Source organism: Bufo gargarizans, chromosome 1, assembly GCF_014858855.1.
Source record: "Bufo gargarizans isolate SCDJY-AF-19 chromosome 1, ASM1485885v1, whole genome shotgun sequence".
Classification (NCBI taxonomy): domain Eukaryota; kingdom Metazoa; phylum Chordata; class Amphibia; order Anura; family Bufonidae; genus Bufo; species Bufo gargarizans.
Window position 1 is genome coordinate 363003259 of NC_058080.1, and position 288358 is coordinate 363291616.

General features: G+C 42.2%; 1 protein-coding gene across 1 annotated transcript; it reads right to left on the minus strand.

Annotated features, from left to right (window-relative positions):
- Positions 1-4378: 4378 nt before the first annotated feature.
- On the minus strand, positions 4379-208328 carry EFNA2 (ephrin A2). Its single transcript, XM_044283616.1, has 4 exons — positions 207707-208328; positions 39785-40077; positions 10382-10447; positions 4379-4534 (listed from the first exon to the last, which is right to left on the minus strand). The coding sequence occupies exons 1-4, from the start codon at positions 207823-207825 to the stop codon at positions 4416-4418; spliced, it is 597 nt and encodes a 198-aa protein (XP_044139551.1). The 5' UTR covers positions 207826-208328; the 3' UTR covers positions 4379-4415.
- Positions 208329-288358: the final 80030 nt, after the last annotated feature.

A 288358-nucleotide genomic window follows, 5' to 3' on the forward strand; every position in this document is an offset into this window, starting at 1 on the left:
GGACAACCACTTTTATATAGAGATCCCTGTCTGACTTATTTTTCATATGATGGCCTCCATTCTTGCCTATTTAATTATAGTTTCATTAGTGTAGTCAGGCACTGATGCTGGATAATAATTAGTTTGACTCTGTCATGTTTATTTTGAGTTAAGTTCCACTTTGGGGATCCTCAAAAAGGATGGTTAGGATTATTCACTTTTTGCACTGTGCTAAATTAGTTTACCATGCCAAGTTCTAATGTGTGAAATCAGCATAAAAATGATAATGAGTCTTCCTCCCCTAGGCTGGGTTCAAATATTGTGGATGTATCACAGTACTGCAGCAAAGAGTTGGCGTTAGAGATGAGCGAATTTCCGCTAATGAAATTCTTTTGCGATTAATTTACCGGTAAAAGCAGAATTGCGTTATGGATTCCGTTACCACGGACCATAACGCAATTCTATGACGGAATGCATAACAGAATGCTTTTAGAGGCATTCCGTTATTCATTCCGTCATAATAGAAGTCTATGGGCTGCATAACTGATCCGTACCTTCCGTTGTTTTTGCAGACCCATTAAAGTAAATGGTTCCACATACGGTCCACAAAAAAAACAGAACAGAGAAAATACGTTTGTGTGCATGAGCCCTTAGGCTTTATGCGCACAACCATATTTTTGTTCCTTGTGCTATCCACATTTTTTGTGCCTAGAAAACTGACGTATTAATTTCCATGGGCCACACACACATTTGTGCTTTTTGTGTATCTATGTGGCCGTTCCATAAATTATAGAACATGTTCTATTCTAGTCCGTTTGCAGATGAGAATAGTCCTCTCAATTTAAGAGTTTGAGGAAAAAGTGGAATGCACCAAGAAGGTATCTGTATTTTCATGTCTATAGACGAAAATATCATATGGTCATGTGCAAGAAGCCTTAAAAGGAATTTATTATCCCACCTCATGCTACTTTTCTGGCATAAAAAAGTCACAAACCCTGTGTTTGCAACTTTTTTAACTCGAGTCTCCTCCCCGCACATTTCACGGCTGCTAAGCAGCCAATAAACGTGTAGGTAAGTACTGCTCTCACTGTAATGCCAGTAGCCATGTTGCCAAATGGATCATCAACGTCAGAGGGACGTGTGATCAGGCAGAAGTTATCTAGAGTCAACAAAGGGGCAGCAGGCCCTCGCCCATAATGTTTGCGATGGTCAGCTCACCTGCAGGCCCTCAACCATAATTTTTTCAATGGTCAGCTAAGCAGCAAGCACTCTCCCATAAGAGTCTGGTCAACACAATCCTAACCGCCGGGGGTCACATAACTAATTAGCCCGGAGGAGTCTGGTCGGAATTAACCAGACAAATCGCTCAACCAACTCAGAACGGCCATGCACCACCACCCACAGAATTGTGAAAGAGCTATCAATCTGTCAATCGTTTCCGTGTCCGTGCCGGGTGAGGTTTGACGCGTTGAGTCAAATTAGGCAGCAGGCTCCACTCCTGGTGGTGCCCTTCCATCAGTTATTTTACGTTTCAGATTTGCAACCATATTCACCCCGGAACCCAAAGACTTTGGTTTCCCTGAAGCTGCTCGGCGGGTCATGGGAATAAAGCCGCCAGATAGCCTGTCGGATCGTCTTCAAGCCTCCAACTTTCATTGTTGATTAATGAAAACATTCTTGGCAAATGCTTTCACTGTGGTTTGTCTTGTGCCAGTCCACGAATTTTACCTCTAGCGGCGCAATACCGAGGCCACCAGCCGTCCCCCTTAATCATGGCCCCAGTTCCGAAAAACTAAAAAAATGTTGGCTGAACTTGCACTTTATATACAAGTAATTATACAGGAAAGAATGTTTCCTAACAATTTTTCCTCTATTATTATTGTCAGTCTGTAAAAGTGGCGTACTAATTAGACAACATCGTTCCCAGCAGTGAACTGGGAGTCCAAGATGCATTCAGACATCCTCCTTATGCTGTTCCCGAACCATTTCAGTGGTGTTTCCATCAATTTCTGACATTTTCCTATGAACCAGGCACCCTCCCCTCTTCAGAGCAGGGGGTGCCTGGTTTAATGCTTGGGTTCTCCCATTGACTTCCATTATACTCGGGTGTTTGGCCCGAGCCCCCAAGAACTACGGTGCTTGATCAGCACTACTTGCGACAAATTTTGTCGCAAGTGCCATTTCTTCTTTGCCTTCGCCACTTTCCCAAAAAGGGACATTGAGAGGGCCAGTTTTCTGGCATAAATGAAGACTGAAATCTATGGCCGCTCGGAGGCACATGGACTTCCAAAGATGCGTCTAACTTATGATGAAACCTGTGCCTCGCCATAAATTAGGTGCTTCTTCCGACAGCACAGAGGAGATCATAGACCAGGATTAACCGCTAGTCTATGATAAATCTCCATCTTAGAGTTCGTACAAAGCATAAACAGTGGATGCTGTTTAAATGATTTCACCCTTGCCAAATACTGTTTTTGAAAGATAATAAAAGTCGGTATGATTGCCCACTAGGTGGGAAAGAGAAATCCTTGAAAGTAATGGAAGTAAAGAAAAAAAATTAAATATTCCATTTCATTTTTATAGATCTTTTAAAAAATATGACCCAAGGCAACATCAGAAAAAAGCGAGAGTGGATAAAATGTATTTTATTGCAAGTTTTTGCTTCCTAGTCTATAAATCATACAACTTCCATAAAATTCATTGTCAGCAATACATAGAAAATCACAGTATACCTGCTGGCTCTATTTACACACATGGATGAAGTGTCTGAGACTTGCACCTATAGCAGGCAGACAGATACCGAGTGATGAGATGGGAGAATCACAGATGGAGAATAAAACAGACAAAGTATAGGTTTTTATTTGTCACTGGAGCATAGGAGCTTGAGAAACAACACCAATTTTTATTTTTTGCTGTATTAAAAAGGTGATGGAGTAGAGAAGACTGGAAAAGACAGACCAGCACATAAAGCTTAAGTGCAAGTTAGAAATTGTTGTTAACATGCCACCACCTAAAAGCGGAGGCGTTGTGGATACATGTACATTACAGCCATAAAGGTACTCACCACGTAACTGTGAATCCAGACCCTTCGATTTCCTCAGTGTCCTTTTTAACTATGCCGGCAGCCCTATCGAATTTTATTTTATTTTTCACAGCACCATTAAAGTTTTTTATTTTTTTTTATTTTGGGAAATCTGTATGATATTGGCACAAAATGCTCTGTTTCTTCAAAACAAATTATTCAGAGTTATTCAGCATTTCTGAAGTTTCATATAAACTTTTATGTTATTTTTCATCTAATTTTTTAACTTAAAAAATATTTATATATGTATGTATATATATATATATATATATATTTATATATGTAGGTCCAAGTTTAAAGGGCTGTATACATTGCAATTGTCTCTATTGTTCCTCCATTCCGACTCACATCTGATGGGAATGAAGTAAACATAATATACAGGACACCCTCCCGCTAGAATGGGCAATTACTGTGTTCCCGAAACGTACTGCAGTCAGTGTGTAAAAAGTACTTATGTCCCAGAATTACAGAATGTTGTGTGAATCCTCCATTAAAATACTGATGTCAATATCCCTGTAACTATATACAGGTTTTTATACTCTACAGTGAGGAGGCGATGTCTGGATCAATAAGCTTCACATGGCACATCTCATCGATTAAGAGCTTAATAAACTGATTTACAAAGGAAGGTTAATTATTTAGTGCTAGATGTTCAGTGGTGTTACCATAAGAACAGAATGATAGAAGACTGAATTGTTACAAGGGAAATTGACATTATAAGGGTCTTAGGTGTGAATTTCTGTCCGAGTGAAAAGAAGCTCTAGAAAGCTATTACAGAAGACAAACAATTGTGTGTTTTTTTTGGCTGCCTTATGTGGTCTTGGAGACAGGGGCACGATAACTAATCTTGGTCCCTCCATATTTGCACCTTACACATCCACAAATTATTTCACAATATGAATCCATACTGTTTGTAGAGAAATTGGGATGGAATATGACAGGTGAATGGAAGGAAATGTCAGATGACAGAATAGCTAGAGTGAGCCGAAACCCATTACATACATATTGGAAAAGAATCTCCACAATTATGTTGTTCTACTGGTGCAAAAGCAGGAAACATACTAAGAATACAAAATAAAAAGACTATACATTTGGTCTGAAAATGTAAAAAGCAAGTTACTGGAAAGCTCCAAATTCCAGCAAACCTGCGCTTGTGGGCCCCAATTTAATCAGCAAAGCTTTGCCCTCATTTAGATGTCACCAGAAATCAAGATCGCTCACACTGTTCTCATGAGGGAAATTCACTTCTTTTCTGTTTGTGTCTCATACAAATGTTCCAGATTTCCAGATGTCAGTCTCTTCTTTGCTCCTTTTTTCTCCCTCTTCTGTATGCTGATGTTTCACCATCAAATAGCTACAAGACTATGATAGTCCAAAACAGAAGAAAACCAAGGCTGGAGTGAGGGACCCTGAGACTTAGGCCCGAATTATTGCTGGTGAAGATAGGCTCCGGAGACTCGTAAAGAGAATCATCTGAGGTTAAAAAGAAAAAAAACACAAAGGTTAGAGATCATCATGGTTTGTGTTGAATTCATAATTACAGGAGTGCATCTACGGTTGATACCTTCCATGAGTACTATACAAGGAAATACTGTATTTACCTTTCACTAGCCCAATTTACAAAACACCATGGGATTCAAGTAATGTTCTATGGCAGTTTTTTTTAGTGCAGAAAATTTGCATATTGTATATTGTATTGTTTTCAAAATTCTCAACTTTTAAGTTTTTTCTACTCCCTCGTCACTTTTCCAAAAAGTGTAAAACGCCATTCTTTAGTAAATGACTCCTCAGGCACATCTATTAAAGCACTTACACCACTTATAGGCCTTATGCACAATATATATAAGCCTACTGAATTGGATATACTGGAACAGTCCCACTGGTACGTCTTGGAATTTCAGTGTTCTCTCCCTTACCTCACTCCAAGGACTAAAGCTGGGATCACATTCTATAGACTGTGGGGGGGATTTATCATTATGGGTGTATTTGAGATAAGTATTTAGACTGGAGTTGCTATACACACCTATACCAAATTTATGGAAATCTAGCTCAGTAACAATAAATTTGGCTCAACTGCAATGTGGTTGTGTCTAGACAGTGAAAGTATGCTAGGGGGATGGCTCATGTAAAGATGCTACATTTCTTTGACTTTTAAAATAGTCACAAAAGATAAATGAGACATAAAAGTGATCTATACAACACCACACTCCACTCTTGAAAGTGGTGCAGGGTGGCGCAGGAGGCCTAAAGATTCCAAAATTTGCACTACTGCAAATGTGTGCCAACAATGCAACAATTTAATGTCAAACACATTTGATAAATGTCCCCATTTGACTTTTCCAAATGGAGGCTAAATAAATCACACAATGGGGTTCTTTTCCCTAAGGCCTCATGCACACGACCGTTGTTTTATTCCGTTGTTCCATTATTTGTCCATTGTTCAATTTTTTGTGATTTTCTGTGGACCCATTGACTTTCAATGGGTCCGTTGAAAATTCGGCTAATGCACCGTTTGTCATCCATGTCCGTGATCTGTGGTTCCAGTCCGTCCAAAAAATATAACCTGTCCTATTATTTTTGCGGAACACGGTTTGCGGCCCCATTCAAGTCAATGGGACCACAAAAAAACGTGGAGGCACACAAGATTGTCATCCGCTTCCGTGCGTCCGCGTCCGTTTTTTCCCTATCATTTGCATGGCAAACCTGACTTAGAGTTTTTTTTACTTTCCTTTATGTCTGGTGGTCCTCCAAAAATAAAGGAAGACACACGGAAACAAAAACGGAAACGGATCACGGAACAACGGAACCCCGTTTTGCGGAACGGAACACAACAACGGTCGTGGGCATGAGATCTGAAGACTCACATTTCATATGCCAGTCCTAATAAAAAGGCCATCTGAGCAAGATGCAGCCAAGATCTCTTAATAAATTTGTCCCTTCTGTGATGTCTGTCAGCCAGAAATTGAAATTTACACCAGCTAGGAGCTTAGCTACATTAAAAGTTACAATTACACCAGTTTTGTGTTTTACATTATAGTATATGTGTTGGGATTGGGAACCCTTATGCTTAGCATAGGAACTCAAAAGTCACAAACTTTTGCACAAAAATCCCATTTGCATAAAAATGTGCACATTTTGTACACCAGAAAACTTGCATACAAGTTATGTAAATGACCTCCAATAAGTCCACTTCTGTTCTTTATATTGGACAATTGTGTGACAGCTGGCTCCTGTTTTGGTCACATAAGTGGAAGTGGAGAAGACACACAAAATCAAGTGTGCCAATCTGTAAATAAAAGACATGGATCGCACATCTACACATCATACACACAGTACTTAGTATATGTCTTCATCAAAATGCAAAGGCCCACTCACTAAAGTCAAGATGGCCTCTCTTGAGTGGGCCCCTACTTTAATTTGGCATAACTCCACATGTCGACCAACATAGCACATGCAGGCAGCAAGACCCACAACAGCAGCACAATACCACCACTCTCTTATGGTTTTTTAATTTTGTTTATTTTTATAGTAGCAGAACTCTTCCACCAACCCATGTCTCCATTCATTTTAATGGAGATGTAATCCGCACAGAAATCTGTAACGTAATTCACAAATATCCATCCTATTCTGTTATGAAAAAAAAAAAACACAAGAAAATCCACAGCATAATCCACAACTAAAATGCAACTTTGTAAAATCCACACCTGTGAAATTTGCTGTGTAAAATTCTGCCACGTGTGAGGGTACCCTGAGAGCACATGGGTGCAAGTTTCAAAACAGAAAATCTCCATGTTTTTTTCTTATGGATTTCTGTGTATTTCTGCACCAAATATACACCACGGTTTTTGGTGTAGACTTCATACAGATATTCTGCAGATCTCACCCTTGCATTGAAAAGGTTGAAATCCACACAAAGAATTCACATTAAGTGAATTTAAAAATCGTCACGGCAGGTCAATTTTCGCATGAAAAGAAAGAAAAGTGTGCATGAGATTTGTCTAATCTCATTCACTTTGCTGGTACTGCATTATGCTGCAGTTTTTCTACATGAGAATCCATGTGGAAAAAATGCACATAAGAGCTGTTTCACACGAGCGGATGCCGTGCGTGACATCCGCTCCGTGAAAGCGTGCCAAGACCCGATGCAGACTGCAGAGGCACGGAGCATTAACATGACTGATAATGCTCCGTGCCTCTCTGTGATCTCTTTACTACGAAATCACACTGACAACTTTATCTCACTGTGATTTCATAGTAAAGAGGTCACAGAGAGGCACGGAGCATTATCAGTCATGTTACTGCTCCGTGCTTCTGCTGTCCGCATCGGGTCTTGGCTGTCATTCACGCAGCGGATGTCACGGCATCCGCTCGAGTGAAACAGCCCTAAGGCCTCTTTCACACGGGCATCATATTTTTGGCCCGGATAAGAGGCGTGTGCGTTGCGGGAAAATGCGCTATTTTTCTGCGCGAGTGCAAAACATTGTCATGCGTTTTGCACTCGCGTGAAAAAAAATCGCGCATGTTTGGTACCCAACCCCGAACTTCTTCACAGAAGTTCGGGCTTGGGATTGATGTTCTGAAGATTGTATTATTTTCCCTTATAACATGGTTATAAGGGAAAATAATAGCATTCTGAATACAGAATGCAGAGTATAATAGTGCTGGAAGGGTTAAAAATAAAATAAAAAAAGTTAACTCACCTTCTCCTCTTGATCGCGTAGTTCCCGGTCTCTTTACTTGAATAATGAGCTGTGGGCTAAATGACCTGTGGTGACGTCAGATCACATGCTCCAATTACATGGTCCATCACCGTGGTGATGGAGCATGTGATCTGACGTCACCACAGGTCCTTTAGCCCACAGCTCATTCAAGAAGTAAAGAGACCGGGAACTACGCGATGAAGAGGAGAAGGTGAGTTAACTTATTTTTAACCCCTCCAGCCCTATTATACTATGCATTCTGTATTCAGAATGCTATTATTTTCCCTTATAACCATGTTATAAGGGAAAATAATACAGTGAATAGACTGTCACCTAGCAACCATGCGTGAAAATCGCATAGCATCCGCACTTGCTGGCGGATGCTATGCGATTTTCACGCACCCCATTCATTTCTATGGGGCCTGCGTCGCGTGAAAATCGCGCAATATAGAGCATGCTGCGATTTTCACTCAACGCACAAGTGATGCGTGAAAATCAACACTCATGTGCACAGCCCCATAGAAATGAATGGGTCAGGATTCAGTGCGGGTGCAATACGTTCACCACACGCATCGCACCCGCACGGAAAATTCGCCCGTGTGAAAGGGGCCTAAGGGTTCTTACCTGCATGGGCTCAGTCTGTTTTTTGAGACCACATGGAAAGGTGAGATTTTGAGATCTGTTCACATGGGGAAGTGCTGCATGGTGGCTGTTATGGCTGTGGGTTGATGAGAGCTGCTGTTGGGCTGCTTGGTCTTGTTGTGTTGTGTTGCAGAGGTAGTGTTCCTGGTGGCACTTCCCAAATTAGAGTAAGGACCCACTCATAAGAGGTCACCTTGTCATGGTGAGTGAGCCTATGCATTTTTATCAAAAAGCATACAAAGTACCCCATTGACGTGTTTATAAATTATGCTGAGAAGCAATAGAGAAATTCAAGACATACAGAAGTGGAACCCATGTATTTTCTGTTCTATAGATTGAAAAAATCAAGTCTGCCTACTGGCCTGTATGGGGTCTATTACATCTTGTCCTGTATTTTCAAGCTCAAGGTTTGGCAAATTAATTTCACATTTTACTCTTTGTCATATTTGGCAAGACATAAAGAACTGGCACCAGACATACGGCCATGAGATCCAAGGATCACATCAAGGATTCTCCAGAAATATGCGTACAATGGAAAGAAAACACAAGGGGGTAATTTATTACACCATGAATTAGGGCTTTGCCCCTTTTTTTGCGACTTTTTGCATTTTTAGGCTACTTTTACATTAGCGTTTTTCTTTTCCGGCATAGAGTCCCGTCACAGGGGCTCTATACCGGAAAAGAACTGATCAGGTATATCCCCATGCATTCTGAATGGAGAGCAATCCGTTCAGGATGCATCAGGGTGTCTTCAGTTCAGTCATTTTGACTGATCAGGCAAAAGAAAAAACCGTAGCATGCTACGGTTTTATCTCTGGTGAATAAAACTGAAGACTTGCCTGAATGCCGGATCCAACATTTTTTTCCATAGGAATGTATTAGTGCCAATACCGGAATGCGCAGACCTTTAAAAATGAGAAAATAAATAAATACTGGATCCGTTTTGCCTGTTGACACCGAAAAAATGGATCCGGTATTGCAATGCATTTTTCTGACTGATCAGGCATTTTTCAGACTGATCCGAATCCTGATAAGTCTAAAAAATGCCTGATCAGTCAGAAAAAATAACATGCGTTTGCATACAGTTTGCCTGATCAGGCAGTCAGTTCAGGCAACGGAACTGCCTGCCGGAATCAAACAATGCAAGTGTGAAAGTACCCTTACACCTCTCACTCCAGCTTTGAAAAGTGGGTAGAGGGAAGTCAGCGTGGTTTATGTTAAAAGGCATCTGTCTGTAGATTTGTACCTATGACACTGGCTGACCTGTTGCATGTGTGCTCGGCAGCTGAAGGCACCTGTGTTGGTCCCATGTTTATATGTGCCCTCATTGTTGAGAAAAATGAAGCTTTGATGAGCCTCTAGGAGCAACAGGGGTGTTGCCATTACACCAAGAGGCTCTGCCCTTTCTGCAACTGCTGCGCCCTCTGCACTTTTATTGACATTAGGAGAAGTCAGGGCCAGACATGATTAAGTTTACGCTTCCTGACCCTGATGATTTTAGTGCAGAGGGCACACCAACTGCAGAGAGATGGGCCTCTAGTAGTAATGGCAATGCCCCTGTCGCCCCTAGAGGCTCATTTGCATGTATTAAAGCATAATATTTCTCAGCAATGTGGGCACATATGAACATGGGAACAACTCAGATGCCTTTAGCTGCCAAACACACATGCAACAGGTCAGCCAGTTTCATAGCTACAAATCTGTTCACAGATGCCATTTAACATAGATATTCACTTTCCTACCACTTTTAGAAGCTGCCCATTAATTAGGTTCACTCCAGATTTATCACTGCAACTTAAAAAGTCACAATCTCACTCTAATCATGTGGGCGCATACAAAAACTGCAATACCATTTTAGACAACAGTGTTTATAGATTAACCAAATTTAACAAACAACATGCAACAATTGATACATTTGGCACAAAGTACACCAACACACACTCAAGCAAAAATTCCCCCTTCCCCCCAAGATACTTACTTGTTGGACGTACGTAAACTTTCAGCCTGAGACAAGGTTTATCCACCAAGTTGGGAGGGGTGGAGGCTAGGAGATAAAATATATAAATTTTTATACAAAATGTTATATTTTATAACAATACATGCAACTGTTATTCAAAGTTTCTGTTATTTGCTTTAAAGTTCTACAATAAGCCTGGTTGCACATCATTAAAACATCAACCAACAGGGCAAACTGGACCAGATCAGTCCCTTGGCCAGAACATTACACTCTCCATGACAGTTGATTTAACCTCTTTAGGACACAGGGCGTACAGGTACGGCATGTTGTCCTGGTACTTAAGGACACAGGGCGTACCTGTACGCCCTGTGTACTTCCAATCACCGCCGCGCGGCGGGCAGTGATTGGGACAAGGTGCCTGCTCAAATCACTGAGCAGGCACCTTGGCTAAATGAGCGGGGGGGTCCCATGACCCCCCCGTGTCGGCAATCGCCGCAAACCACAGGTCAATTCAGACCTGCGGTTTGCGGCTTTTCATGTTGCGGGTGGCGGTGGCGGCCGTGCCATCGGGTCCCCATGGGGCTGTAGGGGGGACCCGATGGCATGGAATGCAGCGCGATGCTTTCCTGAGGCATCGCCGCTGCCTTCCTGTAACGTGCCTGTGAGATCCAGCCCCCTGGATCTCACAGGCCAGAAGCTGTATGAGTAATACACACAGCCAGTGCATTCCAATACAGAAGTATTGGAATGCATTGTAAAGGATTAGATCCCCAAAAGTTGAAGTCCCAAAGTGGAACAAAAAATAAAGTGAAAAAAAAGTTTACAAATTAAAGTTCCCCCCCCCCAAAAATGTAAAGTTTCAAGTAAAAATAAACGAAAACGTCATTTTCCCCAAATATAGACATATTAGGTATCGCCACGTCTGTATCTATAAAGATATCACATGACCTAACCCCTCAGATGAACACCGTAAAAAAAATAAAAAATAAAAACTGTGCTAAATAAACAATTCTTTTGTCACCTTACATCACAAAAAGTGTAATGTGTATAAAATTGTATACATATTAGGTATCGCCGCGTCCGTAACAACTTTCTCTATAAAAATACCACATGATCTAACCTGTCAGATGAATGTTGTAAATAACAACAACAAAAAAACGGTGCCAAAACAGCTATTTCTAGATACCTTGCCTCACAAAAAGTGTAATATAGAGCAACCAAAAATCATATGTACCCTAAACTAGTACCAACAAAACTTCCACCCTATCCCGTAGCTTCTAAAATAGGGTCACTTTTTTTAGGTTTCTACTCTAGGGGTGCATTAAGAGGGCTTCAAATGGGACATGGTGTTAAAAAAAAAAGTCCAGCAAAATCTGCCTTCCAAAAACCATATGGCATTCCTTTCCTTCTGCGCCCTGCCGTGTGCTCGTACAGCAGTTTACCACCACATATGGGGTGTTTCTGTAAACTACAGAATCAGGGCCATAAATATTGAGTTTTGTTTGGCTGTGTAACTGCAAAAAAAAAAATTAAAATAGAAAATCTGCCAAAAATGTGAAATTTTGAAATTGTATCTCTATTTTCCATTACTTCTTGTGGAACACCTAAAGGGTAAACAACGTTTGTAAAATCAGTTTTGAATACCTTGAGAGGTGTAGTTTCTAGAATGGGGTCATTTATGGGTGGTTTCTATTAAGTAAGCCTCACAAAGTGACTTCAGACCTGAACTGGTCCTTAAAAAGTTGGTTTTTTAAAATTTCAGAGAAATTTCATGATTTACTTCTAAACTTCTAAGCTTTGTAATGTCCCCAAAAAATAAAATGTAATTTCCCAAATGATCCTAACATGAAGTATAGATATGGGAAATGTAAAGTAATAACTATTTTTGTAGGTATTAATATGTATTATGGAAGTAGAGAAATTGAAACTTGGAAATTTGCAAATTTTTCCAAATGTTTGGCAAATTTGGTATTTTTTTATAAATAAAAATAAACATTTTTGACTCCATTTTACCAGTGTCATGAAGTACAATATGTGACGAAAAAACAATCTCAGAATGGCCTGGATAAGTCAAAGCGTTTTAAAGTTATCACCACATAAAGTGACACTGGTCAGATTTACAAAAAATGGCCTGGTCCTGAAGGTGAAAATGAGTCCGGTCCTTAAGGAGTTAAACAGAACTTTCCGTTATTGAGATCCATCATAGGGTCTCAATACCGGGGAAAAAATGCTTCCGTTTTGTCCCCATTCATTGTCAATGGGGACAAAATGTAACTGAACCGAATGCTCCAAAATGCATTCCGTTCCATTTGGTTGCGTTCATATACCGGAGAGTAAACCACAGCATGCTGCAGTTTTGTTTCCATCATGGGATGCAGAGCAAGACAGATCCGTCATGACTCACAATGCAAGTCAATGGGGACGGATCCATTTTCTCTGACACTATCTGACACAATAGAAAACTGATCCATCCCCCATTGATTTTCAATGGAGTTCATTACGGATTCGTCTTGGCTATGTTAAAGATAATACAACCGGACCCGTTCATAACAGATGCAGGCGGTTGTATTATCAGTAATGGAAGCATTTTTGCTGAACCCTGCCGGAGCCAGCAAAAACGCTAGTGTGAAAGTATGCTAAATTAGTAGTAGTGTCAGTACTATAATATTGCAACGTTTTTATTTCACTTTTAACAGAACTTTCTGTAAATCTGCTTGATTTTTGTGGACACTGACTTTGCACAACATTCTTATATAGTAAAGGCTCCTTTACAAAGGCCAATGATCGAGGCAATTATCTTGAAGGAGCGTTCCTAGGAACTAATTGCCCTGTCTAAAGGTCAACCAATGATCGATCAAACACTCATTCACTGGGTGAAAGCATTGCTCGTGCGGTCACCTAAATTATCATCTGGGCAGTAGATCATGCTGTCTACACAGCGCTGTGCTGTCCAGAAACAATGAATGTGTATGGGGATAAGCAATCACTCTGGAGATCTCTCGTCTCCATGTAACATTTCCTGTAACTAATATTTGTATGCACTTTTCTCACATAGGGGATTCAAAGCGCAGGGATGGTTTTTCTAGCTCTGATGACTCCCTGGGGAGTCAGTGGCTGCTGCATAGGCCTTCATCCTCAACCTGTAGCAAGAAGGCAATTATCGGGGATGGTGGTCTACCTTCAATGTAGGCAGACCAAGTGACTGCTACTGGGGCCAGGGGGCTCAAACGCTGAGCTCCTTCCTCTTCTCTAGACAAGAAAACAATGTTTTTTCATGTAGTGGACACTAGGAGAAACTCTGTGTAAAGAGATCAATGGTAAGTATATATGTTCCTCTTCACTGAGCTCCCCCTAGTGGTGGCTGGATGCAAACATCTTTATAGTAGAGGAGAAGGAGATTTATCTACTTATATAGTGAGAAATATAGTGCTCAAAATGAGCGCCATAGTTGCAAAACATCTGTTCCCACTTTTTCCACCATAGAAGGTGGAATAAGTGGGTTTGGTGGAGACCAATGTTTTTTATTACAATATCTAAGTAAAACTTCTTCCATAAAAATGTTAATTCATCAGAGAACTGGGGTGTTGTGGGTTGTGTTATGCATGTCTGGGAGTGACTGACTCATGCATATTGGGAAATTGGGTGGGGCAGTGGGGTCCATAGTAAATGCCTGCTATGTGGGTCTATGCAAAGGGGCTTTAAGGCTATCTTACTGTTTAAGACAAGATTAAACGTTTTAAATAAAATTTGAATTGCTTATCATTATGTAATTATACACAGCTAAAAAGAATCAGCATGCGGAATAAATGAACAGCCTCAGAGATATGACAGCATTAATTTCTGTAAACACTAGACTAAAATATGAGAATAATTAGTAAGTAACCTAAGTAACAACTTTGCGTGAACAGGTGGTCAAGTGAATGGCGTTGATCTGCACGATCAGACACCACGTATGGACAAGGGTGCCCTGTGTCTGATCACATATTGATGACATATCCTACAGATCATTATTGATAGAGAACTCTTTTACTGTCTTTAGGACAAAAATATTTTACGGCTTCCAAATTATTTATCTCTGGATTTGGTATTAAATTTTGCATCAGTGCAACTACATGAGGCTTTTGTAGGACAAATTTTAGGTTGGGGCAACACTGCAATCTGAACTGCGTCATCTGACACTAAAGATCGCTGTGTAGCAGTGCAGCCATTGAACTGAATTAAGTTGCAGGGTGACTCACAAGTTGCTATGACTGCAATCCCCAAAATGGCAAAAAATCCAACACTGCTGGATTTTTTCCAAATCTGGAGTCATCATCACGGCAACTTACAAGTCACACTGAGACCCCATTCTATTTAGTGGCTTCACTGCTGCACAAGGGTCTTTGATTGCACATATTATTTTTAACTTATATGCCTGTGTATATAAATATTTACTGGTATGCCCTAACAGACTTTTACAAGAGACATCTCTGGGGACCTTTGTCTGTCAATCACAGCTCCAAGGGGGAGTGTTCCATCTTGACACAGTGCTGTGATCAGGCTTGATCATGGCACTGAGAGGGTTAACAGCTGGGATCAGAGTTTTCTCAAACCCAGTGCCTGAGATGTAATAGGATGCTAAGGTGACCAATAACAACATCCCACTGATATACATTTACATCTCAGATTATATATTGATATAAATTTAGGAAAAACACATTGCATATGATTCTCTAAGTAATAAGAATTGTAGACAATATTCAAATACATTACCAAATATCCAATATGTGTCCAGTACGCCCTACTCACCGGGCTGTACTGATTTAAAGCACAATGAATGAAGTCCCTTGAGTAATACTATAGATGGTGTAAACTTAAGGGTTTATGTAACATGCAATATTTTGCTTTCATTTTTTGGAGAGTCTTTCATGGGTTGCATGTGTCTTTATTTGGGGGGGACAAATTTATAATGTTGCATACCATTTATTACATTTGTCGCACAGAATACCTATGGATTTCTCCATCTAAAATCTAACCTAATATATAATAAAGGTTTCCAATAGTCTGTATGTCACCAGGGGACTGGAGTACACTGGGGACCTTTTGACATGACTTTTTGGGCAATAATTTGCAAACTATAAATCTGACCGAAAATGAAGCCCCACCCAAGACATATCTGCCTGACCCTTAGGAAATGCACTATGCTGTGCATTGCACCAACAGACATAAAAATGGTGCAGAAATATGCATAATACATTTGCTACAAATGCCTACTCCACAAACAAAACAGCTACAATCCCCCACATTTTCTGCCACAGCACACTTGATACATTACCCCCTTAGCCAGGCTTCCTAGACATGCACCAGATTTATTACAGTGGCTCAACCTGGATGATAAATCTGAGGCGTGCTTGGTAGTTGTCTAACTTCATATGAAGTACTGGTTGGCTTTACTATGTAGACGTATTCTACGCACAGATACAAATCTGGTCCACAGTGTATATCCACTGGGGTTCATATACCATAGGTGGACAAGCTAGGTACTAGAGTGTTTGTAATGCAATTAGTGCCCTTATGATAAAAGTAACACAAACCTCCTAGAGGAAATGGCTTTATGAAGGAGTCTGGAGAACAGATGGACCTGTATGGGAACCAGACATTTACAGTCTGCTCCTGAACATAGTGAAGATGTAAAGAAATTCAGAATTCAGATGCAGCTTTCTTCCTACACAAAGAAGCCTTAACCCCATGGGTAAACAGGTTCCTTCAAACTTGAAATAGTTCTGTTTTCCTTTAGCAAGAGACCTAACTTATCACCGCTTCGTACATTTCTCCCTGTGTGTGTTCCATACAGGCCAGTGTAATTAGCAAGCTCACTTGTCCCTTGTGATTCTGCAGCAATCAAAGTACTTAAGTAGCTGCTGCGCTAATAACAAATTAGTATTCAAGTGTCTAATTTACACAAATTTCACCTTGTCATTGCTTTGTAATTAGTGACAATTATGGTAAAGCGTAAGCAAGTGGGGCTAGCTCTCTATAAAAGCTTCCCCTATAGACATGTTTCAGCAAAAGTTCTGAGCTTAGAGAGGGATAATAAATCTTTTTAGGTGGTTTAAAGAAAGGGTCAAACTTCACTTGTAATTAATCTGGTGTACATATATTACCACAATCACAACCTATAGTGTGAATGGATTATCATGGAGTTATATGACTACTGAATGCAAGAATCCAGCCAACTAAAGGGCAACATCTGTAGTAATGTGGCATGTTGTTTTTCAGAACTATATCGAAGTAACGTTATACATAATTATCCTTGTTCTTCTGCCACAGATACAGCTAATCTAAGCAATGAAGATCCTAATTTAAAAAGTAACTCCACTTACTCGCACTTTCCTCTTTCCCCTCCAAGATGTACAAACTGGGGACATACAATAAGGATAATGGAGATTCTAAGACAGAAAATAATTAAGCATGCTTCCACTGACTCACTGATTTTGTTTGTAAAAGGTGAATGGAGAGATGAGTTAATAATGACAACTCTTCGTGTCACAAAGACTTGTCGGGTCATTTATCAAACTGGTGTAGCAACCAATCAGATTCCACCTTTCATTTTCTAAAGAAACTGTCAAAAATAAAAGGTGGAATCTGATTTGTTGCTACGGGCAACAAAGCCAGTCCTACTTTACACCAGTTTGATAAATGACCCCATTACCCTTAATGACTCACGCTCTTCCAGTGACTAAACAATAGCATTCTACCTGTACTTAAAGAGGACCTTTCACTCGTATACAAACTAAAAACTAACTCTATCTGTGGGCAGAGTGGCGCCCAGGGGTCCCCCTGCACTTACTAGTATGCCTGGGCGCCGCTCCGTTCGCCCAGTATAGGCTCCGGTGTCTCAGCTCCATCTGTTGTATTGGACCAATTTTTTGTAGGAGGCGTGTCCCTTGCTGCAGTGCTGGCCAATCGCAGCACACAGCTCATAGACATGATATGAGAAGAGATAATCGAATCAATTCTTAATTAATAATATTTATCTAGAATTCCCAAATTTTTGGGATCCCAGTGAATCTGAAACTTTTAGGATTTAATTTGGACCAATTGCCCAAAATGGAGTCCTCCATGTTACAGATCAGAAGACAGCATAGCAGGGCAGGGAAGATGACAAGGAAGGATCACATGAACCTTGAGTCAGGGATGGATTGGCCATAGACCTTACAGGAAAATTTCCCACTAGACCGATGCCCAGAGGGCCACCCAATCTGCTGGCTGGGTACATAATAAGCTCTCAGTGGTAACATTGTGAGAATCAGGTACTCATCTACCTGGTCAGAGACCGCACATGCTCTCTTGAATCCATCTGTTGTTGCCCACACCTCACCACCTCACCTTTCTTTACTTTCCAGGAACTTAGACATATTGTCACCAGCACATGTATTTGCGGGGACAAAATATAGATATTTATATTGATATTTGTATTTTATTTAACAAAACAACAAACCTGTTGCCAAACCCCAAAAAGGAATAATTTTTGGACTGCTTTTTAAAAACAAGCCATTGCTGCTTCTGATACTGTATGTGTACAAACTCCAGCAGGCATCTTCCTTTTGGACCGATTTTGTTATTTTAAAAGCATAGCAAATCTGAATAATGCAGTGTATTATTAAACAGGCCGTTTGTTACCACTGGTTACCATGAGTTTACCCATACCTATATAAGTCACTTTAATATTACTAATGCTGTCTTGGCGATAAAAAGCTTGAAAGGGGTCAGATACAGTCCTAGGAGGCCTTAGAGTGCTGCATACAACTTTTCAGGGCAATGTGATCATTTTTGGTTCAGGTTCAATTAATTTATACCCAAATTGAATCTACTAAACAATTCATTTGAATTTGTCTCAAAACTAATTTCAAGTAGTTGACTCATCTCTATTTAGAGTTATACAAGTGCATCTCAATAAATTAGAATATCATCAAAAACTTAATTTATTTCAGTAATTAAATTTAAAAAGTGAAAATCAAATACTCTATAGATTCATTACATACAGAATGATCTATTTCAAGCGTTTATTTATTTTAATGTTGATGATTATGGCTTATAGCTAATGAAAAGTCAGTGCCTCCAAAAATTAGAATATTGTGAAAAAGTTAGAGATGAGCAAATCAAAGTTGATGAAGTGGCATTTTCAGGAAAGGTTAGATTTGCATGGAATCCAAATTTCCTCACGCTTCGTGGCAACAAATCACATTTTTTCCTACAATGGCTGCTGCACGTGTTAGGACAGGGAGCAAGGAACTCTGGAAACGAGGAATCACGCAAAATGCCATGCAGCCAGACAGCCCTGTGATGTCACAGCCCTATAAACAGCCTCAGTCATCTTGGATTCAGCTATTTTCCAGTGCAGGGAGAGACGTCAGCAGGCGCTAGGGACAGTGGTAGAAAATACTTTAAAACTTTTATTTTGCTATATAGAAGTTCAGGGAAAGGATAAGGAGGAATCATTCCACAGTACTGAAGTAGAACAGGGTTCAGTAGGGGAGTTTACAGCCTGGGTAATAGGAACAATCCTATTACACCTTGCTGCACTGATTGCGGATCCAAATTGTCATTATACAGCTCTGTAATTCCAGCAAACCGTTCTTGTTATTGAGGTGCAAGTGTTGTTTGATACAGCCATTAACAGGGATTATTACAAGGAAATATTTCTACGTCTTATTTGCCCGTGTGCGGTGCAGTTATATGTTCTAAAGGATTTTTTGGCTTGTATTAGTGGGAAAAAAGAGATTATTAGATGTTGTGTGGTGAAGTGAGAAAATTACAGCCCTTTTTGGAGTGTATATGTGGCAAAAGAATATATATTATTTGCCATTCAGTGGTGTAGTTATATGTTCTAAAGCCTTTTGTGGCATGTATAAGTGGGACAAAATAAGGGCATATTTGCCGTTCGGCGGTGCAGTTATATGTTCGAAAGCACTTTTTGGCGTGTATTAGTAGCAAAAAATATATATTATTTGCTGTTCAGCAGTGCAGTTATATGTTCTAAAGCCCTTTTTGGCGTGTATTAGTAGCAAAAAATATATATTATTTGCTGTTCAGCGGTACAGTTATATGTTTGAAAGCACTTTTGGCTTGTATTTGCAGCAAAAAAATATATATTATTTGCCGCTCAGCAGTGTAGTCATATGTTCTAAAGCCTTTTGTGGCATGAATAAGTGGAAAAAAATAAGTGCCTATTTGCCGTTCAGCGGTGCAGTTATATGTTCTAAAGCCCTTTTTGGCGTGTATTAGTTCACAAAAAAATGTATTTGCCGTTGTGTGGTGAAGTGAGAAAACAACATGCCTTTTTGGCGTGTATTAGTGGCCCAAAAAATATATTTGCCGTTCAGCGGTGCAGTTATATGTTCTAAAGCCCTTTTTTGCGTGTATTAGTGGCACAAAAAAAGTATTTGCCGTTGTGTGGTGAAGTGAGAAATTGTAGCCCTTTTGGCGTATATTAGTGGCAAAAAATATATATTTGTCGTTCAGCGGTGCAGTTATATGTTCTAAAGCCCTTTTTAGCGTGTATTAGTGGCAAAAAATATACATTATTTGCTGTTCAGCGGTACAGTTATATGTTCTAAAACCCTTTTTGGCGTGTATTATTGGGGAAACAAAAAGGGCTTATTAGCCGTCGCGTTGCAAAGTGAGAAAATGATAGACTTTTTTTGGGTGTTTTAATTTCCTTTTTATTTATTTATTTATTTGATCTAACAGTATGTCAGACAGAAAAGTGCCAGGCACTGCACAGGGGAGTGGCAGAGGCCTAAATATTTCTGGCGCAGGCACAGGTCGCAGCACAGTAAGGGGGCATGGCAGCAGGAGTCGCAGCGAGAGGTCTGAGCACCCGGTGTCATCTAGCGATCGTGTCTTGACTAGCAACCCAGCGGTTCTTGAATGGTTGACTCGGTCATCCACTTTGTCCCAGTCGGATATCGACTCTGGCATACCCCGTGATGACATCCTGGCGCAGTTTAAGTCCATTCTACTGTGTGACTCCGACCCACAGCAGTTAAAGTTAGCCTCTAAGGCTATGGCCCTTTCTTCAGCGGGTAGGAGGTCATTATGGCTAAAACCTTGGGTGGCAGATAATGCCTCCAAGTATAAATTATGCAACCTCCCTTACGAGCCAGGAAGGCTTTTTGGGGCTGAACTGGACCGCATTATGAAAGGTCTTGCCGATAAAAAAGGCAAATGCCTCCCTCAAACCCCTAGGGGTAGGGGTAGGCAGGGTAGAGGGTCCAGATCCTTTCAGGGACAATCCAGGCCTCAGCTAGGCCTTGGGATCCCAGAAGAGACAATCATATCGTTCCGGTGGGAAGAAAAACAATAAGGCTGACAAGTCACGGCCCTCCCTTTCCGCCAGATCCAGTAATAAATTTGACTCTGATTCTTTCAGACCTCCCAGTCGGAGGCCGTTTAACTTTTTTCTAAATACCTGGACATAGTTTGTCTCCTGAATATAATAAGGACAGGGTACAGGACAGAATTTCTTTCTGTTCCCCCCAAAAAAATTTGTTTTGACAAAATTACTTCTCCACAAGAAGCAAGCGGTATTGGAGGCGTTTATACTGAAATACAGGCAGAAAGGGGCCTTGGAGGAAGTTCCTCCAAAAGGCATTGGGTCCGGCGTTTATTCGCCAGTGTTTCTTCTTTCCAAGGCCACAGGAGGTTGGATCTAAAGGATGCCTATCTTCACATCCCTGTGTGCCAGGCCCACAGGAAGTATCTACGAGTGGCAGTGAGTCTCAGTGGGACGGTGAAACATTTTCAGTTTCCCTTCTGCATCAGAACCGCCCTATATCTTTACTAAGGTGGTAATAGCTGTAGTAGCTCCCCTCAGATTGAGAGACCTGGAGATCATTCCATATCTGGACGATTGGCTCCTAAAAGCCCACTCGATAGAGACTCTTCATCTTCATATTCTGCAAGCTCAGTCCTTCCTCCAGCGTTTGGGCTGGATTATCAATTGGCAGAAATCAGAGATTTCTATCTCCACTACCAGGAGGTTTCTAGAGTTCATAATAGATTCTGCCAACATGATGCTCTCCCTTTCTCCGAAAAGGAAGTCACGCATTTCCAAGACTGGAGATCAACTCATGGTTCCCCGCCGGGTAACTATAAGAGTATTGATGAGGATGTTAGGCCTAATGTCAGCAGCCGTGGATGTGGTTCCTTGGGCCTTGTGGCATATTCGCCCTCTTCAAGCGGAAGTTCTGAGTCTATGGGATCGAACCCCCAGAGAGCTAAAGACAAAGTGCTTCCTGTCATCGCAAGCCTGCCGCTCACTGAAGTGGTGGAAGCAGGTCAAAGATGGGAGGTCCTTGATCCAACCTTGTTGGATCCTGTTGACAACAGATGCATCCCTTCTAGGCTGTGGTGCCCATCTAGAGGAACTTCAAGTTCAAGGATCCTGGAGCCCTCAGGAGTGTTTGAGGTCATCCAATCTGAGAGAACTCAGAGCAATCCGGATGGCTATCTTTCATTTTTCCCCCTTATCAGAAACAAGGCTGTAAGGGTTTGCTCTGACAATTCTACTGCGGTATCCTACATCAACAAACAGGGAGGCACCAGGTCTCGTAGTTTACTCTCAGAAGTAGGTCTAATTCTGTCTTGGGCAGAGCAGAATCTTTCCCATCTCTCAGCAGTCCACATTTGGGGGTCCCTGGATGTGGTTGCGGACCAGCTCAGCAGAGGAGTCCCAGCTCTAGGAGAAATGTCTCTGAATCGGGAGATCTTTCATCACATCACTCTCCGGTGGGGTCGCCCAGACATAGATGTCATGGCGAAAAGATTCAATGCCAAAGTGGAAACGTTCTGTTCTCTGTATCGGGAGGACAATCCCTTGGCAGTAGACGCTCTGTCAATTCCATGGGAGTTCTGGCCTACATCTTTCCTCCCATCGCCATGATACCAAGGGTATTGATGAAGATTTGGCAGGACCAAGCCTCATTAATAGCCATGATTCCATTCTGGCCCAGGAGGTCTTGGTTTACCCTGCTCATGCAGATGAGCCGAGGGCAATATTGGAAGCTTCCCCCAATGCACAACCTGGTGGCACTCAGCTCTGCCTCGATCCATCCAGACTCAATCTGACAGGCTGGAGATTGATGAGTCCCTTCTAGAGCCTGAAGGGCTATCAGCAGCGGTCTTAAGAACTATGTCTCATTCCAGAGCTCCTGCGACAGTCAAGGCCTACGCCAGGGTAAAGCGTATTTTTCTTCTATGTTGTGCAACTCATCAAATACCATCTCAAGATCCTCAAGTATCTGCTATTCTCCAGTTCATGCAGGATGGACTAGATAAGAGCCTCAGCCCTTCTACACTCAAGGTACAGACCTCAGCTCTGTCCATTGCCTTTGGCAGATATTTACATCAAGACCCTCTGATTAAGAGGTTCATTAAAGGAGCCGTACGTCTTAAACCTAGCACTTTAAGACCTATACCGCAGTGGGATCTTTCAGTGGTGCTTAAAGGATTGAGTGTTCCTCCCTTTGAACCCCTGGAAGAAGTGGACTTTAAGTTTTTATCCATGAAGGTAACCTTTTTGTTGGCCGTAACTTCTGCCAAACGCATTTCAGAGCTTCAGGCTTTCTCGGCGTATGAGCCATACACTTTATTTTTACCGGACAGAGTCCTTTTACATTTCTTACCCACCTTTTTGCCTAAGGTGCCCTCTGTGCACAACATTAATCAAGTTGTGTCTTTGCCTGTGTTATGTTCCTCTTCTTCCTCTCCAGAAGAAAGTTCCCTCCATATTCTGGATATGGTCAGATGTTTGAGAATCTACATTGAGAGATCCGAGGTTCAGAAGGTTAGAAAATCTTCTTATCCTGTTCTTTGGCAGGAATAGAGGGAAGAAGGCCTCTAAGCCTACTCTAAGTAGATGGGTCAGAGAGGTGATCAGAGAATCTATTGCTTCCCAAAATAGACCTCCTCCTGCCTTTGTCACTGCTCACTCTACCCGAACAGTCTCTACTAGTCGGGCCAAAAGATCTCTTATTCCTCTGGAACAGATCTGTTCCGCGGCCTCCTGGAGCTCACATTCTACCTTTGTGAATCATTATAGACTCAACCTCAGGGGTTCAGAAGACACTGCCTTAGGGCGGTCTGTTTTGAATTCCATTCAGCATTAAGTTTCTACCCTTTAGGTTAACTTCTTGCTAAGTCCCCACATGTGCTGCTGGTTAGGACATAAGGGAAGCATTAATTTCTTAACGATAATTTGTTTTCCCTTAGTCCTAACAGAAGCACACAAACATCCCTCCCTTTTGTTTTTTGAGAGTTTCTTGTTATAACACACTGTTGTATGGGGGGTTTGGCCTTGTATAGTGAGGTAATGGGGTGTTAATTTACTTGATTACTTGACTTCATTAAATATTCCGTCTGTCCTACCAGTTTTACTGGGGTGGATAAATCCCACATGGGGCGGATAAACCCCACATAAGCAAATTATCGTTAAAGGGAACCTGTCACCTGGATTTTGGGTATAGAGCTGAGGACATGGGTTGCTAGATGGCCGCTAGCACATCCACAATATCCAGTCCCCATAGCTCTGTATGCTTTTATTGTGTAAAAAAAACGATTTGATACATATGCAAATTGACATAAAAGAGTCATATCTTACTTGTGTGACCAGAGAAGAGTCATATTTTCAAGCTCTGACTCATTTCAGGGTAATTTGCATATGTATCAAATCGGTTTTTATACACAATAAAAGCACACAGAGCTATGGGGACTGGATATTGCGGATGTGCTAGTGGCCATCTAGCAACCCATGTCCTCAGCACTATACCCAAAATCCTGGTGACAGGTTCCCTTTAAGAAATTAACGCATATACATACATACAAATCCATATTTGTGTCTGGGGGGGATTCGGACCTTTGCTATGGGGACCCAAGATTTCTGTGTACACCCCTGACAATAGCATTGAGTAACTTACTACTGGAGCATTTCTAGCAGTCAATTGATACTGTATTGGTGCAGGCAACCATTGTGAAATAGAGGCATTCTTGCCTGGTTCCTTTTGAATCTACCATACCACTAGCTGCCTGTACTATCTGTTACCAGCTCTATATTTTGATATTGTAATACTTTGTGCATTGGTGTATTATTGTGTGCCTAGTTCAGCTATTTTGCATCAATATTTAACTGAAAGCTACTAAAATGACAATTTTCCCACAAATCATATTAAAATCAAATCTATTTTTAAATGATTATACTGTTTTTTATTTTATTGTAAAATCTTGCCCGTTATATTTTTGTATTTAAAATGAAATTTGTGTATACCTTCACGTCCAAATGAATCTCCTTTTCAAAAAAATCTTTAGAAAAGAATTACTGCTACTCAGCAGATCCATGTTTACTGCCATGACTTTGCTGTTGTTTATCAGAATAATCTCAGGGATTTTCTACTTTGCCAAATGCTGGAAGAAAACCTTTACAAACATATCATTCTGCAAAATATAGACTTTTCTGTCATATACTGCCAAAAGACAGAGCTTTCCTGCAAGACAGCTGGATTCTAAGCAGTGATCTAAAAAAGAATTAAGAATATTATCGTAATTTTCAGCATTAGCTACATGAACAAGTGACCTTGTGTGTAAGACTGCTCTGTGACGCTACCGGTTTACGTGTCCTTTAGAGACCAATCCTGCCGAGAATAAAAGAATAATCTTTTCCAGCTGCAAAATTTGAATATGTAGGCTGTTTTATTTAACAGATCATTTTAATCGATCAGTGGTTGACATGAAATAAATAGGAATCCTGCTATTGTGGTTCTTTAAAGATTGTTTGCGGTTTTCCAATGTTCCCTTCACCATGCATTCTTTAATAGGCTCTAGAAGAAAAGATTCAAACTGAAAACATTTAGTAGGATGCCACACGAGAACTGCATCCAAAAATGACTTCCTTGGCCTATAATTTTACCCATGCACTTTATGTCTATGAGGTTTATTCAGTGACTAAACGAGGTGTTGCTCGAACCCTTTCATGTCTTCTAAATACATTTCTACCAAGCAGGCCTAATTTCTGATGTTCCGCCTGACTTGAATCCTAACTGGTCTAAGCAGCAGCAATATGGATCTCCGCTGCGCTCACCATATCATTTTAACATCATTAAAAGAAGTACATTAATCTAGGGTAAGGTGCATTTGTAAATGACATCTACCAAAATATATTAGAAGCATAAGCTGTGAAATAAACTGAATTAGAGGAAAATAAACACTTTACAAAAAAAAAGAAAAAGAAAGAATATGGAAGCTATGTAGCACATTGCTTACTTACTGAATTATCCATGCCAATGAGAATCCATTGCCACATGTTGAGATATGTACACATTTTCACCCCTGTGCCGGACAAGTGGAAGAGGTTTTACAAAAAACAGGTGTGGTTTAGCAGAAAGGGGCATGGCTTAGAATGTGATGTCGTGCGCCAAATTGCACTAGAACGTTGGTGCAACATTTTGCTGTAAAGTATATTTAATAATAGGTGGTATAAACTCAAAGAGGTATTCCCATCTGGGACATTTATAGCATATCAACAGGACATTCTATAAATGTCCGATAAGTGTTAGTCCCACCTTTGGGATCCATTATTTCAAGAACAGGGCTCCAAAGTGAATGGAGAGCAAGCTGTGCATCCCCCCCCCCCCCCCCCCCCCCTATGTACTGCTATGGGATTTCCCAAGTAACCGAGAGTGCTCATTGGTTTATTTTCAGAAATCCCATACTAGGGAATAGTAAAGATATCCCCCATGCATGGTGTGCTCTTAATTCACAACCTGGCCCTGTTCTTAAGATAAGGGCAGGTTCCATAGGTGGAACCCGCACCTATCAGACATTATGGGATATCTTATCGATATGCCATAAATGTCCCAGATAGAACAATCTTTTTTTAGAGCAGATAGTCTAATGATGTGCAGAGAATTATCCACCATCAGCCACTGTGATAAATCTATAGCCTTTCTAGTCTAGGTCTACAGTGTCTACACTTTTTTAGTAAATCTGTCCCATTGAGTCTATACTGCTCATTCAGTGAAAGAAGAGCGCGTATTTACATGCAGCGATAAACGACTGTATAAGGACGAGTGATCACTATAGCAATCCCTCGTCCTCATACAGAATCATAAGCCATGATCAGTGGTGCATGCATGAGTGACAGGACAGGTGATCGTGAATGACCATTCGCAGGGATTGTCGTTCCCGATAATCTGGACGATTATTAGTACGCCTAAAAGCACCTTTAGCATGTGTAAAAAAGAAAAAACCTAGGCCAACTCATATCTTACATAGAGGTAAATTTCTTTTTTGAGGTCTTAATCCACAATTAAATTAAAAGGATTGTCTCACTTATGATCTGGTAAGCTTAACAGAAGCCATACATTGATTTATAGATTTTCGTAGTACAGTTGATGTGACATTTTTTAATAGATTTGGGAGAAATCTGCTGCCATTTCACATTTTTTCCTATTCAATCTATATATGGGAATATAGTATAACTGATAGATATTAATGGTGCTAAAAAAAACTACACTATATTTGCCTCCCTCTAAAAGCTTTTTATACAGCAATTTGGACAAAACACCCTAGAAAAGCTCCAGGAAAATGTCAAATGTGAATATGGCATTACAATGCACCTTTTCTGTCTTGTTTTTAGAACAAAGTAAAAAAAAAAAAAAAAAAAAAGCTATCTAAAACCAAGAACTGTAATGAGGCAGCAAACATTTTGGCCCTGATTTATCATGCCTCCTCCAGCAATCCATGCGTCAGTCTGAAATCTACGACAGCTTGGTGCTGCCATAGATTTCAACCATTATTTGCGACAGTTTCTGGTGTAAATAATGATGACTGTGATATGGCTAATGGCGCTGCCCAGACCCCTCCCTTGCCATGCTCTCTTTTCAGAAACTGACAAGGGCAGTGGAAAAATGCCAGTTGCGACTTCAAAACTTAAACTTTTTAACACCACAAAAAGGCCAAGTTGGAATGATAGAAAGGGCCACTGAAAAATGTAAAATGTATAGTATACAGTAGGTCTTTTACAAATAGGATCCTGAGGGTACATCCACACGGAAAGAATTTCCCTGCAAAAGGTGGATTCTGAGGTAGAAATTGGCAGCAAAAATGGACATGCTATGGTTTTCTTGCACAGTGTGTGGATGAAAATGAGTAAAATCTCATGCACATGACCGTGCAGTTTTTTGTGGTCCACTAGAATAGGACATGTCTCATAATTTTTGCGGGTTCACCGAACGGAGCAACGGGTGAAATGAAGGGTTCTGTATACGGACCATATACGGAATGCAAAAACGGCCCATATAAGGAACGCAAAAAACGTTTGTGTGAACGAGCCCTTAGGCCTCATGCACACGGCCGTTGCCTGGCCATGGCCGTATCGCATACGGCAGGTCCGCAATACACGGGCACCGGCCATTTTCACCCCACATCATGGATGCGTACCCATTCACTTGAATGGGTCCACAGTCCGGGAGATGCAGTGCGGTGCGGAATGGAAGCACTGATCGGAACCACTACGAAGTGCTTCCGTGGTTTTTATGTCCGTGCCTCCGCACCGGAAAAAATTTGAACATGTTCTATTTTTTTTTACGGTGCAGACGGATCATGGACCCATTCAAGTTGAATGGGTCTCGATCCATCCCTGCCGCCGCACACATGTTGCCCATGCATTGGAGACTGCAAATTGTGGTCCCCAATGCACGGAACGGCCGTGTGCATGAGGACTTATATTCAGGATTTCCCAACTGCAATTACGGAATAGAAAATCCACAGTGTATCTGCTACATGTGACCTCAGTCTGATACTACTCACAGATCATAGAGTTACAAAATGATATAGTAAGGTTTAAAAAGATCGGTTTATCTGCTTCACGTTTTCTGCAGTGTTGATTCAAAGAAACAAGAAGAAACAATCTCTGGGAGAGAAGCCAAATATACTTATGTTAAGGTGTAAATGCTTCCATAATACAGACATGGCAATCATAGTAAATCTCTAGTTTAACTCTCCATCTGAAAGCGATCTAGTATAGATACTTTGTAATATAGAAAGCATGACCAATACTCCCTTTAAAATCAATCCCTTAGGCCCCTTTCACACGGGGGCGAGAATTCCACGTGGGTGCAATGCGTGAGGTGAACGCATTGCACCTGCACTGAATCCGGACCCATTCATTTCAATGGAGTTGTGGAGATGAGCGCTGATTTTCAAGCATCACTTGTGCGTTGCGTGAAAATCGCTGCATATTCTATATTCTGCGTTTTTCACGGAACTCAGGCCCCATAGAAATGAATGGGGCTGCGTGAAAATCGCAAACATCTGCAAGCATCCACATGGTTGCTAGGAGATGATAGGGATGAGCAACTCTGGACCCCATTAAAGTCTATTCACTCTATTATTTTCCTTTATAACATTATATTCTTAATATAGAATGATTAGTAATATGTGCCTTGAGGGGTTAAAAAAAAAAATTTACTCACCTCATCCACTTGATCACGCATTGTCTTCTTTCTTCTTCTTTCAGGAACCTGCAACAGGACCTTCTGAATGAAGAGGGAATGAATAACATGACACCATGTGGTGAGCGCAATTACGTCACCCCCCCTTTCCCCCCCAACTGGTTACCTCCCCTCTGTACCCTTGCTGAAGGCTAATAGCAATTAATTCATAACTTCTAGTAGAAATAATAAAGGATTGGCACAATATACAGTTTCAGAATTGTTATTACATGGGGATTGGATAAAGCTATTAAAAAAGGCATGTCAGGAGTGGTGAAAGGTCCTCTTTATATACGGTAGGTGAGCATTTTTTGTCTTTATGGTTTCTTTTTAAAAATGCAGCATTTTGCAGTGTGTTTGTCCACCAAAGTTTTCTTTCTGGTCTTTTCCCCTTATAGAGAAGGAGATGGCAAAATGCCTAAACCCCCGCCCCCCAGATCAACAGCATGCTCCACTTTTGAAAGTAAGCCAGAAAGACCAAAGTGCCACCTCAAATCTGCTCTGTGAGCTCCAGAGCTGAAAACAAACATTATGGGAAGTAAGGGTAAGGTCTCTTTCACACAACCGTTTTTTTTTTTTTCCATTTATGGTCCGTTTTTTACGTTCCGTATATGGTTCGTATACGGAACCATTCATTTCAATGGTTCCGCAAAACACTGAAAAAATTGACTGCAAAACACTGAAAAAGCCATACGGTTGTGTGAAAGAGGCCTAAGGATGTCACAGTAGTACAATGCTGGCAAAAGGGAGACACTTCCTGCTTCTGAGTGAAATGCATCGAGCGGTGCAGCTGAAACAGAGAATAACATTAGGGAACTCCAAACATAACTGTTCCTTCACAATTATCATTGTTCAAAGAAGCACAGCCATTATCCAAACCTTTTTTTTTAAAGTTATGAACTTAGTTTATGCAATTTGCCCCATCGTGAAAAATTTGCACTTGTGTTTTTGTGCCATTTTGCATTTTTAGTGGCTTTCATTTGTACTTGCATTTTTTGGTATTTTTTTTTTTTGCAGAAAAGGTCAGCTCCAAATGTTAGCTGAAAGTCTATAGGAAATACTGTATGAAACTCAGAACACATAAGTGTCTTTTTACTTGTATTTTTTATAATTAGGTGCATTTTTGGGGATTTATGGTGTTTATTTTTCAAACCCATTATGGGGCTATAGATTCTTCTGGCAGTTTTCAAAGCAGTTTTTTGAACCAAACCCAGAAGTTTGTTGGAAGGGAATGAGAACTATGAAGGAAAAAATTAAAGTGCCTGGGCATAATGCAGATTTATGTGTAGAAAAGCTGCATGAAATCCACACTAAAAATGCACATAAATCTGCATTATTTATCACAATTTTGGTGCATTTTTTGTGCGGTTTTACAGCGTTTATTTGGTGTGGATATCTCAAAACTCACCCTTCCATTGAAAAGGGTGAAACCTGCACAGGAAAATCACAAAAACTGACATACTGCAGATTTCAAAATCCGCACAGAAAAATTTCTGCACCTAAGAAAAAAGCTAAGTATGCACAAGATTGGTACTGTATTACACTGCAAGTTTTTCCACAAGAAAATCTGCATGTAATCTGCATTTTGTGCAGACACCCTTATACTTCTCCACATTTGGATTTGGCAAAAAAAAAATAAAAAATTAAATACTGTTAGAAAAATTGTGTGTATGACCTAAATGTGCTGCTGCTCTACCTTTGTTTTGGGCTCTTTTTGGTTTGTAATGCCACCTGCACATGTTGTGGAATACGTGTGTTTTTTTCCATGTTGATTCCCATGCAGAAAAAACTACGGCATATTACAGTATCAGCAAAGTGTATGAGATTGCACAAGTCTCATGTACACTGTAGATTTTTTTTTTTTCTGTGTGGAAATTGACCCGCATTGCAGATTTCAAAATCTGCAGCATGTCAATTATGTTTGGTTTTAGATGCGGATTTCACCCTTTTCGATGGAAGGGTAAGATCTGTGCATCAAATTTGCACCAAAAAACAGTAGTAGACATTCCGGATTTTGGTGTGGACATGCTTTAGAAACGCACATAAATCTGCATGGAAATTCATGCAGATCTTATGTGCGTTCACCAGCCACAGTGTGCAGGTGTCCTAAAGCCTCATTCACACGTCCGTGTCCGTGCTCAAATCCGTGAGCAGGTGGTCAGTGATCTGTCCGTGAAGGATCCGTGTTGGGTCCGTGTGTCAGTTTTTTGCTGTCCATGCTGCAATCGTGGTTTTGATGGACCCATAGACTATGGGCGTGACGGACAAAATAGAGCATGCATCTGTGCTAAAAACACAAATCCACGGACCGTGCTAAAACACTGATGTGTGAATACACACATTAAGGGCTTGTTCACATGACCCTGCCGTGTTTTACGGTCTGCAAATTGCAGATCCGCAAAACATGGATGCCGCCTGTGTGCCTTCTGCAATTTACAGAACAGAACAGGAGGCCCATTATAGAGATGCCTAATCTTGTCCTCAAAATGGACAAGAATAGGACATGTCTCATAATTTTTGTGGGGTCACGGAACGGAGCAACGGATGCGGACAGCACATGGAGTGCTGTCCGCATCTTTTGGGAACCCATTGAAATTAATGGTTCCGTATACGGCATGCAAAAACGGCCTGTATGCGGAACGAAAAAAAACGTTTGTGTGAACGAGCCCTAAAATTAATGGGGATGTGTGCTGTCTGTGGAGAACATGTACATCACACGCGCGTGAAACACTGGGCGAGAAATCCACGTGGGTGCAATGCGTGAGGTGAACGCATTGCACCTGCATTGAATCCGAACCCATTCACTTCAATGGGGCTGTTCAGATGAGCGGTGATTTTCAAGCATCACTTGTGCGTTGCGTGAAAATCGCAGCATGTTCTTTATTCAGCGTTTTTCACGCAACGCAGGTCCCATAGAAATAAATGGGTATGCGTGAAAATTGCAAGCATCCGCAAGCAAGTGCAGATGCGGTGTGATTTTCACGCATGGTTGCCTGGAGATGATAGGGATGAAAGCAACCTGGACCCCATTAAAGTGTATTCCCTGTATTACTTTCCCTTATAACATGGTTATAAGGGAAAATAATAGCATTCTTAATACAGAATGCTCAGTAAAATGTAGATTGAGGTGTTAAAAAATAAAAAAAATTAACTCACCTCGTCCACTTGATCGCTCAGCCAGCATCCTCTTCTTGCTTCTTCTTCAGGACCTGCAAAAGGACCTTTGGTGATGCGCAGTGACGTCAGCGCAGGTCCTGCTGAATGAAGATATCTCATTCAGCAAGACCTGCGCTGACGTTGCCACTCTCACCACGTAGTGAGCGCGATTACATCACTAAAGGTCCTTTTGCAAGTCCTGAAAGAAGAAACAAGAAGAGGATGCTGGCTGAGCTATCAATTGGAACAGGTAAGTTCATTTATTTTTATTTTTTTAACACCTCAATCTACATTTTACTAAGCATTCTGTATTAAGAATGCTATAATTTTCCCTTGTTAATAATTAACCATGTTATAAGGGAAAATATTAAAATCTACAGAACACCTAACACAAACCCGAACTTCACTGAAGAAGTTCGGGTTTGGGTCTGAGTATCAAATTCCGTTTTTTCTCACGCGCGTGCAAAATGCATTGCACTCGCGCGGAAAAAAAAGAAAAACGCAAGACAATCGCATAGAAAACTCACCCCACTCGCAGGCAAAATCGGACGATTTTCCCGCGACGCACCCGCATCCTATCCGGCTCTTACATACAACGTCCGCTTAAGGATGCCTTCATTCTCTGTGGATTTTGTTGCAAAATATTTGGCAACTTAAGTCAGTTCCATTCATTTGAATAGGGTGGCAAGCACATGAATTTCCCATTCAGGTGAATAGATCAGATTTTCAGTCGCAGAATTCTGCAACAAAGTCCACAGGGTGTGAAGACTCCATGAAATGGTGTATTTTTAGTCACACAATATTTTTATAGCATTTTTACATACTTTTTTTTCTATAGAGAAGTCCATAGGGAAAATGCCCGGAAAAAAACACAAACCGGCAAACCCTAAGCATGCTGCGCTTTGAAAAGAAATTGCTATTGGATAAAAATCCACTAGTAAAATGTCTAAAATTGCCAGTTCAATGAATGCAGAGTTTGTAGGGTGTTTTATAATTGCTTATTGCCCAACATGTGGCAGTTTTTCTTAAACAAAAAATTTAACTCTGCAAAAAGGGCAGCATTTTAGAAAAAGAAAAGTAGTGAAACCAGCCTAGGTGCACAATGTATTCTGGCTGAAGCCACAACTACTCTGTCCGTTAACATAATGGGGAAGACATATTAAAACTGGTGTAAAGGAAGACTGTTATGTTCAGTTAGCATCAGTTTGGGCTAAACACAAGGGTACTTTCACACTAGCATTTTTCTTTTCCGGTATTGAGTTCTGTCACAGGGGCTCAATACTGGGAAAAAAACTGATAAGTTTTATCCTAATGCATTTTGAATGGAGAGCAATCCGTTCAGGATGCATCAGTTCAGTCCTTCTTACGTTTTTTGGCCGGAAAAAATACCGCAGCATGCTGTATTTTTCTCTCTGGCCAAAAATCCTGAACACTTGCCTGAATGCCGGATCTGGCATTCATTTCCATTAAAATGCATTAAAATTGCCACATTGACTGATCCATTCTTCCGGTCATGCGTAGACTTTTAAATCTGTGAAAAAAATAAATACCGGATTCGTTTTTTCAGATGACACCGGAGAGACGGATCCAGTATTTCAATGCATTTGTCAGACGGATCCGGATTTTGCTGTATTTTGCGGTCCATTTTTTATGGATCCGTTGTTCAGTTTTTTGTTTCCATTGTGTTTCCGTTTTCATTCCGTATTTCCGCAAAAACATCTCTATATGGCTTCTGTATGTGATCTGTTTTTTGCGGATCGCAAACGGAAACAGAAAATTTGTAATCATTACTGTAATGTACTGTAATGTTTGTAAACAGTAAACACATGGACAAAGTGGGCATGGATCTGCAAAATATGGATGACATACAGATGTATTCCATATACATTCTGTATTTTTTGCGGACCCATTGACTTGAATGGAGCAACGGAACGTTATTTGCAGACAATAATAGGACAAGTTCTATCGTTTAGCGGAACGGATATACGTAAACGGAAAGCAAAGGGAGTACATTTCGGGTTTTTTGCGGAACCATTGAAATGAATGGTTCTGCATACGGACCACAAATGGAAACTGCAAAAACGAAACGGAAACGGAAAAAAAATACGTTTGTGTGAGGCCTAAGGCAGTTTTCTTTTACACCAGTTTTGATAAATCTCCCCTAATAATTCCATACACTATTAATATTAATATATCGAGTATAAAATGACACTATTTTGGCATAAACCAAAGTCCAAAAGGTCACCAAAAGTTGAAAAAGTGTGTGGTTTACAAGAAGGATTGTGGCTTAAATATTTTAGACAAATTTCTGAATACAAAAGTCAGAGAATGGTGCAACTTTTTGTACAAATCTTTACCTGTCATATAAGGCATAGATTTAATTTTCTGATAACCTTTTCATTTTTGCTATAACATAGCAATATACAACTTGTATTTTCTTTGGGCACCATTTATTTATTGTTTTTCCAGTGATCACTAATGTTCATGAATAATGTAAGAAATGTACTATACAGATTGCAGTGGTAATGAACATATGTCTATATTATTTTGTGTCTTCGAAACATTAATTGAATAAAATGCTTTTGAAATATGGTTACTGGGGATTTTCTTCTTTTTTAATTAAATAACTTTTTTTTTTTTACAATTTCACATATATCTAAGTATACCCTAAGGCCTATTTCACACCGGCGTCGCGTGTGAGAGCCGGATAAAATGCGGGTGCGTTGCAGGAAAATGCACAATTTTTCTGCACGAGTGCAAAGCGTTTTATTGTGGGTTTGAGTTAGGTGTTGTGTAGATTTTATTATTTTCCCTTATAACGTGGTTATAAGGTAAAATAATAGCATTTTTAATACAAAATGCTTAGTAAAATAGGTATGGAGGGGTTAATATTATTTTTTTTAATATATAATTTAATTCACCTCATCCACTTGTTTCCGCAGCCCGGCTTCTCTTTTGTCTTCTTCTTTGATGACCAGGAGGAAAAGGACCTGTGGTGACGTCACTGCGCTCATCACATGGCCCATCACATGATCCATCACCATGGTGATGGCTCGTGTGATGGACCATGTGATGTGCGCAGTGACGTCGCCACAGGTCCTTTTCCTCCTGGTCATCAAAGAAGAAGACAGAAGAGAAGCTGGGCTGCACAAACAAATGGATGAGGAAAGTTAAATTATTATTTTTTTAACCCCTCCATCCCTATTTTACTAAGCAGTCTGTATTAAGAATGCTAGTGTTTTCCCTTATAACCATGTTTTAATGGAAAATAATAATGATCGGGTCCCCATTACGATCATCTACTAGTAACCATGAGTGAAAATCGCACCGCATCCGCACTTGCTTGAGCATGCTCGTAATTTTCACGCAGCCCTATTCACTTCTATGGGTGATGGCTCGTGTGATGGACCATGTGATGTGCGCAGTGACGTCGCCACAGGTCCTTTTCCTCCTGGTCATCAAAGAAGAAGACAGAAGAGAAGCTGGGCTGCACAAACAAATGGATGAGGAAAGTTAAATTATTATTTTTTTAACCCCTCCATCCCTATTTTACTAAGCAGTCTGTATTAAGAATGCTAGTGTTTTCCCTTATAACCATGTTTTAATGGAAAATAATAATGATCGGGTCCCCATTACGATCATCTACTAGTAACCATGAGTGAAAATCGCACCGCATCCGCACTTGCTTGAGCATGCTCGTAATTTTCACGCAGCCCTATTCACTTCTATAGAGCATGCTGCAATTTTTACGCAACGCACAAGTGATGTGTGAAAATCACCGCTCATGTGCACAGCCCCAAAGAAATAAATGGGTCCGGATTCAGTGCGGGTGCAATGCGTTCACCTCACGCATCGCATCCGCGCGGAAATCTCGCCCGGGTGAAAGAGGCCTACCAGTTTGAAAAACTGAACTACGTTTATTGAGTCTTTCAATGGACTCAAATAGTGGAGATCTGAGATCTATGACTGTCAGCCACACTCCTGTTCCTGAATCTTGAACACCGTAATAGTTCCATTATGCCATGAGGGAACAAGTAACTATTTTTTTTTTTTAAAACACTCCAGTACCCAATTATTTGCATATCCCAGAATATATATATATATATATATATATATATATATATACTGGTGAAGACAGTATTTGAGATGTTATTCCATGAGGAAAAAATATACCGGTATATATATTTCCATAAAAAATGCTGCACGTTTGCATCTACTGAATATTTTGTGACAGTTTTTAGTGGTCCAATTTAAAATCGAACCTGTCAAGAGGGTGAATACTATGTTATATGCTCTGCAAAGTAAAAGTATTATGTCAGATATTCTAGATTATTGGATGGTTACAGAAAAGTATATAACATTTTCTTTTAATTGTAGATAGGCAATACATTGTAAAAGAGCAACAGAACATTATATTCACAGTGTTTTCTAATCTATGTGTCTAGATTAATGGAATTAGACTGCTAATACCATGTTAAAGCGGTTTTCCAAGATTTGTAAAAACTAGCCCAGAGCGGGGGGACGATCCAGTGCCCACTGAGGCCAGTGATTGGCTGCAGTGTTCACGTGAGCAATAAATGGTACGAGACTTCTGCCGGCCCAGCGGAAATCAAAGCAGTGGGGACCAGAACCATGGTGCGTGATCAGTAAAACATTTTTAATTAGATTTACACAGCCATCTACTCTGTGCCATATTTGACAATTGTCAGAAACCCCCTTTAAGTACTATTTACAAAAAGGTTAAGGTCCACATTTTGCCTAAAACATACTGATGCCTTTTGGGTGGACAGCCACCTCTGCTACAAATGTTAGAAACAAAAATGTCTGGGGTAGATGTACAGTCATGTGTATAATATCTTGGAGATGGACATGTATATCTTTTCTTGGGATGAGTTCTTGCTGGTGCATACATTGTTTGCAGACCTTTCTCTGCAGGTCTCTAACAGTTGTGGTTGTCCTCACAGGAGGAGGGCATGTGCACATGGAGTTTCCTATTTTTGTTTTGCGTTGCATAAAATATAGTAATCGCCCTCGTGACAGGTCACCTGCAGTATATTTGGAAAAATATAGAATCCTATGGGTTGCATCATTTGCCAGGAACATTTAATTTCAGCCATATGCATTCATATATATATTTTCTATGTCTTTTATATGCTATACAAGTGATCACATGCTATATCTTTATATTTTATAAAATTTGTGAAATTCAGTCTTTTCTAACACTTCCTAGTTATTTTTCTGCACATATTATAGTACAAGGAATGCATACAGTAAATTATACTGAAATAATTTCCTCATCGGTATAGCAGTTTAGTTTGGTACCAATTTTGGTCATTCTAGTAGAAAAAATATATATATTTTACCATGCACCACCATTACTACCATATTTGTAGCCCCATAAGAAGCACTTTTTTCCCCCCCAAAGTGGGGGGAAAATGCCCCCTGCGTCTTATTGGGCGAATACTAATGAGCGCTTCCATTAAGGAAGCCGTGAAGGCTCTGTACTCACCGCTTCCTGGTCCTCAACTGACGGCTGTGAAGGCTGCACACAGCGTGAGGGCGCTCTGTGACCTCACGCTGTACGTGCCAGTTCACAGCACAGCCGACAACAGGAGGAAGATCGCGGGCGGTGAGGAGCGGCGGCGTCCAGGAGCAGGAGAGGTAAGTGGTTTTTTTGGATGTTGTGATCTGAGGCTGAATTATGGCTGGGGGCTGCAGTGGTGAGCGGGAGATGCCACATTAGATTTTGCGATATTTCGCAAATATTCGATTGAATATTCGTCTTATATTCTTCTAAATCGAATATTCGTCATTATTCTATTTATCGCGAATAATATGCAATTTAATTATTCGCATATTGCGATTTTCTTTTAACTGTATAAGGCAACTTTCCTATTGGTTGGCTATGGCTATGGCTATGGCTAATATGTGTATTTTACGAATATTCGCTATATTGCTATATATTCTTGTTTTAGAATATTTGTCATATTCTAAAAAACTAAGTTATAGCAATAGAGCAAATATTCGTAAAATACACATATAGACTGCAATTTAGCTAATATAGTGCTATAATCATTTTTTTATAGTCTAATTTTTTTGTCTCTTCTGAAGTTCAGATTTGGAAAAAATGTACACTATAAAAAAAATACTATAGCACTATATTAGCTAAATTGCAGTGTATATGTGTATTTTACGAAAATTCGCTATATTGCTATATATTCTTGTTTTAGAATATTAAAAATATTATAAAAAAAGAAGTTATAGCAATATAGCGAATATTCGTAAAAAAAAACACATATAGACTGCAATTTAGCTAATATAGTGCTATAGTATTTTTTTATAGTCTATTTTTTTTGTCTCTTCTGAATTTCAGATTTGGAAAAAATGTACACTATAAAAAAAAAAATACTATAGCACTATATTAGCAAAATTCCAGTCTGTATGTGTATTTTACGAATATTCGCTATAATGCTATGTATTCTTGTTTTAGAATATTGCGAATAGTATAAAAAACTAAGTTATGGCAATATACCGATATTAGTAAAATGCACATATAGACTGCAATTTAGCTAATATAGTGCTATAGTATTTTTTTTTATAGTCACATTTTTTTAGTCTCTTCTGAAATTCTTTTTTTTTTTTTAAATGTACACTATTAAAAAAAATACTATAGCACTATATTAGCTAACTTGCAGTCTATATGTGTATTTTACGAATATTCTAAAAAACGAAGTTATAGCAATATAGCGAATATATTCGTTATTTAGAATATTCATCTTTTTTTTCAAGCTGTACTGTTATTCCACTTTGGCATACGATCTCAGGGAAAACTCAGATCTGATAGTATTTTCTAACCGACAGGCGTTCCCATGGTGACGGGGATGCTTGTCGGGGAGGAGTATGCGAACGACCGTACAGATTGGAAAAAAATGCGAATATTCTAAAAAAAACTTATATATTCCCTATATTGCTATATATTTGTTTTTTTAGAATATTCGTAATTTTATTTTCCATATGAAAACATGATTCCTCCCTGCTTAAGTTGCTTGTGGGCCAATGACTCATTGACCCACAAGAAAGAAGCAGGGAGGAATCATGTTTTCATATGTTAAAAAATGATGAATATTCGATATAGTGAATATATAGCACTATATTTTTAATATTCGCAAATTAGCGAAGTTGCGATATTCGAGATTAATATTCGCTATTCGAATATTCACGCTCAACACTACTGCTCACATATGGCTGGGGGCTGCTCACATATGACTGGGGGCTGAGTGCATATGGCTGGGGGCTGAGTACATATGGCTGGGGGTTGAGTACATATAGCTAGGGGATGAGTACATATGGCTGGGGAATGAGTACATATGACTGGGGCCTGAGTAATAGTGGGGGCTGATTATATGACTGGGGGCTGATTACATATGGCTGGGGGTGGTTATGAGGCATGGGGGTCTCATCTGAGGCTGATTGAGGTCTTCTTTGTATTGGGCTCTGATCTGAGGTCTGATTGGGGGTCATTCACATTGGGGTCTGATCTGAGATATTATTAACATTGGGGATCTGATTGGGGCTGTGAGCTGAGGTCTGATTAATATTGGGGGTCTGATTGCTGATCTGAGGTCTAATGAAAAATATATTTTTCTTATTGTCCTCATCTAAAATCTAGGTGCGTCTTATGGGCCAGTGCGTCTTATAGGGCGAAAAATACGGTATGTCCCCATGCTCCACTGATACTTACAAATATAATAATACTCATGTCCAGGACGAAACTCGAACCCCAGAGAGAAAGGCGTAAACAGCTGGAATTTCTCTGAAAACTTCAATGGTCCATTAGGAGAATCTGGTCGGTTGCACTCCCATCTTTTGAACCCCTTCTGACGATGGTCACAGGAGGCATGGCCATCATAATTGACCATATACAGTATATAGCGCTCCATTTTATCTCCTGGGAGTGGAATTTCGTAATGGGGGCAGTAAATATCCAGGTAGTCATTGATACTCACATCCACAGTGTAGTCACCATGATGGAACCTATAGAAAATAATAGCAGTGTTAGATAATATCATTAGGTTGATTCATTCAAAGATGAACCAAAGATAAGAAGGAACCAAATACAGCAGTAACAAAAACATAAGAAACAATCTATATAATAAAAAGCTCTTTTGTAAGGTTTTTCAGGTTCATCGAATCATAGCTAGTCTTCCTTTAACATGTATTGAAATACCCTGGCAATATCAGAATGGCTTTTTGCCTTCACCCAGCACCCAGCACCGGGACATATGTTTCACCAGTCTCTCATGCCTCAGGTGGAAGACAGTCCTGCATAGTTGCATACAAAATTCCTACAAGTATAAGCAGCCATTGCTCATTTGCAGTTCAGTTTGGGAAATGTCAATAAATTATTATTCCATGTAATATAGCACTTTTTCTTCACTGTTTCTATGCTGCTTTCACAAGTGCATTTTGGGTAGATTTGCCATGTGTATCTGTATTATGTCACACACTACTGTGTCTGTACATTTACAGGTGCAAAACAGGTGTAAAACCACCGGGTAAAAATAGCACCATATTAATCAAACTAATAATGCCTGTCTTTTCCATTCAATATTTTCTTCTTAAAGCAAAATATTAATATGAAAATAGTAATATAGTCCTAACAGTTTTTTTTTTTATCTCTAGTGGTGTTTGAAGTGAAAGATTAAAGGGGTTGTCCAAGACCTAAAAAAATATTGTGGGGGGGGGGGGGGAGCTGGGCATAGTTAACAATAAAAAAATAAAAACACTCGTCTGGTAGGGTCTTCCCATTTAAGATAAATGTTTATGACAGCTATGCAGGAGATAATCACTATTGCAGTGACCCACTGGTTAATGCCATGATTCACTATTTAAAGGGAACCTGTCACTGGGATTTTGTGTATAGAGCTGAGGACATGGGTTGCTAGATGGCCGCTAGCACAACCACAATTCCCGGTCCCCATAGCTCTGTGTGCTTTTATTGTGTAAAAAAACGATTTGATACATATGCAAATTAACCTGAGATGACTCCAGAGTGAAGGGGCCCACCAGTGCCCCGCATCCTCAGAATCTCCTCCCCGATGTCAGAAAGCTAGAGCGCCGCAATCTCGCGATGCGCAAGCTAGAGCATGTTCAGTTCCTTCTTTGAGGCTGATGCCAGCATAGGGAAGGAACACTATGACGTCACTGCGCATGAGCTGGCTCGCACATCACGAGAGTACAGCAACCCATGTCCTCAGCTCTATACACAAAATCCCGGTGACAGGTTCCCTTTAAGAGTTATTGTTATAATATATTTTGGTTACCTTCTAAAGTTCTCAGGATGTTTACTGATATGTTAACTATGCACTTTCACTGGTACAAATGGCTGTGACTTTACTATATAAGAGTACGAGAGGTGTATGCTGCTGTTGGTGTATGAGCCAGAAAAGCTGAAGCAGGAGAAAATACATTTGTCTCCAGGGTGACACCATCCCTGTAAGTGAAAAGCTGCCAGAAAAGCAACTTTGCTAAGAACCAGCCTCTGAGGGAAAGAAACATTGAACTCTTGCAGAAGGTTAAGGACCATACAGTTAAGTAAGGGACAGATGCCACACAACTGAGATGGACTGGCCATATGATCTAGGACTGCAAACCCTTAGTTGGGAATTGCAGAGAGACATTAAGAGAAATTGTATGCTCTTGGTCAGTTGGAAAGATTACTCATATATCTGGAAAGAGACTGAGGGGGCACCACCATAATTGCCATTCCCTACACACAGCCTTTGGGAAAATCTACTCTGTGAAACACTTTAGAACTGTGCCTACTGCTTGTATTTGTGCTATGACACCAATTATCTATTCAGTAAAAGAAAGACTATGATTGTGAGTGATGCACCTTATTTATGATGAGGTGTATGCTTCATCGTAAATTTGCAGTTTGGATGCCTGAACTGAAATCTTTTTAGTGTTCTTCTATGCCAGAACACTGGTGTAGAAGGTGATGGGTAGTGTTGGGTAGTGTTGATCGAGCACCAAAGTGCTCAGGTGCTCTACCGAGCACAATGGAAGTCAATGGAAATACCCAAGCATTAAACCAGGCACCCCCTGCTTTGAAGAAGAGAGGGTGTCTGGTTTACAGAAAAGGGTAGAAATTAATGAAAACACCACCAAAATCGTTTGGAAAAAGCATGGGGAGGACACCTGGATTCACCTTGGACACTTAATACCTATAGCATACAATAGGCCAACCATACAAAAGCTATATGCCAAAATCCAGGTATGTGCAAGCCAACAATCTATCCATGAGACAGATACAGTCAGCACACCTTACAATGGCAGTCTTGTGCACTATGAGACATTCAAAACCAGCTCTCATCTGACTGAGAGCCAGTAAGCCTCAAAGTTGCTTCATATCTGTTGGATGGCTTGGGTGGACTTGCGCACCTAGATCCTTATCATTAGGGTGATTGTCCTAACATAATACTCAATAACCTTTCTATATAGTTATGTCATGTAAACTCATTTGCATAAACATGGGCATATGGGAAAGACATGCAAAATTTGCAATAAAAATTTGCGATTACAATATTCACGATCTACACTACTCATGAACAGTGCCATCTATTGGATTCATAGGCTTGTCATAAGACTATGAAACCAATAGATGGTGCTCTTCATGAGTCATGAACAGTGCCATCTATTGGATTCATAGTCTTGTCATAAGACTATGAAACCAATAACATATAAAGCATCATCAATCCTTAGATAAAGACGCACTACCATGAGACCACACGACAATAAATCCACATGAACTCCAAAGTGAGACACTGTACACCTCCAGGAATACCTATAATAAAACTAAAACTTTAACCACATCACCTGTTTAGAAGGGGGGAGGGTTAGTGGGGGAAGGGAAATGTTTAGGGAAAGGATTATTGCACTGTTCATATGTGTTTTATCTTTGTTTTCACTGCACATATCTGTAAAAAAGAAATATGACCTGTAATTTGATCCAATGTGTACCTTTGAATGTAAATGTGCAAATTATATCAAAACCTAATAAAAAGTATTTAAAAATAGACTATGAAACCAATAGATAACGCTGTTCATGAGTCATGTCATGAACAGCACCATCTATTGGATTCATAGTCTTGTCATAAGACTATGAAACCAATAGACGGCTCTGTTCATGAGTCATGAACAGTGCCATCTATTGGATTCATAGTCTTGTCATAAGACTATGAAAACAATAGATGGCGCTGTTCATGAGTCATGAACAGCGCCATCTATTGGATTCTGAATCTTTTCATAAGACTATGAATCCAATAAATGGTGCTATTCATGAGTAGTGTTGATCGTAAATATTCTAATCGTAACTGTTCCATGCGAATGGTGTTTCAGCTGAAAAACAAGCAGATTCTTCTAATTTACATATGCCCATGATTATGCAAATTAGTTCACATGGCAAAACTGTATAGAAAGGTTAATTAAATATTATGTTAGGACAATCAGAAAACTTTTTGTCACCCTAATGATAATGATCTAGGTGCAAAGGTCCACCCAAGCCATTCAAGAGATCTGAAGTCATTTTGAGGCTTACTGGCTCGCAGTCAGATGAGAGCTGGTTTTGAATGTCTCACAGTGCACAAGGCTGCCATTGTATGGTATGCTGACTGTATCTGTCTCATGGATAGATTGTTGGCTTGCACATACCCGGCTTTTAGCATATAGCCTTTGTGTAGTTGTCTATTGTATGTCATAGGTAATGGGAGTCCAAGATGCATCCAGACATCCTTCCCATGCTGTTTTCAAACCATTTTGGTGGTGTTTCCATCAATTTCTAACCTTTTCCTATGAACCAGACACCTTCTCTTCTTCAGAGCAGGGGGTGCCTGGTTTAATGCTCAGATCTCGCATTGTGTTTAATTGTGCTCGAGCATACACAGTATTTGGCCGAACACTGCGATGTTCTGAGCATAGAGATGCTTGCTAAACACTAGTGGTGGGGCCACCAGCCCCAACCACTCACCACCCTGGCTATACCCCCTTTTCAGAAAAGTCACAAGGCTGGCAGAGAAACAGCACTTATGCAATTTGTTTTGCGCAAATGCTGTTGAAAAAGATAAATTTGCCCCTATAATTTTACTATACCCAAGCAGGCCTGAACATTAGTCTCCATATCTAATCCCGTCACCTGTTCTCCTGCCTTGCACCCGCTGCTCACCTGACATCAAGGGCACCCAGATACCACCAGGCAGAAGAACTTAAAGTCCGGGGTGCGCCCTGATGGGAAGAAGGTTTGCACCCTCTCCATTTTCACAGCACAGGCAACCCAGGGGGCGCTGGAGCAGGGATTAGCAATCATGAGGGCTACAAACATTATCATTGCCACTCCTCCACCCTCTCCAGCAGTCCCCACCCTACCCTATGGGCTAGCACTCTTCACTATCACAAACCAGACTGAAAATCAATGTTAACAAAATATCTCTGCAAGCACATTTATGCAACTATCTAAAAGAAAAACTCTTTGTTGTCCATAGCAATCAATTAAAGAACAGCTTTTAATTCTAAAGTGGTCTTCAAAACTGAAAGCTGCACTCCGATTGGCTGCTATGGGCAACAAAGACCGGTCTTTATGTTTAGAATGTATAGGTTATATATATACAATAATTGTCAATAGTAATGATGATTGAGCATGCTCGGCCAAACACCAGTTTGTGTTCAGCCCAAACTCGAGCACCATGCTCGAGTCCCCCCCCCCCCCCCCCCCCGGACATTTGTTGGCTGCTACATGGCTGCTACACAGCCAATAAACGTGCAGATAAGTACTGCCACTCACTGTAATGCTGTAGCCATGTTGGTTACTGGCTTTACAGTGATTAGCTGGCCGGACCGCATCATCAGGTGCTATAAAGCACCAGATGACACGTGGTTCGGCCAGTCTTAGTCAGGGAGAGCTGTGCTGTAGAAGGACAGATAGTGTAGGGAATTGAATTTATTTTTTTGGTTAGGCAGGGTTGGTGTCAGAGACCCAAAAGTCCTTTTAAGGACTATTGTTGTATCTGGCAGCAATATCTATTATTAGCACAACCTGCGCTAAATTGCGTGCGATTAGAGACCCAAAAGTTCTTTTAAGGACTATTGTTGTATCTGGCAGCAATATATATTATTAGTGCAACCTGCACTAAATTGCATGGAATTGTTAGACACCCAAAAGTCCTTTTAAGGACTATTGTTGTATCTGGCAGCAATATATATTTTTAGCGCAACCTGCGCTAAATAGCTTGCAATTGTTTGGCTGCTGCAGACAGTGACATTATCTGCGCTACATCTCCTGTGTAATGTGTGCGCACCCTAAAAATATCTGTGACATTTAGTGTACTTTTTCCATACACGGTGTCCGCTGCGGACAGTTACATTACCTACGCTACACCTCCTGTATAACGTTTGCGCATCCTAAAAGTATCTGTGACATCTAGTGTACTTTTTCATAGACGCTGCTGACAGCGACATTATCTGCGCTACATCTCATGTTATAAGTGTGCGCATACTAAAAATATCTGTGACATCCAGTGTACTTTTTCCATAGACGCTGTGGACAGCGTCATTATCTGCGCTACATCTCCTGTTTAACATGTGCGCATACTAAAAATATGTGACATGCAGTGTACTTTTTACGTAATCTGTGTCCTCTACGGACAGTTACATTACCTGCGCTACATCTCCTGTATAACGTTTGAGCATCCCAAATAGCTGTGACATTCCCTGTAATTTTTTATCAGCCGCTGGTGGCAGCAGCGACATTACCTGCACTACATCTCCTGTATAACGTTTGCGCATCCTAAATAGCAATGACATTCAGTTTAATGTATTTGTGCATACACTTACAAAACCTGTGCTACTGTACGTGTGACATACACTGTGCCTGCTGCCAGAGCACAAGAAACACACTCATCCACGATACCTAGCTTCATGTCCCAGTTTGCAGGGCGGCGCAGGACGGCGCAGGACACCACTCTCGAAGTCAGACCAGTTCGACCAGTTGGTCGGTTGGATTGCAGCAGATAATGCTTTCAGTCAGTTAAGCACCACCCTGTTTTCCACAAAGTCCAGTCTCAGTAGCCAAGAGTCTGGTCAACAGAATCCTCACCCTGATCCTCCTTCCTCCCACCATGGAGAATCTTGTCAAACAAGTGATCCCACACTCGGATATTCCAAGGGCTTGTTTCATTGCCATTCCTTGATTTGGGCCTCTCGCCAAGCCCGCTTGAAGAGGGACGAGGAGATCATGTGCACCAATGCCCAAACTCTTGAGCATCCACAGTCACAAGAAGATGACGGTGGGCAACGGCAATTAGTGTTTCACGAGGTGCATGATGATGATGAAACACGGTTACCAATAAGTAAATGGCAATTAGTGTCTCAAGAGGTTGATGATGAGGATGAAGCACAGTTGTCAATAAGTGAGGTTGTTGTTAGGTCAACAAGTCAGGAGGATGACCAGAGTGAGAAAGTGAAAGAGGAGGTGGTGGACAATGAATTCACTGACCCAACCTGGGAAGGTGGGAAACGGAGCGAGGACGGCAGTACAGAGGGGAGGGATCCGCAACACCGCAACAGGCTGGAAGAGGCAGTGGGGTGGCAAAAGGAAGAAGGTGGGCCACACCAAACAGGCCCGCAACTGTTCCCCGAAGCATCCCCTTGCGGCAATCTCCCTTGCCAAGAGGTAGGTGTTCCGCAGTCTGGCGCTTTTTTGAGGAAAGTGCGGACAAAAAAAGAATTGTCATTTGCAACCTGAGCCGTAACAAAATGAGCAGGGGCGTGAACACTAGCAACCTCACCGCCATCTGGCATCAAAGCACCCAAATAGGTGGGCCGAAAGCCTGGGTCCACAGTCTGTGTCTGCGGGTCACACCACTGCCTCCTCTTCCCCTGTGTTACGTGCTGGCCAATCCCCTGTCCAAGACGCAAGCCCAAATGCCTCCCGACCTGTACCTGGACAATCGCAAGCACCATCAGATAGCACATCCACTTCTGTGTCCCACCACAGCGTACAGAGGTCCATACCCCAGGCCTTAGAACAAAACTGCAAATACCCAGCCACCCACACACAGGCCATAGCACTAAGTGCACACCTTTCCAAATTGCTGGCCCTGGAAATGTTGCCATTTAGGCTTGTGGACACTGAGGCTTTCCGCAGCCTGATGGTGGCGGCGGTCCCTCGTTACTCAGTCCCCAGCTGCCACTATTTTTTCTGGTGTGCAGTCCCAGCCTTACACCAGCATGTGTCCTGTCACATCACCCGTGCCCTGACCAACGCAGTTATTGGGAAGGTCCACTTAATGACTGACACATGAACAAGTGCTTATGGCCAGGGACGCTACATTTCCCTGACGGCACACTGGGTGAATGTTGTTGAGGCCGGGAGCGAGTCGTACCCTGGGATGGCAAAGGTGCTACCGACGCCAAGGATTGCGGGCCCTACTTCCATCAGGATTTCCACCACGACCTACAATAGTGGCTGCAACCCCCCTTTCTCCTCCTCCACTTCCACCTCTGAATTATCATCTTGCAGCACCATTCAGCCATCAGTCAGTAGCTGGAAGCAGTGTGGCACTGCAGTGGGGAAGCGGCAACAGGCCGCGCTGAAACTAATATGTTTAGCTGACAAACAGCACACCGCTGCAGAGCTGTGGCAGGTTATAAGGGACGAGACTGAGCTGTGGCTCTCGCCACTCAACCTAGAACCAGGCATGGTTGTGTCTGATAATGGCCTTAACTTGGTGGCGGCTTCGGCAAGCTCACATATATACCATGCCTAGCCCATGTGTTCAACTTAGTGGTTCAGCGGTTTCTCAAAACCTACCCCAATTTGCTTAAGCTACTGGTAAAGGTGCGCCGCGTGTGTGCCCATTTCTGAAAGTTATCTACAGCTGCCGCCGGTCTGGCAACACTGCAGCAATGCTTGCAATTGCCAGCTCACCGACTGTTGTACGACGTGAGCAGGTGCTGGAACGCCACGTTCCACATGTTGGCCAGGCTTTGTGAGCAGCAGAGGGCAGTAGGATAATACCAGCTGCAACATGGTCATTGCCTTTCCAGTCACCTTCCGCTCTTCACAAGCGACTAGTGGGCATGAATGTTTGACCTCTGTGAGGTTTTAAGAAAATTTGAGGAATCAACAGACTTTGACAAATCAACACAGATGGTGAGCGGTGATGCCGCTATTATCAGCGTAACCATCCCACTTCTGTGTCTACTGAAATGCTCGCTGCTCACAATGAAGGAGGACGCTTTTCATGTGGAAGAGGTGGAAATGGGGGAAGACAGTACACAGGGTGATAGTCAGACCACCCTCAGTTCGTCTTCTGAACGTGAATTGGAAGATGAGAAGGAGGAGCAGGAGACGGTTGCCTCTGCTACAGAGGGTAGTACCCACAGCAGGTTTATTCCATCTGTTCAGCGTGAATGGAATGAATAGGAGGAAGAGGATGAGGAAATTGAGAGGCATCCTCCTGATGAGGACAGCAAAGTCTTGTCTGTTGGGACTCTGTCACATATGGCTGACTTTATATTATGCTGCCTTTCCCGTGACCCGCTTTAGATGCATTTTGGCCAACACTGATTACTCTTTGTTCACCCTTCTCGACAAAGAGCACTTCTCATCTCTCATTCCTGTGGTGTGGAGGACTAGCAACATGGTGCAATACCAGAAGGTCCTTGTGGAAAAATTGCTCCAAAAATTTCCAGCTGACAATGCTGGCAGCAGAGTATGTAGCTCCTTGGGCAACCGAGAAGGGGAGACAAGGGGAACACACAGCAGTTCCAACAGAGGCAAGGCAACACTCTCCAAGGCCTGGGACAGTTTCATAAAGAAAGCGGGTATGTCCCACGGTGCAAAAAAAATGTCAGCCAGTCACCAGGATCAGGAATAAGATCTTTTATTGCAGCGCTACTGCTGCAATAAAAGATCTTATTCCTTATCCTGGTGACTGGCTGACGTTTTTTTTTGCGCCGTGGCACGTACCCGCTTTCTTTATGCCAATTGTCTTCTTGGGGACTCCAGGCATCTCCAATTAGACAATACTTTGTGATCCCGTGGCTGCAGACCGCCATATCTAGGCGTCCAGGTCCTCCTGATAAGCTTTCATTAGTGTTGTGCCTACATTTGCACAACTACGCAAGGTGAGCCTTGTAATTTATCACTGTTTACAATTTTGTTCTCACAGAATTACCCTATGGTGCGCACATCAGTTTTTTTACAGTTTTAATCAAGCCTGGGACAGTTTCATGACACCCCACCAGCACCCTCACCCTGAAGCACGGCCTAGTGTCACAAGGAGAGAAAAGTTTTGGAAGATGGTGAAGGAGTACATAGCAGACCGTGTCAGCGTCTTCAATAATCCCTCTGTGCCTTATAACTATTGGGTGTCCAAGCTGGACATGTGGCATGAACTGGCACTCTACGCCTTGGAGATGCTGGCCTGCCCTGCCGCCAGCGTTTTGTCAGAGTGGGTATTTAGTGCTGCTGGGGCATAATAACTGATAAGTGAAGTCAACTGAAAATGCTTACAGATGGACTCTTATCAAAATGAACAAGGCCTGGATTGCCCCTGACTTTTGTACTTCACCAGAGGAAAGCGGCTGAACATAAAGGCACTTTAAATGTGGCTTTTATGGTGTATTGAATACACTGTATTACACCAATTCCACCACAAACAAGGGTATATGGTTCAATCTTCCTTTTCTCATCCTCCTCCTCCTTCTCCGTCACATCAACATGCTTATTAGGCTGCCCTTTCTCCTAATGTTTTAGAGGGTCAGCTCAGCAGCAGGCCCTCAACCATAATTTTTTCGATGGTCAGCTCAGCAGCAGGCCCTCAACCATAATTTTTTCGTTGGTCAGCTCAGCAGCAGGCCCTCAACCATAATTTTTTCGATGGTCAGCTCAGCAGCAGGCCTTCAACCATAATTTTTTCCATGGTTAGACCAGCAGCAGGCACTCACCCCTAATGTTTTAGAGAGTCAGCTCAGCAGCAGACCCTCAACCATAATTTTTTCGATGGTCAGCTCAGCAGCAGGCTCTTAACGGTTTTGTGCGCATTATTCTCAGTCTGTAAACGTGGTGTACTACTCGGACAACATCGTTCCCAGCAGCGACTTGGGAGTCCAAGATGCATCCAGACATCCTCCCCATGCTGTTTCCGAACCATTTCAGTTGGGTTTCCATCAATTTCTGACCTTTTCATGTGAACCAGATACCCTTCCCTCTTCAGGGGGTGCCTGGTTTAATGCTCGGGTTCTCCCATTGACTTACGTTGTGTTCGAGTGTTCGGTAGAGCACCCGAGCATCCCAAGGTGTTCTACTCGAGCACCCAAGCACTTTGGTGCTCAAACAACACTAGTTAATAACTGATCTCTGTATCCAGAGGGTCCACAATACACGGGCACCAGTGGGCACTCCGCATCGCGGATGCGGACCCATTCACTTGAATGGGTCGGCAATCACCGAGATGTGGAACAGAAGCACGGATCGGAACCCCAAGGAAGCACTACGCAGTGCTTCGTGGTGTTTCTGTCTGTGCCTCCACACCACAAAAATAGAACTTGTTCTATTTTTTTGCGGTACGGACGGATCACGGACCCATTCAAGTTGAATAGGTCTCGATCCGTCTCAGACGCCGCACGGACATTGCCCGTGCATTGGGGACCGCAAATTGGGGTCCCCAGTGCACGGAACGGATGCACAACATTTGTGTGCAAGAGACCTAAGGCTGCTTTCACACAGTCAGTGTTTGGTCAGTGATTTACATAATTGATTGTGAGCCAAAACCAGGAGTGGAGACTACACAAAGATAAGGTGTAAGCAAAAGATTTGCTCTAAGTTTTTGACCCATGCCTGGTTTTGGTTCACAGTCACTGATTGAAATCACTGATTAAACACTAACCAAAGTCTGTGCGAAACCTGTCTTAGTTCTTTTGAAACTAAGGCGTCCCCAACTCATTGGTGAGACACAGCTTGGGCAACAATTAGTCATATGTTCATTATTCCTACAGAATTATTCTTTCACTGGCACTACAAATCTAATTCAACATAATTGATTCATGTTTGTGCATGTACTGTTTTTAATGTAATTATTAATTTTGGTATGGACTAATGCTACTGGTGAGGCACAGGTGTCCCGAAGTTCTAAATGGTGAGGCGCTAATAGAAAAATAATGAGAATCCCACTGCTAAATTCATAGAAATATCACTTTCTTAGATTTAATTACTATTAGCTTGTGCCAAATAATACAATGAAATGAAACATGCAAAAAAGGCAACCTTCATTTTTTTAATCATGGTAAAGGACATTGGGGGAGATTTATTAATCTGGTGTAAAGTAGAATGGCAACCAATCAGATTCCACTTTTCATTTTTCACAGCTTCTTTCGAAAATGAAAGGTGGAATCTGATTGGTTGCTATGGGAAACTAAGCCAGTTCTACTTTACACCAGTTTGATAGATCTCCTCCATTATTCTTCTTGACAGCATCAAGGAAAAGTAAAGGCTCTGTTCACACTTTGGGGCGGACTTACTAAGACTGGCGTTTAATATGTCATTTGCATAAAAATTTGGTGACTTTTGTTTGACAGAAAACTGGCGTCCAGGTTTGATAAATTCCCTCTTTTAGTTCTTGTAAACTTTAGAAAACTACACTATAAAAAAAGGGGGAAAAAAGCTATGCCAATGAATAATGCCTTAACGTATGTGGCATAGATCAGAAGTGTCTGTTGGATGTGCAGTACCCCAGAACAAAGTAACCGCAAAAGGGTTTATTGTCATGTTTAGTTTAATCTAATGCTCTTATTTACTGCATTGTACACTCGATAGTTCTATATGGATAGGTCAGGGTTAACTCTCCTGACTAAGGCTAGGTCTACACGACGACATTTGTCGCGCGACATTTTGTTGCACTAATGTCGCGCAACAATTTTTATAATGGCAGTCTATGGTGTTGCACTGGTATTTTCTGCGACTGTCGCGTCGCAGCATGTCGCATGTTGCAGTGCGACACCATAGACTGCCATTATAAAAATTGTCGCGCGACATTGGTGCAACAAAATGTCGTGCGACAAATGTCGTCGTGTAGACCTAGCCTTAGTCCCTTTTAGGATGCAAGTCTAGGAAATAGACTTAGGTCCGCCCCTAGTTCAGTGTGTAAGTGTTGTCTGCCAGCTGAGAAAGATAAAGGAGATACATGTGCACACTCCTCAGACAACTAGACCTAAGTCTCAGAGAGCACTCATCTCTTTACAGCAAGAAAGCCATTGCTACATTAAAATCCTCCAGAGACAGAGAAGGAAAACTAGAAAGTCCAAAATCTGAAAGGGCGTACAGTAGAGTCAATCAGCAAGATATTGCGCTCGTTTAAGGATGACAGAGACTTTGCTGCTGTGAAAGGGAACATTGCCAATACACTCTTCCACATTTTGACCAGGTTCTTGCTGGCCATATCTTAAAGGAAATGTGTCGCCAAAAATGTTTTCTGCCAGTTAAAACCAGAAAAGTAACACGTATAATTTTTTTCTAGTCTGTTTTTATTTTCTGATTGCAGATTTATTTATTCTGTTTCCTGGACATGATTATGGGGGCTGTCGTCTCCTCTGAGCTGGTCTTAACAGCATTTACAAAGCATTTAAAAAAATTACATTACGGCAGCCCCACGGTCCATAGACATAATTGACAGGAGAGGACCTTTACTGACTTCTATGGGAGAGTTTTCTAGGCATGTTCTGTGACCTGTTGTCAGATATATGACACTGTGCAGAGGTCATTGTACAAGGAAAGAAAATATAAACTTTGACAATCGCCTATTGTGAATGGTGGATCCTGTCTTATCTGTCGTTCTAATTATGCCAGTCATGCTATCACCTCTGTGTATAGATAAGTAGATAACTGCAGTAAAGTCATATGTACAGACCAAGAAGTGGTGCATATTATTTAGCTCAGTGGCTAGTGGGAAAACTGCAGGATTTTTAGTTTTTTGTTTAACTATAGATAGTGATGTGGAAAATTAAAAATAACATCACCAAAAATTCAATAAAAATATGTTAAACATAAAAACATGATTTGAACAATAGGTCATTTTCTGATGACACATTGCCTTTAATTCTGTACCCCTCAGCCTAGGAATTACAGACAATTTTGTAAGAACTTTACTGCCAGCCTTAGATTCTGCAGAGAGAGATTTTGGAGAGAAAGGATAGACTTTGGAGAGGACTCAGCAAAGATCCATCTTGCAGCCCATAGACTTCTATTATGATGGAACGAATAACAGAATGCCTCTAATCCATAAGGCTAGGTCTACACGACGACATTTGTCGCGCAACATTTTGTTGCACTAATGTCGCGCGACAATTTTTATAATGGCAGTCTATGGTGTCGCACTGCAACATGCGACATGCTACGACTGCGACGCGACAGTCGCAGAAAATCCATTCGAGATGGAATTTTCTGCGACTGTCGCGTCGCAGTCGCAGCATGTCGCATGTTGCAGTGCGACACCATAGACTGCCATTATAAAAATTGTCACGCGACATTAGTGCAACAAAATGTCGCGCGTCAAATGTTGCGCCCTATCTGTCGCGCGACTTTTTGTCGCGCAACAAATGTCGTTGTGTAGACCTAGCCTAACACGACAAACCTTTTACCAACAAACGAAGTGTGAACTAATTTCATAAGCGGAAATTCTCTCATCTCTACTGATAATACACTGAGCTATTAGGGAATGTGAAAACAGGTTGTAATTTGTAGTATACAAGAAGCAAAAAATTGTTCCACCACCAGGAGCAAAACAGTAACAACGCAGTTACATGACAAGAATCTGCATAACTAATCATATGCTAAATAGTTGCAAGTCCAATTTATGTATGAGATAGCCAAGATGATTGTCCATAAAATGATGGTAGTTTCACGTTCGAAGCTGTAGTGGATGGTGAGATATGGAGCCTGAAAGTCAAAAGTTCAAAACATTGTTACCCTTTTGCTCGTTAGTGTATATCCATACATTGCTATCTGAGAAGAATACCATTCGATGTAGTACAACTCTCTTCTGCACTTTCGTAAAGAGAGTTCATCTTCTACAACTGGCCTAGTTAATGACGCCAGCACTATTTGCCAGCCACTGCACCCTACACCCTCTGCCTTGCACCCATACAAAACCCAAAAGACCAAGGGCACATAAACTACTATAATCAGAGTGTGCCCCGAAGGAAAAAAGGCATGCGCCTTCCTATAACTGCCCAATCATCAGTGTGAGGATTGCAACTGTAATTTGTGTAAACAACTGTGGTTGTCAATGTCACCACCACTCCTATTGACTTCTTTGCCTGGGCTTGCAACAGATGTATATGTCAGAAAATTCTCCTGATGTGAGAACTTTGTTGATTCCACAACTAAAGAGGTTCTCCAAGTTAAATGGATCTATGATGTCATGTTTTTAGCAGAACTGGTGATGTGTCCATATACTGCATGTAACCACTGCAGCAAATCACTGACCTCAGCAGTTGTCCTCATGAAGCAAGGGGTTTTTGACGCAGAGTGTATGCATTGCTTTATTATTTTTACACCTTCCCTGCCTTTTTTGGCCGGAGATCAGTTACACCTTAAACAAATACAGATGAACCTTTTAATTGGAAGCGTTTTTTCAATTCTGCCACAGGTGCACATTGCATACACAGTAGTGTCATATTTGTCCTATATGGCCTTCTTCATTTCAGTAAATAGCAAAGCAGATTAAAGCCAGTATAATATTTCCATATATTAATAAATGCAAGGCACACAAGTAATAGAAACAATAGCAGATGATTTTGCTCACTAATACTCATGGGCTCGAGTGCCAACTCAGCAGTGTACTGTCATAAACCACCGTTCCTGAAAATGCTCATTTCTGAATCCAGGCGGCCCCCAGGAATTAATTTCACATGAATATTAGAAGCACCCATGCCTGTCTATGAATATTTCATATATTTTACCCTTACAAACAGAGGGGTTAATTGTTTGGTTTTCCTCATTGCTCAATGAAGGTGAGAAGAGAACAATCTCAATCTCTTCACAAGTACATCTGTCTCTCGTGTGAACACCTATCTCTTCTTACAGAAATTAATTGAAATATCTTGTAAGATTTTCCGTGCATGAATTTGACAAAATTTCTGTGTCCCCCCTGTTAAATCCCAGAGCGGGATGTTGACGTTTTTTCACAGCAGGGCTTCCTCACCAATTAATTTGAGGTTTCTACCCATTGCACTTCCAGTTGGATAAATCTGCCTCACTAGCAGAGATGTGTCAGGCCTGTCGCAACAATTCTGTTTTGAGCCTCTGACAGGTAGAGAAGAAATCCGCCCTAATTACCTGCAAAAACAATTGTTGACTACACACTGCAGCGGCTGGTACTCCTAGGATAAAATGTTTTGCTCAGGGCTCTTCTGAATGGATGCCAGCCTGAGACAATGAAGGAACAGAGAAGTTAATACAGATGTCCCTGGTGAGAGATGGAAGTATGTACATACTTTGAGAGCTCGGGACACGTGTGCTGCCTTTGGGACAGGTAGTGTGTGTGTTTGTGTGCTGCTGGAATAACTGCTTAAATTTACTTGTCAAACCCCAGAGGAACCCTTGAGGGATTTTAGTTCTCTCATAACTAGTGTGTAGGATACATCATTCTTCGTGATTTTCAGTTACTTTATAAAGAAATACGTTTATGACTCTATCCGGCCCCTTGCTACACTATATATTCCGTGAAACTTTTTTGAGACCAGTTTACAAAATTGCAGTGAGAAGTCAGTCGAAGCTTGTATTAATTTTTAGGTCAAAATAAAAAAGCTAACAATCTGATCAGTGAAACCTTTCCAAAAGACTATCTTTGTTAAAAAAAAAAAAACACCCCTATCTATATCTTCTCAAAGATGTGGTCTTTTGGAGAGGCTTCACACTATATGGTTTGGATCTAGACTAATTAGTACTGTCATGAAAGAAACATCTGAAACCAGACTTACTTGAAAGCATGGGTTACCTCAAACTCCCACTGAGGAGAAATATTATTTAATGCATAATAAAATGTATATCTGAATTTGAAATTCTTCCTTTCTTCATAAGAGTAAACACAAAGGAGGGCATTTATTAAGACCCGGGAACCTTGCTAATCAGCTGTTTTAGAAGGCTCTGGCACTCATAGTGACACAGCCTTCTTGCAGCTTTGCCTATATGTGACGTCACATTCATTGGTCACATGGACTAGATTCAGCCCCACTGAAGTGAAGTGAACTAGGAGAAGGGCACGGCGCTACGGAAAGTGCTGGTGCCTTCTCAAACTGCTGATTGGGGAGGGTCTGATCCCCATCAATCAATTACTGATGACCCATCCACAGGATAAGTGATCAGTATAAAAGTCTCAGAAAACACCTATAACATACTGAACCACATCGACCTGCTTTTCAAAATTGGAGTGAGTAGTTTAAAAATACAATATGTTGCCAAATAGTTTTGCAAGTCAGCCCAAAATGTCACCCTATTTTGCAACATTTTGAGACAGAATTCCATAGTGCAGGGTGTAACAGATATCCCCTATAAGGGACATTTAATAAGATCAACGTTTTACACACCACTCTTAGTCTATCCCCCTCTGGCATCAGCTATGCTATGTCTTAGGAAAAATTCAATTTGACCCAAAGCCGAATTTCCTTGTGCTTCATGGTAATGAATTGAAATTTTTCTTAAATGGCTGCTGCACGTGTTGCAAAGTGAAATAAAGAATCCTGGCAAAGTGATATGACCCATAAAGCCATGCAGCTAGTCAATCAACAGATAGCCACCCTCTGTAATGTCACTAACCTATAAAAAGCCTTATCCCGCACAGTCGCCACCATTTCACTGTGAGCTGAGCTTAGGGAAAGACGTTACAAGCGCTTATGCACTAGAGACAGTGTTGCAGAAAGTTTTTCACTGTAGAATATTGGATAGAAAGAGTGCAGGGACAGTGTAGGGAGAATTTTTAGACACTGTAGGGAGAGCATAGGGACACAGCAGGGACAGTGCAGGCTCAGTGCAATTGCTGTATGCATCTTGTTGAACTGCTGCCACAATCTCATTTAATCTGTTAGTTTATATACAGAATTACTGTGCCTCAGTATTAAAGGGCGGTCTAATATATCACCGTCTGCATTTTGTTGAACTGCTGGCACACTTGCTGCAGCAGCCACTCCTCAGGTCCATGGTGCTGTGTATCTGCTTGAGAAAGGCAATAAACTAAGTCCCTTTTAGAGACCCTCGGGATATCAATATATTACAACTTCAATGGTCAATATAGACCTAGAATCCCTTTAGGGGTCTCTAACTAATGTTAAAATTAATATTTTTATTGATATGTATTAAAAGAAGATTATACTTCACACACACAAGAAAAGGGGAGTATATAAAATTATCAGTGTCTGGTGGCATGTGAGCTGAATCCTCTTATGGTGACTGCCACAGTCACTAATTGCAAATGTCGGTTCACGGACAACAAAGTGGTGGGTGTGTTGATGGGAGTCGTGTTTATGTTTAACATGTATTTCACACGTATATTCAGGTAGGCAGTATGGGTCTCATCCACCCGTCTGTCACAACCATCAAGAGATACTCAATTATTATTTTGCAGCGATCTCCAGACAAGGTACATCACTTGCTACAAGCGTGCACTCCTGTCAGGGCCCACAGTCTCTATTCCCTGCCAGGGGTAGACGTGCTGCAACAATGTTGCCACGTCTCACCACTATCTGCACTTGAATTGGTCCTCAGCTGACCTTCGCTGAGGGCCTGCCTCTATTACTATTGATAGAGGTCTAGCAGTGGCCTATTCCCTCAGTCTAAACACACCTTACACACTAGCTGTCCCTCGTTCTCACTAAATCCGATCCTCACTGCCTGACAACTATATAAAACCTAAAGACGCGCTATACCACCCCTCCTGACATGTTTCGCCACAACAAGTGGCTTCGTCAGGGGATATGGGGTATATATATATACCCCATATCCCCTGACGAAGCCACTTGTTGTGGCGAAACATGTCGGGAGGGGTGGTATAGTGCATCTTTAGGTTTTATATAGTTGTCAGGCAGTGAGAATCGGATTTAGTGAGAATGAGGGATATATTTGCACCTAAATAAACATATGCACTTTAAAAGCAAAGGAATGTTTGCATCTCTTTACGGTTCACTGATTGCAAAAATGTAAGACTAAGTTTGGTGCACAGTTAATCTCTTAGTTTATATATACAATTACTGTGCCTCAGTATTAAAGGGCAGTATTTCCTCACTCCAGGAATGCCCCATGACTGTTTTTCCCTCCTCTTTTCAACTGCCGGTCACCTTCTGCACCATATGGTACTCTTGATATGTGGTTTTAGTATGCAGGGGTTAAAAGTAACTATAACTTTAATTATTAGGCAAAATGTATATAGTGGTCAACTATTGGCCCCATGTGGCCCTTTTATATAATTCTCATACAAAAGGGGAATTTTCAGAAGATTGCAGTCTACAACAGTAAGGCCTCTTTCACACGGGCGAGTTTTCCGCACGGGTGCAATGCGTGAGGTGAACGCATTGCACTCGCACTGAATCCGGACCCATTCATTTGTATGGGACTTTGCACATGAGCGGTGATTTTCACGTATCACTTGTGCATTGCGTGAAAATCGCAGCATGCTCCATATTGTGCGTTTATCATGCAAAGCAGGCCCCATAGAAGTGAATTGGGCTGTGTGAAAATCGCAAGCATCCTCAAGCAAGTGCGGATGCGGTGCGATTTTCACCCATGGTTGCTAGGTGACGATCGGGATTGGGACCCGATCTTTATTATTTTCCCTTATAACATGGTTATAAGGGAAAATAATAGCATTCTTAATACAGAATGCATAGTAAAATAGGGATGGAGGGGTTAAAAAATAATAAACAAATTTAACTCACCCCATCCACTTGGTCGCATAGCTAATCTCCTCTTCTTTCTTCAGGACCTGGGTAAAGAACCTTTGATGACGTCACTGCGTTCATCACATGGTCCATCACCATAGTGATGGACCATGTGATGAGTGCAGTGACGTCATCAAAGGTCCTTTACCCAGGTCCTGAAGAAAGAAAAAAGAAAAGGAGATCCGCTACACGACGAAGTGGATGGGGTGAGTTAAATTTGTTTATTATTTTTAACCCCTCAATGGACATTTTACTAAGCATTCTGTATTAAGAATGCTATTATTTTCCCTTATAACCATGTTATCTGTGAAGAAGTCCGGGTTCGGGTCTGGGTACCAAACATGCCGATTTTTTTCACGTGCGTGCAAAACACATTAAAACGCTTTGCACTCGCGCTGAAAAATCGCATATTTTCCCGCGACGCACCTGCATCCTATCCGGCCCTCACGCGACGCCCGTGTGAAAGAGGCATAATAATTGCATATTGTGCCACACACCTAACCGGCCAAACCCCACACCAGGAACAGCCCCTGTTTGGCCAACATATTATATGGCAGCTACTAGTTTTCAGGCTTCTGTCCCTTATGGCAATAATTGTTCGGCCTTGTTTGATCCTTGCACCATGTTTGGCCCATCTGGTATTAACCATAACACATGTTTAAAGTGAAATACCATTCAGTTCATAGTATATATTTGTATAGTTTTCGATTTTACACTCGAAATATGTAAATTATTCATATTTTTTTTTTTTTTACAGGGATTAATGTCTACAGTGTTAAAAAATAATTTCTGCTCTTTCAGTAGTTTTCCATTTGAGCCACTTACAATTTTAATGTGTTCATTTTTATATTTATTCTCAGTATGTTTTTGAAAGTTCTTGATTGTATTATTTTCAAAGCATATAGTACAGGGCATATTTTTGGTGAGAATTTTGTTTTCCATTCATATAGCCATTTGAGGGCTTATTTTTGAGGGTATAAGTTGTACTATTTAAGAGCATCATTAAATTTACCATGTCTGTTATTGAAAAATGGGAAAAAAAAATTTTGTGGGGTTAAATAAAAAAAAATTAAAACTACAATTCTGCCAATGTTTTTGAGGTTTTGACATCATGATGTTCACTGTGCTCTAAAAATTATATAACATCCTTATTCTGCAGCTCAATACGAATACGGCGATACCAAACAAGTATTTTTCTTTTATCTACTACTTTAAAAAAAGATATAAAATGCTTGAAAAAAATGAAAATTTTCTTTGCATCACCATTTTCTAACAGTCATAACTTTTTTATATTTCGGTCTATGGAGCTGTATAAGGGCTTGTTTTTTGCAGAATTAAATTTAGATTTTATTGGTACCGTTTTGTGGTACATACAACTTTTTGATCACTGTTTTGGGGAGGAAATTGACAAAAAAACTGCGAAACGTGTGTTCACATATTTTTTTTTCCATTACAGGGATCGACGCACAAGAAATTTTTATTAACATTTTAATAGTTCTGACATTTTCGAGCGAGGCGATATCTAATATGTTTTTTTGTTTATATATTTATATATGTAAAATTGGCAAAGGGGGTAATTTAAACCTTATTTTTATTTTTTTACAGCAACAACTTTTAACCCCCTTAGGGCGCTAGAACTTAGTATCTTTTGATCCCTTGTCCTATTCACCCTAATCGCCATTCCCTGTCATTGCGATCGGATGTCTGCTGTATGATAAAGCCGGCACCCGCCACATATGGAGCGGGCTCAATGCAGCACTCTGCTCCATACATTTCCACCGTGAAGTATGGGTATACCTGATTTATAGTGATTCCTGCCGAATTAATTCATAGGGAATTAAATTTCTTGTCGAAGTTCGGCGAATCGACTAAAATTGAATTTGATTCATCACTAATTACAATAAATGTGCCAGGCTGGCTATCCCTTACCCTGCACCAAACACTCCCTGAAACACTCACATGTTTTGGAAAAGTGAGCACAGCTAAAAATCCCCTAAAAGTCACAAAATATTGCTCAAGTGGGGCATACCCCAAACTTTACTCCTTTTTGAAGCCAGTCTTCTGGCACAAGGAAGTTAATAAGGTCTGGCTGCTGCATCTGTCATACCAAAGAAAAAAAGCACCTGCATCTGAAACTGGTCTTCAAACATCAGAGCTGAGTTTTTAAAGGGGTTGACCCAATTCAGACTATGATGGCATATTGATAGGATATGCAATCAAAGTCAGATAGGTACGGGTCCCATCTCTGGGATCCGGTCGAATCTCCAGTATGAGCTCCCCAAATTGAAAGAGGGCACATTGTGCAAGTGCAGGTGCAGTACCCCAGAATAAGTTACAAGCAAATTGTTTTTGATGCGTAATGTTATGTAATGTTCTAATGCCTTGGAATCTATCAGCATACCTATGTATGGATTAGTGAAGTTAATAATTTTGACTCTTCCACTTTAAGAAATGTGGTATTGGACTTAGATTGTCCCCTAGCTCGCTGCTAGTGCTAATGAAGGTAGTAAGAGGAACCTACATGTGCTCGGTCCTCAAAATACTGGGCCTGAACTCGAGAACTACTAACTCTGAGAAATTTACAGAGAGAAGACAATCTCCACTTCACAGTACTCCAGGAGCCAGCCAGCGCTCAGCTATTTTTAGAACTAACATAGTGGTGAATGGAGGGTGGCTTGCGTGGTGTGCTCTCCTTCACTTCGAATTGCCCATTCTCGAGATCCCAGAGGTAGAAACTGCACCTATTTTATGTATATAATTATTGCTTGGGTGAAATGGTACCTACAAAAACAACTTTTACTGTACATGCCAATGATACTACTGATTGGGAACGTTTATGTTTGTACTTAAACGCCAATATTTTTCAATGATATTAGACTATTTAGCTAACAATACTAGACCATTGCTACTAAAGTGCAAGCTGTGCAATGCTGGCTACTTCCATTCCCACTCTGTCATAAATGTCCCTCTGCTGGGCAGTCATGGATTACTGAACCTATGGATTGGGATACGCAGAATATCTCATACTAAAATCAGTGGGTAATATCTTCCTGACTGCTGGGCTGATCTAATTGATAAGCAAATATAAACAGGAAAGGAATTAACTGCATTCAGTCTTCCAAATCTGTGCACTCAGTCCCCTTCATATATTCTAACTAGATTGACAGGCGTAAATGGTACGCCTGTTGTAATATGTTTGCAAGAGGAGACAAGTGCGGGAAGCGCTACAGGAACGCTTGTCAGCTGTCAGTCTCTTTTTAAACAACTCAAGACAAAACACTGACAGAATCCCCTCTGTGAAGTCAGTGGCCGGGTCACTGACACTTCAGCTGTGAAGCACGAGGAATAATTCATGAACCTCTACAACACCAAAAAGTCCTTCACAATGCATAGAACTTGATGACCTCAGAACACCAACCCCAGTAACAGAAAGGCAGATTCCCACCACATTGCACCCAACAATCCATAGAGTTCACTAGGAGCTCATAGTAAGTGATTGAGAAGAGGTGAGCAACTAATACCATCAGCCAATCTTCAAAATTAAAAAACAGCAGTAGGCACTTAATGTGGATAATTTGAGAGGATGACTCATAAAATCTGATATTAAATCTAGTCATGTGATTTCCTTGAAAAATTAACATCCACCTGAAGACTCATACAGTATCTGTGATATGTAGTGGTCATTAAATTAGTTGTTCTCAAGTCGAACTAACCCGGTGCATTTTTTAAATTGGTTTCTATTTTCACTTAAGAAAGGGAAAAGGAAGGTCTACTTGTGTAACCATCACTGCGCACAAATATCCTCTATTTTAGTGAGGCTTGTACCTAAGGACAGTATGAAACTGCAGATTATCACCTCTCAGAAGAAACATTTATGCCAAAAAGTTACTTGTCTCTTTCTTCCGTGTGAAGAATTCATCCGTCTGATCTCTATTTAAATGGAGATTGCTCCAGCTAACAAAGAGAGTCCCACTGGGCCTGTAAGTGGCAATTCTGCACGATGGGTAGGATCATATTGATGGCCCCTGGAAATGCAGCCTGATAGTGTGAGCAGATACTGCAGCATTTAATAGAGATGGGAAGACACTAGGAGAATGAAAGCAGATGCAATATTTAAAGGCACAATGTTCCAGACATATGACTGTAATAAGAAAATGCTAAACGCTAACCTGCCTCAGAGCTGGAAAACATGCATATCTATGAAGTTTCCATTCACTGCCATAGTTCTGTTCCCTTAGGAAAAGAATTCCATAGGAATTCTATAGAAATTTCAAAGTAAGAAATTAATTCTGTATAATTTTGGGATTATCTGTGACCTGCTTGTAAATTGTCAGTTCGGTATGGTATTCTCTGTTATTTTCAGTGATTTTCTAATTAGTAAATATAGTAGTATATAGTATATAGTATATACTATATAGTGCAGGGATGGCCAACCTGCGGCTCTCCAGCTATTGTAAAACTACAACTTCCATCATGCCCTGCTGTAGGTTTACAGCTGTAGGCAGTCTGGGCATGCTGGGAGTTGTAGTTTTGCAACATCTGGAGAGCCTCAGGTTGGCCAGCCCTGGTATAGTGCTCTATAGTATAAGTTTATCCAACCTTAAAACCAATAACAAAAATATTGGAAGTTTTATAGCTATAAGTTTATTATTGTGGATTTAGTATAGAAAAAAACAAGAAATATCTGCTAGATTATTATAATGTCTGCTAAATAAAAAATTATAAAAACAAAGCTGCCATTATCCAAATGTCTTTGGTATGCACCATAGGTTATGTCACAGCAGTATGTCCATGGAACAGTTCAGGAAATTCTCAGCAAGTGCCCTGCTCTCCAGTCCTGATGCTGCCAGCATCCACATGCTCTCAGCAATATCTGAAACATTGGAAGTCAATGCCTGCCTCATACGTATGTTGTCATTGCTGGACGTCTGGATCATGCAGAGGAAAGAGTGCACAGACGGAGAGGCAAAGCCACATAGCAGATAGCAGTAAGGGAGTTGAAAACAGTCTGGCAATATCTGAAATAAACCTCCCATCTCATTATTACCCTCATCAGCTCTCTGATCACATGGGGAAAAACACTAATTAAGGGCAGTTCTTTTTTATCCTCACGATCCAGTAGTGCCAACCCTGCCCCTGGCAAGGTAACTTTTAAAATGTAAAATTAAAACAAGAGAACAATTTACCGGGGCACTTTTCAAAACTCTTCTTCATATTAAAGTCTAGGCAAGGAGCAAGGATTAGAAATCATTTGCATTTAAATCAAAAACTCAGAGCTCCTTGCAGACTGACAAATTTGTTAAATTACCCTTTATTAGATATTATAAATTGTACACATTGGGAAACAGATGAAAGCAGATAAAACGGGTGGTTGAGCGTTATAGTTACCCAGCCATATTTACTCTGTAATTTCCCATATTTAGTCTTGTGTTGATATATCAAACATTGAAAGCATAAAAAATAGAACAAAAATATTGGAATACAAAGTAGTAATCTGAGTCTTCAGCCTACAAGCCTTGTAGAAATACAGGGTGGTGGCTACAAAAAAAAACTTGGTCTCCTGACAGAGATTTTGTACAACTGCATGTTCTTGCTCAAAGACAAATCACACAGATGACCGTAATAAAGCCACAGTCACGCTGTGCTGTTCACTCACAGTAGGCACTGAAATGCACAGACCAGGCAGGCCCTTTACTGGTTCCTGGTGATCACAAGTTTCTATTCATCTGGACAGAAGTGTTATTTTTAATATTGTGCATCCAGAGTATCTCCCCTTTGCCCTGAGACTGTATTTTACCTTGATATAAAGCAGATGAACATAAGAACAAGCAGAAAGTTGACATTTCCATGGCCTTTTGTTGAGGACCATTTAGCTGCCTGCCTAGATTTTTTGCTGGTTAATGGCTAATGCACATGTAGAATGCTTTCAGCTCAGATAGGGCTCTCTATCTGTGAGATCTCTTGTTCTTTCTACCAGTCCATTCATCTCCAGGGGAATGTGATATGGATGTCCCTTGGATGAATTACTGATACGATTCTCCTTGTGCGTGTATTGTTTTCATCGCAGGGATGCAATGCACAGAAAGGCTGTTGTTAAACAGGAGGAATAGGGCAACTCAACAAAGAACGTTTCCTTTGCAAAAACAGAAGGTGGTGTACATCAGCATGATATCGCCCAAGAAATCTTAAGCCTCACATAATGCTATAGAAAGGGAGGATTCTCTTGTCTTTCTTTCAACTGATACTCTTCTAGCTTGGGTTCTTTTCTTCTCTTGAAGCTCGGCAGGCTTTTCCTGCATGAAAGGGGTTAACAGGGGAGTTTTCCAAGCTGTGTGCATTTCTTGTACCTCTGCACAGGAAAAGCCTCAGCTCCAAAAAAAATCAGTGCGAGGTAGCAGCACTACATAAGTTTAATTGAGCAGTATTGGTTTTGGATGGCTCACAAAATAAATAGAGCCCCCAGGACTGTGCAATAAAGTACAGTATGAACTATTGATTAAACGTCATCACAAATTACAGCACCGGAGCCCCTCAGCTCCTCTACAGATGACCTTACTGATAGAACCAGCATCTGCCTCTTTTACACATGCTAAAGAAATATTTTGTGTGGGATTTGATGTGTGTCCCTCGCTTCATTAAAGCTGTCAGCTCTTGGTGTGAAGATATATAACTGCGATAGCAGACACCTTGTAATTTGTTTAGGACCAAGTGCAACACAAACTCTGCCTCTGGTTGACAAGATGGGTCCCGTCAGGGGGTATTTCCCAACCCCATGGGATCTGCCCTTAGGAATGAGTGATCAATACTGTAAGTGGTCCCATGAGATGAGAGGAAATGGAATGTGACTAGTACAAGATATGCTGCGTTAGGGATCCTAGTCTTGAAGCATTGCAAGGAAATAGAGGATTTAGAGTGACAGCTGCCTCCCGAGTTACTGAGTCCATATCTCTGTAACAGAATAAATTGTGTGAATTTTCCTAAAAGATTAGTCCCTTTTCTCTACAGTCCCTCTAACAATATTGACACGGCATCATTCTTCTGCTATCTTGTGCTGAGACATCATTGTTAGACTGCAGTGTCTGCTTAATAAGACTCTTTCCAAGTGAGAAGTGGGAAACGGGCCTTTTGTGATTGTGGAGACCCAGATCATTGCCGAGGAGATGATTACAGGTGCTTGCAGACTACGAGTTAGCAGATAGAACAGTCAGGAGCACACTACGGATGCCAAGACTACCTTTCAAAGCAGGAAGATGGCCCTATGCCCAGATTAAGCTTAGACGAACCAAAATATATTTTTATGACTCAAGTCCAAAATGCATGAGATTGTGTAGAGAATAGTGGGTGCACAGAGTCTACAGGAATTCATTTCTGATACTCCTTGAGAAAAGGCTTGTTGTACCTTTTATTTTGTTTCCAATTTTCATTTCAAGCCGTTTCGCACATTGCACATGTTCTAAAACCTATTTATTTCCTTTCATCTCTTGCAAAGAATGTGCATAATTGTACATTTAAGAATCTAGCTTGTATTTTTGGGGACTCAAAGTGGCGTCCTTCACACTCAAACACAAATATTCATCAAGAACATGCTTAGTTGCTTCTGGTAACATACTATTTATCTCAGTGAGGCCCTGCTGAAGGTAGCACTCCCGGAGCTGGATCTAATCAGCCAGTACCATTGTCCACAAGACAAGGTGTAATTACAGAGCACTTTGGAGAACATCTCTGTCACAGGTCCAGAAATACCACGCCATTTAGCAATTTTACACCCACCGCCCCTCCAAAGACAACATGGCCATAATTTTACTTGTGTAGCAATCTAAATATTATTTGCTTTCTCTCCACCTCTTTGTCTTCAATTTATTCCATTTACAGCCCACTTATGACTCTGAATTCCGTTCTGCTCTAACAGATTGTTTTACTCTATAATCGACTTACTGTTTATTGAGTCAAATAGTACAAAAACTCTTTTGTGCCAGGACAAACATTGGCTAACTCTGCTTGCTGCCCATGATTTATACTTATAAATCTACATTTTACATTGTGTTCAAAATGCATGCTGTGAATATATAATATTTATATATACAGACCATGAGTTATATACAGACCATGAGTTGTAAGTAACTATTCAGTAATTGTAGTAGTTTTATATTTGGAAACTATTTTTCTGGTAGGCCATGATAGGACTGTGAACATCGGTAAAACTTCTGCTTCCAAAGAGATAAAGTATAAAACTCACTGTAATTAATACATTTATTTTATGACACTAATAATTTGATTCTTAAAAGCAAAAATAACTAAGACAGAAACAAAAAGATGACTGAGCATGGGGTTCTAGAGTCAATCAATTATTTTAACCTGAAACTGTAAAACAAAGGAAAAAAATCTTGACTAGTGTCACACCATGACAATTTTTTTTCAATTATCAGTCAAAAAATTGTTACCATATCAATATCATCTCATATGGAGTTCAATTAGATTTGCAAACTTCATTACAATTAATATTTTTTAGAAGTGGTAAAAGACTTTAAAGTCTTTCAAATTGAATTTTGTAAGTAATAATTACAACTTTTCATTGACGCTGTAAAAAAATAGGGGTAGAAATATAATTGTTAGTGCAGCTATACATATACAGTATATACCCTTCCTGAATCTAAAGGGTTGATAGATCAATATTGTTTTCTTTAATAATTTTAACATTTTCCAATGTTTATCTTTTTTTTACAAAGACTGACTAGTATTGTTTCTATACAGTTTTATTGTGTTATGTATCATTTTGATATAATTTCTAATAAAAAAAATATATATATATATAATTCTAGGTGTAAATCACAAAATCAAGGTCCATAACACAGGTCAGTAGTATGTTTATATAATTGGACGATCAGACCTCGGCTTCCAGCGCGGATGCCCTAAACGTGGTAGCATCGGTAATAAATTACAACAGCAATTTATAGCCGCTTTAAGTCAAATGTCCAAAATACTGGTCACCGCATGAATAGAAGGCAGCATGTTCTGGAGCACCAGATTAAACAGGTGGATTTTGAAAGAGAACACAGTTTGGCAGCTGTGCACGCAGCAGGTACTGAAAAAAAGATTATAACCACAATAAGCTAAGCCATGGAAATACTGGTCACTGTGCTATGAGATAGAAGGAGATGAATAACAATAGCCACTGGAGGGACGCACCCCAAAATACTCAGCTCTCACAGTTTTCAGAGCATTGGCAACTTGGCCGAGTGCCAAAATACTGCCACTCACATAGCAAACAATACCTGAACCACGAGAGGCGACAGAAAGGCCAGACTTTACTGAACAATAGCTTGCATTAAAATGCTGTCATCAATCCCATAATGGCATTAGTTTCCTATATGGGAAATACAGATATTAACAACACACAACCTCGGAGCCATGTAGTATAAGAAAACTGATCTGTAAAATACTCGAAAAGCTCTACAGTAGCAATTGTCCCTGACTAGGGTATCATAACAGTCACAATTGTATGACATGACTGTGAGCATAAAATATTGCAAGTATTATAGTAATACAACATGGCAATAACATGTAATTTATATATACAGTTTCATGTTCAGCTCAGGGATCTACAGGGGGGCCAGGTATGAACAATTTATCCATGTATTGTAAACTTGCCTAGAAAATGTAAAAGAAATTGAGAACCATTCAGAAAAATATTATTTTGAAGATCGGCTGGAAAAATGTATTGAACACTTTATAAAATGTAACATTTAATAAATAAATATAATATATAAAGAAGTTTCCACATTTAGATACATATTTATAAAATAGGCCAAAGTATGAAAAAGAAGTAATAAAATGGTCATTTCCAACAATATCGTTGTAAGCAACATATGTAAAATAATGCCAAGTTATACATAGTTTTATCCACTAAGACTGTCCGCCATTTTTCTCCAAGTAACTAGATTGGAAGTCTTGTAAATCAATGTACCATCACATAGGAATAATTACTTATGTACAAGCCATTGACTGTGACTGACTATATGCTATTTCCATAAATGTATCTATGTATCTATCTATCTATCTATCGTCTATTTATCATCTATCTAGCTATCTACCCATCTAATGTATATTTATTATCTATCTATCTAATGTATATGTATTATCTATCTATTTATCCATCCATCCTTTTTTCTTGAATATGCTATCTCCTAGTTAAGTTAGAGTTGTTGAGCTACCTTTGTCTATAAGTTATGAGGGTCTATATTAAAGTACGCCTACTTAAGTATATACAATTTCCATCACTGTTGCATTAATCTGAAATTAGTTATATTGCTATAATATTAGACATCAATACATTCATCAATACAAAAAATAGCTATAGAGGATCTACATTGACCTAGGCTTTGTCTTAGTGTATTGTAATATTCTACCTACTATATTTTAATTTACCTCCTACAAATTTCTAGTGATTCAAGTTTAATAATTTACAAAGAAAATAAGGACAAAATTGAATGCTGCATTAACAACATATTGCAATCACTATATAACTGTAGCCAATGTCACACATAATTATCATATCAGGTTAACAAAAATGAAAATATGTATAAAAATATATGAGTGTAAGGTTCATATTATGCTATATATACAATATGTAATTGAACAGCAGGGGGTATTTGGTTAGATTATGATGAAATGATTAGCTATACCTGGAATAACTTTCATAACTACAAGTTTTATACATATTCGTGCAATTGGGACATGTGGAAAATAGTAATAGCTAGGCTTTCCTTAATCTGGGGCAAAGATGTAGTTAGTTTCCCTAGACCAGCATCTAAAAACCTTGACCAAGGCAGGGGGGATTGTTGACCTATCCCATTCCTCAGCACCTAGGGCACATGCCACGTCAGTCCTCTCCCCATCTATTTTCCCCATTCACCATACATACAGTATCTATCTGTAAGGTGTTCAATCATCTTCCACAGCACTTCCAAAAAGGGGACAATTACTGCAGCAACTATAATTGATAAAATGTCTAGTGTTTTACACACCTTGGCTCACAATGTACAGGTCAGAATATTACTTCCCATTGGTGTTTGCATCTGTTTGCTGCACAAGTGCCACGGCTAATACATTACCCAGATTTTGTTCTTACCTAGTGGAGTAACTTGTAGATGAAAGTATTAGATATAGCCATATGAAGGCACTGCAAGGGTTAATATTTTGGCCTTTACTTTTCCTGACAGAGATGAATGGAGCTTCACCACATTTCACTCCAAAGGGATGTTGAACTTGACAATTGACTACTCAGAGCTTTCAGCTCCGTCAGCTACTATTAAGGCTCCGATCCTAGTTAATTGGGTGCTTCATTAGGGGCATTCGTTACTGCAAGCTCCATCTGACAACCTGAGCATCTCTTTCTCAGCTCTCATGTAAAGAGAACACAGACAGGCACCTGATTCTTCCAATTTCTTCTTCACCCTCTCCCCTATGCTCTCCTCCAAGTCTAGCTCCTCATAGAACTGCTGATTCTGTTTCCTACACTTGAGCCTGACAAATGAAGATTCCCTGTGGGGTAAGAAGAAGGCTCCTGGTATCGCTCATTTACCAGATATTAACCCCTCCTGTGCGCACATCCGTATACTGTCATTCTGCCACAGTACACTGTGTCACCTGCTGGACTAAGTCCTGCAAAGCCTCCCGCTGGGCACTTTTGCCTGGCGAGTTTACTTGTTTTTGGATCTGATCCAGGAATGAAGCCATTTAACCATCAGGGGGTTTCTCCTTCCTTTGTTTCTTACTTTTGCAGTTTATGTATTTCTAATAGTAGGGAAATTGCAAAGGAGAAAAAAATAATCTTCCAACCTCCATTTATTTATCCTCTTGTACTGCTTTGTTTTCTTGGAGGCAAACAACCCTTCAACCCTCAGCTGAAATGATTGTTTTTATTAAAATGCCTAATAAATGATTTGTCTTTGCTTCTACACATTTGTTCCTACTATATGTGTGGGGAAGAACTATTTGTGTGCAAACATTACTTTCCTACTACAGTATATGAATGCTCTGGAGACACACAGATACTAGGTATGGCAGCAAATGTCTAGAGAACACCTTGAGCCAGGTATTAATTGGTACAGATTATTTAGTTAAGATGATTAACCTTTGAATGAATATTCTAGTCCAGAAAATGCAAAACTAGTGAGCGTAGAGAAGTAATACTGCAGGGAGATGCTTACCCAGAGGAACTGGAATCAGAGTGTAAGCAGCAGGGTGCTGAGTTTCATAAGTAGCAGAGAAATATTCAGAGAGGAATGGGTTGCACAAAGATGTGTAACATGATAGTGGGAGGGGGTTGGTAAGAATCCTAAAGAAAGCCTGGAATAAACCCCTTTGGGGACCCTCCATACACAGCCATGTAAATTATTTAATTTTGCCAAACTGCTGCACCTTTCTGCATCATTAATGCCTCCTTTTGATCTGTGGTAATGATGTTCCCCGAGTGCTGAATTTGAATTTAGCTCAGCGTTCGTGAATCAGCTAATTAAAAAAAATGGGAGTATTAAAAAGAAGACGACCAGAAAATCCTAGTGTTAGGAAAAAAACACACTAAAACAAAACAAAAATATATAAAGCAATAAAAAAAACTCAGGCTACTATTAGGACGCCCGTCTTAAAATGAGATATTTCACACTCGGAAAGGGAATATCTGTTGTTGATAGGATGGGTGAGCTGTGCTGAGGTTGACAGCAAGGTCAGGTTTGAGGGACCCATTAAATGTATTTGTGTCAGATCAAAACAACAACTTTAATATCTATTTATTTCACCTGTGAACTCAATTTCTATCTCTCGTACAACAGCGTCCAGCCATGTGGAAAGATTGTGAGCGATCCTAGCGCTGTGAAGTAACTTTGGAGCAGCAAGGTCTGTATTGCAGCAAAAAATCATTGTGCATTGATGCTATCCCAACCTTGAGAAATCCACTAACTTTACTGGCCTAGTCTGCACCTGATCTATACAAAAACACTATTGAACATCCTAGTTCCAACTTCCATTAATCACTCCAAGCTTCTAAAGTCACATGCTCTTCGCAACACTTTGCTTCTTGTCCACCTTTTGTCCAAACAGTATATTGATTGGTATCATATAAAACAAAGGCAATTTATTTTAGGATAAGCTTTGCTGTAGCTTCTAGAATTAACACAACCTGTGCCATGTTTTCAGTACGCCATGGACTTTCTACACTACTCAGTTTAGGCTTTAGCCATTTAACTGGACATAAACGTTCCATATATATTAGCTGTATATACTGTATTTTACTATACTGGCTGTGACTAAAGTATTCTAAAACATCAGCATGTTACCCAAATGTCCTTAGACCCCAGAATGACCATGCAACTCAATAGGGTGCACTGATTAATTCTTGGAGTCATGAGTCCTCACTATGAGGTTGCACTAGTCAAGTTTAAGCAAAACAGATATAATTTTAATTCAGTAAAAATATTTAAAATAAAATAATATAATTATAACTATATCAAAAAGGAACGAGTATTCTTCAGCATTTCCCTAGAGGTCAGCCAATCATTATCCTCAAAATATAACATGTCTGGAGTTCCACAAAAAGGGGACCTTGAGGCTTCATGACTCCGTCAGGTCCTGCACCAAGTGGAGTTACACAAGAGATATAAAACAATATGCAAAATATAAAATTATGGTACACAAAATGCTAACCATGTATTGAATAGTCTCTTCATCAAACACTTTTTACTAAATATAAACATTTGTCTATGCTATAAAAAAAAAAACACTAGAAACCTCTAAGATGTTACATGTATGGCTAAAATTTCCATTATGAATTAAATGGCAAATGCTACAATATGGTAAAATCTACTTTCTTGCTTTACTAGAGATATCTCACAAAATGTTGCCCATTGTCTAAAATCTAGAAAAGCTGGAAGACAGGGTCAGTCTTATCATTCATTCCAGACAACAAGCCAACCATGTAAAGTCCATACTACCCAATATGTAATGAATGACGAAAGATTTATGTAACTAGATCTCTACAGATACTCTACAATAACCTGAACACGTATTACTTTGTCCTAAATTCTGCTAAGTTAATTCTTTAAATTTACAAATGATTGTCCCAATACCTGTAAAATGAAATGGCATTACAGGGTTTCACCTGAATGACTGCATGTCTGCCAAACGTTACTAGATGATTATACAAGAAGATTACTTAGTAACAACAAGCATAGATCATCGGCATATAAGAGATGCATCTGCTTTTTTGTGTATTAGATGACTTTTTGTTTTCCTACCATGCTCGCAAACCCAGTCAGCGTTGGGTCAGACTCAGCACTAGTTGTTTAAAGGTTTAATGATGAGTAAGCCCTTCAATCATAAAACACATGCCTGGAGAATTATATAAATCCTAGTATTTGGGAAAGGCAAAATGCATCATCCATAATAATACTGGAAAAGCTTTATCAAATCTCATTTGCTCTGTAATGACTTCTGAAGTCTAACTCAGACTTTGCATCCAATATTCTTTATATTTGCTAACAGATACAGCATAATAGTTTTATTGGTTGACTATATAAATAAGTCAATTTACATATATAAGGGTATATTCACATGTAGCGAGTCTAAAAACTGCCTGGGCTGTTTTTCTTGCGGCAGCACCACTGCTGGGATCACAGCAGGTCTTCTGCTACTTTCAACCTTTGGCTTGCAAAGGTTAAAAGCCACTGGTACAACCCACAGCAACAACTGATATGCTGCAGATTAAAAACTCCCAGCACAAGTCAATTTATGCTAAGGGTTTCCACCATATCGTGTGGATGGGATTTCTAAAATCTCACCACTTCACTTTTACTGCAAATGCTTTCACACAAAATTTCAATTTCAGCATACCCTAAGGGCAATCCTTCCTTCTGTGTACTGTAAAAGATGGGATTTCTTAGACCAGATACTTGTAACATATCTGGCATTATGCAGCCCTAACCTCTGTAATCACCCATTTACTTTAATGACATACAAAATGAAATCAGGTACAATGAGATAATTACAATTAGAAAAAGTCAGTAGAGAACAATCCAGATTCTCACTTCCAAAGTAGAGAAATCTAAACTCTGCCGTGAATCACTGGATAAACATAGTCATACAATGTAACTTTTAGTACAATAAACAGTAAAAGGTACCAATCTATATATCCACTAAAACTAATTTTATTGAAGTTTTTGGAAACAAAATACAACAAAGTATACAACCAAAAACTCGAAAAGTGAAAATGAAAACAGTTTGGGTTTGTTACCGTTCTACCAGGATTCAGGTGTAATTTTGCCTCATAAGTCAGAAAGTTACCACCATGCTTGATTTGTTTCCCTTTTCTGTTCTGTCCCTGTTCTTTCCCTGAAAAGGACCTTGTTGAAGAATAGAATGAGCACCTTGAAAAGGGCATTTCTATGTGGGGACCTGTCCTTAATCTACTGTTAGTGTGTCCTGTCCTCCCTAGGTACAATTATGGTAAAAGAAAAAGGAAGGACCAATCGGTCTCATTCACACAGTGATGGGAACTGCACCACTAGCACAAAATAATCAGGTTTAATTAACACTAATGGTTTTTACAAACAGTTGAGAGTATGCATTTAGAAAAAAAGGTATCCAGACTTTTACTGTACAGTATCCATAGACTTCTATGGGTTTAGAGGTATGTCATACCTCTGGTATGAATGGTATAAATCTTGCAAATCTACTTCTGGATAACTTTTTACACAATATTGTAAAACATGGAGCAGAACAATTTAGACACACAGGAGACCGAAAAGAGTATATACTAAGATAAGTCATGGAGACTTTTGAAAGAACAAAAAAACGAAATAGATCATGCAATACTAAATATAAGTAACCTTATACTTAAGAAAATGACATATGATTCCTGTGTAATAACACACAAAATTTGGTTTGTTCAGTAGAATAATACAGCTGCAGCTCTTATGCTGGCCAACCAAACACTGCTATGGTTGGCATCTGTCCCATATTGTGGCATGCATTCTATATTATCCATTCTATAATCATGAGGGAATGACCACTAAATATCCATTATTTACCTATGTGAACCACGTCCTCTCAACCATCATTATGACCAAATAGACAATATTATTATGGTATGAAGAGTAACAGCAAATATAGTCAATGACTAACCACTGCCCACCTTTAACTCAGGTTCTAAATTGACTTGTAATTCTATGGCTCTGTTCACACTGGAATTAGGGTCCATTTTGCCAGGTTCCCTTGATCTCTGATAACCAGAATAAGGCCTGTTTCACACTTGTATTGTTGTTTTCCGGTATTGAGATCCAGCAGATGATCTCAAAACCGGAAAAAAAAAAACAATTCTGTTTAGTCCTCATGCATTTTGAATGGAAAGAGATCCAGGGTGTCTTCTGTACCAGCAACATTCCGTTTTGTGACTGGACACAAAACCGCGGCAAACTGCAGTTTTGTGTCCGGTCATCAAGACAGAACATTCCGGAATCATCACTAAAAACAATGTAAGTCAATGGTGATCAGTTTTTTTTAGGAGCCTAAAAAACCAGATCCATCACCCATTGACTTTCAATGTATTTAGTGACGGATTCGGTTTGTTCTATTTTGATTTCACACAACTGCATCCTAACGGAATGGATGCATCCTGATGTGCCATCAAAACAGATGTGTTTAAGGGCTCTTTCACACTTGCGGCAGGATGGATCCGGCAGGCTGGTCTCCCTGTCAGATTCGTCCTTCCGCTGTTTCGCCGAGCCGAAGGACCGCCGCTCCGTCCCCATTGACTATAATGGGGACGGGGGCTGAGCTCTGGCGCAGCACAGCGGTGCACGGCGAAAGCCGCCAGACTAAAAAGTCGGACATGCAGGACTTTTTAGTCTGACGGCTTTCGCCATGCACCGCTGTGCTGCGCCGGAGCTCAGCCCCGTCCCCATTATAGTCAATGGGGACGGAGCGGCGGTCCGGCGGCTCGCGAAACAGCAGAAGGACGGATCCGACAGGGAGACCAGCCTGCCGGATCCAGTCCTGCCGCAAGTGTGAAAGAGCCCTAATTCCGGTATGCAAGCGCAAAACAGGCCTAACAGAGTAGCAGAATAGTCTGCTGCACTAATCTATACAATAACCTTTATAATCCATTGTAGGTGAATGAAATCCAACAAGATCCATTAGGTTAGGTTCGGATCTGTGTACGGTAAATCTGGTAACAGAGGAGCAGACAATCAGAATTACTGTAGCTGGCCATGGTGGAGTCCAGCTATTCTGGACATGGTAACTCCAGAAGTCTGCTGCTCTGCCGGAACAGACTACAGGATTTACCGAACGCAGATGTGAACCTACCCTTATACAATGGATCCATCATCGCTGTGATAATGGAAGAGACAATGTCAATGAGAATAGGGCCTAGCTTCACCTCCTTGTGTAAGATTAGTTTTTAACTCTTGACATAACGACCACAGGTCATGTATTTCACACATTTGTCATTCTTCACCAAATCCATCTAAAATAGAGGCCTAAAGTCTATATTTTATAGATGAAACTACACTGGACAGTCTAATGCAACTGCGCAACTCATCATCTACTAAAAATATAACATCTGTCTCCCAAAAATTCTTTATTCTATCTCAATCTAATGTTGTACATGTGTTCATGTTCCTCTTATGTTACTCCTAGCAGACTGTCTATATTACATTTACCATGTGTGTTTGAAGCTTTCTATTAAATTGGCTGAAAAGAGAGCTGCATCATTCATGCATAAGTGAACCGGGCAGAGCACAAGAGCAGATGTCAAGCACCTTCTTTCTATTGAATAATTCTCTCTTGTGGGTTAAAGGACTGTCTATCCTAGAAAGCATACATAATGCTCTCCAAGCCTTGATCATTTAGAAATTGTGATCTTTTGGAAAAACCCTTAGGTTTCTTTTAGACCAGTGAAGTTCATGCCCGGGTGCTGTCTCTGTGAAGTACAAACAGCCCCTGGGTGAACACTGACGCATTAAAGTCAATTGGACAATTCACCTGTGGGACCATCGGTCTATGTAGAGAAAATTACAGCATACAACAACCAGGCCCAATTTTCACTCTCCCATTCAAATGAACTGTGTGTCATCAGTCCATGGCTACCATCTGGAACACAGACGACCGTAACACTGCTCATCTGAAAGAGCTCTTAGTGCGCACGTTGTTCCTTCGAGATGTAAGTGTTCAGTGCTTTCACCAGTTTCAACTCTTCTCTTTTACTGGTTCTCTTGTGTTACAACTACATTTGATATAGCTCTGATTGTTCAATTATTTAAAATATCTGATAATATGGTACACTTCAGGTCCTATTAATGGTGTATTGACAAAATCCAACAGAAAAACACCTCTGCATGAAATCAGAAGCACATACAGGTGCAAATTGACTTCCACAGAGCTATAAGTCCTTTATATGCTCTTTTTCTGGCAATTGTGCGCTGGGGGCAGGGGTTCCTTATTGATTTCAAGGAGAAAATGTTAAACTCAGCCAAATGTTCCTTTTTATATCAAGTATAGATTCTTATTTTCAACAAAATAATGATCTGGGACCATTTTGATTTTTTGCATGCCTATTTTATTTCTAAAAGAAACAGTTCACAGTGCAGTTTTGGTTAGTCTTCCTCAAATCTAAGTAAAGAGTTGTATTCATAAGACATGAATGGGATATGATAAATGGCACAGTTTTTGCATTAAATTAGTAGGCTGCTCTTTACCTGCCATTTTAATATACTCTTTCATTTCTAAGATCTATGATAAACAAAAGGACAGAATAAAATTAGCGTATTTTTCATCTGTGACAGCATCTATAACATCGAAGAAGCCAGTGTAGATATATGTGGTTTTTCACTTGGGCATATAAAGTATGCGTGCCACTATTAACCTGTTTAGCAGGTGCATAACACTAACTCAAGTCTATATACATACAGATGTATTTATGATCAGTATTGTATCTGTATTTTAATGGGGCTGTGTTATCTGTTTTTTGTTTCCCCCAGAAGATGGTCCATCAGTATTAGGCCGTTTTCACACAACATTTTTTTCTTGTATTTTACCTAAATTATTACTTGTATTTTTTAAATGATTACAAAAAAATCATTTTTAGGCCATATTTAAAATTCTAGAAAAATAACATAGAAATACTATACCATAAGAAAGAAAATGACAGTCTAAAATAGCCCAAAAAAAAACCCACCAACTAAATTATTTTGTGTTGAGATTTTCATCTGTTCCTAAACTAACAAACATCTGACTACAGTGTTCGCTTTGGTGCGAAAAACATACCTAAACACTTCATGTGAATCCAACCTAACAGATCCATAACTGAGATGTAATACAAAGGAATAATGTAATAATATGGATCCACATTCTACATACAAAGACTTTGCTTATGTCAAAACTGTCTGAAAACTGTTTTTATAGAGAAACAAGGCCAGCGACTGCATTTCCCTATTATTTTTAATTAAAATAAAGAATGCACTAAAGATCAAGCTGGGACTGGCACACCAATGTATAATTCCCCAGTGGGCCCTGAACCAAGAAGTGGGATTCCTTTTTTAATGAAAGTGGCTAGCCAGCAAATAAATATTTCATTAACATAAAATATGCAAAGTTGTAATTCAGAATGTAAATGTTTGCTATTACCACAATTAAAATGACCAAAACAATAAAGCTTTACTGCATAGGGCATGCCATAAAAATACCATATACCCCAAGTGGTACCATAGAAAAAAAGCACTACATTTTTATTTAAAAATATGTAACAAATTGTTGAGTCCTGAAGGCATAAAAACTGCTCAAGATGCTCCAAAAATAAGTTCTGTGTACTAACAGCTGCAGATTTCATAAAAATAAATAAAAGCTATAGACCAGGCCTAAACAGACAAAATCTAGTGTTCCAAAAATGCCTGTAAGTAGTACAATTCCTCTGATAGCAATTAAATTGCTATTTGGTAAATGTCGGATATATAATTCAAGAATGTTAACTATTTTATTGCCTGTCATCAAATTAATTGAAACCAAGACATTTCATTCAAAATGCTTCCAAACCAGCTAAATTTAAAAACAGATAATTGCTATTTTACTGTTTTTGTTCTTTTTTTTTTATAAAGTTCAGTAGCCATTTTCTGAGCAAGTAAAGCACATCATAAGTTTAAACACAACATGACCCATAAAATGATTTTACAATGCGTTAAACCCCTTTCAAAACTAGTATAATGCTAGAAACAGTACGCCTTTCAATGTCAAAAGAGCATTCTGGATTCTCACTGTATTATACATAGTAGAAATATGTTGGACTGAAAAATGATGTAACTACATGTGAGACTCCACTCCCTATCTGGTACCTAGCACCCTTGTTGATAATGAAGAAAAAATGCCCTCGAAATTGAGCTCACACGTTGCAAGCTGACAGCGCAGCCTCATTTATTTGCCCTTAGTTGATGTACTGGAGAGATTTGTTGTGTTCCCTGTCAGTGGGCCCATATGCATCTGAAGAGAGCAGGAAAATAAATACCAATGTTCAGAAATCGGCAGTATTGCAAGTCCCACACTCATACTTCATGCTGTGGAACATCACACAGGCTGCCAGGTCTAGCACCAGCTGCTGGCGTTCCCTTGGATCTCACCTATTAGCATGGATACTTGTTAGCTAAGACCTGAAACTAATCAGAAATGCCATTAATGAACTATGTTCAATTCATGCATTTTAACCTGCCAGGCACTGCAGCCTTCCACATGTTAGAGTATCACCTGGGGGAATACAGAATTGATTTATTTATAATGGATAAGGATTAGACTGATGAGCGCAAAATATGCCCTTTGTGTAATTTTCCACAAACCTCATCACTTCTTGTTTGTAGGGTAGTGTTGTTGGTAAGCAACGCTTTCTATGGATTCATCAACCATCTAATGAACTTTGCTATGGCGTATTCTTAGGATTATGTCCATAGGTGGAGGATTGCACCCTCTACTGAGAACTGTAAGGAAACCAGGAGTCATTGAGCTCTAGGTTGTATGCTGATAGAGGAGTCAGAGAAGATGGCATGATCATTTATGTTGCTGTGTTTTCTTATCACTATAACTTGATTTTGGCACCAGGTAGATTTCATTTATAGATAAGTTATTTAGTATCACTGGTGAATTTACGAAAGGGTAAGTGGAAAAGGTTGCAGCTCTGTAAGTTCAAGATCTCTTGCAGCAGTTTGTCAAAGAAAAGACCCACCATAAATTAAATGTTCTTCCCTGGGTTAACAAACATAAATGTCAGTTTAGAGAGGGCACATTAGGCCCTCTGGCACCATAAGCCAAGGAGCAATGATTCCTTAGCCTGTCCCTCTGCCTTTCAGGGATTCCAGCTACCAACACTCATGCTCTTCCTTACCTCCCTCTCCTGATTTTCCATTCCCCTGCTGCCTCTCACTGCCTCTCAATGCCTCTGGCTAAACAAAGATCAGAAATGTTAGATCTTTCTTAGCATCTCCTGCCAGCACTGTCAGCGCCTGCCTCCAGAGGACCGGCACTCTCTCTTATGTAAACACAGCACACACTCTGTCAAAGATTAAAAAAGAAACTCATTTCCACATAAAAGCTTTGACTGTGCCAGTCGCAGGCTTAGTGGCATGTTAGAAAGTCTAGAGGTTAAACTTGGTAAGAGAAGCAGGGCAAGAGAAGGTGGGCTCTGTTTTATCAGCTCAATGTTCATATTTTCAGCAATTAACGTCTTGAACACTGACGTCTCCTTATTACTGCTCATTAGAACCCCTTGCTATAACAACTTACAGTCATTAAGCAAGAGCAGAGGCCAATGCCAGGATGGGCATGTCAAATCATATTTACCATTTCACGCACTATTGCCAGAGCTATCTACTTCCCGCAGTATGTAGCATATGTTAGAGTATTTCTAGATGTGAGATGTCCCCAACCTCTGAGGAACATCAACTGTCTGTCAACAAATGGGGTAAGTTAAGTTACTGTTAAAATTGCAAAGAATAAAGACACAAGGGTACTAAGGATCTGGACTAGGCATTAGAAACTGTGTTCACAGATGAGACCATGTGTTTTGTTTGCTTAGATCTTTCTCTTTGGTGTCCTCAGAAGCAGTGCTAGTAGTGTTATACACCTCTAGTGAACTATGGATCATGAAAGCATGGAGAAGAAACACACTAAAAAGTCAAATTGATAATGATATTTATGGCCTTTTTAGGAAAAAAAAGTCGAACAAATACTTTTTTACCAATCAGTTGGGTGCTTGCATTGGCAACTGTAATGTATCGTCATCATTGAAGGATGCGTCAATATGAGTTAAATGCATGTTATAAAGAAGACCTCACTTTACATTAAAATTGGAAAAAAAACTTTTTTTTTAATTGTAGACTTTGTGTATCAAATAAATATAGTAGGCACCTTTTAACTCCTTTGTGCTGCAACTAATTTTAACCTTAAGAAATCCCCCCTCCTTGTATTCCAACAGTCATAACTTGTAGTTTTTAAAGGACCCATTTTGGAGTGTATATAAATTATTAAATAAATATATTATAATTTTTTTGTTGAGGTGAGAAGAAAATAAAACAGCAATTTCAACATTGCTTTTTGGGGATTTATTTTTAAGGCCTTCACTGTGTGGTATAAATACATGATTACTTTATTCTGTGGTTCAGCACGATTACGAAGATGCCAAAATTATATAGTTTTTGTTATGTTCTACAACTTGCACAATAAAAACATATTTCTTGCAAAACAATTTATTTTTGTCTTGCCAAGACCAAGAACATTTTTATTTTTTTGACAGCATAACTGCGTGTGGATTTATTTTTTGAGGGACAATTTGCAGTTTTCATTGGTATCATTTTGGTTTGTTTTTTATTCTGCTTTTGGTAGGTGAGATGAATAGAAAACAGCAATTTTGGTATTGTTTTTTATTTTTTTTACTGTGTCCCATAAATCATGTATTAATTTTATAGTACAGGACATTATGGATGCCAACTTTCTCATCAAAAATAATTGGTCAAGGTAAAAAGTGGGTGTGGTTTCAGGGGTGTGGCTTAACACAGGATGCTATTAGATAGGGTGCTAAATGGTTAGTTCATTCTTTGAGGTTTGTAGCATTCTTTTTTTAAACTGTTTATCCTGTCATCTTTCAAATAAAATGCAACCAAAATGATGCATCATGTGTGAACAGGTGTTATTGAATAAGCTCTTATGGAGACGCAGATAAATAAAAAGGCAAAAAGGCTGAACCCGGACATACCCCTTTCTTCACTCAGGCAGCCTCTCTGAGATGAGCATCGAAGCACTTCATGCTTCAATGCTCTACCTTTCCCTGCGCTGTATTCCGCAGGGCAAAGGCTTTTTTGTTTAAAAACAGTGCTAGGTGGAGGCTTCTGCCTAGCAGCGTTCCTGTCGACATCACCGACATTAATCGGCAGGCTTTATCACTGCCGTAGTCGTTTTACGGGCTAGGGCAGTGCTAAAGCCCACCCATTAGTGCCATTGATGTCATTGGGAACACCAGTAGGCAGACGCAGGCGGGATTCAAAGCAGAGCAAGGTAGAGCATAGGAGCATTTCATGCTTCCATGCTCATTTCAGAGGGGCTGCCTGGATGAATCTGAGTTCAGCTCTGAACCCAGACAACCCCTTTAAGTATTATAAATATATTAAAGCTAGACATACTGCTACAAACAGAACATCGAAACATGTTTCCATAAGGGTTTATGAAATATGGCGACTATTAGAAGACATTTCTGGAACACTGGAAATAATGCTAATATGACAGAGCTCTACATATTCTCTAGTTTTATAAAATGCACTATATTAAAATTTGGTCTATTAGTTCTGATGACCATAAAAGCCGTTATGAATGGATTATAATCATTGTTTCTCATCTATAGCTCTACCTATACAGATAGGAGAAACATTTATAATCAAACAGTAGCCTCAGTATACTAATACTGACAGCTCAAAAGATGACAATGAAAAGTTCTTGTGGCCATAATATGGACATTATAATGCTGCTATATTATGGCCTTAATAAGTGTTTATATAAAGAAATATTCCAAGAACCTTGCACCTGTGGTATAAAGTGGTTTGGGTTATCAGACTGATTATCAGACTGTCATCTAATCAGCTTATTAAAAAAAAGCTGAATATCTCCTGGGGTTACAACGTAATAGTATGTAAGCATGTAAGGTGCTTCCTTATTTATACTTGAGACATTAAGTGGTATAAGCACCGCTAGGGTGCACTCTGTTTGGGGGATATCTTGTTTTCCTGCAGTGTTTTCACCATTTTTGGACAGTTTTTTATTTTATAAAGCATAAAAGTTTTTAAACAGGCTGTCAGTTACCACCGGCTACCATCTGTTTACCCATAGGCATATCAGTTGCTGTCACTTTGACATTACTAACACTGTCTTAGCATTAAAAAGCTTGAAAGGGGTTAGATATAGTACTTGGAGACCTCAAAGTGTCATATATGACTTTTTAGGGGGACTTTCGACTTGGGTTGAATTTATTCAGACCGAAATCAGATCTGACAACCGATTTGTGACAAACAAACTTATCTGTAGTTGTTCCCCTATGCTCCCCTCCGGGGTCCCGCTCAGCACATCTGTGCCAGCAGTCTATTTTTCTGGCTCAACAATGACTCGCTCAAACCCCTATTGCCTCTTAACTAGCCCATGTTTTTCTGGCTAACTGCAGGTTGTCTTCAAGTCGCTCAGCATTTTTCTCAGCAGTTTTCCTACAAAGAACACTTTAAATTCAGCTCTACTTGAGCTCTACTGCTTTATTCACATGAGGAATCTGGGACCCTTCTCGTAATGAGGTGAGATAGGACCCCCAGCAATAATACAATCAGACCATCATTATATTCCTTACTACTGACCTGTTAAGTTAGCATCCATGATCTATATAGAATTACAGTGATAATCATCAAAGCTACAGCTTTTTTGGGACACTATGCTAGATTCAGACATTCTGCAGTGCTCATCATATATACGAATACTACTTCAATCTTTCCACGTGTGTTCCTAATGTTCTTATATTTCATTTTGTATGTAATTTGACTATTCTACCTCATGTATTATGTGTGTATTATTTGTGTTCAACTATACTTACTATTTAGATTTCAAAATCCAATCAAATATACAAAAAAAAACTCTTAAGTTATGTTGACCTTTAGGCACCAGATAGTAGAGCATTGAAGGGTGCCTTAAAAGCTGACATGTATTCTACTTGAATATGGCTTCTTAGCCTCTGTTCTATATCAACATACGAAAATATGAAGAGAAAAATATGTGTATGTATGGTATTCGACTTGTGAAACGTTGAAAATCATTATAGCATAACTTGCAGCATAAAAACTGCCACATGCCGCGCAAACATTTGGCCTTATTTCATGATTTCTGAGCCTCAAATAATGACTGCACTGGGGAATTTAAGAAGCAATTGGTGGTTGAGATCATAATTAAACAATCACTCATCTAATTATGGGAATCACAGCATCATAGGTAGTAATGTTCATGTTACATTTTGTAGTCCCCTCACTACAAGCAATGGTTACTGGGTTGTAAAGTGATGTTTCTCAAGACTTGGTGGCACATAATTACACATATCACCCAGCAGAAAGAAGCAGTGACAGTTCCTGCAGAGAGTAGCACCATACAATAGGACTAACTATATGTAATATTACCTCAATACATCACGTTAATAATACTTATGCAGCTCATTTTCTATCTTAGTAAAAAAACACAACATAATAATAGTAAATTACATAATGAATACTAATTTGGGTTATTGAAGTCTATGTATTAAAAGAAAAAGCCCACAAATACTCTTTATTACGATAATATTGAGGTGAATTCATCCTGATTACAAAATGAGCATATGTATAATCAGAGTTTAATCCACGTTCAGTAAATGGGTTATGGCTACCATCAAGGTGCTCGGGTGCTCTGGCCAAACACATCAGGATGCCTGGGTGCTCTACCGAGCACCCGAGTATAACGGAGGTCAATGGGGGAACCCGAACATTAGACTGAAGAGGGGAGAGTGCCTGGTTCATAGGAAAAGGTCAGAAATTGATGGAAACACCACCAAAATGGTTCGGTAACAGCATGGGGAGGATGTCTGGATGCATCTTGGACTCCCAGGTCGCTGCTGTGAATGATGTTGTCTGAGTAGTACGCCACTTTTACAAACTGATAATAATATGCACAAAACCGAAGATAAAATCGATTTTTGGGAAAAATTGTTAGGAAACATTCTTTCCTGTATATTTACTTGTATATAAAGTGCAAGTGCTGCCAAAAATTACAAGGAAGAGGCACTCCGATACAACCTGTATATCACATAAAGGATGACCTCATTCACATTGTGGTACAATTGTTCATGTAATGGGACTCCTACACTCAGGTGAGCAGACCCTGTAAAAGATTGTAGATGAGGGCCTGCAGGTGAGCTGACCCTCTGAAACATTATATATGAGGTGAGCAGACCCTGTAAAAGATTGTAGGTGAAGGCCTGCTGGTGAGCTGACCCTGTAAAAAATTATGAGAGGGCCTGCTGGTGAGCTGACCCTGTAAAACATTGTAGGTGAGGATCTGCTGGTGAGCTGACCCTCAAAAAAAATATATGCGAGGGCCTGCTGGTGAGCTGACCCTGTAAAACATTGTAGGTGAGGGCCTGCTTGTGAGCTGACCCTCTAAAAAATTATATACGAGGGCCTGCAGCTGAGCTGACCCTGTAAAACATTATATGCAAAGGGCATATATGCGAGGGCATTATATGCGCCGAATAAGCATGCTGATATGATTGAAGAGGAGAAGGAGGATGAGAAAAGGAAGATTCAACCATATACCCTTGTTTGTGGTGGAAGGGGTGCATGGGAATGCAGTGTTTTCAGTACATTATAAACAACACATTTAAAGTGCTGCCACACACAATAGTCCTTAGAAGGACTTTTGGGTTTGTAAAGTTTTAGCAATTTAGCGCAGGTTGCGCAAAAAATATAGATTGCTGCTGCCACACACAATAGTCCTTAAAAAGACTTTTGGGTCTCTGAAAAGCTTTGGTGGTAACAATATTCTTAAATCACTCCCTAAACTGTCTGTCCCTTCCTCAGCACAGCTCACCCTGACTAAGAATGAGCCGAACATGCGTCATCGGGTGCTACATAGCACCCGATGACGCTTTCAGGCTAGCCGATCACTGTAATGCTAGCAGCCAACATGGCTACGGCATTACAGTGAGGGCAGTGCTTACCCGCACGTTTATTGACTGCGTAGCAGGCAAGAAACATGCAGGGTGGAGACTCGAGCATTGCGCTCGAGCACATGCGGTATTCGGCCGAATACCCTCATGTGCCGAGCATCGAGATGCTCGAGCTGAACTGGTGTTCGGCCGAGCATGCTCAATCATTACTAGTTATGGCCATACAGAGAATAACACTCATAGTGGTGAAAAGTCCTATGTCTTAGACAACATAGGATAATGTAGTTTAAGTGGTCACTTATCTACGTATATATGTTGCACTGTAGAATTTTACATTACCTTTAAAGTAATTATGTCATATACAAGGGAAAATATGGTTTCATAACATTTAAAGGCTTGTTAAAGTCAGCAAGGACAGCCCCATTAAACAGGCATACTACCATGGTAGAGTTGACCCTGCTGACTAAAATGATACCGGTTTTGTAAAAATCGGTTTGCAATGTCCTCTGGAAAGACAACTTTTTTTTAACTTTCACCAGTCCCCTACTACTGCCGTTTTGATACTGCTTTGGTACCTGCTGCATTCCACCTCTTGTCTCAACACATTGGAAATGTCAGGAATTCTCAGCCAATCATTGACTTTAGCTGTGACCTGCTTCAGTTAGTGACTGGCTGATCTGGGATTTCCTGGAACTTCACGTGTGCTGAGCCAGGACCAGGAGGAGGAGAATAGTGGAAATTAGAGCAGCAATGGAATGCCAGCAATGGGTGATTTTTGAAGGTAATACTTAACGTTTATTTTAGCCCTTTTCTTCGAAAAAAACCATTTAATTATACAATTTGTTGCTCTGGTCGAAATTTATACCATAGATCACATGTGAATGTAGGAGAAAAGCATTATCAATCAAGCCTGGAAAGTTCCAACAACTGCCAATGAGCTCTCTAAGCTAATGACACTGTTTACTGTTAGGATCTGCGTCAACTACTGTCATAGGCCTGATTACTACCGGAGGAAAATATGGGGCTGATGATACAACACCTCTAAGACAATTAGTCAATGATGAATAAATATAATGTGCATTCTAAATTGTTGGTTACAGGTGGTGTAGAATTGGGACTATGATCTGATTTCCTTGACTACAAGGCATTGTGTTATCTGGAGACTTATGCTACTCTATTACAGTATCTATAAGTGATTTTCCACCAAGTCACTGTCATTCAAAAAATAAAAACTAATTCCAAAACGAATGTATTCATTTTAAAGAAGTTCTCTAACTATATATAATACTAGCTGAAGGACCTGGCTTCGTTTGGGTATATTTAATCTATTTCATTTAATGTTTGTGTGTGTTGTTAAAAGATAGTGTATCAACACTATCCACTATAACAGTGACATCTACAGCACCCCGCCCCCCACAGTTACCCGTCCCTTAAAATTGAACCTCCACAGCAGCCCACACCCTTAACTTTGACCTTTACAGCAGCCTTCTCTTTTAACAATGAGTTTCACACCACCCCCTTGACAGTGACCTCCACAGGGGCCCACCCCCTTAACAGTGGCCTTTATAGCAATCTGCCCCTTAACACTGACCTCCATAGTGTACCATCCCCTAACTGAGACCTCCACATCAGCCTACCCCTAGGAAGGCCAGAGGTCCAGTTTTAGGCCAGACAGTCCAGCTTTCAGACGCCTTGTCCTCCGTCTGGTGCAGGGCCTGGACGGACACAAGGATGTCCTTTTGAACAGCTCACTCTCAGACAGCAGCACTGTGCTGTCTGGGTATGAGCTGCAGGAAGAAAGTGACCGTCCTTCCCACTCCTGCAAGCAACAGAAGTTGATTTTTACCTTAATTTTTTCAATCCCTGTCGGCTGAGGCGTTGGAGGGGGCGTGGCCTAAGAGGATCAGGGGCGTGGCTTAGAGGGACCTGGGGGTGAGGGTTTTAAGTTCATCTTTTGAGGGTGGACACATTGTGGCAGGGGGCATGTATAGGCTCCTTCCTGCCCTCTTGGCACCTTACTGGCTCATTTGCATACTAAATAAACTGGATTTTCAGAGGATAAAAACATCTATTGCTGGAACAAAGGCACATCTTGAAATAAGGTACTAAGTGCTATTAGGCCATGGCTTTACTTCAATAGCGATTATCCTGGTGACAGATTTCCTTTAAAGCTCTCCTAGAGCAGTGAAGATAAATGGCTGGGTTGTTATGGAAACCTACTGTAAAACTCTGTGTATGTGGAGACTGGCCTGCGAGCTTCAATTGGCTGATAAGGGTCATGTGACCAGGTTTCTATTGGCTAATGCATTTTTGGGGAATATCCCCTGAATGGTACATCCTAGAGAGCGGAGACCTGGTCTAAAACCTTCCCGGACACCTGATGTACCCGTGTGCTAAATTTCGTGATTGTAAATGCAACGGTGCGGATTCCTTTAGCGGACATACATACATACATACATACACACACACATATATACTTTATATACACACACTTTATATATTAGATGTTTGGTTTGACGTTTGAGAACCATGATGAAAAATTTCTAAGCAGATGTAAGCAGATGATACAGCACATGATTCCTATATTTTTTGCTTATGAACCACTCTCAAATATGACAGAAGGTGTGGAACTACACTGGGTATTAAAAGGAAGAAGTCTATGTACTAGAAGCATTTTTCCGACTTTCCTTTTGAAGTTTAAACTTTGCTTTTCACAGCACAGCATAAAAAACATGTTACCTGTATTCGTATGATTACAGTGATACCAAATATGTTTTTTATGTTTTAACACTGTTGCACAATAAACACACAACAAATATTGTTTTTGTGTTGTCATATTATGTGAGCCATGTTTTTTTTTTTTTTTTTTTTTTTTTTTTTTATGGAGCTGTTAATGAGGTACCGCCATTACCATCTGGACAGGGTAGGCACAAACTTAGTATTTCTGTCACAAGCACTTTATTTAACTGGTATCCTCTATGCAGTGTTAGTTTACCTTAGGTGGTTTACATATATACTTCAGCTGCAGCTACTTCATATAGTGGTTTGGATAATAGATAGAGGGCTGAGGGACAACCGCTTTTCTCTACTCAATGTTGTTATAAATGGTGGTTCTTTATTCATGTTTTCAGTAGCTAATATTTTGTGCAATAGCTGTACTTATACCTTTACTGCCCCATCAGTGGTCTTGGTTGGCATTCATTGGATTCCACATAATTGGTTTAATTTTAAATGAATTTCATAAAATCATGTTTTTTTATTGGGAACTGTAAAGACTTAAACTGTAAAAACAAACATCTTTTTAAGCCCTATATTTGGAAGGCCTTAATAGGTATACTAAGATGGCAAATCTGGCCGACATTGTTAGACTCCCAGCTGCATAGCAACCCACTGACATCCCATAGGGTGAGACCAATGAGGAGAGAGGGAACCCCTTCCTCTGTCTAGTGATGACCGGCAGGGGCAATATTCGAATTCGCGATATTTCGCGAATATTTGGGCGAATATTCGCCATATATTCAAGAATTCACGAATTTGTGATCTCCAGGCATTATTTTCTTGATTGTGAAAATTTGCATAAAATTGTCATACAAAATTTTTGCAAAAAAATTTGCATGAACTGGAATTTTTCTAAATTCTAAATATTCGCGAATTCTCGAAGTGCCGATATTCGCGATTAAAATTCGCAATTGGAATATTCGTGATCAACACTACCTCTGTCAAGTCATTTAGGTATTGCAGTCATGTTGATCATGGATACATCTAGGATTGGAGTTATGGCCTATCCGGGTTCTTGTATCTGGAACCTGCCAGGCCATATACAACCAAGCCTTTACTGTGTTCATATGGACAGTGGTCCTGTGACCATGCGACCAGAATGATATATATGAATAGCATTCCGCCATAACAAGCCAGTACAGATGACATACATGTATTTCATCCCGTATTAAGAAGTTTATAGGGCTGGAAAATGCATTTAGAACAGAGATCAGTCACTGTCAGAAAACACATCTTACCCTCTATAGTCATAATACATGAAAACTTTCAGAGAAGACTTCATTATGGCCATGTATTTAAGTTTTTCATGTAATAATTCTTCCCATACATGCAAAGCTGAGAAAACACTGATATTGTATGACGTAATGCCTGTTACTATGGTGCAGATCATTGTATTTGGAACTGCAGACTCATCTCTACTGTTAAATGTAATTTTTCATTAGTCAAAGATCAGATTGTAAAATCTACTCTATGTCTCATTTGTCCCCGTTGGAAGCACCCCATTTATTGTTAGAGACAAGCATTGGGCTGTCATGGAAATCCTTCAAAGGGTTGTGAAACCTATCTTCAGGATAGATCATCAATATTTGATCTTTGGAGGTCCAACTCCCAGCACCCCCTGAGGAGGAGCTGTTTGAAGGAGGCAGTAATGGTGTGGACGGTGCTTCCACTTCAAAATTACACTGCGTGTAGTCTCGTTTGCAGAGGTGATGCAGTGTAATTACAACTGCTCATCCCATTAAAGTGAATTTCAAGTGTAATTAAACTGCACCGTCTCTGCAAGTATGACATATGAAAGAAGATACACAAAATGTTGAACGAAATCAAACTTGGAATATTACATTTTACCATATGTGTAAACATGTAAACAGATCATGTTGGTCTATTGATTACTTAATTGATAATATTGGGAGTAGAATCTTTGTCTAATTACTAATTCTTATACCAGCAGTCCATGCCTGTCATGGTGCCAACCCACCTGTGACTTCCTGCCTGTTACCAGCAGGCATCTCCATAGTACTGCTACACCATGCCACGCAGACTGTGGCCTTTTCCTTCCTAATGGCACTGCCTCCCTCTGCATGAGGAGTATGTGCACACCTTAGCTCTCCAGCCAATTGCTTGCCACCTTATGATTTTTAAGGCACCTTCCCTTGCGTGAAGGTGCCTAAGCATTATAGTCCTCTAGTGTCCTGCTAAGGTGTATTATTCATGTTTGTTTGCCCATAGACCAACTTTTGCCGATCTCTGGATCTGATCCTTCACTGCCAGACCTGACCTGTACCTAATTTCTATATTGACCCTGTGCTGCCCACACTGACCCTCAGATTGAGTTTGGATTGAACTCTGCCTGCTTGACCTCGGCTTGTCCCTGACTACAGTTTTGCTTGACCCCTTGGTGTTTCGTACTGGTGTCTCTTACCCCCAATGAGTAAGCTGTTTATTAAACAGAGACTTCTCCAAGAGGGAGCAGCCTGGTTGCTCCCCTGCACAATAGTCCAGAGCTCTGTAACGAGGCTAAAGGGTTAATACCAGGGAGTCACTTAGATAACACCCTTAGGAGTAGCCCCAAGTGAAATTGGTTTAGCAAACACAGCAGATCCACATCTGCTTCATAACATAAATCTTTCATAAAGATAACAGTGAAAGCAGCCCCCATATTCAGTGAAAGCTTCTCCTGTTACTGGCTGTAGGTTGTGTCTTGACCACTGATTCTAACTGTCAGTGTGAATGATATGCCCCATCTATGATAACAGGTACTGGGAAGATCAAGAGTAGCAAGAGTCTGTAGATATATATGAAAATAAACACAATAATTGTAGTGCCTTTGGAGGAGCAAGGTTTTAAAATTCTATTCTCCATCTATTCTTAAATGTGAATCATTCACTTCTAATATGAGACCTGGTGTATCATCTCTCCAAAGTACAAATCACATCTGTGTTCATTCATTTATGATCCATTATTGCAGATCATGTACCTTTGGTAACCTCACTGAATGACAGACCCCATCATAAGTCAGTAGGGTCCATCCAGTGCTGCTGGTGTCCATTGTGTAATGGATGTCACAGCTTGACTTCTGTTTTTATGCTCCTGTGATAGAACAGAAAAGCGTCATTCACATTGCAGATGTAAACTCTGCCTAATTGTCCATTCACACGTCCGTACTGTATTGAGTATCCTCAATACACCCGGCCGGCACCCCCATTGGTCTATTGTGGACATCCGCAATTGCGGACAAGAATAGAACATGTTCTATTTTTTTTGGTAGCCGCAGACCGGAATATCGGGGGCGCGCTCCGGAAATGCAGATGCACTGTGTGCTGTCCACATCTCTCCTGGCTCCATAGAGAATGAATGGGTCCAGATTCGTTCTGCAACGTTGCGGAACGGATATGCACCCATTCTATGGACGTGTGAATGGACCTTTACTCTGGAGAAAAAAATCAGATGAGAAAAATAAAGGAATATTGTGATCCTTATTAATATTGAAAACTATAGTGCATTCATATTCTGTAATACTGCACTTTAAAATTACAATTACCACCATCAATATCAGATCGGCACAGGTCCGACACGCATTGTTTAACTGCTCACCTATTTACTTCTATGGGAGGCACTTGTATAGGAACGAGACATACCATTAAAGTGATTGGGATGGCTTAGGTGTAATTACACCTGCTCACTACTGTTGTTGCGATGGTGAACAGGTAAACAAGGAAGAGAAGGCAGTGATGGCACTGCCAACTACCTTCTCTTTAACCAGCTGATCATCAGGGGTGCAGGGTGTTGGACCCCCGCCAATCTGATAATGATGATCTTTACTGAGGATAGGTCATCAATAAAAATAACTTGGACAACCACTTTAACTACAGTACAGTAGGAGAGAGTCCTGTGCACGTGAGCTTACAACGTAAGGTATAAGGAATCAATGCACAATAATATAAACTGTATAAACTGTGTTTAGAATAGGAGATTCATTATTGCAAATTGAGTCTGAATTCTGTTACACAAGCCTTACACCACATGTATTAAGGCTTGTAGACACGTTTTCTGGGGAGTCCGACTGGAGGATAGATGATCTACAGTGATCTGTAGCATGGATTGGAGTGGTGCCAACCTATTTGATGCAGTGTTCCAGTTGGGATGAGGATATGTACTACTAGTATACTACAATTTAGTTATATCAGGGTTAGGAAGGGGCACAAGTAGGAATGTTATATACCATTCTTATTCCTAATACTTGGCTGTAAAGGTGCTTGCTTTAATTTTATTCATTATCTACTTAAATGTCTTTCTGTGTTCCAGGTAGATGGAGGTTACCTCATGTCATGCAACAGCAGCTCTTCCTACTGTTGTATACAGTTTTTATTTTTGCCTGATGAAGAAAACTGCCCATTTTGGAAGAAGTAACTTAAAACTAACAAAACATAAAGCAAGCTGAAAATATGCTCAGTAGAAAGAGTATGAATATCAGTCAAATGTACAGATTGTTCACACATCATTATTTCATTCTGTATTAGAACAAGATCATACAACATAGTTACAGATACTGCAAAATCCTGTATAGTCAAGTCATATACTGTACAGCAAATGCCAAAAATACAAAAATGTGTGCATTGACATATATTAACATGCAGGAGGTACAAATTATATAAAAACAAACATTAAGAAACCTACAATATTCAGTAATTTCAACACAAAGTGAAAGTGAAGTGAGTGTCTTCATACCTTTCCTCTATACTAAAGAGAAAAACTAGGATAAAAAAATTCTCCTAAACAAGGCAGTAGACCCACAAAAATGGGGGAAAGAAAAAAAAAATACAGTGTGAACATCAAAAGATAAGAAAGTACAGTATTCTATAGAAGAGTTTCTTATCAAACTTGTCTGGGCAACCATTTGACAAATGTTAGTAAGTCATGCTGACTTGGTAGGCCTTTTGGGGTGCACCACATTATTTTAGTACCAGAATGTTAAATGTTTTTTGTTTCACCCCAAAATATGTGAAACAAAGAGCCAAAGAAATTGAGCTGTTGATTTGGCTGCTTTGCCGAATTTCACAAAAAAATGTTATTCATTATAAATTACTTTGTCACGAATTTCATTCTATTGTATGTAGATTGAGCCGGCCAGGGGAGCGGTTTCTTCAATCAAGATGGCAGCGACAGACTCTCAACGAGCCAATAGATGAATTATTTTTTTTACCGCCAGGAATAATAGATTTGTTACCATGAGGAAATTTGGCTTCAAGGCAAATCGAATTTTTCCGTTGGTCAGCGGGGGTGGCAGGTGTCAAACCCCTGCCGATCTGATATTGGTGACCTATCCTGATTAGGATTGTCACAATACCAAAATTTTTATTCGATTTCAATAAAAAATATTTTCCATAAAAAGTATTATGATACTCAAAACCATTTGATACCACGCGAAGAAGCATAAAACACCAAAAAAGTAATGTGCATTCCGTGTTTTATGGATCATCCGGCCCATAATAGAACAGTCTTATCCTAAAAAATGACGAATCACGCATTTTATTTTATTTTTTCTGTTACGGCATTCACCGCATTGAAGATATTTTTTTATATTTCAATAGTTCGTACTTTTTCGGGCGTGGCGATATGTAATATTTTTTTCTATTGTTTATATTTTATATGTAAAATTGGGAAAGAGAGCGGTTTAAACTTTTAGTATTTTGGTATTTTAGTAAACTTTTTTAATTATAATTTATAATACTGTGGTTGGGGTGGTGCACTGTTCCACCAATGAATATAATTAACCCATTAATTTAAGTGTAGGCTGCGGGTGCCGGCAGTGATATCACATACCCGGCAATGAGTACGCAATCCGAAGCTACGGTGCAGAACGGAGGCATGGAACCCCACGGAAGCACTACGGAGTGCTTCCATGGTGTTTCTGTCCGTACCTCCACACCGAAAAAAATAGAACATGTTCGGACTGATGCAGACTGATCACGGACCCATTCAAGTTGAATAGGTCTCGATCCATCCAGGCCGCCGCACGGACGTTGCCCATGCATTGGGGACCACAGATTGTGGTCCCCAATGCACGGAACAGCTGCACAATGGCCGTGTGTATGAGGCCATAGGATGGCAAAGAATAGGAAGTGTTTTATGTTTTGAAGAATGGACTGATGCAGAAAGTATGCAGAATGTGCAGAAGCCCACGGACCCATTGAAGTCAATGGGTCCACAAAAATGCAGATCTACAATTTGTGGACAGCAAAATACATACAGTGTTTGCATGAAACCAGCTGTTGAGGTGTGTATTAATTGTATTCACAGAGTACCACCTATTCTAAAACGCAGCCTTTATTTTATCGTGTAAAAAAACAACACCACAAAAAAAGAACAAGTACGCTAAACAAATAGCAATAGATATGGTATGGACACAGTGGTCTTGAGTCCTCCAAGATCCTGGAGGGGGCTGTTCTTTAGGTAGGGTTATGGCATTCGATTTGGGACCTGTCCCTAGTACTTACCCTTTTCTTAATAATCCCTGCCTAAAGAACGGAATGGCCGCCCCGATAGGAGCTATCCCGTATTCAGGAACCTCCTGTATGCCTTAGGATGGTCCTGAAGATAGGTGACACAGGAAGAACCATAATGGTATGCCCAATGTTTATATGCTGTGGCCTATTCTAGATACAAAAAATAATAAATGCTCAGTACACACGGTTGTTATAGTAGATATTAAATAAATGCTGAGTAGACAATGTCGTTCTTCTAGATACAAAAAATATATAATGCTCAGTACACACGGTTATTATTGTAGATATTAAATAAATGCTGAGTACATAATGTTGTTCTACTAATTAATACAATGTTGAAATGTGCGATAGAAAATATAACTATCATCATGTGGATGCCAAGTACACTTTTCGCTAGTTTAGGTTCAATAACATGGGCACCTAAGCCATTACAGCACGCTTTAGGCCCCTAAATCCCAACTCGTTTCGCCCACAACAATAATTTGGGCTCCTCAGGGGACACATAATACAGTGTCCCAATAGGCATCATGTATAGATAAAGATTAATTATCTCACTGATGACAATGATAGATTTGTCATTTACATCAAACAATTATAACAATAAACCATATATCTAGTCCGACATATGGACCCTGAGACGCCCCTCCACATCCATGTTGGTGCATAAGGTTCACATAGGCTTCAGGGAAATATGGTGCATAAATGATATTACACCCTATTAACATGTCAGTGGTACTTGCGTGCCCCGAGATAGCCGCTCAAAATGATCCCATGGGGTAACTGATGAATATGGTTACCACATTAATCTGGCCGCATTCCCAATAGTCTATGGAAAGAGAAGTCACAGTCACCATACTATTATTAAATACCGACCTTAAGGCCCGATGGTCAGAATACCCCTCAATGCTTAGAACCCTCCTGCATTGGTGCCTCATAAGGTAGAAAATGAGGTCGCAAGAGCCAGTTTCATTGTGCGGCTTAAATATCCAGCCAAACCACAGAGAGGGAGGGCCCTATTACTTCACTGTACAGCGCCCCGTATCGCGCTTCAGAGCTGTGCCGGGAGTGGCGTCACCTAGTGACGCAATACACGTCCCACTGGTACATCATCTATCACGTGACGACGCCACGCCCCACCAGTCACGTGATGCCACCACGTAATTACCTGGAATCCCATTGCCGGCCCCGATCACATGATCGGCTCAACATTGAGCCACAGCGAACCGACACATATCAAATGACATACAGAGAGGGTGGATATTAGGGGCACCGGTGCGGTCAGGTATGATACTAATTTAATACATACATCAACCCCCCTCTATTGGGAACATATATCAGTGGTGACATAGGGGTCTATATTCATGATGAAGTCAAAAGAGGGGGGGGGGAGCACTGGGCCCCTGTCAAACTAGGTATATCACAGTTGTGCACCTTATTAATATACAAAGTAAAAGTAAGAAAGGGAAGAGAGAGAAAGTGGAGAAACCCAGCACTCGGGTGGCCACAGTACCCTCCCTACCATAATGTAGGACCATGGTCAGATATCCACTGTCTCTTAGATAGAATAATATAATAGCCGGCTATAAAAAGCATGAGAAATCGATATTCTCGTTTAATCCATTTGGATTCCTTTTGTTTTCAGATATTATCCATGTCGCCTCCCCTGATAAAATGTTTTATTGTTTCTATAATCGAGAAGCGCAGTATATTAGGGTTGCCCCCATGAATGAGCACCACATGTCTAGATTGCGGTTTGTCACGTTTGTGCTGAATGTCGCCAACGTATTACAATATCCTTTTCTTGAAAGCTCTGCAGGTTTTACCGACATATTAAATGCAGCACCCGCTTTGTACCAAATACACCAGGCCTACAGTGTTGCAATTTGCAAATGTGCAGGCTGTATATACATGTTCCTGATTGTTATTTGAGAAGGTGTCACCCACTTACACAAAGGGACAGGCTTTGCATCTACCACATTTGTGGGTACCACATCTCCTATCTGTCAACCAAGTTGTAGGTACGGCGGGTGCTTCGAAATGGCTGTGTACTAGTGTGTCTCCGATGCTACGTCCCCGCCTGAACGTTATGGGTGGACGCTCAGGGAGGGGATTAGTCAAGTCTGGATCGGATTTTAATAAAGACCAATAGCGTCACAGGATTTCCTGGACTTGGTGAAATTAAGTGTCATATGTGCCAATAATTCGAATGACCTCCTGTGACGTTTTTATTCTCCCTTCAGACTGGAGTAATGCAGATCTATCCATAAATTCTGCATGGCTCCAGGCCTCAAATAAACATGAGTCGGAATATCCGCTCTGCTTAAAACGATAGAATAACGCTGAGGCTTGTCTGCTAAAGTCAGTATGGTCCGAGCAATTTCTGTCAGAAAGTGCCCCTTTGGGATGCCACGTTTAAGTGGCTTAGGATGAAAGCTCTCCCACCTAAGTAAGCTATTTGTCGACGTTTGCTTCCGAAAAAGTGTATTTACCAGGGTATTATTAGCTCTTCTTTTAATTTGTACGTCCAGGAATGTTATTGTATCATATCGGAGCTCGTGTGTAAAATATAGCCCTATATGATTGATATTGAGGTCCTGCATAAACAGCTTAAAATCATCTGAGGTATCTGACCAAAATAGCAAAATATTGTCTATGAACCTAGACCAAAAGATGATATATCTGGTCCACTTCATCATGGTTTCAGAAAAGACGACAGTGTCTTCCCACCAGCCCAGGAGCAATTTGGCGTATGTGGGGGCACATGGGCTCCCCATTGCCGTGCCCCTGAGCTGGTGGTAGAAATGACCATTAAGCACAAAATATTTATGATTTAGCACAAAATCCAAAAGTTGGATCACAAAAATGATTGTGATCTTTTAGATCATTTGATCTGGAATCCAAGAAATGTTTGACAGCCGCAAAGCCTTTTTTGCAAGGGATCAACTTATAAAGTGCCTCAACATCGATGGAAGCTAGCCACACCCCCGAGTTCAGCGTAATACCATCAATACATTTCAATAGATCAGTCGTATCTCGGAGGTAAGATGGTAAGGCTGTTACAAATGGACGCAGTATCCTATCAATGTAGGTACCCACGTGTTCCGAGAGGCTGCCAATCCCAGATACAATGGGACGGCCCTTGAGGGGGACGGTCTCTTTATGGATTTTTGGGAGACAGTAATAGGTGGCCACCCTAGGATTAGTGGGTCCAAGATATTCATGCTCCTTGCGATCAATAAGTCTCCCCTCAAGGGCCTCCCGCAGGATCTGGGACAGCTTTTGTGAGTAACTCATGGTGGGGTCATGCTTTTATAGTTCATTACTCAACCTGTCTGACAAAAGTGACAAGCACATATTGCGATACTGTCGATTAGACAAGACCACCATGTTTCCCCCCTTGTCTGATGGTTTTATTATAAGATCCTTGTTCGTGCTTAAATTACGCAATATTTCCATTTCCTTGGACGTATAATTTTTGTTACTCATTGTCGGTATAATATTTCCCAAATCCCTGGTAATTGATTTCAAGAACGAATCAATATGAGCTTCCTCTAGTGTTTTTGGGGGCATTTTGGTACTTTTGTTTCTGAGGGTAGTGAAGGGACCATGGCCCTTAGGGCGTTCATTGTCATCAGGTAGATCGACCAAGAGGTCAAAGCCTAATAAGTCACTAGGTTCTAATCCTAGTTCAAGGCTTCTCTTTTTATCGGACGCACAGAAGATCTTATGTCATCTAAGTTTTCTTACGAATAGGTGAAGATCTTTTGCCCATTCAAATGGTCTGAACCATGTGGTGGGTACAAAGGATAACCCTTTCGTAAGCAGCCTTTGTTCTGCATCTGATAAATTAGTTTCTGATAAGTTGAGAATAACAGGTTGAACAGCAGATGGTATCAATATCTCTTGTTCCGCTGAGTTTGTGATTGAACCCGGTCTCTCAAAGTATAAGTGGCTGTAGGCAGCTGACCTAAAAAAAGGGACAGTGCTTACAGTTGAGGGAGTTAAGGATGAAGAGGCATCTGTAGAGGTTGCTCCCGAGGGAATTAGTGTTGTCGTTGGTCTTTCCACCTGCTCCCCTTTGGCGGATGCCTCTCCCCTTGGGGTTAGGGGGGCCTGTAAGCCCCATTGTGCCCCAGATTTTGGACTAAATTGTTGATTTCCCCTTGGTTGGGACCTAGGGGTACTATATTAATTTCTCCCCCTGGTGCGGCCTCTACCTCTCCAATTTGATCTCCGATTCTGATATTGGTGTTGCTGTGGCTGATAATTATCTAAGTCGGAGCTTTCAGCTTCAGAGGCTGAGCCCTCACTTACTGATCCCTTTTCGTTGGATTGTGTTACTATGTATGCAGTTTTATTTCTGAACTCAGACAAATCCTTGATGAATTGACGATGCTTTCGTTCAACAAGGTTAGATTTGAACCCTTCTATGTTCTATGCTTCCAATAACCACTTTTTGGTATCACGTTGTGTGCTTAAAAAGCCAGTCATATCCTAACGTGAGAAGGTCTCACAGGAATAAGTCAATAGTCAATCAAGAATTCACAGCTAAGACAATTACACGTCAGAGGGAAGATATTATTGGGCGGTATATATCTACATCAATTGTATTCACAGAGTACCACCTATTCTAAAACGTAGCCTTTATTTTATATAAAAAGAACCCCACAAAAAACACAAAAAAAAGAACAAAGGAACATAGGATGGCAAAGAATAGGAAGTGTTTTATGTTTTGAAGAATGGACTGATGCAGAAAGTATGCAGAATGTGCAGAAGCCCACGGACCCATTGAAGTCAATGGGTCCACAAAAATGCAGATCTACAATTTGTGGACTGTGTCTGCATGAAACCAGCTGCTGAGGTGTGTATTAATTGTATTCACAGAGTACCACCTATTCTAAAACGTAGCTTTTATTTTATCTTGTATAAAAACAACCCCACAAAAAAAACACAAAAAAAAGAACAAGTACGCTAAACAAAAAGCAATAGATATGGTATGGACACAGTGGTCTTGAGTCCTCCACGATCCTGGAGGGGAATGTTCTTCTGGTAGGGTTATGGCATTTGATTTGGGACCTGTCCCTAGTGCTTACCCTTTTCTTAATAATCCCTGCCTAAAGAAAGAAATGGCAATCCCGTATTCAGGAACCTCCTGTATACCCTAGGATGGCCCTGAAGAAAGGTGACACAGGCAGGACCATAATGGTATGCTCAATGTTTATATGCTGTGGCCTATTCTAGATACAAAAAATAATAAATGCTCAGTACACACGGTTGTTATAGTAGATATTAAATAAATACTGAGTACACAATGCCGTTCTTCTAGATACAAAAAAATATATAATGCTCAGTACACACGGTTATTATTGTAGATATTAAATAAATGCTCTGCACATAATGTCGTTCTACTAATTATGTTTTTTGTGGGGTTGTTTTTATATAAAATAAAATAAAGGCTATGTTTTAGAATAGGTGGTACTCTGTGAATACAATTGATGTAGATATGTATCGCCCAATAATATATTCCCTCTGACGGGTAATTGTCTTAGCTGTGAATTCTTGAGGTGTGTATTAGAAAGAAAGTTCTGTTCTGTAACCTGTATGCTACTACTGCTACTACTGGCAATAGATGACAATGAGTTGGCTTACAGCTTAGCATATCTACTCTTTATTTTTAGCTACTATGAAAGAGAATATTTTACATCACATCCTTAAAGGGGTTATGTCACTTCAGCAAGTGGCATTTATCATTAATACAAAGCACTTACTAATGTATTGTTACTATCCATATTGCTTCTTTCCCTGGCTGGATTCATTTTTTCCATCACATCATACACTGCTTGTTTCCATGGTTACTACCATCCTGCAATCCAAAAGTAGAGGCCATGCTTGCTAAATATAGGAAAAAGCACCGGCCTATGTGCGCTTCCACGGTCTGGGCCACCAGAAAGGCCGGCACTTTTTCCTATAGTGTGCAAGCATGGCCTCTACTATTGGATTGCAGGGTGGTTGTAACTATGAAAACGAGCCATGTATAATGTGATGGAAAAATGAATCCATCCAGCAAAGGAAGTAATATGGATAATTACAGTACATTAGTAAGTGCCTTGTATTAACTTTCTCTACATGATAAATGTAATTTGCTGAAGTGACATAACCTTTAATCCCAGATGTCACATATTGTTTCACACAATTATATACTGCTAGGAAATTGAACCTAAGAAATGAAGGATACAAATGGTTTAACTAACGTTAGGCACCAGATATTTGAATATGTCACCTATAGATCCTATATGTAGTTGGTAGAATAAATTGCTTTCATCTAAACATAAGTAGCCTGGGAGGCTGCAGCACAAAACACTGGGAAACTCATAAAAGCCTCTTCTTCAGCTTCTTAAATCACATGGCTGTTATTTTAATCGCAGCGACATTGTGCAAAGCCATTAAATGTTTCATTTCAAGAAGTGTCTATAAGATCAAAGGAAAAAGGCAAAAAGAAAAGCAGCTACAAGATTTGGGTGAATTGCAGCGCACGTTTCACTCTATGAAAGGAAAACGTCTACATTACTTATGCATATTAAAAGTTGTGTTTCTGTTGCAGTATATTGTAGAAGGATCCACCTATGTAGACCCTTTCACTGGATGACCAGGCAATCAGTGCAATTCGTACTATGAAATAGTACATAAGTGTAATAAGTCAGGAATCAGTTCTATCATGGTAAAGGGGGATTACAATTTCCTGGATGAAAGTGTACATTCAGCGCTTGCTCCTTAGCAACATCCTACAATCAGCCACTGTTTCCAAAGTGCCATAAATATCTAACAAAGCAGCAGTCTGTAGCCTCCACTTCCCCTTATCAGATGAAGCAATTCTTCAATATACACCTATTACCCAAATCACTCCCTTTACGATTTGGAGCAATTTGATTGATAGAAGAGAGACTTCAGGGATAATAAAACTCCCTGCAGCTGTTCTCCCTGATACCATCAACTGGGTATAGATGCCATTTATGTTACTTATATTCTGGTAATGGAGAGAGGAGGAAATGACTATTGTAAAGTGCTGAATGCCATGAAATCACCCTTCTCTCTAGCAGGAGGATACAGGTGCCATAACACGTGCCTATATTTTGCCAATAGTGCCAGGGAGAGCACCCACTGGGTATTCTGTTTCCCCAACTTGCTCCCAGTTGGAATAGTGATGAATTACATGGTATGTATATATATTGTAGAATTATTTTAAAAATTAAGCAATAGTGTAACAAAGGGAAAATGGGAATCATAAAAAACATTTTCTGATCTGATGACAGTGGTGGGGCTCTGTGTGATTGAACACCCATTGAGATCTTAGAAACAGGGATACAGCCCCCAAACCACTTAAAGGGTTTTTTGTATTGATGACCTATCCTCAGGATAGGTCATCAATATCAGATAGGCGGAGGTCCGACACCTGGTACCCCCACCGATCAGATGTATGAAGAGAAGGGGTGCGCCGTGCGCAAGTGCCGTCTCCCTTCTCTCTTCCTGCTCGCTGCTGCTATGTTTATGGCGAGCAGGAATAGAGAAGGGAGACTACACTACATTGCCTTCCCTTCATACAGCTGATTGGCAGGGGTCCGACACCTTGGAACTTGGCAACACATATAACATCATCAGAGATTCTGAACTTCTGGGTAAATAACGCCAATATTCAGGGGGTGTAACAAGCAACCATGGGGAACATAGCAAAACTTGGAATGAGGCCCCATTTCACCAGGACCACAACATGTTCTGAAAAGCTTATGATTGGTCTCCTTGATGTACAAGGCTAAGGCACACATTGATGTCACAATATAGGGACAACGCTCAGAGTGATGTCACAGTACAGGGATAATCTACTCATATATGTTACAACACTGGAATTATACAAACTATGATGTCACATGCAAGTATAATGAAAAGATGATGTCACAGTACAGGAATAATGTAATGATGTCACAGCACAAGGAAAAAATGCAAAAGTAAGACTGTACAGAATGGATAATGCAAACCGAAGAAGTAACCCGGAGGCATAGTAAAACTTAGAATTGTGTTGTATTAAATATTCCATTGCACCATATATGCACCTTATGTCTGAGTGGGCTCCATAGCTGCTGCTATGCTGGCTACAATCTAATTCATTAGGGTCTAGATATTGTCTCATGTTAAAAAATCTTTGACTGCAGTAAGAAGATCAAGCAACAGGACAAATAATTGGACCATTTGTATCTAATAAATTCCAACCTTATATTCCTTGAGCTAATCATTCAAATTCCTGAATGGTCTGCTTGTGGCACCACATTGACTCTCCTTAAGCGGTATGTACTGGTATCTCATATTGTAAAATGTGCAATAATTATGAGAAACTGGGAGAAAAAGAAAAAAACACCCCGCTTGTGTCCCTTATTCGTGTCACATTAAGGTAACATATTTGTAGATCTGCAGCACTTTGCATTTTCTGATATACGTGGACACCTAATTGTTAACCCCTCCTCAGGATCCCATGTTTCCCCTGTGCTCATATCCAATTTTTGCCACCATCCTATGCTCAGTGCAGAGTTGTAATAATAACTGAGCTATTACTTTGCGTATTGATATATTCCCCAGCTGATTGCTGGCTCATCCTCTGCCTGTTCCAAGCAGCCTGTTAAGCTCCTTTAGTCAATAGCTGTTCTAGTTTTCATTACTCCCTGGAAATGTGGCTGCTGCAAGCTCATCCGTCATTCAATTACGCCCCATTTCAGTCCTATCATACACGTGTCATAAACTTGCTTAGATCAAAACTTCTGTTAATTTTATGTGCCTCCCTGGAGCCCATGTACGTGCCATGAACAGTACACCAAGCCATGTGTGAAGCTGCAATGCATTTAAAAATGCCTTTTATACCATTTCATATACAAATCACTAACCCTAGGAGATAAGAAATGTGTATAAAAGGATCCAAGGTTTGTCACTTATAAGTCTTGTATTGACTTATTGCTGCACTGTGGAACTGTGCAATTCTGCTGGTTCCTTCTGGGCTTACCTATTTAAATTCTAGGCTATTCCAGTCACTGTATCTGGCATATATGCCGGCTTTCACCCAGACAAAAAATACTACAGCATTTTTGTACATCCGAAAGACGCCATATAGTCTTGAACGAGGCCATTAATCTGTTGTAGAAATGCCCCATTCACTAAACCTCTCAAAATACAGGCCAGCAGGGGGCATTGTTTTACAGGAGCTCAGTTAGGTCAGGTTCACATCTGCGTTGTGAACTCCAGCACTCTATTCCAGTCACTGTATCTGGCATATATGCCGGCTTTCACCCAGACAAAAAATACTACAGCATTTTTGTACATCCGAAAGACGGCATATATTCTGGAAAGAGGCCAGATCCCCACCGGATCCCATTATAGTTAACGTGGATCCAGCTATGCCAGAAACAGTAAACTCCGGCAGACTGCTGGAGTTCACAACACAGATGTGAACATGGCCTTAAGCTGTTAGGGATAGGACTGTAAGCAAACTGCTGCATCAATCCAGTGCACATCTGCAGATTAGTGAATACAGCGCAGGTCTATAGTAAATTATGTAACTCACTATCAAAACAAGATGTGTAGTGCAATAACGCATTTTTTAAGTTACTAAACTTTTTTCTGTTGTTTTTTCTAGATGTTTGAAGTCCAATTATGAACTTACATTTTGTAGTTAGAAGCCAAAACTGAATGCTCATGACAGTGACAGTGTTATACTGTACATACTATATGAGAAGAAATATTAGGACACAGTTCTTAATCATTGAATTGAGATTTCATTCAGTCGGTTTGCTAACAGTGTATAAAATCCACCCCGTAGCCATGTATTCTCCCTTTACAAACATTTTTGACAGAATGGGTCATTCTAAAAAGCACACTGAATTCCAGAGTGGTACTGTAATTGAATGCCGCCATTGTAACAAGTCAGGTTGTGAACTCAGCCATGAAGTAGAAGATCGCGTAACAAAAACAGTGTGCCGAGAGTTTCATGGCATGGGTTTCCATGGCCGAGGAGCTACATGCAAGCCTTACATCACAAAGCACAATGCCAAGAGGTTGGAGTAGTGCAAAGTACTGGACTCTGGAGCAGTGGAAACGTGTTCTGTGGCGTTATGATTTATGCTTCTCTTAGCTGGCAGATTGATGGATGAGTCTGGGTTTGGTGGATGTCTGGAGAAGGTTACCTGCCTGACTGCATTGTGCCAACTGTCGAGTTTGGTGGAGGAGGGATGATGTTATGAGGTTGTTTTTCAGGGTTCGCCTAGGTCCCTTATAGTACCAGTGAAGGGAATTCTTAAGGCATTTTTGGCAATAGTATACTTCAAACCTTGTGGGGAAAAATTAGGGAAGGTCCTTTTCCTCACAAATGTTCATCTGGATGAATGGCAAAAATTCCCACAGAAACACTCCAAAATCTTGTAGAAAGCCTTCAAAGAATGGGGAAACGAGACGCCCACTCCATATTAATGCCTATGTATTTAGAATGGCATGTCAATAAAGTTATTTTAGGTATAATGCATGTGTCTTAATGCTTTTGTGTATATCTTTTATATATAAAAAATGAATTTTTGTCTGTCTGTCTGTTCCTTATGCACGGCTAAATAACTGGACCGATCTGCACCAAATTCATAGGTACATAAATACACCATATATACAGTCCCTGACAAAAGTCTTGTCGCTTGTGTATAAATTGACAATACTGGTTGTCGTTTTTTAACCCCTTTCAACATGCAGTGGCGCGAAATACGCTAAATACTAACAAAACACTGGCCAATACTGCTATCGGATAGTGACCTGCGGGCAACTCTTCAGGATTATCCCCAGGTGACATGGCGACGCTCAAAAAATCTAGGTGATTTGCTTACCAGCAGCCACTATGTATCCCCTTCGCCATCTTACATTTTTGGCAGCAAAGGGCCAAAGTGGGGCTCCTATCCGTGTAATAATTGTCAGGCGTGTAGGTATATGATCCGTTCTTCTACATTTGGGGACTCCGAGGGCAGACGTGAATACCAAATTGTGCAACATATCACATGCAGGACTGCCTCTGTGATTTATCTTATCACCTCCCCCTTGAAAGCTCCGGTATGTTGGGATGACCACCAGGTAGACAATCCGGCAGGCAGCCACTACTACACAGGAGGAGGGGAGCCAGTTCCAACCCATAGCCCTACATTTTAGGGATCACCACAGAGGGGACCCTCGTGGGCTACAATGTATGGGTATTGATAGGGTGTCTTTGGGCTGCTGTGGAGGGGATATCAAGAAACGCCTTTTGCAGCTGGCGACCAAGTGGATTGTGTTGCTCAAGAGTGAGATCCCTAAAGGTCTCAATGAGACGGCTAGCTTCAGGTCCTTTCTATAAATCGTGCTTTTTATTTTACTATGTGTTCGTTGTTTTTATCATGTATTCTGTACGTCAAGGTGCAGCTTTTGGTCACACGCTCTGGGTCCAGCATATCATGGGTAATATATGTTTTGTTGTTTTGCTCAGCTAGTTGTTACATTTCTTTTTATATCTCTATTACCACCTGCACTTGGCACACTTGCCTCTGTCTGTATTGTACAGTTCAATGGCTATGTGCATACCTTATGCCGCCATCCCAGGTTTTTGGGTGGGCTAGTTTGCCTTGTATTATTTGTACATTTTTTCATTTATCTTTCTGTGCATGCAACATACATACCAGTACATGTTACTTTGAGTGAACCTACAGTTCTCATAATTTTCATGCTGATGTATACCTTGGGCTGTGACATATTTTTCCTTGCCATTTGGGTGTTTGGGAGAGAGGTTGTATCTGACCTCCTTACATGAGGTCTCCCCCCCCCCCCCCCCTCCTGTACATTTGTGCCTTATGTTTCATATATTGTTGTTTGTTATGTGATCATGTCTTAATAAATTACATATATTTTATATGTGTGTCTCCCACTTTTCTTTGGGGTTATTGGTTTTGTTTTTGGGTTGGCTTGTGTACAAATTGACTTGAAGTGCCGCTAAAATATATTTCTAATCAAGATTTTGTTATAAGAAATGGGTCATTTGAATCCCAACAGCTTTTGTAATAATGTTTCAGTGCAAAACAAAACTGACAAAAAGTATTCTAATATTCACAGCTTGGTAAAGCCCATTGAGTAAATTTTTGCCAAGACATAAGTGTTGTCGCCTTGTCATATGAGCTTCACCTGTGACTAATAATGGATCAATTAGGTCTCAGGTGTGTATAAAAAGAACCCCAGTACACTAGACCTTCACATCAACTGCAACTAGACAAACATGCCTAAGATTCACCCGGAGACTAAAGCGTTGATTATCAAGAGGCTGAAGAACAGATCAACTGCTGATGTGGCAGACATGTTCAATGTGCCTCAGCGTCAAGTTCAGAGGATAAAAAAAAGATTTGAAGAGACTGGAGACGTTTTGGACAAGGTTAGGTCAGGCCGACCCCGCAAGACAACTGCTCGAGAGGACCGTTTGTTGGCTTGAAAATCCAAGGCCAGCCCAGTTTCCACTGCAGCAGAGCTCTACGAGACCTGGTCACCTGAAGTCCCTGTGTCAACCAGAACAGTTTGTCGGATTCTGTCTCGAAATGGCCTCCATGGTCGAATCAGTGCCCATAAGCCAGCACTAAACAAAAGACAATTGAAAAACCGTGTGGCATTTGCCAAGGGCCACAGCCTGCTAAAAGGATGGACACTGGAAAAGTGGCAGAAGGTGGATTTTTCAGATGGATCTTCTGTTGAATTACACCACAGTCGCCGCAAATATTGCAGGAGACCTACTGGAACCCGCATGGAGCCGAGATTTACCCAGAAAACAGTGAAGCCGGTGGAGACAAAATCATGGTCTGGGGTTACATCCAGTATGGGGGGGTGCGAGGGATCTGCAGGGTGAAAGGCAACATCAATAGTCTAAAATACCAAGAAATCTTAGCTACCTCTTATATTCCCAACCATAAAAAAGGCCAAATTCTGCAGCAGGATGGTGCTCCATCGCATACTTCAGCTGCCGCCGCTAAAGCACTGGATCGGTTCTCCGTTCCGACTGTGATTTTAACTACCGGATCTGGAGAACATGAGGGAACTGCCTGAATCCCACGCCTGGGTACATTTGGGTGTCTGGGAAGGTTTTTGTAAAGGTCTCAGCTCTCTAGGACATACCATTCTTGAGATATTCCCAAAAAATTCAAATATGGAGGTCCTTCAGTCTTCGCCTCACTGACATACATACAGTTTTACACCAGGTTTCCATAACTTCTCTTCACTGTTATAGGTCACTTTTAAAAAGGCGGGCTGCTGTGGAGTTCACTGTTAAGAGGTTTTGTTACTGTGAAGGTCACTGTTAAGGGGGAAGAGTGCTGTGGACTTCACAGTTAAGAGGGCAGGGTGCATATAGGTCACTGTTAAGGGGGTGGGTGCTGTGGATGTCACATTTAAGGGAGCGGGGCACTGTGGAGGTCACTATTAAGGGGGTGGGTCACTGTGGAGGACACTGCTAAGGGGGCGGGTCTCTGGGGAAGTCATTGTTAAGGGTGCAGGGAACTGTGGAGGTCAATGTTAAGGGGGTGGGGCACTGTGGAGGTAACTTATAGAGGACACTGTGGATAAATGAAATAGTTGAAATATACTCATGCAGAGCTGGGTCATTCTGCTGGTAGTGTATAAAGAATCTGCATATTGCAAGAGTTGTAGTTTCCATAGTACAACTACAAACGTAGTTCTGAATGTGAAGGATAAGTTATATAGTACATTAGAGAGAAACTACAGCTGAAAACACAAGTGAGACATCTATAGAGTGAAGAGAACAGAGAACATAATGAGTACCATATTTAGTCTGTTTAGAAAAGGGCATGTTAAGAGAAAACATAAAAAGAAGCAAGTTATTGAAAATTTGCCACATTTGTAACACATAATACTGGTGTACACATCTAGCAAGTTGCAGAAAATTTAGGGCAATTTGTATTTTTTTTTTAATTGATCTTCCTTCTTGGTCATCCCACAACAGTATTGATAATGATTTCTCACTGACTTACTTCAATGGATGTAATTCACTAAACACACTGAACTATGATCTACTGCATCACTGTTATTGCCAGGTGGTTTTTATTCACCATTCTTGTAGACTTTTCACCAATGGCCAGTGCAAGATCTCTGAGATGCCACATTAATATCTTTCAGTATGGATTATATAAATAAATATATATATATATATATATAAATACATATAGTCAAGTGGCATGAAATGCATGAGCCATATTTCTCTTCTCAAAAGAACTTAAAATGTTTTGAAGATTAAAAATATATCCAGGTCAAGATATTTATTTCAAATATGGCTAAATGGTTAGCACTAGTGCCTTTCGGCGCTGAGGTTCTAGGTTTAAATCTGACCAAAGACAACATCTGCATTGAGTTTGTATGTTCTCCCTATGTTTTTGTGGGTTTCCTCCGAGTACTCCAGTTTCCTCCTACACTCCAAAGACATACTGATAGAGAGCTTAGATTGTAAACTCCACTCAGGACAGGGGGGAAATGTCTATAAAGTGCTGCAGAATATGTCAGTCCTATATAAATAAATAAAGGTGGTTGCCAGCAGGCCCCTTGCTACATTTGCATTGTACACATCATGTCATCTATACAAAGCAAAAAGATCAAGGATTCCACATTTCTCTTCTCCTGGATATTTGACCTGGAGCATATTCTACAGAAACATGCTGCTAACCAGTGGGTTTCATAGCAGACCTTTGGTCCACAGTGGTAGATTAAGTAGACCATAGACCCTGGGCTATTCTATAAAGTTAACTGTATCCTCCAAATGGAGAAAGGCTGCTTTCACACAGTGTTTGATCAGTGATTTCCATCAGTGATTGTGAGCCAAAACTAGGAGTGGATCCTACAAAGAGATAAGGTATTTCATCGCTGATGAAAATCATACACTGACTGTGTGAAAGCAGCCTAAGGCCTTGTTCACATTTCCGTGTTCGTTTGACATCCATGAAAAAAACGGTTTCATCCCTTTTTTGCCCACCGTTTGTTATCCATGTTCCACGAACACTTCTCAGCTGAAAATTAGGTTCCAGAGCATCTCCTACCAGCTCTCAGTGAAAAACAGACACCAAACACAGATGCCATCATTGTTTCAGTGATTTTTCACAGACCTGCAGACTTCAATGGGTGTGTTGGGTCCGCATCATGGACAAAAGTAGTGCATGCCTTTGTGATTTTTTTTCCACTGACCCATGGTCAGTAAAAAAAATACTGATGTGTGAACATTTACATTCAAATCAATGTACATGTGCTGTCCGCAGAAAATGTGGACAGTACACATCAGTGAAAAAAGCAAACATGAGCAAGGCCAAATGTAAACGACCCCTGTAACCCCTACCCTCAGCTGGTTGAAGAAAAGACTGTGCTCCGTCCAAGCGCAGCCTTCGCTTCATTGTTTACCTGCTCGCTGTCGACATCTCAGCGGTGAGCAGGTGTAATTACAAGCCATTCCATTCACTTCAAACGGCTCGTTCCTATACACTTGAATACTACAGAGCCATCTCACAGAAGTGAATGGGACGGCTTGCAATTACACATGCTCACCATGGTGCTACAATCTACCAGAGAATGGGAAGGACGCAGTAGGTGAGGGTAAAAGCTGCTCATCTGGCTGTGTGGTAGCAACATAGTTATAGTAGGTGCTAGGCTTTCCTGAAAAGGTGGGTTTTCAGGTTACTTTTGAAGGTTTGGATGTTGGGGGAGAGTCTGATGTGCTGGGGTAGTGAGTTCCAGAGTATTGGATGTGTGGTTTTAAAGAATTGTTATCCCAAGGCGTGGACCTGTGAGACTGAACAAAGCATGGTTCTTCTAACTGTAATGGATAGGTCTGGTAGGGGGCTGAGTTTGAGGTTTAAGAATGGGAGGAGAAGAATGCCAGGATTTTAGATAGAAGGGAGGTAACTTATGGGCCAGAGAGGTAGATGTTAGTGTCATCTGCACAAAGGTGGTATTGGAAGTCATGTAACTCTATGAGCTGTTCCAGACTAAATGTATAAATAGAGAAAAGTAGGGGACCCTGAACAGAGCCTCGAAGGACACCAAAAGAGAATGGGTGGAATGATGAGGTGGTGTATGCAAGGCACAAGAGGGTTTGCAACAGGAGAGAGTGGTCATTTGTGTCAAAAGCAGAGGAAAGGTCAAGAAGGAGGAGTACAGAGTAATGATGTTTAGCTTTGGCAACTAGCACATTATTGGCAACTTTGGTTAGGGCAGTTTCTGTGGAGTGATTGGGTCGGAATCCAGATTGTAGCGGATCAAAAAGTGAGTGGGATGAAAGTTGGAAAGACAGTATTGACATATTGTTCAATGAGTTTTATTGCGAATAGGAGTAGTAAGATGGAGCGATAGCTGGATAGGGAGGATGGGCCTAGGGAGGGCTTCTTGACAGTGGCGTACCTCCAATAGAGGCAGACCACGCAGCTGCTATGGGACCCGTGGGAGGAAGAGGGCCTGGCTTGAAAGATAGGTCTTGCCCACTAATTACAATAGAATGGCTGTCCGGAGTCCTCAGGCCCTGCCCTTCAGTTGCACACTCACAGCTTCCCTAGCCCCTTGTGCTCCAGTGGGCCCTTCTCTCCCCTCCCTCTTACCCAGAGCATCAGTGTCTGTGGCTCCAGTCATGTCTGAGCGCTGTTTCTCTACAGGGAGCTGGGCTGATCAATCAGCATAAGCAGTTCTATCAGAGCCTGCTGCCGATTGACTGGCCCAGCACCCAGAAGAAAAACTTTACTAAGTCATGACGCAGGACTTCATTCATGCCGGGCTGAAGCCCCCAGAAAGTGCTGTCTGTGACTGTGGGATCGCAGCATCAAGAGTGGGAGTGACTGCAGTTTCCAGCGCTGCTTGAAGATCTGCCACAGTGACAATGAGCGCCCAGAAATTAAGTCAAGCAGAAGACAGTTTAAGCAAAAAGTTTATGGGTGAGGGAGGCCTTGGGCTCAGGAAGAAGATATGGGACTGGGAAGGTGGCACAATATGTAGAAAGAGAAAGTAGAAGGGACAGTTCATGGGGGATTTGGAAGGGGGGGGGGGGATAGAGGTATGGAAGTGGTTCACTATAAAAGAAGTAATAGCAGGCAGCAGTACCAGACACAGTTTGGGGGGGGGGGGTATGGCAGTGATGCATTATATTATCAGCAGTAGCTGGCACTATACTGGGCATTGGTGCAGTATATAATAAGCAGTAGCAGGCACAATTCATGGGCGGTATGGCAGTGGCACAGCATATGATAAGCAGTAGCAGACAACAGTAGCAGCCACAGATCCTGTGTGGGGGGGGGGGGGGGGTTATGGCAGTGGTGCATTATATAAAAGGTTGAGCAGGCACATTTCACAGGGGTGTGGTACTATATAATATAATAAGTGGCAGCAGTAGCAGACACAATTCATGGGGGTATGGCAGTGGCACACTTTATAATTAGCGGCAACAGGCAGCAGTAGCAGACACAGTTCATGGAGGGGTATGGTAGTGGTGCACTATATAATAAGCAGCAGGGAGCAGTAGAGGGCACAGTTCATCAGTAAGACTAGGTGCACACTTGCGATAAGATTCTGGTATTCTGTTCCAGCATAAGAGCAGAATTACTTGAATAGTCGTCAGATCCGGCACATGCTGAACACCACTGGCAGGTAGTCAGAGAGGACATGGGTGGTAGTGGGAATGGCTAAAAATAGGGCATGGGGTCACAATTAGGATTCTTGCTATGGGACCAGGGCCGGCGCTACCTGTAAGGCGACCTAGGCAGCCGCCTAGGGCGCAATTTAGCAGGGGGCGCTGGCCCGTGCGGTTTAAAAAAAAAGTGTTGCCGCAAGTTTTTTTAGGTTTTTTTTAAGTACGGCGGCGGGCCCTCCCCCACACCGGGCGGCTTCCGCACTGCCCAGAGAGAGGGACTGACAGGAGGGAAGCACCTCTAATGTAGCGTGGCCAAGCTCTGTTCGGTCCACGGGCAGGAGCTTTTGTTTCCTGTACCCGGCCGGACTGACAGGAAGTGCTCACTTAGTGTGCACTTCCTTTCAGTCTTGCCGGGTACAGGAAACAAACGCTCCTGTCCCGCGGACCGAACAGAGCTCGGCCACGCTACATTAGAGGTGGGGGTGAAATTGAATGAGAGTGACAAGGGAGGGGGGGGAATGATGAGAGTGACAAGGGAGTGGGGGGGGGATGAGAGTGACAAGGGAGTGGGGGGAATGAGAATGACAAGGGAGTGGGGGAGGAAATGATGAGAGTGACAAGGGAGGGGGGGAATTATGAGAGTGACAAGGGAGGGGGGGAAATGAGAGTGACAAGGGAGGGGGGAATGAGTGACAAGGGGGGAATGAGAGTGAAAAGGGGGGGATGAGAGTGACAAGGGAGGGGGGAATGAGAGTGACAAGGGAGGGGGGAATAAGAGTGACAAGGGAGGGGGGAATAAGAGTGACAAGGGAGGGGGGAAATGAGAGTGACAAGGGAGTGGGGGGGGAATGAGAGCGGCAACAGAGGGGGAAATGAGAGTGACAAGGGAGTGGGGGGGAATGAGAGTGACAGGGAGGGGGGAAATGAGAGTGACAAGGGAGTGGGGGAGGGGAATGAGAGTGACAAGGGAGTGTGGGGGGAATTGAGAGTGACAAGGGAGTGGGGGGGGGAATGAGAGTGACAAGGGAGTGGGGGGGGGAATGAGAGTGACAAGGGAGTGGGGGGGGGGGAATGAGATTGACAAGGGAGTGGGGGGAGTGATTGAGAGTGACAAGGGAGTGGGGGAGAAATGAGAGTGACAAGGGAGTGGGGGGGAAATGAGAGTGACAAGGGAGTGGGGGGGAATGAGAGTGACAAGGGGGGAATGAGTGACAAGAGGGGGAATGAGAGTGACAAGGGAGGGGGGAATGAGAGTGACAAGGGAGGGGGGAATGAGAGTGACAAGGGAGGGGGGAATGAGAGTGACAAGGGAGGGGGGAATGAGAGTGACAAGGGAGGGGGGAATGAGAGTGACAAGGGAGGGGGGAATGAGAGTGACAAATGAGGGGGGAATGAGAGTGACAAGGGAGGGGGGAATGAGAGTGACACAGGAGTGGGGGGAATGAGAGTGACACAGGAGTGGGGGGAATGAGAGTGACACAGGAGTGGGGGGAATGAGAGTGACACAGGAGTGGGGGGAATGAGAGTGACACAGGAGTGGGGGGAATGAGAGTGACACAGGAGTGGGGGGAATGAGAGTGACAAGGGAGGGGGGGAATGAGAGTGACAAGGGAGTGGGGGAGAATGAGAGTGACAAGGGAGGGGGGATGAGAGTGACAAGGGAGGGGGAGAAGAGAGTGACAAGGGAGGGGGGAGAAGAGAGTGACAAAGGAGGGGGGAGAAGAATTTGACAAGGGAGGAGGGAGAAGAGAGTGACAAGGAAGGGGGAGAGAGTGACAAGGGGGGGGGGAGTGGGAGAGAGTAACAAGGAGTCCCCAGAGCCAGACTGCAGCCAGAGACCAGATCATCTTATTGTCCTGGTGGTAAGTAGACAATGCAATATGATTATTATTTAATTGTTTAGTTATTAATACCACATTGGAAACTAATTTACCTCACATTAAAAGGACACCCCAGAACCAGTACTGTTTAATGTAGTGGTACTGGTGTCTATAGCCTGTTCATGCAGAGAAAAGACACTGTGCAGTACTTGTGGTAAAGGAGCACTATGGTGCCAGGAAAACAAACTCATTTTCCTGGCACTATATAGTTGTTAGGAGTGGGGCACCCTCGTGTCCCCCTCCCACTGGGCTGTAGGGGTTAAAACTCCTTCAGCCACTTACTTTTCTCCAGCGCCGGCACTGGGAACTCTTCTCCCCGATCCTCCTTTCTGCTGCGAAAACTATGTCCCGCGTCTTCCCACTGTAATTTTCACAGTGAGAATCGTGGAAGCACCTCTGATTAACCCTAAGGGAAACATAGCAGTTCTTTTAATTTAAATGCTGAGAAAGGGGTGGAACATATGTGATGTCATGATATGGGCAGATCATCTGATAAAGGGGGGGGGGGGGGCGACAATTTTTATCTTGCCTAGGGCGGCAAAAATCCTTGCACCGGCCCTGTATGGGACCCAGTGATTTCTAGGTACGCCCCTGCTTCTTGAGTATGAGTGTGATCTTGGCATGTTTAAAAGAGGAAGGGATTAAAGATGTTATGCCACACAAAGTATTACTATGCAGTTAATAGGGCACTTCACATGCTTCATATTACTTCATATTACTGTAATATGCACTACAGAAAATATAAATATTTTTTGTGTACAGGTGCAGGGTTGATAATGACAGTGGTGAGGTGGTGCAAGGCATTGATCTGGCCAGTTAGGGACAACAAATCTAGTGTTCTTTGCTGCGGTAGTATAGGCAGTTCATAAACAGAGACACTGGTAGCATTCAGGTCCGACTCTCTGGAGTACATACACAATACTCCCAAAGCTGAACATGGGATAAGCATCAGTTAGATGGCTGACTCTGAGTCCTAATCAGATCCAAACTACCTTCTGGGTTTACCATTCATCTTCTACAGTTCCCACAGAGGGACGCAGATCCACCAATCCATGGTAAAATGTGGTGGGTGCCTCAGACGATGTACCCTTTCCACTAGCAGTAGGCTTGTTGCTGTATAAAAGCGATTGCACTTACCCTCTGTCCTTTACACTAGTCCTTTAAACTGCCCCTCAACAGTCTGTATATTCTGTCATTTCTCTTTCAGATGATGGTGGTAGTTGTTGGGTGCAAGAATGATAGTTTCTTGCAGCAGGTCTCTGTCACATGCAGATTCTATCACCTAAGACTGCTAGAACTCCACGACTAAGCTCCGGACCCAAAGGAGTAGAGCCCGCATCCTCCCACTGAGCAGGGCCTATTTCAGCTCTTGGATTAAAAACATTACACAGAAAAAGTGTATTAACATTAACAATGGACATTAACTCATTAAGTGGCAAATTAACCCTTTGTAGTAGGGGTACTGCAAATGAAGAAGCTAAAAAGGGTGAAAATTACACTGGAAAGCACCTTTCTTTAATTTGAGGGATGACCTCCTTTAGCAATTGTTCAACCATACATCAGAAAAATGTCTTGGTTTGAAGTTGACCTATTAAGTTGACCTTGGTTTGAAGTTCACATATTATAGTTATGCTCAATCGCAGACAGTCACTTATTTCACTGTAGCGTCTGCCCAGGAGGTAACAGCCTCCAGGCAAACTTCTCTCTACTGGATGAATAGGGTTCTGTAATCTGTTTATAGAATTAGATCTCAGCTACATCAAAACATTTCGTGCATCATTTACAGAAGTTATCTCCCACTAGATGTTAGCTGGTACTGCACATAACAAGTAAACTGCAAAATATTTACTATATTCATCTGTTTTATTGCCTGCATCAGAACATCAAATGTTGGTATTTGAAAAGAACAATGATGATTGTTACACTGTATAATTTGTGTAATGGGGCGATGCTTTAAAAAATGGCTCTGGAAAAAAGAAAATATATAGGTTGCCCTGGGCTACATACGTCAACTGGCTGCAGACACGAGACATTTACAACGGCCTTTGTCAGAATGCAGGCTGCTATCAATTTTTACGCAGCTGCCCTGCTCTACTGTTCAAATCCACTACAAATGGAGAAATTTTGCTACGTGATACAAATTAGGTAGCAGCTGTTTATGCAATTCCTAAATGTGGATGCACCAAAGCTACATCTGCATATAAGGCTGATATACCTGGAGGTGCCGCACACAGGAAGCTGCCTGTCACCAAATTTTCACCCATTAAACTATCAGCAATGGTGATTGTGCCAAGCATGTTAGACATATCTTTATTTGTTGTTTACGATTAAGGCTAGATTCACACGACCATATGCGTTTTGCGGTCCACAGATGATGTCCGTATGGCATCCGTTTTTTTTTTGTGGATCCATTGTAACAACGCCTATGCTTGTCCACAAAACGGACAAGAATAGGACATGTTCTATATTTTTATTTATTTTTTTGAGAAGCTACGGAACGGACCTACTGATACAGACAGCACACTGCATTTTTTGTGGACCCATTGAAATGAATAGGTTCTCATCCAACCTGCAAAAAAAACGGGACACAGAAACAAAATATGTTCGTGTGAATGTAGCCTAAAACTGCTTTTCCAGGACATTCACTACAGACAGAAACAACATAAAGGTATAACATCCTTGGGCAACGTTCTGATCGCCACTGCTGATAGATTAATGGGTGAAAATCTGCGCCATTGCACCCAACAGTTGAAACTAATTTGTGCGATAACAAAGGCATAAGGAGAAAATTGTTTAAAAACTACGGTACTCCATCAGGTGCTCATTTTCAAGTCCTGTGATTATGTGTCATTATGTCGTACTTATTATAAGAAAAATAAGGCAAATATATGAATTTTTATAGATCTGGTGCTAATCGAAATTTTTCTTGAAGTATTTTCTTTTGAAACATGCATTGCATATATGGATGTGTGTTGCATTTTGACTTACTGTACTGATAAAGATAAAACCATTTCAGACAGCAAGATAATTTAGGCATACATTGAATACATTATTGCACATCAGCATCTGAAGCTCAGTGAGTCACCAGTTGTGTGCTGAGCAAGCATATCTCCCACCGTGCAGAACTATGATTTGAACACAAACTTGAATACGCCCACATTTTAAATGTCTCCGCAGCTATACATGATGCCAGGTCTTTAGTCTGATGCTGCTGTTGGTTAGGCTCATTAATGTAAGGGTACAGTTGTCTGTGCCAAGATCCATACTTGAATCTTTTTAAGACTTTTCTGAGGTGCACCATTCTAGGCTTTCTACTGTACTAATCAAGAACGCAAATCCGGAGGAGGACAAAAAATAATTGAACGCCAAACAAAATAAATCCTTCCCACACAGTGTGCCAAATTAAAATGCCTCCAACGATTAGAATACAGTCTACTAATTAACTGGAAACTACTGTATACAGCCTTAAAATGTAAGTTATACGTGCATATGTATGGTCAAACCTCATGACTCAGACTATTGATTTGACCAACAAAAATGTCTGCTTAGGGTCCATGATCAGTTAAACTTTGACCACTGATTTCCACAAAGATACACAAACCTACCTCTTGGTGGTCATTACCCTGCCTTGTGTTTACACTGCCTTGTCGAAGCCTGCTGAGAGTAGTAGGTCAGTAGGGCCAACAAAAACACACTGATTTCCTTAGATGGGTTTTAATGTTGTGCAGATTAATGTGACCTAATTTGGTGTGAGATATCAGGGTCTCCACTTCACAAGGCACAATAGCAGCCTGGGCTCCCCTTCCAGGCCCTTTCATCGCTATTTAATTCCTTTCGCTTTCTCCATTCACTTAAGAGACTAATCAGATTAAATCTTTTTCCAAAAGGTGCTCTCTGTCTCTCTCTCACATCGTCTCATTGCGCTCTTCCTCTGCCCCCTCCTCTATTGCCATCTCAAGAAAACTGATTTTGGCAGCCAGATCGTTAGACTTGTTTTATGTCTTTGAGTCCTATTACCTCATCCTGCCTGTTGTTATTCACCTCCTCAAAGCCATTCTAGCTAGCCACAGATGCCCTCTCCTCTTGGCCTGTGTCTTCCACTTCCGTACTGGACATCACCTGAATCCGAGCTCTAATACCATCAGTAAATCTTCCCCATGGCAAGAACTTAGCATGGTAAATATTCTCAGATATTGTAAAGAAAGTTTCAGCTGAATTCCTTGCTTCTGTTATTTTAACCTGATTTGAAGAACCTGTTTTAAGCCTCTTGTACATTTTATTACAATTGAGAAAGTTTAGTACAAGTAATGTCATAAGATGATGTTACCAACAGCATCAATCGCTTTCAGGACCAATGCTGAAAATATCCCACAGGGTCGCACTAAAATAACATTCCATGTTCCTCTTGAGATATATACCAGCAGAGGGACTTGCTGGAGTGTAATAATATTACAGGCTATAGCTACTAGAGAGGGGTCGTTGTATCTAGGGAGTTATTCTGATTGCCTTATTGGAGTCCGTAAGGAATTTTTCCCACCTTAAGTGGGGAAAATTGGCTTGTACCTCACAGTTTTTTTTTTTGTGCCTTCCTTTGGATCAACTTGCAGGATAACAGGCCGAACTGGATGGGCAGATGTCTTTTTTCGGCCTTATATACTATGTTACCATGTTAGATTATAGAATACTTCTCTGAGGCAGCAGCCCTTTCACAGACTGTGGAAAATACCACTTCTTGACAACTACAAGGTAGCGTCCCTGGACCTAAAGGTGGTAAATTTGCAAATTTACTGAGACTGAGACACATTGCCATCTCAATTTTGATTTTTTTTATAGAACCCATGCCTTGATTGATTGCAGAGCAATAAATGAATCCACAATAGATAGGTTTCCCATGTATAAGTATGCTAGCACCCTACAAATAGGGGTCGGTAAAATGATATTATGTCCACCTGCTAATGCATGAAAAGCTGACCAGCATGACGCTACCAGAGAACTATGTCTTTCTTTGAGCAGCACTGAATGGTGTCACTGTATCATAGTAATGTCAATTCTGGCCTTTAGACAGAGGAAGGCAAATAAAAAACATATTCACAAAGACAGTAAGAGTAAATCTGCTGCATAATCAGCCCTTTCACCATCTATGCACACCAGCCCTCCCTCCCCACTCCCAAACCCAGCCTTCTTAAACCTAACTTTAAAAAATGATTGAAATTCAATTGGGTCGAGATCTACTCACAAATGCATTGGACACGGCCCTCACTATAAACCAGGATTGTATGCAGAAGCAGTGAGGGGGTAATGAATTATTCATAAGGCCCTGTCTTTCAGAATTATACTGTGAAGAAAATAAATGGGAGATTATACATGTATATACATACATGTACATTATATTGGCATGTATATTTATGAAAAGATGGGAGAATGTGAGGTCTAGCAGTATGGATGTGTAAAGAATGGAGCATAATAAGTGCAAGTTGTAAGAGCTCATCTCTACTTTCTCATTGAAAAATTGTAAGCTTCTCTTCAAATATCTTGCTGGTTTCCCCGAAATGCATTAGATATCCCTATGATCCAACAACATCACCTCATAATGGAGGACATTTCTTAGTATATATATATATATATATATATACACACACATACATACACTATATAGAAGTATATATAGAAGGGCATATAGAAGGGTATAGAAGGCTGAAAATGCACATAACCCACAAACTGTTAGGTTAACCTGTTTCATTAAATTATACCATAAGAGCAACTCACAACCTTCCCTAGCTATTTAATATTAGAGATCCTGCCTGTCTCTCTAAATATGCATCAGGAGTTGTCAATTACTAAGTCCTATTTTATTTAATTTTTTTCAGGAAACAGCACCACTATTGCCCATGGGCTATGTTGGGTATTGCAGCAGAATTTTATTAAAGGTGGTTATCCCATGATTAATGTAAGGACCACCTCTTTGTAACAAAGCTAGAACCAGCCCTGTACCTTACATGGATCCAGAGATCTCCCCATTCACTTAGAAAGGTACATGATGTCATTTGTAGTGAATGTAATCTTCTTACAAGTGTCTGTATTTGTGAGTTACAGTATAACCTCCCTGCTGATCCTCAGCTTTGTCATGTGATCAGCAATCAGATATTCCAAATATCCCAGCATCTTATGTGCGGACAGGTAGTCAGTTTCTATATGTATTCCTATGGGAGCCTCAATGTCAGTCTCCTAGGAATAAATAGACCTGTCCTGTGTAAGGCCTTATGCACACACACAACCATTTTTGCGGACCCATTCACTTCAAAGGGGCCGCAAAATATGCGGACAGCACTCCGTGTGCAGTCCACATCTGTTGCACTGTTCCGTGGCCCCGCAAAAAATATATAGCATGTCCTATTCTTGTCCGTTTTGTGTATAGCTCACAAATACAGTCACTGATGAGAAGATTACATTCACTACAGATCAGAGAATAACATTTCTGTGAAAGTGCTACTTTAGGTGAATGGAGCTTATCTGCAACCAAATGTGGCCTATTCACAAGAATGGGACTGAACAACTCCTTTAACTTAGGCTATTTTCACACTGGCGTTTCGGCTTTCCGTTTGTGAGATCCGTTCAGGGCTCTCAAGCGGACCAAAACGCATTTTGCATTCTGAATGGAAAAGGATCCGCACAGAATGCCTCAGCTTGCCTCCGATCAGTCACCATTCCGCTCTGGAGGCGGACACCAAAACGCGGCCTGCAGCGTTCTGCTGTCTGCTTGACGAAACTGAGCCAAACGGATCCGTCCTGACATGCAATGTATGTCAATAGGGACGGATCCGTCTCCCATTGACTTTCAATGGAGTTCATGACGGATCCGTCTTGGCTATGTTAGAGATAATACAAACAGATCAGTTCATGACGGATGCATGCAATTGTATTATTCTAACGGATTCGTTTTTGCAGATCCATGACGGATCCCCCCAAAATGTGAGTGTGAAAGTAGCCTAAGTCTCAAAGTCTAAAATCCTATACATATAATCATTGAATGCATTTTCTGGATGTCGTGGATAACTAAACAGACATAGGGGGGCATTTACTAACCCCACTTTTTGACATATATCTGTCGCAGATATACACTTTCCCCAGCTCACGCCAGGTCTAAAAAAGGGGGTGTGGCGTGGGCGGCCTAGCAGGCCTGTCTCATTTATTATTTTCTATGCCTGCTTTAGGCGTGTGCGCCCCGTTGCCGCATTGTGGACCGCATTTGCGGATCCGCAATACACGGGTAGCGTTCTGTGGGCAATCCGCATCACGGATGCGGAACCATTTACTTGAATGGGTCCGCAAATCCGGAGATGTGGAATGGTGCGGAACGGAACTACAGAACAGAACCCTACGGAAGCACTACGGAGTGCTTCCGTGGGGTTTCGTCCCTTACTTCCGTTCCACAAAAAGATAGAACATGTCCTATCTTTTTGAAGAACAGCCGGATCACGGATCCATTCAAGGGAATGGGTGCGCGATCCGCTGTGGCCTGCAATATGGCAACGGGGCACACACACCAGTGTGAAAGAGGCCTTAGGGGTAGAAAATTGCCTAAATAAACACCAGCAAGGAAGCTGATGTAGATTTAAACAGGCGGTAAATATGCTTAAGTGCATCCACCGCCAGCGCAAGGGCACTGTATGAGGATGAGGGATGGCTATTGCAATCCCTTGTCCTCACACCGATTCATGGTTTCTGAGCAGCAGATAGCTGTTTAGACCACACGATCTGCTGCCAAGAAACTAAGATCCCTGGTCCCCCGTATGAATAACAGCATCACCCTATGAATGAGCATTTCACTTGTTCATTAGGTGATTGGCAGCACATCTACATGGGCAGATTGTCGGGAACGACCGTTCCCGATAATCTGGCTAGTGTAAATGCAGCTTAACTCTTGCTTGTTGGGTGATCTGGTGTGTATGCAGTACATGAAAGCATTATTTGCCTCTGTAAAGAGATGTGCAGCCGACAAGCAATGAAATTGTATGGGGACGCACATGCAGTTGAACAAGTTAGATTCCGCTGATTCGCCGAACAAAAAAATAAAAAAAAGTAGCGGGTGCAATGACAGGGAGCTGTGATAGCGCCGCCTCTGTCATTGTACCCCTCGGATGCCGCGTTCATACATGATCACGGCATCTGAGTGTAAAAATAGAGTAAAATTAACATAATTTTTTTTTAAATTAAACTTACCGCCTCCATTTGCTCGCGATGGGCATGGTAACATCATACGTTACTGCGCACGCGATTTCGGACGAGATCTTCAATCAAGATGGCGACTGGCGGCCCGTCTCCAGCAAATGGAAGAGGTAAGTATGAATTTTTTAGTTTTTCACACTTTTTTAGGTTAAATCGATTCGCTAACACAAAGCACGAGAAAATTCGGCTTTATGGCAAATCAAATTTATCAAGAAATTCGGATCAAATTCCACTTCATGGGATTCGATTCGCCTCATCTCTATTCATGAATGAACGGATCATTCCCAAACATTGCCCTGTGTATTGGCCAATCCAAAATGTGCCCTTACATTATTGATCTGTTACTGAATTTGGCTAAAGTTCTGGCTAGAAAAACTCTAAAGCTGGCAACAAACTTTAGACTATCTAGCCTGTATGGGTCTATCCTTATTTCCCCTCAACAAGTGATGTCAGGGAAAAGAAGGATTTTGCATGTTCAATTTCAATATGTCTTAATTCTTCGGTTCTCAGGAGAGATAAGCCATCACCAGAAGAGTCTGGCAGCTGTTATCTGCCCTTTCCCCATTCCAGAAACATTCATGCCTGGCTAGGGGCAGACAGGCCTACAGGGAAATTTCCGGGTGGACGGATGCTCAGGGAAACTGCTTGAGCTCGACTTATGGACAGTGGCCAGGTACATAATGATCTGATGTTCTCATCATGAATCAATGCTAGAAGAATCAGGTACTTATACACCTGGCTAGCGGTCACAGTGGCCCTCCTGATTTCAACTATATGGCCGTCCTTAAGACAGTGACACAGTTGAATACTGCAGCAGGAGTTATTTGTTTCTGTTGGGGCATTATTTTGTGCAACACTGTAGTATTTGGTTTTCCTGAGGCAGTATTTAGTGCTACACTGTAGTACTTGGTTCTGACAGGGCAGTATTTTGTGGTGCACTGTGGTATTTGGTTCTGCTTGGGTGGTATTTTGTGCTGCACTAAGATATTGCTGGCCCTGCCTACTTGTGTTGGCCCTACTTACTTGTGTTGCCCCTGACTATTTGTGTTGTCCCTGCCTATTTGTGTTGGCCCTACTTACTTGTGTTGTCCCTGCCTATTTGTGTTGGCCCTACCTACTTGCGTTGTCCCTGCTTATTTGTGTTGGCCGTACGTACTTGTGTTGTCCCCGCCTATTTGTGTTGTCCCTGCCTATTTGTGTTGGCCCTACCTACTTGTGCTGTCCCCGCCTATTTGTGTTGTCCCTGCCTATTTGTGTTGGCCCTAACTACTTGTGTTGTCCCTGCCTATTTGTGTTGGCTGTACCTACTTGTGTTGTCCCTGCCTATTTGTGTTGTCCCTGCCTACTTGTGTTGTCCCCGCCTATTTGTGTTGCCCCGCCTATTTGTGTTGTCCCTGCCTATTTGTGTTGGCCCCACCTACTTGTGTTGTCCCTGCCTATTTGTGTTGGCCGTACCTACTTGTGTTGTCCCTGCCTATTTGTGTTGGCCCTACCTACTTGTGTTGTCCCTGCCTATTTGTGTTGGCCATACCTACTTGTGTTGTCCCTGCCTATTTGTGTTGGCCCTGCCTACTTGTGTTGTTCCGCCTTCTGTCAATTTGGACATGTTCACAAAACGGCCCCACTTTTAGGTTTGTTCCAGGGCCACTTTAAATTCCCAGTTTGCCCTTGTGCGCGGCAAAACCAAAAAGGCATGTGAATGGGGAGTTGGATAGAGATAGCCACTGGTCAGACATTGATATCTATCTACTAGATAACTGCTGCGGTCAATGGAGCTGATAACTACCCTGATTTATCATGGTTTAGATTGTGAAATATGACTTCTTAAGTAGAATTCCATGGATGCCAAAGAAATGGATACCAGATTCCAGACTCACATTATCTTATGTATGGCCAGTACAGAAGAAGAATGTACATTACCATCCATAGATGCAGCTTGGGGAGCGCGACCTAAGTTGGATTCCTCTGCTATACATAATGACTGTTTTACTATGCATCAGATTGGCAAGTAATGAAGGAGTGTTACATTTGTTATCTCCGCATATACTACTTCATATACACTTAATCATGTAATTAAATCAAACTGTGATGCTTTATGAAGAAAAAATTAAATTTGATCCATCCATTTTCTGCAATGTTAAATTCAAGCCCTTGGCAAGATATAAAGTACATAACTTTGGTGGTTTTATGCTGTAATGAACAAAACGCTGAATACATTCTATTGAAACTAAAAGACATAATATTATGAACACAAAGAGCGTCCACATGCATAAAGGATGCCACAATTGCCACAATATTTATATGCATGAGCCAAGATGCCATTTCCAAATATAATGCTTAGGGACAGGTCTCCGGAGATAACATTACCTGGACACAAATATTCCCCGCACTGTCACAGACACACTATCTGGCAAATGCTGCTTTGTTAGTTTTTTGTTTAGCATTCAGCAAAGGCTTCTTCCTCCCAAATGAACCATGACGCCATAATAATGCAATCAACACTGAAAGGGGAGACGGAGACCTTGCTAAGTAGTTTTTTTCCAGTGTCTTGTGGGGCAATATTTTGATGCATCGTATCAAAGAAAGGCAGGGGTTATGACATTTCTAAGGCAGGACTGATAATAAAATAGGATCTATTGTGCATTCTTTGGTCTGTGAATGTCCTGTATCTCTATATACATCTATCTATCTATATCATATCTATCCCATATCTATCTATAGATTGACGGCAGGATCAACCCTATTCAACCAGGCATAGTGCCTGGTGTGCTGATCCCGCTGAGTAATCCAGAAAGTGAATTATGTAGATCTGTTGTGCTGTTGAAACAGGGAGCCGGCAACGCGCTTCTCCTCTGCAGAGCCGCCGGCATCCCGCTAGTGAAGAGGAGCAAGGACGCGGCTGGCGTCCTAATCTCCATAGCAACCAGAGGACGGGGAGGGCCCGGCTGCACATGCTTCCTCGGCGTGGCCGGCCTCCTCCATCCCCTAGACAATGAGCACGAGGGGAACTGAGCGCCGATATTGATGAGTCAGCTCTCAGCTGTTCTGAGTTGCGGTGGACGGGTCATGTGACGCTGGCTACGTCAGATGACCCATCAGGAGGACCTATTTAAACAGGCAACCTGCTGGCCACGGGTTGCCTGTGATTGGTCTTGCTACCCTCACTAGCATTGTGTATATCGTGTACTCTGTGTGTTTTGACCTCAGCACTGTGTTTGACCTCAACCTTGTGACCTCCTTGGATTTCACGTGACCTCTTGGCTTCTGACTCCGGTTTGTGTTTTGACCTCGTTATTGTTTTGCTCCTTGTGTACCCACGTCACCTCCTGGCTTTGACTTTGGCTTGCCTGACTCTGTTACGGTATACCTCTTACCTTCTTAGGCCCCTGCACGTATCTAAGCGAGGGACTGTCGCCAAGTTGTATGCCGTCGGTTAGGACGGGCCGTGCAAGTAGGCAGGGACAGAGGTGGGGTAGAGTTTAGGGCAGCAGTTATTGCCCCTCTGTCGTGATAGCTGTTCCTGAGCAAATATGCTTTTAATAATATAATATTAATATGTAAAATAGGTGTGTATAGAAGGCAGGCATGAGACCCTCAGTGCACCATAACTTCTCCACTCTGCACACATTGCCACTCCCATTCCCCTCTCACCTGACCCTGTAATCTTTCTCCTGCACTGTAGATTACATTATTGGTACATGCGGAATACATCAGCCTCAGCATTGCAGCTGACTACTGTGCATGCTCCAATAACATCTTCCTCCACCCGACCAAAACTGCAGGTAGAGGAGGATGTCATCGGCACATGCACAGTAGTCAACCGCACTGCTGGCGAAGCAGAGGGTGATGTAGAGCGCATGCAGAAGTAGTGTAATATACGGCACAGAAGCAAGATTACAGATTTTTTTAACTGCATAAAATAGAGAGAAAACTATGCTATTCCATGCAAAAGCATCTAGCAAAGAAAATAAACGCATCCCATACGTTATACAGTTTTTTAACATAGGCAACGATGGGTGGCATCTGTTCTTCGGGTCTGTTTCATTTATGAGCTAGGAGCTTTCCCAGTAAATATAGCAAACAGACGCTGCAAATGCTGTGTGACAAGACCTTTGTTTTACACAATGCAGAACCTTTTTAGGAACTAGAATTAAAGGGGCTGTGCAGCAGGAATGACTCCGCAACTCTCCAAACAGCTGATCGGCGAGCGTACCGGAAGTCGCCACTCCTCCTTCACCAATTGCTAGAATGAAAAAGACACTGATCTTCCAGTCTTCACTAGCTCCTTCTGGATCCTCCCTTGCAAAGAATCACCATGCAGATATTGCAATCAACCCCCATTCACTTCATTAAGGCTGAGTTGCTCTTCTCCTTGGCCCCATCTGTGCTCATGATGAGGCTGGAGGTAAAGGAATCTATTTGTGGGCAGCCAATCCCCAAAGTGTTACTGAGGCAGCAATCATGGCACTTTGTCTATGATGATGTTGCTAGGGAATCCTTCCACTGGTTTATTCCATATTAGTCCATTTTGGTCCAATAATACTGGGCATTGAAAAATTTGTACAAGGCAGTATTTTGAGAGTATCAAAAGTAGCTACAAGCTAACAGAAGATGTAAGAGGCAATTAAACATGTGGATGTAGAAAAAGAATGGATCTGGATCCAATTTTTTCCAAGGTTGTACTATTATAGCAGCTTTTAGAGAAAGAGAAGATAAACAGGAATGTCACTCAGTAGATTTATTGTACCATATGGAAAATATCAACTTCTATAAACCTGACAAATTCGTATGGCGGTCCTGCCACAGCAAGGCTGACACAGTATTATTTTGCATTGTGGTATTACATAACCCCCTGTTGTCCATTTTTGGACTCAAATCCTACATTTTTCTTTCTGTTCAAATTATCTATTTTCTAGTTTTGACATAAAGATCTGTATGATAATCTCTTCCAAATACTCCCCTAACAGTCTGCTACATATTCTGTTACAAGCTTATAAAGCTCCACATTTCAGGATTTTAGGTCTGCACAGTGAGATGTGTTCATGGTAATTTACATCTGTCTAGGTGTCTATGAATATAGTCATCTGCATGGCAATACTTTACACGGATGCGTTCTTGTTTTTCACTGAGTTTGATTTCTGCCAAATCATTTATTTCATATTCTATTGGATAAGAAACTCTAATGCGCTCATAGGGGGACATATATCAGATATGCAATGCCCGTTTTGTGGCGTAAAAATGTCACAAGTGATGCAGTTTTTATCAAAAGTCACACATTTTGCGACTTTTTGTTAGCTGTGCCTTCCCACGCCACTTTCAGAAGTGGAGTGAAAGGTTGGTCAGGTTTTGTCATTAGATCACTTTTAAAATGTCACAAAAACGTCACAGCCAGTCACAACTCCCCACCAGGTAACCTCCAGACATACTTTCATTGAAAAAGATGCAAAACCATGCACAAGGTTAATACATTTTGTAGTTAGCATATCAACTCCAATCTTAAAACTAACTTCAAATACACCTACAATGATAAATTCCCCTCACAGTGTTTAAAAAGGTCTACTGAGAATTTTCTACTGATGGCCTATCATCTGGATAGGTCATCAGTATGAGATCGGTGGGGGTCCGACATCCAAGACCACCAACAATCCGCTGATCGAGAAGGCACCAGTGCTTGCAGTAGTGTCGCAGCCTTCTCACGGTTTAGTTAGTTGCAGCTCAGCCCCTTTGAAGTGAACGGGGCTGAGCTGTGATACCATGCACAGGTGCTATCAAATGTATGGTGCTGTGCTTGGCCAGCTAAGAGAAGGCCGCAGCACTTCTGCGAGCGCTGGTGCCTTCTCAAATCGCTAATAGGCAGAGCCCCCAGGTGTCGGACCCCCATCCAGAGTATAGGTCATCAGTATAGAAGTCTCAGAAAATCCCTTTGGTATGGTTTGGTTGTATAGTATTATTATATATTTGGAATTCTATGTAAGGACACATTGCTTACTTCTGGAATGTTGAAGATGACCCAGGAAAAAGTGCATAGCAATGGTTCTTTTCCTTGCCTCTCTTCTTAAAGTTTGTATTATGCATAAAACAAAAAAAAACACCTTGCCAGATATACTAAGTCAGTAGTAAAAAGTTCACTGGAGCAATATGTGCCAAATTTATTAGGTTTATTAAAGTAGTTGTCCAAGATAATCAAAACAAGATATTTAAGACATCCCCTACAATCATAGCTCACCCTTTAGGCTGAGTTCACACAGGCGAGATTTCCGCGCGGGTGCAATGCGTGAGGTGAACGCATTGCACCCGCACTAAATCTGGACCCATTCATTTCTATGGGGCTGTGCAGATGAGCTGTAATTCTCACGGATCACTTATGCGTTGCGTGAAAATCGCAGCATGTTCTATATTGTGCGTTTATCATGCAACGCAGGCCCCATAGAAGTGAATGGGGCTGAGTGAAAATCGCAAGCATCCGCAATCAAGTGCAGATGCGGTGCAATTTTCACACATGGTTGCTAAGATGACAGTCTATTCACTGTATTATTTTCCCTTATAACATGGTTATAAGGGAAAATAATAGCATTCTTTAATACAGAATGCTTAGTAGGTGGTCAATTGAGGGATTCAAAAATAAAAAAAATTTAACTCACCTTCTCCTCTTGATCGCGTAGCTGCCGGTCTCGTCTTACTTCTTTAATCATGAGTTGCTGGCTAAAGGACCTGTGGTGACATCAGATCACATGGTCCAATCACATGATCCATCACCGTGGAATTATGAAGCATAAAGAAGAAGTTTGAGATTACATAATGAGACAGAAGGATTTGAGAAAGACTACATCCTCAGAAGATCTGTGGTTAGTAATCCAAGATGTTTGGAACAACCTCCATGCTGTGTTCCTTCAAAATCTGGGTACAAATGTACCTAGAAGAATTGTTGCTGTTTTGAAGGCAAAGGACGGTCATACCAAATATTGATTTGATTTTGATTTCTCTTTTATTTAATTTACTTTGCATTCAACTTAGGCTACTTTCACACTCGCGTTTGGTGTGGATCCGTCATGGATCTGCACAGACGCAGTGGCGTAGGGATAGCCATAGCAACCATAGCAGTGGCTATGGGGCCCTACGCCACTGGGGGCCCGTCCCGGACTGCATTCATTTTTTTTTTTTTTTTTTTACACAGCCGGGCAGCCAGGTGGGCCGCCCCCTTCAGTGTCCTCCACAGATCCCCCCCCTTCAGTGTCCTCCACAGATCCCTCCTTCAGTGTCCTCCACAGATCCCTCCTTCAGTGTCCTCCACAGATCCCTCCTTCAGTGTCCTCCACAGATCCCCCCCCCTCTTTCAGTGTCCTCCACAGATCCCCCCCAGTGTCCTCCACAGATCCCCCCTTCACTGGCCTACCTCATCTTCTGCTCGTGCAGCAGTGCGCCTCGGGCCCGCCTACTCCAGTCCTGACCTGACTACTCCTCTGCTTCCTTGGCTTCCCACCAGGCAGGCCCGAGCCGCGGACCGCCCAAGCCCCGTCCACTACAGCCGCGGCCCGCCCAAGCCCCGCCCAAGCCCCGCCCACCTGGCTGCCCGGCTGTGTAAAAAAAAAATAAAATAAAATGAATGCAGTCCGGGACGGGCCCCCAGTGGCGTAGGGCCCCATAGCCACTGCTATGGTTGCTATGGCTATCCCTACGCCACTGGGGGGGGGATCTGTGGAGGACACTGAAGGGGGGGGATCTGTGGAGGACACTGAAGGGGGGGGGATCTGTGGAGGACACTGAAGGGGGATCTGTGGAGGACACTGAAGGGGGATCTGTGGAGGACACTAAAGGGGGGATCTGTGGAGGACACTAAAGGGGGGATCTGTGGAGGACACTAAAGGGGGGATCCATGGACGACACTAAAGGGGGGATCCGTGGACGACACTAAAGGGGGGATCCGTGGACGACACTAAAGGGGGATCCGTGGACGACACTAAAGGGGGGATCCGTGGACGACACTAAAGGGGGGATCCGTGGACGACACTAAAGGGGGGATCCGTGGACGACACTAAAGGGGGATCCGTGGACGACACTAAAGGGGGGATCCGTGGACGACACTAAAGGGGGGATCCGTGGACGACACTAAAGGGGGGATCCGTGGACGACACTAAAGGGGGGATCCGTGGACGACACTAAAGGGGGGATCCGTGGACGACACTAAAGGGGGATCTGTGGATGACACTAAAGGGGGGGATCTGTGGAGAACACTGAAGGGGGGGAATCTGTGGACGACACTGAAGGGGGGGATCTGTGGACGACACTTGGGGGGGATGTTGGGGTGGTAGGTCCTGGAGGGGTGTTTGGGTGGGAGCTCTGGAAGGGGTGGGAGGTCCAATAGGTATGTGGGGGTGGGAGATCCGGGAGGGGGGGCCCATAATTTTTTTTGCTATGGGGCCCAGTCATTTCTAGCTACGCCCCTGCACAGACGGATGCGTTCAGATAATACAACCGTCTGCATCCGTTCAGAACGGATCCGTTTGCATTATCTTTAACATAGCCAAGACGGATCCGTCTTAAACACCATTGAAAGTCAATGGAGGACGGATCCATTTTCTATTGTGCCAGATTGTGTCAGTGAGAACGGATCTGTCCCCATTGACTTACATTGTGTGTCAGGACGGATCCATTTGGCTCAGTTTCGTCAGACGGACACCAAAACGATGCAAGCAGCGGACAGAATGGAGGCAAACTGATGCACTCTGAGCGGATCATTTTCCATTCAGAATGCATTAGGGCAAAACTGATCTGTTTTGGACCGCTTGTGAGAGCCCTGAACTGATCTCACAAAGGGAAAGCCAAAACGCCAGTGTGAAAGAAGCCTAAGTGATAACTACAGTCATGTGAAAAAATTAGGACACCCTTTGAAAGCATGTGGTTTTTTGTAACATTTTTAATAAAAGGTTATTTCATCTCCGTTTCAACAATACAGAGAGATTAAAGTAATCCAACTAAACAAAGAAAACTGAAGAAAAGTCTTTTCAAGATCTTCTGTAAATGTCATTCTACAAAAATGCCTATTCTAACTGAGGAAAAAGATAGGACACCCTTGCCCCTAATAGCGAGTGTTACCTCCTTTGGCTGAAATAACTGCAGTGAGACGGTTCTTGTAGCCATCTACCAGTCTTCGACATCGGTCTGAGGAAATTTTACCCCACTCCTCAATGCAGAACTTTTTCAGCTGTGAGATGTTTGAGGGGTTTCTTGCACGTACAGCCCTTTTCAAGTCACCCCACAGCATCTCAATGGGATTCAAATCTGGACTTTGACTTGGCCATTCCAGGACTCTCCATTTCTTCTTTTTCAGCCAATCTTTGGTTGATTTACTAGTATGTTTTGGGTCATTGCCATGTTGCATGGTCCAGTTCCGCTTCAGCTTTAATTTTCTAACTGATGGTCTCACATGTTCTTCAAGCACCTTCTGATACACAGTAGAATTCATCGTGGATTCTATGATGGTGAGCTGACCAGGTCCTGCTGCAGCAAAGCAGCCCCAAACCATGACACTTCCACCTCCATGCTTCACAGTTGGTATGAGGTTCTTTTCTTGGAATGCTGTGTTTGGTTTACGCCAAACATGTCCTCTGCTGTTGTGTCCAAATAATTCAATTTTGGACTCATCTGTCCAAAGAACATTATTCCAGAAGTCCTGGTCTTTGTCAACTTTATCTCTGGCAAATGTCAGTCTGGCCTCGATGTTTCTCTTGGAAAGCAAAGGTTTCCTCCTTGCACACCTCCCATGCAAGTTAAACTTGTACAGTCTCTTTCTGATTGTAGAGGCATGTACTTCTACATCAACAGTAGCCAGAGCCTGCTGTAGTTCTCGAGATGACACTTTAGGGTTTTTGGAGACCTCTTTTAGCATCTTGCGGTCTGCTCTTGGGGTGAACTTGCTGGGGCGACCAGTCCTGGGCATGTTGGCAGTTGTTTTGAAAGCCCTCCACTTGTAGACTATCTTCCGGGCAGTGGAATGGCTGATTTCAAAATCTTTTGAGATCTTTTTAAATCCCTTCCCAGACTCATAGGCTGCTACAATCTTTTTTCTGAAGTCCTCTGACAGCTCTTTTGCTCTCACCATGGTGCTCACTCTCACTTCAACAGTCAGGAGCACACCAAACTAAATGTCTGAGGTTTAAATAGGGCAAGCCTCATTCAACATGCAGAGTAACGATCTACTAATTATGTGCACCTGGTGTGATATACCTGTGTGAGATCTGAGCCAATTTAAGAGGGAATACATGTGAGGGTGTCCTATCTTTTTCCTCAGTTAGAATAGGCATTTTTGTAGAATGACATTTACAGAAGATCTTGAAAAGACTTTTCTTCAGTTTTCTTTGTTTAGTTGGATTACTTCAATCTCTCTGTATTGTTGAAACGGAGATGAAATAACCTTTTATTAAAAATGTTACAAAAAACCACATGCTTTCAAAGGGTGTCCTAATTTTTTCACATGACTGTATAAACTATTAACACTTTTATTTTTGAAAGCATTCTTACTTTCCAGCATGTAGTCACTGGACACGCCGAGGTCGGGGCAGGCAGAATACATTACATCCAGTAAACAGGTCACAGGTCTTGGCAAGCAGCATAGGTTCAGTACAGCAAATAGACAGAGGTCAAGGATGGCAGAACAGGTACAAAGCAGTTAACAGGTCAGGCACAGAAAATTAGACAACACTTTTGCAGGAACTAGAAAGCTAGAAACGTATTGTTCATACTCCCTCCCATAGGGGTAGGTGCTTTAAATAATCCAGTAAAGGCTACCATTGGATGAGGGCAGAATGTGTTTGTTGGACCTTTAAGAGCTGGAGAGTGCATGCATGAGCACCCTACGGGAGCAGAGATTTGGGGGCTAGGTGATAGCCCTAGCATGAAGCAGGCAGAACCTCAGCTAGCTGTACCCGCTAAGAAGGAGCAGGTAGATACCGGCAGGCATGGACCACCAGTGCAGGTAACAAACTGTGAATAATCTGTCACCTGTGCCCATTGGAAGCGGGGAGATGCCAGCAGGCATAGACAGCCAGTGCAGGCAATACACAGTGAGCATTCCAATATCCATGCCCACCAGGCAGGTGAAGACGCTGGTAAACAAAGACTGCCAGTGCTACATTTTGCATTATCAAACCCAGTCTGCAATATCATTCTGTCTGGACATAAAGTTGCCTATTCCAATTACTGAATAATACTGTGAAAGACAAATCTTAGTGATGTGAATGGCTTCAACAGCCCAACAGAAGCAATTGTTTTCAGATATTCTTATTTATGCACTTTCCTTTTATCATTACTTTTAAGTCGAATATATATATATATATATATATTGAGTCACAGAAGTGATTTTTGAGCCCACCTTCTATCTTGCAATATAAGATGATTCTGGTCTGTTTTCAGAATCCTATATTTTATTGCTGTATATCAACAGTGCCTAATATATTTATATATTAGGGTTAATATGTGACTGCAGTGTGTGTGTGCTTTCATTGTGAGTGCATCCGTCTCAATTGCTGTTTAATAATAAAAGTAAAAGAGGCTTTGAAAAGCCAGTGGAAATCCCATCGGACGACTTTCTAACTTCAAAGGCAGCTCAGTCATTCCCCTCCCTGTTGGCACTGAGCGAGCTTTGCTTAGCATCGGGACCTTTCTAATTGGCGGATGGCAGAAGGTTGAAAGGCCTGTGTACTTAACAGAGCCCCTTAAAATGGAATTCCACTAAGGATGTGCTACTGGAACACAGTGAAGGAGACAATACCCATCAAAATTCAGTTCCCGCTAATCACAGAGAATATATACATAGAAATCTCCAGATAAGCATACGGCATGAGCTATATAATCATCTTACGATTTGTAATTTCTTCTAAGAACTTCACATTATCGCTCCTGTTTCTAGTACTTGATATATAAAATAATTATAGGTTACTAAAGCTGTATTCTTTAAAATGTAGTAAAATAATAGTGTTATTCAAAAAAGCTTTACTCTAAGGATGTAATCAAGAACGAGAAGAGAATCCACATTTCATCTATAACTAGAAATTACAGTAAATTCAGCTTTAACAATGACACTTTACTTTGTGGAAAATGGTAAATACACACATATGAATATGGCCTTCAACCTGTAAGCGTCCCTGTGCAGATTTACCTTAAAGGGTATGTATTATTCAGGGGTGGACTGGGAACTTTAAGTGGCCCTGAAAAAAACCTGAAAGTGGCCCAAGTTGACACAAGGCAGGGAGGAGGGGCTGGAGGCCGACACTGTACTCTATTACACAGGGCCCCCCACACAGCAGTATGCATATGTAAAGTGTAGGCCTGTGGTAGGGCAGTCCACCTAGTACTCACTATGAAACTCCCGTACTAGCAGGCAGGCTGGCCGGTCACTCATTCCGTCAGGCGCAGGCTACGCCTGCTTCATTAATAAAGTGGGAGGAGCATGTGAGTGACCGGCCAGCCTGCCTGCTAGTACGGGAGTTTCATAGTGAGTACTAGGTGGATTGCCCTACCGTAGAGGATTTCTACACTTTACATATGATGAATACTGCTGTGTGCGGGGCTCGGTGTAATAGAGTACAGTGACTGCACCGGGCCCCGCCGCGATTTTAACACCAGTTGCCAGCCTCCACCCCCTGGATTGGGGGTCACTACACAGGGACACTGTTATGGGGGGGAGATCTGTGGATGACACATATATAGCATAAGATGCTATATATGTGTCATCCACAGATCCCCCTCATAACAGTGTCATCCACAGATGGCCCCATAACAGTGCCATCCACAGATCCCCCATAACAGTGTCATCCACAGATCCCCCCCATAACAGTGCCATCCACAGATCCCCCATAACAGTGTCATCCACAGATCCCCCATAACAGTGTCATCCACAGATCCCCCCATAACAGTGCCATCCACAGATCCCCCATAATAGTGGCATCCACAGACCACCATTACTGTAGTTCAAAACCCACCATAAGCATACCTTTTGGTTAAAAAAAGAACCGAAACATTGCTATATGACATGTGTGAATAAATAGCACATTTTTTCATCTTTCAAGGAGTGCTGCAGAGTTTTATTATTTGTTCATCATCCTGAATCGAGGGATTACCGCTGGCACCCATCTTTCAACTTTCAAGGGAGTGCTGCCTGGCTTTTTATGGATATATATGTATATATATATTCATATATATATATATATATATATATATATATACACTGAACAAAAATATAAACGCAACACTTTTGGTTTTGCTCCCATTTTGCATGAGCTGAACTCAAAGATCTGAAACATTTTCTACATACACAAAAGACCCATTACTCTCAAGTATTGTTCACAAATCTGTCTACATCTGTGTTAGTGAGCACTTCTCCTTTGCTGAGATAATCCATCCCACCTCACAGGTGTGGCATAAGAAGGTGCTGATTAGACAGCATGAATATTGCACAGGTGTGCCTTAGACTGCCCACAATAAAAGCCCACTCTGAAATGTGCATTTTTGGTGCCAAAATGGCCTACATTAAATTCAGGGAATGCAGGTACTAACATGTATGCTGAGCCCACTCTATACCTCTCCTGGTGCCAGACCGCTTCCAATAAATGCAATGAGAGTCCACTCTATACCTCTCCTGGTGCCAAAAGGCTTCCAGTGAGTGCAGGGAGAGCAGGCTAAAGCTTTAGGGCTCATGCACACGACCGTGTGTTGGCCAGTGTCCGCAATGCACAGACACCGACTATGGGGCAGCCGTATGTGGATCACGGACCCATTAACTTGAATGGGGTCCGTGATACGCACCGCAAAAAAGTAGTGCATGCACTACTTTTTTGCAGTGTGGAGGCACGGCCAGAAACACCATGAAAGCACTGCGTAGTGCTTCTGTGGGGTCCCGATTCATGCTTTCGCACCGCATCTCTGGGTTTGCGGATCCATTTAAGTGAATGGGTCTGCATACGTGATGTGGGGTGCACACGGCTAGTGCCCCGTGTATTGCGGACCCGCCGTACGCGGGATGCAATACGGCTACAGCGGGGCAATGGCCATGTGCAAGAGGCCTTATACTTACTCTAATTAAAATCAGCCTATGGTGCAGACAGACTGGTCAGGGCTGCAAGACTAAATGGAATCAGCCACACCTCCAGTACAAACTGCAAAGAAAAAGGGGGTCAGTCAGCACATCCCATATATATATATATATTTATATTGCATAGAATATGTTTTCTTCTAATCCTCTTAGACAGAAGAATGGCAAGACCCAAGAGTACGTTCACATCAAAGACTGGGAACTACTATCTGCATATGGTTTTGTAACTGAGGGTCACAGACAGCTGAACCATTACACTGTACATAGGTTCTAGACAGGCTTATGTGAAATGCTTGATGCAGTATTTACGACACCTTTATGCAACGTATGATGATCCTACATAAAAGACAGTCTTTCAGGGGTAGCACTCATGTGTAGTGCTGACATAAACATAAATTTGTGTTAAGTCTTAACTGCTAGCTTCAAAGAAATCAAAGCAGCAAAAAACACAGCAACACTTGATCAACAAGGTGTGGTATTACTGTCCCTACACACATGGGTTCTGGCATTTTTTTTACCAGAAGAAAAAAAACATCAGAATAAGCACAAATGTTTTTTTTATGCCACCAGTAACTTTTGCGAACTTTTGCAGACAGTTGGGAATATTTCTCAAAACTAGTTTAAAGGGAAACTGGCTTAGTTGCCCATGCCACTTCTCCTTATAGCTTCTCTCTGAAAAAGTGCTCAGCATGCTGTGTTTAAAGAAAAAAAAAAAGACAGAAAGATAGAAAACACCACCAAATTTTTACTGCGAAAACTTGCACCAAGAAATGCAGGTGCGAAAACAGCACAAAAAACCTGTGTGTGAAAGCTCCCTTAACCACATATACAGTTGCAAGAAAAAGTATGTGAACCCTTTGGAATGATATGGATTTCTGCACAAATTGGTCATAAAATGTGATCTGATCTTCATCTAAGTCACAACAATAGACAATCACAGTCTGCTTAAACTAATAACACACAAAGAATTAAATGTTACAATGTTTTTATTGAACACACCATGTAAACATTCACGGTGCAGGTGGAAAAAGTATGTGAACCCTTGGATTTAATAACTGGTTGAACCTCCTTTGGCAGCAATAACTTCAACCAAACTTTTTCTGTATTTGCAGATCAGACGTGCACAACGGTCAGGAGTAATTCTTGACCATTCCTCTTTACAGAACTGTTTCAGTTCAGCAATATTCTTGGGATGTCTGGTGTGAATCACTTTCTTGAGGTCATGCCACAGCATCTCAATTGGGTTGAGGTCAGGACTCTGACTGGGCCACTTCAGAAGGTGTATTTTCTTCTGTTTAAGCCATTTTGTTGTTGATTTACCTCTATGCTTTGGCCTGTTGCAACATCCATCTTCTGTTGAGCTTCAGCTGGTGGGCAGATGGTCTTAAGTTCTCCTGCAAAATGTCTTGATAAACTTGGGAATTCATTTTTCCTTTGATGATAGCAATCCATCCAGGCCCTGACGCAGCAAAGCAGCCCCAAACCATGATGCCCCCACCACCATACTTCACAGTTGGGAGGTTTTGATGTTGGTGTGCTGTGCCTCTTTTTCTCCACACATAGTGTTGTGCGTTTCTTCCAAACAACTCAACTTTGGTTTCATCTGTCCACAGAATATTTTGCCAGTACTGCTGTGGAACATCCAGGTGCTCTTGTGCAAACTGTAAACGTGCAGCAATGTGTTTTTTGGACAGCAGTGGCTTCCTCTGTGGTATCCTCCCATGAAATCCATTCTTGTTTAGTGTTTTACGTATCGTAGTTCGTTACCAGGGATGTTAGCATATGCCAGAGACTTTTGTAAGTCTTTAGCTGACACTTTAGGATTCTTCTTCACCACATTGAGCAGTCTGTGCTGTGCTTTTGCAGTCATCTTTACAGGACAGCCACTCCTAGGGAGAGTAGCAGCAGTGCTGAACTTTCTCCATTTATAGACAATTTGTCTTACTGTGGACTGATGAACAGCAAGGCTTTTGGAGATACTTTTATAACCCTTTCCAGCTTTATGCAAGTCAACAATTCTTAATTGTAGGTCTTCTGAGAGCTCTTTTGTGTGAGGCATCATTCACATCAGGCAATGCTTCTGTGAAAAGCAAACCCAGAACTGGTGTGTGTTTTTTATAGGGCAGGGCAGGGCAGCTGTAACCAACACCTCCAATCTCATCGCATTGATTGGACTCCAGTTGGCACCTCACTCCAATTAGCTCTTGGAGATGTCATTAGTCTAGGGGTTCACATACTTTTTCCACCTGCACAGTGAATGTTTATATGGTGTGTTCAATAAAAACATGGTAACAATTAATTATCTGTGTGTTATTAGTTTAAGCAGACTGTGATTGTCTATTGTTGTGACTTAGATGAAGATCAGATCACATTTTATGACCAATTTGTGCAGAAATCCATATCATTCCAAAGGGTTCACATACTTTTTACATACTGTATACACGTGAGGAACATAGAAGGAGTAAGGGAGTGAACCAGCAAACATAGCAACCTTTTTTTTTATTATGCTTCACTTGCAGGAATAACATGATTTAATGGTTATTCAACCGCCCATCAGAAAGTCATGTCTTACAGAATAAGATGAATTTACCCACTACGAGCCTGTAAGGGTGTAGAAACATGATTTGGTTTCCCAATGCAGTTTTGAAAACAAAGACCAGGAGTGAATTATAGAGAAGTCCTGATTTTTTATTTCAAAACTGCATCAGGAAACCTGACCATGTAAGGTACACACATCACACCATGTATAGGTACACAGGGGGGAATTTTTTATTTGTGGCGATTTTGGTGTCAGTTGTAAGTCTGTCTTTACTTTGTAAGGTTGCTCTACATTTACAAAATGGTGCACAGTAATAATATATTTCGTACAAGTGCAATATGGTGTACAGCTATGTCTGTAAAAGTACACCAGGGGGTTGCCTAGTAAGGAGATGCAAATTTTTAAAAAGTCACAGATTATAAATGAGATTCACTAGTTTTCTATGCCACAAAATTGGCATAGCAGATTCGATAAATTACCTCCACAGCCTGCATTCCTGTATACAGCATTCAAAAAGACTTATTGACTAGACAGTGTTTAGGACAAATCATGTATTATTAAACTATATGTATGACATAAAATAGGTAAATCAAAAGTAATGCACCACAAACTAAAATTCTAAAACTTTATTACCTTCTCTTGTATAGCTACGACTGAACATTGAAATTGCAACACGAAGAAGCTGTAAGGTTATGCAAATCGTGAAAGTATGTGTAGGTGTTTGCTACGATCTGCAGATGATCACATTTTCAAGCACCTAGCTACAATCTGTGGCATATGGGAGGAGCATTAATGCATAATTGAAAGCAAAAGTTTTTTAGCCACATGAAACCTCAAAAATTGGGATGATTGTGTGACACCTTCTGTTCTTTGGAATGCCAGTTATCACCACTTTTCGCAAACTCAGAGGGACAGAATCCTTGAACTGAGAGACCTTGGATTATTACTCCAGGAGATCTCTACATGACCAGGTGTCAGCACAGTTTAATGTTGCATGTCCCAGTGGTTGAGAGAACAAAGATGAACTGGGATAACAGCAAGAGGTACCCAAAGGCAAATCTCTGCATGGATGGATCGTCTGATTAGAACAATGGTGCGTAGCAATCCATTCTGTACTGCAAGTGAAATTGGATGTTACATCCCAAGCCTAGAGTGGCAAACAGTGCATACAAAAACCATCAGAAGGCATTTGCACAACATTGGGCTACAAGTCAGGCATTCACCTACAAGTGGTACATTGACTTCATGGCACCACTCTAAAAAGCTATCATGGTACACAGCAAGACGATAGTGGAGGCTTGAATGGAGGTCTATGCTCTTCAGCGATGAGTCCTTTTGTCTCACGCACAATGATAGCCAGAGATTGGTTGGGAGATCATGTGGGCAAATCCATGAAAAGATCCTCACAAGGGAACATCACACCAGTCCTATTCCCTGTATTAAGGTGTGAGGAAGCATAATGTATCGTAGCTGGACCTCTCTGTGATGCCTTCTGTTTTTTGGCATGCCAGTTATCACCACTTATCTCAAACTCAGAGTGACAGAATCCTTGAACTGAGAGACCTTGGATTATCACTCCAGGAGATCTCTACATGCCTAGGTGTCAGCACTGTTTAATGTTGCATGTCCCAGTGGTTGGGAGAACAAAGATGAACTGGGTTAACAGCAAGAGGTGCCCAAAGGCAAATCTCTGCATGGTTGGATCGTCTGATTAGAAGAATGATGCGTAGTGATCCATTGTGAACTGCAAGTGAAATTGGACATTACATCCCAAGACTAGAGTGGCAAACAGTGTATCCATAAACCATCAGATGGCATTTGCACGACATTGGGCTACAAGTCAGGCATCCAGCTACAGGTGTTACGTTGACCACATGAAACCACTCTCAAAAGCTATCATGGTGCACAGCAAGACGATAGTGGAGGCTGGAATGGAGGTCTATGCTCTTCAGCGATGAGTCCTTTTGTCTCACGCACAATGATAGCCAGAGATTGGTTGGGAGATCATGTGGGCAAATCCATGAAAAGATCCTCACAAGGGAACATCACACCAGTCCTATTCCCTGTAATATGGTGTGAGGAAGCATAATGTATCGTAGCTGAACCTCTCTGTGATGCCTTCTGTTTTTTGACATGCCAGTTATCACCACTTATCGCAAACTCAGAGGGACAGAATCCTTGAACTGAGAGACCTTGGATTATCACTCAATGAGATTTCTACATGCCTAGGTGTCAGCACTCATAGGTTAGCTAACTACTAGTGGGAGGCTGAATTATAAGGGGGGCATTTAGCTTGTAGATTTTTGACCATTTATAAAACACATTAATATTGAAATCAAGTATACTGTAAGTGAGACCTTAAACGAGGGGAAACAAAATGGCAAAGAAGGAAGAAAGTAGAAGGAAGAAAAAGGGGAAAAAGGTAAGGTAGGAATGAAGCCAAACAGGGTGCAGGGAGGAGACAAGATGGCACTATAGTCATGATAAGTAAAAAAAAAAAATACCCAGGACAAATGTAACAAGAGTAAAAGGGATTAAGATATCACCAAATCTTGAAACTTCAAACAAGAGTGCAAACTCTCCAAAAATGTAAAGATTTTGTCCCGTGATTAATGAGATCTCTGTGAATTAATAAAATTAAATTACTGAAAATACCTAAATATTACAAACACATTCCCAAATATCAATTATAATGGCTTGTTTTCTCTAGAGGGCAATCATCAGGGCAAATAAAATGGCTGCTGCCCTATTGGGCTGTCAGGAATTTTGATCCTACACTGCTGATAACATAGCTGATATCTTCAGCCCTGTGTGTGTAGGAACAAACACCGGTTGTTCTTTTTGTGTGTGTTTGGAGTCTGGCTTTAGTTCTCCTTTAACATTTCAGACTTTTTGGGATGTGGCGATATTAATAATCTTTACTTTGCTATTGTTTATTTTTTAACCCCTTAAGGACACGGCAATATTTCACCGTAAGGACCAGGCAATTTCTTGCTAATCTGACCAGTGTCACTTTATGTGGTGATAACTTTAAAATGCTTTCACTTATGCAGGCTATTCTGAGACAGTTTTTTCATCACATATTGTACTTCATGACACTGGTAAAATGGATTTTAAAAAAATCATTTTTATTTATAAAAAAATACCAAATTTACCAAAATTGGCAAATTTTTAAGTTTCAATTTCTCTACTTCTATGATACATAGTAATACCTACAAAAATAGTTATTATTTTACATTCCCTATATGTCTACTTGTTTGGATCATTTTGGGAATTACATTTTATTTCTTGGGGATGTTACAAGGCTTAGAAGTTTAGAAGCAAATCTTGAAATAAAAAAATTAAAAAAACACTTTATAAGGACCAGTTCAGGTCTGAAGTCACTTTGTGAGGCTTACATAATAGAAACCACCCAAAAATGACCCCATTCTAGAAACTACACCCCTCAAGGTATTCAAAACTGATTTTCCAAACTTTGTTAACCCTTTAGGTGTTCCACAAGAATTAATGGAAAATTTTACTTTTTTGGCAGATTTCCGTTTTAATATTTTTTTTTCCAGTTACAAAGCAAGGGTTAAAAGCCAAACAAAACTCAATATTTATGGCTATGATTCTGTCGTTTACAGAAACACCCCATATGTGGTCGTAAACTGCTGTACGGGCACACGGCAGGTCGCAGAAGGAAAGGAATGCCATACAGTTTTAGGAAGGCAGATTTTGCTGGACTGGTTTTTTGACACCCTGTCCCATTTGAAGCCCCCCTGATGCACCCCTAGAGTAGAAACTCCAAAAAAAGTGACCCCATTTTAGAAACTACCAGATAGGGTGGCATTTTTGTTGGTACTAGTTTAGGGTACATATGATTTTTGGTTGCTCTATATTAGACTTTTTGTGAGGCAAGGTAACAAGAAATAGCTGTTTTGGCACAATTTTTAAAAAATGTTATTTAGAACATTCATCTGACAGGTTAGATCATGTGGTATTCTTATAGAGCAGGTTGTCACGGACGCAGCGATACCTAATATGTATACAATTTTTTTATTTATGTAAGTTTTACACAATAATTTAATTTTTGAAACAAAAAAAAATCATGTTTTAGTGACTCCATAGTCTGAGAGCCATAGTTTTTTCAGTTTTTGGGAGATTATCTTGGGTAGGGTATGATTTTTGTGGGATGAGATGACTGTTTGATTGGCACTATTTTGGGGTGCGTATGACTTTTTGATCACTTGCTATTACACTTTTTGTGATGTAAGGTGACAAAAAATGGCTTTTTTTTTACACCGTTTTTTCTTTTTTACGGTATTCACCTGAGGGGTTAGGTCATGTGATACTTTTATAGAGCAGGTTATTACAGACGTGGCTATACCTAATATGTATACTTTTTTTTATTTATGTAAGTTTTACACAATGATTTCATATTTGAAACCCAAAAAATAATGTTTTAGTTCTAGGCTTTTTTTTTACACAGTTTTTTTTATGGTGTTCACCTTAGGGGTTAGGTCATGTGATATTTTTATAGAGCAGGTTATTACGGACGCGGCGATACTTAATATGTATACTTTTTTAATTTACTTAAGTTTTACACAATAACAGCTTTTTTAAAACAAAAATTATGTTTTAATGTCTCCATATTCTGAGCCATAGTTTATTTTTATTTTTTGGGGCGATTCTCTTAGGTAGGGGCTCTGAGGTGACTGTTAGATTGGTACTATTTTGGTGGGCATAGGCCTTTTTGATCGCTTGATTAAATTTTTTGTGATGTAAGGTGACAAAAAAAATGGTTTATTTAGCAGTTTTTATTTTTAATTTTTTACGGTGTTCATCTGACCGCCCGCCGGAACAAACCGTAAATGCCGCAAACCGCAGGTCTGAATTGCCGATACGGGGGGGGTCACGGGACTCCCCCCCCCCCCAGGGTGCCTGCTAAATGATTTGAGCAGGCACCTGATTTGAGCAGCGCGGCGGTGATCGGAACTACACATGACGTACCGCTACGTCATGTGTCCTTAAGTACCAGGACATCATGCCGTACCGGTACGTCATATGTCCCCAGCAGGTTAAAGGGGGAAAATTGGGGTGATCTAAATTTTTGCTTTTTTATATATATTTTTTAGAAACTTTTTTTATTTTTTTTACAATTATCTTTAGTCTTTATTATGGCCAAAACTACACATCTATTGTGTAGTGGACAAAGCTGGTTACTGCACCTCTGTTCCCATTCACATATTGATAAGGACAGGTCATCAATATAAAAAGGCTGGACAATCCCTTTAAGACCTACTGGTCTCATTTTAAAGTCACATGAATACAGTTCTAATAGCAAACCAAGTGTGAGTACTGTAGTTACCATTACAAAGTCAGGTTTTAATGAAATATAAAGATGTAGAATGTATGTGACTTTAAAACTGCAGTCATTGAGCATGGACTCCCATATTGTTGAGTGGATTAGGCAGTGGCTGAGTGACAGACAACAGAGGGTTGTAGTCAATATTCAACATTCAAAACAAGGTCATGTTACCAGTGGGGTTCCACAGGGATCTGTACTGGGACCAATTTTGTTTAATATCTTCATAAGTGATATTGCAAAAGGCCTCGATGGTATGGTTTGTCTTTTTGCTGATGACACAAAGATATGTAACAGGGTTGATGTTCCTGGAGGGAAATGCCAAATGGAAAAGGATTTAGGAAAACTAGAAGAATGGTCAGAACTCTGGCAACTGAAATTTAATGTGGATAAGTGCAAGATAATGCACCTGGGGCGTAAAAACCCAAGAGCAGAATATAGAATATTTGACACAGTCCTGACCTCAGTATCTGAGGAAAGGGATTTAGGAGTAATTATTTCAGAAGACTTAAAGGTGGGAAGACAATGTAAAAGAGCAGCACGAAATGCCAGCAGAATGCTTGGATGTTTAGGGAGAGGTATAAACAGTAGAAAGAGTGAAGTGCTTATGCCGCTGTACAGAACACTGGTGAGACCTCACTTGGAGTATTGTGCGCAGTACTGGAGGCCATATCTCCAGAAGGATATAGATACTCTAGAGAGAGTTCAGAGAAGAGCTACTAAACTAGTACATGGATTGCAGGATAAAACTTACCAGGAAAGGTTAAAAGACCTTAACATGTATAGCTTGGAAGAAAGAAGAGACAAAGGGGATATGATAGAAACTTTTAAATACATAAAGGGAATCAACTCGGTAAAGGAGGAGAGCATATTTAAAAGAAGAAAAACTACCACAAGAGGACACAGTTTTAAATTAGAGGGGCAAAGGTTTAAAAGTAATATAAGGAAGTATTACTTTACTGAGAGAGTAGTGGATGCATGGAATAGCCTTCCTGCAGAAGTGGTAGCTGCAAATACAGTGAAGGAGTTTAAGCATGCATGGGATAGGGATAGGCATAAGGCCATCCTTCATATAAGATAGGGCCAGGGACTATTCAAAGGATTTAGATATATTGGGCAGACTAGATGGGCCAAATGGTTCTTATCTGCCGACACATTCTATGTTTCTATGTATAGATGGAAGATATAATGCCTTTTATAATGCAATAGTAGAAAAATATGTTTCATGAGATGAATTACAAGTATAATGCAGTCCTAATTATAGAGAATACAGAAGACAACACATAAATCAAGCATGGAAAGCATAGCGACCCAACAAATTAGGATGAAAACTCTCAAGTGGTTTTGGTAAATTGCTGAAAATTATGTTATAATGACTACAGTAAGGAACAGGGGAATTCAGTCTAGAAAAATATGCCAAATGGGGCAAGTTTTACTGGGCAAAACTGCATTTCACAGCAAGATATGAGAAGCCAAAGCAGAAATAATTACAATTGATAGAACTAACCTTCCATGGTTTGCATGGTTTCTAAGAAAGAGCAACACTCTAACAAAGAAAGAATAATCGACAATAAATCATAGTGGTATGGCATGGTGTTAGAGATGGTCCATAAAACATCTTTTTATACCATTTTCAGTATTTATGGGAGACAAGAACTACATGTATATAGCACTTCTACCACAAAACCAAGCAGGAGTGATATGGAAAGTGTACTGTATGCCAATGCACAAAACCATATTACAACTACCAAAGACTTCTATAGGGCCTTATTAAAAGTATGCTATTGAATTCCCAAATGTAAAAGAAAACTTTCCTGCAAAGATATTTTTTAAGTAAATTAATGGCATAATTTTTCTTTTCTCTGGACAATCTCAAAATCACGGACATCCAACATGAACACATTTATGGACAAATTAGAAAACCATAATGAATGATAAAGATTCTAAGTAATACCTGTCTACAGCTCAATATACTGATAAAAACTCATTAACAGCATGTACTGTGAGCTGTAAAATGATGATAATTACCACCAAAATAATCTAGTTAAGTACCACCAGCCTTGTACACATCTATGTTTTTTCACAGGAGAAAAGGTACCTAAATTTCTGGCCAGTTGGCAATCCTGGCTTTGAGCCAGTCTGTAATTTATAACAAGCAACATAGTAGGAACATATGGCAAAAAAAAAGGATGCCCTACCCAGGACAGCAACCATATTATATAAAACCTGTAATTTATATAGCATACACAAAGAGAAAAGGCCAAAAAAATGAAATATGTTTTTGTAGACTGAAAAAAGAAACTCAGATCTCAGGTGGAAATGGGTCAAACGGGTGCCAAATGTGCATAACTGATGCACAGGATCAGTTTTTTTTACAGGTTTTTTTTATTTTTTATCTTCTGATGTATCAGAAAAAGGGAAAAGTAACGGTGATGTTAACTCTCCCTGAGTTTGGTATTTATCGTATTTTTTGCCCCATAAGGCGCCCTTTTTTCCCTAATAGTCAGGGGGAAATGGCAGTGCATCTTATGGGGCGAATGCTGCCATTTGTACATTGCCGGCTGCGATGCCGCACAGGCATAAGGCATGTATCAGCGAGGAGGGAGGAGGGGCTGGAGGCCGGCAACGGATGTTGGAATCGCAGCGGGGCCCAGTGCAGTCACTGTACTCTTACACCGTGCCCGCCACTCACAGCAGTCTTCATATCTAAACTGTAGTCATCCTTAATCTCTTGGCAACGTTAAAGTAGCGCTATCCTGTGTACTAGTACTTACTATAAAGCTCTCGTAGCATGCAGGGCGGCCGGCAGTGTAACGTCACTTTATTTTATTTTTATGGCATTTGCCATAAGGTACAAGTGATAATATAAGTTTATTTGGCAGGTCAGTACCATTGTGCCAATACCACATTTGCATAGTTTTTATGTGTTTCTATTTTTGTATAATAAAAACCCTTTTTCTTAAATATGTATTTTTTGTGTTGCTAAATTCAGAGTTCAGAACTTTTTATTTTTACATTGAGGAAGCTGTGTGATGGCTTGTTTTTTGGAGGATAAGTTGAAGATTTCATTGGTACCTATTTGGGTTACATACTACTTTTTTATGCCCGTTTATTGCAATGTTTGGGGAATGTATTGAACATAAATTTTTACCCTTTTTTATTTGTTTTTATGCTGCTCACCAATCACCATACAGGTTAAAAAAAAATATTATTTTGTTGTACAGATCATAGTGTGGAAATACCAATTATATATAGTTTTACATTTTAATTTTCATTTTTACATAAATAAATGTGAGTCAATTGTTTGGTTTACTTCTTTTTTCCCCAGACACTATATTTTTTTATGTCCCACTATGGGACTTAAACGTGATTCTCTGATCGCTAATATAATACATTGCAATTTTTATGTACTGACATAATGCCTATTAAGCACTGACTGAAAGGCAGCCATATATAGTGTGTAGGCTTGAGTGAATCGACCTTCGGATCAAAGATCCGAAGTCCATTCATTCAAATACTTCAACTTTAATGCTGTTTCCATACAACATTAAAATGTATTGGCACCGTGGAGCCAAAGTTCTTCTCACCCAAAGTCCTGTGAGAATACGGTGAATTATTCATATCTGCATATTTAAAAACAATTTAAAATAGCAATCTGAAGTGGGCTTTTGTACCGAGGTACCAGCCAGTACCAAAGCCCACTTTGGATTTCTATTTTAAATTGTTTTTACATACGCAGATATGCATACAGTAGGAATTCACCAAAGTCGCATGCTGTTTCTGTAATGCTGTACAGAAACAGCATTGAAATCGAAGCATTTGAACGAATCGACTTTTGATCTATGATCCAAAGGTTGATTCGCTCAAGCCTAATAGTAGGCTTAGGGGCTACAGTTAAGTTCTTGGCTGCCATAGCAACTCCTCAGCACCCCACAATTACAGACTGATAGGGTGCGGGAAGGAGCCTCCTCCCTCTCTCTAATCAGTATTGACAGTGGCATCTAAGGTATTAAACCGCCAGGAGCAAAGTGCCAGATGTCATATAACTGACAACAGATGGGACGGGCACAGCGCTTGAGCCTGCACCATGGTACATGTCTAGGCCTTAACGACCTACATGCAGTAACATACTATTATGGCGCAATGGCTTAGGCTACTTTCACACTAGCGTTCGGCTGTCCGCTCGTGAGCTCCGTTTGAAGGGGCTCACGAGCGGACCCGAACGCTTCCGTCCAGCCCTGATGCAGTCTGAATGGATGCGGATCCGCTCAGACTGCATCAGTCTGGCGGCGTTCAGCCTCCGCTCCGCTCGCCTCTGCACGGACAGGCGGACAGCTGAACGCTGCTTGCAGCGTTTGGGTGTCCGCCTGGCCGTGCGGAGGCGTGCGGATCCGTCCAGACTTACAATGTAAGTCAATGGGGACAGATCCGTTTGAAGATGCCACAATATGGCTCAATCTTCAAGCGGATCCGTCCCCCATTGACTTTACATTGAAAGTCTGGACGGATCCGTCCGAGGCTATTTTCACACTTAGCTTTTATATGCCAATATAATGCAGACGGATCCGTTCTGAACGGAGCCTCCGTCTGCATTATTATGATCGGATCCGTTCAGAACGGATCCGATCGAACGCTAGTGTGAAAGTAGCCTTAAAGGGGTTGTCTCCCTTCGGCAAATAGCATTTATTATGTAGCTACTTAATACAAGGCACTTACTAATGTTTTGTTATTAATCATATTGCTCCCTTTGCTGGCTATATTCATTTCCCCATCACATTATACACTGCTCGTTTCCATGGTTACAACCATCCTGCAATCCAGCAGCGGTGGTCATGCTTGCATACTATCGGAAAAGCACTAGCCTATGTGCACTCCTGTGCCCCTGGCCACCAGAGAGGCTAGTGCTTTTTACTATAGTGTGCAAGCATGACCACTGCTGATGGTGGCCGTAACCATGGAAACAAGCAGTTTATAATATGACGGAAAAATGAATCAAACCAGCAAAGCAAGCAATATGGATAATAAAAATATATTAGTAAGTGCCTTGCATTAACTTTCTCTACCTGATAAATGCGACTTGCTGAATTAGACAACCCCTTTAAGGTGTTAAAATAAGAGCATGAGAACAGAGCAAAGAAAGTACCCCTTGGAGACATGGAGACATGAAATGAAGCCCCCTAGGGTGATAAAAAGACATTTAAAGGGATTCTATCACCTTGTTTTAGCCTATAGAGATGCAGACATGCACGGCTAGATCTCCGCTAGCATGTCCGCAATATATCTGTCCTATAGCGCTGTGTCCTTTTATTGTCCTTAAAAAATGATTTTATAGATATGCAAATAAGCCTGGTAAGGTGCCCAAGGGGCTGTACTAACCTTCTTGGAGCCCAGCCATGCCCCCTGTGAAGGAGCCCAGCGTCCTCCGAATCTCCTCCTCCAGCGTCCGCCGTAATCTCACGATGTGCAGACTCGCGCATGCGCAATTCCTTCCCTAAGCTGATGCCAGCACAGGGAAGGAACATGCCGGCACTGCGCATGCTTGAGCTCGCTCATCGCTAGATTACGGCGATCTAACTGTGATCAAGGAGGAGATTCGGAGGACGCTGGGCGGTGCTGGGCCCGAAGAAGGTTAGTACAGCCCCTTGGGCACCTTACCAGGCTTTTTTACATATCTATTAAATCATTTTTTAAACACAATAAAAGCACATAGCCATATAGGACAGGTACATTGCGGACATGCTAGCGGCGATCTAGCCGTGCATGTCCGCATCTCTATAGGCTAAAACAAGGTGACAGAATCCCTTTAAACATACAGTGTACCTTATATTTGCTGTGCAGTTTAACGCAATCTATTGTTTCCTGTAAGAATACATTTCAGACTGGTGAACTCCTGATTGAAGTTTCTTTCAAAGGGATTCCTGAAAGCAAGCCCAGAAAAACATCCGAAACCCAAGATCACCTATCTCCATGTACAGGCCTCCCAAATCAGTTACATACATGAAAACTCTTTTTATAAGATTATATGCTGTTGACTGCTCTTCTAAGAAGTAGGTCTCCACATGTAATGTCTGAATTCCTCAGTCAGCTTCATCTAAAAATTACAAATACATAATCATAAGAAAATAAATATTAAAAGACAGAAGGAACCAGAGTAGTGGAGCGGCTTCTTTTGCCACAGCCTTCTCAGAATACAGTCTAGCTCAGGCTTGAAGCTCTGCTTGAGATACATAACAAATGCACTGAACTATGCATGATTCCAGGAAACCCAGCGCCTTGCTCGTCTCACCCCAGTGATTGTGCTAAACTCTTCAGGATGTCAATAACTCTGCTTTAAATTGGTAAAATAATCAATAAGCTTGATAATGTAGAATGGTATTTAGGGGTCTATGGAGACCAGGGTCATTAATTACACACACAGAAGTGTTTTTTTTTTAAAATCAAACTGAGACTTCTATAACACATTAACATGCTGTGTCCTTTTAGGTAGTGGAAACTGGCACCGATTCAACTTGTATATCAATATACTCCAATTGTGTTGGTCTAGCCCACCAGAGTACTAGAGGATCCTCCACTGGTCCCAGGCTCTGACTCAATAATGTATGCAACAAGGCCCCGAAGGTCCAACAGAAATCTATTCAACTTGGAGCTGACTTTAAACCCAATAAATTACCACTAGCGTGTATTTCTTATGCAATGAAATTTAAACTGAATATGCATCTGCATAGATGAATGGTGTTCTCTCAGAATACTTGCTCTAGTGAGCACAAGGAACCCCAGTCACATTGTACACCAGTCTTTAAGAGATCACCGGTGTCACAACCTTGTATGTACCAGGCCACGCCATTGTATAAAAGGAGTCCTCTGGGCTACAGATATTGATGATCTATCATCTGGATGGTAGGTTTCTGACACTTGAAACCCCCATTGCTAAGCTGTTACAGGCTACTGCTTGCTACTATACAGTGTACAGAGCTGGAGGCAGACAACTCCACATGATGTCTAGTGGCCATTCTAAGGTGAATAGGAGCTGAGATTCAGTTTGCCATTGCTGGAAACTACACAGTGTATGCAGGAGTTTCCAGTGCCAGCGCAGCCCAAAACTACAGATTAGAGTGGGTGTAGGACCTCCACCAATCTGATACTGATGACCTATCCTGAGGAGAATCCCATTAATGTACACTGAAATATGGACTAACCTCTGACATGCTAGTACAATGTACGTAGTCATATCATGTCAATGTTGAACATATGTCAGCTCCCTGCTTCACCATTGCATTCAAGTACGTCCTGTTACCATTGCATTCAACTGCATATGCGTCCTGGTACCGTTGACATTAAAGATGTCTAATATAGTGCAATTTGGAGGGTAATTCCACTTTACAGTGAATTCAGTTTCAATAAGCAATCCTAAAACTTTTAACACTGTCAGCAATGCCAGCTGGCACTGCCAATCACATCTTATCCTTGCATTCGGCTGCCAAGATAATACCACTTTGAATTTCAAGAGAATTCTCTAAATGATGGAATTGTCCTTTACTTTGATTTGTATAAGCAAAGTAGATACATATGTAACAATTTGGTATTTGCTTTAGGCTATGCTCAAATCTGTGCTGGAGGTTCAGGTTGTTCATTGCAAATTCAATCATATTTTCTAGATAAAATGAGGATACCATAATAGAACCTGACGGACCCCATTATAAGTTAATAGGGTCCATCAGGCACTGCTCCCTAAACTACTGTAGTTCATCAGTCACATGGCCAAGGCACAGGCCCAAGCATAGCTGTTATCCAGTGGATCAAATGCTGATGACCTATCTTGAGACTAGGTCATCACTGTATTAAACCCCTTTAATCTGACCACAGATGTAATGATGATAGCGATTCATGAAGTTGTTGGTGGATGCCACATCTGGCACAACATTGCTCCTGCAAGGGCCTCTGCAAGGAAGATGTAGTATTACATAGCGGATATTTAAATGAATGGTCTGCCATGTAATGTAAGGGATTGGCTTGGTTCAGCAGAGCAGCTCTCTATCCTGGTACGCAGAGTAGATTCTTGAGTGGAGGAACATATGTTTTAGTAGGGTATACAGACATAATAATCTGAACAGAAAAGATGACATTTTCAAAAGATTTATTGTGATATTAATAGAGTTTCAATGTACTGCAAGAACATACCAGTATGAGACACTGGTTGCAGCCAGGGGCGGATTGGCCATAGACTTTACAGGGAAATTTCCCACTGGGCTGATGGCTCTGTTGGGGGTGGTATAATGTGCCACAATATGGTATTGTTGGCCCTATCCTCCATCAATTTGGACCTGACTACAAAATGGGGCCACTTTTTGTATTTTTTTCAGGGCCACTTTAAGTTCCCAGTCTGCCACTGGTTGCAGCCATTCTCCACTCTAGCTTAGAGATGAGGATCATGAATGGGAGTCCTTCCTCTATTAACTCAGTGTTATAAGGAGTATGGGTTTTCTACATCAGGTAACCTCTTTACATACCAATGGTGAAAAATATTGGAACGTTCCAAGGCAGATTGTCCTGTGTATGCATTGTCCTGAATTAGAGAATTAACATGATAGCAGACATCTCAAATATAAATACAATTAATACAAGCAGATTGTCTATGGAAAATGACCCATTCCAATGCTTCACTCACAGGTCTATCATGAATTGGGTTGGCTGTCATACGGAAGATACATAGAATTCTCTGACAGAGTGCTGTAATATTTCATTGTCACAGCAGTCCATGTAGGTAGTATTTTTGACAGTTCAATGTGCTTTATGGTTCCACAGACATCACAGTGTTAAATTTTAGAGTTGTCACAATGACAGTAATAACATGTAGCAGGCAGCGTTTGATTATTGGAACAGTGACAGCACATAACATTGCATGTAATACCATGCTGTCCACTATAAGGAAGACTTCAGACTTCACATTTCTAGAGAAACACATTGATATTATCTTTGGTAGTATATCATTTATTGCTGACATGTATACGCTATCAAACTGTAAATTGGCGGACTTGAAATGTTAAGCAATGTATCCTGTTTCAAAGACGTAGTGCTTTAGATTGTCAGCTTACTTTTTAAAGTGAACCAGAGGAAAAATGATATTCCATATAAAATAAAACAATATAATCTTATAAATTGCTGTTTTCCAGGAGACTATGGCCTCGATTTTTCAAGACCGGTGTGCGCTATGTCGGCGTTGATAGGACCTGCTCTGCCAGAGGAGACATGGCAGTTATGACGAAGTACAGGCCCCATCATAAATGACCTGCCTCCTCCGCCTGAATGAAATCTACGGCAGCTCAGAACTGTCGTAGATTTCAGTCATTATTTACTCTAGTCATTGGTGTAAATAATTATGAATTAGGCCGCCCTCCTAGGGCGACACTCCACCATCTCTACCCGCCTTTTCATAGACTGGCCGATGGTGGAATAAAATGCAGATTGCAACTACAAAAGTAGCAAATGCATTGAAAAGCTGCATTGAAAATCCTGTGGATTTGTGACTTTTCTACGTCAAAAAGAGGTGTAAGGGGAATGATAAATTCCATCCATCATGTCCTATGATACCTGCTACACTTTTGGCAACACAAACTAAAAAGTAAATGGCAAAACTGTGGTAAAAGTGGGCAGATCAAGGGGAGCGATCTGACAAAAAGATCTAATTTACAATTTAACTTAATGCCAAGATTCAGCTGAGTTTGGTGTTCGTAGGGTTTAGCTGAGATGACTACATAAACCAGTTTTATATTTATTATCTTAAGATTGGTACAAGACGGCAAAACATAATCAAAAAATCGCAATAAATAAGCACTTTTTAAATTGCTTTTATACAAGATATATATATATATATATATATTATGAGGTAGTGACGGGTAGATTCATGGCAGTAGGGAGAGAGAGATCTTGGTCCAACAGGGGCCTGCTGAAGGCTCTGGAAGGGTGGTCTCAGCCAGGCTTTCTGAGGGGACACAGGGCTAGAGTTAGCCTGAGCTTTGGGGGACTCCGTGAGGTCGACGGTCGCTAGGCCAGAGTCAGGCGGACTTCTGGGCCACAATCCCCCAAAGGTACTGGACTTTGTTACAGCCTGGAAGTGCTGGAGTATAGGCTGGAAAAGCCGCATGTTGGTACCGAGCATGAACTGTGCTATAAGTGAGGTAGGATTATCCCTGTTTAGTTAGAGCCCAGACGGGCAAGTGGTTTGTTTTACTTTTTGTTTGGGTGTTGTGATAAATAAACCTGACGTTTGGTGCAATATGGCTGTTGTGGAGATAATTCTGAGAATGACCCCCCAAAAAAAGAGCTAATCCCTCACAATTTATGGCTCTATACTGCCATTTAATACCTGACTGTGATTTGTCTACAAATTATCAATGCTTACTTTTAGGATCAATACTAAAGTTACCAGAAAATGTAAAATCGTCAGTCACAATCTTCGATATCACTAGTATGTTAAAACAGAATTACATGGTCCGTGCTAAATATGACTAAAAGATGCAAAAACAGAAAAATAAAACAAAATCTGCAGAACCTGATATGACCACCTGGTGGGGATACAGAGGAGATCTCCAAGTAAACTCTAGTTTTTATACAATCTAATGTATTTATTATATACCAGGTTGGGCAAGGTTGTATTAATGGGCAGCAGGATCCTCCTATGGGCTGAGGTTTTAACACATTAACATGCCTGCAACACAAAAGAGACTATGACAATGACCACAAGACCATGATGTTGAACACACACAACGGCACTTTACAGATCTTGTGTCATAGTCCATTCTGGCAGTATCTCTGTACAAATAATCAGAGGATACACCCTTTCAGTCATTTCCTTAGGTGAGCCCAAGGTACCCCAGTTCAAAACTGACTCTACAGGGACAGTTGGCATCCAAATTACCATTTCAATTTTGAGAATATTGTGAGGCAAAATGGAGCATCAATTCTGTGTTGGTAGAGGAAGCTCAAAAGAATGTAGATGCTTTGTGTAAATCAATTTCCAGGGATCCCTGGGGTCAATCAGTATCAAAAGTACTCATGTGTTTTTTATGCATTTAGTGAGTGCAGAACCCCCAAAATAGGATCCATCTGGTAAATGATATACTATTTTATATTGTACTCTGACTTTTAGATAGTTAGTATTTAAATAGTATATAGCATGTGTGAGTAACAGTACAAATGAACTAGTACTATAGAATGCTATGTGTATAAAGAAAAGTCTGTATTTCTCTTTGGGGAACACAGAGTTTTTTCCCTGTCAGTTGTTGTAGTTACTATATCATTGTAAAGGGTAATTTGCTAGGCATTATCTATCTGCCAGAGACAAAGGGAACTTCTCCCCTATGTATTTGCTAGTGTTGCTCTTTTTACATGCATTCTTTCATTTGAGTAGTCATACAAATGTTAGCAAATTTCCAATATTAGTCTAACATTCTGAAATTCAAGTTTTCTATGCTAATATTGACCTGATTGAATCCCCTGCCTGCATCTTTTGACAGCATAGCAAGAAGAGAACTGAGACATACATACAACGGGGAAAGACAGAGAATTGGTTAGGCAGACAACACAAAAGAGTAGACAGACAGGCTACAAACAGAACAGATGGACACACAAAAAGGGGCCCATATGAAAAAGAAAATGTCACTTAGGTTTGAAGAGTGCAGAATACACAAGGAACAATAACTGGGAGTATGTCTATATCACTGCAGCAGCTATTTGTCCTCACATGGAATGATACCTTTTTATGTGCAATGTAAGAGCTGTCATCATCCCCCATCTTTATTATAGGACTTTGTGGTCATTTACATCTATTTTAAGAAGTTTAAAGCATTATACAAAAACATAATCCTGCATAGAATTATGGATTTTATCTACAGCTGGAATGAAGATTTAAATCCATATGTTGACTTAGGTACATGAATGCCTACAGAGACATGAAAATGGTTTCCTTATGGATACACATGAAAAAATGCATCATATGCATATAGAACTGATATGCCATAGAGTTATTGCACAAAATGGTAAGATCCTTACAGGGGTTGGCCCATCATAGACAATGGGGGCATATCGCCAAGAATGGAGCAGGGAGAGCGGTGGCTGGAGGACCCCAGGTTTCCTGGGTTACGGCCACCGCCAAGCGCTCTCCCCATACAAGTGAATAGGAGTGCACCGCGCTTGTGTGGCCACCGATCCCATTCATTTCTATGGGGCCGACGGAAATAGCCGATCCAGCGTTCGGCTATTTTTGGCGGCCCCTTAGAAATGAATGGTGGGCGGCTGCGGCACGCACAGAGCACCCTCCACCATCTTTTCCCGTTCCCACCCCATTGTAGGTGCGGGTCTCAGAGATGGGACCTGCACCTATCAGACAATGGGGGCATATCCTACCGATTTTGTCTATGATAAGCCAAAAAATGTTCTATAAGAAAGATATTTTTGCAATGTACCTCTCTGCAGATATGTTATGTCCTTACAGATAGATTTTATGGTTGTTAGTTATTAGACCTTAAATTTCAAGGAACTGCTTGGCAGGCTATGAAGAAATCAGTGGTTTCAATGGTTTCATTGGTAGGCCATCAATGAGTGTGCCATGCTTGCTGTAGCAATGCGGCCCCTTCACTACAGTACCAGGCACAGCAGTATCTACAGCAGTACTGCAGCTCGGCCCTGCTCAGTGGGTTTAACTGCATTACCAGGTACAACCACGCTCACATGAAATCCAGGCAGCACTGCAGGTGAGGCCACCTCTACATAGACTATCAAGTTATCTTGGAAAAACCCTTTTGCTCTCTTCCGTCAGACATTTCTCAGTTATTTCAGTTTTTCAGAAAGCTGGATGACAACCAATATGGCCTCCTTTAGAGCCTTCAAGTAGAAAGCTATATTGATAGACACCACATAACTCATACACATCACATAACAACATAACTACACACATCTGACAGGCCAAAACATGACCTTATGTGACAATTTATATGATGGGAATAAAAGCATATTGAATTCAAGAAGTGCGAGTTCCGGGATTACTTGCTTTCTCAAAAGACCAGGAATGCATCCCTTAGACGCGCCAATCCCAACAGCTGGCCAAGTCTCTTACTTGTCTCACAACAGGGTACTAGAGCCACCTTTCATAAACATATCCGATATTTTAATCACTTACATATATCATTACATTCACACATATAAGGTTTTATTTAATCCAAAGAACTCCTTGGTGCATTATTTGAATTTTTTTGTCAATGAGTGTATCAGTAAATTGCTAATTATGGTGGATCAGTGGTGCCTTGCAGCCCTGGGGATCTAATGGTGGTGTGAATCCAACCAAGGACAACATCTGCATGGAGTTTGTATGTTCTCCCTCCAGTTTCCTCCCACACGCCAAAGACATACTGATAGGGAACTTAGATTGTGGGCCCCGCTGGGGACAGTGTGATGATAATGTCTGTAAAGTTGTGGCCAGATCTCCCCCGGTCTCCATTATAGTTAATGGGGCCAGTAGGCAGGTCGCAACCGGCAATGTCAAATCCAGAGAGAACTGGCAGAAACAGTGTAGCCCTGTGATCTAAACTGTTACAACTCCTATAGTAAAATTCGGAAAACCTAGTCTGAGGCTCTGTTAACATTTGCATTAGGCCTCTTTCACACTGGCGTGTGCGCCCCGTTGCTGTATTGCGGATCCGCAATACACGGGTGCCGTTCCGGGGGCATTCCGCATCACGGATGCAGACCCATTCACTTGAATGGGTCCGGAAATTTCGGAGATGTGGAATGGTGCGGAACGGAACCCTACAGAAGCACTACGGAGTGCTTCTGTGGGGTTTCGTCCCGTACTTCCGTTCCGCAAAAAGATAGAACATGTCCGATCTTTTTGCGGAACGGCCTATTATCCTCAAGAAGGGTGGTCATTTAGGTATCATTGTACTGTACAGAAGACAACATCCAAAAAGTACATGGGTGCAAATATTTCATCTGGCTACTTTCACACTTGCGGCAGAGGATTCCGGCAGGCAGTTCTGTTGCAGGATGAAAATGGACGGTATTTGTCAGATGGATCCGGATGTGGATCTGTCTGACAAATGCACTGAAATACTGGATCCGTCTCTCCGGTGTCATCTGGAAAAATTGATCTGGTATAATTTTTTTTATAAAAAATTACAGATTTAAAGGTCTGTGCATGCACGGACCGGAAGAACGGATCCGTTTTGCCGGAACACTTGTGGCAGGATCCGGCATTAATGCATTTCAATGGCAAGTGTTCAGGATTTTTGGCAGGAGAGAAAACTGCAGCATGCTGTGGTTTTTTCTCCAGCCAAAAAAACGTAAGCGTGACTGAACTGATGCATCCTGATGCATACTGAATGAAATGCTTTCCATTCACAATGCATTAGGATAAAACTTATCAGCTTTTTTACGGTATTGAGCCCCTGTGACAAAACTCAATACCGGAAAACAAAAACGCTAGTGTAAAAGTACCCTTAAAGGGGGTTTCTACACTTAATAAGTTACTGTGCAACTGGAAAGTGATTCTGACCCAGAGATTCAGTGTGCAGAGGTGAAAACAATATCCGCCTGTTCCAGAAAACAGATGGACCCCAACAAATGTTGTCTTTCAGCATGCCAAAGATAAATGAAAGATAAAAACACCATTAAATAATCAGTGCAATAATGTAAGTGTCCAGAATTAGTTGCATCATTAAGCATAGTAGAATTATTATGAACATTATAGGGAATGTGTCATAAGAAACTGGCCTATTGGTTAAAGCGTGCTTTTCATGTTAAATATATTTACAAAGAATTGATGGTAATGTTATATTTATTTTTCAATGTCAATATCTAAATTAAAAAAACATAATAACCTGCAGTTTTCGCACTGACCACTATGCCTAATAATAGGCGCCACTTCTTGGTCTGTACAGATCCCTTTACTGCAGCTAACTGCTTATCATTACAGGCAGGAGTAAAATAAGTTATTGGATAGATAGATAGATAGATAGATAGATAGATAGATAGATAGATAGATAGATAGATAGATAGACAGATAGATACACCATTCACAATTGGTGAAATCACAGCTTATGTACTCACTCCTGACCTCTACAGAGGTCACAGAGCATGACCAGAAAACTTTCCTATAGAAGTCAGTTAGCTCCTGTCCATTATCTCTATGGCCCATGTGGCTGTTGTAAAGCATATCTCTAAATGATGTTAACAAAAGCTCAGCCAAGATAGCTGACCCCATTATCATGTTCAGAAAATAGAATTAAAAATATCTGTAATAAAAACAGATAAAAAAAAAAAAGAGATGTTTCGATATCTGGTGACACATTCCGTTTAAGACCCCATGTATGTGAAATCATATGTATTCCAGGTGACAGGTGACACATTTGATATATTTTAACAGCTCATCTACTGTTACTTTGTACAACACAACAGTTTTTCACTTCAGTGTATCTGACTAAGGCTACTTTCACACTCGTGTATGGTGTGGATCCATCATGGATCTGCACAGACGGATCTGTACAGATAATACAACTGCATGCATTCGTTCAGAACGGGTCCGTTTGTATTATTTGTATTATCTTTAACATAGCCAAGACGGATCCGTTTTGAACACCATTGAAAGTCAATGGAGGACAGATCCGTTTTCTATTGTGCCAAATTGTGTCATAGAAAACGCATCCGTCCCCATTGACTTACATTGTGTGTCAGGACGGATCCGTTTGGCTCAGTTTCGTCAGACAGACACCGAAACAAGAAACGCTGTCCGCCTCCAAAGAGGTATGGAGGCAAACTGATGCATTCTTAGCAGATCCTTTTCCATTCAGAATGCATTAGGGCCAAACTGATCCGTTTGGACCACCTGTGGGAGCCTTGAATGGATCTCACAAACAGAAAGCCAAAACGCCAGTGTGAAAGTAGCCTAAGAATACAAGTGTGACAATTTTCCGCTGATATGACACAACTTTGGATACAATATTAATGTCACATAGGCAAGGACACAATAATACATGTAATATTAATTTCACTGACAGAACTCCATGTTTAATCTAATATTAATGTTGTGCTGACAGTATATAGTGTTGCATCTAATATTAATGGTACGCTGACAATACCCACAGCTACATCAACTATTAATATCAGGTTAGTAATAGATAATGATTACTTAGTGGCCAAAACTGAAAAACACACTCATTTAACCTTTGATATAGTGTTATTGTGTTATTTCTGATGATGATGAAAAAAGAAAGCCCTGTCAAATACTCTACATTAACGCCGAAAGGCTGTACCTGTAAAATAAGGTTATTGAGCTGAAAGATATATAATATATGTACCATGTGGTGGTGCATTATGCATATTATTTATACCAGAGTGGCCAAGTACCATTGCAGCAATCAGCTAAAGGGGTGCAGAGTGAACCCTGCAGAGACTGAAGAAGTGTCATGGTCTTACCTTCTTGCTGTTCTCCTTCGTTTGACATGTGCTGGCGGCCATCTTGGTTTCTGGGTTTCTTGTAGCCTCCCACTCTGCGGCTTCTCCTTCCCACTGGGAGGAGCTGGATGCCTAGCTCATATATATAGGAGGTCTGTGGCTTCAGTTCCTTGCTTGGTCCTCCTGTGTTCACATGCTTCTAAGACTGCAGCTGCTTCTGGTTCCTGATCCTGGCTTCGTCTGACTACCCTGCTGGTTCCTGATCCAGGCTTCGTCTGACTACCCTGCTGGTTCCTGATCCTGGCTTCGTCTGACTACCCTTCTGGTTCCTGACCTCTGGCTTCGCAAGACCTTGCTTTGGTTTAGCCATCCGTTTGGACTTTTGCCCTACAGCTTGATTTTCAATAAAGCCTTCTTATTTCCACTTATCTCTTGTTGTACGTCTGGTTCATGGTTCCATGACATTAGGACCAAGCCATGAATTCTGACGGTACAGGGCCATCCTCGCTACCTACGCTGGTTGCCAGACTTGATCAGCAGGATCACCTGTTGGGTTGGTTCGCTGTGGCGTTGCAAACCCTGCTTGAACGCACGGCTCATTTAGCTTCCGTTGCCGATGGGTCGGTTGTCGCTCCTGGGCCCGCTCCTACTGCCGCTCCGGTTGTTGCGCCAGAGTCTACCCCGACACCTGTTGCTGCGCCTGCGGTGTTTCGGGGTATGACCGGTTCTGCCCCCCTTCCACAGCGCTTTGGGGGAGAGCCAACTCAGTGCCGAGGTTTCCTTAACCAGGTGGGCATCTATTTCGAGTTGCTGCCACATGCCTTTCCTACTGAGAGATCAAAGGTGGGCTTCTTGATCTCGCTGCTCTCGGACAAGGCCTTGGCCTGGGCCAGCCCTTTATGGGAGAACAACAATCCGGTGGTTGCCGAGTTTTCCGGTTTTGTTGCTTCTCTTCGGAAGGTATTCGATGTGCCGGCTCGTGCTGCCTCTGCTGCGAAGCTCCTTATGTCCATCAGACAGGGTTCACGATCCGTAGCTGAATACGCCATTGAGTTTCGTACCCTGGCAGCAGAGGTGGGCTGGAATAATGAGGCTCTGGTCGCTGCTTTCTCTCATGGTCTCTCGGATGCCTTGAAGGATGAGGTTGCAGCTAAGGACCTACCAGTGGAGCTCGAGTCTCTTATTTCTTTCCTGATTTTGATTGACACCAGACTCAGGGAGAGACCTTCCTTTAAGGAGAGCCTGCGGAGGTCTTCTAACAGATTGGCGCCTACGTTTGCTGTCCCACCCGTGCCTCCCTCTCCTCCCACGCCTCCTGGGGATGACTTGTCTGGGGGTGAACCCATGCAGCTGGGGTTTGCTCGCCTGTCCGAGGGGGAGAGGGTACTCCGGAGACGCGAGGGCCGATGCATGTACTGTGGTCTCGGTGGGCATTTTCGGTTGGCAGGCCCGAACCGTCCGGGAAACGCTCGCACCTGAGATCCTGTCGGTGGCAGATCTTGGGTGGAGTCTCCTCGTCCCCGGTTTCCCGTGTTGACAAACCACTGATTACTGTTGTCCTCTCCTGGGTCGGGGGCTCGGTGACGACCCAGGCGTTGGTGGACTCTGGTGCTGGTGGTTTGTTCATTGATAGTGTGTTCGCTGCCGCCAATTCCATTCCTCTGCAGCCTCGAGGTTCCCCACTGGCTCTTGAGGCGATAGACGGCAGACCCCTTCTGCCGCCACACGTGACTCAGGAGACCCTTCCAGTGGGGATGGCCATTGGTGCCGTTCACAGAGAGTCGGTCTGTCTCCAGGTTATTTTGTCTCCACACTACTCGGTGGTCTTGGGGTACCCCTGGCTCCAGAAGCATAATCCGACTTTCGATTGGAGATCGGCCGAGATCCTCTCGTGGTCACCGCAGTGTGGGGCTAGTTGCATCCATGGGCCTGTCAAGTTGCTGTGTACTTCCTCGGACTCTCTGTTGCCTCCTGAATACGAGGAGTACCGGGATGTATTCGATAAGGTGCGTGCGGTTGCCCTACCTCCGCACCGCCCATACGATTGTGCCATAGAGTTACAATCTGGTGCCGTTCCTCCTCGTGGCAAAGTCTATCCACTGTCGGTAGCGGAGAATGAGGCCATGGAGGAGTACGTGAGGGAGGCGCTTTCACGCGGACACATTCGCAAATCCTCGTCCCCGGCAGGGGCTGGATTTTTCTTTGTGAAAAAGAAGGGCGGTGAGTTGAGGCCTTGCATCGATTACAGGGGTCTCAATCGCATCACGATCAAGAACGCTTACCCGATACCCTTGATTTCCGAGCTGTTCGATCGCCTCAAAGGGGCCACGGTCTTTACCAAACTTGACCTGAGGGCGGCATATAACCTGGTAAGGATCAAGGCGGGCGATGAGTGGAAGACCGCGTTTAACACCAGGACCGGTCATTATGAATCCTTGGTTATGCCCTTTGGGTTGTGCAATGCGCCCGCAGTCTTCCAGGAATTCATCAACGATGTTTTCCGTGACCTGTTGCAGCAGTGTGTGGTGGTCTATTTGGATGACATCTTGGTATATTCTGAATCCATGGAGGCCCACATTCTGGATGTCAGACGAGTGTTGCAACGGTTACGAGAGAACAAGCTGTTCGATAAGCTTGAGAAATGCGAATTTCACCGATCCCAGGTAACCTTCTTAGGTTACATCATTTCCGCTGAGGGGTTCTCCATGGATCCTGAGAAGGTTTCGGCTGTCTTACAGTGGCCCCAGCCCAGTGGTCTTCGCGCCCTGCATCGCTTTTTGGGCTTCGCCAATTATTATCGGAAGTTCATCAGGGACTTTTCCATGCTAGCCAAGCCTCTCACGGATCTGACCAGGAAGGGCAGTAATCCCCAGGTCTGGCCGCTCGAGGCCATCCGAGCTTTTGAGGCTCTAAAGTCCGCCTTTGTGTCGGCTCCGATTCTGTCGCATCCCAACCCTGGGTTGCCTTTTGTCCTCGAGGTGGACGCGTCTGAGACGGGAGTAGGCGCCCTTCTGTCTCAGCGTAGAACACCAGAGGGTCCTCTGCTTCCTTGTGGGTTTTACTCCCGGAAACTGTCTTCCGCGGAGTGCAACTATCAGATTGGTGACAGGGAGTTATTGGCCATCGTGCAGGCCCTTAAAGAATGGAGGCACTTGCTCGAGGGCTCTGTGGTTCCGGTTCTCATCCTGACGGACCACAAGAATCTGACCTACCTCTCTGAGGCCAAGAGATTGACACCACGTCAGGCCAGATGGGCTCTGTTCTTGTCACGTTTTAATTACGTGGTCTCCTACCTACCCGGTTCCAAGAACATCAGAGCGGATGCCTTATCACGGCAGTACTCCGAGCTGTCCGGGGAGGAGTCGATTCCGACTTCGGTCATACCTCCGAATCAGATCCTGGCCGCCATTCGTACCAGCCTGACCTCTCCCCTGGGTGAGCAGATTTTGGCGGCTCAATCTGGTGCTCCCTCTGGGAGACCCAACGGCAGATGTTTTGTGCCTGAGGAGTTGTGCACTCGGTTGTTGCGAACCTACCATAACTCCAAGGCCGCGGGACATCCTGGAAAGAATCAGCTGTCCTGGGCTGTTTCACGTCTGTTCTGGTGGCCTTCTCTACGTTCCGACATCGCCGCATATGTAGCGGCATGCTCCGTTTGTGCCCAGAGTAAGTCCCCTCGGCACCTTCCGTTGGGCCTTTTGCAACCCATAGCCACCGGGGAGCGCCCATGGTCACACCTGGGGATGGATTTCATTGTGGACCTCCCTGCATCCCGAGGCCATACGGTCATTCTCATGATTGTGGATCGGTTTTCCAAAATGTGCCACTGTGTTCCTCTCAAGAAGTTACCCTCTGCACAAGAGTTGGCCTCGATTTTTGCCAGGGAGGTCTTCCGGTTGCACGGTTTGCCCAAGGAGATTGTGTAGGATCGGGGGAGTCAGTTTGTGTCCAGGTTCTGGCGCGCCTTTTGCTCCCAGTTGGGGATTCATCTCTCTTTCTCCTCGGCCTACCACCCTCAGTCCAATGGGGCCGCAGAACGATCCAATCAGGCCTTGGAGCAATTCCTTCGTTGCTATGTCTCCGATCACCAAGACAATTGGGTTGACCTCCTGCCTTGGGCTGAGTTTGCCAGGAACACGGCGGTGAACTCTTCCTCTGGGACGTCTCCCTTCATGGCCAATTATGGGTTCCAACCTGCCGTGTTACCGGAGGTATTCTCTCCCCAGGATATTCCGGCTGTGGAGGATCACCTTTCCGTCCTACGTGCTTCTGGGTACAGATCCAGAGGTCCCTTGAGGTCTCTGCGCAGCGCCAGAGACTCCAGGCTGATCGCAGACGAGCGCCCGCTCCTTCCTACCAGGTCGGAGACCGCGTATGGTTGTCTACCCGCAACCTCAACCTTCGAGTGCCCACTCCCAAGCTGGCGCCTCGCTTTGTTGGTCCCTCCCGAGTGCTTCGCAGGGTAAACCCGGTAGCCTATGCCCTTGCGCTTCCTCCTGGCATGCGGATCTCCAACGTGTTTCATGTCTCCCTGTTGAAGCCACTGGTGTGTAATCGTTTCACTTCCTCGGTTCCTCGGCCTCGTCCGGTCCAAGTGGGCAATCGTGAGGAGTATGAGGTGAGCAATATCCTGGACTCACGCCTGGTCCACGGTCGGGTGCAGTTTTTGGTCCATTGGCGTGGTTATGGTCCAGAGGAGCGTTCCTGGGTTCCCTCCACAGATGTCCATGCTCCTGCCTTGCTCCGAGCCTTCCACGCACGCTTCCCTCAGAAACCGTTCTTTACTCCGCGGAGGAGGGGCCCTTGAGGGGGAGGTACTGTCATGGTCTTACCTTCTTGCTGTTCTCCTTCGTTTGACATGTGCTGGCGGCCATCTTGGTTTCTGGGTTTCTTGTAGCCTCCCACTCTGCGGCTTCTCCTTCCCACTGGGAGGAGCTGGATGCCTAGCTCATATATATAGGAGGTCTGTGGCTTCAGTTCCTTGCTTGGTCCTCCTGTGTTCACATGCTTCTAAGACTGCAGCTGCTTCTGGTTCCTGATCCTGGCTTCGTCTGACTACCCTGCTGGTTCCTGATCCAGGCTTCGTCTGACTACCCTGCTGGTTCCTGATCCTGGCTTCGTCTGACTACCCTTCTGGTTCCTGACCTCTGGCTTCGCAAGACCCTGCTTCGGTTTAGCCATCCGTTTGGACTTTTGCCTTACAGCTCGATTTTCAATAAAGCCTTCTTATTTCCACTGATCTCTTGTTGTACGTCTGGTTCATGGTTCCATGACAAGAAGGGGCTATGAATAGTGGACGCAGTCATAGTACAGCATAAAAAATGTATTCAGACAGTGTAAAGCGGCCTTTACTGTCTCTAAATGTACCTTTACACGAGGCGATGATCGGTATGATTGAGCGACTAACGAGTTGTTTCTTGGCATAGTGAACGTTTTAAAATTGTGATTTCGATCGTGTATTCAGTTGTTTGCAAAGCAGACTGTTGCATTGCTGCATGGTGTCGTGGTCAAATGAATCATCTGTAATTGTGCGTGTGGTGAACGATTCCTGTTTACACGTATGAAATCGTTAACGTCAATGATTTTTGTGCCCACACAAATGATGGAACCAACGAGAAATCTACCGATTGTTGGTTGTCGCTCTGTTGTGCATTGCTTTTACACTGCTCAATAATTGTGCAGTTTCGTTCAATTTAACATTAAACAGGTTCTGCAGTTTTTTAAAGTGATGATCTATCCTCAAGTGAACGGAGCTTAGCCCTGTCCAGGCCAGTGATACTAGTCGTGATGTCACTGGGTATGCGGTAAACAGCGAGAAGGCCGCAGCGATACTGCCAGCACCTCCGCCTTCTCAAACAGCTGATCGGCGGGGGTCCCAAGTGTCAGACCCCCGCCGATCAGTAAAAAAAAAAAGTGCAGAACCCCTTTAATTTTCACAATAATCGGCTCAAGGTACCTTAAGACATCATACTAGTTCAGATATAATTTGATTTATAAATCTAGAAAAAAATAATAAAAGGAACTGTGATAACACATGACACGGTGTTATGACAAAAGCCATTAAAATCCATTGAAAAAGTTAATTAACATTTTCTTGCCATCGTTAACTTAACGTGTTATGGCTGTATTACACCAGGCAATCAGACAGACAATTCCTTCCCAAAAATCACCTGCTCATCAATGGAGGAGACTGCTGCTACTACATGCAGCGATCTCCTCCACAGTATGGGGAGGAGTGATCACTAATGCCATCACTCGTCCCCATACTGAATCACTGCTTGCCGGCAACAGACTGTGATTAGACAGCATGATCTGCCGCAGGCAAGTGATGATTTTTAAACCTGCTGAAAGATTGGGACTGCCCATTGAACAAGCTTGTTTACTCATTCCATCTGGTAATCAGCGGCAGTATTATACAGGGAAATAATCGCTAACCTAGCCTTCCTACGAACACTTGTCATCGATGATCTGCTCGACTATCAGCCGGTGTAATACATCATTTAACCAAGCATGCTCAACCTGCGGCCCTCCAGCTGTTGCAAAACTACAACTCCCAGCATGCCCGAACAGCCTACAGCTATCAGCCTACAGCAGGGCATTGTGGGAATTTTACAACAGCTGGAGGGCCGCAGGTTGAACATGCATGATTTAACCATAACTTTTAGTTCCCTACATCTGTACATGCCACCCTTTAATGGGGTTGTCTGAGTTATTTTTTTGTTCCTTGTATGTTTCTAACTAGGCAAATGAAAGGACTTTACATTTCACTTACTTTATCTGCAGTTGCTGCTTTCTCAGATTTCACTGAGGGTCACATGACCTGTGATGTCAGCTTCTCTCCCTGCTCTGATGATGTTTCGTGCACAAGCCTGAGAGAGCAGATATGTGCCTGTAGTCATTGTGCTGGCCTGCACTGCCGGCTGATGCTCATTGCTCTCTCTTTGGAATCTTGAGGAAAAACATTAACCCCTTCAGCTGCACAGACTCAGGGCTGAAGGCTTTACTGAGTAGCTGCAGGCAGTGAGGATACAAATGCTGGGCACAGGAGTTGACAGAGGAGTTCTGCAGAGCAGTGCACAAGAGCAGGTAGGGGGAAGATCCTGTGTGCATCAGCAGTGTCATTGTACAGCTGGGACTTGTAGTCCTACAAATACAACATGCTGCTGAGTCTCCCAGTAGGCAGATATGTCACTCAGGGCAGCATTTGTATTCGCTACCTTTGCAGAGCAGGGGGAGGGGCAGAGATTGTTGTAATTGCAGGTAACCAAAGGGCCAGAAGAGAACCAGGGAAATGAGGAAAAATATTTTTTTTTTTTTGCCTAAAACTTAGTTTTATATTGCTGCCCATCAGATTTACAGTGCTATATATTTTTTTTTTTCATAACTCGGACAACCCCTTTAAATCTATCTTTGACTGTGATCTATCTATCTGTTTAGCTATCAATCTACAGTACCTATGAACAATGAGTGAATCCAAAACTAAATTTGTTTACAAATGTCCCCAAAAATTCGGAACTCGATTCACTTTGGACGTATCACTCAAAATTGCATCTGCCATTTTACAGATCAGAACACAGCACAGTAGGGCATGGAGGATTGATAAGGAGGATCATGTGACTTGACCATAATGCATTGCAGTCAGTCTCAGCCAATCAGGACAGACTATGTTCACATGTAACATAGGCACTATATTAGATTACAACCAGGAAATATGTATGTGTTTTTTGGAGTTATACATTGCTGTGATAGGACATCTGGCAGAAAGAGAGAAAATAATTCTTATCTTTAAACAGATAATACAGCTAGTTTAGTACCAGGTAAGGTTTAGTGAGACAATAGTTAATTTACAGAGAGCGATAGAGACAGGACAGGAGTCAGTGTAATGTGTCACCATGTAACTCTGTCACGCTGCCAGCCATGGTCAGTGAGTGCCACAGCAGCATCTAAAGCTATACCACTCAATTGTTTTATTAATGTGTATCACCTCAATGTTCACCCCATAATTCACAATCACAGACACAAATAATTTACAATATTTATCCTGGTGCCGATAGTATACCGACTGACACATTTTTCGGTCACATGAAAAAAAAAAAAAAATTCAAAGTTTTTGTTTTTTTAAACTTTAGCTGATCACAAACTACAGTACCTGATATATTTTACTGCATGATAGTATACTGGTGGAGAATATATATTTATACACATTTTAAACACCCAACCTGTTGTCACTCTACAGGTAGAGAAACTTTTTGGACCTTTTTTTATTTTATTTTAAAAAGCATTGCCAAGTATGCTGCTGTCACTTTGACATTACTCATGCTGTTTTGGCATTAAAGAGCTGGAAAGTGGTTGGATACAGTCCTAAAAGACCTCAAAGTATCATGCATGATTTTTCACAGCAATTGGGGCACTTTTGATTTGAGTCAAATTTATTCAGACCTTACTTGAATCTGATTAATGTGAATTTCAAGAAAGTTGCTCATCTTCAGTATCTATAACTCATCTAGTTCATGTTAGTTGTATATATCCACAGTATATGAACTTATTACAGCTTCTGTCAAATATACTTCAACACAAAATAGTCAGAACAAGGCAGCACCATGTAAGATTTTCAGGAAGCAAAGCTGTCCTTAGGAAGATCTAATGCTCAGTTATCAATATTTCAATAAGAAAGGCAGAGAACTGTAGTATTCAAGGGTTATTTCTGCATGCAGCAAATTTGCTGTTGAATTTTCTGTGGCTGTCCTTTGAATGGGACTTGCAAAAGTCCACATGCTTCTACAGAAACAACCCCATGCAGGTGAAAAGAGCTTTTTCAGTCGCAGAAACCATGTGTAAATACAGCCTAAAATATTCCTTTTACTAGTCACCAATGTGCAACGTTTCAGCTATACTTTCTCAAGTATATGAGTGAACAATCAAATAAATATTTTTATATGGATACTTTCTTCTGTATATATTAAGCACTTCAAATTCTTAAATTGCCCAAATCTAAAATTAGACAATTTTCTAAGCAGTCTTCATTACAGATTTCCATCCAGGCTGTAGAAAGGGAGAAAAGCAAACAGAAAGCAGTTTGCCAGGGGGAAGGCAGCAGTGTCCTGGACACACAGATCCAGCATGTATTACTGGTAGGGACATGCCTACAGAAAAAAAAGTCTTGATATAGCAGGATATAAACTGCATATCCTCACAATATATAAATAATGACTCCAGACTGAAAATTAATGCAACCCTTTCAAACTCAAGGTAACCACTAACATACGGAAAAATAACTAACTTTTTCCACAACTTTGCATAAATCAATAATACAAGTTGCCATAAGAAACTTTGTAATATATCTTGAGAGGCAAATACCTAGTTCTCCTGTCATCAGCTGTTTAAACCACCACTTCCGCACCGCCCCTTGTTGCTAAATGCTTTCTTCTTTGAAATTTCTCTTGAAACCATCCAGGAGAGAGCAACTTACTGAAGGATAAGATTAGACATGTCAACATAAGTCAATGTGTAACACCCCAGAGTGGTGTTACCACTTCTACACCTTGCTACTGTCTTTAATGGGCTAACACAATGTCATCTTATGTATTTCTTCCAGGTCATTCACACTGTGCATCTCTAATGTTATGTAACTGTTCATATGTAATGTGCCTGGTTCACCAGCAAGTGGCAGCAAACACAGCAGAGCTGTACTTAGGGAGAATGGAACTTACCATTCCATTCTACACCCCCCCCCCCCCCCCCCCTAGAGAGAAATGGGCTAGTCCTACTTCCTGCAAGAAAGGGTGGAGACCAGTTTTAGTAAGTTGCAGTTTACCCCTGCAAGGGGAAGGGTGTGCCGGAGCACATCTCTGCTGGACGTGCCCACGCTAGCCAGAGCACCTTAAGCTCTGCTGGCCATTGAGGCCAAAGCTGAAAGCCTCAGGAGCTAGGAGGAAAGTTCCCTGGCATAACCTAGAGTCAGAATACAAAGTAAAGTGCAGCATACGTAAGAAGCTGAGTTATACAGCCAGTCTGTCAGTACAGAGCCAGAGAAAAAGATATGGCAGAGTTGAGTTTGCCTGCCAGTTTAATGCTAAAGCCTGCTGGAACCAAGACGAAGCCTGTAAACTTTTTGAAGAAACGTTTATTCAAAATAAAGCTGCGATTGAACTTCATCTCAAGGTCTGGACTCAAGTTATTCTTTCCAATCCCTCAATTATTCCAGCTATTTATTGTTCCAGCGGTATCCAGGTAGGAGCACCATGGCACACTTAAAGAGACATTTAGGCTGCACTACACCACTCAGCATTCCTACACCTGGGACGCGTTATAGAGAGGGCCCTGGGGTGAGGCTGCCTGTTGCAAATGGAGAAGGGAGAAGTAAACAGGAACTCAGAGACTGGCACAGCAAGAGAGACTGCTTAGACAGTTTTTGTATCAGCCCAAGTGCTAAATTCACATTAATCCACGTCAGTTCCTCTCTGTAATGTCCCCCATAATCCTGGGGCTTCTTCTGAGCATGGCAGAGAAAATTTTGAAGCAGATTTTCCTCTGTGTGCAGTGGATGGGAGCTTGTCTCCACCCACCAGGTCTAGGAGAACTGAAAACTAGAGACAGAATCTGCAGAGGAGGAAAGTGCTAAAAATGCCAAATACAGTTGATATAGTGGACAAAAAAAATAGTTTTTCCTTGTGTACTCACAGTGTACTATTGATTAATGCAAATTTTGATGAAAGATTAGGTATGACCTCAGCTTTAATCCATGTCACAAGGAAAGAGTACCTGCATCACTGTCAGCATTTCAACTTTAAATAAAGTTCTAATATGTAGAGGATACGTTCGGCACTGCTGTAGGTGTGGGATTTAAGTTGGTGCTGCACTGATCGAATGTGAGTAGTGGTGGTGCTCAGCATAAAAAACAAGTAGTATTTGCAACAAAGGAGAGAAAAGAAAAAAGAATGCGGCACTCACCAAAGAATACTCATTGCAGCTTTATTCACATAAAAAGGTCAGCGTCATGCAGGCAAAACACAGCTAGAAGGCAACAGCCATTTCACGCTTGTTGCGCATTTTCAAGCCATCAGTGACTGAATCGGCGTGGTTCATAAATACTCCCACACCTTCGTCACTGATTAAATGAATGACACATGTATGAAGAACACACACAAACTACTAATACTATAAAAACACTGCTAGGTCGTTTTTATCATTTAACCCCAGAGGGCCCATGGCTCCACTTTTTATAATACAGGCTTCTTCTTTCTGGAGTAAAATACGACCTCTATCACCACCCCGTGTTAGGGGCTGGACAACTTCAATCCCTGCACATTTTGAAACGTTACTATTACCTCCATGTATTTCATGTACGTGATCAATCTAGTAGCCCCAATTGTTGTCACTATAGATCTCCTTCCTATGTTCTCTTAATCTAATGTACAAACATCTAATGGTTTGAAATGTAGAACCTCCCACAGGGGCAAAAAATTGCATAAACTACAAATTATGTTTTGCAATAGATAAATTGACTGACCACGCACTCAGTACCTCCTAACTTGAAAAATCTCTTTTTATGCATGTATTTACAAATGGAGCAGTGACCGCATACAAAGTTACCTTTTAGGGGACATTTTTCTAACCAATTTCGTTCTGGTGTTTGGAAATTACTCCTCACAATGACATCCCTAATTGTTTTACTTCTAAAGCTGACAATAGGAGTACATTGTGTTTTTTCTTTCAAGACATTATCCTGTGCTAAAATGTGCCAATTGTTAAGAATAGCACTCCTGATGGCGACAGCCATAGGGGAGTAATCAAATGTGAATACTGCTCTATCCTTATTAGCTTCAGACCTAGGGTTAACCTCTTGGGGGATGGATGCATTTATATATGCTCTATCATTTACCTTGCTCAAAATATTCATCCTGATCTGACAAAATTCTTTTGAGTCGCAAAAATTGGCCGTATGGTACAGATGACTTTACAGGGGGTGGATGGAAGGAATCATAGTGCAGAAGTGAATTCGTGAAGGTCGGTTTTCTATATATATATTGGCGTGAATGGTGCCACCTCTGATTTCCACTTTAACGTCCAAAAATTCGAACTCCTCACAAATAATCTTACTTGTGAATCGCATATTCATCTGGTTTTTAGTGTTAAGGTACTCCACGAATTCATCAAACTGAACGCCGGTCCCCATCCATATGATGAACACATCATCAATGAATAAAAAAAAAGTCTTGATGTAACATACAAATGGGTTATCAACTGTAAATATGTATTTCTCTTCAAAAACTGAGAGGAAGAGGTTAGCGAAAGTGCAAGCCACTGGGGTCCCCATCGCTGTCCCTGAGCATTATATGAACCAGTTCCTATTAAACATAAATGCATTATTTGTTCAAATAAAATGCAATGCTTCAGAAACATAATCCACAAAAATCTCAGATTTATTATTTCTCTCCCAAATTTTGCGAGCTCACTGTACCCCCAACTCCTGCGGTATTCTAGTATATAAACTTTCAACATCGATGGATGCTAATGCAAAACCATCCTGCCATTCTAGTTATTTTATTGCATCCAAAAAGTCACCGGTGTCCTTCAAAAATGAGGGAATTCCCTTTAATAATGGGCATAAAAGCGAATCAATATATTGGGAAAGAGGCTCAGTAACTGAGCCAATTCCCGTGATGATGGGGCGCCCAGGTGGGTCTACCAGTGACTTATGCACTTTTGGTATGCAATACCACACAGTTTTAACAGGAAATTGAGGGAAAAGCCTCTCCGCGGTAGCTGTGGAGAGAACTCCCTGATCAACATATTTCCACAATAGGGACCTTAATTGTTTCTGATATGCATATGTGGGATACATTTTTAGGGGCACATAAACATTTACATTTTTCAATTTGCTTTCTGCTTCTTTCACATATGAAGTAGTGTACATAACCACGATGTTCCCACCCTTGTTGCGCTTTTTCAAGCCATCAGTGACTGATTTTTCAAGTTAGGAGGTGCTGAGTGTGTGGTCAATCAATTTATCTCTTGCAAAACACAATTTGTAGTTTATACAATTTTTTTGCCCCTGTGGGAGGTTCTATATTGGTAAAACTATTAGATGTTTGTACATCAGATTCAGAGAACATAGGAGATCTGTAGTGACAAGAATTGGGGCTTCTAGATTGATTGATCACGTACATGAAATACATGGAGGTAATAGTAACGTTTTAAAATGTGCAGGGATTAAAGTTGTCCAGCACCTAACACGGGGAGGTGATAGAGGTCGTATTTTACTCCAGAAAGAAGCAACCTAGATTATAAAAAGTGGAGCCATGGGCCCTCTGGGGTTAAATGATAAAAATGACCTAGCAGTGTTTTTATAGTCTTAGTAGTTTATGTGTGTTCTTCATACATGTGTCATTCATTTAATCAGTGACGAAGGTGTGGGAGTATTTATGAACCACGCCGATTCAGTCACTGATGGCTTGAAAAAGCGCAAAAAAGCGTGAAATGGCTGTTGCCTTCTAGCTGTGTTTTGCCCACATGACTCTGACCTTTTTATGTTAATAAAGCTCAAAGAGTATTTTTGGGTGAGTGCCACATTCTTTTTTCTTTTCTCTCCTTTAAATAAAGTTCCCCCTAAGATTGAGCCTGTAAGAAATCATAAAATGCACATAGAAATGTAAGCAACATCTTATAACTGCTTGGTGTTTATAAAGGAATAGTAACTATCCATTCAAGGTAACAGAAATGTTCATCTCAACAATTCTGCTACTCATTCTTCTTGTATCCATGTTACAATAAGAAAAACTGAATCTAAAAAATATCAACTGGAAGAAAATCAAATGGACCGTTAAATGGCAATATTTCACATGTACATAGGGCTCTCTACAATAAGTGCTAACCAACATGCAGGGCTCTTGCAACGTCAGACACCTTTTTCATGTCAGTTTCTCCTTTGTAACAATATCATGCTGTCACTATGGAGCATAATGCGTTCTGTCAATATGAAATTACAGTGTGAATTGTGGGCTATTCAAGTACTCATACAGCTAGCTTTAAATTATGTGCTTTGTATAATATAATAATAAGGTAGTAATTTACAACAAGCTCATTTTCATTCACTTATAATAATGCTTAATGGTGTTGATTTTTTTCTGCTCTGGTTGCCATATTCTGATACTAATTGACAGATAATTCAGTGAATCAACTCCTGGAAACATTTTACAGGCAACAAGACCTGTCAGATCTTTTGAAATACATTAAAACCATTTGTACTAAATTTAGAGCCTTACCAATATGTTGGTCTATAGAGCTTTCATGAAGTGGCATGAGCTGTGACTGTACTGTATCTACTTGAGAGAGGTGCACCTTGAACAGGGGGATCTATGCTAGCAGGCACTAAAAGGACCAAGTCTGCTAAAAATAATAAATATTCTACTACTGATCAAATACATATAAAATCTGGTGCTTTAAAACCACGACCACATCAAGAAGGTACATGTGGTAGATGGAAGGATGCCACATGAAGTTGTGGTAGATGTCCACTAACAGCTTAGCTTCATTCAATGGAGCTAAGCTGTAAGTGGGTATGTGGCATTACAAAGTGAACATCTGTGACCCAAACCATTGTGGTTTCTGACACAGAATACGCAGAGGATTTTGACAGCGTCACCTACAGAGACCACATTAAATAGGGTAATTTACAAGAGTGGTGTACTAGCTACACAAGTCTAGTAGACAGAGTAGTGAGGATTGTATTCCCGAGCACTGATTACAGATCCTGGAGAACATAGCTATCACTACTAAGCATGTCTCGTCAGTCTTTTTTCTAAGAATAAAAGCTTGTACGACTTACACTTGTACAACTGGATCACCATGCCACACTTTCATGCAAAACAGTTACTCGTTTCTATAATACAAAAGTAATAAAAACAATTATTTTTTAATTCAATGACACCAGACACATGACCCAGATGATGTCATACAATCAAAGCTATAAAGACTACAGCTATAAGGAATTCATTTGTGTGGACTGCCAAAATACTGTCAATTTCTATAGATCCATAAATCATTTAATTGGACTTTTAGATGGGTAGCAAGCTAGTGATAGGAAATATGGTCTCTGAAGAATATTATTAGTAGAGTTTTTACCAGGCTGCATTTTATGCGGCCATTTTATATGTCTAAGTAAGGCATATGACAGAATGCAAAAATATGAAGGCTGCATACTTTTTCTCGGGAAAGGAACTTGGATGAATTGAGGACTGAGTGGATAAGTAGAGATGAGATTCAGTGTGGATAAATGCAAGGTAATGCATTTGGAGAGTGAAGAATATTCATGTATCCTCCACATTAAATTAGACTATATTAAGTGAATTGTTGATGGAATAGGATTTGGAAGTAATTGTGGATAATAGATTTTGCAACAGCACACAATCTCAATCAGCAAAAGCTAGCAAAATGGTTTCCTGTACTAAAAATGATACATTTACAAGGGGAAAGTGTAATTTTCTTTCCCTCTGTCAGGACTTTAACTTTAATATGGAGTATGGATTTTGGGTCCAATTAACAAGAGGATATTGAAGCACTGAGAGAGCGCGCAGGCAGGACAAAATAATAAAAAGGTAATGGAAGATCTTAGTTAAGTAGAAAATCTGTATGAAATGTGCATCTACTAAGACATACAAGTCCATTACAACTTAGAGAATAAAAAAGAAATCCAGCTTTCTTTTAATCAAAACATCGGAACTAAGACAAAAAAATCAACCATGAATAAATGAATACAAAAAACACAATTTTACTTTAGCCGATTTCTTCTCTGTAAGAACATTTCACAAATTATACATCATTTTTCCATACACGTCCGGCTTGCAAAACTGAGTTGGGTTACTTTCATAATACAACTTGAAACAGCAAGTCCATATTTAATAGATTTGGAAAGTAATAATGAAGATTAGAGAAGTCCGTCAGTTAGACTGGGTTCACATCATTTTTTTGCCCTACGTTTAACGTATATCTTGGGAAAAATAAAGATGTGAAAAAGCAATACACTACGCTTTTATATCCTGCAAAGTCCTGTAAAAAAAAGTATACGTTAACTTATAGGTTTTTTTTTACAATGGAACTCTATGGTGATAGATGCCACTCTATGATATCCGTCTGAGGCATCCATTTAACGTATATGTTTTTTGTATAGGTTAAACGTAAGACAAAAATGAAATATGAACCCGGTTTTACAATACAAGTGTTTAAATTCATAATCCAGTTACTGAACAGATAAACCTTCAGGCATGAGTGGAGTCATTATTTAAGTATTAATGACCTCTGGGTCAATTACTATAAGGTCTCATTCACAGGGAACCTATACAGCAGTACATGGAGGTCATGGAGCTTCTTAGTATGGAATCACGGAACCGCCATGCACTGAAGTACAGGCACCACCGGACTTTAATAGTTGCATAAGCAAAGTATCCAACAGCCGTCATTGGTAGTAAAATCATGTAAGCTTTATATGTTCAATAATTAAAATCCAGATGTGCACATCGTTTTGCCCTGATGGTTTTCAGACTATAGCGTATGCTACGACTAAGAACTGCACTAGAGTCTGAAATGCATCAGCATTAAACGATGTGCACATCTGAATTTTAATTACTGAAGAAATAAAGCTTACACGATTTTAGCACTGCTGACGGTTGTTGGATACTTTGCTTGTGCAACTATTGGATTCACTGCATCTGGGATTTGGCCCAGAGTTTTCGTGCAGCCCTTCATTACACAGGGAGTGCTGTTTGAGGAGGTGAGCTGTGAACCTGGCTTTTTCATTGTACCACTGGACTTTATATGTACAGAGATATCCTGTATCCTATCCTAGAAGCTATGTTCTTGAGGAAAATACTTCAATTTATTTGGCATGCAACAGAGCATGCCAGAGAGCATTTACAGAAAAACTGAAAAATAACTGCATATGAAATCAAAGTATATGAAGATAAAGCACAGACCTCACAGTCCTCTATGGCAGCCTTTTTATGCTTCCAAGCAAAAATGCAACTATGAACTGTATAAATATGTAAAATCCTAATAAATTCATCATGATCTCAATACTGTTAAATTCTAGAACATGACATATTGAAGTAATTCTTAGCATAAAACATAATATACTTTGGATGGTGGTATCAAAACTGTTATGCTTCCATCATACTTGATTCTGTGCATGAGCTTTATTTATAGAGTAAAGAAAGGGACCACACCATTGAAAGTTCTCATTATGAACTAAATTACTACATTTGCTACCTAGGAGTTGATGTTATTTTATTATGACACTTGGATATATTGTGCCTATACTTGGTGATGATGTAGAATATAACTTGTGACCTCACTTTTTGGTAATGTGCTGTTCACTCACCTTTCAATGTTTTTTGTACTGTCTTACTTTAACATGTATTTGATTAATTAATAGCCATGATTTTCTTGCATATTTTAGGTCTGGCACAGTTTTAACTTTTAGAAGGACCTGCGTCCATCCTAAGAGATCAGGAACACATTTCCTACAGCAAGCAATACAAAACTGAGCAGAATCTACAATGACAAGTAAAAAGTCAATATTGTGTCAAAAAGCCCATGCCTATGCTTCTCAATGTCTTATCTAAAGCCCATTAACACAAGCTAAGTATTTGTACAAGGGCTCATAATCGTTACTGGTCTGAGTAAATGACATGAACAATCATTACTAACTTATGGAAATGTCATTTACTGGTCAGAAAATTTATTGTCGCAGGGGTTGTCCGGGATTTGCAGAATAAGACATATTTGCTACACATAATGCTTTTCCTCCCTTCCATGGAGCACACTGAACTGAGCAATGCAGCAGGTAAACACTGCAGATGCACCAAAGGATGTATACTGGTGCCCTCACACATCCATTCACAGTCTGTGCCTACCTGGGGCACCACGACATTGCATTGGAAAAGATGCAGCATGGCATACAAGAAGTGATACCTTATCAATTCCCCTACTGCACCAAGTTCTGGATGGCCGCTATTTCCTAATCCCTCTCAACAAACTGGAAATGGCCCTTTCGTGCTATTTGTTGTGTGTTGAGAGGGACCTGGAAGTAGAGATAGATGTGCATCAAGAGAAATCGAAAGAGAAGTGGCAAGAAATAGATTTAACTTTGTTAGCTTTTTTGCCATTCTGACGCCTTTTTAAAAAAATAAACAAATTTAATTTAATTGTACTGGCCAGAAAACATCTCTAAATAATACCAGTAAGACATTGTGCAGCGAATTTAGTTCAAAATACTAATAACTACATACAAGGCTATCCACAGCCTGTCCATTCCTTACATTTCTGACCCACTTTATCAATGCATCCCCACAAATAATCTCCAATCCTTACAGGGCCTCCTCCTTTGTCTGTTCATCACACAATTGTCTACAAGATTGCTCACGTGCATTGCCAGAACTCTGGAACTCACTAACCCAGCACAGCAGAATCTCCTCCAACATCCAAACCTTCAAAAGCAACCAGAAAATCCACCTCTTTAAAAAAAGCCTACCACCTGAAATAAGCATGCAGCCACCTCACAGCCAGATGAGCAGCTTTTACCCTCGCCTACTGGGTCCTTCACCCTTCCTCTGTAGATTGTAAGCCCTCATGTGAATGTTCTTCTTCCCCTCTTTACAAGGCTGTTAATAAGTTTATGCACATTATATTTGTGTTGTTTTATACTATGTATACCCCTCTTAGATGTACAGCACTGTGAAATTTAACCCTTCCCACCCAGAGCCATACATGTAGAGTGTTGGGCCGATCTTTAAATATGGTGCCTGCTTGAGAGAGCAGCGGGAGCCATAGCCAGCAAGTGCCTCTGTTTTAAACAACAGACACCCGGGGTTAATGTCTGTGATCAACGATAATGTTGATAAGAGACTTTTAACCCCTCAGGTGCCATGGTCAAATGTGATCATAGCCTCTGGGAACTAAACAATCTAGGATCAGAGGAGCAGAATACTTTGTACAACAGCCTTAGTCCTCCTGAATGATCGGAGGCTGCCGCATATATGTTCTTATGGAGACCTTGGCTGTGGCAGGGCTCCACAGCAACATAGTGAAATTCTCATAGACTCCCATGCTAATGCTTAGGAGCCTATGAGAGAATTAAACTATTGATTGCATATTCAAGTTCTTTATGGGAACTTTTAAAAAGAGTAAAAAAAAAATACAAAAATTCAAATCACCCCCTTTTCCCAAAATAAAAAACATCATAGGCAATGGCGCATGCGAAAACACCTGTACTATTAAAGTATAAAAATAGTTATCCCATATGGCAAATGGCAAAAAAATCGAAATGAAAAGTCATACACCCCATAATGGTATCAATAAAAACTACAGTTTCCCCAACAAGAAAATTAGCCTTCACTTAGCTCCGTACACATACTACAACAAAGTTATACGGGTCAGAATATGGCGATGAAAATAAATAAATATATTTTTTCAACGTTTTAATTTTTTCTCAGTATTAAAACGCAATGAAAACTATACAAATTGGTACCTTCATAATCATACTGACCTGGAGAATTAAGGAAACAGGTCACTTTTACTGCACAGGGAATACTGTAAAAACAAAACCCATAAAACTGGCGAAATTGCTTTTTTTCCCCCAATTCCACCCCATTTGGAATTTTTTTCCAGCTTCCCACTACATCATATGCAATATTAAATGGTGCCATAAGAAAGGACAACTTGTCCAGCAAAAAACAAGCCCTGGAAAGGCAGGGAGTGAAAAAAACGGAAAGGGTTAATGGTGCTCTCAAATAAATAATGATAATAGTTTGTGAAAAGTTATGCATTTTTTGGCATTTTTCACAATATTTCAATTTTTGGGAGAGAGAACTGCTAAATGTTATGATAATAAAGCAAACATCAGTATTTAGAAATTGCTTAAGATCATTACAGAAAAAATATCCCCACAGCTTTGAAATAAAAGAAATCTGGCAAGCGCAAAAATGTTAATTAAAATGAGCTGACACATAAATAGTAACTAGCATGATATTTAATTTTGCCAAACACAAAACACAGGGAAAATAGTAGCGCACTATTTACAGATGTCACTGAAGATGTAGAATAGGATGGACTCTATCCAGGACATTATGTACTTGGCATACCACTAAAATATTCAATTACAACAACAAACACAGGAACACAACAGCCCTGAAATCATCGTACGAGTAATATGGCGTTAAAAAATGATGGTGCCCAACCTGCTGGCAAATGGATTATATTCGTAGCTCCTGCTTTACTAATGCAATACATGGTATGCATACATCACACATGAAAAATCAAACCATGCTGCAAGACAGGAGCTCTGTAACTATGGGTCCTCTTACAGTATTATCTGAACATGGCAAAGAGTCCAAAGAGTTTCCATACTACCTGTTCCATTCCTGAGTTACTATAGCCTAACAGATCATGCTCTCAAACAAGATCACGCTCTCAGATGAGGCAAAGATGACAACCAGTGGAAAGATTGGTGAGAATTTCTATAGGCACTGTATTGACTAGAAGTAGGAGCTGTCTGGCTTGTCTTACCCTAAGTTCCCACCTGAGCGTTTTACAGCGCTGTAAAACGCTCAACAAGGAGAAACCAATGCTTCCCTATGGGAATGGTTCTCACCTGGGCGTTTTACAGCGCGTACGATCACGCTGTAAAACGCTGTTTGTCGCGCGTTCCCGCACATAGATATTCGGGAACACGCGACAATGTGTGCACGCCTGTCTCTGTATGCGCGATTGTAAACGCCCGTACAATCGCGCATACAGAGCGCTCCTTTCAGAACGCTCAGGTCTGAACCCAGGGTTAGGTGGAGTGGAAAAGCAGCAGCGCTGGCACTGCAGTGCATATAAGGTATTGCATAGGACCCCTGCATGGTATGAAAAACTTTATTTTATTGTGAGAAAAGACATTTATCTTACTTAACGGGGTTGTTTCATCTCATTATTATCAAGGCAAAGGCGCGATTACACGCGCAGAGAGTCGCAGTAGATTGTCGGGAAGGAAGCGCACCTTCCTGACATTCGGCTGCTCACTCAGCGGAGGTGAAGCGCTGCATTTACATGTAGCAATCACCTCCACAGCATGAGAACGAGTGATCGCTATTGCGACTGCTCGTCCTCATCCAGCTGCATTGTTTCTGGGCAGCGGATCATTATTTAGCATTATTTGCTGCCAAGAAACTATCACTTAGGTGCCTGCACAAATGACAGTTTCACTCGTTTTACGCGGGCAGATTGTTGGGAAAGAGAGTTGGCAAGAACGTTCATTTCCTATAATCTACCCAATTATCCAGACATGTGAATTCACCTCAAGCCCCAACCACCAGGTGGCCAGGAAACAGCATGTCGGACCCGCACAGTAAACTAGATGCTGGATGGAGTGTTACAACTACAAGGAACAAGTGTCCCTTTCCTCCATGACACAGGATCAATGGTCAGAGATTGCTGAGTGCCAAGCTGAAGATTGGCCCAGGCTGAAAGCTCTTTAAGATTAGTCCTTTCCTACATTAATTGCGTTGTCCAACTTAAGACGTGCAAGTAAGGGCTTGTTCACATGAACATTTTTTTGCGTTCCGTATACGGGCCATTTTTTGCGTTCCGTATACGGAACCATTCATTTCTATGGGTCCGCAAAAAAAACGGGAATGTACTCCATGAGCATTCCGTTTCCGTGTGTCCGCATTTCCGTTCGGCTACATTTTGAGTCTTGTCCTATGATTGTCCACAAATCACGTTTCGTGGCTCCATTCAAGTCAACGGGTCCGCAAAAAAAAACGGAACACAAACGGAAATGCATCTGTATGTCTTCCGTATCCGTTCCGTTTTTGTGGAACCATCTATTGAAAATGTTATGCCCAGCCCAATTTTTTCAATGTAATTACTGTATACTGTATATGCCATAAGGAAAAACATAACAGAAACACGGAACAGAAACGGAACAACGGATCCGTGAAAAACGGACCGCAAAACACTGAAAAAGCCATACGGTCGTGTGAACAAGCCCTAAGTGTGTAAAAAGAGAAATAAAACACAGATCACTTGTTCAACCTCCTCTACTGTTCCAGCAATGGCTCCCGTCCCTAGGGTGCAGTTTAAAATGATGAATATTTCTCCCACATTCTCCTGAAGATACTATGAGTAGTCATCTTTGTATATTTCATATGCACATCTATTGTTGTGGAAGTGCTGTAGACTAAAGAAAAGGTAGTGTCTATTCATTCTCCCAAGTGCTTTTGCTGTCCGGGTAGAGCCCTGCATCTTGCAGCGGGGACCCAGTTATATTCTAGTCTTTACTTGCATATCACTTGAGATCCAGCTTAGCGGGAAACCTCATTAACAGATAATTAGCAATTATGAACAAGCCTTACCAGGAGCAGCGTAAATGGACATTCCCAACACTTAAAGATAAATAATGACCATTGAAAGCAAAAGGAACGACAAGCTTTTTATGTAGAAGGATGCAGGTCAGGCCAACAACATCTAAAAGACATTGTATGTAGAAGTTTCTCCATTGTATTCTTCTGTATTTCTTCTACAACCAGACTCTGGAACGGGAGAACTTCAATGTCTCTCAAATTTTATAAAATAAAATACTTCACAGACAGGGAATGTGGATTTCTATGGACGTTAGGAACGTTTTATTCAACAAGAAACTCAAGAGGCCTGAGAAAGGTCTGCTGGCGAACAAGACATTAATGCGCTGTATCATCTATGTGTGCAATTCGCCTTTTTTCTCCTCAAAACAAAGTGCAACCTAGGCAGGGAAAGAATGTGGGTACATAATTGGCTACTGTAAGAAGACCAATGAAAAGTCAGCCGGGGCAATTAGAAAGTGCCACTGTGTCCCAACCAACGTTCATTACATGATGATTAGCTGACAATTGTCACATACTATTTGTTCTAAGCTTGGCATCAGAGGTGGCATAAAGGAGGATATTTAGGAACATTTTATTAGCGCAGATTTACAAAACTACTATATTTATTTCATACACCTTTCTACTAGCAATGACTGTTTCATCCTGTCAGGAACAAACTTTGATCACCTTGAAAGTCAGTAATTAAAGCTAATGTCTGCTTGCCTGCTACCATACACTTATACTATCTTATAGCGCATTTATATTTTATACAAAATATATTAATACTTTATACAAAAAGGTACAAGTTCCACTTTTCCCTAACCTCTATTGCATTGTCCGTCAAATAAATGGGATTTCCCATCATAAACTCTTTTAACAAAATTGCCTGACAGGAAACTGTCTTTGTTACCCATAGCAACCGATCAGAGTTCAGCTTTCATTTTTTTTAACTGCTCTGGTAAAATGAAAGTGGCAATGTGACAGGTCATCAATATCAGATTGGCGGGGTTCCGACTCCCGGCACCCCCGCTGATCTGCTGTGTGAAGAGGCCGCTACGGCGGGCACGCTGAATAACTATAGTAGTGGTGCAGTGTAACTACAACTGCTTGTGTCATTCAAGTGAAAAAGATGAGCGGTTGTAGTTACACTGCACCACCACTACAACTTGCATGCTGTGCAGTTAAACAGTGAAGAGGCCGCAGCACTCGCTGTGCTGAGAAATAATACTGCTAACCAGTTACACTATGTTCCTTATATCCCCTTAGGCCTCTTTCACACGGGCGTCATGTTTTTTGCCCGGATAAGAGGCGGGTGCGTTGCGGGAAAATGCACGATTTTTCCGCGCGAGTGCAAAACATTGTCATGCGTTTTGCACTCGCGTGAGAAAAGTCGCGCATGTTTGGTACCCAGACCCGAACTTCTTCACAGAAGTTCGGGCTTGGGATTGATGTTCTGTAGATTGTATTATTTTCCCTTATAACATGGTTATAAGGGAAAATAATAGCATTCTGACTACAGAATGCATAGTATAATAGTGCTGGAAGGGTTAAAAATAATAAAAAAGTTAACTCACCTTCTCCTCTTGTTAGCGTAGATCCCGGTCTGTTCTTTAGCTGTGGACTGAATGACCTGAGGTGACGTCAGATCACATGCTCCAATCACATGGTCCATCACCGTGGTGATGGAGCATGTGATCTGACGTCATCAAAGGTCCTTTAGCCACAGCTAAAGAACAGACCGGGATCTACGCTAACAAGAGGAGAAGGTGAGTTAACTTTTTTATTATTTTTAACCCTTCCAGCACTATTATACTAAGCATTCTGTAGTCAGAATGCTATTATTTTCCCTTATAACCATGTTATAAGGGAAAATAATACAGTGAATAGACTGTCACCTAGAACCCATGCGTGAAAATCGCACCGCATCCGCACTTGCTTGCGGATGCATGCGATTTTCACGCAACCCCATTCATTTCTATAGGGCCTGCGTTACGTGAAAAACGCACAAAGAGGAGCATGCTGCGATTTTCACGCAACGCACAAGTGATGCGTGAAAATCACCGCTCGTGTGCACAGCCCCATAGAAATGAATGGGTCAGGATTCAGTGCGGGTGCAATGCGTTCACCGCACGCATCGCACCCGCACGGAAAACTCGCCCGTGTGAAAGGGGCCTTAGTCTTAAGCCTCTTTCACACTACCAGTTTTTTTTTTCCGTTTTGTGGGCCGTTTTTTGGGTTCCATATACGGAACCATTCATTTTAATGGGTCCGCAAAAAAAACAACATATACTCCGTATGCATTCCGTTTCCGTATCTCCGTTCCATGCATGTCCTATATTTGGCCGCAAATCACGTTCCGTGGCTCCATTAAAGTAAATGGGTCCGCAAAAAACCCGGAATGGATACGGAAATGCATCCGTATGTCTTCCGGATCCGTTCAGTTTTTTGCATAACCATCTATTGAAAATGTTATGCCCAGCCCAAATTGTTCTATGTAATTACTGTATACTGTATATGCCATACAGAAAAACGGAACGGAAAAACGGAACCGAAACTGAAACGCTGGGTTCACACCTGAGCGTTTTACAGCGCGTTCCTACGCGCTGTAAAACGCACAACAGGCAAGAACCAATGATTCCCTATGGGAATGGTTCTCACCTGGGCGTTTTACAGCGCGTACGATCGCGCTGTAAAACGCCCGACGCTCAAACAAGTGCTTGAGCTTTTTTTTGGGCGTTTGTCGCGCGTTCCCGCACATAGAAATTCGGGAACGCGCGACAATGTGTGCACGCCTGTCTCTGTATGCGCGATTGTAAACACCCGTACAATCGCGCATACAGAGCGCTCGTTTCAGAACGCTCAGGTCTGAACCCAGCGAAACACAACGGAAACAAAAAAAAAAACTGAACAACGGATCCGTAGAAAACGGACCACAAAACACTGAAATAGCCATACAGTAGTGTGAAAGAGGCCTTATAGCCGTTTGAAGAAGCTATGGCGCTAATATTTTGACATATAGTCACCCAGGATTCATGGACATGCATAGTTCTTGCTCTTTTTCCTTCTTCCTCCACCCTGTATGGCTCCCAACGTTCACCCTGGATTCAATGCATTGTCATAGCAGTATGAGGATTTAAAAGTTAGAAAAACTGGTAAATATAGATATAAGCTTTCACAATAAAACTATAGTGATTTAATATAGTATACTGAGGGTCATCTCCTTTATAAGTTGTTTAGCACTTACTTAAAATAATATTTTCATCTTAGACATTTAGAGCTTATTCACAGGAATGGAAAATGTCTGAGAGAAATGACCAGGCCCCACAGCAGATTTCTGAATGGGCCGACTCCCCCAGCAACTTCTTTGAAACTTCCAATTCCTGTTCAACCCCCACTCCTGAGGCTAGTCAAGATCACGCTCTCAGGCCTCATGCACACGACCGTTGTGTGCATCCATGGCCGTTGTGCCGTTTTCCTTTTTTATTTTCGCAGACTTTCAATGGGTCCGTGGAAAAATCGGAAAATGCACCGTTTGGCCGCCACATCCGTGATCCGTGTTTCCTGGTCGTGAAAAAAATATGACGGTTCACGGACCCATTCAAGTCAATGGGTCCGTGAAAAAACACGGATGCACACAAGATTTTCATCCGCGTCCGTGATCCGTGTCAGTTTTTTCCTATTATTTCAATGGCAAACTTGACTTGATTTTTTTTTTCATTTTTCATGTCTGTGGATCCTCCAAAAATCAAGGAAGACCCACGGACGAAAAAACGGTCACGGATCACGGACCTACGGACCCCGTTTTTACGGACCTTAAAAAAAAAAACGGTCGTGTGCATGAGGCCTCAGACGAAGCCCGGCAGTCAATCTGTCTGTTTCCTGCAGTGTCTCTATATATAAAACCATTTTTAAATAATTTTGAGGGGACCCTAAAATCCTTTAGTCCTCCTACTTGGTAGGCCCCTTCTGCGTTTGGGCCTCAAAGCAGCTGCTTCCCCTATAGAAGTGATAGCTAACCTCCGGCACTCCAGCTGTGGTGAAACTACGACTCCCAGCATGCTCCATTCATTTCTATGGAGTTCTGAGAACAGTGAAGGAAGTGTACATCTTGGGAGTTGTAGTTTTACCACAGCTGAAGTGTCAGAGGTTAGCCATCACAGCCCTATAACCTCCCCCCTGGTCCCCACCTTTTCTCCAGAAATGCCTCTCAAACGCCTGTACCAACTGGTGAGCTATTCTCTGGCTGCTCTGGTGAACAATGAGGAGAGGTGGTGACCCACACGCACAGCTCTTTTTGCTCATTTCTAAGAGATATGGAAATAAAGGAGCAGGGTTTCAGAATTTTTTTGTAACGCTCAGGCCTCTTTCACACTACCGTATGGCTTTTTCAGTGTTTTGTGGTCCGTTTTTTGTTTCCGTTGTGTTTCCGTTCCGTTTTTCCGTATGGCATATAAAGTATACAGTAATTACATAGAAAAATTGGGCTGGGCATAACATTTTCAATAGATGGTTCCGCAAAAACGGAACGGATACGGAAAACATACGGATGCATTTCCGTATGTGTTCAGTTTTTTTGCGGACCCATTGACTTGAATGGAGCCACGAAACGTGATTTGTGGGAAATAATAGGACATGTGCTATCTTTCAACGGAACGGAAAAACAGAAATACAGAAACGGAATGCATACGGAGTACGCTCAGTTTTTTTTTTGCTGAACCATTGAAAAGAATGGTTCTGTATACGGACCGCATACGGAACACAAAAAATGGCCCGCAAAACAGGAAAAAAAAACGGTAGTGTGAAAGAGGCCTCATAAGGCAGAGAAAGTGCTACAATGATTGTGCAACGAAAACTGAATACCAATAGAAAGAACATGGCATGTTTTTCCATTTCTGAGTACTGTGAAACAAGCCAAGTTTTCAAGCATCACAACTTAGGCCCCTTTCACACGAGCGAGTTTTCCGCGCGGGTGCGATGCGGGAGGTGAACGCACTGCACCCGCACTGAATCCTGACCCATTCATTTCTATGGGGCTGTGCACATGAGCGTTGTTTTTCACGCATCACTTGTGCGTTGCGTGAAAATCGCAGCATGCTCCTCTTTGTGCGTTTCTCACGCAACGCAGGCCCCATAGAAGTGAATGGAGCTTCAGGGAAAAACGCATTGCATCCAGATTGTTGCGTTGCGTTGCGTTGTAAACGCAAGTAACTTAGCAACAGGGAATGGATTTGAAAGACAGGAAGTGAACTTCAAAGGTGTCAGTCTGCAGGCCCTGCTGGGGAGAGGTATTTACTTGAGACTTCTCTTGCGGAGCCAAAGTTAAAGATGCCAAAGGCCCCAAAAGACATGGATGTCTCCAAATTAATCAGCATGGTGAAGGAGTGGCCATGTATTTGGGATAGTAGGTCTGATGAATATCTGGACCGTTACAAGAAAGAAGGCGCTTGGACCGAAATTGTGAAAGAAATGTTTTCCACAGTTTGGGACAGTAGGAATGCCCACAGACGAGAGAGGCTTGGTAAGTAAAAATTGGATAATGTATACATGTGTGATTATATCTGTCCTCCCTTTTAGCATAGCACATGGCATGTATCCTCTGCAATTTGTTATTTTGTGGTAATTTGTTTTTAATTTCCATTTTTATTACTAGTTTCTGAAGTAAAGAGTCGCTGGAGGAGCTGCCGGGACCAATTTCGTAAGGGAATTCTGCAAGGATGCAGTGGCTCCGGCACTTCGAGGAAAAGGCCATACCGGTATAAGGACCAATTGATGTTCCTGCGGCCATTAATAGAGCAGTGTCCGTAAGTAAATTATAACCAATGAAGACAACCTATTTATCAGTACACACTGTATGTGCACTATGTGGGTAATGTAATTTGTACCAATGTGTGAATTAGAAATGTCATAGTTGGCCCTAGCAAACAATCTGAAAATATTGCAAGTGCAATTGGATTATTTGCAAAGGCCATCTATAGCACTTCTAAGTTCCATAATGTAGCTGCATGACGACATATGTAATATGTTGCTTCATTAAACATGACCTGTCAGTACTCCTGACCTGGCGTTTAAATTTGCTTTTTGTGTTCCCCATGTCATCAAAATTCTTGAGCATATATTCTTAAAACTCTTTATGTAGTGTCGTTGCTTTATTATTCCTTCTAGAAGTTAGAAATAAATGGTATCTGCAGTTTTTTAGAAATGATGATCTATCTTTTGTATAGATCCTCAGCATCTGATCGGCGGTGGTCCTGGGTGTAAGACCCCCGCTGATCAGATGGTGATGATCTATACAAAAGATAGATAATCAGTTTGAACAGCAGAACCCCTTTAAATGGCTATTTTACACTTAAATAATTATGAAAGGGTACAGAGGGGTGTTACCAAGTAGTGGTGGTGTATCTGCACACACTCATTCTATCCAATCAGTGCTGCCATGTTTAGGTGTGCATGTACACAACCCCAATGGTAATAGCAATTCATTCATAAATTCTCTTTTTCACATAATAAAGGAATGGCACAACTTTGAGCATTTCACAATCGAAGTTCCAGATATACTATTAAATGGGTAATACATGAAGTAATGAAAGAACACATGTTCGGAGTGTTGATCGGTCCTGTTTAAACCAGTGTTACTTTGGCAAAGTAATTTGCTGATGCTAGCAATATTATAATATTTATTTGGGTACATATTGGTAAGGTCATATATTAATTGACATTTTTTTTTTTTTTAAAAGAACGGAGGCCAACCTTGAGGAGGAGCCTGAACACAGTAGTGCTGAAGACTCCAGGACATGCAATGAGGAGCCTCCGGCATGTGAAGGTCCTGAACAAAGGGGTGAAGGGCTGACGACCTCCACCTGCTCTCAACCCCCAGACTCCGCTGGGCCCCCCCCAAGTTTGCCATTACGTGTCCGCCGCCGCAGAACACTGCGTCCTGCTGAGGCAGTTAGCCACCCCCCGGAAGATCATTTTGATCTTTATGTTAGAAGCCTAGCCCCTTTCTTGCGGAGTCTGCCCCCAGAACGTATATTTAGAACCCAATCTGCTATTGGGATAGTTCTGGAGGCTGCCACGCCACCAAATGAGCCTTGGGACTTTTTTGCTGCGCTAGAAAGTTGGCGCAGCAATGTCTACATGTCTGGTCCCCGCCACATTCAGGGTCCACAGGTGCACCAACAAATGACACAAAATAGGCACAATCATGGGCCCCTAAATCGCTCATATGGGCAGCCTGGCCCATCAGCCACAGTAGCTGGCCCCTCTCAGCTATCTGGAGCACTTGCCCAACCAACCTACCATGGGCAACAATTTCAGCCTCCCCCTTTTTCACCTAGCCGGTTTCTCAATTTGTAATGACTTGATGGTTTTTCTCTTTAACGTTTTAAAATGTTTGACATATGCAACAAAAAAAAAATAACTCTGTTGTTAAAATAAACTGAGTTTTATTTTCTGCTAATTTATTGTTTTTTCTCTTTATTAAACACATTAAATATAAAAATTTAGGTATCACACACACATATAACACTTTAATAATTGTACTATTTTATTAATAATTAATATAAACTACATACACGTAATTATATAAAAAATATTTTGAAATGATTTATACACACAAACATATAAATAGATGCAAACGAAAGAAAATTAACATTGGGCATTTCGGATTTGATAAAACATTTCTTCATATACAAATTCTATTCAATTTTAGGTCCATAGGCAAAAAACATTACATACTGAGGCAAAAAAAAAACAAAAAAAAAAAAACACAAGCAATTAAAAAAAAAATTATGACATTTCATTAAAATAATCGATGCTGGGGGTTTATATATCTGTAGGTATTAAAAAGGTGAATAAAGAGAATAGTTCAGGTTTTGTTCACGCGCGTGAAAAACGCATGCCATCCACATGTCACACGCGCGTGAGAAACGCAACAACGCGACACAATCGTATACAAAACTGAAGCACTCGCAGGCAAAATCACACGATTTTCCCTGAGCATACCCTGAACGCATCCGGCCAAAAAACATGACGCTCGTGTGAAAGAGGCCTTAGGCTACTTTCACACTCGCGTTTGGTGTGGATCCGTCATGCCACCAGCTATGAACAAGAGCAGGATTTTAACCCTTTCAGGACCAAGCCATTTTTCACCTTTCTGCCCAGGATATTTTTAGCAAATCTGACGTGTAATAACTTTAAAACGCTTTTACTTATCCAGGCCATTCTGAGACTGTTTTCTCGTCACATATTGTACTTCACGACAGTGGTAAAATTGAGTCAAAATATTTAATTTTTATTTATAAAAAAAATACCAAATTTACAATGAAAAATTTGCAAATTTCCAAATTATAATTTCTCTACTTTTATAATAGATATTAATAACTCCAAAAAAAGTTATTACTTTACATTCCCCATATGTCTACTTCATGTTTGGATCATTTTGTGAATGCCATTTAATTTTTTGGGGACGTTAGAAGGCTTAGAAGTTTAGAAGCAAATCTTGAAATTTTTCAGAAAATTTCCAAAACCCACTTTTTAAGGACCAGTTCAGGTCTGAAGTCACTTTGTGAGGCTTACATAATAGAAACCACCCAAAAATGACCCCATTTTAGAAACTACACCCCTTAAGGTATTTTACAAACTTTGTTAACCCTTTAGGTGTTCCACAAGAATTAATGGAAAATGGAGATAACATTTCTGAATTTAACCTTTTTAGGCAGATTTTCCATTTCAGGGTCCATTCACACGTCCGCAAAATGGGTCCGCATCCGTGCTTCCGTTTCCGCAAACAAATAGAACATGTCCTATTCTTGCCCGCAATTGCGGACAAGATTAGGCATTTTCTATTATAGTGCAGTCTGCAAATTGCGGAATGCACATTGCTGGTGTCCGTGTTTTGCGGATCCGCAAAACACTTACGGACGTGTGAATGGACCATTAATCAATTTTTTCCACTAACAAAGCAAGGGTTAACAGACAAACAAAATGCAATATTTATTGCCCTGATTCTGTAGTTTACAGAAACACCCCATATGTGGTTGTAAACTGCTGTACGGGCACATGTTATTGTGTAGAAGGAAAGGAACACCATATGGTTTTTGAAAAGCAGATTTCACTGTGATAATTTTAAGCTGCCATGTCACATTTGAAGACCCCCTCATGAACCCCTGGAGTAGAAACGCTCAAACAATTTACCCATTTTAGAAACTATGCCCCTTAAGGTATTCAAAACTGATTTTACAAACTTTGTTAACCCTTTAGGTGTTCCACAAGAATTAATGGAAAATGGAGATGAAATTTCAGAATTTCACTTTATTGGCAGATTTTTCATTTTAATAAATATTTTTCCACTAACAAAGCAAGGGTTAAAATCCAAACAAAACTCAATATTTATTGCCCCAATTCTGTAGTTTACAGAAATACCCCATATGTGGTCGTAAACTTCTGTACGGGCACACGGCATTGCACAGAAGGAAAGGACGCCATATGGTGTTTGGAAGGCAGATTTCACTGGGATAATTTTAAGCTGCCATGTCACATTTGAGAACCCCCTGATGCAGTATAAACTCTAAAAAAAATGACTCTATTTTTGAAACGGGATAAGGTACTCTTTTAGGGTACATATGATTTTTGGTTGCTCTATAGCATTTTTTGTGAGGCAAGGTAACAAAAAATAGCTGTTTTGGCACAGTTTTTATTTTTTGTTCTTTGCAATGTTCATCTGACAGGTTAGATCATGTGGTATTTTTATAGAGCAGGTTGTTACAGACGCGACAATACCAAATATGACTACTTGGTTGTTTGTTTCAGCTTTACGTAATAAAGAATTTTTTAGTGTCTCCATATTCTAAAAGCCATATTTTTTTTTTTTTTTGGGCGACTGTCTAGGGTATAATTTTTTTTGCAGGATGAGATGACGGTTTGATTGGTATGATTTTGGGGTGCGTATGACTTTTTGATTGCTTGCTATTACACTTTTTGTTATGTTACGTGACAAAAAAATGGCTTTTAGAACACAGTTTTTATTTTTACGGTGTTCACCTGAGAGTTAGGTCATGTCGTATTTTTATAGAGCAGGCCCTTACGGACGTGGGAATACCTAATATGTCTACTTTTTTATTTATTTATTTAAGTTTTACAATATCATTTTTGAAACAAAAAAAATCATGTTTTAGTGTCTCCATATTCTGACGGCCATAGTTTTTTCTGTTTTTTGGCAATTGTTAGGGTATAATTTTTGCGGGATGAGATGATGGTTTGATTGGCCCTATTTTGGAGTACATATGATTTTTTGACCGCTTGCTATTAAACTGTTTTGTGATGTAAGGTGACATTTAACACAATAATATCATTTTTGAAACCAAAAAGATCATGTTTTAGTGTCTCCATAGACATATTTTATTTTTATTTTTTGGGCGATTGTCTTAGGTAGGGGCTGATTTTTTGCGGGATGAGGTGACGGTTAGATTGGTACTATTTTAGGGGCATATGCCTTTTTCATTGCTTGGTGTTGCACTTTTAATGATGTAAGGTGACAAAAAAGTTTTTTTTAGCATAGTTTTTATTTTATTTTTTTGACGGTGTTCATCTGAGGGGTTAAGTCATGTGATATTTTTATAGAGCCAGTCGATATGGACCTAATATGTCTACTTTTCTTTTTTTCCCTATTTTTTTTACTTTATTTTGGGAAAAGGATGCTTTTTTTTACTTGAAACTTTTTTTATGTTTTTTACTTTTTTTCACTTTACTTTTTTGGGACTTCAACTTTTGGGGGTCTGATGTCCTTTACAATGCATGACAATACTTCTGATTTCACCGATGCCGGCACACACAGCAGAAGTCCAGCTATTAGGCTGGGTTCACACCTGAGCGTTTTACAGCGCGTTCCTACGCGCTGTAAAACGCTCAACAAGGAGAAACCAATGATTCCCTATGGGAATGGTTCACACTTGGGCGTTTTACAGCGCGTACGATCGCGCTGTAAAACGCCCGACGCTCCAAAAAGTACATGAGCGACTTTTGGGGCGTTTGTGGCCATAGGACACTGTAGTGAATCACACAAACGCGCGTCAAACGCGCGTTTACTATTACAAAAACGCGCATAAAAACGCGCGTAAAACGCGCGTTTGCGCAACGCTCAAGTGTGAACCCAGCCTTAGTGACTGCCGGACCCCTGCTGCTGATAGGACGGGCGCAGCTCCTGCACCCGCCCGATCAGCGCACAAGTACGCCCCCGGGCGTTAAGTCATGTCTCGTTGCGCCGTACATGTACGGTGCTGGGCGTGAAGGGGTTAAACACTGACAAACAATTGTTGTTCTGCAAAATCATCTTGAGTATCTGATGGACATTTCCATCTGAGTAATCCATAAGTGGATTCCCTCCCTGGTGGCCAACCTATGCATTAGCCCATGTAAATGTGAAGGTCTCTTCTAGTGACATTCAGCTATACAGCCATTCATTATTATAATTTTATGTGTACATACACTTGGCAAATATCATTACAATTATTCAGGTACAAACAAATCGTAATGACAATTTCCTAGTGTAAGTAGGCCTTAATTTTTATGTTATCTCCTTCCACCTAGATTACCCTCAGTAGCAAATAGCTCTTTTTTGTCCAGTCAGACTTGTGTACGTGAACAAGCTAATGGACTTGCTGGACAGGGGAGGTTCTTTACACACAAGAATTTGCAGTGATGTTTTTTTTAAACACTAAAAAAAGCCATAGAAACTGATTTTTTTTTAAAATATTTACTGCAAGTGATTTTAATGGCTTTTTTAGAGTTTCTTTTTCTGGTCTTTTTCTCCTATGAAGCAGATATGAAACCGGCAGAAATAAAAAATGCCAAAAACATTAGCATGCCACCTAATTAACAAAAAACACCAGTAGCAAAAAATTCCCACGTTTCCTGTGTTTCACATATCCTGTAGACTTTCAGCTAACATCTTGATCTTGGCTTTTAGTGCAAAAAAATACACAAACAAATGCAGATGCAAAAGATGCTACTGAAATGGCATAAGGCCACAAAAACCTATAACCATTAAAAACCTATGTACCCTTAAGTACATATTTTCAGTACATGTAGAGCTACTAATACATAAAAACTGATAATTAATTTGCAAACTTTCCCTACTAAGGTGTCTGAGCTCCAAAAGCTATTTGACGTACCATTTAATTATATTAAAACTTTATATTGCACAAAAGTATCTCACGCTAAACAAAAAAAATATTTTCAGAATAATAAAAACACACAAAAAATGTTAAAGCTCTAACAAATATATACCATAGTGTATAGAACTTGTCAACCTTTCACTATACTAACCACTAGGGAGACAAGTGTCTTTACTTTATTACTATTATTCTTAATAGTTATTTATATAGTTAGAACATATTCTGCCGCATTTTTCTAATTTTGCTGCATCACCTTTACCCTGGGTTCACACCTGAGCGTTTCTCAAACGCGCATTTTACGTGCGTTTTTGTCGCGCGTTTTTATGCGCGTTTTTTGTAATAGTAAACGCGCGTTTGACGCACGTTTGTGTGATTGACTGCAGTGTCCTATGGCCACAAACGCGCGTCAAAACGCCCCAAAGAAGCTCAAGTACTTGTTTGAGCGTCGGGCGTTTTACAGCGCGTTCGTACGCGCTGTAAAACGCCCAGGTGTGAACCATTCCCATAGGGAAGCATTGGTTTTCATGTCTTGAGCGTTTTACAGCGCGTTTGAACGCGCTGTAAAACGCTCAGGTGTGAACCCAGGGTTAGGCTGGGTTCACACTTGAGCGTTTTACAGCGCATTCCTACGCGCTGTAAAATGCTCAACAGGCAAGAACCAATGATTCCCTATGGGAATGGTTCACACCTGAGCGTTTTACAGCGCGTACGATCGCGCTGTAAAACGCCCGACGCCCCAAGAAGTACATGAGCTTCTTTGGGGCGTCTTGTCGCGCGTTCCCGTACATAGACTTCAGCGGGAACGCGCGACAATGGGCGTTCGCTTGTGTCTGTATGCGCGATTGCAAACGCCCATACAATCGCGCATACAGAGCGTACGTTCAGTACGCTGAGGTCTGAACCCAGCGTCAGACCAATAGACTTTTTGCAGGCTACATTTATAAATATAAAGATAGATAGATAGATAGGTAGATAGATGCAAGCAGCTCAATGTTAAATTGATTACTCCAGTATATCCACTATTATATGTTACCATGACTACATTTTTACAACTGTTCAAAAGTTTTTCAAATTCTTAAAGCAAGGTGGATGTGACCAATAGCTTTGGCATCCAAGCTAAATGCTATTTCTAAGGCCTCATGCACACAAACGTATTTTCTTTCTGTGTCCGTTCAGTTTTCTTTGCGGACCGTATACAGAACCATTCATTTTTATGGGTCCGCAAAAAAAAACAGAAGTTACTCCGTGTGCATTCCGTTTTCATATGTCAGTATTTCCATTTCGCAAAAAAATAAAATAAAATGTGTCCTAGTATTGTCCGCATAACGGACAAGGATAGTACTATTCTATTAGGGGCCAGTTGTTCCGTTCTGCAAAATACAGAATGCACACGGACATCATCAGTATTTTTTGCGGACTGCAAAATACATACGGTCGTGTGCATGAGGCCTAAGCTAGCATTGGTCCCAAACCGTTTCAGAGGTGTTGTCAAGTTATATATTATACATATTGGAATTTGGAAATGGAGAAATATAAGCTGTATATTGAACATTATATAAGGAAGGTTAAACCAGAGGACACGATATTTAGACGTGTTAAACTTTACCAATTGTCATTTTACTAAATGTTGCGCAATTTAACTGTTTTGAGAAGGTATTTATCTACCACCAGACATGAAAGCCGAGAACATTATGCACATTTTAATAGAAGATCTTTTTATAGCCCTCAAATTTACCTTTGTCAGATTACCTTACACTTCAGTCAGTATCAGCAGGGGGCGTAAGGTATGCACGCTGCATAAAAACATGTAGCAGCTTCTCAATCTTTGCACTTTTATTATTATATTTTTTTCCATTTTCCTAATGTGGAAATGTCCCCAGGTGTGATGTGAATGAATCTTCCTGCTGGAGAAACATGATTGACAACTTCCTATACTGAAGCTGAGAGCAAATAAGGCTGGCAGCGGATCAAAGAAAGTGTGTGCTGCTACAAAGACAACAGATCTACAGAGGAAAAGAAAGAGCAAATTAGAGAGTGTGACTATTGTGGGGTTACAGGGCAATCTAGCAACTAATTGTCTGGTGTGTGTGGTTTCCAGCCTGTGCTCCAAATACGACTGATGCAGCACAAGATAAGCTGAAATGTCATAAAAAAACATTAAGAGCCTCCTAAAATTTATCTCAAGACTGAAATGTCACTATTGTTTATGCTTCTCAGTGCCTTCTATCAAATTCACATACATATATGGCACCATTTCTCATTTAGTGGATTATTACCATATTTATATTTTTATATAATAAACCCGTTGCACTTACTGTACATACAGCAAGATATGTTAAATCTAAATCTATCATATCTATACATATCCAGGTCACAGCAAGAGTTAGCAGTGGTTTTAGAATACATGTCCTTGGTCCCCAACGTACAAAATAACTGTCAAAATCAGTATGGCTTGTATCCCATCAGAATATATACTCACCAAACAGCATTTCCCAGAGGTCTCCTGCACAGAACCATATACGTTTTGCAGTTCGCAAAATAAGGATGCGGCCGGGTGCATCCCATAATTTTTGCGCACCCCATTGTAATAAAATAGGACATGTTCTATAATATACGGCCGCACAGATGTGGATGTGAATGTCTGCATTTTTGGTGAACCCACAGAAGTGAATGGGTCAATATTCGATTTGCAAAAAATGTGGATCAGATGCGGACTGAAAATAGGGTTGTGTGCATGAGACCTTAAGTGCAGAGGAAACCCTCAATCAGCTGTAAGCATTTAGAGTATTACTACTAATCTAGATATATAGCTATCCTTCAGGTAACCTCAAGAATTGTACTAACTTTGCTTCATATTACAATATCCATGGGACATCTGTGACGCATATATGCTATATATTTATGGTTTAAATATATTATTTTTCAAACTATAATTCCTGCTCACTATGAACCAGTTACTAAACAAGTGTATAGTCAGCACAGGGAGAGAAATATGCTCCATAGTGTTTCAGATGGGCATGCCAGGTACAGTGCTGATGACTGATTTATACTAGTGTTATTGTCAATGTCCCAAACTGATTCTGAAAACTACTGATGGTAATTCACCCTCAAATTATTTCTATATTTTCTGTTTATTAGGGACATACCCTTTGCAATATAGTGTCCTATACCCTGATACATAGACACAGTTAAGCAATATGAATGATAGAAAAGGAAGATGTTCTCAGTGTGTTTTGAAATATCAATGGTTCCAAATCTAACCACATGCCTATTAAGTATTGCCATTATTAAATAATTAATACTCTCAAGTTCAACCCTTGAAAAAGAGTAAGTTTTTAGTAATTAAAATGCAATGCATACAATACATATGGCAAATGGGGCTGCAAAGACTTTAAGTTCTGTGTAGCCCCAGTTTCTTGTAGAGAGAACTTTTTTCCAAAGAGTAATCAAAACATTAACTAGTGATTTTCAAGTGATTTCCAAGAGATTCTAAAGTGATTACCATATTACTATGTTGGAAGATGAAAGTAGCGACTAGTAGCAATTTAAAAAAGAAAATTGCTAGTGAGTCCCATCACCGGTGTGAAAACATCTAACCCAAGCCTAAGAAGATAAATATATGGGTCTGTGAACACACAAATACATGATGAGTGCCTAATGGTTTACAATAGGATGCGTCAAATGATCAGGTGGATTCACTGTGAATCACAAAATATGAGAATTACTTCATGTTAGAGGTCGTGATAGTATACCGCAGCCATTAGAAATATCAGTATCACTGTGAAGAGCAATATTTTCTCCTTATTGCCCTACTATATAAATGAAGAAAACATGAAGACTTCTTCCATGTGACTGCATTGTGTGAAAGTAAAAAAGAAAAACAAATAAACCTGTGCACAAACCTTGTGCTACATGCCAATTTTGCAGTAATAGAGACAACACCCTTCACAGACATACATGGAGAGAACAGAGATGTGCACAGAGCTGTGTACAAAAGGTAGTCATAGCACAGACATGCAAAACCCACTTTTTCCTTCTGCTACATACTATCCGCTATAAATATATACTGGTAGCAAAGAATAGAGATGGTAAATCATATGTATAGGGAGTATACATAGAAATGGTGGAGCGTTGGGAAAATGTGGGCAAGATTTCATGTTTCATAAGTCCTAAAATACTTGCCACCTTTGTCATCTGCAAATGATTACACCAGCTTCACGTGGCAGAACAAACAGTGGCATCATTTTGAGGACCAACTCTTTCAGATGCAGTCAGACCAAGCATGGAGGTATTTGAGCCCATAACATACTAGTGTTGAAGGCCATATAACTACAAATGGAACAGTATCCCATACATAAAAGACACGTCCTACTCAAAAGATTACTTGTACTTTTAAAAGTTCTACATTACAGTTGTCAGTTGTCCAAATATTTGAGGCTAGAAGACACAATACATGATATTTCTTCTAGCAAATATTGCACACAATGGAGAGTGATGATTTTTATTCTCCATTATCAAACTGCGTTTAGCTAGACATATAATCATCATAACCAAATACTTATACATGGTCTTAGTTAAGAGGCTGAGGGGCATGAGAACCATATATAAAGTACATCTTGGATTCACATTTCACGTTGTACCTTGAAAGAGTTGAGTTGAATCACATCAAAAATAGACATGGGTCCATGTGTGATTAGCAAACATTCCTCACATAAAACTAACCCAAAGTGCAGAGCCTACCACCATCACATTCACAATTTCATCATGGTCTATATTTTCTCCTACTGCAGAGGAAGTTAAACAGCAGATATTCTTCAAATGCCCTAGCTAGGAAAATTGCATTTTGTGTAAGATATTAATCTATTAGGCATAACAACCAGGTTAAAAATGAAAAACCTTAAGATATTCTTGACAATAATCTAAATATGGTCCATGATAACTTGGTGATTATGTAAAGCAAGAAAAATCTAAAAATGTTCCACAGACTTGTATGTTACATGATAATTTCAGCCAGTGTATGGAGAGAGTATGTAGCTGAAGCTGACATCAATCCATGTACATGATCAGCCATATTTGCTGATTACACTTTGTCAGATGGATAGAAGACTTTATTGTGGATGCACAATAACATAAGTATACACAAATAAAGTCTCATGATAATGTTGAACAAGAGCAGCATTCATCTGCTTTGGTCCATACATATTTAATCCTGCAGACAATATATATCCCTTTAATGGTGGTGATGAACCAAGAATTAAGTAATTTCCACAAGTCACACTTGATTCGAGATTTACTAAGTCATAAGTCTCCAAATAACTGTATTTGTCATTCTGATACCTGTTGGCTTAAGTTCTTACTCTATGATACATTCAAAAGTTAATGCTAATAAAAGTAGAGATCTGCATGAGCACCTAATAAAGTGTAATCAGTTTGCTCTACATAAGATGAAGGTTATGTTAAGATAACCATAGACATGTTAACTCATGGCAAAAGATCTTAAGAGAAATCTATGGAAGCAACCAAGAAAATTTGAGTAAGGCCAAATTACGGTAACCGACACCAATATTAGATTCCAGGCAGAAAGTGAAATAAATAAAAATGCTTGACTGCCCAATTGCATAATGCATAGGACTGATGGTCAGTAGAATGAGGGCACTACAAGAAACATAACTTACCAAAAAAAAGGGGAAATTTTGAAAAGTTTATGGTTGTATCTTTCACACAATAAATATAAAATTATATATATACTCACGCATATATTTTTTTAGATACCGGTATATAGAGATGCATCATTTATAGATTTATCTTTTTGGCATGTGGAATATATGATTTTGGCACCAGATTTGGATGCTTTCTAAGATTTTAAAAAGACTTTATGAACATAAAGTTCATCTAAAATTGTAGAATAATAATAGGTTATAGGTAATAATCCTTGCATTAATAATTTTTAATAGCATATGTCTAAATAATATATGGACCTTATGCGGGGGCATAACAACAGTAAAAGGTACATAAAGATTATAAAAAAAAAAAGGGAAAATGTAAAAAAATATACAAAAATCAATCTTAAACATTGTCTCAGGTCCCAATAAAGGTATAAGACTGCCTCTGTATGTTTTATGTTACATTCTACATTTCATTTCCCGCTTTTACATGGACCAATGAATACATTTCCCCTTTTTTTAAACACTGGATTAAAAAATATATATAATACTGTCAAATATGGCATGCTGTATCTCAGAGTAGTATATCAAACATCTTTCTGAATTTGTCAATGAAAATCTCAGTTGTATCGAAGGGCTACAGAAAGAAAATATACTTTAGAATGAAATGTTTTCTTTATTGGTTTGATTTATTGAATTTTTTCCTGAAAACTTGTCCGGGATACTCTGAGTAAGTAAGCAGTGCTATTTTTACAGATCGCTATCAGTGTGTTAAATTATGTGAGGTGCTTAATCCTCTCAGACTGTTCTTTTTCATTTAATAACTCAAGCACTTGGAAAGAAGCCGGCCGGGTCTGGAAATGCTAAGCTAAAAAAAAAAAATGGTCGTTCTGCGCCAGACGTCGAATCCTTTAAGAATTTTAACATATGTTGAGCATTTAACTGAACAAAAGAAATATCTTAGGCCAAAAATACAGTCACAGGCAGAAAACCAAAACTGGGGAAATGGGACTAAAAAATGTGGAGTAATGCATCTAATAAATTCCATATGTTAAGAAATCAGCAGAGCTAGGGGACTGCTGTGGACAAAGAAGCATAGCCCACAGTCTCTCAGCTGGAACATCGCATTGTTCCAATGAGAGAATACCTTGCTAGTTATAGATTTTATATGGTGAACCCAGGGATTTCTAGAACAATTATACATCAGCAATAAGTTTTAGAAAGTTACTTTCACAACTGGAGTTCATATATATATATATATATGCCACATTTTCAGTCATTGATATTTTACATACCTGAGATTAATAATTTAGATGCCAACTTTTTATATAAAATCACTCATGATTTTTTTTTTATTTAACTAAAAAAAACTTTTTTTCCAGCATTTTATATTCACTCATTAATTTCTGTGCACTGGGTTCGAGTATAGGAACACATTCCAAAACATCTACCACTGCATGGTTCTGCTGAATATCCTCAATGGACTTTCGCACTTCCAAGCCAATGAATACACATTTCTCAATGACAACTGGACCAGCCTATGACACCTAAGTCAGAATTTTTCAGGTCTTCTGAAACATTCATGGCTACAGATGTGATATCCGGATGGGCATCAAGCGACTCTTGCTTTATAAGATTGTGGTGGGATTGAAGACAAGACTGATTCTTTCTTATGAAATCATTCATTTTAGATTAGGCGACGCTGAATATGGAAGTCAGGTCTGGGCACAGAGTGATAACACCTTTGCAAATATTGTCCCAAAGGCTTATTGACTTTAGTATAGGGGGAGGGGTTAGGCTGCTGGAGATGGCACTGTATTCCTAAAAATACTACATGTCCTTATTGCTGAGATTGTATATGATTCATGGGAACCCTACAAATGGCAACTCCTACTTTTATTCTGGATTTGTGTCTAAATGTTATTTTACAAACACATACCATCATAATATTAATAATCATTTAGAAAGGTAAAGGCCAAACTAAATGCAAGGCCCGAATATATAAGTACAAAACACAATTTGTGCTCCGTGCTACACACTAGGTGAGAATACAGTGCACATGCCAACCTGCTAAGCACTATACACACTGGAAAATCAGTTTGTTCCATATAACAAACTGAAATGGCCTTGACACTAATATAGTAACACAGCATAATATATTTTCTACACACATTAATCATAGCACGCATCAATAGGCAATAACAAGCCCTATTAACAGGCATTACCACCATTTACCAAGCTGCAATGGGAAATACTAGAATGTACATGCCAAGTCTACACATTATAGCCATTGTTTGCCACGTGACAGATAACTGTCAATCACAGTCCAAGGTCCACTCCGCTGTCATATGGAGAGCACATGGTATATATGCATTGTGCCAACTGTGACCCATATGTATCTGCCATGTGACGGACTGCTAAATTACTCATCCAGTGCTCAATTTTGGCTCACCAACTTTGTCCAAACTATACTGCTTATACTATGGACCACATGCCATATCTCTCCATTCCACGTTACATACGTGACTACAACAAAAAATACCTGTATAAAGTCATCAACTGTGTGTATACATTAATAAGACAGGACAGTAGACTGAGGATGGGTACCCAAGTGTCCAACATTGAAGTTTGGGATTATTTACACTACTGTCATGTCAACCCATACTGAATATGAATGTATTATTGTACTCTACTGTACAAAGTCATACATCACTAAAATCCTATTAAGACCCAACTGATAACAGGACATATAGGAGAAACATTGTGCCTATGGTCACCAGGCTCCAATATTGCATGTAATCAGTCATACACAAATAACATAGAATCACAAATACACCCAGCCATGCATGTATTATACGAATTCCGCAGACACTGTACATGGCCATCATGTCACACCATGGTACTCATGGAACATAGAATGATCATGCCAACCTCTGTTACCGGAGGTGCCAGAAAATGTGCACTCCACATGCATAGTGTGCAGTAGTATACAATCATAGCAACTCACTGATCATATTATAATGTCCCATCAATATACACATGTATCTCAACAAATCCAGTAGAGCAATGTCAAGCACAATATACCGTATGGAATTTACCTACATCTACAAATGTCATGAAAAATAAGTATGAAGAAAAAAACACCACTATAATGCAAACTGGGATGTTAATGAATACAATAAATACATACTGCGCCATGCATACATGACATGCTCACATGTGTTACATGGAATGTACATATATCACTCGAGTAGGGAAATACATTTTCCCCTAAAGTAAGGAAAATTGTCTTCGACTTCATGGAGTTTTTGCCTTCCTCTGGATCAACTTGCAGGATAACAGGCCGAACTGGATGGACAGATGTCTTTTTTCGGCCTTATATACTAAGTTACTATGGGATTATAGGACTCGGAAGTGCATTAATTAAAGCAACTTTGTAGTTAACCATGGAAAGAGAGAAAACACTTCTAAAATGAGGAAAAACGGCACTGCACGACAAGCATGCAACAAAATGTGTATGACAATTATGTGCAGAGGCTAACAAATGCACACCCTCCCATATTCTACCTGTATCATCTATAAAAACATACACATATACTGTATGCATTACACAGAGGAATTAACTTCATAAAACTATACATGCTAAACTTGACTACAAAATAAACTTTCTTGGTCTTAATACTTACTCCAACCATGCCATTTCCTGGTACCCTATTAGCCCAATAAGCATGGGGATATGTCCCATTAAATCCACATGCTGCTAGTGCCATTATAAATGCCAAACAGACTTGCTAGCAACTTGTACAGTTTTATGCCTGCATACAACACCATACACTTTATGCTTGCCAGCCTGTTCTCCATAATATGTACTCAGTATGCCATCCAATTACACATAAAATACAATATGTATGTCAGCTTATACTACAGAATAAGCATACTGCATGCCAACCAATACTACATAATATGCACTATCCATGCCAACCAATTGAACATAATATGCACTGTGCTTGCCAACCAGTACAACATGGTACAGACCATGCATGCTAACCGATAATAGAAAATTCGCACTGGCATGCCAGCTGTCTCACGCACAGCATCAAGTCTAAAGACACATTTATTACAAGGGCTGATGGTTATTTTCTTGGGAGCACATTTGTGAGCATGAGATGCACTTGTACCACATAATGATCCTGGCCATTAGGGCAAGAAGCCTCAGGTCCCTGGAGTTTTCTGCCGGCAGCATCTGGAGCTGCTCAAAAAAGCAGATAGTATGCCCAAGTTCAACATGGCATGTCACACACTGAACAGCCACCGAGCTGGCCTGTAGCCGAGACACTTGGGAGGGAAGTCTATGAAAAAGCACTCAGAATTTTTCAGAAAAGGTTAAGGTTATATTCACACACAAAGTTCTACAACTATAAATGAGTTCAGCACATTGTTATGTGGTTGTTTCTACAACATGTACGTGGATTCAAATCAATGGGTACGTTGCAGACATTTCTGAAGAGTCAGTGTAAATTCTTCAGTCCGATCAGCATTTTTTGTGGATCGCACGCGGACCCATTCATTTCTATGCGGACAACACGCAGATGTCATCCGTGTGCTGTTTGCATTGGTGCTGCAAATTACGGAACATGTCCTATTATTGTCCATTTTGCAGACAATAGGCGTTTTTTCAATGGGGCACGTCAAAAGTGTGGGATGCACATGGACCACATCCATATTTTGTGGATCCGCAAATTTGTGGACCACAAAACTGATAGGGTTATGTAAGCGCACACCCTTATACAGTAGCTCAAACTATTTACTTGAATATATGCAGGCAAGAGCAAGGATACAAACCAGGCGCTAAGCCTGCCAAGCGTTACGTTCTTAAGGAGACCCTATCACAAAGAAAATCCTCACATGGTTGTTGTGCTGTTGCTATGTCTATTTTCAAAGAACGATTCAGTCAAGAATTACAGGAAGTCTAAGACAAAAGTTTTATCACAGTACTAGTAGAGAAGAAGACACACACAAGGCATCTGGTAATACTGTCTACACTGAAATTCTAGAGTTTCTCCTGTTCGACAGTTACGGGGCCATCAGATTTCTGAGCTTCCTAGAATTTTAATGTCACGTAAAGATAGATTTCATCACATAAGACTATAGCGCACATACGTTATTGTGCCTATGGTAGAAGATGGCTCAAGTAAATTGGAAATTACAGCTTCTGTTTTCTCCTATAGCTACAGCTCCAATAGTCTCATTTGCCTGTTGTAAGGGGGCGTGGCCAGAGTCGTAATATTGCAAGAAATGTATCGCATCGTTTCGGCAATTATTTGGAATGATGTGAATGATGGGCTGGATCTCGTTCCAGTTGTGGCAAATTTCTGAAATGGAGCCAAATACTTTCATAAACATGTGGCACGTCATGTAGAAATGAACATTACAACTGCATAGCAAAGAAGTGCTAAATTATTTCAGAATGGGATATAGCTGCGCCTATATGGGTAATTCCCCGTATACGTATGATCCATGAGGAGTGCTCACCCCAAAGCACACAGAACTTTCTCACTAGACCTTTCAAAGCGAAATACTTACCAGACAACTGCTGCTGTGTTACTGTAGTATACAATTGCAGCAAGTATCTTTCTCCCTTGACTGCATTGCTATACTCTGCAAAGAGAAAGTTTGTGCACCTCACCTCATCTTGTCATTGCCCGCCACACTGGCAGCTCCTTCTTACCTGGGGTTACTTTTGTTCCAATAGACTGCATACCGGTCTGATATCACTTTGCTGGGGTCATCTGTCCAGACACAGACCCAAATCAGGGCCCCCAGCAGCAGTGGGACCAGGGGCCCCATACTCTGGGTCCAAGTTTCTTGCTGCACTCACAGCGGACACGGTGCTGCCATGTCTGGACTCTATCCTGGAGAAGTGTTCTAGAATAAGGGTAGAGCTCGGTACCACTGTTTAAGAAGCTAGTCACTTAGTCACTTTCTGTCAGCACTCAGCTCCATGCCACGAGAGATCTGCCTTGTACCCCAATAGTGGATCTGGCTCTCTTCCTCGCAGGGAGACGATGGCTTTCACTCAGGCCAGGTGCAAGGAGCAGGCTCCAGCTCAGCTCAGTTTCACTCTCCGCTTTCATTGTCTAGAGCCCAGGAGGTGACAACTCCTGAGCTCAGGATGAGGGACCAGTCAGGACATCCTGCAGGCTGAGGGGGGGAAAAAGAAACAGATCCTGAGGCAGAGTCCACACAACAGGTATGAAGAACAATGCTGAACCCAAACTAGCACACACACTGCTATACTGAGAAGTCTACGACTGCTGCAGATCCCAAGCCCCACTACTGCAAGTGCCAAATCCCTGTCTCCTCATTCCATCCAGCACACATCTCCCCTCCCTCCCTGCCTGTGCCTCCACTCCGGCCAGCCCTCAGCTCTCCTCCCTAACGCTGCATCACTGGGTGTGAGGAAAAAGCAGAACCAGATCTAGGCTGGCAGATGGAACCTAAGAGCTCCCTCTACTGCCACCTTTACTGAATTACATACAGGTACACTTCTCACTCTGTGACAGGTATCAAATGCCTTTCTTCATAAATCCTACATTTTTTCACACGTCAGACTTTATGAACACTTTTGTACACCAGTTTACACTTTACATAAAGAACTAAAATACACAAAAAGTTGAGTAACTTTAAAAGAATATTACGTTACGTACGTGGTACTGATTATTCTGAATATTCCAGTCAAAGCTGTATCCTCCTTTACTCAGTATTTCTTGCTGGCTCCATGTCTGCTCAAAGGTTAATGTAGTCTTTATACCAGGTACTATACAGTAATGTGATGTAGGAACCGCTCACTAGCCAACTGCATTACGAGGGCATAGCTATGATCTTAGGGAGACATGGGAGCTTATTGTCACTTTTCCTAGCAAAGTGCAAAATTGTGAACACAGAACTCTAATTCAGACAGGTCAGGACTAGAGTTGAGCGAACACCTGGATGTTCGGGTTCGAGAAGTTCGGCCGAACATCCCGGAAATGTTCGGGTTCGGGATCCGAACCCGATCCGAACTTCGTCCCGAACCCGAACCCCATTGAAGTCAATGGGGACCCGAACTTTTCGGCACTAAAAAGGCTGTAAAACAGCCCAGGAAAGAGCTAGAGGGCTGCAAAAGGCAGCAACATGTAGGTAAATCCCCTGCAAACAAATGTGGATAGGGAAATGAATTAAAATAAAAATTAAATAAATAAAAATTAACCAAAATCAATTGGAGAGAGGTTCCATAGCAGAGAATCTGGCTTCCCGTCACCCACCACTGGAACAGTCCATTCTCAGATATTTAGGCCCCGGCACCCAGGCAGAGGAGAGAGGTCCCGTAACAGAGAATCTGTCTTCATGTCAGCAGAGAATTAGTCTGCATGTCATAGCAGAGAATGAGGCTTCACGTCAGCCACCACTGCAACAGTCCATTGGCATATATTTAGGCCCAGCACCCAGGCAGAGGAGGGAGGTCCCGTAACAGAGAATCTGTCTTCATGTCAGCAGAGAATTAGTCTGCATGTCATAGCAGAGAATGAGGCTTCACGTCAGCCACCACTGCAACAGTCCATTGGCATATATTTAGGCCCAGCACACACACAGGCAGAGGAGAGAGGTCCCGTAACAGAGAATCTGGCTTCATGTCAGCAGAGAATCAGTCTGCATGTCATAGCAGAGAATGAGGCTTCACGTCAGCCACCACTGCAACAGTCCATTGGCATATATTTAGGCCCAGCACACACACAGGCAGAGGAGAGAGGTCCCGTAACAGAGAATCTGGCTTCATGTCAGCAGAGAATCAGTCTGCATGTCATAGCAGAGAATGAGGCTTCACGTCAGCCACCACTGCAACAGTCCATTGGCATATATTTAGGCCCAGCACACACACAGGCAGAGGAGAGAGGTCCCGTAACAGAGAATCTGTCTTCATGTCAGCAGAGAATTAGTCTGCATGTCATAGCAGAGAATGAGGCTTCACGTCAGCCACCACTGCAACAGTCCATTGGCATATATTTAGGCCCAGCACACACACAGGCAGAGGAGAGAGGTCCCGTAACAGAGAATCTGGCTTCATGTCAGCAGAGAATCAGTCTGCATGTCATAGCAGAGAATGAGGCTTCACGTCAGCCACCACTGCAACAGTCCATTGGCATATATTTAGGCCCAGCACACACACAGGCAGAGGAGAGAGGTCCCGTAACAGAGAATCTGGCTTCATGTCAGCAGAGAATCAGTCTGCATGTCATAGCAGAGAATGAGGCTTCACGTCAGCCACCACTGCAACAGTCCATTGGCATATATTTAGGCCCAGCACACACACAGGCAGAGGAGAGAGGTCCCGTAACAGAGAATCTGTCTTCATGTCAGCAGAGAATCAGTCTGCATGTCATAGCAGAGAATGAGGCTTCACGTCAGCCACCACTGCAACAGTCCATTGGCATATATTTAGGCCCAGCACCCAGGCAGAGGAGGGAGGTCCCGTAACAGAGAATCTGTCTTCATGTCAGCAGAGAATTAGTCTGCATGTCATAGCAGAGAATGAGGCTTCACGTCAGCCACCACTGCAACAGTCCATTGGCATATATTTAGGCCCAGCACCCAGGCAGAGGAGGGAGGTCCCGTAACAGAGAATCTGTCTTCATGTCAGCAGAGAATTAGTCTGCATGTCATAGCAGAGAATGAGGCTTCACGTCAGCCACCACTGCAACAGTCCATTGGCATATATTTAGGCCCAGCACACACACAGGCAGAGGAGAGAGGTCCCGTAACAGAGAATCTGGCTTCATGTCAGCAGAGAATCAGTCTGCATGTCATAGCAGAGAATGAGGCTTCACGTCAGCCACCACTGCAACAGTCCATTGGCATATATTTAGGCCCAGCACACACACAGGCAGAGGAGAGAGGTCCCGTAACAGAGGATCTGGCTTCATGTCAGCAGAGAATCAGTCTGCATGTCATAGCAGAGAATCAGGCTTCACGTCAGCCACCACTGCAACAGTCCATTGTCATAAATTTAGGCCCAGCACCCAGGCAGAGGAGAGAGGTCCCGTAACAGACAATCTGGCTTCATGTCAGCAGAGAATTAGTCTGCATGTCATAGCAGAGAATGAGGCTTCACGTCAGCCACCACTGCAACAGTCCATTGGCATATATTTAGGCCTAGCACACAGGCAGAGGAGAGAGGTCCTGTAACAGACAATCTGGCTTCATGTCAGCAGAGAATCAGTCTGCATGTCATAGCAGAGAATGAGGCTTCACGTCACCCACCACTGCAACAGTCCATTGGCATATATTTAGGCCTAGCACACAGGCAGAGCAGAGAGGTCCCGTAACAGACAATCTGGCTTCATGACAGCAGAGAATCAGTCTGCATGTCATAGCAGAGAATCAGGCTTCACGTCAGCCACCACTGCAACAGTCCATTGTCATAAATTTAGGCCCAGCACCCAGGCAGAGGAGAGAGGTCCCGTAACAGACAATCTGGCTTCATGTCAGCAGAGAATCAGTCTGCATGTCATAGCAGAGAATCAGGCTTCACGTCAGCCACCACTGCAACAGTCCATTGGCATATATTTAGGCCTAGCACACAGGCAGAGCAGAGAGGTCCCGTAACAGACGATCTGGCTTCATGTCAGCAGAGAATCAGTCTGCATGTCATAGCAGAGAATGAGGCTTCACGTCACCCACCACTGCAACAGTCCATTGGCATATATTTAGGCCTAGCACACAGGCAGAGCAGAGAGGTCCCGTAACAGACAATCTGGCTTCATGTCAGCAGAGAATCAGTCTGCATGTCATAGCAGAGAATCAGGCTTCACGTCAGCCACCACTGCAACAGTCCATTGTCATAAATTTAGGCCCAGCACCCAGGCAGAGGAGAGAGGTCCCGTAACAGACAATCTGGCTTCATGTCAGCAGAGAATTAGTCTGCATGTCATAGCAGAGAATCAGGCTTCATGTCAGCCACCACTGCAACAGTCCATTGGCATATATTTAGGCCTAGCACACAGGCAGAGGAGAGGTTCATTCAACTTTGGGTAGCCTCGCAATATAATGGTAAAATGAAAATAAAAATAGGATTGAATGAGGAAGTGCCCTGGAGTCCAATAATATATGGTTATGGGGAGGTAGTTAATGTCTAATCTGGACAAGGGACGGACAGGTCCTGTGGGATCCATGCCTGGTTCATTTTTATGAACGTCAGCTTGTCCACATTGGCTGTAGACAGGCGGCTGCGTTTGTCTGTAATGACGCCCCCTGCCGTGCTGAATACACGTTCAGACAAAACGCTGGCTGCCGGGCAGGCCAGCACCTCCAAGGCATAAAAGGCTAGCTCTGGCCACGTGGACAATTTAGAGACCCAGAAGTTGAATGGGGCCGAACCATCAGTCAGTACGTGGAGGGGTGTGCACACGTACTGTTCCACCATGTTAGTGAAATGTTGCCTCCTGCTAACACGTTGCGTATCAGGTGGTGGTGCAGTTAGCTGTGGCGTGTTGACAAAAGTTTTCCACATCTCTGCCATGCTAACCCTGCCCTCAGAGGAGCTGGCCGTGACACAGCTGCCTTGGCGACCTCTTGCTCCTCCTCTGCCTTGGCCTTGGGCTTCCACTTGTTCCCCTGTGACATTTGGGAATGCTCTCAGTAGCGCGTCTACCAACGTGCGCTTGTACTCGCGCATCTTCCTATCACGCTCCAGTGCAGGAAGTAAGGTGGGCACATTGTCTTTGTAGCGTGGATCCAGCAGGGTGGCAACCCAGTAGTCCGCACAGGTTAAAATGTGGGCAACTCTGCTGTCGTTGCGCAGGCACTGCAGCATGTAGTCGCTCATGTGTGCCAGGCTGCCCAGGGGTAAGGACAAGCTGTCCTCTGTGGGAGGCGTATCGTCATCGTCCTGCCTTTCCCCCCAGCCACGCACCAGTGATGGACCCGAGCTGCGTTGGGTGCCACCCCGCTGTGACCATGCTTCATCCTCATCCTCCTCCACCTCCTCCTCATCCTCGTCCTCCTCGTCCTCCAGTAGTGGGCCCTGGCTGGCCACATTTGTACCTGGCCTCTGCTGTTGCCAAAAACCTCCCTCTGAGTCACTTCGAAGAGACTGGCCTGAAAGTGCTAAAAATGACCCCTCTTCCTCCTCCTCCTCCTCCTCCTGGGCCACCTCCTCTTCCATCATCGCCCTAAGTGTTTTCTCAAGGAGACATAGAAGTGGTATTGTAACGCTGATAACGGTGTCATCGCCACTGGCCATGTTGGTGGAGTACTCGAAACAGCGCAACAGGGCACACAGGTCTCGCATGGAGGCCCAGTCATTGGTGGTGAAGTGGTGCTGTTCTGTAGTGCGACTGACCCGTGCGTGCTGCAGCTGAAACTCCACTATGGCCTGCTGCTGCTCGCACAGTCTGTCCAGCATGTGCAAGGTGGAGTTCCACCTGGTGGGCACGTCGCATATGAGGCGGTGAGCGGGAAGGCCGAAGTTACGCTGTAGCGCAGACAGGCGAGCAGCAGCAGGATGTGAACGCCGGAAGCGCGAACAGACGGCCCGCACTTTATGCAGCAGCTCTGACATGTCGGGGTAGTTGTGAATGAACTTCTGCACCACCAAATTCAGCACATGCGCCAAGCAAGGGATGTGCGTCAAATTGGCTAGTCCCAGAGCTGCAACGAGATTTCGCCCATTATCACACACCACCAGGCCGGGCTTGAGGCTCACCGGCAGCAACCACTCGTCGGTCTGTTGTTCAATACCCCGCCACAACTCCTGTGCGGTGTGGGGCCTGTCCCCCAAACATATGAGTTTCAGAATGGCCTGCTGACGTTTACCCCGGGCTGTGCTGAAGTTGGTGGTGAAGGTGTGTGGCTGACTGGATGAGCAGGTGGAAGAAGAGGAGCAGGAAGCCGAGAAGGAGGAGGTGGCAACAGGAGGCAAAGAATGTTGCCCTGCGATCCTTGGCGGCAGAAGGACGTGCGCCAAACAGCTCTCCGCCTGGGGCCCAGGTGCCACTACATTTACCCAGTGTGCAGTTAGGGAGATATAGCGTCCCTGGCCGTGCTTACTGGTCCACGTATCTGTGGTTAGGTGGACCTTGCTACAGATGGCGTTGCGCAGTGCACACTTGATTTTATCGGATACTTGGTTGTGCAGGGAAGGCACGGCTCTCTTGGAGAAGTAGTGCCGGCTGGGAACAACATACTGTGGGACAGCAAGCGACATGAGCTGTTTGAAGCTGTCTGTGTCCACCAGCCTAAATGACAGCATTTCATAGGCCAGTAGTTTAGAAATGCTGGCATTCAGGGCCAGGGATCGAGGGTGGCTAGGTGGGAATTTACGCTTTCTATCAAATGTTTGTGAGATGGAGAGCTGAACGCTGGCGTGTGACATGGTTGAGACGCTTGGTGACGGAGGTGGTGGTGGTGGTGTTGGTGGTACATCCCCTGTTTGCTGGGCGGCAGGTGCCAACGTTCCTCCAGAGGCGGAGGAAGAGGCCGAGGCGGCAGCAGCAGAATAGGCCGAGGCGGCAGCAGCAGAAGAGGTAGCAGGGGGAGCCTGAGTGACTTCCTTGGTTTTAAGGTGTTTACTCCACTGCAGTTCATGCTTTGCATGCAGGTGCCTGGTCATGCAGGTTGTGCTCAGGTTCAGAACGTTAATGCCTCGCTTCAGGCTCTGATGGCACAGCGTGCAAACCACTCGGGTCTTGTCGTCAGCACATTGTTTGAAGAAGTGCCATGCCAGGGAACTCCTTGAAGCTGCCTTTGGGGTGCTCGGTCCCAGATGGCGGCGGTCAGTAGCAGGCGGAGTCTCTTGGCGGCGGGTGTTCTGCTTTTGCCCACTGCTCCCTCTTTTGCTACGCTGTTGGCTCGGTCTCACCACTGCCTCTTCCTCCGAACTGTGAAAGTCAGTGGCACGACCTTCATTCCATGTGGGGTCTAGGACCTCATCGTCCCCTGCATCGTCTTCCACCCAGTCTTGATCCCTGACCTCCTGTTCAGTCTGCACACTGCAGAAAGACGCAGCAGTTGGCACCTGTGTTTCGTCATCATCAGAGACATGCTGAGGTGGTATTCCCATGTCCTCATCATCAGGAAACATAAGTGGTTGTGCGTCAGTGCATTCTATGTCTTTCACCGCTGGGGAAGGGCTAGGTGGATGCCCTTGGGAAACCCTGCCAGCGGAGTCTTCAAACAGCATAAGAGACTGCTGCATAACTTGAGGCTGAGACAGTTTCCCTGGTATGCATGGGGGTGATGTGACAGACTGATGGGGTTGGTTTTCAGGCGCCATCTGTGCGCTTTCTGCAGAAGACTGGGTGGGAGATAATGTGAACGTGCTGGATCCACTGTCGGCCACCCAATTGACTAATGCCTGTACCTGCTCAGGCCTTACCATCCTTAGAACGGCATTGGGCCCCACCATATATCGCTGTAAATTCTGGCGGCTACTGGGACCTGAGGTAGTTGGTACACTAGGACGTGTGGATGTGGCAGAACGGCCACGTCCTCTCCCAGCACCAGAGGGTCCACTAACACCACCACGACCATGTCCACGTCCGCGTCCCTTACTAGATGTTTTTCTCATTGTTATGGTTCACCACAACAACAAATATATTATTTGGCCCAATGTATTGTATTCAAATTCAGCGGGATATAAATTTGAGGCCTAGTATTTAGGCGCTGGGTGACCGGTATGGATTTAGTGACAGAATTAGACTTGGAAATGCACAGAAGCGTGTGTGTGTGAAGTTATTCTGAATGACCCAATGTGCACCTTGAATATTATATACCCTTTTAGGGATAGATTTCAAATAGCTCTGATATAGCAGAAACCACTAAATTATGAAATTGCTAAATTGGGAATTGTATTTCAACCCAGAACAAAAAATGTGCTTTGACGGACACTAAATAACTTTCCCAGCCACAACAGGACAGCGTTAACGAGAGATTTAGCAGGATATAAATTTGAGGCCTAGTATTTAGGCGCTGGGTGACAGGTATGGGTTTAGTGACAGAATTAGACTTGGAAATACACAGTAGCGGGTGTGTGTGAAGTTATTCTGAATGACCCAATGTGCACCTTGAATATTATATACCCTTTTAGGGATAGATTTCAAATAGCTCTGATATAGCAGAAACCACTAAATTATGAAATTGCTAAATTGGGAATTGTATTTCAACCCAGAACAAGAAATGTGCTTGAACGGACACTAAATAACTCGCCCAGCTACAGCACTAAGGACAGATTTAGCTGGATATAAATTTGAGGCCTAGTATTTAGGCGCTGGGTGACAGGTATGGGTTTAGTGACAGAATTAGACTTGGAAATGCACAGTAGCGGGTGTGTGAAGTTATTCTGAATGTCCCTATGTGCACCTTCAATATGATCTACCCTTTTAGGGATAGATTTCAAATAGCTCTGATATAGCAGAAACCACTAAATTATGAAATTGCTAAATTGGGAATTGTATTTCAACCCAGAACAAGAAATGTGCTTGAACGGACACTAAATAACTCGCCCAGCTACAGCACTAAGGACAGATTTAGCTGGATATAAATTTGAGGCCTAGTATTTAGGCGCTGGGTGACAGGTATGGGTTTAGTGACAGAATTAGACTTGGAAATACACAGTAGCGGGTGTGTGTGAAGTTATTCTGAATGACCCAATGTGCACCTTGAATATTATATACCCTTTTAGGGATAGATTTCAAATAGCTCTGATATAGCAGAAACCACTAAATTATGAAATTGCTAAATTGGGAATTGTATTTCAACCCAGAACAAAAAATGTGCTTTGACGGACACTAAATAACTTTCCCAGCCACAACAGGACAGCGTTAACGAGAGATTTAGCAGGATATAAATTTGAGGCCTAGTATTTAGGCGCTGGGTGACAGGTATGGGTTTAGTGACAGAATTAGACTTAGAAATACACAGTAGCGGGTGTGTGTGAAGTTATTCTGAATGACCCAATGTGCACCTTGAATATTATATACCCTTTTAGGGATAGATTTCAAATAGCTCTGATATAGCAGAAACCACTAAATTATGAAATTGCTAAATTGGGAATTGTATTTCAACCCAGAACAAAAAATGTGCTTTGACGGACACTAAATAACTTTCCCAGCCACAACAGGACAGCGTTAACGAGAGATTTAGCAGGATATAAATTTGAGGCCTAGTATTTAGGCGCTGGGTGACAGGTATGGGTTTAGTGACAGAATTAGACTTAGAAATACACAGTAGCGGGTGTGTGTGAAGTTATTCTGAATGACCCAATGTGCACCTTGAATATTATATACCCTTTTAGGGATAGATTTCAAATAGCTCTGATATAGCAGAAACCACTAAATTATGAAATTGCTAAATTGGGAATTGTATTTCAACCCAGAACAAAAAATGTGCTTTGACGGACACTAAATAACTTTCCCAGCCACAACAGGACAGCGTTAACGAGAGATTTAGCAGGATATGAATTTGAGGCCTAGTATTTAGGCGCTGGGTGACAGGTATGGGTTTAGTGACAGAATTAGACTTGGAAATGCACAGTAGCGGGTGTGTGAAGTTATTCTGAATGACCCTATGTGCACCTTGAATATTATATACCCTTTTAGGGATAGATTTCAAATAGCTCTGATACAGCAGAAACCACTAAATTTTTAAATTGCTAAATTGGGAATTGTATTTCAACCCAGAACAAAAAATGTGCTTTGACGGACACTAAATAACTTTCCCAGCCACAACAGGACAGCGGTAACGAGAGATTTAGCGGGATATAAATTTGAGGCCTAGTATTTAGGCGCTGGGTGACCGGTATGGATTTAGTGACAGAATTAGACTGGGATATGGCCAAAAAATAACCACACTATTGCTGGTTAAATGCACTTGGTGATGGGCGCAGCTTGCCCCTGATGTAGTATATGGCCAAAAAATGAACAGACTATTGCTGGTTAAATGCACTTGGTGTCACAGCTTGACCAACCACACTACTGAGGGTTAAATGCACTTGGTGACGGGCGCAGCTTGCCCCTGATGTAGTATATGGCCAAAAAATGAACAGACTATTGCTGGTTAAATGCACTTGGTGACGGGCGCAGCTTGCCCCTGATTTAGTATATGGCCAAAAAATGAACAGACTATTGCTGGTTAAATGCACTTGGTGTGATAGCTTGACCAACCACACTACTGAGGGTTAAATGCACTTGGTGACGGGCGCAGCTTGCCCCTGATGTAGTATATGGCCAAAAAATAAACAGACTATTGCTGGTTAAATGCACTTGGTGTGACAGCTTCACCCTGATGTAGGCTTTAGCCAAAAAACAAACGCACCATTGAGGGTTAAATGCACTTGGTGACAGGCGCAGCTTGCCCCTGATGTAGTATATGGCCAAAAAATAAACAGACTATTGCTGGTTAAATGCACTTGGTGTGACAGCTTCACCCTGATGTAGGCTTTAGCCAAAAAACAACCACACCATTGAGGGTTAAATGCACTTGGTCGCAGCTTGTGCTGGCGCACCACAAGACACAAAATGGCCGCCGATCACCCCAGAAAAATGTGACTGACAAACGGTCTGGGCAGCCTAAAAACAGTGAGCAATTGAGGATCAGCAGCTCAATGATCCACAGCTGCAGATCGATCAGTTAATCAAGTCCTTTGGAGGAGTTAATCTGCCTAATCTCGCCCTACTGTCGCAGCCGCAACCTCTCCCTACGCTAATCAGAGCAGAGTGACGGGCGGCGCTATGTGACTCCAGCTTAAATAGAGGCTGGGTCACATGGTGCTCTGGCCAATCACAGCCATGCCAATAGTAGGCATGGCTGTGATGGCCTCTTGGGGCAAGTAGTATGACGCTTGTTGATTGGCTGCTTTGCAGCCTTTCAAAAAGCGCCAAGAAAGCGTCACAAAAGCGCGAAGAAAGCGACGAACACCGAACCCGAACCCGGACTTTTACGAAAATGTCCGGGTTCGGGTCCGTGTCACGGACACCCCAAAATTCGGTACGAACCCGAACTATACAGTTCGAGTTCGCTCATCCCTAGTCAGGACCCGTAAAGTTACTGAATATATCCTGTACATTATATCTATATATTATCTAACATGGTGTAAAGCCTAAAAGTGAAAGCTCATAGACAGCTGAGTTATGAATTCTGTTATTTGGTTCTATCTGAAAAAAAACAGATTTCAAGCAGATCATCACATGATGGGCACCAGCGATACCCGACAGACCCCAAAAACTTGCAATAGCGTCCATCAGGTTCCTTTATGGCATCTGCCATTTTACTAGGAAATGCATGCAGCTCAATTTTTTTCTGGTAAATAAGACAGAATCTGTGGCAGAGGCTCAGCACAGATGTGAACACAGCCGTACCTGCTAAGCTTGCTTGCTTTTTTTGTCTTCCCCTTCATTTCTCCTCCTGTACCTACCTGTAGTTTGTATTGCCTTCATCTACATTGTCATTACTTTTATGTTTAGTAGGTTATTATATACAAAATGGCATATATATATATAATAAAAATCCACGGCACTCCTTGAAAGATGAAAAAAAATGTGCTATTTATTCACACATGTCATACAGCAATGTATCGGATCTCTCTCAGAACTTTTTCAAGCCAAGTCTTCTCTTCTGAGAGAACCGAAACGTTGCTGTATGACGTGTGAATAAATAGCACATTTTTTTCATCTTTCAAGGAGTGCCGCTGATTTTCATTATTTATTCATCACCTTGAATCGAGGGATTAACGCTGGCACCCATCTTTCAGTCAACAAGGGAGTGCAAAGGAGTGCTGCCCGGCTTTTCATGATTACATATATATATATATACACACAGTGGATATAAAAATTCTACACACCCCTGTTAAAATGTCAGGTTTCTGTGATGTAAAACAAATTAGACAAAGATAAATCATTTCAGAACTTTTTCCACCTTTAATGTGACCTATAAACTGCACCACTCAATTGAAAAACAAACTGAAATATTTTAGGTAGAGGGAAGAAAAAATATAAAAATAAAATAATATGGTTGCATAAGTGTGCACACCCATAAACTAATAATTTGTTGAAGCACCTTTTGATTGTATTACAACACTCAGTCTTTTTGGGTATGAGTCTATCAGCATGGCACATTTTGACTTCCTGTGCACAGCCCTCTTCAGATCACCCCACAGATTTTCAGTCAGATTCAGGTCTGGGCCATTCCAAAATGTTAATCTTCTTCTAGTGAAGCCATTCCTTTGTTGATTTGGATGTATGCTTTGGGTTGTTGTCATGCTAAAAGCTAGCAGCATTCTTTCTAGCAGAATCCTGAAGGTTTTGTGCCAATATTGACTGGTATTTGGAACTGTTCATATTTCCCTCTAGCTGTCATGGATGTAGTAGGAAAGAACACCAAAAGACAACAAGAAGGAGGGGGAAAGATACTAGGCCTCACCGCTAGGGAGGCAAAAAAGGGTCACCACCTATAAAACCCTGCTCCTGGTCCTAACTCCTATCCATATGGGCACCTCTTGATGGTAGAGATGCCCATACACAGGAACCTAGAAAACCCTGGTGACCCTCGGATGCCCTAAAGGTAATGACAGGGAAGAGACAATCCGTTTCTTCCCTGGTGAAGGAACCAGCATCTCGCTGAGGCATAGTAAAACACCAGGGGGAATAAATGCAAAACACAACAAATGGATGAGGACTTCAACACTCCAGCTCTTCCAAAAACCAAATGAAGCTATCCAGAGCAAGGAGTAATGGGTAAAGTCAGACTAAATAGAAATAGGTAAAGGTCACATGATCCACATCTGAACAGGTGTGGACATACCAGCAACACACAGACAAAGTGAAAACAAAAGAGGCTGTCAGATTACTAATGTGCAGATAATCTTTCAGACCTTCTAAGACCTGTCACAGGTGTGACACTAGCTTAACTAAGGCCCCAGTTCAAGCTGAAGAAAAACAGCCCCAAAGCATGATGCTGCCACCACCATGCTTCACTGTGGGTATGGTGTTCTTTCGGTGATATGCAGTGTTGTTTTTCCACCAAACATATCTTTTGGAATTATGGCCAAAAAGTTCAACCTTGGTTTCATCAGACCATAACACCTTTTCCCACATGCTTTTGGGAGACTTCAGATGTGTTTTTGCAAAATGTAGCCTGGCTTGGATGTTTTTCTTCGTAAGAAAAGGCTTTCCTCTTGCCATTCTACCCCATAGTCTAGACATATGAAAAATACGGGAGATTGTTGTCACATGTACCACACAACCAGTACTTGCCAGATATTCCTGCAGCTCCTTTAATGTTGCTGTAGGCCTTTTGGTAGACTCCCAGACCAGTTTTCTTATCGTCTTTTCATCAATTTTTGAGGGACATCAAGTTCTTGGTAATGTCACTGTCGTGCCATATTTTCTCCACTTGATGATGACTGTCTTCACTGTGTTCCATGGTATATCTAATGCCTTGGAAATTATTTTGTACCCTTCTCCTGACTGATACCTTTTAGCAATGAGATCCCTCAGAAACTCTCTGTGGACCATGGCTTTTGCTGTGGGATGCGACTAAGAAAATTTCAGGAAAGACCAACTAGACCAGCTGAACTTTATTTGGGGTTAATCAGAGGCACTTTAAATGATGGCAGGTGTATGCTGACTCCTATTTAATATGATTTTAAATGTGATTGCATAATTCTGAACACAGCTACATCCCCAGTTATAATAGGGTGTGCACATTTATGCAACCACATTATTTTATTTTTGTTTTCTTCCCTCCACCTAAAAGATTTTGTTTTTCAATTGAGTGGTACAGTTTAGGCTACTTTCACACCTGTGTTCAGGTGTCCGCTCGAGAGCTCCGATTGAAGGGGCTCACAAGCGGCCCTGAACGCAGCCGTCTGGCCCTAATGCATTCTCAGTGGAGGCGGATCCACTGAGAATGCATCCGCCTGCCAGTGCTCAGCCTCCGCTCCGCTCAGTGAGCGGACACCTGAATGCTGCAAGCAGCGTTCGGGTGTCCGCCTGGCCGTGCGGAGGCGAGCGGATCCGTTCCGACTTATAATGGAAGTCAATGGGGACGGATCCGCTTGAAGATGACACCATATGGCTCAATCTTCAAGCGGATCCGTCCCCCATTGACTTTCAATGTAAAGTCTGAACGGATCCGCTCAGGCTACTTTCACACTTAGAAAATTTTTCTAAGTTATAATGCAGACGGATCCGTTCTGAACGGAGCCACCGTCTGCATTAATATGAGCGGATCCGTTCAGAACAGATCCGCTCGAACGCTAGTGTGAAAGTAGCCTTATAGGTCACATTAAAGGTGAAAAAAGTTCTGAAATGATTTATCTTTGTCGAATTTTTTTTACATCACAGAAACATGACATTTTAACAGGGGTGTGTAGACTTTTCATATCCACTGTATATATATATATATATATATATATATACACAGTACAGACCAAAAGTTTGGACACACCTTCTCATTCAAAGAGTTTTCTTTATTTTCATGACTATGAAAATTGTAGATTCACACTGAAGGAATCAAAACTATGAATTAACACATGTGGAATTATATACATAACAAAAAAAGTGTGAAACAACTGAAAATATGTCATATTCTAGGTTCTTCAAAGTAGCCACCTTTTGCTTTGATTACTGCTTTGCACACTCTTGGCATTCTGTTGATGAGCTTCAAGAGGTAGTCACCTGAAATGGTCTTCCAACAGTCTTGAAGGAGTTCCCAGAGATGCTTAGCACTTGTTGGCCCCTTTGCCTTCACTCTGCGGTCCAGCTCACCCCAAACCATCTTGATTGGGTTCAGGTCTGGTGACTGTGAAGGCCAGGTCATCTGGCGCAGCACCCCATCACTCTCCTTCATGGTCAAATAGCCCTTACACAGCCTGGAGGTGTGTTTGGGGTCATTGTCCTGTTGAAAAATAAATGATGGTCCAACTAAACGCAAACCGGATGGAATAGCATGCCGCTGCAAGATGCTGTGGTAGCCATGCTAGTTCAGTATGCCTTCAATTTTGAATAAATCCCCAACAGTGTCACCAGCAAAGCACCCCCACACCATCACACCTCCCTCCTCCATGCTTCACGGTGGGAACCAGGCATGTAGAGTCCATCCGTTCACCTTTTCTGTGTCGCACAAAGACACGGTAGTTGGAACCAAAGATCTCAAATTTGGACTCATCAGACCAAAGCACAGATTTCCACTGGTCTAATGTCCATTCCTTGTGTTCTTTAGCCTAAACAAGTCTCTTCTGCTTGTTGCCTGTCCTTAGCAGTGGTTTCCTAGAAGATATTCTACCATGAAAGCCTGATTCATACAGTCTCCTCTTAACAGTTGTTCTAGAGATGTGTCTGCTGCTAGAACTCTGTGTAACATTGACCTGGTCTCTAATCTGAGCTTCTGTAAACCTGTGATTTCTGAGGCTGGTGACTGGGATGAACTTATCCTCCGCAGCAGAGGTGACTCTTGGTCTTCCTTTCCTGGGGCGGTCCGCATGTGAGCCAGTTTCTTTGTAGCGCTTGATGGTTTTTGTGACTGCACTTGGGGACACTTTCAATGTTTTCCCAATTTTTTGGACTGACTGACCTTCATTTCTTAAAGTAATGATGGCCACTCGTTTTTCTTTACTTAGCTGCTTTTTTCTTGCCATAATACAAATTCTAACAGTCTATTCAGTAGGACTATCAGCTGTGTATCCACCTGACTTCTCCACAACGCAACTGATGGTCCCAACCCCATTTATAAGGCAAGAAATCCCACTTATTAAACCTGACAGAGCACACCTGTGAAGTGAAAACCATTTCAGGTGACTACCTCTTGAAGCTCATCAAGAGAATGCCAAGAGTGTGCAAAGCAGTAATCAAAGCAAAAGGTAGCTACTTTGAAGAACCTAGAATATGACATATTTTCAGTTGTTTCACACTTTTTTGTTATGTATATAATTCCACATGTGTTAATTCATAGTTTTGATGCCTTTAGTGTGAATCTACAATTTTCATAGTCATGAAAATAAAGAAAACTCTTTAAATGAGAAGGTGTGTCCAAACTTTTGGTCTGTACTATATATATATATATTTTTTTTTATTTATTTATTTATTTATTTTTGAAAAAACCACCGGCAGCACCATCAAAAAAGAAAAAAAGGAAAATAGGAGGGTGCAAGGTCCAAGTATGGCAATAGGTGCTTACCCACTTGTATAGAACAAAAATTGGACTGCACTCCAGAAGACTCTTCAATAAGTCAATGTGTTTTATTCACCCATGAAGTGGCAAAGAGCGACGTTTCGGCTCATACATGAGCCTTTCTCAAGCATTGGTACAAAATGAACAGCACACATATAAAAGGTTTATAAATCAAGGTAATCAGTACAAAAACATAATTGGTAATTAAAAGTACAAGTACAAAACCTATTCTACCAGACTCTATATGAAACCAACTGACAAAAATACGATTTTGAGGTATGAGAGCTGCCATCCTCGTAGTATGGTGAAACATTTACCATACTCACAATTCTTGACGGCTAAGAGGATTGTAACAGATAGTACCACTTTGGACAAGACAATAGATGACATGGTTACTAAATTTAGACAGCGAGGTTACCCTAGTAAATTGCTCACTGAACAAAAACACAAAGCTTTGGCTATGGATAGGGACTCTTTACTTCAAGGGACTAGAGATAGGAATGTTCAAAGGAGAATCACATTTGTATCTACTTATTCTGAGTGTAGTGGTGTAATCAACAAAATTCTGAAGAGGCATTGGCCTATATTAGGCAGCTATTTGAAAGCGGTACCTGAATTTAGGGCATTACCTTTGTTTTCATACCGCAGATGTAAAAATATCAAACATCGGTTAGTGAGAGCGGATGTGGGCCCCAAAACAACCATCAGACAGACGACGTTGGCACCATCGGGTACTGGTTGTTTTCTGTGCCTGCATTGTGTCAATTGTCGCTACGTCTGTAGATCTAGGAAATTTGTACACCCCAATATGGGTTGCACATACCTCATCAAGTTCCACTTAACATGTGATTCTTCTTTTGTAGTGTATATATATTGTCCTATCCTTGCCAGTTGCTCTATGTAGGCGAAACATCTACAGATTTAAAGACCAGGCTCAATAATCATCGCTATACGATTAGAAAAGGGAGTACAGATTTACCGGTCCCTAGACATTTCGTGTCACATAAACATAATGAAAAGGATCTCAGATGTTGGATTATAGACCAGATCCAAATGCCACAGAGGGGTGGAGACCGTATATCTCTACTTAAAAAAGGGAGTTATACTGGATCCAGACCTGAAATAAACGGTATCCTAATGGATTGAACATAGATTATAGATATGGCGGTATTGTATGAGTATGTGGTGTTTGCCCTCTGTTACCCTGGCTGTACGTGAAGCATTCTACCTGTGGTTGACAGGTTCATTGGTTAAAAAATAGCAAAAAATATAAAAACAAGAAAAGAAAATTATATTTTTTTGTAATATAGGGATAATAAGGTATATTATTTATGTTTATTATTGATACTTCTTTTTTATTATTTTAGTTTTTTAGACACTTTCGCACATCTGGGAGAAGGTATTTTGGATGGGTAATGAGCCTGGACGTTGGATGAAGAGCCCCCAATGAAGTGTAACTCTGTTATAACATCTTATTGGTTTTTAATTCTGAGGTTCCTTTTGCGTGTCCCGCCTGCATTACATGGAGGTAGTTCCCTCCTTGTTTTGATGAGATAATGCTTTGTTTAGTTCAAGTGCTTATGTTGCCAGTATGGTACCCCTTTAGAGCTTTATATATCCAACGACCAATTATGTCACAGCTAATAGAGGAGAACCCTCTTAGTCACGAGTTGGGGCAGGGCGGGGACCCGTAATGTGGCTAGCACTGACGTGCTGGCATCATTTGGGCGCTGATTGGGTCTGGGCTATCCATCTTGGAAAAGGTGGTTACTCGCCTAACCTGCTTGGCAGTGGAATTTATCCACAGTGACTGGTCTTATATGATTGTGACGGTCTTTGGCTGCAATGATAAATTACAAAAAAGAGATCTGGCAATGTTCCCTTCTTGAATATGGCGGTAGTTATAAAGGTGACTGTGTTGCGCATGCGCCGCCTTTTTCAGCCATCAGCTTATGGGCAGTGCATGTGATTCATGCATGCGCCGCTTGGGTCATCGACAGGCAACCCTGCGGCGAACGCGTGTCTCCTTTCGGCCCGATACTGATGATGTAATGCAGCCGGAACATGCGCAGAGGTAACCTATCAGCGTGATGGTATATGTGGGCTACATCGATCTTCCAGGTACTAACTAGTCTCCTCCTCCCTCTTATGATCACATTAATTAAAGTGTATGCACTGATTACAGATTGATGCGATACAGTTGGATTTAATTATGCACATTTGATGACACTATGTTATTTATTATATCATGTATTTGATTCATCATATGCACATGTCACTTTACCCTTTGGGGATGATCATTGATTTTTTTATGCATTTTGATATATTTTGTACTTGTACTTTTAATTACCAATTATGTTTTTGTACTGATTACCTTAATTGATACACCTTTATATGTGTGCTGTTCATTTTGTACCAATGCATGAGAAAGGCTCATGTATGAGCCGAAACATCGCTCTTTGCCACTTCATGGGTGAATAAAACACATTGACTTATTGAAGAGTCTTCTGGAGTGCAGTCCGATTTTTGTTTTATATATATATATTATTTCTAATAATAACATGCTGTTATCATGGTATCAGTTTGTGCAAATAATCATTGATGGAACCATAACTGTCAGAAAATGGCTAGTACCAGGATCAGAACAAGACAAAACAGCGAGAAATGTCTATTCTGGACCATGGAACAAGACAAAAGACAAGACACCATTCAGGTTAAAAGAGACAGCATACATATAGAAATAAATAATAAAGACCCTAACAATTTATCTCGTTATTAAAAAGTCTAATTGCTGACGGATAGAAACAATTTATATACTATTTGTATTACATCACAAGCTCCTGACGGCAAAAGTTTAAATAAGATAACAGACTGTAATAGGGATGCAACAAATCGCCAATAATACTTCTCGCCTTCTGAGCCATCCGTCTTTTGGCCACATTGGCAATGCTAGGCAAAGAAGCCCGATTAATATTCTCTGCTATTTTTACCACTTTTTGCAACGCCTTTTTTCCATACTATTAAAGCCTCCATACCATAAAGTAATACTGTTACATAACACGCTTTCTACCATGCCTTGATAAAAGTTCTAAGTACTGTGACACAGTGAGGGGTTGTGTCTGGCAAGGCAGGTATTTTACTCCCAGCATGTGCGGCTGGGCTGGTTTCCAGCCAGGGGAGGTCAAATACCGGACCGGAGTTTAGGGGCAGTCTAGGTTTTCACAGCACCTGGTTGTCCTTAAATAGGCAGCCGGGCTCAGCCGAGATGTCTCTGTTTTTGGGGATCTGAGGCTTTGTGCCGTGGTCGAGGGCTGAGAGCCGCAAGCTGGGGAAACAGGCCCCCTAAAACCTGCTGAGGACTACTGGAGGCAGAACTGCCAGCAAGGTGAGTTATGTTATATGAACTTTCCATTGTGTGTGAATTAACACCAAGACTGCAAAGTTACGTGCTGTTTTGTGCAATTGACTCAAGTGTGAATAAACACTGACGTTTTGCGTTAAGAACTTGTATTTTGCCTCTGTACTGCGCCCACTTACCCTATCTACCAGAGCGAAACCCCACAGTACAGATGGACTAAAAGAAGCTCTCTTTAATTGCCGCAGTAAAAAACAGGCGTTGCCAATGCTGAAGTATGTAAAGACCATGTTAGATTATACGAAACATGTACCCTGAGAAACTTTATACTCTCAACCAAGGCACCATTGATATCAATAAGCTCATACCTAGGGCGTTTCCTTTTATCGTGGTATTGTCTGCATACTTTATGATGTGATTTAACCACCTCCCGACCGCTGTACGCAGATATGCGTCCGGGAGGTGGTTGCTTTACTCCTCCTGGACGCATATACGCGTCATCTCGCGAGACGCGAGATTTCCTGTGAACGCGCTCACACAGGCGCGCGCGCTCACAGGAACGGAAGGTAAGCGAGTGGATCTCCAGCCTGCCAGCGGCGATCGCTCGCTGGCAGGCTGGAGATCCGAATTTTTTAACCCCTAACAGGTATATTAGACGCTGTTTTCATAACAGCGTCTAATATACCTCCTACCTGGTCCTCTGGTGGTTCCTTTTGTTAGGATCGACCACCAGAGGACTCAGGTAGCTCAGTACAGTCGCACCAAACACCACACTACACTACACCCCCCCCCGTCACTTATTAACCCCTTATAAACCCCTGATCACCCATGATCACCCCATATAAACTCCCTGATCACCCCCTGTCATTGATCACCGCCCTGTCATTGATCACCCCCCTGTCAGGCTCCGTTCAGACGTCCGTATGATTTTTACGGATCCACGGATACATGGATCGGATCCGCAAAAAGCATACGGACGTCTGAATGGAGCCGTGCAGGGGGGTGATCAATGACAGGCGGGTGATCACCCATATACACTCCCTGATCACCCCCTGTCATTGATCACCGCCCTGTCACTGATCACCCCACCTGTAAGGCTCCATTCAGACGTCCGCATGATTTTTACGGATCCATGGATACATGGATCGGATCCGCAAAACACATGCGGACGTCTGAATGGAGCCTTACAGGGGGTGATCAATGACAGGCGGGTGATCACCCATATACACTCCCTGATCACCCCCTGTCATTGATCACCGCCCTGTCATTGATCACCCCCCTGTCAGGCTCCGTTCAGACGTCCGTATGATTTTTACGGATCCACGGATACATGGATCGGATCTGCAAAAAGCATACGGACGTCTGAATGGAGCCTTGCAGGGGGGTGATCAATGACAGGCGGGTGATCACCCATATAAACTCCCTGATCACCCCCTGTCATTGATCACCGCCCTGTCACTGATCACCCCCCCTGTAAGGCTCCATTCAGACGTCCGCATGATTTTTACGGATCCATGGATACATGGATCGGATCCGCAAAACACATGCGGACGTCTGAATGGAGCCTTACAGGGGGTGATCAATGACAGGCGGGTGATCACCCATATACACTCCCTGATCACCCCCTGTCATTGATCACCGCCCTGTCATTGATCACCCCCCTGTCGGGCTCCGTTCAGACGTCCGTATGATTTTTACGGATCCACGGATACATGGATCGGATCCGCAAAAAGCATACGGACGTCTGAATGGAGCCTTGCAGGGGGGTGATCAATGACAGGCGGGTGATCACCCATATACACTCCCTGATCACCCCCTGTCATTGATCACCCCCCTGTCATTGATCATCCCCCTGTAGGGCTCCATTCAGACGTCCGCATGTGTTTTGGTATCCATGGATCCGTAAAAATCATGCAGACTTCTGAATGGAGCCTTACAGGGGGGTGATCAATGACAGGCGGGTGATCACACATATACACTCCCTGATCACCCCCTGTCATTGATCACCCCCCTGTAAGGCTCCATTCAGACGTCCGCATGATTTTTACGGATCCATGGATACCAAAACACATGCGGACGTCTGAATGGAGCCCTACAGGGGGGTGATCAATGACAGAGGGGTGATCACCCATATACACTCCCTGATCACCCCCTGTCATTGATCACCCCCTTGTAAGGCTCCATTCAGACATCCGCATGTGTTTTATGGATCCGTAAAAATCATGCGGACGTCTGAATGGAGCCTTACAGGGGGTGATCAATGACAGAGGGGTGATCACCCATACACACTCCCTGATCACCCCCTGTCATTGATCACCCCCCTGTCATTGATAACCCCCCTGTAAGGCTCCATTCAGACGTCCGCATGTGTTTTGTGGATCCGATCCATGTATCCATGGATCCGTAAAAATCATGCGGACGTCTGAATGGAGCCTTACAGGGGGGTGATCAATGACAGGCGGGTGATCACCCATATACACTCCCTGATCACCCCCTGTCATTTATCACCCCCCTGTCATTGATCACCCCCCTGTAAGGCTCCATTCAGACGTCCGCATGATTTTTACGGATCCATGGATACATGGATCGGATCCGCAAAACACATGCGGACGTCTGAATGGAGCCTTACAGGGGGTGATCAATGACAGGCGGGTGATCACCCATATACACTCCCTGATCACCCCCCTGTCATTGATCACCCCCCTGTCATTGATCACCCCCCTGTAAGGCTCCATTCAGACGTCCGCATGTGTTTTGTGGATCCGATACATGTATCCGTAAAAAATCATGCGGATGTCTGAATGGAGCTTTACAGGGGGGGTGATCAGTGACAGGGGGGTGATCAGGGAGTCTATATGGGTGATCACCCCCCTGTCATTGATCACCCCCCTGTCATTGATCACCCCCCCCCTGGTAAGGCTCCATTCAGACATTTTTTTTGGCACAAGTTAGCGGAAATTTTTTGTTTGTTTTTGTTTTTTCTTACAAAGTCTCATATTCTACTAACTTGTGTCAAAAAATAAAATCTCCCATGAACTCACCATACCCCTCACGGAATCCAAATGCGTAAACATTTTTAGACATTTATATTCCAGACTTCTTCTCACGCTTTAGGGCTCCTAAAAAGCCAGGGCAGTATAAATACCCCACATGTGACCCCATTTCGGAAAGAAGACACCCCAAGGTATTCCGTGAGGGGCATATTGAGTCCATGAAAGATTGAAATTTTTGTCCTAAGTTAGCGGAAAGTGAGACTTTGTGAGAAAAAAACAAAAAAAAAATCAATATCCGCTAACTTATGCAAAAAAAAAAAAAATTCTAGGAACTCGCCATGCCCCTCATTGAATACCTTGGGGTGTCTTCTTTCCAAAGTGGGGTCACATGTGGGGTATTTATACTGCCCTGGCTTTTTAGGGGCCCGAAAGTGTGAGAAGAAGTCTGGGATCCAAATGTCTAAAAATGCCTTCCTAAAAGGAATTTGGGCCCCTTTGCGCATCTAGGCTGCAAAAAAGTGTCACACATGTGGTATCGCCGTACTCAGGAGAAGTTGGGGAATGTGTTTTGGGGTGTCATTTTACATATACCCATGCTGGGTGAGAAAAATATCTTGGTCAAATGCCAACTTTGTATAAAAAAATTGGAAAAGTTGTCTTTTGCCAAGATATTTCTCTCACCCAGCATGGGTATATGTAAAATTACCCCCCAAAACACATTGCCCAACTTCTCCTGAGTACGGCGATACCACATGTGTGACACTTTTTTGCAGCCAAGGTGGGCAAAGGGGCACATATTCCAAAGTGCGCCTTTCGGATTTCGCAGGCCATTTCTTACACATTTTGATTGCAAGGTACTTCTTACACATTTGGGCCCCTAAATTGCCAGGGCAGTATAACTACCCCACAAGTGACCCCATTTTGGAAAGAAGACACCCCAAGGTATTCCGTGAGGGGCACGGCGAGTTCCTAGAATTTTTTATTTTTTGTCACAAGTTAGCGGAAAATGATGATTTTTCTTTTTTTTTCTTTTTTCCTTACAAAGTCTCATATTCCACTAACTTGCGACAAAAAATAAAAAATTCTAGGAACTCGCCATGCCCCTCACGGAATACCTTGGGGTGTCTTCTTTCCAAAATGGGGTCACTTGTGGCGTAGTTATACTGCCCTGGCAATTTAGGGGCCCATATGTGTGAGAAGAACTTTGCAATCAAAATGTGTAAAAAATGGCCTGCGAAATCCGAAAGGCGCACTTTGGAATATGTGCCCCTTTGCCCACCTTGGCAGCAAAAAAGTGTGACACATCTGGTATCGCCGTACTCAGGAGAAGTTGGGCAATGTGTTTTGGGGTGTCATTTTACATATACCCATGCTGGATGAGAGAAATATCTTGGCAAAAGACAACTTTTCCCATTTTTTTATACAAAGTTGGCATTTGACCAAGATATTTTTCTCACCCAGCATGGGTATATGTAAAATGACACCCCAAACACATTCCCCAACTTCTCCTGAGTACGGCGATACCAGATGTATGACACTTTTTTGCAGCCTAGGTGGGCAAAGGGGCACATATTCCAAAGTGCACCTTTTGGATTTCACCGGTCATTTTTTACACATTTTGATTGCAAAGTTCTTCTCACACATTTGGGCCCCTAAATTGCCAGGGCAGTATAACTACCCCACAAGTGACCCCATTTTGGAAAGAAGACACCCCAAGGTATTCTGTGAGGGGCATGGTGAGTTCCTAGAATTTTTTATTTTTTGTCGCAAGTTAGTGGAATATGAGACTTTGTAAGAAAAAATAAAAAATAAAAAATCATCATCATTTTCCGCTAACTTGTGACAAAAAATAAAAAGTTCTATGAACTCACTATGCCCATCAGCGAATACCTTGGGGTGTCTACTTTCCGAAATGGGGTCATTTGTGGGGGTTTTCTACTGTTTGGGCATTGTAGAACCTCAGGAATCATGACAGGTGCTCAGAAAGTCAGAGCTGTTTCAAAAAGCGGAAATTCACATTTTTGTACCATAGTTTGTAAATGCTATAACTTTTACCCAAACCATTTTTTTTTTGCCCAAACATTTTTTTTTTATCAAAGACATGTAGAACAATAAATTTGGCGAAAAATTTATATATGGATGTTGTTTTTTTTGCAGAATTTTACAGCTGAAAGTGAAAAATGTCATTTTTTTGCAAAAAAATCGTTACATTTTGATTAATAACAAAAAAAGTAAAAATGCCAGCAGCAATGAAATACCACCAAATGAAAGCTCTATTAGTGAGAAGAAAAGGAGGTAAAATTCATTTGTATGGTAAGTTGCATGACCGAGCGATAAACGGTGAAAGTAGTGTAGTGCCGAAGTGTAAAAAGTGCTCTGGTCATGAAGGGGGTTTCACCTAGCGGGGCTGAAGTGGTTAAAGCATGCACCACACAACCAACGGGGGTCAACAGAGTAAATAATGTACTTAAGCCTGTATTACACCTAAAGATTTTGTGGCGATAGCGATAGACGATCAAATTGTGCGCGAGTCGTTAGCAATCAAATTAGATAATTAGACATCATAATTGTCATTGGATGCAGGAATAAAATTACTGTGTACTCGTTAATCGTTTATTTTCTAAGTCTATTATACAGTCAAATGATTGCTCACAGAGGTGTGCTACACCCAATAGTTTCAAACCACAACTCCCTTGCAGTCGTTAACAAGCAGCAAACAAATTGTTAGAAATACACATATGTACGCGATGAGCGATATTTTTTTAGCATGATGAAAGATTAACGAGAATAAAACGATATTAGCCTGAACGATTATCACTTGATTCTGAACTATATAATGAAAGTTCGTACGATTGTCGCTTGGTGTAATAGGGCCTTTAGAACACAGCCCTGTGGTGCTCCAATATTCTTTAGGACAGAATCAGATGCATTCCTGCCTACACTAAAATATTGAGTTCAACATGTAAGAAAATTCAAAGTCCAATCACACAAGACAGTGCCAAACTCCAATATGCCTAACCTCCAAACCATCTGTTGAGGAATTATCGTGTTGAATGCCAAACTAACGTCGACAATTTCCTGTATTTGCTATTCAGCAGCACATACCTCTCACATACAGAGTCTCCCAGGTGACGTCTCCTCCGATGTAGATCTTCTCCGTCATCATCTTCTCCATTCGGTCCGAACAACTTTTTTCAGCCGCGCCTCGTCTCTGCAGAGTGTGACACCCGGATTTGTTTTCTATTGTGGCAGATTGTGCCAGAGAAAATAGATCTGTCCCCATTGACTTGCATTGGGGTCATGACGGATCTGTTTTGCTCTGCATTCCCAGGACGAAAGCAAAATACATGTTGCGGTTTGCTCTCTGGTCTGGGAACGCAACGGAATGCATTTTGGAGCATTCCTTTCTGTTCAGTTTTGTCCTCATTGACAATGAATGGGGACAAAACTAAAGCGTTTTTTTTTTCCAGTATTGCGCCCCTAGGACAGAACTCAATGCCAGAAAACTTTAACGCAAGTGTGAAAGTACCCTTAGCTTCCTCACATTTCTATCATCTTCCCTCAACTTGGAGTCCCCACAGTGTTATCCTGCTGCTCGCTGCGCTCCCCAGTACCCCCAAATACTATACTGAAGAAAAAGGAGTGCCCCCATAGTAATAGCGCTTCTTACAGTCCCACCAATTGTAAGTCCCTTCTAGAATGCTCTCATTAGTAATAGTGTCACCAACAGTGCCCCCAACAGTGATAATGCTCCCCAAGAGTGCCTCCATTAGTAATACTGCCCCCTACAGTGCCCCCAACCATGATAACGCTCCCCAAGAATGCCTCCATTAGTAGAATAGCCTTCCAGTATTAATAATGCCCTCACAGAGTCCCCAATAGAAATAAGGCCCTCCTATTGTTCCCCCAGTGGTAATAAAGCTCTCTAAAGACCCATTAGTAGTAATAAGGCCACCATAGTGCTCTTAGTAGAAATAAGGCAGGTCTATAAGTCCCTCCTATAGTAGTAATAAGATTGCCTATAATGTCCCCTTGATTTATAATACCCCTACAGTGCCCCTCGTATTTATATTGCCTCCTACTCTTATAATGCTCACCCTGAAGTGCCCCCAGTATTTATAATGCCCCCGCAGTGATATTCCTCCCTCTACCATATAGTCCCATGTAAATAACATCACATATCTCTCCTGTCCGCTTCTAAATACAGTCCCATGTAAATAACATCACCCCCATTAGCCCCTCCAATATATAGTCCCATGTAAATAACACTATTTCCCTCCTTCTGCCGTAGAGTCCCATATAAATAACATCACACCATCTCTCCATTCCTCTCCAATATACAGTCCCATGTAAATAATATCCCGCTCTATCTACAGACCCCTCCAAAATACAGCCCCATGTAAATAACATCACCTGCTCCCCAGTCGCCTTCCACATACAGTCCCATGTAAATAATATCGCCCCCTCCTCAGCCGCCTCCAACATGCAATCCCGTGTAAACATCACCCCCTCAACATTCAGTCCCTTGTAAATGACATCACTCCCTCCCCCAGCCGCCTTCAACATACAGTCCCATGTAAATAACATCACTCCCTCCCACAGCAGCCATCAACATACAGTCCCATGAAAAATAACATAATTGCCTCCGCCAGCCCCCTCCGACATACAGTACCACGTAAATAACATTACTCCCTCCCAAAGCCGCCTCCAACATACAGTCCTATGTAAATAACATCATCCCCTCCCACAGCTGCCTTCAACATACAGTCCTATGTAAATAACATCACCCTGCCCCAGCCCCCTCCAACTTAAGGGCGCACCTTCAATGAGGCAAGGTGAAGCGGCGCTGTGAAACAGTAGTTTATAGTGACATCGCAGTACTCTATGCGCTGTCACTGTCCCTCAGTCTCAATACATGCTGCAAAAGACTGTTGAGGAGCGGGCAGCTGGTCTCTGCTTTGTCCTCATCGCTACCTGACTGCACTGCACAGAGTACAGGCAGCGCTCTGTCCACATTCACAGAGTGGTTTCTGTACTGAGCACGGGCAGTGAAAGATAACCCCTGACCCCACATGTCCGGTCATGACCTGTCCAGTCACAGGCTATAATTCACTCCCATGTCTGCAAGCTGTGAAGATCCTGAGGAAGCACTGAAAAACATCCCTGGCAGCAGGTTTGCAGCATACGGGTAGGCTACCCGACACTGCTAGATTTGAATGTGTATTTCCCTTTAAGCCAGTCAGGCCGGTTACCGGCAATCCTTGTCACAGCCAGCAGAGGGAGCCCCCAGTTCAGTATAAATAGGCTAGGGCCTAGCTCAGGAAGGCAGAAGTTTCTAGACTCAGTGCTGAGAGGGTAGAGTAAGCCCTGTAACCGGATTCCAGATCCGAGGAGAAGGTTCCCCTCCTGAGTCCGTATTCGTAGAAGCAAGAAGGGCATAGTTAAACAGCCTGAAGACCCAGAATAAAACAGAAGGCGAGTCTAATCAGCAAGAGGTACTCAAGGTAACAGAGGAGGTACTTGATAAAGACAGATTCAAGGATACGCCAGAGCTAGGGCATCAGACCTTGGAGAATAAGTCACATGTTTCAGGATCAGTCAGGAATAGAGTGCAAGCCTCCTGTACTACAAGTCCTGTGTTTAACCCTCTGAAAATCACCTTGCTATTTCCGGCCTGTCTGTAACTTATGCAAACCCACTGTCTTCATATGCAAATCAACTGTCTTTAATGGAACTGCGTTTCCACCTATGTCCATGCATGATTACTACTGAAAACCAGTAAAGTTCCAGTTTTGGTTGGCTATCACGTGGTTACTCCATTATTCCACATAACATTACACGGCGTGTCACCGTTCAATTGACACTGGCGTCACGAACATTTATGAACTGCCTGTTCCAGTCGCTGCCCAGATTGAAGACGACAGTGAATCCCAGGTTAGTGGGTTGCCCTGCACTACAAAGCCCAGCATATCTAAGGCTACACTACTGACCCCCTGGGACACTGCAGGTTAACCCCCAGGATGCCTGTAAGTCACTCTGTCTGTGTGTGTGTGTATATGTAGTGTATATACCAGACATCCCAACCTGCAAAAAGTCATTTCAGGGAGGTGCACTTCTCATTTCCAGGAGGTTTTCTTTTTTTTTTCACAAACTTTTTATTACATTTTCCAAACATATGCAGTATCTGCACACTTTGCTCTATGGTGTGGAGGACTGGGCTCATCACCCAAATTATCATATTTATGTATATGATTAAAGGGATTCTGTCACCACCTATCAGCCCTGTGAGCTAAACATATGCTCATGTCCAGGGTAGCATTCTGATTTCTAAGGTGGCCTTATAAAAGCTATTTGTGGCTTTATTCTGCGGAAAAACGGGTTTTACTAACCTGTCAATCATTGAATTAAGGTGCCCAAGCAGGGGAGGTGGATGCCTGGTGCCCGGCCGCATGCATCGCCGTTCGTGCCCAGCGCCGCCTTCTACTCCTCAGCGCCACCTCTCCCTCCCTCCCCCTCTTTGAGATCCCGCGCGTGCGCACAGGCTCAGCCTGATGCGCCGCTGCGGACTGCTGGCATTTGCTTCTTCTTGCACTGTGCGCACGCGCCGAGAAGGGGACACTGCTACAGGTTGCCGGAAAGGTTAACTGCGAGTAACCCTTTCCGGGATATATTGTTTCACATGCGGGCGTCAGGGAGCCGCTATCTAATAGCGGGAGACTCCCTGAACATCCGGGAGACTTGAGATCCCTGATATACAGTATATATGTGTGTATTACAGATGAGCGATTTTCCGCTTATGAAATTCGGGAACTCCCTTGCATAACGGAAATGGGAAAGGAGGAGATCGCGGCTGGCCCTGTCAATCAACACAAGGAGGGGGCGGTTTTCTGCGGCTGCTACCAGCAAGTAGACTCCCTACTTGCTGGTAGAAAGGTAATTAGCATATCATAAAAGTAAGTTTTTGCCTAAATCTACTGAACGAAAATTATTAATAACAATGTATGGCAATATGGCAGGATAGGGATTATAAGTAGACAAAAAAAAATGCGTTTAGTGGGGTGACAGAAGCCCTTTAAGCCCTTCAAAATGTCTGTGCACGTCCCTGCTCCCAGCGTTGCTCTGACTCTCCTCATGTAGCAGACCTCACCACAGCTTCTTCCCCCAGGACTTCTCTTCACTGTCATCCTCTCCTGCACTGGTCACATGATGGCGACATCTTCGCAGATCTTTCTCAACTACTGCCTGTTTTACTGGTCACATGACCTGTGATGTCATTGCAGGTCCTTCAGATCTTCCAGTGCATTTGATTCAATAGTATTGCCGTCCTCAAGAATTAAGACAATTAATTTAAAGGGGTTCTGCAGATCATCAGCATCTGATCGGCGGGGGACTGACACCCGGGACCCCTGCTGATCAGCTGTTTGAGAAGGCAACAGCGCTGGCAGTAGTGCCGTGGCCTTTTCGCTGTTTACCGCAGGCCCAGTGACGTGACGACTAGTATTACTCCATTCAAGTTAACAGACCTTAGCCCCGCCCAGGCCATTGATACTAGTCGTGACGTCACTGGGCCTGCGGTAAACAGCGAGAAGGCCGCAACGCTGCTGCCTTCTCAAACAGCTGGTGGGCAGGGGTCCCGAGTGTCGGTCCCCCACCGATCAGTAGCAAGTATGTGTGAAGTAAAAAGAAAATGATACATGGTTTTCCAAATTTTTTATAAATAAAAATCTGGAAAGTACAGAGTGCATTTGTATTCAGCCCCCCCTGAGTCAACACTTAGAAGGACTGCAATTGCTGCAATTACAGCTACAAGTATTTTGGGGTATGTATCTACCAGCTTTGCACATGTAGAGGCAAAATGATTTGCCCATTCTGCATTGCAAAATAGCTCAAGTTCAGTCAGAGTGTCAATGAACAGCAATTTTTGAGTCTTGCCACAGATTCTCAATGGTATTTAAGTCTGGACTTTGACTGGGCCATTCTAACACATGAATATGCTTTGATCTAAACCATTCCATTGTAGCTCTGGCTGTATGTTTAGGGTCATTGTCCTGCTGGAAGGTGATCTCCACCCCAGTCTCATCTTTTGCAGCCTCTACCAGATTTTCCTCAAGTATTGCACTGTATTTATTTCCATCCATCTTCCCATCAATTCTGATCAGCTACCCTGTCCCTGCTGAAGAAAAGCATCCCCACAACATGATGCTTTCACCACCATGTTTCACAGTGGGGATGGGGTGTTCAGTGTGATGTGCAGTGTTTGTTTTCTGCCACACATAGCTTTTGCATTTGGGCCAAAAAGTTCAACTTTGGTCTCATCTGAACAGAGCACCTCCTTCCTTATGTTTGCTCTGTCCCCTACATGGCTTGTGGCAAACTTCAAACGGGACTTCTTAGGGCTTGCTTTCAAAAAATGAGATGTTCAAAGCTTAGGATTTTTTTTTTAGAACCTAACCCTGCTTTACACTTCTCTACAACTTTATCCCTGACCTGTCTGGTTTGTTCCTTCGTTTTCATGATGCTGTTTGATCACTAATGTTCACTAACAAACCTCTGTAGCCTTCAGAAAACAGCCCCTTTACCCAACCTTGACCCATAACAAAAAACACCGACAAATGTGTCACTTTTTTGCTGGATGGTGATCGGCCACAGCTCCTTTATTAAAGCGGCAAACCATAATATAGGAGCAGCATGCCAAACGCTGGACTCCCAGCGGGCAAGTTAAACCGTAATCATCAGAGCGGTATGCCCACCGCTGGAATCCCAGCGGGCAAGTATGCTATCTGCTACCACCATATCTTCGCTGTACTCAAATGCCGCCAGCTGTGACTTCATAAACTCAACCAGAATTCGCAGCTCTCAAAAGCCGAAATCCTCGGAGCGATATCCAAACCGCTGGACTCCCAGCGGGGGCTCTGAAGAATATAAAAAAAAAAAAAAGATTAACCAAGTATCCGTAATTGATCATAACCTTGAACTTTGACCCACCTCCCAAGAATAAGCACAAAGGGAAGGAGGGCCAATTTGCTTCCACTTGTAAGAGGAAGTGACCGGAACAGGGAGGGGGTATATGTAACCTTCAGGATTACTGCACAGCCCCCATCCTGTCTAAGGAGGATCCACAGTGAATTAACCCTTAATGGCCCTAATCTGCCACCTACTTAACCATTAACGTGACGGGGCCAGACTCCCTAAATGCCCTAGGGGGAAAAGGAGGGGATGGGGGGGACCATCAGTCCCTAAGCACCCTCCCTATACAGTCGGGCTCTTGCCAGACTGCTGGTATTCAGGGAAACATGGGAGGGGGTAACACCTTTAACTCACCCTTGGCCCCTTTACCCAACCTTGACCCATAACAAAAAACACCGACAACTGTGTCACTTTTTTGCTGGATGGTGATCGGCCACAGCTTCTTTATTAAAGCGGCAAACCTTAATATCGGAGCAGTATGTGAAACGCTGGACTCCCAGCGGGCAAGTTAAACCGTAATCATCAGAGCGGTATGCTTACCGCTGGACTCCCAGCGGACAAGTACGCCATCTGGAACGTTACTTTTTCACATTTTTGACGATATTGCTAAACCCAGGCTGATAGTTGAGGTGGCCCTGCTGATATCTCTCCGTGGCCTTCTAAATTGTTGGCTCAAACCTAACACCCCTCAAATTAGTGAGCTGATTTCCCAGATGTCTCATTTTATGTATATAGACAAACTTGACACGGAGCATCAAAAAGAGAAAAAAAACTAAGGGATTCTTCCGCAAATGGCAAACCTTCATTGAAAAACAGAGGAACTAATGACATCCTTCAGTTATACAGAGTGGTACTCAAAGGCGGTGTTGACTGGGAGCATTGGGGGATTATCGGGTGGTACCTGGGGGACCTATCAGGTGTCATTACCCACGTAAATTAAGCTAATCCAGTTTGATATAATATGAGAGGGGGGAGTAGGAACAGACATCCTTTAGGGTGGGGAGGGAGGGGGTGTTTGCTATTTAATTGTACTTTTTCTTTCTAGATGTGTACTGCACTGAATGCTTTACCTCGATGTATCTGCACTATGTTCATTTTCTTAAAATATGTAATGTATTCTTTGCTCACTATTATGTGACATGCAGTGAATATGTCATGTATGAGGATATACTACAATTACAATAAAAAAAATGTTCAAAAAAAAATAAAATGGGCGGACATTCTCTTCCTCTTCAGTGTGGTTTCCTGTCTCTGATGGGAAGCCTGCATTATCGACATGCTGGCTCCTTCACTCTGGTGGCTCCCCACTAACCTGCGATCCCTGGTAAGTAGCGGCGTGGCTGACTCTGTCAGGTGCGCTGAAGGCAGGCAAGGCACAGCTGTGCTCCGGAGGGGGCGGTCAGTGTGCGGAAATACTGGAGATGGTGGCACGTGTTACGCCGGAAGAAGACGCCGGTCACCAGGGGGAGGAAGAGGAGTGGCTCCGGCTGGGAGCAGGCCGTGGAGTGCTCCTAAAGTCACATGACCTGCCAGCGGTGACGTCATCTTCAGGCGCCTATGAGAAGAGCGCAAGATTTTCGGCCAGCGTCTCTTTTGACTACAGCTGACAACCCTACAGGATGGAGGACGAGAGCCATCATGACAAGCGGTCCGGGGAGCCCACGGGCCTTCCTGTTCCAGCTAAGCCTAAGAAGGTTGGGGCAAAGGAGAAAAATAAGGAATGTGCCTTATGCAGTGTGGGGTTACCATCTGAATGGTAAGATGGAAATGTCTAACATAACTGTTGGTTATAGCTTGGACAGAGTGTCATTTTATGTGGTTACATTATGACCTGCAACCTATGTAATTCATATTTCTCAGGGATAAGAAGATGTGCCAGCCCTGTATAGATAAAACGGTGGCTGAGGAGTCCCCCTCATTTTACAAATGTCTGCAAGCGTTGGTATGCTCTGAAGTTAATGCATCCCAGGTTACCCAAAAACAGCAGAAGCCTAAACATAGAGAGTATTCCAGAGAACCCCCTTCCTCAGATGAGGGAGAAATCCCTTCTTCAGTGTTTGGCCCCTCTGATGTTTCATCGCAGGCCTCTTCTGGGGATGAAGAAATAGGGGGGAAACCCTGTTTTCCGGTAGAAGACACCGAGAAGCTCCTTAAAGCTATCCGCTTGACTATGGGCATAGAGGAAACTCGGGAACCCCGCTCAATTCAGGATATTATGTTTGGGGGGTTGGAGTCCAGACAGCATGGTACCTTTCCAATACATAAGAATATATCAGCATTGATAAAGGGAGAGTGGAAGAAACCCAATAAGAGGGTGTTTATCTCCAAAAGTCTTAAGCGTAAATATCCTTTTAGGGAGGAAGATTCTGCGTCTTGGGATAAGGCGCCTAAAATAGATGTGGCTATATCCAAGGTCTCTAGGAAGACGGCCCTACCACTTGATGACACGGGAATCTTGAAAGACCCCCTAGATAAAAAGGCGGATGCCTTTCTTAAAGGGGCTTGGGAGGCATCAACTTCCTCATTTAGGCCTAGTATAGCTTCCACTTGCATGGCCCGGTCTTTTATTGTGTGGTTAGATGAGCTTGAGTCCCAGTTAAAGAATAGGTGCCCCCGGGAAGAGATATTAGCCTCCCTCCCTACGATTAGGAAGGCAGCGGACTTTCTGGCAGATGCCTCGGCTGACTCTGTTAGGTTGGCAGCCAGATCAGCAGCTTTATCCAACTCAACGCGAAGAACTCTTTGGCTAAAGAATTGGACTGGGGACATTGCTTCTAAATCTAAGCTTTGTGGAGTTCCATGTGAGGGGCAATACCTCTTTGGTCCAAGCCTGGACGACCTGCTGGATAAAGCGGCAGACAGGAAGAAAAGGTTTCCTGGCTTTCAGGGATCCTTTTCTTATAGAAATAGGTTTAGTCGGTCCTTTCGTCCCTTTAGGGCTAGCCAGGAACAGGATAAAAGGGCCAGGGAGGACCGGTTCAGAGGTCAGAGGAAAAATAGGAATTTTTTCTTTAACCAGTCCTCCTTGGATAAGAGAAAGCCAGAACAACAATGACGCCAGGATTCCGGTAGGGGGCAGACTGAAGGACTTCTTAGCAGAGTGGAGAAAAATTTCCCTAAGTCTGTGGGTTTTAGATACCGTCGGCAAGGGGTTAAGATTAGAATTCCTTCAGTCCCCTCCTGCCCGATTCTTTCCAACCGTAGATCCTCCTTCGGCCTTAGGGAAGTCAGTTATACAGGCAGAGGTGTTAAAATTAATAGAAAAATCAGTCTTAACCCCGGTAACAAAGGAAGAAGAAGGCAGAGCGTTCTACTCACCACTTTTTTTGGCCCAAAAACTAGATGCTTCTTTCAGAACCATCATAAATCTAAAAAAATTAAACCGGTTTCTTCAGCCCAAAAGATTCAAGATAGAGACTATACGTTCAACAATCAATCTTCTTTATTCTCTGTGCTTCATGGCTGTTCTCGACTTAAAAGACGCATACTACCACGTCCCTATTGCAATAGAGCACCAGAAGTTCCTAAGGGTAGCTATCCATTTGAGGGGTCAACTGGAACATTTCCAGTTCCAGGCTCTACCTTTTGGCCTTTTCATGGCCCCAAGGGTGTTTACAAAGTTAGTGGCAGAAATGGGTGCCCACATAAGGGAAAAGGACATTCTCTTCATCCCTTACTTGGACGACTTCTTAGTAGTAGGTCAAACAGAAGAAGCATGCAATTCGGCAGTTTCAGAAATCCGGTCTATCTTAAACAGGTTAGGGTGGATAATGAACGAAGAAAAGTCAAGACCTCGTCCATCAAGAAGGCAGACCTTCTTAGGCTTAATACTGGACTCATCTTTGCAGAAAACCTTTTTACCTGCAGACAAGGTAAATGTTGTTCAGAACAAAATCTGAAATCTAACCCGGAAACCGGTTACTTCAATAAGAACAGCAATGTCGGTCCTTGGCTCCCACACATCCTGCATTCCGGGAGTAAGGTGGGCTCAGCTGCACTCCAGAGCTTTACAGTGGGAGATCCTGTCTGCTTGGAGGGAAAACCGGTCCTTAGACGTGAAAATGAAGATCTCAGTCCAAACTTTACAGAGGCTATCATGGTGGCTGAATACGGAGAATCTCATTCAAGGGACCCAGTGGAAAACGGACAGGTTAGTGTGCCTGACTACGGATGCAAGCCCTTGGGGGTGGGGTGCCCACATTCAGGGAACTTCCTTCCAGGGTCGTTGGGACCCCCTACAAAAAGCAGAGTCCTCCAATCTAAAAGAATTGATGGCGATCGGCCTCCCTCCCGAAGATAGAAGGAAAGGACCTAAGGATTCTTTCAGACAACAGGACAGTAGTCTCCTATTTGAACAGACAGGGAGGGACAAGATGCAGAGCCCTCATGGAAGAAGCTTATGTCACTCTGAGTCTGGCAAAAAGGATATGCACCGCGATATCGGCAGTCCACATCAAAGGGGTAGAAAACAAACAGGCGGATTTCCTGAGCCGCCATACCCTGTCTCAGAGGATAGTAGATCTTTGGGGTATCCCCGAAATCAACTTATTTGCTACCCATTCAAACAAGAAGGTGCCAAAATTCTATTCCCTGAGCAGAGCAGGATCCCCCTGTGGGATAGATGCCCTGATGCAGGAGTGGAAATTCCGCCTGGCTTATGCCTTTCCCCCTCTTCCCCTGATTCCCCAAGTTTTACGGAAAATCAGGGAAGAGCGGGCCACAGTAATCCTAATTGCCCCCTTCTGGCCCAGGAGGTCCTGGTTCACGGGACTCCGGACCATGTCGATCGCCGGTCCCTGGGTGCTTCCGACGGTCCGGGGCCTTCTGAGCCAGGGACCAGTGATACATCCAGCTGTAGACAGCCTGCACTTAACGGCCTGGATTTTGAGAGGTGGTTATTAGAAAAGGAAGGGATCTCAAATGCCTTGGTTTCTACCCTGCTAAAAAGTAAGAAAGAAGTTACAGTAAGGATTTATAGCAGAGTTTGGCACAAGTTCTTAAATTTTGCCCAGATCCAGTTAAGGAACATTCCTTTGGTTGCTCCTTTACATTCTATCCTTGAGTTTCTTCAGAAGGGTCTAGAAATGGGTCTATCAGTCAGTACCCTGAAAGTTCAGGTCTCTGCCCTGTCTGTTCTATTAAATCAGAACATAGCCAGTAGCCCTTGGGTTTCCAGGTTTCTTAGGGCCGTGGAGAGGTCTTCCTTAGTGGTAGCTCCAAGAGGCCCCCCCTTCCCCCCCGGAGTCTAGAGGTGGTGTTAAAAGCTTTATCTGGGCCCCCTTTTGAACCCATTAATTCTATTTCAATTAAGCATCTTACCCTAAAGCTATCCGTTTTGATAGCTTTGACTTCTGCTCGCAGGATTGGTGAGATCCAAGCCATCTCCATCAACCCTCCGTACACTTTAATCTTAGAGGACAAAGTCATCATCCATCCTGACCCGGCTTTTCTTCCAAAAGTCGCCACCAAATTCCACCGCTCTCAGGAGATTATTCTTCCTACTCTCTGTCAAAATCCTTCCCGGGAGGAAGAAGAATCTCTCCATTGTCTAAATGTCAAGAGAGCCCTTTTGGCCTATTTGTCCTCTACCTCTTCCTGGCGGAAGTCTTCTTCACTCTTCCTGCAGTTTCAGGGGAGGAACAAAGGTTCTGCTGCCCTAAAGATTTCTATATCACGGTGGGTCGTGTCGGCCATTTCCTTATCCTACCTTTCCTCTGGGTTATCTCCCCCGGTTGGCCTGAAGGCCCACTCGACCAGGGCGGTGGCTGCGGGCGGAGAGGTCCTCGGTTCCAATTGAGAAAATTTGTGAGGCAGCAACCTGGTCTTCCCCCTTCAACCATTTTTAAGCACTATAGGTTGGACTTGAACTTTTCTGGTGATCCTTCCTTCAGTAAAGGGGTTCTTCTCTCTACTTCCCACCCTTAGGAATTTCTCTAGTAAATCTCCGGTGGTGCTGTCATGGGTGATAGGAAAAAATGGTATTACTTACCGGTAATTTTATTTTACAGAGCCCATGATAGCACCCTGGGTTTCCCTCCCTGGTGGTTCTTCTATACTGCACGGGTGTTGCAAAAAAAAAAAAAGTGTAATATATATATAATCTATATACACTCACCTAAAGAATTATTAGGAACACCATACTAATACGATGTTGGACCCCCTTTTGGCTTCAGAACTGCCTTAATTCTACGTGGCATTGATTCAACAAGGTGCTGATAGCATTCATTAGAAATGTTGGCCCATATTGATAGGATAGCATCTTGCAGTTGATGGAGATTTGAGGGATGCACATCCAGGGCACGAAGCTCCCGTTCCACCACATCCCAAAGATGCTCTATTGGGTTGAGATCTGGTGACTGTGGGGGCCATTTTAGTACAGTGAACTCATTGTCATGTTCAAGAAACCAATTTGAAATTATTTGAGCTTTGTGACATGGTGCATTATCCTGCTGGAAGTAGCCATCAGAGGATGGGTACATGGTGGTCATGAAGGGATGGACATGGTCAGAAACAATGCTCAGGTAGCCCGTGGCATTTAAACGATGGCCAATTGGCACTAAGGGGCCTGAAGTGTGCCCAAAAAACATCCCCCACACCATTACACCACCACCACCAGCCTGCACAGTGGTAACAAGGCATGATGGATACATGTTCTCATTCTGTTTATGCCAAATTCGGACTCTACCATTTGAATGTCTCAACAGAAATCGACACTCATCAGCCCAGGCAACATTTTTCCAGTCTTCAACAGTCCAATTTTGGTGAGCTCGTGCAAATTGTAGCCTCTTTTTCCTATTTGTAGTGGAGATGAGTGGTACCCGGTGGGGTCTTCTGCTGTTGTAGCCCACCTTTCTTTCCCATTCTGACATTCAGTTTGGAGTTCAGGAGATTGTCTTGACCAGGACCACAACCCTACATGCATTGAAGCAACTGCCATGTGATTGGTTGACTAGATAATCGCATTAATGAGAAATAGAACAGGTGTTCCTAATAATTCTTTAGGTGTGTGTGTGTGTGTGTGTGTGTGTGTGTATATATATATATATATATATACATACATACACCTTATATACAAATTGCATGTCTAACACATGTGGCGGCCTTCCTCCGATACTTGGAAACTCACTGAAGAGGAGGAGAATGTCTGCCCATTTTATCTTGCAGGTTTCCTGTCTCTGTGGGGCGGATCCTCCTCTCGCCGGTGGTGCTGTCATGGGCTCTGTAAAAATCTAATTACCGGTAATTAATACCATTTTTCCCAACGGGGCTCCGACCACCACCCAGCAGAACAGAGTCTGTTTAAACTTTTCTTACAGGCCGGAAAAGGAATTGTCCCGACTAACATCCAAGCGGAAGATGCCGTCAGGTCCCATTAAAAACCAATGCCAATAAGAAAATGAGTTGCATCAAAAAGGGGGGGCGTAGATACCCATGATGAGAACATAGTCCAACCCCATTTAAAATACTAGTCAGACCACATAGAAACGTAGAATAGAACCAGATAAGAACCATTTGGCCCATCTAGTCTGCCCAATATGCTGAATACTATGAATAGCCCCTGGCCCTATCTTATATGAAGGATGGCCTTATGCCTATCCAATGCATGTTTAAACTCCTTCACTGTATTTGCAGCTACCACTTCTGCAGGAAGGCTATTCCATGAATCCACTACTCTCTCAGTAAAGTAATACTTCCTGATATTACTTTTAAACCTTTGCCCCTCTAATTTAAAACAATGTCCTCTTGTACCCCAATACTCTATTTTCTACCTAAAGTGCACAAGGACCTGTCGAATCCGCTCGGGAGACAGATTGTCTCAGGAACCAATGGAATGAATGATCCCATCTGCAGATACGTGGAATACTTTCTGCATATTCTGGTGGAAGAACTTCCCTCGTATTTGAAGGACACAATGGATCTTCTGAAGAAGGTGGAGAACATCCATTTGGAGCCTGACATGATGATCGCCACTTGTGACGTAGAGTCGCTCTATACTTCCATCAGACATCAGGATTGACTTAAGTTCTTCTTACAGACAACCAATTGGGGTAAGGCAAAATACAATTTTATGTTATCCTTGTTGGAGTATGTTTTGACCCACAATTTTTTCACGTTTGGGGGGGGGGGAAGTCTTACTACCTACAGCTCCAGGGGACAGCAATGGGGCATCTTGTGCGCCCTCATATGCTAATTTGTTCCTGGGGCTGTGGGAGAGAGAGATCCTTCAAACCGATCCCCTGTTGATGATGAGTAAGGTCCATTTTTGGGGACGCTACATTGATGACCTCCTTATCATCTGGCAGGGGACCGAGGAGGAATTTGGACTCCTCATACATGAATTGAATAAAAACAATAAAAACATTAAACTTACGTTTAAGGTGGGTCAAACAGACATGGAATTCCTGGATGTGGTCTTTCGGGTGGATTCGCAGGGACTTATGGAGGCTGACTTGTATAGGAAGGAGACTTCAGTAAATTCCCTTCTCTGCGCAGATTCGGCGCATCCAGGTAACCTCATTAAGAGTATACCGGTGGGTCAGTTTCTGCGTGCTAGGAGGATCTTCTCTACAGACGCATCTTTTGAATTACAGACGGAGGATCTACGACATAGGTTCCGACAACGAGGCTACGGTGTGCGCTGTATAGATCGGGCATACCAAAGGGCTAGATCCTCGAAGAGATCGGATCTCCTTTACAAAAGAGAGAAGAAACCTGTAACTGAAGAAATCTGACTGATTACGGGATTCCACAAAAAATGGAGAAAGGTACGGGCTGCCCTAAATAAATACTGGGGCATTTTGCAGATGGATTCACAGCTACAAACCTTGGTGCCACAATACCCGTGTATTACATACCGGAGAGCGAAGAACATCCAGGACCATTTGGTCCAGAGCCATTATGTCCAAAAGGCTCCAGGTCTATTTGGTACCAGGGGCATACCCTGGGGTAGCAGAGAATGCGGCAAGTGTGTAGGCTGTGACAAATTTTTGGGACTCTGCCCATATGAGGGAATATAAAATCACACATCCCATCACATGCACCACGATTGGTGTTATCTACTGGGCAATATGCCCATGTGATTTGATTTATATTGGTCTAACCTCTAGGGAGTTCAAGAGAAGAGTTAGAGAGCATGTTCTCTCCATTGAGGCTGCGAGGGATGAGAATAATATATCACAGTTGAAGACGATGGCGAGACACTTCAAGGAGAAAAACAACTGTAATGGATCCCTTCTACGTTTTAGGGGTATCGATCGGGTTATCATGTCCCCGAGGAGAGGTGACTGGAAAAGGATATTAGGACAAAAAGAAACAAGGTGGATCTACACCTTGAATACCATCGCCCCCCTTGGGGTCAATGAGGGGAATAGTTTTGTTCCCTTTCTCTAAATGGAGAAAATACCCTCCTTCTGTGCACATGTGGATGGTTCAGGCTCTGTTTTTGCTTCCTCTGGTCTGGTTTCCCCAAGTACCGTCATATATTTTTAACAGTATATAATTGTATATATATCTGATGTAATTTTAACTGTTTTCCTAATCTTATTTGTTCTTTTGTTCACCCACAGTCATCTGTTATGCTCCCTATAGAATTTTTGAATCATTGGACTTCCTCTTTCTGTTTATTTGATGTTGTGTGTCCTGGGACCCATGAGGGGAGCCCGCTGAATGGGACTCTCTCTTTTTCCTGTGATGATTTGCTGGTCTAGAATAGACGTTTCTGATCTCTTTTCATAATATGGTTGGCATGGCTACATCTGGTCTGGGGTTATCAACCTTTGGGTCCTAGATGTGCTTTTATAGGTCTTGTGATAGGCTTATTCATATATAATTGATGTCACTACCGCACTACATGTCACTCTTTCACTTCACTTGCACTGTCTTCCTTGCACTGTGTATTATTATTATTATTATTATTATGATGCAATATTAATTTGCTCTTATTTATATGGTCACTTGTATCAAGTAGCATCGATATATATTTTTAATAATTTCAACCATGGTATTTATGTCCAATGCACTTTAGTGTTACACCTACTGTAATTGCCCTTGGTCTTATACAGGGTCGTCTAAATGATTTTATCATTCTTCTGTATTTGTTTGTGAAATGCTTCTCTGATATAATGCTTGCACTTACATATGTTTTTTGATTGTCATGATTATACCACTGTTTACCCTTTATATAAGCATGAATTGATGGTATCTTAATCACATTGCACTTTATTATATGCACTTTATTATCATCAATTGTGTTTTAAATACTACATTGTTAATTATCTTACTTTGGATGCGACTATGGACCAAATGGACCGTACCACTGTATGGTCTGATGGAATTGTGAGACAGGTTTGGTTTTGAACCTGTCCATACTTCTATCTGCTCCGTTTGTGGGCATACAATGAGTATTGCCCTTAACCAAGATGGCGCCAGCGGTCTTTCCTGGCTGATCACATGATAGCTCTAGCCTGACAAGCGAGTCGGAGATCTGTTGATACACCTAGGCGCCCTGTTTCTTCCTCCTCTTATGTAATCTGGCGTAATTGGCTGGTTACACGCCGCTGATTATGATGTATGCACCCATTGAGGTAATCGGAGCAGTCAGGTGATTTTTATCACATGACTCCCTTTTTGATCTCGCGAGAACTAAGGCGGGGCGGCGCGACTCACAGGGTGGACACTGTCTAATGCCGCGATACAGCTGTATAGTGTATCAGGACGCACCGGTGGCCATCTTGGTATACCAAGGAGCAAACATTCAATATACAGGTGTGGATTATTGAGGGCCCTGTGATCCGAATCTAGTCTAATGGGAGGGGGGTATATATCTGACTGCTGGGTGAGGAGAAGGGACACGCCCCCTGAAGAAGCGAGGCGAAACGCGCGTCGGGTTGGTGTCATCATCCTCTCTCCTCTTCTGGTTAGTATTAACAGCTTCATGCCCTCTCTTTCATCCATTGCCCCTTGTCTTTTGGCTGCATGGATGTCAGTATACTGTTGATGTATTGGGATTCTTTTGTATAGACCCCATACTGACTTTTATGCAGCGGTAATACTATGGGCAGGATGAAACGATGACATGAGGTCAAGTATTGCGTTGCCTACTTCCTACGTTGTTTTATATGTATATTACATTGGTATCGCAGTATTGTAGGTGTGCAATCTCCTTGACAGCACTCAACATACCATAGGAGTTAATAGTATTGTAGGAGGGATGGTGGTTTTTATACTTGTTGCAGTACACTCCTGCACTGTTACCACTATATGAAATTGTATTTTGCTATATCATGTACTTATTTATTCTCTTTTAAATAATAAAGATCGAGTTATATTGTGTGTCATTCAATGGGTTTATTGTCAGTTTAGCAGACATATTCTACTATTCAAATACGTATTGGTTGTTATCTAAATGAATTATGGAGAGCCACAGACTGTGGGACTTGTCTTCTATCCACAACTCTAAGTCTACCAGAACCTGCAGTAACCTATCTTCCATTTCTAGGGGACCTCTGTGGCAGTGGCATTGCAACATTCCCAGCCTGAGTTTGTTCAACAGTTAATTTACAAATGTCGGATTTCAAAAATGCAATTTCCTGCTGCATTATGGAGAGCTGTCTACAGATCAGACAGCATCCAAACCTCTGAAGAGTGGAACCTGAAATAAAAGCACAACAATTCCTGCACAGAACCAGGTCTGCCATTTTAAAGAGGAGAAAACAAACAAATCTTACTTTTTTAGATTGTATCCACCTCCAGAGTATCTCCTGAATATCTCAGATGCACTTAGTAATGCTGCTATTGGAGAATGCCGCAAGCTATAATTAGGCAACCTAATAGTATGTTGCTATATATACACACACACTCCCACAAAAGCTCCTCCCCCAACAACAAATTTAACACCTTTATCACCCTATGCTCATTTGCAATCAGACAATAGCAAAAACCTGTCTAACAAATTCCTTACCTGTTTTGAAGCACAGTGTCTGAGTAGCCATTAAAACAAAGCTGAAGTTCGGCTGTTTTGAAGCACAGTGTCTGAGTAGCCACCAAAAACACAGCTGAAGTTGTACTGTTTTGAAGCACAGTGTCCGAGTAGCCACAAAAAACACAGCTGAAGTTCTGCTACAGTGGAAAAGCTCTAAGTTAGTCTCCTGAATATCTCAGATGCACTTAGTAATGCTGCACTTGGAGAATGCTATAATGGAGTACTCTGTACAGTTCTGGTCTCCCGTGAACAAGCAGACATAGCAGAGCTGGAGAGGGTTCAGAAGAGGGCAACTAAAGTAATGACTGGAATGAGGGAACTACAGTACCCTAAAAGATTATCAAAAGTAGGATTAGTCACGTTAGAAAATAGACAACTGAGGAGGGATCTAATTACCATGTATAAATATCAGGGATCATTACAGAGATCTCTCCCATCATCAACAGGACTGAGACTGTGACAAGGGGACATCCTCTGCGTCTGGAGGAAAGAAGGTTTGTACCCAAACATAGAAGAGGATTCTTTACAGTAAGAGCAGTGAGATTACTGAAATCTCTGCCTGAGGAGGCGGTGATGGTGAGTTCACCCAAAAAAAGTTCAAGAGGGGCCTGGATGTATTTCTGGAGTGTAATAATATTACAGGCTATAGCTACCAGAGAGGGGTCATTGATCCAGAGGGCTGTAAACACTACACTGTATAACTGCAACTTCCCGAAAAACGGTGACGAACTACCGTCCCTTGATCTATACCTTTGTATTATATTCCTAACGCCTTCCCATATATGGCCCAGAACAACCCACCTGGGTGATTACCACCAACAAGCCTACCGCCAACTTCCTAAAAAAGACAGGGATCATCATATGTAAGCACACATGAGGTCCTGAGCTCCGGAATAGACAAGGGGCATTACCACAGCGTGGGTCACTAACATCACCGCACCCCTGGTGCAAATCTATACCAACCACCTCCAGAAGAAGTTATGACCACTTGAATTACCGGATCACTTTCCAAAAGACTTCCACCTCTCGACAACCAAAAAACTGCTGAACGCCACGCACCTGAAAGAAAAAGCAATTAGCCCGAGCACAGAGGATCCTATAACTAGCCACAAAATACCTATATTTCATCCCAAATTTTGATTTTGATTTTTTTTTTTAAAGACCAAGGTAAATTGTAAAACCACAGAGGGGAAACCATGCTGATGGGAAAAGGAATTGGAGCCCCACCATATGTGAAGTCATAACCGAATACCCAATTAACCGGTCAGACCGGACCGAAACCGGGCGGAGGGGAGGTACACACCCCTTTATATTAACTGGATCGTCATGTATAGATGGACCCCAATCCCAAGAGTACTATTACCCCTTACAAAATCCTGGGATAACACCATCACAACGCAGTGCGGCCTCGAATGAAGAGACAAACACCCTGGAGGAAATATCAGCCAGAACAGAAGGCTGAAGGAGACGGGAGATGGCTTTCCAGACTAAATACTCCCTAACTATACACATATCGCCTACCGTACAATGGAATGATACATGCAAAATGATGCTTGGAGAGTCACCATGTCGACCTGTGAAGTCCTGTCAAGAGGACCAGTCAGTGCGTCTGACCAGTGTCAAAACCTAGATCTGAACGGGCAATGAAAGGCTGCAATTTTACAGTGTAATTCCATGAATTGTGTTTGTATCAAGCCTCTACCCTGAGCGATGTCTATGAACAGATCTGGTTATCTGCTTCTGGCTTACCATCTGATTATACCTGCGACTACTGATCCTGCAATATCCACCCAACTAGGGGCAGCCCAGCTTCGTACAATCCTTGCGACTGCTGCGTCCCAATACCGCCCTCCTGGCAACCAACCCAGCTGGACTAGAATAAAGTATCTTGTACTGCATAGTGTATGCATACTTACATAGTGTACATCTCCTTTGGATTCTGTCCTACTTGATCCCACCAAACTGTAACTCCTGTAACATTGGACATGAGGCAATTAAAATACCACCAAGCTGCCAGCCTGCCTAGACATGTTAGAAGCTCAGCAGAAGTGCCCAGTTATCAACCATACCCGTTATCAACCTTGGTCCGGTAGACCAGTACCGTAGTCTTGAGCAGGAGAAACACCGTAAATGTATCTGTAATGATATGAACTCACAACCATCTATATTAAAGGAAGGTCATAACCACGGGCTATAGAGCTGAATGCTAAAGGTATTACCACTACTGCGCCCAGCTCCTGTACATATGAACAAACCCTGTCATATATGCCATTATTGAAAGCCCAAATAGAACAAATGTAGTTTTTTTTTTGTTGTTTTTTAGTACATACACATGGCCTAGTGCCCGCAGGTAGGAGCATAACAGGCAGTACTACTTTACACAGGAAAGCACCTGAATATACCGCTCCCTTATACCCTCCCATGTTTATTATAATTTATTTAGATTCTTTAACCACAGGACACCCAGAGGGACTGAGCTTTACCACTACTACACCCTACCTCCGTCAATATGTAAAATAACCATGTCATCTCATGTCATTATAATTTTTTTTTAGGTAAACATATACCTGTCTCCTGGGACTTGAACTAGGGGTGGCTATACTCAAGGAAGGTCACTATACCAATGGCTATAGTGGGACCCCGCTAAACTCCTGCTAAAAAAAAACAACTCTGCGGATCGTGTGGATTAATAATACTCGGAATTGAACCCCAGACCATGAGTATAAGCCTTACCCACTACGGTATAGAATAACTCCGTATATGACAAGTAAAACAACTGGTGAACTTCCGTATAACCAAGTCTGGACTCAACTTATTCCTACTCCATACTATTAAGCTACTCATTCGCACCACCGCGGACGCATCCCATCTCTGAAAGGGGAATACAGTACAAACATAAAGCAAAAAGCTTGTGATGGGATTTGAAATAAGGGCTTCACACTATATATCACAAACCATAACACCTATAGCGTACCATCTCTTGAAGGAGCATATAGCATCCTAGATCTATAAGTGGATATAGTACTAAAGTTTCTGCAGGGATATGAACTCACAACCCTGTCCATTAGAGGCAATGACCTGATCCAAGCAGCTATAAAGCAGTATGCTAAAAGGAGGTTATAGGAGTTTTAAACCAAGAATGCTGCACCTGAAATTACATTACCACTGAGCTATAAGAATGATTTGGGGGGAGGGGGCCCTGCATCCAGGAGTGCCATAGTAACGACTTTATCTCTATACAAGAACCTCCTGCCCCCCATGCCCCAGTGCATTGGTACTCACCAGGCGTAGCGTAGTCAGGGATGGTGCCATCGAAGTAGCCGGTACATCCTAAAGGGCTGCTACAGTGACCAGGCTGAGAACCCTGGATGGATGGTAGGCACCTGCCTCTTACGGTTTTTGATAGCAACATCAGACCAGACTCCTCAGATGCGCCCGACAATCCGTCAGAAGACAACGATGAGTGCAACCCGGAGGATCTGGAGCGCCTAATTCTCCTGGAAACCCTGGAACAGCAACGGGACAGGTGCTTGCGGGAAAAACAGAGCACCTGCGTCTGCGTGACCCGAGGAGGGGGGGTTGTCATTGGCGTGGGTATTTGTTGCCAACATGGGCTCCAAGAGGGGCACCAACTACAGAAACAAGGGCAGCAGGAACACTCCTTGGAGTCAAGCTATAGTAGCGGGTGCACGGTAATCCAGGGTGGAGGAGATGGGGGGGCCTAATGGGCTACCACTGAGGCTCCCACAGTACTGTAGGAGCGCTGACTACAGAAACGGGGGCAGCAGCAGCTCCCCTGCAAGAAGACTATATCAGCGGGGGCACTGCAATACAGGTGGGGACATCAGGGACTCCGACGGCCCCGAGATGAAGATCCGCTAATCACCAACATCGTGCCATACACTCTGGCGTGCCACGCAGCGCCTGTCATTCGTGCCCGGAAGTGTCACAGGGAAGGGGGGCGGGTTACAGTTCAACACGGCCAGGGGAGATGAGCAGTGCACAGTCAGCGCCTAGCGCGCGGAGAACGGGGCGAAGGGGAATATGGCCGGGCAGCTCCCCAGCAGGTATCGCAGACAGACAGGTAAGGAGGAAAGTCGGGGGAGAGCCGATGCTGCTCAGAAAAGAGTGCAGCCACCCTCACCTTCCTCTGCAAATCTCGCCAGGAGAGCCTCCATAAAGGCAGCATCACCCACAGACCTCTCTAGGTGTGGACAGAGCAATGGTAGTACTCACCAATTTGCTTCCACTTGCAAGAGGAAGTGACTAGAACAGGGAGGGGGTATGTGTGACCTTCAGGATTCCTGCACCGCCCCCATCCTGTCTAAGGAGGATCCCCAGTGAATTAACCCTTAATGGCCCTAATCTGCCACCTACTTAACCATTAACGTGACGGGGTCAGACTCCCTAAATGCCCTAGGGGGAAAAGAGGGGGATGGGGAGGACCATCAGTCCCTAAGCACCCAGTCAGGCGCTTGCCAGAATGCGAAAAATTTCACCTCTAGAAGTGCAAAGCTGGTAAAGACATACCCCAAAAGACTTACAGCTATAATTGCAGTGAAAGGTGGTCCTACAAAGTATTAACTCAGGGGGGCTGAATACAAATGCATGCCATGTTTTCCAGATTTTTATTTTATAGAAAATTTAAAAACCACTTATTTTCTATTCACGTCACACATACTTGCCACTTTGTGTTCGTCTATCACATAAAATCCAAATAGTGTACATTTAAGATTGTGGGTATAAAATGAAAAAATTTGGAAAAGTTCAAGGGATATGAATCCTTTTTTTAAGGCACTGTATATGTAAATGAGGGTGTGAGGAGTTGCAGTTAGTATTAAAGAGACCTGAAATGGAAAGTGATGTAAAGGTAAATCATGAAAGTCATTGTGCTGTAGGGTAGACATGGCTGCCAATTTTGCATACCAGTTTGTCCAGGGAGTCCATGTTTTAACAAAGGAGGAGAAGGTCTGAGATTCCCAGCTAGAGATTTTGTCCAACCAGTAGATCTGTTGAGTCTTACTGATCCATTTATTATGTGAGGGTGGCTCAGATTGAAGCCAGTGAAGAGGAATTAGAAACTTGGCAGATGTTATATGATGTGTCAATAAGTTGGATTTAGATGGGACATAAAGGATATCGGAGTAATCTCATGTTTTTCATGGCTTTTTCTACTTGTTGCCAATATCTGTTGATAAGGGAACAGTACCGCCAGATTCATTTCATGGAGCCTACCTGATCTGTGCATCTCCAGCATTAGGCTACTTTCACACCTGCGTTTAGGTGCGGATCCCTCTGGTATCTGCACAGACGGATCCGCACCTATAATGCAAACTCTTAGATCCGTTCAGAACGGATCCGTTTGCATTACCATGAAAAAAAAAAACGGATCCGTTTTGACTTACATTCGTTCGGGTGTCCGCCTGCTGAGCGGAGCGGAGGACAAACGGTGCCAGACTGATGCATTCTGAGCGGATCCGCATCCACTCAGAATGCATTAGGGCAGTACGGATCAGTTCGGGGCCGCTTGTGAGAGCCTTCAAATGGAACTCACAAGCGGAGCCCCTAACGCTCGTGTGAAAGTAGCCTTAATTGTCATCAGATAAATTAAGGTGGTGTAATAACTCTGGTGTCTTCTACCAGCGGTTGGTTAATTTAAAGCTGTTTTCATGTAGGCAGATGTATTTTGATAAACCATACAAATGGGACAAAGCAAAAGAGATTTCTTTGTCAGATAGGGATATATTTAAAGGGGTATTGTCATGGACGGTGTACAGGAAACAAGACAATGCAACATGCATATATGACTCACTGGATCCAAAGCTAAGGAACCAAAAGGGAGACCCCTGCACAAGACCTGGCACTTTCCCTGGCTGCTCAGCCTATGCAAAAATCCCAAAGGTGGATGGTTGCATATCCACGTACCTCGACTATATAACACCTGAACACCCTACAATAGTGAGGGGACACGACCACCGGCTCCCTACACCAGACACGGAGGGAGTCAGGGTCACCTGGGATCCAGCAAACAGAAAATAACAGATAAATGTACAGCACTTAACTTAGTAGCAGACTGGGAAATAGGATCAGCATGCACACACACTCCAGGAAGAAGTATAAGCCGCCCAGTAATGCATTATGGGGAGGAATTTAAATGGAAGCAATCAGTCCAACTACATGACAGCTGAGAGAGGCTAACGAGATGAGGAACTGAACACCACAACAAAGAAAACTCAAGGAGGAGGTTCTGAAAGGCTTCTGTCAGAGCTTCTCAGCTGTCTGGTTGTGACAGGTATTCCCATCACAGACAATGGGGGCATATCGCTAGGATATGCCCCCCATTGTCTGATAGGTGCGGGTCCCACCTCTGGGACCAGCACCTAAAACGAGAACAGAGCGGGGAGAGCTGTGGCTGGAGGGCTCCGGAGTTCCCAGGGTCCGTCCACCACCAAGCGCTGCTCCCCGCTGCTCCCACAGAAGAGAATAGGAGCACATCGCGCACGCGCGGCCCCTGCTCCTATTCTTTCTATAGGGCAGACGGAAATAGCGGCCCCATAGAAATTAATTGAGGGTAGCTGAGCATGTGCAGTGCGCCCTTCGTTCATTTCCCCACTCCGTTCTCATTGTCGGTGCGGGTCCCACCTCTGGGACCCGCATCTACATTAAGAACGGAGCGGGGAAATCCTAGCGATATGCCCCCATTGTCTATGATGGGAATACCCCTTTAAGTCTTTTCCCCAAGAGATCAAGTAGGATGGTTTGCTGACAGAATGGGAAGTGGATTAAATTAGTTGATATAGATATGATAAAAGTTTTGGCATTGGCTTAGGTAAAAGTATAAGCAATTTGAAGCTGGAGAGGCTTCTTGGGCAGGATATTTGGCTAAGTAAGAGTGATACATTTGGTCTAGGTGAGCAGTGTGCATGCGGTGAAGAGGTTTGTGACAATAAGGGCTCATGCACTCGACCATATAAATTTAGCGGTCGGCAAAACACAGATCTGCCAAAAATACGGAAGTGACATGGAAAAAAAATAAGTTTGTGTGCATGAGAGCTCAGACCATTGTGTTGAGATAGGAATAATTACATTTTTTAACCCCTCCTCGACATATGATTTTCTAGTACATCGCAGCGGAAGTAACTTTCTGCAAATTGACTTACTTACGTCATAATGATTGGACGGGCACAGTAGCTGTTTGCACCCAATCAATGCAGGGCCCAGCTGTGACTGACAGCTAGACCCCTGCTGTATACGCCGGCATAGTTGTAAAAGCCGATGCCGCCGGATTAAACCCTTATTTGCTGCGATCTATGCTGACCACAGCATATAAGAGGATAGTAGAGGGAGGGGTTTCCCTTTGCCTCTCCATTGGCCACCCGTGCTGTGGTGACAAGGGGCCAATGGCTGGCAAAGACCTCAGGGTCTGCCATGTACAGAAGCCTGTGAGATCCCGCCCCCAGGCTGGGTCTCACAGGCATACTGTCAGTGTAAAACTGACAGTTTCAATGTTGTGCAATACAGCATGTATTGTACTAAATTGAAACAGGGACCAGACAAAAATAAAAATTTGAAAAAGTTATACAAAAAAAAAAGTTTACAGTAAAAAAGTGCCCCTTCAAGTGATTTTTTTATTTAAAAAAGTAAATTTTTTAAATAAAAACAGATGTATCAGATATCACCGTGTCCATAACAACCGGCTTTAAAAAATATCACATGATCTACCCCTCAGATGAAGGCCGTAAAAACAATATAATAAAAACAGTGCTAAAGCAGCCATTTTTTGGTCACCTTGCCCCAAAAAAGTGTAATATTGAATGATTAAAAAATCATACGTACCCAAAAATGGTACCAATAAAAACATCAACTCTTCCTACACAAGACGATCAGCAGAATAATTAAAAAAAATATGGCTTTCAGAAAATGGAGGCACAAAAACATGATTTTCTTTTCAAAAATGCTGTTTAATGTGTAAAACTGAAATAAATAAATAAAAAATACACATATTAGGCTTCACCGTATCCGTAACGACCGGCTATATAAAAATAGGTGGGCGGCGGCGGACATTTTATGCAAGCTCAGTGCACCAGCACAGCATATGTGCTTTTGTGACATACAAATCCAAGCTTGAAATACTGCATTAATCATCTGGATTTAAAAAAAACACCCATTTTTGGCAATATCCTACATCTGGTGCCTTTGCAGTATTTGTCAGTGTGCAATTTAAGCTAGAAATACAGCAATAATTTTCTGGGTTTTAAAAAACAAAATTTTTAGGCAAAATACTCAATTTTACAGCCCTTGCTGCATCTGTCAGTGTGAAATTAAAGCATTATATACTGCTGTCATATTCTGTTAGTAAAAAAAAAAACCTTTTGGGGCAAAGTACTTAATATTGCAGCCTTTGCTGCATCTGTGATTGTTAAAAGCAAGCTTGAAATACTTCTAGAATTTTCTGGGTTTTAAAAAACACCCATTTTTGGCAATACCCTCCATCTTGGGCAGGGCCGGCCTTAGGTGTTCAGGCGCCCTGTGCGAGCTAACCTTGTGGCCCGCCACCATAATGCCCCCCCAGTAGTAATAATTCTCCTTATAATGTGACAGTGCAAAAAATACCCCCCTGTAATGCCCCCATTTGAGCTAATGTCCTCATAGTGCCCCCATAATGTGCCAGTATAAAATACCCCTATATAGTGCCCCTAGTAAATGACCCCATAGTGCTCCACACCCTCCTTCCTCCTAGTGCCCCCATAATGTACCAGTATAAAATGCTCCAGTAGATGCCCTCAGTGTCCCCCATAATTTGCAAGTATAAAATACCCCTTCTTAGTGCCCCCCCGTAGATGACCCCATAGTACTCCTCTCCCCCCTTCCCCATAGTACCCACCATGTGTCCCAGTATAAAATTGTACTGTACAGAGAGCCCATATAAAATACCCCTTCTTTGTGGCCTCAGTAGATGCCCCTATAGTGCCCCCAATCATGTGCCAGTATTAACAGCCCCCCCCCCCCTGTGCCAGTAATAATAGCCCCCTATGCCAGTAATAGCAGCCCCCCTGTGCCAGTAATAGCAGCCCCCAGTAATAACAGCCCCCAGTAATAACAGCCCCTCTGTGCCAGTAATAAGAGCCCCCAGTAATAACAGCCCCCAGTAATAACAGCCCCTCTGTGCCAGTAATAAGAGCCCCCAGTAATAACAACCCCTCTGTGCCAGTAATAACAGCCCCCAGTAATAAGAGCCCCTCTGTGTCAGTAATAACAGCCCCCAGTAATAACAGCCCCTCTGTGCCAGTAATAACAGCCCCCAGTAATAAGAGCCCCTCTGTGCCAGTAATAACAGCCCCCAGTAATAACAGCCCCTCTGTGCCAGTAATAACAGCCCCCAGTAATAAGAGCCCCTCTGTGTCAGTAATAACAGCCCCTCTGTGTCAGTAATAACAGCCCCTCTGTGCCAGTAATAACAGCCCCCGCCAGTAATAACAGCCCCCCCTTTGCCAGTAATAACAAACAGCCCCCCCCCCTTTGCCAGTAATAACAGCCCCCGCCAGTAAAAGTATTGTACATAATAAAAATAAAAAAAACACATACTTACCTCCATGTCAGTGATGCGATGCAGGCCTCTTTTGGCCTGTGTCCCACGCTGTATGGCTCAGGAGGCGCGATGACGTCATCGCGCCGCCTGCGCCGGCCTCTGATAGGCTGCAGGCACTAGGCTGGCAGCCTATCAGAGGAAGGGAAAGGGACACGCCTCTCCCTCCCCTACCGCAGCACAGGCAGGCATCTGTATCGCTGTCCTGAGGACGGCGATACAGATGACTGGAAATGAGCGCTTCCACAATGGAAGCGCTCATCTCCCTGTGCCCAGCCGCCGCCGCCAGCTCGCTCGCCTGCCGCCCTGCCGCATATTACACTGCGAGCTGTTGGCCGCCCGGCACCCCTGTTGCTATGGCGCCCTGTGCGGCCGCACAGCCCGCACACCCCAAAGGCCGGCCCTGATCTTGGGCCTCTGCCGCATTAGCCATTGTGCAATTTAAGCTAGAAATACAGCTATAATTTTCTGGGTTTTAAAAAAAATAACCTTTTGGGCAAAATACTAAATTTTACAGCCCTTGCTGCATCTGTACGTGTGAAATTCAAGCGTTATATACTGCTGTCATATTCTGTTATTAAAAAAACACCCTTTTTGGGCGAAGTACTTAATATTGCAGCCTTTGCTGCATCTGTTATTCTTAAAACAAGCTTGAAATACTTCAATAATTTTCTGGGTTTTAAAAAAAACACCCATTTGGGGCAAAATACTTAATTTGCGGGCTTGTCTGCATCTGTACGTGTGAGATACACGCTTTAGATACTGCTGTGCTATTCTGGCATTAAAAAAAACACAAATTTTGGGCAAAAATCTTAATTTTGCAGCCTTTGCTGCATCTGTCATTGTGAGATACACGTGTTAAATACTGTTGTTCTATTCTGTTATAAAAAAAAACACCCATTTTGGGCAAGATCCTAAATTTGAGAAATATGTCGAGAGCGTCAAATAAGGGACGTGACCCCAGTCGTGGTGCTGCGGGTGGAGCTCCTGTTGCAGGGAGAGGACATGGTCAATCTGTACCAGCTACGTGCACAAGTGAAACACCTTCCTCAGGTACGAGTAGGCAACAGAATCTTCAGCGGTATTTGGTCGGGCCTAATGCGGCTCTATGAATGGTGAGGCCAGAACAAGTACAGGCGATAGTAGATGGGGTTGCTGACAGTGCCTCCAGTTCCTTTACATTGTCTCCTACCCAGTCTCCTGCTGAAAGATCAGAGTTGGCACCTGCAGCCGATGTCCATCAGTCTTTCACCTAACCCCCTTGCAGATCAGCCAAGCAGTCTGAGCCCCAAGTCATGCAGCAGTCTCTTCTGCTTTTTGAAGACTCTGCTAGCAGCGTTTCCCAGGGCCATCCACCTATCCCTGCCCCAGAAGTGGAAGAGATGCCCAACCACTTATGTTTCAAGATGAGTACATGGGAGAACCATCACAGCACATCTCGGATGATGACGAAACACAGGTGCCAACTTCTGTGGCTTTCGAAAGTGTGCAGACCGACAAGGAGGGCAGGGGTGAAGACTGGGTGGAAGATGATGTGGAGGACGATAAAGGTCCTCGACCCCACATGGAATCAAGGTCATGCGAGTGACCTGTGTAGTTCGGAGGAAGAAGCGGTGGTCGCACAGAGCCACCAGCACAGCAGAAGAGGGAGCAGGGTGCAAAAGCGGAGCAGCCGCCCCCTAGACAGTACGCCTGCTACTGCCCACCGAGCAAGGGACCGAGCACACCAAAGCCAGCTCTAAGGAGTTCCCTGGCGTGGCAGTTCTTCAGACAATGTGCTGATGACAAGACACGAGTGGTTTGCACGCTGTGCAATCAGAGCCTGAAGATAGGCATAAATGCTCTCAACCCGAGCACAACCTGCATGACCAGGCATCTAAGTGCAAAGCACGAGCTGCAGTGGAGTAGACACCTCAAAAACCAAGAAAGGTCTCTGGCTCCTCCTGCCTCCTCTTCTGCTGCAGTCTCTGCCTCTTCATCCACCTCTGGAGTGACAGTGCCACCTGCCACCCCGCAAACAGAGGATCTGCCAGCAACACCACCATCTCCACAATGTCCCACAGAAGCATTCAGCTCTCCATCTCCCAAACACTGGAGAGGAAGAGGAAGTACCCCCCTACCCACCAGCGATCCCTGGCCCTGAATGTCAGCAATTCAAAATTACTGTCCTTTGAAATGCGGTCATTCCATCTGGTGGAGACGGAGAGATTTAAAAGCCTTATTGCGATGGCTGTCCCACAGTACATCGTGCCCAGCCGCCACTACATTTCCAGCCGTGCTATCCCTTCCCTGCACAACCAAGTAGGGGACAAAATCAGGTGTGCACTGCATAACGCCATCTGTGGCAAGGTCCACCTAACTACAGATACTTGGACCAGTCAGGGACGTTATATCTCCATAACAACACACTGGGTAAATGCAGTGGCGGCTGGGCCTGAGGCGGATAGCAGTTTGGCGCATGTCCTTCCACCACCGAGGATTGCAGGGCGCTTCAGTTTGCCTCCTGTTGTTTCCTCCTCCTACTCCGCTTCCTTATCCTCTACCGCCTCCTTATCCGTTCAGCGTAACACCTTCACCACCAACTTCAGCACAGCCAGGGGTAAACGACAGCAGGCAGTTTTAAAACGTATCTGTTTGGGGGACAAACCCCACACCACGCAGGAGCTGTGGACGGGCCTTGACCAACAGACCGATGAGTGGTTGGTGCCAGTGAGCCTTAAGCCCGGCCTGGTGATGTGCGATAATGGGCGAAATCTCGCAGCAGCTCTAGGACTAGCCGGTTTGACGCACATCCCTTGCCTGGCGCATGTGCTGAATTTGGTGGTACAGAAGTTCCTTAAAAATTACCCCGATATGTCAGAGCTTCTGCATAAAGTGCAGGCCGTCTGTGCACGCTTTTGGTGTTCTCACCCTGCTGCTGCTCGCCTGTCAGCGCTGCAGCGTATCTTCGGCCTTCCCGCTCACCGCCTCATATGCAACGTGCCCACAAGGTGGAACTCCACCTTGCACATGCTGGCGATAGTGGAGTTTCAGCTGCAGCACGCACGGGTGAGTCGCTCTGCGGAACAGCACCACTTTACCACCAATGACTAGGCCTCCATGCAAGACCTGTGTTCCTTGTTGCACTGTTTCGAGTACTCCACCAACATGGCCAGTGCCAATAACGCCGTTCTCAGCATTACAATTCCACTTCTATGCCTCCTTGAAAAAACCCTGCTGGTGATGATGGAAGAGGATGTGGCACAGGAGGAGGAGGAAGAGGGAACATTTCATTGGGTTTCCGGACAGTCATTCAGTAGCTCCGAGGGTGGGTTCCTGCACCCACAAACGACAGGTACACAATTGTCCAGCCAGGGCACAGTTCTGGAGGATGACAAGGTGGAGGATGAGGAGAAGGAGATGGAGGAGGAGGAACAGTGTTCACAGCAGGGTGGCACCCAAACCAGCTTATGGTCATCACTGGTGCGTGGCTGGGGGAATACAGAGGACACAGACAATAACACCTCCCACAGAGGATAGCTTTTCGTTGCCTCTGGGCAGCCTGGCACACATGAGCGATTACATGCTGCAGTGTCTCCGCAAAGACCGCCGAGTTGCCCACATTCTTACTTGTGCTGATTACTGGGTGGCCACGCTGCTGGATCCCCGTTACAAGAACAACGTACCGTCCATAATTCCATCACTGGAGCATGATCGTAAGATGCGCGAGTACAATCGCACGCTGGTAGACGCTCTGCTGGTGGCATTCCCACCTGACAGCAGGGGGCACAGTGGAAGCACAAGGCGAAGGCAGAGGAGGAGGAAGAGGTTGCCAACGCAGCTGGGTCGGGTCTGCCCCTTTAAACTTCTGGGTCTCCAAATTGGGCACATGACCTGAGCTTGCCCTTTACGCCATGGAGGTGCTGGCCTGCCCTGCAGCCAGTGTATTGTCTGAACGTGTGTTTAGCACGGCAGGGGGCGTTATCACAGACAAGCGCAGCTGCCTGCCCACAGCCAATGTGGACAAGTGCACATTCATTAAAATGAACCAGGCACAGATCCCACAGGACTTGTCCGTACCTTGTGCAGAATAGACATGTATACCGGCCTTAACCAGCCATTGTTATACTACAGCGCAATTGCTCATTGTTGCATTTTGGATATTTCACACTCTTTTGGAGTGTACCCTAATTAAAAAAATAAAATTAAAACCAAAAAACAGTGTTGGCTACCTCGTCCTCCTCCACCGCCACTTCCACCTACACCGCTACGTCCACCGCATCCTCAAACTCTTACTCCATATGGACCTCCACCTCATAAATCAAGTTTTTTTTTATTTTTTATTTGTACGTATTTTATTTTATGTCATTCCACTAATTTGTCTGTTACATATTCGGGTGAAATTCACCAATTTTTGGGTGTGATATACCCCTGTTCTACCTTGTAGACAGGTAACATTTCACTACTTTGTCTGTTACATTTTCAGGTGAAATTCACCAATTTTTGTCTGTGATATACCACTGCTATACCTAGTAGACAGGTTAATAAATTTCCCAAATGTTTCTGTTACATTCTTGGGTGACATTTAAAATTTTTTCGTGAATACGTGTATGTGGTGATATATCTGCAGTGTTGAACAGAGTCAGTCACTTGCAATATAGACCCCAACGATGAAACAAGGGAAAGAGGAAAAAGCAGCGCCAATCCCAGTTATGAAACACAGTCATAGAGGAATGGGAAATAAGAAGTACCACCCAGAAAGATGACGACTAGATGACACTAAATGTATTGTGAAACAATAACATGATATGCAGATAATAATACTATAGATTAAAGCCGTGAACGAAAACAGCTATAGAGGAGAAATACAACTAAAACCATATAAATAATGTGAAGATAAATGGTATAATTAATGATAAAATTAATGGTGAAATGCCCCTCAGGACAATTTCACACAAGTGGCACTTACTTACACTAATATAAATGGTATAGTTAATGAGAAAATAAATAGTGAAATGCCCCTCAGGACAATTTCACAAACACTTTGTTGAGCTGCCTTCCCCTCTCCATCTCTCTTTTTGCACGATCTGAACCACCCCTGTCGGCGCCCAGATTTTTTCATTCCTTTGGGATATGCTGTGATCCCTAAGGCCCCTTGCAGACGAGAGTGTCCGGATTAGGTCCGGATGCGTCCCGGTGCATTGCGGCAAACCCGCGCGAGTAGGTACGCAATTGCAGTCAGTTTTGACTGCGAATGCGTTCCGATGTTCAGTTTTTATCGCGCGGGTGCAATGTGTTTTGCGCACGCGTGATAAAAAAAACAACTGTGGTACCCAGATCCGAACTTCTTCACAGAAGTTCAGGTTTGGGTTAGTTGTAGTGTAGATTTTATTATTTATGAATACAGAATGCATAGTACAATTGGGCTGGAGGGGTTAAAAATGTTTTTTAACTCTCCTTAATCCACTTGTTCGCGCAGGAGGCATCTCTTCTGTCTTCATCTGTGACCAATAGGACCTTTGATGACGTCACTACGTTCATCACATGGTCCGTCACATGATCTTTTGCCATGGTGATGGATCATGTGACTGACCATGTGATGAGTGTAGTGACGTCATCAAAGGTCCTATTCCTCACACAACAAGACAGAAGAGATGCCGGCTGAGCGAACAAGTGGATTAAGGTGAGTTAAAAAAATGTTTTATTTTTTTTTAACCCCTCCTGCCCTACTTTACTATGCATTCTTTATTCAGAATGCTATTATTTTCCCTTATAACCATGTTATAAGGGGAAATAATAATGATCGGGTCTCCATCCCGATCGTCACCTAGCAACCGTGCGTGAAAATCGAACTGCATCCGCACTTGCTTGCGGATGCTTGCGATTTTCACGCAACCCTATTCATTTCTATGGGGCCTGCGTTACGTGAAAAACGCACAAAGAGGAGCATGCTGCGATTTTCACGCAACGCACAAGTGATGTGTGAAAATCACGGCTCATGTGCACAGCTCCATAGAAATGAATGGGTCTGGATTCAGTGCGGGTGCAATGCGTTCACCTCACGCATTGCACCCGCGCGGAATACTTGCCCGTGTGAAAGGGGCCTAAGTGTCTGAATTAACTTCCGCTTTTTTTTTCAACTTCCGTTTTATTTTACAATTTTTGCCGTGAATAAACCCCTGCTCTGCATAGGTGACAGGGACCGAAATTTGAAAAAATCATCTATTCCATTGGTGGGTGACATTAACCCATTTCTGGCGAAGAAAAACCCCTGCTCTGCATAGGTGACAGGGAACTAAATTTGTAAAAAACTTTGAATTGGCCCTTTCATTCGATCCTTCTGCTTTAATAACTTGTCCCACATTTCAGCTCGATCACATTGCAGCCATTGACCTCCCTTAGATGTGGTATCCCTTTCTCACGCTCCCTCTCCGGCATGGAACCCTGATTCGCCGATAACCGTGATCAACATGGTAGGCTCAGAAAAGAACATCGAAAGTTGATAGAGCAGATATCCAATTGGATTGTGAACATCACGGGGACGTGCGACATGGTGGGGCAGTATTGTAACATCCCGGAGTTATGTTACCAAGCTCTTTTTCCCTGCTACCACATGTTAAGTGTAATTATATTGTCAGTCTATATCATTATTGTCATTTTATGTTTGTTCTAGGCTTATTTTATGTATTATGCTGTGATTTCCATGTGCACCAGCAGGTGGCAGCAGTATGTAGCAGGGCCATAGCCAGTTTAGTACTGCTAGGCTGGAATAGTTCATTCCAGTTTTAGCTCCCTCCTCTGTGAGCAGAAGTGGGCCGGTCCCATGTCCTGTCTCATTGGGAGGAGAAGGAAGTTTAGTGAGTGTGCCAGCCACCCCTGCTTGGGGATGGTTGTGTTAGTAGGAGCTCCTAATTCTAGGGATCCCACATCAGGACCTTGTCTCGGTTGAGACCAGAGGACCTTCCCAGCCGGAGCCATCAGCCTCAGCTCGTTGACAAGAAAAGCAGCCACCTCCAGCCTCCAGAAAGAAGCATTCCCTGTGAGCCAAGCTGTGAGTACATATACAGCGTCCAGGAGAAGCCAAATTCCTCCTCAGCTAGTCAGGCCCATACCAAGCAGAAGATAGACAGAGCAGAAGATAGATACCTGCCATATTCTCCAGGCATATGATCAGAAGCAGAAGAGATATTGATCCCTGCCACATATTGCAAATACCTGCTGGGACCCAAGACTATTGCTGTAACTCGTGTGGATTAATGCTGCATTAAATAAAGACAAGTTGGATTATATTACAAGTCTGGATTTTATTCCTTACTACCAAAGTTCCTCAGTTACTCCTACTAGCAACACTTAATTTATTGTAAGGGAGCCAGGATCCAGGAGTCCAGCCGTACCAAGGTAGGAGACACCGTTGACACTAGCACTACTGCTACACAGAGACATTACCCCCTCTCTGGCATTCCTCACCTGGTACGTGAGTTATTACATCTTAAAGGCCCTGAGACTATAGCCTGCGCACATTGCAATTGGCGTCACAAACAAAAACTATTAACTATACCTACACCTGACCCAGTCAGCACTTAGTATTGCGCCAGTGTGCATTGGTCCCAATCCGGCTTACTGCAGTATGTTTGCACACGCCTACACGAACTGACTGATGGGTCTACCCCCTAAAAACTTCTGGGTCTCTAAATTGGGCACATAGCCTGAGCTTGCCCTTTACGCCTTGGAGGTGCTGGCCTTCCCTGCAGCCAGTGTATTGTCTGAACATGTGTTTAGCACGACTGGAGGGGGTTATCACAGGTTATATTTCCCAATGTTTTGGGGTGTACCCCAATTAAAATTAAAAATTTAAAAATTTAAAACCAAAAAGCAGTGTAGGCTACCTCCTCCACCACCGCTTCCACCTACATCGCCACATCCACCACCTCCTCAACCTCCTACTCCATATGGACCTCGTCCACCTAGATCAAGATTGTTTTTTTTTTACTTTTACGTATTTTATGTCATTTAAAGTAATTTCCCTATCCACATTAGTTTGCAGAGCACTTGCCATGCTCTTAACCACATTTTGATACCATTTTCAGCCCTCTAGCCCTTTCCATTACATTTTTACAGCCATTTTAGTGCTCAAAAGTTCGGGTCCCCATTGACTTCAATGGGGTTCGGGGTCAAGGTCGGGTCGTGTCCGCTCAACTCTAGACATGGCAACTTAAAATTATCCCAGTGAAATCTGCCCTCCAAAATCCATATGTTGCTCCTTCCCCTTATGCACTCTGCTGTGTCCCCACACAGCAGTTTATGATCACATATGGGGTGTTTCTGCAGAATCAGGGTAATAAATATAGATTTATTTATTTGTTGCTGCCTTACAGGAAAAAAGGGTTAAAGTGGGAAATCTGCAAAAAGAAGTAAAATTTTTTAATTTCTCCTCTATTTTCCTTTAATTACGTTAAAACACCAAAGGGTTAACAAAGTTTGTAAAATCATATTCGAACTTGAGGGACTTCGTTTGTAAAATGGGGTCGTTTATGGGTAGGTTCTATAATGTAAGCCCCACAAAGTGACTTCATAACTGAATTGGTCCTTTAAAAAGTGGGTTTTGTAATTTTTTTTAAAAAATCTAAAACTTGCATCTAAAATTGTGCTCCATTTACCGTATTTTTCGCCGTATAAGACGCACCCCCCCCCCCCCCAAAAGTGGGGGGAAAATAGCAGTGCGTCTTATACGGCGAATGTAGCTGATTTTGCCTTGTTTTCAATGATGCACCCGCCGCGATGCCGTGCGGCGGGTGTATCAGCTGTGAGGGAGGAGGGGCTGGGGGCGGCATCTGCATTTATAATGACAGCAAGGGCCCGTGCAGTGACTATTCTACTACACGGGCCCCGCTTACTGTATAATCATATCCCTAATAGTTAATTGTTGTATGCATGTAAAAGCATAATGAGCGCTGTGTATTACTTACAATTAGAAGCACTCGCCGTTCAGAGCAGAGAGGAGGGAGGAGGCAGGCCGGGAGGACGGGCGCTGGCAACGTGAGTCATACGTCACGCGCCTGCGCCGCCCACTTTATGAATGAAGCAGGCGGCGTGGGCGCATGACGTATGACTCACACTGCCAGCGCCCGTCCTCCCGGCCTGCCTCCTCCCTCCTCTCTGCTCTCTGCTCCGAATGGCGAGCGCTTCTAATTGTAAGTAATACACAGCGCTCATTATGCTTTTAAATGCATACAACAATTAACTATTAGGGATATGATTATACAGTAAGCGGGGCCCGTGTAGTAGAATACAGTCACTGCACGGGCCCCGCTGTCATTATTAAAGCAGATGCGACCCCCCACACTTATGGAGGGGATCTGTGGATGACACATAGCATAAGATGCTATATATGTGTCATCCACAGATCCCCCCCCCCATAACTGTCATACACAGATCCTCATCCTCATAACAGTGCCATCCAGAGAGGATCCCCCATAACAGTGCGTCACCCACAGATCCCCCATAACAGTGCGTCACCCACAGATCCCCCATAACAGTGCGTCACCCACAGATCCCCCATAACAGTCGGTCACTCACAGATCCCCCATAACAGTGCGTCACTCACAGATCCCCCATAACAGTGCGTCACTCACAGATCCCCCATAACAGTGCGTCACTCACAGATCCCCCATAACAGTGCGTCACTCACAGATCCCCCATAACAGTGCGTCACTCACAGATCCCCCATAACAGTGAGTCAACCACAGACCACAATTAGTTCAAAAAACACCAAAAGCACACCTTTTGGTTCAAAATATTTTTTTTCTTATTTCCCCCCCTCAAAAACCTAGGTGCGTCTTATGGGCCAGTGCGTCTTATAGGGCGAAAAATACGGTACCATCTAAAAAATAAAATTGCATTTACAAAATTATGTGAACAGAAAGTAGACATATGGGAAATGTAAATGAATAACTATTTTATGAGGTATCACTGTCTTAAAATCAGAGAAATTAAAATTTAGAAAATTGCTAATTTTTCAAAATTTCTGGTAAATTTGGGATTTTTATATAAATAAGGGTGAAATATATTTTACCACTGTAATGAAGTACAATGTGTCATGAGAAAATCTCAAATTGGCTTGGATAAGTAAATGCATTCCAAAATTATTACCTAATAAAGTGATACATGTCAGATTTGCAAAAAATGGCGCGGTTAAGGTGAAAACTGGCCTGAAGTAGAAGAGGTTAAAAGGGAAGATATTTTTGTATCACAGCGGTCACTCCACAGCCCAAAGGCATCTAGAAAATTTGCATCTACCAGTTGCAGAATAGCCCCGGCTAATGTTAGGGGAGAAGGTGTGGTAGATAGATTGAGTTGTTTATTTAAGAAGTAACAGACATTTAAGGTGGCCAATGTGATATCACTGAGAGGTTCAGATGGGTTCGGAGATTTGGGTTCTACCCATGATAGGCGATTGCGATTTTTCCCTAAGAGATCGAGTTCTATATCATAGCTTAGGTCTAGATATATTGTCTTATAGTAAACCCAGGGTCAGGGAGACTAAGGCCAACTATGCTTTTTGTGTTGTATCAATAGTGAGTCAGGCAATCTGGGGTGGAGAACATGGTTGTAATGGTTTTAAAAAAGGACAGGTACTAATGGGCGGGCTTTAGCACTGCCCTAGGCTGTTTTACATGCTAGGGCAGGGCTAAAGCCTGCCCATTAGTGTTGGTGGCATCACCGGAAACACTGCTAGGCAGAAGCCTCTGCCTTGCAGAGATCCTGTATGTTACCGGATGTGCTGAAAAATGCTCGTCTCAGAAGGGCTGCTTGGGTGAAGAAAGGGATATGTCCAGGTTCAGCTCTGAACCTGGACAACCTCTATAAAGAGGTCATTATCGTCATACTACATTAACTTTCTTCCTAAGTGACAATAGTGTTTGAGAAAGGTTCATTTGAAGACTGAAACATTTTGGATTGCCTATAAATGCACCGCTTAAAGGGAATCTGTCATGTAATTTTCACTCATACAACTACCAGTAATGGCCATCAGCCTGTTTGTTGTACAAGCATGCTAAACACACCTTTATGTCATTTGTCTGTTTCTGCTTCATTTGGTTTCAGTTCCTTACATGTATTCCATCAAATAGAAAGCTACAGAGTGGTTCAGTGCTAATTCTGTCAAATGAACTCTCTGATGACTCTGTCTGCAGTCCTGCTCTGAAATCTCCTGTAGCTCATTTAAAATACTATAAATACGATTGTTCGGCCAACTAGAGTAAAGTTTTGTTGGTTTAACCTCTGCTGTGACTGCTTCAATTGCTTCACATGAACCATCAGTGTGGCACCATATTTGGGTCAAGGCAGGGGCGTAGCTAAAGGCTCATGGGCCCTGGTGCAAGACTTTAGCTTGGGCTCCCTTCATTCACTGCTTTGTGGCCAGGGGCTGGGAAGCACATTGCCTTTGATCTGCCTGAGGAAAAAATTTAAACCGCAAGCCTCCTCCCTCCCCCCATGCCAAATTCTTGACATAACCCTTTACCTCCAGCCAGAGGTATAACATGACCAGCATGCACTTTCTATAATACCGGTGTCTTCTTATGTCTTTGAGCCCTGGTGTCACACGTTCCCACGAAAGGTGGCAGGAGATCGGTGAGACTGGCAACACGTGGTTTGATCTGACATGTTTTTCATTTGGATCAAATGACGTCTATGTTGTTTCTGGTGCTTGCCACCCCTTCTTTCCCCAGGTGTGGCTATTATGGTCATTTAACCTTCTCTTTTTATTGTTGTTTCTCCCACTATGCTATGCAGTTTATAGCTTCAGTTTGAGTTGTGGATAGCTGGTGTGTGGATCTCGGCTGAGTTCCTGGTGCTGCCATAACCACTTGAAGTTAAGTGCTTTCTTTCCCTTTTGTATTTTGTTTGGGTTATTTGATGTGTTGCATTTCCCCTACATTTGCATTAGGCCTGAGGGAGACTCCTGTTTGTCCTTCCTTTTGGAGGAACAGGTTGTCTCAGTCCTGACATTAGTACCAGGGTCCTATAGGGTGAGTTAGGACATTAGGTATTCCTGTGTATGAACTCACCTACCTCTGGGGCCTGTTCATACTGGTAGTTAGTCAGGACTTTGATTAGGGTTTTACTAGGTGTCGATTTCCTTTCCCTAGTTTCCAGGCCTTATTCCCTTACCCCTTTCCCTCCTATGTTCGGTGTGGTGTTTTCCTCCCACACCCGAACGTGACATCTGGGCCCGGTAGTGACTGCTACCTCTGCACCCCCTATAGCTATACCCCTGGGTCAAGGGCTAAAAACACAAAACTGATGCTCTTACCTGTCAGCCTTTATCATTTGAAGAAGTGGCATGGAATTTGGGAACAATATGATAATGGATAATAAAGAGGACTGAAAAATAAACAAAATCCTCTCACATCCCCTGGTTGAACTTGATGGTGGACCTATGTCTTTTTTCAACCGTAATATGTAACTATATAACATTGCGTGTGAATTGAAGAAGCATCTGTACAAGCAATAATGTTTCTTAGAAACCGAAGAGAAGTGCTGGCAGCTTTCCATAAACACATCAGCAATCTTTTGTAGAAATATTACTGAACGTTCACAGAAAACTAGTGTGCATAAAAGTGGCATCTGTCATCTAACCCTAACATGGACATTTGTCTAGATGAGCGTGTCTTCTATGGTATTGGTTCAGTGCAAATATATAAAGAGATAAGCAAATAAAATATTATTAGAGGATGACTTGAGCTTCTTTGTGTAACTAGACCAGCTGACAATGTATAAAAGACACTAGTGTGCCACTATTTTTTCTCCTATAATATGTACAACATAATTTGTTAAGGCTACTAGAATTTAGGGCAGACCCAAATATTAAAGGGAATCTGTCACCCACTTTTCACAATGTATACTACCAGCAATGCTCAGCAGAACCATTGGAAGCATACTTTTATGTTACTATGGTGTGAATTCATTGCCCAGGAAAATAACTACCTGATTTAAGATCTTTCTTTATCCTCTCAAGCCTTTGTCCTCTCTTCCCAGGCTTGGGATTCAGCCTGTTCCCTCCGGGTCTCTAGATCCAGTTGTTAAAATTACAGCCGGATTGGAGAACCATGTTACCGGCTGAGTCCCGAACCGGTGCTCTGGCGGCAGGGCAGCTGGAGATGAGTGCTTCCATTGTGGAAGACCTCATCTCCCTACATTTATCTGTATCGCAATCCTCAGGACAGCGATACAGATAAACATTGCAGCAGGGCAAGGGAGAAGCGTCTCCCTTCCCTGTTCCTTTGCCAGTGTTTATTTATTTTTCTGTGGCGCACTATGGGGGCATCCACTGGGGCATTAACACTGACACACTATGGGGGCATCTACTGGCACATCACTGGGGGCTATGGGGGCGTCTACTAGCACAAAATACAAATACCAGCAAAGTGCATGCTGCCATTTTTTTAAACTCCTGTAGAAATGTCCTATACTTGTCCGCAAAAAGAACAGGACATGTTCTATCTTTTTTGTGGGGACGCAGAATGGACGTATGTATGCAAAAAGCACACAATTACTGTAAAGGAACACTCCAGGTAAACCTCAAACTGTATTTTGCCTAGTGCAGAACCTGAGGGGAGGAACATGACACAATGATGTATCAAGCTCCACCTCCTTGGATGCTACACTGGTTAATACACAGCATATCAGTCCTGCCTGGAATGTTCCTTAACTGTAAATTTTTAATTATTCATCTTTAGATAATTTGGTATATTGCAGAACTGCACATAGAATATGCATATGTGCTGTTACTCTGCAGGGGTTATACACCAGTTAAAGATGCACTCATCAAAGTTTGATCCTTTAAGAAAAAGCATAAAAAGCAGCCTTTTATCTCCTCAACTCCAAACTTATACTTAACTGGTCCCTTCCATTGCAGTGATCCATGGCTGCATGTTGAGGCAGTGTTATAATCAGCTGCCCAGAAATCTGTACAGGAAATAACTCTCTGTGCACAAATGTGTACTTACATTCAAAAGCTGACCTAGAAGGGTAAAAGTTACATGTATGCATACACCTACAGTACAGACCAAAAGTTTGGACACACTTTCTCATTCAAAGAGTTTTCTTTATTTTCAAGACTATGAAAGTTGTAGATTCACACTGAAGGCATCAAAACTATGAATTAACACATGTGGAATATAAACATAACAAAAAAGTGTGAAACAACTGAAAATATGTCATATTCTAGGTTCTTCAAAGTAGCCACCCTTTGCTTTGATTACTGCTTTGCACACTCTTGGCATTCTCTTGATGATCTTCAAGAGGTAATCAGGTGATGGTCAGACAGCACTCCGTTCAGGAAGCGTGGTGCACGAGTCCGAGACAGAAGTCCCACCAATATAAGCAAAAGAAGAGACCGGCACTCACTTTATCTTCTGATAATTCAATAGCTTTATTCGTCACATACAGGGTATTCTGTGTCGCGCGCGTTTCGGCTCTGATGCGAGCCTTTCTCAAACAAATGGTATACAAAAAAACAAACAATGTACACGGTTTAAGTAGACCGCCCAAGCGGAAATGACATCAGGTAGTCATGGTAATCAATCAAACAAACAAAGTGAAACAAAAAATCTGAAACACGTGAGAAGCAGCCCAACTGCAGCAGCATCAATCAAAGCAGTAGTAATAAATGGAACACGCAACCCCCTGGACTCCTGTTTAGGAGTCCAGGGGGTTGCGTGTTCCATTTATTACTAAGTTTCACCCATGGGTTAATAAATGTCGCTACATTTTTTCTAGACATTGGAATATTTTGTCCCGAGCATACCCTTCTATTGGGGAATTTAAGAGTCCTCCTTTATTATGTTACAAACGTAATAAAAATATTCACGACATGGTGGTAAGGGCCGATGTGGGCAGTGCTCAAACTGAGAAGCGTCAACAGACTATCAACTCCTAGAAAGGGCACGTTTCCTTGCCTGGGGTGTATACATTGTTCAAGTGTAATTAAAGGGGAATATTTTACACACCCTCACACAGGCAAGCGATTCCCAGTTAGGGGTCTGTTCACATGTAACAGCAGTTTTATTATATACTTACTCAAGTGCCCTTGTGGACTTCTATACATAGGTGAAACATCTATGCGAATGAAAGATCGCTTCTCCAAGCATAAGTCCACCATAAGAAAAAATAACTTGCTTCTACCGGTTCCTCACCACTTTGATCGCTGTAAACATAATATTGCGCAATTGCGCTTCCAAATAATTGAGCAGGTAGTACAACCCCGGAGAGGGGGGAATCGGTTGAAGATGTTGAAAAAACGTGAATCCTATTGGATTCACACACTGCAGACATTGGAACCCATGGGGTTAAACCGGGAGTATGATTTAAATAGCTTCCTGTAATTTTCCCAGCCCCGTTTTATATATATTTTAACCTTGAATTTGTTTGTATTTTTTCAGAAAACGTGAGGAACCCCCAACAGCATCATCTGAACTGCAAGTCACCATGATCATTTAAAGAATTTCGCATGATCTTTAATTACTACTGCTTTGATTGATGCTGCTGCAGTTGGGCTGCTTCTCACGTGTTTCTGATTTTTTGTTTCACTTTGTTTGTTTGATTGATTACCATGACTACCTGATGTCATTTCCGCTTGGGCGGTCTACTTAAACCGTGTACATGGTTTGATTTTTTGTATACCATTTGTTTGAGAAAGGCTCGCATCAGAGCCGAAACGCGCGTCACAGAATACCCTGTATGTGACGAATAAAGCGATTGAGCTTCAAGAGGTAGTCACCTTAAATGGTTTTCACTTCACAGGTGTGCCCTGTCAGGTTTAATAAGTGGGATTTCTTGCCTTATAAATGGGGTTGGGACCATCAGTTGCGTTGTGGAGAAGTCAGGTGGATACACAGCTGATAGTCCTACTGAATAGACTGTTAGAATTTGTATTATGGCAAGAAAAAAGCAGCTAAGTAAAGAAAAACGAGTGGCCATCATTACTTTAAGAAATTAAGGTCAGTCAGTCCGAAAAATTGGGAAAACTTTGAAAGTGTCCCAAAGTGCAGTCACAAAAACCATCAAGCGCTACAAAGAAGCTGGCTCACATGCTGACCTCCCCAGGAAAGGAAGACCAAGAGTCACCTCTGCTGCGGAGGATAAGTTCATCTGAGTCACCCGCCTCAGAAATCGCAGGCTAACAGCAGCTCAGATTAGAGATCAGGTCAATGCCACACAGAGTTCTAGCAGCAGACACATCTCTAGAACAACTGTTAAGAGGAGTCTGTGTGAATCAGGCCTTCATGGTAGAATATCTGCTAGGAAACCACTGCTAAGGACAGGCAACAAGCAGAAGAGACTTGTTTGGGCTAAAGAACACAAGGAATGGACATTACACCAGTGGAAATCTGTGCTTTGGTCTGATGAGTCCAAATTTGAGATCTTTGGTTCCAACCACCGTGTCTTTGTGCGACGCAGAAAAGGTGAACGGATGGACTCTACATGCCTGGTTCCCACCGTGAAGCATGGAGGAGGAGGAGGTGTGATGGTGTGGGGGTGCTTTACTGGTGACACTGTTGGGGATTTATTCAAAATTGAAGGCATACTGAACCAGCATGGCTACCACAGCATCTTGCAGCGGCACGCTATTCCATCCGGTTTGCGTTTAGTTGGACCATCATTTATTTTTCAACAGGACAATGACCCCAAACACACCTCCAGGCTGGATAAGGGCTATTTGACCATGAAGGAGAGTTATGGGGTGCTGCGCCAGATGACCTGGCCTCCACAGTCACCAGACCTCAACCCAATGGAGATGGTTTGGGGTGAGCTGGACCGCAGAGTGAAGGCAAAAGGGCCAACAAGTGCTTAGCATCTCTAGGAACTCCTTCAAGAGTGTTGGAAGACCATTTCAGGTGACTACCTCTTGAAGCTCATCAAGAGAATGCCAAGAGTGTGCAAAGCAGTAATCAAAGCAAAAGGTGGCTACCTTGAAGAACCTAGAATATGACATATTTTCAGTTGTTTCACACTTTTTTGTTATGTATATAATTCCACATGTGTTAATTCATAGTTTTGATGCCTTCAGTGTGAATCTACAATTTTCATAGTCTTGAAAATAAAGAAAACTCTTTGAATGAGAAGGTGTGTCCAAACTTTTGGAATGTATTGATTGCATTTCCGTAAGATTAGAAGTATGCAGACAGATATTGTGAATCATAATAATGCTTTACTTGTCTTTTACATTTAATTCTGATGGTGCAAAGTGGTCCCTGATCTGCAAAGCCTTCAACCTAATTTAGCAGCGAAAGGATTGGTTTGAAGGGCTGACTCAAAGGGAAATATTCAGATAGCAGTTAAAAATACTTATTGTGACAGTCAATTAAACACTTTTACAAAATCAGAAGTTTCCTTTTAAGAATTATATTGGTAAAGTGGGCAGAAAATACTTCCTTAAAGTGAAACTAAAGTTTATAAGAAAGCATATGTGGCAGAGAATGATAAACTCCCTTGCCCTTGAATGTCAGAATGAATCTGTGTAATCACAAAATCATTTGGATGAATAATCTGCCCTGTCAACAGCAATGACTGTCGCAGAAGACATTCTGACACCGGTAAAAGTTGCAGATCTTTGCTTCCACTTTATACAGTACAGCTCTCTTGTAAATAAAGAAAATGAGCGACAAGACAGATTATGTATATGAACGGGAGAAACTCAATGAAAAATAAGGAATAATTAAAGGGGTTCGCTGAGATTTTTTTTAAAATTTGGTACGGAACAAGGATGGGTCTTTGTAAGATTTAAAAAATAATAATAACTAACCCACCTTTAAAATGTCCCACTGCGCATGCAGCGGGCACATGCTGTTCATCCAGTGTCAGACTGGGGTTCCTTGACCCCACCAGAGAAAATTATTCTTGGGGCCCAACCCCTATATCATCAATAAAATCACATCAATATTTACACCTCTCCCCTCCGCTGTGTGCGACAGCTGTAGCATCCACCTGGGAGAACATCACTGCTGCCACCCAAAGCAGAGGGCAGGAGCTGTGAACCAGTTCAATGCGGAGAGCAGTCTACAGTGAAGCTCTGCCATAGTGCACTTAAAATGGCTGCCAGCAACCTTCCCTAGAATGTAAGCAGGGCTGGCTGCTTTCACTTGCACAGCTGCTGCCCCTGGGGTTTTGGGGATGCCTCACTACACATTACGATGCTCTCCAACAGAAGGTATAATGTGATCGTGCCTACGATATGCTATCATGACTGACCTATGTGTTGTATATGCAAGTGCCAGAGTGTAGTGTATAGCGAGGCTCTGACTCCTCATCACCCTTCCCAGCAGCTGTGCAAGTGGAAGCAACCAATCCTGCTCCCATTTTAGGACAGGTTGCTTGAGACTATTTTAAATCATTCCCAGATAATCTCTTTAACCCCTTAGTAACCACCCATTCGTTTATTTACGGCAGCCCAGTCTAAGCGCTGCACGGATCCCCTGTGCAGCGGGGGCCCCCGGCTCTCACATGAGAGCCGCGGCCCTGCTCTAACAGCCCGGACCGGCAGGGGTGCTGATCCGAGCTGTTCAACACTTCACATGCCGTGGGCAATGGCGCCCACTGCATGTAAAGTGCTGACAGACAGAGTGGACTCTGTCTCCCATCGGCACCCCGCAAATGCGATCGCGGGGTGCTGATGTGTGTGAAGGCAGGCTGTGGTCTCATGTAGGCCCCAGACCAGCCTTGAGTAATTTCCAGAAGGCTGCTGCTGGTCAATGTCAGAATAGCACTATAGGGACAGTGCATTGCATTTTAAAAGCAATCATAATACTGTCTGTTATAGTCCTCTTGCGGGACTAATAAGTGGTAAAAAAAAAAAAAAAACATTTATTAAATTTAAAAATGGCATAAAAAAAATTTAAATTGAAAAAAAATTGCAAAAATAATCTCCCCCATATGTTTGATATTGCCACGTCCATAACAACCCGGACTACATAAATATCATGTAAAGTATCTTAAATGGTAAACGCTGTAAAAGAAAAAAAAAGAAAAAAATGACAGAATTGCTGATTTAGGCTACATGCACACGACCGTAACATCCATATGACATCCGTTTTTTGTTTTTTTTTGCAGATCCATTGTAACAATGCCTAAAACGGACAAGAATTTTAGTACATGTTCTTAATTATTTGGGCGGAGCTACGGAACGGACATACTGATGCGGACACATTGAAATGAATGGGTCCACATCCTATCCGCGAAAAAAACGGACACGGAAACAAAAAAACAATGTTCGTGTGCATGTAGCCTTATTCTTAGTTGACACAAACAAAACTTAATGACAAGTGATCAAAAAGTGTAATTTACTTCAAAAATGCAAGTCTGTTATAGTCCCCTTGTGGGACTATTAAATGGTAAAAAAAAAAAAAAAAAAATTTTAAATAAAACAAATGCCATAAAAGAAAAATTTGAAATTGTAAAAATAATCTTCGCCATATGTTTGATATTGCCGCCATTAAAAACTACAAATTTTGGTGCAAAAAACAAGCCCTGATACAGCTATATAGATCGAAAAATAAAAAAGTTCTAGCTCTTGGAACGCGACGATGAAAAAAGCAAGAAAAATGCTTAGTCTGTAAGGATAAAACCAGGCTGTTCACTAAGGAGTTAAGGAGCAGACTCAGGCAGAATAATTTATATTCTCTCTACACAACTGCACAAGACATTTGTACTATTCTCCTCTGTAGTGGGAAGATGGAAAAAATGTAACGCCTTAGTGACCACCCATACGCGGTTTTATGGCGGTCACTAAGGGGCCTTAGGCTGGGCCGCTGCTTTTTTTATGGCGGCAGTGTCTAATCGCTGCACGGATCCCTGCAGGAGTGCCGGCTGTTTAACACTTTACATGCCGCTGGAAATGGCACCCACTGCATGTAAAGTGCTGACGGGGGACTCCCTCTGTCTCCCATTGGCACCCCACAAATATGATTGCGGGGTGCCGATGTGTGTGAAGGCAGGCTGGGGTCTTAAGTAGGCCCCAAACCAGCCTTGAGTAATTTCCAGCCTGCTGGTAATGTCAGAGTAGCATTTCCATTAAAATGCAATGCACTATAGGGATAGTGCATTGCATTTTAAAAGCAATCAAAATACTGTCTGTTATAGACCCCTTGTGGGACTATAAAGTGGTTAAAAAAAGAAAAAAAACATTGGTATTGCCGATGCTGTAATGACCCGGACTACATAAATATCACGTAAATTATCCCCTATGGTGAACCGGGTTAAAAAATTTAAAAAAATGACAGAATTGCTCATTTATTCTTAGTTGCCACCAAAAACAACTTAATAACAAGCCATCAAAAAGCACCATTTACTCCTAAATTATACCAATTAAAAATACAAGTCGTCCCGCAAAAATCAAGCCCTGAAACAACTCCATAGAAAGAAAAAATAAAAAAGTTATGGGTCTTGGGAAGCAGCGATGCAAAAACATTTTTTTCATAAAAAAAAGGTTTTATTGCAAAAAAGTAGGAAAACTGTATGTATTTGTACTGACCCAGAGAATAAAGATATTATGTTATTTATACTGAAACGCCGTAAAATGTATAACGTAAAAACACAGTGGCAGAATCGCTGTTAGGCCTCTTTCACACGAATGTGATGGATTGGCTCTGGATGCGTTCAGGGTGCATTCATTGAAACTCGCACCATTTTGCAAGCAAGTTCGGTCAGTTTTGTCTGCGATTGCTTTCAGTTGTTCAGTTTTTTTCCACGCGAGTGCAATGCGTTTTGATGCGTTTTTCATGCGAGTGATGAAAAACTGAAGGTTACAAACAACATCTCTTAGCAACCATCAGTGAAAACTACAGATACGATGCGTTTTTCCCTGAAGCCCCATTAACTTCTATGGGGCTAGGGCTAAGTGACAAAAGCAGAATATAGAAGGTTAATTCATAGATTACCTTGAACTGAGGGGGGAAGAATGTATATTTGTTTCCACAAGAATACCGGGTGTATTGTAAATTTTATATAGAAAAGTAATTGTAGGCAGGAATGGGGAAGAAAATGAATAATTATCGGTGAGGTGGCAAGTTAGGAGGCTGTGGCCTTGTTTATAAACTCCGGCTGCCGCCTGCGCATGTGTAAAAAGACCATACACCCATGGGCGCCAATGGCTGCACAATTTTACAGGTGAGGTCTTACCCTCAAAATCGTGTGACTATTGGTCATCCAGGTTGGGCAGAGTTTCATCGACATGTGTCCACACAAGTAAATGACAAGCACCAATCAAAGATAAAGCAGGTCAATTGGCGCTTGTTTAGCTTCCGTTTAAATGCTTCAGTCAAACTGTCAGGTGAAGAATAATTGTTAATACAGTTTACATGAGAAGATGTGCTGCCAACAAACAATATTTTTTTTTGTCCACATAAACAATTCGAGCAATAGCAAGTGAGGGCTAATCAGTGGACATCTTCATACAGGCTATTGATCATTTATTCAGTCAATCATCAACCCATGTAAATGACCCTTAAACAGGGCCAGCCCGCCATACTTACACTTCCATTATAAGGAATTTAATACTCTAAATTAGTTGCCAATCAGGTCCCTGGCTTAGAGTCCCAATCCCAGGTGGATTTAAAGGGCATCTGTCAGCAGATTTGTACCTATAAGACTGGCTGACCTGTTACATGTGCACTTAGCAGCTGAAGACATCTGTGTTGGTCCCATGTTTATATGTGCCCGCATTGCTGAGAAAAATTATGTTTTTAATGTATACAAATGAGTCTCTGGGAGCAACAGGGGTGACATTGTTAAACCTAGAGGCTCTTCTCTTTCTGCAAGTAACATAGAAACATAGAATGTGTCTGCAGATAAGAACCATTTGGCCCATCTAGTTTGCCCAATATAATGAATACTATGAATAGCCCCTGGCCCCATCTTATATGAAGGATGGCCTTATGCCTATCCCATGCATGCTTAAACTCCTTCACTGTATTTGCAGCTACCACTTCTGCAGGAAGGCTATTCCATGCATCCACTACTCTCTCAGTAAAGTAATACTGCCTGATATTATTTTTAAACCTTTGCTATGTCCTCTTGTAGCAGTTTTCTTCTTTTAAATATTCTCTCCACTTTTACCTTGTTTCTATCAAATCCCCTCTGTCTTGTCTTTCTTCCGAGCTATACATGTTAAGGTCCTTTAATCTTTCCTGGTAAGTTTTATCCTGCAATCCATGTACTAGTTTAGTAGCTCTTCTCTGAACTCTCTCCAAAGTATCAATATCCTTCTGGAGATATGGTCTCCAGTACTGCGCACAATACTCCAAATGAGGTCTCACTAGTGCTCTGTAGAGCGGCATGAGCACCTCCCTCTTTCTACTGGGAATGCCTCTCACTATACACCCAAGCATTCTGCTAGCATTTCCTGCTGCTCTATGACATTGTCTGCCTACCTTTAAGTCTTCTGAAATAATGACCCCTAAATCCCTTTCCTCAGATACTGAGGTTAGGACTGTATCGCTGATTTTATATTCTGCTTTGGGGGTTTTACGCCCCAGATGCATTATCTTGCACTTCTCAACATAAAATTTTAGTTGCCAGATTTTTGACCATTCCTCTAGTTTTCCTAAATCCTTTTCCATTTGGTGTATCCCTCCAGGAACATCAACCCTGTTACAAATCTTTGTGTCATCAGCAAAAAGACACACCTTACCATCGAGGCCTTCTGCAATTTCGCTGATAAAGATATTAAACAATATGGGTCCCAGAACAGATCCCTGAGGTACCCCACTGGTAACAAGACCATGGTCTGAATATACTCCATTGACTACAACCCTCTGTTGTCTGTCCCTCAGCCACTGCCTAATCCATTGAACAATATGGGAGTCCAAGCCCAAAGACTCTAATTTATTGATTAGCCTATGTGGGACAGTATCAAAAGTCTTACTAAAGTCTAGATAAGCAATGTTTACTGCACCTCCGCCATCTATTATTTTAGTCACCCAATCAAAAAAATCAATAAGATTAGTTTGACATGATCTCCCTGAAGTAAACCCATGCTGTTTTTCATCTTTCAATCCATGGGATTTTAGATGTTCCACAATCCTCTCCTTAAGTATGGTTTCCATTAATTTCCCCACTATTGAGGTCAGGCTTACTGACCTATAGTTGCCCGATTCCTCCCTACTACCTTTCTCGTGAATGGGCACAACATTTGCTATTTTCCAATCTTCTGGGTCGACCCCTGTTAAAAAAATCTATTAATGGCTTTGCTAGTTCACCGCTAAGCTCTTTTAATAGCTTTGGGTGTATCCCACCAGGCCCCTGTGACTTATTTGTATTCATTTTAGACAGCTGACTTAGAACCTCTTCCTCTGTAAAGACACATGCATCAAAAGATTCATTAGTCTTCCTTCCTAACTGAGGTCCTTTTCCTTCATTTTCCTTTGTAAAAACTGAACAGAAGTATTCATTGAGGCAGTCAGCTAGTTCTTTATCTTCTCCCATATACCTTCCTTCTTTTGTTTTTAATTTGTTAATTCCTTGTTTTAGTTTACTTTTTTCATTTATGTATCTGAAGAATGTCTGATCGCCTTTTTTCACTGACTGAGCTAATTTCTCTTCTGCCTGTGCTTTAGAAGCTCTTATAACTTGTTCGGCCTCTCTCTGCCTAATCTTATAAATTTGCCTGTCATCCTCTTTTTTTTTTTTTATAATTACTAAATGCTATCTTTTTGTTTTTAATGATTTTGGCCACTTCTGCTGAGTATCACAGTGGTCTCTTCCTTTTTTTTGCTTTTACTGACAAGCCTAATGCAATTATCTGTTGCCTTCAATAGTGCCACTATTAAGTAGTCTCATTTCTCCTGGACTCCATTCAAACTGTTCCAATCTGATAGGGACTCGTATACTACTAATCTAATTTTAGAAAAGTCATTTTTTTCTAAAATCTAAAACTTTTGTTTTTGTGTGGTGTGACTCAGTCACGGTACTTATAGTAAACCACACTGACTGGTGATCACTAGATTCCAAGCTTTCCCCTACAGTAATATCAGATACTAAATTCCCATTTGTGAATACTAATATCTGTACTCCTGGCAGAACTAGCTATTTTGGTTTTCCAGTTTACATCAGGAAGATTAAAGTCTCCCATAATGATAACTTCCCCTTTCAATGTCATTTTAGCTATTTCCTCAACTAGTAGATCATCTAATTCTTTGACTTGGCTAGGTGGTCTATATATCACACCTACACGAGTTACCTTATGATTATCAAGCTGCAAGGTAACCCAAACTGACTCTAAATTGGTCTCGCTAACTTGTATTAAATTAGGTTTTATGCTATCTTTCACATACAGGGCCACCCCTCCCCCTTTCTTGCTTTCTCTGTCTTTCCTATATAGAGAGAACCCTGGTATTGTTATATCCCAGTCATTACTCCCATTGAACCATGTCTCAGTAACAGCCACTAAATCTATATTCTCAGATCCCATTATAGACTCAAGTTCATTGATCTTATTCCCTAAACTGCGAGCATTTGTAGACAAGACTCTGAGCTTGTCATTTCTTAAGCTCTGTGCTACTGGCATCTTTTGGCATTGTTCTGGGGGGGGGGGGCAGTCGGACTGCTGGATTATCACCCTTTTGCCCCCCTTTCCTAGTTTAAATGCTCCTTAGCAAATACTTGGAACTGTTCACTGAGGACATTCGTTCCCTTGAGAGAAAGATGCAAACCATCTTTCTTGTACAGCTCTCACCTTCTCCTTTTTGTCTTTGGCTGCAGTCTAGTCAGAATGGCAACCCTCCTGGAACAGCCTGCACAGCAACAAGACACGGTAAATTCCTGACAAAAGACATTCTCATTGACTTCTAAGAGATAATTTTATGGTTTACTTATGCAAAGGTTATTGTACAAGGAAGGAGTAGATAAACTGTGACAATCGCCTATTGTGAACGGTGGATTATGTATTGTCTATATATAGGTGAGATCTTTTATTGTAATTCTGCCTGTGATGATAAAAAGATGACTGCTGAAATGTGATCTGTACAAACCAAGAAATGGCGACTATTATTAGGCTTAGTTGTTTGTACGAAAATTTTTGGATTTTACAATGTTTTATAGATAGCAACATGGAAAATTAAAAATAACATCACAGGAAAAACTTTTAAAATATGTTTAACATAAAAACTTGATTTAAACAATAGGTTATTTTCTGATGTGCAACGCCCGTAGGCCGGACGTCTGTGGTATCCCTTGCCCCTTAGGAGTTTTTTACGATATATGTCCCTCTTACAGAGCAAGTAGTCGTGAAGCCAGTTGCATTTAAGCAACAAGGACATGGAGTCCCCTTTGTAAATGGTAGTGTTGGTGCCCAGGTGTAGGATTGCCAGAGTGGTGTAGAGTGACCTACAATCTCTCTGAAGGTGTTGTATGCACGTGTCACAGTGCTCCTACCTGCATATGCTTGGATCCCAGACATGGTCAGACGAATCAGTGAATAAAAGGCATGATTAACTTGGATGATGAAGGAAGTAGAATAAATGGAGTCCAGACTTGTAGTAACGTTGAACACAGCTTTACTTGGCATAAATTTGCATCAGAGAACAATCTTCGACCTTTATCTTGGTCATCAGCAGGTTTTGGCATTAGTTTTGGCAGGCAAACACTCTCAGCTCTGCTACATCTGTACTCTCTCAGCTCTGCAAGGTCGCTGGGTTAAAAAGGAACTTTTTCTCTTCTGCTGGAACTTCGCTTAGCTGTCTGTAGTCTGTCTCTTACTGTAATCTCTAGGAACTTCTTTGTGGCTTCAAGCTTACTTAACTTGGCTTTAGGCAATGCAAGCCCAGGAGGTGACATGCAACCATGTAGAACTCACTGGCAGGGCCTGTCCGGCAGGGACGAGGCCTGCTGCTTCCCCAAGCAGGGGGAAAGCTAGACACACAACCTCTCCCCAGGAGGGGTAGGCTATACTGACCTTCAGTAACTAAACTCCTCTCTCTCTAGAGAGGGCTGGAATGGAACTACAAGGTTCCTCTCCAGGGAAACTAAGTCTGCCACCATCTGCTGGTGAATCAGGCACATTACATGTCAACAGTAGTTTATGAGGAAATATACATACACATTTTGTATGATATGGTATTAAACACATATGATGACACAATATGATGCACCAATAAAGAAAATGGGGGGACAAAATGAGGTGCTTATGCCACTCTGGGGTATTACAGATGACAAATTCCCTTTAACTCTCCAGTTTAGACCAGGAACACATGAATGAGTTCAATGTGAGAAACTCGCTGCGTGTGGCAGTGTGAGTTCCCGTTCTGCTCCTCTGACAGGATTACACAGTATTATAATGATTTATAATGCTGTGTGTCCCTGTGAGACCTACAGTAGAATCTATTGAATTACACTGACACAATGTAGTCAGTGTAATTCAGAATAACCAGGTCTCTATCAGCAATCATTATAATGCTGCCCAATCCTGTCAGAGGAGCAGAGTTCAGAACGGGAGCTCACACTGCCACTCACAGAGCGTTTCTTGCATTGAACTTGCCCATCTGTGTATGGCCTTACTGTAGGCCTAACAGTGGAGACCCATTATCTAAAGAATTATTTCACCAATGCCAGGTAACATGGAAAGCTCTGCTCCCTCTGATTAATTTTAAAGGGGGAAATAGACATGGTGTAACAGGTGAGGGATTGAAAGTAACCCACATTTTCTGGATTGGATTGAGCTTCCATTTAGGGATGAGCGAACTCGAACTGTATAGTTCGGGTTCGTACCGAATTTTGGGGTGTCCGTGACACGGACCCGAACATTTTCGTAAAAGTCCGGGTTCGGGTTCGGTGTTCGTCGCTTTCTTCGCGCTTTTGTGACGCTTTCTTGGCGCTTTTTGAAAGGCTGCAAAGCAGCCAATCAACAAGCGTCATACTACTTGCCCCAAGAGGCCATCACAGCCATGCCTACTATTGGCATGGCTGTGATTGGCCAGAGCACCATGTGACCCAGCCTCTATTTAAGCTGGAGTCACATAGCGCCGCCCGTCACTCTGCTCTGATTAGCGTAGGGAGAGGTTGCGGCTGCGACAGTAGGGCGAGATTAGGCAGATTAACTCCTCCAAAGGACTTGATTAACTGATCGATCTGCAGCTGTGGATCATTGAGCTGCTGATCCTCAATTGCTCACTGTTTTTAGGCTGCCCAGACCGTTTGTCAGTCACATTTTTCTGGGGTGATCGGCGGCCATTTTGTGTCTTGTGGTGCGCCAGCACAAGCTGCGACCAAGTGCATTTAACCCTCAATGGTGTGGTTGTTTTTTGGCTAAAGCCTACATCAGGGTGAAG

What these genes read in the sequence shown, in the direction of transcription:
- EFNA2 (XM_044283616.1), bottom strand. Translation starts at nt 207,825, where the DNA reads ATGGGGCCCCTGGTCCCACTGCTGCTGGGGGCCCTGATTTGGGTCTGT. An exon ending in ACATGAGTATTATTATATTT is followed by an intron (nt 10,448 to 39,784) that starts GTAAGTATCAGT and finishes TTTATCTCCTAG; the next exon opens with CCTCCACCCCTCCCAACTTG. An exon ending in AGTTTACGTACGTCCAACAA is followed by an intron (nt 4,535 to 10,381) that starts GTAAGTATCTTG and finishes TTTTAACCTCAG; the next exon opens with ATGATTCTCTTTACGAGTCT.